General features: G+C 41.6%; 9 protein-coding genes and 4 pseudogenes across 17 annotated transcripts; 2 read left to right on the forward strand and 11 right to left on the reverse strand.

Moving 5' to 3' along the window:
• Positions 1-651: 651 nt before the first annotated feature.
• Positions 652-17,262, reverse strand: LOC311493198 (uncharacterized protein; the record flags this gene model as incomplete). Its single annotated transcript, XM_084551759.1, has 7 exons — positions 652-699; positions 810-2,968; positions 9,350-10,504; positions 13,086-13,379; positions 15,333-15,482; positions 16,533-16,916; positions 17,250-17,262. The coding sequence occupies 7 exons, from the start codon at positions 17,260-17,262 to the stop codon at positions 652-654; spliced, it is 4,203 nt and encodes a 1,400-aa protein (XP_084407885.1).
• Positions 17,263-26,582: 9,320 nt separating this feature from the next.
• Positions 26,583-50,177, reverse strand: LOC311493093 (DNA repair protein XRCC4-like). 2 transcript variants are annotated; one of them, XM_084551632.1, is made up of 8 exons: positions 50,064-50,177; positions 46,398-46,558; positions 45,379-45,587; positions 33,901-34,067; positions 33,348-33,518; positions 32,434-32,510; positions 29,585-29,717; positions 26,583-27,308 (listed from the first exon to the last, which is right to left on the reverse strand). In XM_084551632.1, the coding sequence occupies exons 2-7, from the start codon at positions 46,534-46,536 to the stop codon at positions 29,602-29,604; spliced, it is 879 nt and encodes a 292-aa protein (XP_084407758.1). In that variant the 5' UTR covers positions 46,537-46,558; positions 50,064-50,177; the 3' UTR covers positions 26,583-27,308; positions 29,585-29,601. The 2 variants fall into 2 exon arrangements, with proteins under 2 accessions (XP_084407758.1, XP_084407759.1); XM_084551633.1 differs by having other exon boundaries at positions 26,583-29,331.
• Positions 50,178-50,264: 87 nt separating this feature from the next.
• Positions 50,265-54,078, forward strand: tmem167a (transmembrane protein 167A). Its single transcript, XM_084551251.1, has 4 exons — positions 50,265-50,323; positions 51,737-51,846; positions 53,139-53,173; positions 53,267-54,078. The coding sequence occupies exons 1-4, from the start codon at positions 50,321-50,323 to the stop codon at positions 53,335-53,337; spliced, it is 219 nt and encodes a 72-aa protein (XP_084407377.1). The 5' UTR covers positions 50,265-50,320; the 3' UTR covers positions 53,338-54,078.
• A 24,588-nt stretch (positions 54,079-78,666) lies between these two features.
• Positions 78,667-80,648, reverse strand: LOC311493096 (arrestin domain-containing protein 3-like; annotated as a pseudogene). The gene is made up of 6 exons: positions 80,285-80,648; positions 80,113-80,167; positions 79,849-80,020; positions 79,649-79,736; positions 79,292-79,548; positions 78,667-78,795 (listed from the first exon to the last, which is right to left on the reverse strand). The product of its transcript is annotated as an arrestin domain-containing protein 3-like (transcript).
• Positions 80,649-81,618: 970 nt separating this feature from the next.
• Positions 81,619-91,038, reverse strand: LOC311493199 (uncharacterized protein). The gene is made up of 13 exons (XM_084551760.1): positions 90,732-91,038; positions 89,739-89,783; positions 89,215-89,275; positions 88,491-88,641; positions 88,076-88,172; positions 87,739-87,995; positions 87,024-87,321; positions 85,663-86,013; positions 85,436-85,496; positions 85,198-85,345; positions 85,023-85,119; positions 83,808-84,067; positions 81,619-83,329 (listed from the first exon to the last, which is right to left on the reverse strand). Exons 1-13 carry the CDS (start codon positions 90,991-90,993, stop codon positions 83,084-83,086), a joined length of 2,334 nt encoding a protein of 777 aa, XP_084407886.1. The 5' UTR covers positions 90,994-91,038; the 3' UTR covers positions 81,619-83,083.
• A 2,207-nt stretch (positions 91,039-93,245) lies between these two features.
• LOC311493200 (arrestin domain-containing protein 3-like) lies at positions 93,246-96,824 on the reverse strand (annotated as a pseudogene). Its single transcript has 5 exons — positions 96,787-96,824; positions 94,405-94,542; positions 94,212-94,314; positions 93,465-93,721; positions 93,246-93,368 (listed from the first exon to the last, which is right to left on the reverse strand). The product of its transcript is annotated as an arrestin domain-containing protein 3-like (transcript).
• Positions 96,825-107,031: 10,207 nt separating this feature from the next.
• On the reverse strand, positions 107,032-111,276 carry LOC311493097 (arrestin domain-containing protein 3-like). Its single transcript, XM_084551636.1, has 6 exons — positions 110,846-111,276; positions 109,306-109,366; positions 109,024-109,174; positions 108,839-108,935; positions 107,481-107,737; positions 107,032-107,387 (listed from the first exon to the last, which is right to left on the reverse strand). The coding sequence occupies exons 1-6, from the start codon at positions 111,099-111,101 to the stop codon at positions 107,130-107,132; spliced, it is 1,080 nt and encodes a 359-aa protein (XP_084407762.1). The 5' UTR covers positions 111,102-111,276; the 3' UTR covers positions 107,032-107,129.
• A 1,508-nt stretch (positions 111,277-112,784) lies between these two features.
• Positions 112,785-115,340, reverse strand: LOC311492835 (arrestin domain-containing protein 3-like; the record flags this gene model as incomplete). The annotated part of the gene is made up of 5 exons (XM_084551252.1): positions 114,565-115,340; positions 114,283-114,433; positions 114,098-114,194; positions 113,106-113,362; positions 112,785-113,012 (listed from the first exon to the last, which is right to left on the reverse strand). Exons 1-5 carry the CDS (start codon positions 114,645-114,647, stop codon positions 112,785-112,787), a joined length of 816 nt encoding a protein of 271 aa, XP_084407378.1. The 5' UTR covers positions 114,648-115,340.
• Positions 115,341-121,621: 6,281 nt separating this feature from the next.
• On the reverse strand, positions 121,622-124,251 carry LOC311492834 (arrestin domain-containing protein 3-like; annotated as a pseudogene). The gene is made up of 6 exons: positions 123,996-124,251; positions 123,431-123,491; positions 123,149-123,299; positions 122,964-123,060; positions 121,965-122,221; positions 121,622-121,871 (listed from the first exon to the last, which is right to left on the reverse strand). The product of its transcript is annotated as an arrestin domain-containing protein 3-like (transcript).
• Positions 124,252-127,505: 3,254 nt separating this feature from the next.
• Positions 127,506-134,447, reverse strand: LOC311493201 (arrestin domain-containing protein 3-like; the record flags this gene model as incomplete). The annotated part of the gene is made up of 6 exons (XM_084551761.1): positions 127,506-127,784; positions 128,043-128,321; positions 133,291-133,387; positions 133,481-133,631; positions 133,763-133,823; positions 134,333-134,447. 6 exons carry the CDS (start codon positions 134,445-134,447, stop codon positions 127,672-127,674), a joined length of 816 nt encoding a protein of 271 aa, XP_084407887.1. The 3' UTR covers positions 127,506-127,671.
• Positions 134,448-134,587: 140 nt separating this feature from the next.
• LOC311492686 (arrestin domain-containing protein 3-like) lies at positions 134,588-138,297 on the reverse strand (annotated as a pseudogene). Its single transcript, XR_014699954.1, has 5 exons — positions 138,156-138,297; positions 137,871-138,024; positions 137,681-137,777; positions 136,248-136,499; positions 134,588-136,154 (listed from the first exon to the last, which is right to left on the reverse strand). The product of XR_014699954.1 is annotated as an arrestin domain-containing protein 3-like (transcript).
• LOC311492685 (arrestin domain-containing protein 3-like) lies at positions 138,156-147,256 on the reverse strand. 2 transcript variants are annotated; one of them, XM_084551028.1, is made up of 7 exons: positions 146,798-147,256; positions 146,639-146,708; positions 146,270-146,417; positions 144,289-144,391; positions 143,926-144,191; positions 143,641-143,720; positions 138,156-138,216 (listed from the first exon to the last, which is right to left on the reverse strand). In XM_084551028.1, exons 1-7 carry the CDS (start codon positions 147,072-147,074, stop codon positions 138,210-138,212), a joined length of 951 nt encoding a protein of 316 aa, XP_084407154.1. In that variant the 5' UTR covers positions 147,075-147,256; the 3' UTR covers positions 138,156-138,209. The 2 variants fall into 2 exon arrangements, with proteins under 2 accessions (XP_084407154.1, XP_084407155.1); XM_084551029.1 differs by lacking the exon at positions 138,156-138,216 and having other exon boundaries at positions 141,383-143,720.
• Positions 147,257-159,712: 12,456 nt separating this feature from the next.
• On the forward strand, positions 159,713-209,845 carry ssbp2a (single stranded DNA binding protein 2a). 3 transcript variants are annotated; one of them, XM_084551497.1, is made up of 17 exons: positions 159,713-159,786; positions 181,300-181,372; positions 185,280-185,341; positions 185,640-185,724; positions 201,769-201,858; positions 203,159-203,218; positions 203,315-203,381; positions 204,508-204,605; positions 204,682-204,749; positions 205,154-205,202; positions 205,287-205,322; positions 205,407-205,461; positions 205,555-205,625; positions 205,710-205,788; positions 205,902-205,930; positions 206,035-206,133; positions 206,450-209,845. In XM_084551497.1, the coding sequence occupies exons 1-17, from the start codon at positions 159,731-159,733 to the stop codon at positions 206,477-206,479; spliced, it is 1,107 nt and encodes a 368-aa protein (XP_084407623.1). In that variant the 5' UTR covers positions 159,713-159,730; the 3' UTR covers positions 206,480-209,845. The 3 variants fall into 3 exon arrangements, with proteins under 3 accessions (XP_084407623.1, XP_084407622.1, XP_084407621.1); XM_084551496.1 differs by having other exon boundaries at positions 204,508-204,578; XM_084551495.1 differs by having other exon boundaries at positions 204,508-204,578; positions 205,555-205,788.
• The last annotated feature ends 3,423 nt before the right edge of the window (positions 209,846-213,268 follow it).

Here is a 213,268-nt window from a genome sequence, read left to right on the forward strand (position 1 = left end):
CCATCTGTGACTGATGGTAGTTTTGTCTCATCTGTTTCAAGGCTTCCAGTTGTTCCAGATGACACTGTTGTTGGTGCCTCAGTACTGTACAGAGATGAAGATGTGAGACTGACAGAAGACGTTGGGGTAAACATGTCTGGGGTTTGGCCACCTGAAGTCTCTTCATCTACTGGAGTCGTGACAGGAGATTTGTCTGTCTTTTCCGTAACAGCAGTAACAGAGGACATCTCTGTCTGATCTGTGTGAGGACTGTCTCGTTCCTGATCTGGACGTGGTGTCGGTGTCTCTGTGCTGAATAATGAGGAAGCTGTAGAAACTGTTGGATGTTTACTGGAGATATCAGTTGTAGGTTCACCTGAGCTCTCTTCCTCTGTTGTTTGGAAACTGGAACTTTCTTGAGGAGTTACCGACGCATCTTCTGACTTACTTGTGGTGACAGTCTCTTGTGGTTCAGCTGACACTGATGTTGGTTTCTCAGTACTGTAAAGTGACGAGGCTGTGGTCACAGCCGTCTTTGAGGTGTCCCCTGTTTCAGTTTCCTGTGACTTGGTCATGGCTGTAGTCTCTTTTCCGGTGTGTGAAGAGACAGTGGTTGATGCAATCAATGAATCGAGAGTAAAGTCCACAGTTTGGTCTCCAGAGCTCTCTGTCTCAGTAGAAATGAAAAGTGTTGTTGTTCTGGGTTCCATAGTCGATGTGCTGATGGAAGAAATCGATTCTGCTGTTGAAGACTGACTACTGACGTCTTTGTCTCCAACAGTCGAGGAAAGGACAGAGGAAAAGCCAGGTGACACTGTTTCTGAGCTTGCCACTGAAGAAACTAATGACTCATCTGTGACTGATGGTAGTTTTGTCTCATCTGTTTCAAGGCTTCCAGTTGTTCCAGATGACACTGTTGTTGGTGCCTCAGTACTGTACAGAGATGAAGATGTGAGACTGACAGAAGACGTTGGGGTAAACATGTCTGGGGTTTGGTCACCTGAAGTCTCTTCATCCTTTTTTGGGAAACTAGAAGTTTCTGTTGCTGTTACTGACACTTCCTCATTCTTACTGGAGCTAACAGTCTTTTGTGTTTGAGGTGATATTGATTTCTCAGTACTGTAGATTGAGGAAGACCCTGAAGTATTAGTTATTGGAGATTCATACACTGTGTTCATGTCTGGAGTTCCTGTCCTCAACAATGAAGAAACACTGGACGTTACAGTTAAATCAGTGCGGTCTCCAGATGTTTGTGAAGAAGTGACACCTGATGCAATTTCTGGTTTTGTGGTTGACGAAGTGTGCGTCTTAGCAGTCTCCTCAGATACACTTAAGAATTCCACTTGATTTGAAACAGACTCATATGGTTTAGAAGGAGCCTCAGAAGTTGTCACACGCCATGTAGTTTGATCTAATGAAGTCTTCCTGTCTGTGACAACAGTGACAATTTCCTCACTTGTAGACACTTTTTGGTCTGGCAGTTCAGTAACTCCTGATAGCGCTTGTTGTGGTGTTGACTGCTTGCTGAAAAATTCAGTAAATGAGGCCATTGTTGTCATAATAATTTCAATAGCGCTATATAAGGGGGAACCTGTAGTTGTCTCTACTTGTTCTCTCTCTTCATGTGTAGTGGTGGCTGTTGAAGTGTCTGTCTCACTAGTGGCTGTTTGTATTTTTTGTGATGTTACTTCGCTCTCCCATGGAGCTTGATCTGCTGTATGTGCAGGGCTTAAAGCTGAAGAGGATGTTGTAGTCTTTGCTGAGGTATGTGACTGTGGGCTAGTTGTAAAAATGTTCACTGTTTGCAGATCTGGCGTAGACATTGCATCAACTACCTCTGTAGGTGAGATGGAAGGTAATTGCCTGATTGTACTCCCTCCTTGACTTGTGACTCTACCATGTGAGGTTTCAGTCAGTGTACGTGCTGATGATGCAGTGCTGCCTATGTGTATAGCTGATATTATCTCAGTCTCGGCTATCTGTTCAGGAGAGGCTGAACTACTAAATACTGAAGGAGTCGTGGTGGTGAAGGCAAATTCCTGTGGGGTTTGGATCTTAGTAGTGCTTTGTGAGTCAGTAGTTAATGTTGGTGTTTTCCCATCAGCATCAGAGGAGGAAGTATATACAGTCTGTAATGGAGACTGAGTGCTGTCTTTTGCAGCTACAGTGGCAGATGTGCTTTCCCCTGTGGTTTCCGTTTTTTCTCTGGCTGTGGAAAGTTTGGTTGAAGAAGTAACAGGAGATATATCCTCAGCCTCCTCTCTCTGAGTCACACTTGAGGCACTTTTCACATAGGTGGGAGTCCTCCCTGTCTCGTCCACTTCTTCTTGTACAGACGTGGTACTGACAGAGGAGGTAATCGTATAAGCCGTTACTGTTTGGGTTTCCTCAGTTCTGGTGATCTCAGGCTCAGCTGGTGTTACTGTAGGAACAAAGTCAATGGTATCTATAGCAGCTGAGCTAATTTCAGTTTTCTGTCTAGGTGTTGAAGCCTTGTCCTCCACTGCTAAGGCTGGAATGGAGGTTAAGTCTTTATCTGTGGGGACTTTTGTGGTAAGTTCATCCTTCATGGGAGAAGACGTTGATTCAACTATTGGGATTATATCAGTGTCATATTCAGATACATCTGGGATCTCTGTAGAGGTCAGTGTTGTTGTGGGTTCCGCCGTAGATTCAGTGGAGCTAACGTCAGGGAGATAAGTCCAGCTATAATCGAACACTGTGCTTATTTCCTCGCTGGCTCCCAAAGTTGTCACGTTTGTCAAAATCTGAGTACCTTTGGCCTCTTTGTCTTCTGGACTCTGTGGCTCCAGTGTGATCTCCTGATTACCATTCCTAAAGCTGATAGTTGGAGTGATGGTTACAGCAGCTTGGAGCAAAGGGTCTGTGTCTCCACTCGGCTCACTGTCTGCTATGGAGGTGGTGGGATGGTCGGGCAGGTATGGTATGACGGGAGACTGAGAATCAAGTGGCTGTGGAGTCTGGTCATCTGCAAAGAAAATAAAAGGAAAATAAGCAGAGATGTGACAACTTGATCACAAAGCAACAGAAAGTTTAACTCTGTTAACAGACAATGTTCTTTCTAATTCTGGGAATGTATACATTCTATACAATATTCATTGTCAGCAAAGAAACACCCAAATATACTACTTCAGAAATGAAACAAGAATATTAACAGTTCAGCAGAGATTAGTGAAGAGATTTAGTCAAATTTAGTCAACTTGTCACAGGGATCACCTCTACAGGACTGGATTGGAACCACTAGATTATTGCTCTTGTGTTAGAAATGAGCAATTGATTGTTTTTTAGAGTTATCTGTTGGTCTTTTACATTATGGACAAAGCCAATGAAGAGATACAGGATATTATGGAGTGAGAGGGTTAGAGAGAAGGTATGATGTGCAGCAAACAGTGCACACTTTATTTCAACATAAAGCCTGTTTGATGAGCAAGAGAATAGGGTTTGAAAAACAGGGATGTTGATAAAGCAGAAAATGCCACAGCCTGTTCTGAAGATGTTACAGAGAAGGTCACAACATTACGCCATGTGTATACATTGTATGGCTTTTACAAAAAGATAAAAAGAAATAGATAAGGCAGATATTGTGGTGTCTTCAGTGTTCCCACTATAGGCACTGTAGATGTTCAACTTTATCCATGACACAATACAAAAATGAAGCATCCATTTGCTGCTAAATTTATTCTATAGCAGGACAATGAGTCCAAATATTCAGCTAGATTCATAAAGAACCATCTGGAGCCACAATAACATCAAGAATCACAAGGTGATCTGACATCCACAGATCTCTGATCTCAACTTCATGTTCTCAATTCTCCCAAATGCTGAAATTCACTAGATATTTCTTTGTTTTGTCTTGGTGTTGCATGTGCGGCCCTCAAAATAGAGGACAAGAACTGATGATTAGAGCCGTCACCTAAATCCCTTTTCTTTTCAATGACATTGACCATTTTGTTACTGAAAAAAAACAATAATAGCTTAATCTGTAAAGATGCAACTGAGACAGGCAAACTAGTAGTGAAACTTTGGAGTGATTCAGTTTTAATTATGAAAATTATTTCCTCTCATTTAGTACTAAAAAAATAATTCTTCTTTGAGTGAAAACAAAAATGAGTCTTTTCAATGCATGTTTTTTTCTTCCACATCTTACTCACCCACTAAACACAAACCAGTCAAACCTGATCAAAAGATGAACAAGGAGGAGGATCAAGACAATATAATATCCAGCTGTGAAGACATTTGTCTTCGTTACGACTGCCAGGTCTTTGATCTGAACTTACTATAATTCTATAGTATTTTTTATTTGCATCAATATGACATTTTCACAAATCTGAAAGTGTTTTTAATCTAGGTAAAAGTTTTAATGGGTCGATTTTAACAACCCTTTACAGATTCACTTTTTAAAAAATTAAAGTGTGGTTCTGTTTCTCACAGTCCCATGGAATAAATTTTAAATTATGTTTAATTTGATGCACGGATTCTGTGGTAAAGCAGATTATGAAGAATAAACTTTACATTAAATTAAGAAGACATGCTCATAATCAAATACACGTAATCACATACACAAAAGGTACCTAGATAGCTACATTTTAGCTAACCATATCAATATTTTTTTTTGTTTGTTTTACACAGCAAACACTAGTTTTAACATCCTGCAGGTGCTGGAGTGTTAGAAAATGTGCTTCAAAGTAAAACCCAGCTATAAGTAACTAATGTCAGCATTTGGGGATTCAGTTCACTTACATTTCCTGGACATAACTGCCTTCTTCTCATGCTAGCTAACCAGAATCGTTTAACATCCAGGAGCCTTTGCTTGCAACATGTCCCCCGCCTCGTTTTGCTGAATAACCGTAGACATTAATGTAAAACAGCCGTACAGAAACAATACAAGGCACCACAATTCGGTTGAATATATACAGTCTAAAAAGAATGCATGGAAAACTAGACAGTAAACACTCAAAGCATCTGCAACCTAAACGCTCACAGTGTGAACTACTTTTTGTATTGGATATCAAGTCAACTTGGAAGAAAGTCTGTTTATCACAGTAACAAAGCTTCCACAGTTCTTAAGTGTCCTCGTAAAATAATTATTTTAAGCATATAAAAAATACGGAAATACACAAACATTGCAAAACACTAAGCTCTAAAACACTAAATCTCTCTCCAACATATTTGTAAGCCTTGACCAAGCTGGTGTCTAAAGTTCATCCAAACCATAATTCAGAGATTTATATTCCTTACTAATGTGAAAAGAAAATCTTATCAAGAGGCCACTTGAACACAGACAGGCCATCTAACATTGTTGACAAAGCGTCCATATGTTGATTTATTAAAGGTTAACATTACTACTAATATTTCACAGAAAGTAAGATTTATAGTGTATAAGCATGTCATTTGTGTTATATATCATATGACATCCTGTGTGTCAATACTAGCACATGGGATACGGCCTATAAAAGGCATATGGACAAAACATTGTAGATATACTGTATATTGTAAAAGTGTCCTTACTTATATGCCTACACCTTGTAATGCAAATAGATGTTCCCTTAAATGACGTCAGAGCTTTCTGCTCTTAATTTTAAGTCTAACACAGAAGCAGCATTCAATTCCCTTTACAGCCATGTTATCATCATCCGCCTACGCTATGTTGCGTGGAAGTAATCCACCTTCTCTAAAAGACAGTAGTCCTAATCATCTGCACAAAAGCTGTTATCAAGTTACTGAAGAAATATTGGGATCTAATAGATTCCTTTCATCACATAAGAAAAATGTCTCGAGTCCAAGTGCTTCTGTGGGTCAAGTAAAACACTGTGTTGGCTCTTTGAGTCTGGGAAGCATCTTGATCTCTCTGACTCATGTGTCTAGCCTCCCTATAAAAGCATGCCTCCCGGTTATGTTTCATATGTCCTTTGAACGTGGGCCACAGCCGTAGTCCAACCATCGTAGTCATGGTTGGCAACAATTAAAAATGTGAGCTGTTTGTCAGTGTTGAGATAATGTAAAAGCAAAGGGGAGGAAAAGATTATTCACACACAAAAACTTAATCCTATTGTATACAAACGTCGCTACCTCTCTCTCTCTCTCTCTCTCTCTCTCTCTCTCTTTCTCTCTCTCTCTCTCGCTCAATGCGTGTGTGTCTGCCTGTTTCCCACAAATGATGATTTAGAAAGATTATTGGTTGCAGAACACAGAACACCTGCACCAGCTCATTTGCCGAAAGACACCTGTTAGAGATCCAGGTCAGGCTTGGGAACTCATGCAATGGACCCACCCAAATGACCCACAAACTCAAAACACACTTGCAAGCCTTTCTCTCTAGTTCCCCCTTCAACTAGCAGAATTGCCCAGCGGTGCAGAAGCTTCCAAAACAGCACAGTAGTCTTCATAGCAAAGTTAGGCACAAACACTAACTGGACAAACGATCCAGTCCAACACTTACCGAATCTATGCACCCTCCAATTTCCCCCCTTATGTGACTGCACATTTGTAAAATAACCAACAATCTGTAGCCTTTATTCAGATCTAACATTGAGGACTAGAATATTATTTAAAGCACTAATTTAACATTTTGGGGAATAGAATATGAAAACGGAGAGCACTGTCGAGTGTGTTCAGTGTACAAATCGAGCCAATATCTAGTGACTTTATTCCAAGTTCACGTGATGTTGAAGGAAAATGGGAAACAACCCCTATACTGCCCACTTGTGAATGTCCACAATGATAGATAACTAAAGACCAGCAACCAGTCTCTTGTTACCGCAGCTCACATTTTTTCTTTTTTATCTGGAGGAAACCACTGTCTTAATCAATAAAGAAAACCATATGGAAAGACACACAGGTCACCTATATTGTTTCAGTCACAATCAGTGGCTACTTTAGAGGGATGCAATGTAATGCAATGGGAAAAAAATCATCACCATCAGTAAAAAGTCACACGATTAAACCTTAAAATGATAGAAATCAGAAAACCACCTGATTCTCTAATGAATGGCTATTAGCCGTGTAATTATCTAACATTAGGAAAAGAAAATATTATTAATCTTTCACACATCCATGTTCACAATAGTTAATTTGATCCCCATTTTGGAGATAGTTCATTAAAACACTACGTACAGTATATTTCCATTACATTTCAGTATACCTACTAAGGCAGGGGTAACCTAACTTTTAATGGACAGATATGAGAGTAGCATCGGCCTCCTCGTTATTTCACCAGAAAGCAAAGAAGTGTATGGTATCTCTGAAAATTTCAAAGTATTCCTATATGGACGAGCTTAGCAAGACCCTGCTGGACTGCATGTTAAATTGATGTTTCATTACACTGAGAATGTACTGTTGGTGTTTTTGTGCATTGTGACATTTGCGGTTGACACGCCTCAGACTATGAATATTTCACCAAGTTCACCAACATGCCATATAAGCGCTGGGTAAACGGAGAATTTAATTGTCATCAATTAATCAGAGACACAATAAACATCCACTGCGTGAATTCTTAACACCCTGAAAGTATTGTGAACTTTGTTACCATGCAGCCAGACAACACACTTCTCCCCATGCCACAATATTTTCCACAAGCTTTTCCCACACAAACTGGGAGGGCAGAAAAGAGACCTCGAGTGCCTCAGCTGAGCTACGTCACATGATGTAGCAGTAAAAGTAGCTATAATCGCTCTCTTTGGTCAGGCAGCCTCCAGCTGTCTTGACAGAGAGGGGAGACTGTGAGCTCGTGGTGACATCACCTCTTGCGGTGGTGTCCAGCCTGTGCTGAAGACAGGCATCTGTGCTTACTCAGGTAGAGTGCCAGCGCACCTCTGTCACTGCCAGGCTGGCTCTCAGCAAGCTGCTATGTGCACTCACAAGGAGAGAAATACTGCGAATGCATAGCACAATTGCAGCTCAAAGACACAGAATATAGAGACAGACTTTGTATTGCTTTCTGATATAGCACATTACTGATTATGCACAGACAAACACGGAAGCTATGTAATGTGCACTTGTGGCAACTAAACTGAGCAGACAGCACACGTACAGGGCGCTGGTAAACACAGTAGCACTTTGATTGTGTATAATTTGGAGCACAGATCACCGTTCTCTCAGGCAACCTCAACACCTACCGCAAAGTTATTCTCAAACTCAAATTCTGCCAAACGTTCATTTATTCGTGTCCGTTTCAGTCCAGCAGGCGACTTTCCTCCAACGTGAGCCGCTATTCAGGCTCAAGGAATGAGTCACCGTGACAATATTTGTAGCTCAGATGCAGACAAAATAAAACAAAAACGATGCAGTGGCTGTTTACACGTGAGATAGCATGTGATATTTATCCAAATGAAGCCAGCGCTGAAGTACTTTAAAGTGCAGTAACACAGATGGCTGCAAGACGCCAGTTCCAGTTAGTCCCTGGATACAACTCCATTCAAAAAAGCATCAACTTCTCTTAAATGTTAAGTCTCCCTAATAAGTGTGCAGGTGGTCATTTTGTAAGTGAGAGCTCCATTAATAAGGGAAAATATTGTGTTGACCACAGGCTGCAAGTACTCCCCGTAAGAAATAATCAAGTCAAACACTAAAATGGATTAATGGTTGCATATGTATCACTAATTTGCAATAAAACCCAGAAAGCCTGGATGGTGATCTTTCTAACATTTTAAAGTAGATTTGATATTATCATACATCATTCATCATCTGTATCTGATCACTCTCTCTAAAGCTGTTGCCTTTTTCCCCCCACCTTCTCTCACTTGTCTGTGTCAAAATCATGATCACAACATCTGCTCAGCCAGACTTCCTACGGCTAAGCAGTCTTTCAGCAGCTGAAAACACATAAACATGAGCCAGAGGGAGCAGGGAAACAAAATACCCCATCTTGTTCAATTGCGGAAACAAAGAAAAAATGTCACACCGTGCAGACGTGAGTTCAAGCGCGCTGCAGCGGCTGGTCTTTCACTCTATAGTGAGATTACAGTTGCCACAACATCAAATCACTGAACCATGAAAAACACCAGTTTGCAGTTGAAATGCTTTGGGGGTGGTAGTCGAAAGCAGTGATATAAGATGGAAATGAAATGCCCACTGCATTACCTTTACCATGTTACTTTCTATCAATCAGTCATCAGTAATCAAAATCAAAGTCTGTCTTCAGCACCCTGGACAGCATAGCCACCCCACCAATCAATCTCCAGCTACAGTTGCCAGCCAAAGCTCACAAACAATGCACCATACATCCTTTGTAACATCAACGTCATAAGAACCAATAAAAATCCAACTTTAACTTTGCAAATAGGCCTTTGTATTGAAGACAAATATTTCACATAAAGCTTCACAAATTTAAGGTAATGCTGGTATACCTTACCTGACACATTGTGTATCTGCCTGACTGTCGTCGTCTGGATGGACTGCTCATCTGTGACCACTGCGACTTGAGAGGTGGCCACAGCTGAAGACGCAGGAGCAGATGTAAGGAACTCTGTGCCCATCTCTGTTGCCGTGTCTTTCTCCGTCAGGGTTTCACCACTGTGGTCTGGCACCTGAGTGGAGGACTCATCGAAGACGTGTGCAGATGTTGACAGCGCCGCATCTTCGGCTGAGGTTTCGCTGTGAATCGGGACGAAAGCGGCTGTTGCAGCCACGGGTGTGGCCTGTGTCTCTGCAGACGCCGTTGGTGGTGTGGTTTGTGTTGCAGCGCTCGAGGTCTCTGGTAGTTCAGTGGTGGTCTCACTGCCAGGCATGGTGTTGCACATAAATGTAGTTTCGGGAGTTTCTGTGGGAGTTGTTGCTGTTCCTTCAGTTGTGAAATCAGTACCTGTAATGTCGGATGGGCTGGGGGGTGTGACCTTTTGGCGAGTAGGTGGTGCTCTCTCTAAAAAATAATTATCAACAAATCCATCAGGCATGTAATTGTAGTCAACGGGCGATGTTGAATGAATAGTTGACGGTGTGGATTCTGAGGAGCTCAACGCTTCCTCGCTGGTCACTTCAGTCGATTCCGCTGGAGTGTCAGTGAGATCAGAGGTCACTGATGTGGTGATCCCAGTGTATGGAAAAGCTTCCTCCGTCTTTCCCTCTGCAAACTTTGGTTCTGTGCTGAGAGAAGCATCTGGCAAAAGGACATCGGGTTGGAGTGTGCTGACCTCAATCACAGAGGAATCGGTTAGCTTCTCGACGGACACAGTGGCATTTCTGCTTTCGGTCACGATCTGAGATTCTGTGAATGCACCACCACGGTGGGAGGAAGATTCAGGGGTTACATTTTCACTTACAAAGTCTTCGTGTTCTTCTTTGATAGTGGGTGTAACTGTTGTTATTAGTTCTTCTTCTTGACCTGGAGTGGGGCGAGGCGGAGCCATGCTGGTAGAGAACATAGATGGAGGACTTGTAGAGTCTGCAGACTGCTCTGTGGTGGTACTCTCCAGTAAAGGGATGGAGGTCGTGGAACCGATGGTGGGCGTGGTGGTTTCTACCATTGACAAATCCACAAAGGAGGTCTGGTTGATCATCTCTCTCCTCCCTACACAACAAACATATAATTAAAAGAATCAGAAACTGCACGTATCATCTCTGAAAATCTGTATTCATCAGTCCTAGAGTGTATCTGAAAAGCATTTGTTCAAACAGCAGGGACACCAAACTGACATGAGAAAAGATGTCAAGATTAAAACAAAGATGCAACAGGCCAAACTGTCAGTCACCTTATCTGCATCAAATGCACACAATACACAGTATAAAATGTAAAGTATGTGAAGCTAGCAAGTTGCAGTCGAGGCGCAGCATGCAACAGCTGCAACACCAGTGCGACACTCAGTGCCCCGAGTTAAAAGGTTCCTGGAAACCTTAATGTGAAGGACTTCTTCTCTTAACTCTTAGTATTGTTTATAACTATCTGTGACATTAATTCACTCAACCGACCATTTATATGGGACAATGTGTCAATGTGCATCGGAGGTGTTTGGCTAATAACTGAAGTTAGGTTTAACAATGGAGGATTGGCTTCCTCTTGTCGGACAAATCAGACAATTCGTTGCTAATGAGGTCATTCTGAGGTGTAATCAAAGAAGGGCACTTTGGATGTTTCTCTAAATATTTCCTGATCTGCCTGAAAGAGTTCCCATGACGGTGACAGGGGTATTATAAACAAGAGATGTCCTGAGACTATTTTTATCCTCTATTGCAACTGACAGAAGAGTTTATTTTTTCCTCTTTGTCATCTTTTCACAAGTTCAAACGTTCACCAGTAAACTTCTGTACAGTATTTATTCCTAAGTTTTTATTAATGAGTAGGTCCTTTTATCTCATATCTAACTTTCTTGAGCGTACCTCCTTCCTCTGTCCTCCCATGCTCATTTCCTCACACCCATAAAAACCAGTGTAACTGCTTTAGTAAGCTCTCCTCAGTGGTGCAGATGGAGAGCGTAAAGGCAGCTGCTGACCATTACGTACTAGACCCCTTTCTTCATGAAACTATCTGATGTAAGGTGGTGTGACACACGTTTTTCCCTAACAGGAAAAACAGGGCTCGCTCTCAGAGGGACTGCATTATCTCACCGATGCATTTGGGCTGTTGCTGTTACTGAGGCCTTTGTTTTCTTCAAGCCAATCCCAAGACAAATGAGGGACCAATTATCCCTCTTTTCTGTCTGCTCCTGCCTCCACTCTCCTTGTCCTTCTGTGTAGTCTAAGCGACGTAGGTTTACAACATCTTTCCCATCTGAGATATTATTGGGAACAGGAAAGCAGGAAATGATGGAGAGACTCCCACCAAACGAGGGTACTTGAAAAGCACTTACGCTGGGGTGTAAATACAACATGACTGAGAGGGCTGACATGGAATACACAGAGCAGGAGGTGAGGGTGGCCTGTTTATGTGCCCTCTGAACTCCGTGGGGACTTATCACCGCGAGAGTTAGCATGGCCCAGGGGCAGTAAATGGCCAGGCAGCGGACAGCTTATCTGTCCGACCTCTCATTTGTAAAGATGGAAAGACCAGGTCAAGGGGTCAGCAAGGATGACTGAATTTAGAAGTCCAGCAGCAGCTTAGTCCGTTATCCAAACGTCTGCTCTGATAAGTACAAGTGAGAATGACGGCGGGCAAACTGACAACGGAAACGAGAAGTGAAAGACCGAAAGGGAGTTAGATAGCGAGGCCAAAAGGGCTGACAGGTGGGGTATTGGATACTATTGCTGCTCTTCTAAATGGCAACTATCATCTGTCATTTAGTGTTGCCCTGGGAATACCGGTTAGCAAAGAACACATTTTGAGGGATTAGGCTAAATCTGCTCACTTCTAGTGAACCGTGAAGCGTCACTATATATAGAAATCCTTATCTATGTTCCCTTTCCTTCTCATTGTCACTAATCACCATAGTTTGCAACAACAGGTCATTACTATGCAAACCTGAGCCTTTAATGTGTGAAAAAATAAGTTTACAGATGTCGCAACTGATGAATTTACACAGTTTTTCAGTTGGGATTGGTTTTACAATTTATCTTTCTTTTTAGAAACAAAAAGTACTAAATTTGTTTTAAATAGAATAAACAGGTCTTAGAATAAACAGGGTTTACCACTATGATTTCAGTCATGAAATGTGTGTTGCCCCAGAAAAGGGCGGGGGACAGAACTGAGACAGTGAGGTCAACTGGACGCTGTAGTCTGGCACATAACAAGCAATATGTTCATTAGAAAACCCTCCCTTTGCTTTGCTCATGTTGTTGTGGTTGTCAGTAAAACTATACAGTCCTAACTGGCGTGACACAGAGACACAAACTGAACAGAACAAGTGACAAAAGATGAGGCACGTTGTGGAGATTTTATAAAGGTTGGTCTGGTTCAGATGTGGGAAAGTGTACGGTACAGTGGAGCAAAGCAGCAGAAAATCAAAGGGTGGGGAAGCAACAGTGAATAAATGTAGGAGATGAGCTCATGGCTGCTTACAGTCAGGCCTAGATGTGTCAGGGGATAGTCTGTGCCTTTGCTCACTGTCTGTCTTTTATAAATCAACATATGACTACGTGTGACCCGGCATATGCAGGTAACACTTTGCTCCGTGACATAATGTAAATATGCTAAACAGTAACAGCGGGAGAGTTTTTACCTTTAAAACAGTAAGCCCCAAGCTTCGTAGTTGGTTCTGGGAAGCCAGTTTGGTTTCTGAAGCGATACATGGTCCGGACACCTAGCAGGCCTCCCCCGCACTGAACCCTGGGTACAGCAACGGGATGTCGTACGCTGCCATCGGAGAGCCAGCCGTAGTCACATCTGTCCAGCCCCTGTCGCCAAGCGGCGTGGAGCTGGCCAGGGGATGCCAGGACAGCGTTCCTCTTTTTACACTCCTCACTGGCCTCTTCAAACGTCATCTTATGGGTCACAGGAGCATAGTAGACTTCACCTGAATCAAAAAGGATAAAATGCAATGAGGGCTTAGTGTAGAGTCACACAGTCAAAAGATAAATAAAAAAAAACAGCCAAAAAACATGATAACTCAAAGCAACTCACTGAGAACAGAGGGTTTTACACTGCTTTGACCTTTCAGAATAGATCCAGCTAACAGCTAACAAAAGTCACAGCTGCACAGGGCACAGACCCAAAAGATCTCCCACCGATCAGATGCAGGACAACAGTAGTTCATTCATTATATTATGTCTGAGGTGGGAAAGCAATGTAGACAATGTGCACCGCCTGTCAATGATCTTGTCTGTATTTCAAGTCATTAGGTTTCCCCTCTGTGGCTGAGTGAACTACATTCCCCCTACTGCTTCCTCTCTACCTTCTTATTCATGTTAGGGCCTCACTTAATGAAGTCTAATGACGAATATGTGCATTTGTTTTTGCTTTCAGGGTAATATAAATGACTACAGAAATGCAAAATCTTAATTGAAACCAAACAACATTACAAGAGGGGATGAGTGATTGACTACATGTTTTCAGTTAGTCTTGGGCGTAACGTTTCAAATATCCCTTGTTGGTTTCATCCCATTGATTTACAAGAGTGTTGAGATTAGGAGATGCTTTCCACCCAGGAATGTCTTCCCTTTCAAAGGCAGGCAACAGACAACAAAATATACTGTATATATATATATTATACATGGTAGTTTTTTTTTGGTAATTCCAAGGTCTTTAACTAATATATCGATGACCACCAGTGTGTTACTGGTGTGGTGAGACCACATTTCACATTTAAAACTACTTCATTTTTCATTAGACGACATAATTACAGGCACATTCTATTTCAGCCATTGCCTTACAGCCCCGGATACATTTTTATTGTTAATTTATTACTTTGGACGTTTCTGTTCAAATTCAAAACTCATGAAAACCACATCCACCCAGCATGTTTGTTTTCCTGCATCACAAAAAAAGGGACTTAAATTTGAGGCAATATTAGTGACATTATGACGCTAATGAATATCCAGGGAGCTGTGGGCAACCAAGACACATAATGTGACCATAGTGTACCCAGTTCATTTTTGTGGTAGTCTGTGGGCATCTAATTCCCTTCTCTGTTCCCTCATGTTACTTGTTTGTACCGTTTAATACACAGTAATAATGAGGTCAAGAAGACATATATAGTTTCTTGATGATAGCTGCATGTATATAATGTACATGTGTATGTACCCTGTTGCTGGGGGGATATTCCCTGTCTGACACCGTTGTGTGTGTTCATATCACTATTAATACAAATACAATACTGGTGGCTACATATTCAAAACTAATTGACATTGCAAATGTAATCAAATGTATATGTATTATGTGTCACATATTAACAGGACTACGCTGAACTAATCCCATATAAGAAGAGCAAGAAGTCACTTTTTTAAAACTACCAAGACAGGGAATGAAAATCAATTCCCACCTTAGAGTCAATTTACTAAAGGCTTTGATATAACCCTAATCCCCAAAACCATATTAATGGTTATCCGTGGTCACCGGTATTCAGATAAGCCAATTAAATGTATTTCAGTCGTGGTTTTTAACACTGTAAAGGTAATTTGCTTTAGCGCTGTGATTATTTAGATGTTTTGTTTACTTCAGCTGAAGAGCGAACACTGCTTACCATTAAGTTTGTCTACATAACAGAATACGTCATAGGTCTCCGTAGGTTTCCTGGTTCCGTACGATCGAACGCCAGGTTTAGTCTTAAGGTTGCCAAAGCAGCCCTGTCTCGGTCGGGTAATTGGGTATCTGTGCAAAAAAATGAGAAACATCCAATATAATGCTTAGGTCACATTACTTTGTGCAAATGTATTTCACATTACCTCAGAATACAGTCAGTGAATGGCCGTGTTCTTTAAATAAATGGATTAATATGCTGCTAACCTCACTGTCTGGTCAGCAATCCAACCAGCGTCGCACTGATCAAAGCCGTCCTCATACGCTGCTTTCAGCTGGTCATAGGTGGCAATGGTTGCGCCGATATTTTGGCAAGTTTGGACAGCCTTCTTGTAGTCCAAGGTGTACCTGCTGGCGCTCGCTCGGTAGTGAAAAACAACACCTGGCAACAAAAACAATCACATTCAAATATGACACCTAGGGAAGTGCTGTATAAAAACTTGAACATGGAGATCTGGAATTCATTAGCATAATTTCGGCGCTGTAAATTACAGCAAATGTCTTATAAAGCACACACTATGAGTGAAATAATTGAGTCTCCGAGCTTCTTTGGAAAGAAGGAACTTTGCAATAAACCAAGAGGATGAGCAAAATACTCTACAGTTCACCACAAATGAACAAGATAACTGCATATGATGCCATGGCCCTGAAATCCCCATATTTGTGGACAGTAAACAGACGCAAAAGATATGATTTATAGTCATAATTAACATTGCAGATAGTTGGAAAAGAGGCCGTGCAGACTGTAAACCAGTGAAAACCAAAACTATCTCAGTGTCCCCCCCGACACCCACCCATGTTTTCTACATGAGTTATATCTCCCAGAATACTTCTCAAGGGAGAGTGTGCAGAATGCACATAATGACACTAGGTGAGGAATCGTAATCCCTGTGCCCCGCCCCCACAAGCATACTGTAATTTTCGTAATATTGGGGGAATACTGTTATTGCTCAGCGAAGGCGAACTAAACAGATATGGTAACACCCACTGAGGGCCCCACCAAAAAGAACAATTTCAAAAGACAAGGTGGCACCCAATATGATAAATAACTCTCCTATACCAGCCTCTGGAACACCATCCCCATCTTGGGCTTTAATGGCGGATTGGGTTAGATGGAAGAACATTGGAGTTAAAAGACTGCAGTACACGGCGAGGATAAGGGCCTCAAGTCTCATCTGACTCTTTTTAAAAGTCCATTGCCTCTAAAATAAGAACAGCTGAAAACTGTGGTTACTCTGTGTAACTACTGGGTAGCTGTTGCTATCAAAGTAAGCAGAAGGGCGCCTATAGTTCTCTCGTGCCGTTTACATTTCTATCACCACGAGTATTACATTTCACTATTATTAAACCCTTGCAGAAACCACCCTCTCCAATCTGCATGTTGTCTGTCTCATCCCAGCATGACTTTGTAAGGATACTGTGCATCTCTTACCGCTGACATCGAGGTTAACTGTATCCTGGGTGTCTTCGATGCCATACATGACCTCGCAACGATAGGTGCCGGCGTCACTGGCGCGCAGCTTGACCATTGTCAGCGAGGCGTCACCGACATCCTCAGGGTGACTGGGCACCGATACACGGTTCCTGTAGCTTGAGCCTATCTTGATGACCCCATTTTGTGCCACCAGCACTGTCGACTCTACCTGTCCATCTATTTTGGTCCATTTGATCCGCAAGTAATCGTTGCTAGAAATGGCTATTCCATTGGGACTGATGACAGGTGCCGAGGTGGGGATCGTCGAGAAGAAGCAGGGAAGGTTCACCTTCCCCGAGAGGGACCCAGACACCGGTCTGATTATTGACAATGAGTTGGAAGCTGAAAGGCAAAAAGCAAAAAGAGTTAAATGCAGCTTCAGTTCATACTAATTATATACTGATGTCGCTCAGCTCTTCTGTTCACTTTTATTTAGAGATGCAATCAGACACTATAAACTGCCCGACTCGTTTAAATTGATAGGGTGGGACAACTACACCCAGTCTATTTAAAAAAAAAAAAAAAAAAAAAAAAAAAAAAACATGCATCATGATTTGAAAATGGCTCTTGGAAAGTCAAACCTCATCCCTAAAACGATGGGTGTGGGAAACCATTTAACACTGAGCGTAGTGTATGTACAGCATGTTTGTATTAAGCTGAAGAGAACTGGTTAACCAGTGGGAGTCATGGTTGCATCACTTCATGTTTTGCTGATGCGCAACTCTGTGTGTGTTTGCCTCTTGAAGTAATCCCTCCTTCACCTACAGACAGTATGTCTGCAACGGTTCTCGCCATCCAGGTCACGGTACATCCAAAAAAACAAGCTGAAATAAAGGGAACTGGGGCGGTTTCTTGATTCTTGGGGATGGATATGGGATGAAATGTCTTCAAGAAACCCTACAAGTCCAGTACTTTCAGCATGTTTTTTTTTTTTGGTTTTACCTACAGACTCTCAACTCTCATTACCTCCCACTATATTACCAATACTACACTATGCAGTAGTGTATGCATCATACTGTTATTTTATTATATTTTTAACAGTAAAGAATACCACTGCCTCCAAATCAGAGATGGCTACCTATTACCATACCTGATAATCAGTTTGCACTGTGGGGGATGTAGCAGAGCAAAGGAGATGTCGGACCAGACATCAGACAGAGATGAATGACAATAGGTTTAATCATCCAGTGATTCAACCTGGAGTTGTTGTTTTTCTTTTTTCTTTTCTTTTATTTATTTTCTTCTTATATGGAAAGGTTTGGGGGAGGGAGGGTATTCACAGGGAACAATGTGGGGAATGCTATGGAAACAGTGGTGGGACTGCCCCAGGGGCGTGAGTCTGTGTGCTCTAACAGAAGGTCTTATTAGGATGTGCGAAGAAAAAAAAAACAAAAAAAAAAAAACAGCTGTTCACCTTCCAGACTGGGAGACTAATTGAAAGGTGTTCATCCAGAGACAGAGTCAAGGGGACAAGTGGCCAGCAGATCCATGGGGGCCAGGGGGTCCGTCATGTGAACCGCAATTCCCATGTCACAGTTCACTTTTTACAAGAGCCTCACTGGTGGGGGCTTATCACAGACGGCCACTTTAAGAAAACTGAAACCCCAGTGATGCGAGTGTGGACCCCTGCTGAATGTGACCGTGTCAAAAACTACAGGCAGGTAGAGGAGGAGGTGAGATGTGTGAGGAGAAATGGGGGGAGATAGAGAAAAGGAGGTGATAGATGGAGGAGTGGCTAAGAAAGAGAGAAGAGCGGAGTAGCCCATTCAGAACTTACTTGTTGCAGATGCAGCTTCACAGAGGCAATACAACCACAGGATATGTTTTATATTTAGTATCATCTGTTGGAAAAATGAAAAAGACATATTAGGAAACAACAGGGCCTTTAGGATGCTTTTATTTTCCTTGAGAGAGACCTCATCTAGACATTCAAGTAGTCTTTTTCAACATTCAGGTGGCATCACTGCACAAAATCAACCATTTACCAGTAAAAAATGTTGACAATAAATCATAATAAAAGGATATGTCTCACTCTTTTTAAATATGCTCGGGTACAAGGGGCGTGGCATTTACCTGACAAATCACATTAAGAGGCAAAATATAGGTATTTTATTATCATTATTTGTTTCACATCTAATGCCCCAACCTCGGTGAATTTGTGGGTGGCGGAGCTGAGAGGTAAAACTTCCTGTGGGGTCGAACTTCAGGGTTTGTGGAGACAGGAGGACGTGAGCAGTGTGAGCCCCTCGCCCTCATTTGCACCCCACTGTATAAACACAAGCGGTGGGTCCCAGTGGGAGCTGAAAACGGCAATTCTTTATTTTGAAAACGAGACGCGCTCGCCCTCTCCCTCCCTCTCTCTCCCCCTCTCTCTCTTATGGAAACTGGCAATGACAAAAAGATCATCATAAAATATTTCACAGTGGCAGTCGATGATTGGTGAATTCATTTCAGGGACCCACCCTAAGGTAAAGTTAAGCAAACGATACTTTGGGGAGACAGTGGCCACAGGCTGATCATTATTAATGCCATTATTAATTACTAATGACTTTTAATTAGTTTTAATCTACGTAAAATTTTTGGACACATTTGCAGAATAATGTGCATTTCGGGTAAATCACAGCACTTCAGCTCTTCAGCATCACACAGGCGTATAATCAGCTGCAGACTTCTTGAGGAAGTGTCCTTTTGTGCGCAGCTCATTGATGCAGTGAAGCAGAAAGGTCTCATTGACCTCCTTGGCAGCGTAATTTATTCATTAATGCGCAAATGTATAAATTTGAGTGAGGCTGTAGTGCTATTTACGACTCTTTTTTTTTTTTTTTTTTTTAACCCAAACACCTGTTGCTTTTGGATGTTAAACAAAAAATGACGACGGTGCCGACTATTCTAATTGTGACTTTAAAGATGATGCAGTGACCTCCAATCTTGCAGATTCTTAGAAAGTAACTTGTCTCGCTCGGTGGGACACAGCGGTGGAGGTTATCTAAGGACAACAAGGCATCACTGAGTGCGTTTCAGTTCATTCATTTGAAGACTGATCTAACTTAAACTGAGTTAAATCAATCAGTTTGGGTTCTATTCCCAAATACTGGATAACATCACAAAAGATTGTCTATACATAGGTAATGCTACGTATTTTCAAATATAAATAACAAAAATATACTCACGTTTAAATCTGTTTTATCCCATAAAATGTAAAAAATATCGATGTATGTCCTTAAACTGAGTTAGTCCCCGTGCGTAACATGCGTGCGTAAAAAGTGCCTATGCAGGTCCACTCCAAACAGGCGCAGCAGCACTTATCTTCCCGGGTGCGCCTTCCTCTTCTCCTTGATGCTGCACAGTCGCAGGCTCCCTCTCCGGTATGATACTGGTTGTGAACACAGCGACAGAAGCCGTGAAGTGCTGGCAAGCAACAAGTTCAATTTTGTCCAACTCACTGTTATTTCGTCAGTGTTGGGGAGGAGGGGCGCATCTAAAAAGTGAATGAGACACCCTGTGGAGGAGGGAAAAACCTTAATTTGGCCATGTGCCAGTGAGGTACATCCTCGTCCAATCAGGCTGGTCCGACCGCACGTCGTTATCTTGCGCAGGTAACACGTGTCAGTTTATAGATTGAGTGCATCTGCACTGTTAACATCCAGATAGATTCAAAGTGATCCAATATGATCTAAGTATTGCCAGATATTTATACACATAACTATTGTATAGGTGTCCTGTCTGTGTCACTATCGGTGTAAGCGACGGATACAATTCAGCTGCCCCTGATAAAGGTTTGTGTCTGATGCCATGTGGAGGGCGCACCACTGTTATCCAAGGCTGCGCAATGGAAACAGGGTGGTGCTGACTTGTCTCTGGCTGAATTTGAGTCACAACGTACTGTTTGTTCCAAGAGCACATTTATGTCAGTCTTGAGAGTTTCCCCCTCCATCCCACTGAACCACTTTAGACAGTTGCATCCGATGGGAGGATGCAGAGATGCGAACAAAACAAAACAAACAACGCCAATCAAGTTTTTCTTGGAGCTATTTAATTATTATTTTTTTCAGTCTCCACAGACAGTTTTGAGAAGTAGTGTTTTGTGTGTTTGCGTGAATGAAGTTTCTGAATGATGCTTGCAAGAATGTGAGGTCACTGAGCAACCAGTGGTTAACTGAACCTCTGTGCTTGGCTTTTCCACACGGGGGAGAGGCTGGACCACAGTTTATCAACTCTTGGCCAATGAGCAGCGCGATTGGCCACTGTCAGGCAGGTAGGAGGGTTTAACAGAGTGAGGCGCGTGCGTGCCTGCATGCGCGTATTTGTGTCTTCAGAAGGACTTGGCAGTGGTCCAAAGTAAATGTACTCAAAAACTGCACTCATTCTAATATTCTATGGTTCTACTCAACCATGTATATTTGCCACTGTCGTGTAATGAATGAAATAACATACAGCAAACTGTTTTACAGTAAATGGAGCATGTATATACAATGAATAAAAACATCTCTACTTCAGTCAGCTATGATATTTAAATGCTGTTTGCATGTTAATACATCAGTAATAATCATCCAATACTTGCTATCACATATAATAATACTATCTATCAGCTGAACTATATCAGTTTGCCTTATAATTACAATACAGAGTGACTCAAGAGCATGACTGTGTTGCAAAAGTGTTCATATATGTATTTTATTGAAGGTGGATAAAAGACATATGAGCTTCTGTGTGGAATTCAAAATCTACAGAGAGGTCTGGTCACAGCGGGGTGGACTAATTGTTCAAAACCAAGGTATTGTTGTCTGAACACGGACCGGAGCCAGAGGTGAAAAGCTTCTGAAAGAAAACCTCCCCCCTGAAGCCTGAGGAGCCCTTGTAAAAAGTCATAGGTGCTTTTTCCATACCTGTGTGCATTGTAATCATCTCGGGGCGCTGCAACCGTTACCCACAATACATCTCTCCCCTGCAAGGCTGGACTGGTCTGGTCAGCCAGACTCTGAGAAAAAGAGGAGGGGAAGGAGGGAAAGGGTGATGTTGAAAGGGAAGGCTGGAGATAACGAGTTGGAGATTTTGAGTAATTTCAGTAATGTGAGTTTCAGGTGGGCAACACACACAAGAAGTCTTTTTTTTTAACATGGTCAAAATCAGTTTGAGACACATTTGAACTCTAAGTAGAGGGAACAAAGGTCTCAGTTAATAATACAGGTTGCATTTTGATGACACCGCATAAAGAAACAGCTTTCATAACTTGTTAAACGACTTCACACACTCGCAGCTCAAACAGACCTGATTCTGGGTGGAATTTGCCACCTGACCCCGGCATAATTAATGACCACCCCGTCTTAAGGTTACAGGAATCGCTTAACAGTTTTACTGCTTCAGACCGGGTCATCGTTAAGTTAAAAGCTGCAAGTCACCGAGCGCTGTGTAAAATCGTCTCTACTGTATGTGTAACTTTGGATGTCCTGTTGCCTTTCAGTACCTATAAATCAATGAGTGAAAGAGCCGGTCAAAGAGCGTTTGATCCCGGCGATCCGCTGTGCGGGCCCCAAGATGACCCACATATCACATGACCTATAAAGACGGTCTGCCTCCGGTCCCATGCCACCTCAGACAACATAAAAGAGGCATTAAATGTCTCAGATCTTAAAGGGATGTGTCCTGCAGAAATCTGAATTTTAAAGGCTGCACTGTTTGACTGTACTGATTGCACACTGCTTTCTACAGACAACCCAAATCAGGATTTATGAGTTTTTTTTTTTAAAAAAAAGGAAATCCTCCAGTATCTACAAACACAGGCCGAGTAGAGAAAATCTGCAGTAACTCACTTCATGTGTTTGACAGTATGTTTGCTCCTGTATAAATAAACAATAACATCCAACTGGCACATATCAACATCACGAAGTTCCTCTCCTGAGATGTTGCTAGAAGAAAAATAAATTAATAAATAATGGTGTGAAATAAGTTGTTAAATTTGTGAGTCAAACAAAAGCCAAACCTGTGACAGAGAGAGAGGGAGAGAAAACAGCTTGCTGCAATCTCCCAAGGTACAGTGACACAAACTTGAAGTATGCGTGTGTGTTTGTGGGTGAACCCGCTGTTTAGACTTCAGAATGTGGGAAAATCAAGTTGCCTCTGGACAGACGTGAAACCTTAATCCTTTGGAGTTAAGTGAAGAGGCCCGGACCACCGAAGCTGATCCCTTCAGCATGAGTGAGAGGCCAGCAGAAGTAAGGGACAGCACAGTTAATCCTGTTCATTCAGACCAAAATCAAAATGAGAGTAGCAATGGGCCATTTGGATTTTGTTTTGGGGGCATTTTTCATTAATAAAGAGAAAGAAAATAATACCTCTGCTCGCAATTGGACAGTCCAATGACCAATCAGAGCCAAATTCAACTCCATGGCAGTGGGATGACGTGCATGACTACTGTTTTGTTCATTACTGCATAAAGCCGGCTTGATTTGATTGGTCAGGCCAATGTTTATAGCTTAATCAGTTCCCAATGGAGAAGTTTCTGACCAATTCTCAAAAAAATGTTTGTCTGGTTTCCAGTCAATCAAATCAATGAACAGTTTTTTTTTTTTTAACTATAATTAGTAATATTGAATCAAGAGAAAGACTACCAGGCAACTTACAGAAGTGTGAACTTGACACCTGCATTGCACATACATTAGGAACTGAGTTTTCGTGACGTAGGGGTCATCCTGTGGAAAAACAAAATGTAAACAAAAGTATATTATTCTTATGTCTTCTTAGTCTTCACATGTGGTTGGAGACTGATATTGGAGCTTTGAGGCCAATGGTGATTTAGCTGTGCTGAGTACACACAGAGGTATTGTCAGCAAACATCTGCATTCATCTGTGAGCTAAGTTAGCCTAAAATGTTTTGAATGGATTTTTTATTTTTATTTTTTTGAAAGAGACACCGCCAGACAGAAGGAACACAGTACCCAGCCAATACACACCCACTCGCTTCTATGACTTCCGAACACCATAAAAATAATTGAAAGGGGGCGAAAAAAGAAAAGAAAGCTGCACACTGCCATTGTGAGGACGCCTGAACAAGTGGCACACCCGTGTGGAGTACCAGGTGTCAGTCGAGCGCCAGTCTTGTTGGGACACCTGAACAGCTGTCAGTCGCTCTGAGGGGATACACAAATACACAGATTTCACCCTCCTTCCACTGCAGCCTCTAGTGAGAAGCATTCATCTGTCTGTCCAAGTTAATTCAATGTCCACAGGTATGAATGGGCAAACTATACTGTAAAGCATGATAAAAAAGTAATGGGTAAAATTAGGCTGAATGACTTTATAGTAAAATACAGAATTTTAATTTTAAATTAAGACATTTTCTGCACAGATCCGTTGAAATGTTCCCACTGATTATAGGACTTCATCATCTGTTGATTCAACACAGCCGTCGGACTCGACATGTGAGAGGTCTGAGAGGAAATAGCGATTGTTTGACAAGCCCACTAGACTGGAACTGTATGAATCACTGCATCTGCCACCTTATAGCAAACCACTTTATTCTGCCTGCATGTCAGTGGAACACAGCCAGTGGGAGTGAGTGGGGAGAGGGGTGGAGGCTGATAACCGAACACAGACTATTCCCACATCACAGATCTTTGCCAATTGCAGTTCATATATTTCAGCACTGTGGAAACCATTTAAGCTTATCGCTTCTGCTGTAATCAGCCGACCGATGACCTTTGGAGACTCGGGATTACGATATTTCAAATTAGGTTTGGGTGTCACGGTTGACAGCTTACCACCAAGGTATTTAAAACAGCATGATCTATGACATTTACGCAGCCTATGCGAACACTCATTGACTCACTGAGCTAAAATTCCCAGGAGAGTCCTGCTTCTCAGTGTTCTTCAACCACAGAAGAAATGGGTGTGTGAGACAGTCAGTTATTAAGCCAGGCAGCAATTAGGCCTACACGAGAGAAGGCAATGCGGACGGCTCGGCGATCCTTTGGTCTCTGACCAAGAGGAAGTGGAGATAATAACATAATGTATTCCCAGCAATGAGAGAAAATCAAGTCAACTGTAGAAAGTCATTTTGGTTTCTTTGGTTCCAATTACCATTTTAAGGGATGTTTTGGTAGAACTGCAATAAAAACCTTTTTTTGGTTCGTCCATTAAAATGCTTGGGTGGCGAACACACGAGATTGAGAATTGCTGAGCACTTACTGTACATGTAGAAACGGGACATGAAAAAATGACAGCGACAAGAGCCAAGACATTTGCAAACATTCCAACTCATCTTGACAAGCACAAATGTGACACAGACCGCAGGCCTCTCATTCTTAAAGAGTCAGGAAAAGTGCTCAACATGTACCTTCGTGAATACTGTGAAGAAATATACAGTATATAGTGTATGCAGTGTACAGAGGAAAAGAGGAAAAGAGGAAAAGAGAAAGTTCCCCTGGAGCACACTCTGCAGCAGGTCGTCATTATCACACACTTAATGTGCAACAACCATCCTCTTCAGACCTGCAGAGCATTTGGTTTAATTCAAATAATGAGGCCAATCTGTTCACACCCGCATCTCACAGAGAAACCACTCATTATGTGCAATGATCAAAAGGCCGTTTTAATGACCGGGTTGAAACAAGGCAGGTACTCTTCGCCACTGGCTACACCGGGCCATCACAGAAAAGACTCAATGACTGGGAGACAACTCAGTGTTAAACGTGGAATGGAGCTTTCTACTAAATCCATTTAAACAGGCAAAGGTGTTTGATCATATACCTAAGTAAGGTGCAGTAATACCGGATGTAAGTCGTGATGTCTCTGAGGGCACCAACAAAGGACAGTTGTTCCACATCATCAGTGGTATCCAGCATCTGGATAGCTGCTGCTGTAGAAGCACAGTGCTAGCATACTGTATGTAAGGGTGTTTGCACAGACTAGCACTTCAGCCTCACACGTCTAGAATGCTTACTGTTGATTTTAAACATATTCCCTCAATTTCAGACAGCCTGACCGCAAGTTGAAGCAAAAGTACTTCCCACTGTTTCTGAGTTAGAAAACAAGTATAGAACATTTGTACATTGTGGGATGCTCCTATAACTCACCTGGTTGCACAGGCACCCCATGCACTGAGGCTACAGTTCTCACTGCAGAGGTGCAGGTTTGATTCCAGCTGTGTCCTTCCCTTCCCATTACTTATTCAATAAAGGCCCATAAGGCAAAAATATGTATATTGCTCTACTGATGTGAACCCATATAATGTTTAAAATCATAAAAGATATTTAATTCATGCAGCCAGAAAGTTACAGCGCAATAATCCAAAGTATAACTGTCCAGATATTGGCGGAGCATGTTTTCCAGTGTGAGTAAACTGTTAGCATTACTCATTTCGGAGTACTTGATGATAGAACTGTGCAAATAAGATGTCATCTTCAGTTTTCGTGCACTGCTTATGCAAGGCTGAGTTGGTTCAGACATTACAGTGCATGGCGGTCAGCAGCGAGAGTGCAGCACGGACTGACAGCGGACAAAGACCACTCTGTCTCACTGCAGCGCCCTGGCGGGAAAGCAGGAAGACTCCTGTCACCTCCCTGGATGATGGGAACTCTACAGGTGCACTCAGTAAGTGAATGACGATGATAAGCAAGTTGTTTAATTTAAGGCTGGAGCAGCCCTATTAGCCTTCACAAAAAAAAAAACTGAATTGACCCCTTTCAGGTGCATAAGCACATGTGCAGCATACTGATCTAGGAATGAATCTACATCATAACCTGAAATTTAATGCTCAGTAAAAACGAATCAGGACCTCGAAACAAGATGAAAGAGTAGAAGTTGGGTGAGGTACACAACAGGAGCTAGCACTGCTTCACAGTTTGGCACTTTTCCTCCCATTAATATACAAAGTAAGTGGTTTCAAGAAGACATGTTTTTAAGATGAAACTTCACAGGACAAAATTGTGTGTTACAGTTCATTTATTTAGTCTAATTGGTCTATTTATAATTCACAGTTAAGATAATGAGAAAATGCACAAAAGGCTAAAAGATCTTGCAACGTGAAATGTTTAATCAAGTCATGCCTGCATACATTAGCATAAGTTGTCATGACCAAGATACAACTTTATTTATCCCCAAGGTGTTACAGCGGCAGGGTAAGACAGTGAAGAAATACAAGATTGATACAAAAATAGAAATAAAGAAATATTTACAGTAGCTGTACCAAGCTTGAGCAAATACACAACTAACTACAGAAGTGAAAACCAACCAAAGTTAAGAAAGTAAAGGGAAAAACTCACAAATTTAAAAATGAATTTTAAAGTATAAAAACCTGATCAGCTTACTCAAAAACATTGCAATCAAAACAACCATTGTTATAATATTCTAAAGTAAATCAGAGTTTTGAATGAAGCAACAGTAATGTTCATTGTACTCATATCCAATCCACTTCATTTAATCTCCCACAGCAGGTTGCACTCATCTATAATTTTACGCTATAGATTACGGCACATCTTTACTTTATTGATGGGATGTATAGAGGAGAGAGTGTGACATTCCTGTGGGGATTACTAAACCAGCGAGAACGTGTTGAGGGATTACCCTGGCGGCCACCCGTGGTCTTCAGCAGACACGAAGATATCATCAAAATGATAAAAGACGGCAAGAAGGTCCAGAAGTCAAAGGTAGAATGGTCAAATAAAGACCCTGGACAGGTCTCCGTAGGTTCATTACTGTCAGTGTGAAGACACACTGCGATGACCTCAGGACCTAAAGCTGGCAGCAGAGGTAAGGCAAGACAGTGAGAGACAACATAACCTTATTAACCCTCTGGAAAACACCCCACAGAACATCTACAGACTCAAAGGGCAGATGAAAATGGGGGGGACAGGAGGGCAAATTAGCTTTTTGTAAAATGCTAGTTTAGAACGTGGAAATGAAAGAGAGCGTATGCATGGTTTATTTTCATAATGAAAAGAGGGAGGAAAACATCAGCAAGGCATGATGAGAAAGCAGCACCAAAGCAGCTTCGGTTCCTTGTTGGTGACACCCTGTTTTCTGGGTGTAGCGCGTTGTCCCTCAGTAGTTGTTACTCTTTCTTCAGTCTCACACAGAGCCCAGGCTGAGGCGCTTGGCAACCAATTTCAAGCTCAGGGCGAAGCCAAACTCTTGGGAAATTGCTTCCATACTCGTGATTCTCTACCATGTTCTCCAAGTCATTAGCGGCAACGCCATCAGTTCCTGAGGAAGCACTGCAGGGCGTACATGCCTGCTATCAAATGGCCACTAGCGCATCTGTGCAAAGTCTTTACAGCAGCCCAGGATGCAGAACACAGTCTGGAGGGTTTGGGAAAAGGCGTCATCAATTGCTTGAGTGTGATGATTTATGACTTATAAGACAAGAGGCTGCACGTCTCACGAGAGCTGTGGCAGGTAATTGTCACAGTTAAAGCGAACCAGATGGCAGGAACATGCTCCGGCTTTCTGAAAATTCGCTTTCACAATCGGGGACAAAGTCTGGCATCAAATCTGGGGAAACTGTTGCCAGGTTGTCGCTGTTTCCCTCGCGAGTATCGCTGTCAGGCGAGACCTGCCGAAAGTTAGCTTGCAACATAGCAAGATAGAGATCAAGAAGAGCTGTTCATCAACAACAAGGGCTTTAATCATGCTCTTTGTTAGTCCTGGTTTATCGAACACGAGGGTGGAGACAAGACACGGACAAAGGGAGGCGAGCGCAGAAGGCGACAGGAATTAGAGAGAAAGGGGAAAAAGTTACAAGTTTGCAGAAAACATTTAAGCAAACATTTAAAAATACGAACCAAGACCGTTTTGCATTACCACGTATTCTGCGCAAGAAGCGCATGATATTAATTTAGAGCGAGAGAATAAAAGCAACGAAAGGAATCAGACAGAACTCAAAGCTGAGGATGAACATGAGAGAAAAAGAGTATGTATGGGTATCAAAAGTTATTGCTTTCATATTGCTTACAGCTGAACCGAGTCACAGAGAACAGACTGCAGTCATTTTCAGTGTAATTTATCTGCCAGCCAACACCCAAATGTAAGCTGCGGGAGGATGTTATGAGGTTGTTAAATTAGCTTTAACAAAATGATAAATGAAGCATACGGTTTGAATGAAACTCACATCAGCGCTAATCCCGAAACGCAAAAGTTACTTTTGTTTTAAAAATATTTATTTTTGCTCTTTTGACTATGGATGAATTAAATGTGATAAAAGTTGCTTCTTCTTTTTTTTTTCTTTTTTTTGCACTAATGGTTTGAGCACGTTTGTAGCCCTAAACGGCAGCAGTCTGAGAACATCTGCTCATTCTGTTGCAGTGTTTCAGAAGGAGAAAAAGGAGAAAAAACACACACAGCTGGTGAATATTTAAAGGCCGAATGTTAAGGACAAATTTCTGATTTTTTTTCTACAAAAAAATATGATAATTGTCTGTGTTTATTAAGTATTTAATTATTTGTATTTAATCCATCCTGTTTATCTCTTGCATCTGTGGGCCAGTGCTGGTCAGAGTCAGAAGGGCAATCAACCAGCTCTATAAGCGAAATTATTATATAATAATTAACAGTTACAACGATTATCCAGAAATGTGCAGGGCTCAGCGGACCCTGTTGGATGCTGAGAAAGTGCACACGCTGTGGGTTTTTCATAAGCGCCAGTGATGACGACAAAATGATGATTCAGTCCTCATTTAATGGGGCAATCGGTTAGAGTGGGAGGAGGTGAACATTCGGTGGAGCGCCCCACATCTGTTGCTGCAGCGGTTTTTCAGAACTTTGTCTGATTGCAGAAAAGGGATAGAGCCGTGAATGAAATTTGAGGGAAAAGAGGGAAAAAAAAAAAAAATGTTTCAAAGGGTCAAAAAGCTTTGGATGTTTATTTTGCATTGCTAAACTGTGGTCCAGGGTCACATGGAATAGCTTATTCGTATAACTGGAAGAAGACTTCATCAAATCTGCTATCTGTATCTTGGAAGTGATGGCTCGAACTATTGTAACAGCACATATGGTGGTACATTAGTTGTCTGACTAACCTGCATTTTTATTGTTGTTAAGAAGACTCTGGACTTGAGGTGAGAAGTAACGGATGCTTCCGCCTCAGTTCTTCGTCTTCATCGTCAGAAAATGTCCGGTCCATAGGAATGCCCTGCCACTCCAGATTACGACCTACAAACAAACAGTTCAGTTCAGCACTCTCAGGTTGGAAGATTCAATCATGACTATTGTAAAGGTATTAGTTTCTAATTACTTTACAATTGCATTAACCTTTGACTGTCCCTCAGCAGCCTTGAAACAAATGCCTCTAACTGCCTGCGTGCCAGTGTCTTGTCTTGTCGCAAATTGTTTGCATTTCTTAGCTGGTTTCATCACAGAAGCACAAGTTCTCCTGATGGCTGATTTTCCATCAGTGTCATTTGTGGCACATTTGTGGCAGTTTCAGGACACATTGCCTCAGATAACCTCTGTTAACCCCAAGCAACTCCACACCTCGAGTCCTGCGACCATTATCGGCATTCGAGATCTGGCATTCCACACAAGCCCGGGCACACTCGGGTACAATCGTTTATATATGGGAAAAGACAAACACACCTGTTTGCCCTTTAACACTGCTGCTAGCCTATCTGAATTCAAAGATCGACAGATTGAGCGTTTGAGTTGGAACAAAGAAATGCTCGAGATGAACTGATTAAGAGACAAGACGTATTCAATTAATGCTACTGTGGATGCAGTATTCACAGTGAAATGAAGGAAGCGTGTCTCGAGTCCGGCGTCAGAGATCACCTTCGGCTCCCTTCCCTCTCAGCGACACTCTCTCTTCCCATAAGTGACACTGCCTTTCTCCTCTCCTTTCATTCCCCTTCTATCTCTATCTCTTTTATCCTTAAGTGACCCCATTGTGAGTGATGCTTCCTGTGTTGTCACTATCAGATGCTAAACCTGGAGGGAACAGGTCAAAGAGAGCCTCCAGTTCTGCTCAACATGAAAACACAGCCTGGGGCACAGAGGTCAACAGGGGCCAGGCATGTCAAAGGGGAACTGCGTAACCCGCAATGTTAGCTAGGTTTCTAAAATAAAGGAGTAAGTCTGCTATTGTGCGGCAGCACATGTCTGATCTGGGTCCAGCACGGCCATAGCCAAATGGGTGGGGACTCGCATTTAGCACAGCGATGTCAGTGTGCTGTTTAATTACATGTATGTTTACTGAATCTGTAAACTCAATGGACTGTGGTGGTGAACGCTGTTTGTTTCATGCCCTCAGATCATTACGAAGACGGCTATGAATGAGATGGTTGCTGGGGTTACAAAACTTGAGTTGCGCAATATAAACAAGAGCGAGCAACAATGCATTTGGCATCCATTAGCATGTTAGCGGCCCGTGACTGGACTATATGGCTTGTTTCCACCGAGAGAGAAACGCCCAGAGACTGATTTGTTGGACAGCTGAATTAGTGTAAATACTGCAGCAGTTTTGGAAGCACGCCCATGAGGTTTAAAAAGCTCTGAATATCTAGAGATTAGAGGGACGAATTCATCAAGGTGTGAAGATAAAAAGTGACAAGCTGAAAACACTGGAAGGCATTGCCTGCAGACAACTAAACGTGTGAGCCAAAGCCCATACGAGATAATCCAGAGGCTCTATCCATCTTCAGAGAAGATAGAGAGGGGTGGGAAAAAGAGTTGAAAGCCATCGCCAAAATCTGCTGAAGTCACTACAACAATCAATGTGTTTTGCAACTGTATTATTCTCTCGAGGCGGCTTGAGTTTGGCCCTGAACACAAACGTGGTCATTGACAGAGAGAGAGAGAGAGAGCGATCAGTGGGTTATCCCAGCAGATTGCAGAGCTGTAGTACAGGGGGGTATGACTCAGCAGATGTGACTTCACGCCGGCTCGGCATGACGCAGGAAGGAGAAGACCACCTCACAGCCGGCCGTGTTGAAGCAATCACAGCAGACCTCGCTGGCTGGGTTTAGCGTTTCCCAGAAGCCAGCGTCCTGAGGGTATATTCTCTGCTTGTATGTGGTGCTTTTAAGTTTACGTTCCGACCCCCCTGTTTACATATTCAATTACATTCAACTGTCAAGTTTATTGGACAGTAAAACCGGTCAGAGCAAAGCTATAACTTAAGAGTTTCACTTAAAAGTCTGCGTCATTCCTGAATCACGTCGTGACCTATGACTTCACACAGGCTACTGGGAATGGAAGAAAATCTGCCATGTTCAAGGCTTGTACATCCTGCTCCACCAAGACATGGTGCAACACGCCGTCCTGTTGTGAAATATGATTAATATTTGTTTGCGATGCCTGATTGTGTGCCTCAAGGCCTTATTGGAGTACACACTCACACAAACATACTCCATCGATATACACCGATCAGCCACAACATTATGACTACTGACAGGAGAAGTGAATAACATTGACCATCTTGTGACAATCAATGTTCTGCTGGGAAACTTTTGGACCTGGCATTCGTGTGGATGTTACTTAGACATGTACCACCCACCTAGACCAGACCAGGCACCCCCACCCCATAGCAATGACACTCCTTGATGGTAGCAGCCATCCCCAGCAGGATGCAGCCATGAAAATCAACACAAGGTGTTGACCTGGCCTCCAAATTCACTAGATCCCAAACTGATCAAGTATCTGTGGGATGTACTGGAACAAGCCTGATCCACAGAGGCCCCTCCCCTCAACCCATAGGACCCAAAGGCCCCCACTAACAACATCCTGCTGCCAGACACCACAGGACACCCTCAGAAGGCCCATGTCCATTCTCTGATGAGTCACAACTGTTTTTGAGGTCAAGGGAGACCTACACAATATTAATCAGTCCCCATAATGTTATGCCTGATTGGTGTACACACACACACACACTCACCTGTGATGAGGATTGTTGACTCCTGAGACGGACGGATGCTCTGAACTGTCTCCTCCATTCTGTCTGCGTCATTGTCACTGAAAGTAGTCACAGTTCAAATGTGTCATGTACAAATATCAGTGTGTGATGGAAAGAAAAAAGAAAATTCAGCATCTCATTTTACTGTGCTGGCGAAACCAGCGTCTTTCACTGTTTAATACTGTACACAAGGGACAGCAGCATAGCCAGACAAATGAGCAAAATCTTCCATCTGTAGTCTGAGGCCTGTAATGGTGTAAAACACTGTATAACCCAGACTTGAAAAGGCCTGTATAGCCTACATAGCCTTCCTCTGTGTTCTGCACAGCCCAGAGGCGTGGCAAACTCATACACAGCTAAAGCGAAGACCGGAATATATTGATTTATTCTACATTTGATAAAAATCTAAATGACGTGTCACCCCATTGCTGCAAACGCTTCACATAAAATGTTAATTGCTCAGTTACACCCAATGCTGCTGTGATGGATGAAGCCTAGAGAATGCAATTTCAAACTATCAAAACGTCACCACTCAGCTACTCTTAACTAGTCCTAACTACTTCACACTCCAAAAGAGCTTCTTCGGTTTAAAACTGACTGATGGTAGGACAAAGAATCCTTTTGGATGAGAGGTGAGCCATTTTCAAGAAGCGCAAGCAAGCCCAGCTGCTCTGGTAAATAATGTAAATGTAAATAACAGTTTGACACACTTTTGCAATTTGCATACATCCTGTTACACCTTGCAGCTAGCATTTCATCACACAGTCTTTGTACTGATCACACACTGTCAATTCATGAATAGGCAAACCGTGTGTTTAAAGCATGTAGAATAAACCTATTTAAATGATTTGTACTTTAATGGTGGCCAGACAATCACAGAAATCAGTCTGCAGAACCTTTGAGCCCCGTCCTCATCTGTCTGCTGGTCCTCGGCCTGGGTCTGCTGGAGCTGGCGGACAGCGTCCTGCAGGCCTCTGATCTTGGCTTTCTTCTCATTAAGCACCATGACGAATCGTGAGTACAGTTCCTTCTCAAACGCTTCCTTATCCCGAACCTTCTGCTTCAGCCTGGGAAGAAAAGACATGTGCACGTAAACGCACACATTCGCAGACGGGTAAACGCTTTGAAGGACTCTTGTTTGTCTGCCTCGTCTTCCAGTCAACAAGCAGATAAACAATAACACACACAATAAAGAAATAAAGTACCAGGCATCAGTGAAAACAAACACGAAACAAAACAAATCATACGACTACATCATTTGAAGTTAGTTCCTGAAAATCATGCGCACATCTTACCACACTACATGGAACCAACTAAATTCTCAACCACAGATGATGTCACACTAGCTGATTGTTGTGGACAAACAAAGGAAGCTTGCATGCCATCACGACAATCAACAAATATAAACCATGGCTGAACATCTTAGAAAAATTATCTAATCGTCCTCACTCTCCCATTATTCGCTGGTGATCCTGTTTCAGTCTACGGTTCACCTCCAACAACTGGGAGTTTTCCACCTCCAGGTCCGTGCTGCACTTTAGGGACTGGCCTATCATCTCCCGGATCAGCTCTAGAGGGTCTGGAGATGGCTGGAGCTCCACTGAGCCCAAGTGCAACTGAAGCAGAAAGGAGAAGAGGAGTAGTATTAAGGCAAGGAAAATGAGAAAGCGAGATCAAATTAGTATCAACTTCTAACTTTTGAAATGGGCAGGAAACAAAGTTTTCTTTGCAGGTTGGCTGGCAATCCATTGATATTTCATTGCTTACGGTAAGCATAAAGCCTGAGAAGGCCCAACAGAAAGAGGACCGATATAAGACCTGGAAATCTCAGTCTCCTCTCAGAAAAGCCAGAGGAATTTACCTACTTTTTATCTCCCATCATACGACAGAATACAAAAGGGGTTCTTACATTATTAGATTTAATCCAGTAGTCTAATCTGGTTCACAAAAATCAGTTTACTATGAAAAGTGACTCAGCATTCACACCTTACTATCATCCCAGCAGGTTTTGCAATACAGAGGTGCGACAAATATTACTTCAAATTTGCTTTGAAGTGAGAGATCTTTTAAAGACAGTGATGTGTCTTCTTCAGTCTGGGAGTAATGCACGAAAACGTCGGTCAGCAGTAAAGTATGCAAGCGAGAACAAAGTTTCCTCTCTGTTGATTCTTGTCGGTGGCTCTTCGGAATCACAGGCAGGCTTCAGCTGCAATAAAACATTCCTCATTTGGTTTGCAACTTGGCACCAAGTCGCAGAGCAGGGCTGAGGCACTGCAAATGTCTACTGAAAAAATGCAGAATTTCCTAACTTTTAGCTAATGAGCAACGTTTTCTGAATTCCACTGTAGACCTCTAATTTTAATTAAGACGAACTGAACTTCATTTACAGCAACAGGCTATAATTAAATACAGAAAATACAGAGGCAGAGAAACGTTGTTCAACCTGGTGTGTGTCCGATAGCTGCTCTAGCTTTGCTTGTTGCCTTGGAGACTCCTCCATTCCCACACACACACACAGAAATACAGCCCATGATGCAGTGAAAAACCAGAAGGTGATGCGGTGCTAAATCTTCACTGGGCTGCGTCGAGGTCGCAGCCATAAAGTCACCATCTTCAAAAGCTCTCATGAAATACTTGTCATTTTTGTCCTGGGCTGATGCTGTCCTGGCAGGCCACACAGCTGTTTTCCCCTCTGCTGGTGAACCTGAACATGCTTTACTGAGCAGACAGTGGCATTGCTCCCACAGGTTTGCATCCTCTGCACCTTTGTTATTTGGTACCTTTTATTTCAATTTCAAATTTAGTCTTTGCTCTACTTTACCTTTTTCCCCTCCATTCTCACTTTTTTACCTCAAAAAAACTAACTTAGCTAACTATAAAACTAAAAACAGTAATATTAAGTCTAATATTAAGCCAAATACACTGCCTGGCCAAAAAAAAAGTCGCCACCAAGAAAAGGACATACACGCCTTTAGCTTTGACTACAGCACGCATTCGCTGGTGCATTGTTTCTATACGCTTTTCTTGCAATGTCACAAGGTTTATTTCCATCCAGTGTTGCATTAATTTTTCACCAAGATCTTGTATTGATGATGGGAGAGTCTGACCACTGTGCAAAGCCTTCTCTCCCAAGGATTCTCAATGGGGTTAAGGTCTGGACTATGTGGTGGCCAATCCATGTGTGAAAATGATGTCTCATGCTCCCTGAACCACTCTTTCACAATTTGGGCCCAATCAATCCTGGCATTGTCATCTTGGAATATCAGAGAAGAAAAAAATCCATTGACGGAATAACCTGGTCATTCAGTATATTCAGGTAGTCAGCTGACCTCATTCTTTGGACACATAATGTTGCTGAACCTAGACCTGACCAACTGCAGCAACCCCAGATCATAACACTGCCCCCACAGGCTTGTACAGAAGACACTAGGCATGATGGGTGCATCACTTCATCTGCCTCTCTCCTTACCCTGATGCCCCCATCACTCTGGAACAGGGCAAATCTGGACTCATCAGACCACGTGACCTTCTTCCATTGCTCCAGAGTCCAATCTTTATGCTCCCTAGTAAACTGAAGCCTTTTTTTCTGGTTAGCCTCACTGATTAGTGGTTTTCTTAATCCTACACAGCTGTTCAGTAGTAATCCCATGAGTACCCTTCGCATTGTACGCGTGGAAATGCTTTTACTTTCTATTAAACATAGCCCTGAGTTCTACTGTTGTTTAACTTTTAAGTGATCGCCAGTCACGATCAATCAGGATTTTTCTCCGACCACATTTCCTCCTCAAAGACGATGGTTCCCCACTACCTTTCCAGTTCTTAATAATGCGTTGGACAGTTAACCCAATTTTTGTAGTTTCTGCAATCTCCTTAGATGTTTTCTCTGCTTGATGCATGCCAATGATTTGACCCTTCTCAAACAGACTAACATCTTTTCAACGACCACGGGATGTGTCTTAGACATGGCTGTTTAAGAAATGAGAAGCTACTCATTGCATCAGTTGGGGTCAAATAACTTGTTGCCAGCTGAAAGATAATCGCCAATGCAGTAATTATCCAATAGGAGGCTCGTACCTGTTTGCTTAGTGAAATCCAGGTGGCGACTTTTTTGTTTTGGCCAGGCAGTGTACCGTCGCATTAATTTAGCTAGCAGCTAAAATCCTTTTAACTAATAATTTAGATCATCATTTGACTTTTCATTTGGTACAATCATCAGCATTTACACCAAGGTATCTGCAAAAGTTGATGGACACTTCCCGTCGACCTCAGCTGGACTAAGCACTTAGCATGTTGACGTGCTAAACTACTGTAAGAACATGGTAAACATAACCACTGCTAAACATCTGCAAAACATACTGTGACCCTATTAGCATGCTAAAGCTAGGATCTCACTCAAAACACCACTGTCTTAGAGAAAAGCTAGCTTGATGTCTTGCATGTCTTGCATGTCTTACACGGCCTGTCAGTGTGTTACCACCCTCTGAAATATGCACACACAAGAAACAGAGCTAATGCTAAAAACAGGGAGCTGCTCATACGAAAATACTAGCGATCTAGTATTTTTGAATGGGCAGTATACATACTCTAAGCACATCTTTAGATGTAGAAAACCACCTTATTCGGTATTATGACACAAAAAAAACAATAAAAATTAAGAGATAATTGGATGCTTTGCATGTTTTGTAGAACATCTAATCTCTTTCACTATTGCTCAGCTTCTTAATGTCTGTACTACCAGCGCCCAGGCTGATCACAACAAGGAAATCATCAGTGATTTAACAAAAGCCAGCTTAACGGGATCAGGAAACAGCTGAGACCACCCGGGATCTGAGAAGGACAAGGTTCCCAAGAACTCATAAAAATCTAGTGATCCAACGCAGGCTCCTCTTGTACAGGGCATTTCAGTGACATTGGGCTTTATATGTAATCAGCAAGATGACATAGCTCAGTGGTTGTGCAAGCTGGTCCACCACTAACACGAAACCACGAGACTAATGTAGGTAGAGGCCTAGTAAGAATGGGTTCCATTTGTCTTTATCAATATTTGCAAGTTTTAATAGTGTGCGAGTCATCATGTCCACTTCCAAGATATATCAGCTTTTGAAAGGTTATGCTCACATGCAGACCTGCACAGTTTGAGAGGAGTGATTGATGTGAAAGCTTTGATCTTTCTGCAAACTTCGCCTCAAACCCATCTTTCACTTCTTCTGTACCTAAGTCTCCACAGTACTCTGCTCCATAGGAAAGTCCTTTTGCAATAAATCAGCCAGCGAAGGATGGATAATGTGAAGGCTTTCAACTCTCTGACATGCTGAGTAACCAATATTTGCACACTTTGAAGAATGTTGTAAAGTCTGACATCTAACGTACAAATCTTTATGTCAAATATCAGTTTTATACTCACTGACACTACTTAAGGCCATCAATCTTCCTGGAGAGCATTTTAACATGACGTCACCAGTTTGAGACACCAGATACAGACATCTAAACTCCTGTAAGCACAGCCTTTATTTACTGGATTAACTCTGCTCCTGTTTATTTATTCTGCTCCTTTTTTAAATACCTAAAGTTGTGTGTTTCGCTGTCTTTACTTTGAGATTTTCTGAGACGAGCCATTAAACAAGTGACTTTCACATCGCCAAAAGTTTATCTTTACTACCCAGCAGGAAGATAGATGAATAAATGTTTTTTGAAGTGATTAAACCTAATTGTTAAAAGGCGGAAAAGAGCGTTCTTTATTTTCTCAAGCTTGGGCTTCTCTCTTGAGACACAAAGATAAAGTTAAAGGTCAGCTTGGACACAGTTGCCAAACTCTGCCATGGTGTGGGAGGTCAGACTGTTGGTCTGCGATGCACAACCCACTGCCACATTTTTCTGCTTCGATACCCAAATAAAACAACAATAAAAGAAGAACACCTTTCGCTGTAAGTGTTTCAGCCTCTCACAGCACAAGATATGTGGCTTTAGACACATGTCAAAAACCCCTGTGCTAGCATTAAGTTCACATTAACAATGACCAGAAAGCTAAAATGAGACACAGTCCTTTTGATGTGGAGTCAGGCCCTGAAAATTCAACTGTATCTCCGCTCACGTGTACCAAAATATGTAAATACATTTGTGGAACATTACAGTGGGGTCTAGTGTGTGTGGTCTAACTGTTTGTTTGTGTGTCTCCAGACAGCTAGCCAGACCATAAGGTCAAAACGTTGATGTAGGTGTGAAGGACAAAGCCAGAGGAACACAGTCTCAGTGAAAGTGATACCATAACACATCGTGGGCATGGAGGACACAAAGCCTTCCCTATCACACCATCCAACACACAGCTGGAGACCTAAATCACCAGTTAGTCCCATGGAAAAGAGGATAATAAGCCATTTAAACTGAGAACCAGTCATCAATAATATGAAAGTGACTAAATGAAATCATTTATATTTATTAAGGAAATTTACCAAAACAAAGTCTGACTAAACCAAAATTTCTGTGCCAATGGCGGTGCCCTCGTGTCCTTATATTTAAAACATAATGAAAATTTTAATTTTCAGTCTCAAAATAACCATTGTGTTCAAACGAACAGGGAAATCAGTGGGTGAAAGCTGTGTGCACGATGACAAAGAGACAGTGTTCAAGGGTGGGCACGGGCGCTCAGCATAGGAAGTGTGGGCATCGAAGTAGACCATCCTGTGCCATCAGTTCCTTCATCCTCTGTGCAGAGGCGTGAGGCCTGATACAGAGCAGGAAGTGAGGAGCAACATCCCTGATAACATAAACTTTCACACAACCAGCGAGCAGGCTATGCGGCACACAACTACCTCCAGGGGCAGACTGAGGAGGAAAATACTCAACTTTATTATATGGATCGGTTCAGAATACTGGATGTCTGTAGCACGGCAGGAATGCATCGATCAGCCACAACAATATGACCGCTTTCTTAATATTTCGCAGGTCTCCCTTGTGCCTCCAAAACAGTTGTGACTCATCAAAGAATAAGTGTGTCTGGCAACAGAATGTTATTAGTGGGGGCCTTTGGGTCCTGTGGGTTGAGGGGAGGGGCCTCTGTGGATCAGGCTTGTTCCAGTGCATCCCACAGGTATTTGATCAGTTTGGGATCTAGGGAATTTGGAGGCCAGGTCAACAGCTTGTGCTGCGTTTCATGTTTTTCCTAAACTGTGTGTGTGTGTGTGTGTGTCAGGCTACATCCTGCTGGGGATGGCTACTGCCATCAAGGAGTGTCATTGCTAAGGGGTGGAGGTGCCTGGTGTGGTCTAGGTGGGTGGTACATGTCTAAGTAACATCCACATGAAAGCCGGGTCCAAATGTTTCCCAGCAGAACGTTGTGTTGTCACAAGATGGTCAGTGTTATTCACTTCTCCTGTCAGTGGTCATAATGGTGTGGCAGATCAGTGAATATTACTGAGATTCACACAATACTGAACCATTTCATTCAGGAATAGTATTACCTGAGGACCTGAAGCACCAAGTACAGGACCACAATCTGTAAAACTTGAAGAGGCTGTTTGTGATACAGAAGCAAATATCTGAATCAGCATCTGATTTACTGTGTTTGTTTTTTCCCCTCACTCAAGAATAACAGAGACTGCATGGGAAATTCTAAATTTAAAAAGAAAAAGAAGTTTGAATTGCATTTTGGAGGGAGTGTTCAGAAAGCTTATGTTGCTGCACATAATAAGGACGCATTCACTGAAAGAGTGAAGGAGCAAATGCTTTGATGGATGAAGAGATGGATGACACACGAGGCTGGAAGCAGCAAGGAGCCTTTAGCCGTATTCCAACGGGCTCAGCTGTTAAAAGTTTATTAATTTATAACATATCCATAAATCTGACAGACTTTCCTCGTCGCATGCAAATATACCGCTCAAAAACACAGGCGAGAGGGTGTGGGGGCTAATGTCTGAATCGCGGTAGTCTGGTAATGCTAATCCCATGCAAAAGGGCTGCAGACAAACTACAACACTGTTACTTTGAGGTGGAGATGTGTTGGTGGATCAGATTCTTAAATGTGGTTAGTAGACAAATCTGGCTTCCAGTTGTGCTCAAATTTCCCAGACACTAAAAAGCAGGAAAAAAAAAAAAACTTCAAAACAGCTGCAAAAGCTAAACAAGTAGACAATTTGTCCTCCTTTTTGCTTTTGGTGTTTGGATGATTACTTATTTCAGTTTAATTTAACCGTTCTATTCTGAAACCACAATAAAAGCATCTGGGCCACTTCAAAGAGTCAGAACACTGCATTACCAACAATGACTTAAATGATTACGTCTCTTCTGGTGCATCCAAACATGGCCGCTGTTAAATGGAGCAATGCAGTGACGTGAAACGCATAATGTTCACATTAAATGACTGATCAGTTATCTAGAGGCTTCCTGCCATTTACAAAAAACTGTCAATTTTGGTTTTCAGACCAGTTGCAATGTAAGGCATTGAATGAATTATGATCCTTGACAGTCGTGATGATTGAAGCCGCAGGGTCTGAGTCGGTTTTATGTGACACTGATTGTCTCGTGTGTTTTACGTTATGTCACACGGAACTTGTGTTATAGTTCACTCGGGGATTCCAGCCGCGCAGCTTGACGCCAGCCACAAATTTCACTGCGGTAGTCTGCTCTCTCTTATTCGGGTTAAATCATATCAAATTCTGAAGTGTGAAATTACACAATAAGTGCTTGTGAGTGTGTTTGTACATTCACAGTCAGAGTTTGTCCACATTATTTAGAAACGGCAGCGTCTTTAAATCATGTGATTAGCGCCGGGTGTTTGGAACTGAAAGGAATTAATGATGACAATAAGGCGTCCTGCTTCATCCCTATAGCCACCTAGCCGCTTTCTAGCCGCTTTTACACTGATCTGCCACAACATTAAAACCACTGACAGGAGAAGTAAATAACACTGACCATCTAGTGACAATACAATGTTCTGCTGGGAAACTTTGTCAACATCCTGTTGCTAGACACCACAGGACACCCTCAGAGGGCCCATGTCCATTCTCTGATGAGTCACAACTGTTTTGGAGGCACAAAGGAGACCTACACAATATTAGGAAGGTGGTCATAATGTTATGCCTGTTCGGTGTACATGGTTAGTCACCGAGTTAACGTTTTCCTTTTGATTTGTGTTTATTTTTGTGTGACACACCAACATGAGAATCCAAGGGCCGCCTTTAGAGGCATCTTCTACGTATCTGACACCATGTAAGGAAACGCAAACCATACTGACTTGACGTGAAGAGGACACTATTAGCCTCGGTCTTAGTACAGGCAATCATTCCAAAGGGATAGTCACTCTAAAAGTGTACAGTTTTGTTTGGTGGATATGAAATCTTCATTTACAGTGACCCAGTACCATACTGTGTTCATTAATTCTTACACCTCTGAAGTGCAGGAATTAGTCCTTTTTGTGTAAAAGATACAACAATTATACAAATAATAATAATTGCTGATATACTTCATCTGAGGCTAAACACTGGTCCGGCCATGTATGCAAGGACAAACCATTCTGGGGTTTAAATGTGGACGTCCAGTTTATTGTGCACATATTGCACCATACTAAAAGTTTGTTAAATCAACGGCTTTTTTTAATTCTCAAATAGTTATGACTTTTCTTATTACTGTACTTTTGCAGCTTGAAAATGTTTGACAGTTAATTGCTTTCATTATCTAACACACTAATCTGTGAATCTGTAAAAAACATGGATTTGTAACAAGATAGTATGATTAACAACTCAGTAAATTACTATTTATAATGACAAATCCTAGATAGATCAGGCATAACATTATGACCACCTTCCCAATATTATGTAGGTCTCCCTTGTGTCTCCAAAACAGTTGTGACTCATCAGAGAATGGACATGGGCCTTCTGAGGGTGTCCTGTGGTGTCTGGCAACAGGATGTTGTTAGTGGGGGTCTTTGGGTCCTATGGGTTGAGAGGAGGGGCCACTGTGGATCATCCCACAGATACTTGATCAGCCAGGTCAACACCTTGTGCTGGTTTTCATGTTTTTTTTTAGTTGTTGCTAAACCGTTTTTGTGTGTGCCTGTGTCAGGCTGCATCCTGCTGGGCATGGCTACTGCCATCAAGGAGTGTCTTTGCTATGGGTAGGGGGTGCCTGGTCTGGTCTAGGTGGGTGGTACATGTCTAAGTAACATCCACATGAATGACAGGTCCAAAAGTTTCCCAGCAGAACATTGAATTGTCACAAGATGGTCAATGTTATTTACTTCTCCTGTCAGTGGTTCTAATGTTGTGGCTGATCAGTGTATATAAGCTTAAGGAAACTGGGTAACAGTTATTAAAGAAAAAAAGAAGCAATAAGGAAAGGAATACAACCTGGTGAGCCATCCTATCGGATTTCAAGAGCACAACTATTTATTCCAACTCACAATTAGGACGACATAAAAAATACATATAGTTGGGGTTTGCATCTGTTCTGGTAAATGTGGCTACTTTTTTTCTACCAGTGACAGATAAGGTCCTTAAACAGACATTAAGGAGGAGATAACGTCTGTCTAACTGATGTAAAACACCTGCTTAGTCGTAGTTTAGCAACAAACACCCAATTACATTGATCATTACAACTTCTGGAGTCATATTCATAAAATATAAATGTCAGGTTAAGTTCACCACCTGTTTTGTCTCTTTTCCTCGATTCCCAAGGAAGCCTCACCTAATTTTTGGTCATTTCTGCACCCTCAAATTATCTGGCTTGGAAAATATGTTCCACACTGACATGTCCCAAAAAGAAAAAGAAAAAAGAAAAAAGCAAACGAAAAAAAAAAAGAAACGAGAAAAGAAAAAGAAACAGGTGTTAGGCAAAAGTGGTAGTTTGCACTTAACTCAAATAGTCCCTGTGCATTCTGAGATTTTTGTCTACCACACACATCCTGAGCACTGTGATGATTAGTTTCTCCAACAATGAAGTATGGATTATGGATTTTTTTTTTTTTAAAGCACACACAAGGCCACTGTCAGTCACTTTGTGTGGTCCAGTTGCTCCTTTTGGCGAGAACCTTTGCTCGTGGGGGTAAAAAAAATACCTTCCACCTACACAAATCTGTTATTTTTATTTATGTCATGTCAACACCAGTGAAAACAGGAAAGTCATACTTGGATTATTGTGTCTTATTTGCTGGCATGCATTTGGAAACAAATTTGCATCTGAAATTAATTGTGAATAATGGTCGACATCACTTGTGTAGTGATGTAGTAACCGCCCGCACGTGTCCGGACATGGACATAGGCACACTTGTATGCACAGCTCTAATTCACACAGACAAAGTAAAGCCAGGGGGAACTGGTGAAAGAAAAGAAAAGGGGTCTAATCAACTGTCGTTTAACATTGTTGGATGAGGATAGCCCCCGTCCATAAATCAGGATTTTACGGTCTCTACGGTGTTCCTAACCTTCTGGCCTTCTTCCTCTGGTCTCCTCTCCAAGCCCACCATCCCAGGACCCTAAGTGACCTGCTCCCTGGAGGCAACAGCACCCTCTCACAGTTTGGAAGAATTACGCCGAAATCTACTGAAAGCGCCACGACCTGCACTTCATCAAACACATCACTCACTGCGGACCATGCAGGAACCGCCTTGGTGCAGTTTACAACACACGTCTCTGAACTGTTTCAGTATTTGTCAGTTCGTGTTGCACATAATTTAACAAGAGATTCAACAAAGCTTTTCCTCGTTTACGAGCTGTGGCCATTAGACCACTACCTCATACAGTTGTTATTGGAACCTGATAACAGACTGAATGATTCCTATCTACTGCTTTTTGCACAGTGGCCTGAGGGCAAGCAGTCCTTTCTAATTCTGCTATAATGTGGGGAGACTATAAACCTTATCTTTCAAACAGCCCCCTCTAAAAATAATCAGACTTCCTTTCTATTTTGTTGTATGTCGTAAGATGCATTTATCCTCAGGGAGAACTCAAAGATGAAGCACTGACAAAGTTACATACTAATGCCAACTTTCTAAAAACTCAGCTTCAAATTGATTCTTAAGCCCATTTCCGTTTCCTATAATGCTGGATCAACCTGGTGCTATGTGCCGTTAATATTGCAAAATCTCAATAACCCACTTAAACCAACACCAACACGGACAGGATGCTACAGTAGTTCTGGGCTTCTGGGAACTAGTGCTTGTTGGAAGGTTCAAACGTCTTTTAAGGTCCCTCATTATGGACGTTTCCTCCAGGACCACGGGTGCTTTGATTTTACACCCATACAAACGTTGTGGTTTCTCTTTTTCTTGTATAGATTTGGCAGACTAGATGAAACACAAGCTTTGGTTTTCTTTAAAAATGGTAGTCAAAAGTTTTACTTGGTCCCGTTGGTCACAATGGTTCCTCCCCAAGGACCTGATGGAAGAAGTTCTTGATTCTAAACCAGCAAAATGTTGGGGCCGCTCTTTTCTTAGACGAGAGCAGGCTCTTTGGCTGAAAAAGTGCAAAGAACGAGTTCAAGAATATGCAACTGGCTCCATACCCTCTGATGAAATACCTTGGTGAAAGAGGGGTGATTGTGCTACATCTAAAGACAAGGTGAGTTGGAACTGCTTCAATTTTGAGCCTTCTGCCACCGCAGCCGATGCTTTTCCTCTCTTATGGACAACCAGACTAAAAACAACCCTACATTAAGACTTACAGAGAGATGCAAAAAGGGGCACACATTGGAAGACATTTTTTGATAAATAGATGCAGAGGAATGAAGACTTTATACGACGTTACGACGTACGGATGAGTAATAACTGTATTGGAATCATAATATTGGTTTTGCATTTTGATGCAAGTCGAGGTAGGTTCGGCTTTTGTGAGGCAATCCAGGATATAAATGAGAGTGTTTTTTATTCACTGCACTTCTCTGTCCGAACACTGCCACCCAGCTACTGCTTACTAAAAATCTCCCCTAGGTTTTGCTTACCGAAATGCCGTTGCAGCTCTTTTCATACGAGAGGTGACAGTGATCTGGAGTGAGGTTGAAGGAATACTCCTCCTTATCAGCTCCCCTCCTTCCTCCTCCTCCTCCTCTTCCTTCTTCACTTTTTGTTAGAGCTTGAAGAAGATCCTCGACATGTCTCTCCCTCGGGACTCCCATTTTGTTGGCGTCCCTTGTCACCTCGTCCTCTGAAACTGACAAAATAAGGCCCTGATCAAACGTCCGATTTTCCTTTAAAGGCATTTTTCTCATGTTTGGATGATTTCAAAGCTGTACAGCTGAGGGGAACCTGGACAGAGGGCAACGAGATGATAGCAGAATGATGCAGAACAAAACTACAAACACTAATTATGTAGTAACACATGAATGCATGTGAAAGCAGATCTGAAAGGAAGCATGCAGAGAAACCAAAGGGAATGTCATCAGCTGTTGCACAGCTGCTCAAGCAGGCTTGAAGGTCCCAATTAACACATCAAACACAGTAGCACCGACGACCCAGGAGCCCGCGCATAGCTGTCACAAGCCCATCTCCACCTGTCAGCTCTGCAGATGGACAGCAATAGAAAACTAGGGAGCAGTTGTGCTCCAGGTGTCCTTCCAGAGAATACATAGTCACGTACATATGTAACCGAGGACACACACACACACACAAACACACATACTGTGCACTGACTTGCATGCACAAAGACGAGCCTTGTAGAGCTTAATCTACTTTATACACCTGTAAGCTGCAGCATAGGAGTGCAGAGGGATGATGACACAAGGTCACTGCTGTCCCGCTGGTTGAAGGACCAAAAGTTATAACATTATGAGACGGGGGTCAGCCAGGTGCCTACATACTTTGGACAACCTGATGAATGGTACACCTGGTGACTATTCAGTTTAGTCAGCGGTCAAACATCTTTGTAATGAAGATAAAACAAAAAATTTAGCACAAATTAGAACTAACATGACCTGTGATTCTTGTGAATAATGTGACATAATTTCATATTTGAAATCTCTACCTTCTCCGATCCATGCTGAGCTGCCGTCAGTGAGAGCTAACGTGAACCCAGCGCCCAGGTCTACGGCCCAGTCCACTCGCAGGAAGTAGGGGGTTCCTAGATCAGCATTTAGAGAAATCTGGCGAACTGTACCACTCATGTCTCTCACGTGGCCTTCAGACCTGCAGAAAATCAAAGATAGTAATTCAGAAACTCTTTACAGGATGCCATTATGACGTTTCCTTTTTTTTTTTCCAATAGGAGGTCTCCAGCATTGTGTTGGGGATATTTTGTTGGTCGTAAGACCTCCTTCAAAGACAGTCTTCCAATCAATCCATTGTGTTAATCCTCCATATGCATCAATGTGTTTCATTGTTTCACTGCTTGGATTTGGTAATAAAAGTTCCCGTGTGTCCTTTCAACGGTGGTCCCTCTGAGTCAGTGGGACCACACGGAGATTAACAGGTTTTGGCAGGTTTTTGTGTGTGAGTGTGGGTTTCCAGCCTCCAGCAAGGTAATTACGTGCTGTTAAAGATAAACAGAGGAATATTACTGAAAAGGCCCAGCTGTTGTCAGATTTTATTCAGTGCGTTCATTCATTCAAATATATGCGGCACGTGAATTTCTTAAAGGGGAACCTCACACAGATTTAAGTCCGGAGACAGTTGAGAATGCATTCAACTTTATTGATCTCTTTAAACTAAACAACGCTTTGTAACAGCTATTAGGATACATTTTGCACTGTGCAAAAAAAATCACCGTGATTTTGACGCTGTGCAGACTATTTCTCAACTCACACGTTCAGATTTTGGATAGTTATTGGCTTATTCATTCATAGACATGCCAAACCACAACAGACAGAGCAAAATGTGCGGGATACATTCACTTAGACTTACTTTATGTTGTGATAACATATCATTATTTGCAAGAGCCTCTGTGTTGGATGAGCATTCTTAGAAAAATGTCTGGTAAGGCCACCTCACCCTCAGGCTAATGTATTTAATGACTGACTCACTGCTACGCTTCAAGTTTAATCCAGTGCCAGAAACAGCCTACGTTCAACAGACTTGTTATGAATGAAGCTGATTTTAGGATTACAAGATTGTCCATGTGGTTGTTCCTGAAAAGTCCACTTAGATGAGCGGCCATACACCGCTCTTCTTCTCAAAATGTTTGAGAAACTTTTACTTGATTACGGATATCCAGGCCAGAACGTGTGATTACTGCTACCACGTGAAGTGAGAGGTGAGTCGGACAGCTTCCCCAGTTAAATACAGGGCAAAGTGTGAGGAGATGGAGGGAAAAGGACAGCCAAATTGGCAGTTAGCCAAGCTGGACATGTTTGAAAAAAATGAAAATGAGTGCCTTTGAATAAGGTACTATAAGTTATGCTGTGACAGCACGTTTTTTTTTCTGCCCTGTGTCCCTTACCATATATACTGACAGAGCAGGTGGTCAAGGTTGTTCAAAATGAGACATAAACTACAGATCTGACAAAGAAATAAAAAAAAAAATACACATGCGCTCCCTCCACCACACGCACATGTGCGCATGCAACAAGAGAACCGTGCAGTAAATTAAAGTTGACCCTCTGTGCTTCAAGCGGGGGTGTGCCTGGACGAAGGGGGCGAGCAAGATGAGGGAACTGAAGGCATCAACTTTAACCTCATAAACGAGCCCAGCTACTCATTAGTTACTGTAACATCTGTTACGCAGGGACGATGACCCAGTGGTAATGACAGAAGGACACTTCAGTTAAATAAACAGAGCTGTCTGTCAGGAATGGAGAGCAAAACCATCAAAGCCAATCCTGAAGTCTTACTCTTCGCACGTGTTAAGTTACTTGACCAGAAGACACAATCACTGGAATGCATAAAACATCAACCAAAGCTCCACTAAAGCTCTGACACGTAGCTTTTATCTTATTTTCTCTTACTCCTGCTGTAATTTTTTTTTTCCCTCAACCTTTTCATTGTCATTTCGGCTTCGCTGTCTCACATGCAAACTACAAGATGCAATTCTCTGAAGAGGAAGTACTAGGGCAAATGACTCACAAAGAGCCTCTAATTATACATTTTCTGTCTTCTTCTCTATATTCTGAGTTTATACTGAGTATAAAAATCCAAGGTTGTTAATTTTCTCCGACAATTCGGCCTCTGACTGTCCTTTCACTGGACTTTCACCTTGTGCTTTCTCCAATAAAATAGTTCCAAGATGAAAAGGTAAGCTCTTTAGCAGGTCCACTGTTATTATGAGCAGTCAGGGATTGAAGCAGTGATGCACTAAACAACAGCAGGAGGGGCCTTTCAGTCATTATTCTGTTCATATATCGGTCAACTTAAACTACTTGGTAAATAGAAACGATGTTAGCAAATATGCAAATGCTCTGTACGATAAATTAAGGACAAAAAAGGTAAAACATGCGTCTTAAGTCTGATATGGCTAATAATTGACCCATTACTACTACTACATATTCTGCCTACAGATAGAGGTAGTATTAGTCAAGTGGGTCAAGTATAACATGCTGTACAACAAGATGCACTTTCCCTTAGAACCAGGAACGGATATGGATTAAAAATTTGTTGTACAACCACTGCTGTCGTTGTACTCCCAGTATCAGTTTCCCAACAACTGAAATTCCCAAACACACGACGGTTTGAAATAAGTTACTCTAGGAATTTAACTATGGATGTTTAAATAAAAGAGTTTGGCCTGATTTTTATGTCCCTCTCAAGTAGGAAAAGACTGCACATACCGAGGCTACATCAAGTCTCGGTTTGAGTGCTGTAATCAGGCATGCATGTACTGTACAGCAGCCAGAAATGGTCGACCTAACCATTGGCCAGGTCACTGTAAAGTAAAAAAAATAAAAAAATAAAAATCATATTAGGAGGAATGTTTAAAGGCGCCCGTTTAGAAGTTTACACTTGTACGTCTCTTGCTCCTCTCCATGTGAAGCAGACATTTACAAAAACGTTTTCATTCGCTCTCTTGCAGTAAAATATCCCAAACATTATTTATGTGTGGTTTGCAATCTGACAGATTTCTTCTTACAAGAAGAGCTCTCTAGGAGTGCCTGGGAAGGAAGGGTCGGGGGGATTTATGAAACATGGTTTAAATGCAATCAAGATGCTGTCGTGGCTGGTTGGAGGGAGGAGACTTCATTGTGAAAACTTTTAAGACAGAAGTGCACCACAAAAATTTGAGTATTACGTCACCAAGACACAATAGGATCTGCTAGGATGTCAGTCAATTTTTGGGGGGAATTAAACTACGGATATTTTTTTAGGATTTTTATATTTGCTTTACTGGGAAATCTACCAAATTATACATACAAATTAGAATTAAATTTTAGAAGTTGTAGATCACACAATCTATGAATTTTCTGACATACACTCATTAGTTTAAGGGCACTCCATGCTTTATAACTCAAGCATTCCCTTCTTTAAGTACCTTGTGCACAGTTAAATTCAGCGACTTCCGGGTTCTGTGTAGATTAACACAACTTAATCAGTGCACCGTGGCAGAACATGGTGCACTGTTATCAGTGTGAATAATGGTGGGGCGCTGTTTCTTCAAGGTGCTGCAGCAAATTTCCGCTCCTTCAATTTTTGAAAAGTTTCCTCATTCGGACTAAATTTATTATAATTTTGGTGCGAAGACAAAATTAACAGTGCGAAAACTTACGGTATTGTTTGGGTTAGTTACTTCGATGTTCAGACGAAGAGATTTTGTGCACACAACTGAAATCATTGCAGCTCTCCCTGCTCTGTTGACAGCTCCGACAGTAGACGTTTCAACTTTCAACTCCTGTGTTCTGTCAGCCAATCGGGAAGCGAGGTTTTGCGGCGTCGTACGTCGTTACGTTACGTATGACGTCCTTGGTTACGTTACGTAAGTTTCAGAGAACAGGAAGTGTGATGTGGCTTTGATTCCCTGCAAAAATGGTAAGTTTGTCTTCATTAAAGAGCTGATTCGGCTCGATTACAGCGGCTTTAAAGCATTATCTATGACATACACTCTGCATATAACACTGCGACAACATTTGGTGCGAAACAGGGCGTATACGAAACGTTAACTTGCTAAGCTACAATTGGTTAGCTGACACAGGCTAAAAGTTTAGCAAACATCGGCATCGTATCACGTCCCTATTCTTAAATACCACTATATATATCCGACGTATACCATCGCCTAGATCTCGGATCTGTGTCTTTCGACTTTAAAAGCTTCCGATTCTTGGAAGCGATTAGTACGAGCATCGTAATTAATTTGAGGCGTGTGCCACGTAGCTGCACCACAGTACAAGGAGCAAGCATGCATGCATACGTGTATGGGTTGTTTTCGAGCTTGCAATATTGATTATTAGTTATTACATTAAGAAGAGCATTCAGGAAAAGTTTAGTTTCCATCTTGAACAAAACATGTAACAGCAACATCAAATAGACCATGTAACTTATTTTCTTTAGCATGTTTTTTTATTGTTGTGAAAGGAAAACAATATAGTATATTTTAATATAGCCGAATACATATCAATGGCTTTGCTGGTTTGAAACTACTATCAAATTAAAATCCTGAACTTAATGTTTATCACTATAGTAGTGATTAAATATGTAAAAGATAATCCTTAAATTTATTAGTTAAAAACTACAAGTAATTTACCATTATGAATGTTGGATTAGAGGTATTATTATTATTATTATTATTATTGTCTTTTTCTCTTAGATGTCCAGTATAATTAATTTTTAATAATAAAAATGATAATATTTACTTAGTTACATTTAACTTTAACGGTATGTATTGCCTTCACATAACAAAAACTAAACTCTAATTCAGAGTAAATGCAAATTAAAAAATCAAACTATTCCATGAGAGTATCACAGTTTTTCAATTTAGTTTGAATATTGTTACACCCCCATTAATGACTACTGTTCACAATTGTTTCACTGGCTTCCACTTAGGTTCCATTCAGAAATTGAAATCGTGGCTCACTGTTTGTTGTAGCTTTTAAATAAGCTGCGTAGCTAGAAGACGGCCAGAGCAGTCTTCCTTTGGCACGCGGAACTCGGTTTTCCATAAACGGCAATACCGTCTACTCTGCATATGGTTGATCTTGCTAATTAGTATTAATGCACTCTTAAATAGGATTATGCTGAATGTGAGTTTATGGAAAAACATGCTATCTGTTCATCTGCATCTCTGCTACAGCACCAGAACTAACAGCTGGTAGAACTACATTCCTCACCATAAATAGCAGATCATCAGTCTTGCAGAGAATGAACTACAGTGGATTCTTTGTTTTTAACTGTTGTGATGTATTGTCAATAAGCTGAACTAAATAAACGATCTTCTTCATCTTCCAGTCGGCCATTTTCAACTTCCAGTCGCTGCTGACGGTGATTCTCCTCCTGATCTGTACCTGTGCCTACATCAGAGCGCTGGCTCCCAGCCTGCTGGACAAGAACAAGACCGGGTATGACCAGTTACTCTTTGTGATACTGAACAATGTAGCGGGTGTCACTGAAGTCTCCTTTGTCATTGTTTGTCTCTCTTTTTGAGCGAAATACATTGTCATTATCAAAGTACCATCATCATCAACACTTAAAGTGATTTTTAGAAAAGCTTGCTCACACAGATTATTTCTGTTCTTCACTTTAGTGTCATGTTAATGTACATTTGGTGCATTATTGGGTATATGTAGTCCCCCTCCAAAATGAGCAAGGCCAGAATTTAATTTCAGTTATTTGTTATATATTACCGTTTTTTTCCAATCAGTTGTAACAACGGATTGCAAGTAGTTTACTTCTGTGTTTCAGCACATTTTAGAGATTGCTTATCAAGCACAAATGATCTGTGGCAAAACTAATTGTGGTTTAAATTATCCATCCCACTCTAGCTTGCGTAGGAGCTGAGCAAAGTGACGGAACGCCTAATTTTCATCTTTACAGGACCATTATTGGTGGATGTACGACTCGACTGTGATTCACTTCTACTAAATCTGGCAAAGCCCAGAAACAGCCACACACAGTCACTCACGATCACACCCACCCCACTGGAGAAGGGAGGGAAGTCCCCTTTAGACAAACACATGAGGCTTGGAGTTTGATTTGTTGACCAAGATATGATCAATTGTTAGTGTTGATTTGGTGCCACACATTATGCAAATAATTCTTGGGTGGTAGGGAGTAGACCATAGTCAGAAGGGAATACCAAGAACAGTTGTGTTTTGCGCAGAAATATACTTGTAAATTGTGGAAAATGCAACTTTGACGTAAGAGTAATGCCCAGCCAGCTAAGGAAAACGTAACAACAGGATTCTGACACCGTCTGGTCAGTACAAATGTTAAGAAAGTTGTCATTGACTATGCACAGACACCCTCGCTCACACACGCAGACTTGTCAGTAAAGTGAAGGCCTGGAATGCCACATTAGCCTCAGCTGTCGCTAGAGATAATAAGACTTCCTGCTGCCCCCCTCTCTCTTCCACTGAGCGCTGTACATCCCTTTAATGGAAGTGGACGTCTGATCACTGCCTGGGTTTTGTGGAAAGTGAATCACAGTCCTCATGAAGGATTGTGACCAAGGTCCAACTGCACCATTGCATATCAACACAGAGCCTACTATCTTACTTCTCTCTCTCCCTTTAGCTTTTAATATCTAAAACAAATCAGTAAAATAACTGAAGCAAAAATAATAATAATAATAATAATAATAATAATAATGTAAAATTCTGCTTGTAATTTGTCAAACTATTTTACCTTTTAGGCTTCTAGGAATTTTCTGGAAGTGTGCCAGAATAGGTAAGCCCACGATTGTCCCATTTGTTTCACATGAATTCGTGTTGTTTTCTGATTTATAAACAATATATATTGAACTCTTTTTCATCTCTCTAGGTGAGCGGAAGAGTCCCTGGGTGGCTTGCTGCTGTGTCATCATGGCTTTTAGTATACTGTTTCTACAGTAGCAATCCAAAGAAAAAAACCACTAATGGAAACATCGGAGAAATGGCCAGACAACAAAGCATGGACAGTCTGATCCTAGAAGCACAATAGGACCTCCAGTGGTTGTCACTTAGATAAAACGGGATACCTGTCATCACATACCGTAGTCATGGAGAGACAGAATGTGTCTGTGTAGAAGGAGGAGGAGGAGGAGGAAGAAGAAGAGGTGAGCTGATAGCCCTAATGTCTCAGTCCCTCCACAGACTTCCAGGTCTGTACTGGTGTTTTCTTATGTGGGATGTTTATTCTCTGTGTGGGGCCAGTGCTTTTTCTTTTTTTTCTTTTTTTTTTTTTGTTACCTGCATTTTTGTGGGATCAAGTGATATACAGTTTGTCTTAACATTTCAAACTGATTTTCCCCCCTTTGAGTTTGTCACAATGACATCAGCCTGTTTGATGAGGACCCTTATAAATGTTTAACAGGATTTATACGATGGCTTAATATTTGTAACTTTGGTCCTGTTTGTTGTATTGAAAAATGGTGACTGCATCCTGAAGCAAACAATGGCAGAGCAGCTCTTCGGGTGTCAGGTTGTCAACGCGTTTGCCTCAAAGAGCCACTGATGTTTTTAAAGTCAGTCAGTTTGCCGCTATTTATTAAAGAACATTTTTTTGGAAATGTGTTTGAGGCTCATTTTTGTCATTTAAATTCCATCTTTTTGATTTTTTCTGTTAATGCCACATTGTAAGATGTATCATTAATGCTGACTTCAGACATGAAAGATGCTTGATTATGATCTTTTGTCAATATTTTCTCTTTAAGAACTTAATGTAAGATTGCAGCAGCTACACAGGTACAAAGTGTAGTGGTTTTAGATTTGAATTATAGTCTTCTTGAACCGGGATGGACATTGAAGAGTTGGCGATAACCTCTTCTATAACCCTGCAGTCATCACTCATCTTCACAATGTCGGCTTCAAGAGGCTGGCGGCCGACTGTATCGCCTAACAGGACATCACCAGATACAGCACCACTTAGTTTTTGCTCCCTTCACAATTTTCTACATTTCAGCATAAAAATGACGAAAAAAAGCTAGTCCTGAAAGTAGACCCAATCAAACAAATGAAACAAAAATATTAGACTGCTGTATTTGTTTATTTGGAAAAATGAGCTAATGTTTCATATCTACAGGGTGCAAAGTAAGTCCATTTCTAGGATTACACGTTAATTTCATGGCCAAATTATAGTCCATCTGTTCTGCTCTCCAAAAAGAACATTTCTGCCTGTCTGCAGTTTTCCAAACTTCATGAGCACAAGCCAGGAGCCTACTGGGAAAATGTTTTGTGGACAGATGAGACCAAAGTAGAATAGTTTGGTTAAAAATGAGAGCTGTCATGTTTGGAGACAAAAAAAAACTGCATTCCAGCACCAGAACCTCATCCTGTCATGAGGTGGGAGTGGTAATGTCCTGGTTAGGGCCTGTTCTGATGATTTTGGACCAGAGCATTTTGCCATCATTGATGAACCAATTAATTTGAAATTATACCTCATTGATGGAGCAATTAATTTGAAATTATACCTCATTGATGGACCAATTAATTCTGAATTATACCAGCAAATTGTAAAAGAAAATGTCAGAACATCTGTCAGTGAGCTAAGGAGAAACTGGGTCATGCAGCAAGACAATGAGCCCAAGTCGTTCTACAGAAGAATGGTTAAAGAAGAACAAAATGAATGTTCTGGAATTGCCAAAAGTTTTTACATTAATCCAATACAAATGTTGTGGAAGGAACCCGAAGCAAGCAGTTCCTGTGAAGAAACCTACCAACGTCTCAGAACTAGCGTGGTTCTGTACTGAGGTATGGACAAAAACTTCACCAAGCCGCTGCAGACGACTGATCAGCAGTTACCGGAAACGTTTAGTTGCGGTTATTGCTGCACAAGGGGGGGGTCACAGCAGATACTGAAAACAATGGTTCACTTACTTTCACACATACAGATAACATACAAATGAGTAATTATCTTGAATAAATAAATGCACAAGTAAAATCTTTCTGTTTCATTTCTGATAATGGAATAAAAACTGCGGATGTTTTGCGTTATTTTTATGCAGAAATGATAGATAAGCAACACTGTATCTGTTAGTCTGAGATATTTTCATTCATACCAAGAAACCCTAACCCTCAAATTGAATTCCTCGAAGTACTGGACAATATTCAGGAAACAGTGTGCAAAACTAAAGCTAACAGACTTCTGACATATACAGCTAGAAAGTTTTAGAAAAATTACCACCAAATGCAATTGTTGATTCAGACAAATTCCCCATAATTCTATATATCTGTATATATATATATATATATATATCAACCTTAAATTATATGTTTATGACATGTTTTATTTTCAGATTATAACATCTGACTTTAGAGATACACAGAGATCTTCTGGCAAACACTAAAGACAATCCCACACACATTTCTCTCTCCTGTGTGGTACAGAGGAGAGGAATAAAGGAGGACACTTGTTGACACACTCACCTTTGGTTCTCTGGTCACTGATGAGTGTCCAGATCCCAACACCCCCGCAACAAACTCTTGTCAGGGATCGCTGATCCCATATTGGTCTGCATCCGTTTTGGCACTCCCCGGTTGAGATAAAGCTACAAGAGAAGCCTGCCGGTAAACTTGTGGTTATCAGGCAGTGACGCAGATACAGGAGACACAGAGGAGCGGGAAGCTCTCAGTCATCTGTGTCTATTCTGGGGGAGTAGAGATACTGGTGGGCTGGATGGACATTGCTGGCTCAATAAAGATGCCCTGGGTGATGATGAAAGGAAAGCAATATAGAGTCATTCATGGAAAGACTTGAGTTAATCTCTACAAAACACTGACAGAGTAAACTGGTGGTTGGCAGTTACAAACTCTTGGGCCTTGCTCAACTCTCAACTCGGGCAATTTGCAGACAAAATCAAACCAAACAAGTTTTTTCTTTTTTCTAGCTTTTTCGGTCATAACGATTATACTTAATCTCCCATGAACTGTTGATACAGTTGCCAAACAATGACCATGAGGAACATTTGGCAGAAACACACTGACAGGATGCCTAAAACAACGTTTGGACTGATGCAACTTAATTCATGCCCTGATTTACGTGTTTGAATTGGCTGATCAAAATTTACCAGAGGGAATGCCAACTTGCAAGGGACGCAAGAAGAGAGAGCATACTGTTGTTAGCGTGTCAGAGCTCTGTTTTAAGTGCCATCTGTTAAGCATCAATGCGTCCCTCGCTCCGTGTTTGTTTCTTCCTGGACTTCACCAAACACTGGCGTGGCTGGCAACCGAAACATCTAAACTAACTAGGGTTAACTCGGTGTGAAGCAAGCTGGTTTGCCTTTACGGATATATTTGAAACTTAAGTCCAAATAAGTTTATAATGGTATTACAAAACTTACCTCTCCTGGGCAAAAATTAATAATTTCATTACAAAAGTAAAGCTAAGTGACCTAATAGATTTTGAAACAGCATCAGTGTGTTGTTGATAGGCTGATTCTAGTCTTTTTAAACAGCATTTAGACCTTAATTTACAGAAAATATGATTAAATCTGGCGGCACGGTGGTGTGGTGGTTAGCACTGATGCCTCACAGCACTCACATGCACAGGTTGTCTGTCTCTCTGTGTTAGCCATGCAATAGACTGGCGACCTGTCCAGGATGTACCCCACCTCTCACCCAAGGACAGCTGAGACCCCCCGTGACCCTCCAGAGGACACGTGGTTCTGGAAAATGAATGAATGAATGAATTAAACTGGGTAAAATCTATTTGAAAAATGTATAAACGGAGCCTACCTGACACTCATCTAATATATTGAGGTATTTAATGCACCATTACCTTTTATTTCAGAGAGATAATCAGAATCATCTCACTGAATGATAAAAAAAATATATATTCTGTTCTATATTTTCAGAGGTTTAAAAACACATTACTCAAATTTCCTTGTCTCTCCCCACCTTTGATCATATCTCAGAGCTTGCTTGCAGTCGTTTTGAGGACTTCAAAGGCCGCCAGGTTGTTAAAGTCTCTGCCATCTCCTGCTGAGAGAACCTGAAGTGTCCAAACCCTTAAAATGTTCAGTGGAGCCCGTTCGAATCACAGCACTGACTCTGCAGTCAAAGGGAATTAAAGATGAACGGAGGGAAAGGAAAATGCAAAAGAGAGAGATGCCTGGTGAGAGAGTTTGTGAGTAAAGATGCTAAAAGAGGGAAGCATACTACACGAGTAGAGTGGATTAGTCCTTATCACGCCACTGGCGTATCTCTGTGATCAACCTCCCAATGACCCCATAAATTCCTCTGAAGGCTTCCTGGTTTACTGATACCCATGAGGGGAAGTTCTCTACTGTGGCTGCTTATGGTTTCAAACCTTATTTTAGACACAGAGGATTACAAAGGCTATACTATGATAGATTAAAAATGCTTGACATGGTTTTCATACTGTAAAGCCTTTGTTCTGTCCTCACTTCCTCATTAAAAATGCGCAAACTTCGTTTTATGCCCTTAAGGAACAAATGACAAGAATAATGTTGCCGGCTGAAAGACACCAATATCCTCCATGTAGGCCAAGTCTGGGTCAGCGGGCAGCCTGAAGACAGTGTGTGTAAATGGAAACTGGATAGTTTAGACAGGTAAATGTACTGTACTTTATACATAATCGTATGTGTCATTGTGAGATCCAGGCCTTCTGGGTCACTCTAACTCTTTCCACATGTAATCTTTTACCAGAAATTTTATGGTAACAAGAGAAAATTTTAAACTTACTCTTGTCAGACAGCTCCCTGTGGCCACAGTAACTGGGGCACTGCACGTCTCCTTTGAAGGTGGCATTCACAGGTTGTTCATAGCATATCTCAGTCCCACTCATTAACCTGCGGCAGGAGTAGCCTCTGCCTAACAAGGCTGTTCCACAAAGCTGGGTGTCTGTGTCCATGGAGATAACTTGGATCTGAGCTGATAATGACATAAAGTGAAAAAAAATCACAGATATTTCAACCAAGTGAGACAGTGAGATCAAAGCTCTGTGGTCCTAATGTGGTAATCCACATCCATAATTCTAATAAAAGTCGTCCCACTGTTAAGCATGTGTTCTCATTTTTGGGAGTACTTGTCATACCGAAATATAAACGCCATTTAAAATTGTGTTTTTTTTTCCTTCTTCAACAAGTTAGTCATTAATTATGTATTTCAGCCTCTCATTTAATTTTCGCTCAGTTCCTTATCATCATCCTAGTTTTTTAAAAACCGATATACGTATTACAGTTAAAACAGACATCATTGTGATTTGACTTTCTCTTGTTGTTATGGCTGGAAAATGCACGTCTGACCACTTGTCGGCTGCTGAGTGCCTTTTAAATTTGCATTCATTTATTTAATAGTGTACTAAGTAGACTTTTTATGAATATATAACAAGATGTAGACTTAATTATCAGTCTCGGACACACTCTCTAGAAGTGCGTTGTGGTGTATTTATCTGCAACAACTTTTCTCTTTCTGATTCACAGCTTTGTTCACACTAATGCCGCTCCCTCTCTTCATTGAATCTTTAGCTTGAGCAACCGCTGCTGCGCTCTCTGACTCTCACTCTCTCACTCATTGGTTGGGCCAACTTTGATTTTGACAGAGAAATGCAATATTATATATATATATATATAAAGCATGTAAATTAAGTAATTTAAAGTTAGAATGCAGATAAGAAGCATACACACAAGAACTTACAATTCCTTGTCTGTCATAGCAAAACTAAACTGTTAAATTACAGAAGTTGCTCATGCACAGTCTGCACCTTATTGAGGCGGCCATTCAAATGGACTCATTGTTTAAATTCTCATTGAGAATTTAATCTCAAAGTTGCAAGTCTCACATTCTCATTCATTGTAATTGAATTCACACCAAGTCTGTGCAGGTTCTGTACTTGTCTGTGAGTCACAGTTACAGTTTCTTGACAACTGATTAACACGCCTGCAGTTGGCACATAATGTGTGGCAATGTTTAAAAATGTGGCTGTATTGACTGCGTTTCTATTTACTGATAATGTGTGTGATGTGTCGATCAGGGTGGCTCCATAACTTTAAATCCAGTTTTGGTTTTGTGCTAGCCATAGACACGGATATATAAACAACTCTGCAATAACATTTAGGTCATTATTTTAATAGTATTTTCTCTTAAGAGGAGTCAATTCTAGATAATTGTTGATTTTCTTTTATGGTCGTAAGTTGCCTCATACTATCTGACCTAATTCTGCATACTCAGAGTGGAGCACAACAGAAGTGGCATTAACAGAGATAACACTGTAAATAAATCATTTTAAAAGGAGCACAGATTGCACGCAACAGCAAGATACGCTTGATGTTTTTGCAAATTAAGACCACAAGACAGACTGTAATAATACTCATTACCATCTACCAGTAAGTAAATGTGCCACATTTTGATTTCACTGCACCACGAGTGAATAAGTTGTGTGAAGTGGCTCTGACTAGCAGAATCACTTCTTGGAAAACCAAGGACTTTTTCCATGTTGGCAGTTGAGATGATCACTTGAATCCAGAGGGCAGGTTTCCAGGTATGAGCTGGGCCACGAGCTCCTCTACATCATCTTACAAAGCGGCCACAAGAACTGTCTAGTTGACTAAACAACACACAGGCAGTAACAGCTTGCACTTGTACAGCTGAGTGATACCTGCTGATGAAGAACAATAGCACACGTTGGCAAAGCAGATCCAGTTGCTGAACAAATGTGCGAGCCATTACCCAATTTACATTTACAGGTATGGGGTCGGCGTATACGTCAAGACTCTTTTGTGTCTCCACGTGCAGCTGTTACTTACTCTCTCTTCAGGCACTTCCAGCTTAACTTCTGGGAGACCAACCATTCTCCTTTTCCAAATAGAGAAGTTAGTAAATCAAACAACAGTGAAGGAGGTGGCTGCTGAAGCCAGTGGGTAACATAGAACATCCAGCCTAAATCGACCTGATTGATCTTACAACTCTGATGCATTAGAGTTTTGGGTCAGGTCAGGGAAGTTTCTTTCCAGGATTGAAAGAAAAAATCTAGTTTAAGAGAAGTTAGTCTGTCAGAAGTCAGATCACATGTCACTGTAGGGAGAGCACAGGTGACTTAATGATTAGAATTGCATGCCACATAGGGGAGGAAGTACTTTTGTGCATTCCTCTTCACTTGCTTCCTTTAAGTGTGTTCACAGGAAAAGTCCTCAAGAACAGCCCCCTCTAGTGGTATTCACAACCTTCACAACCTCTACTTCAGGTAGTCCTGTCATTAGCTTAAACTGCCTCAGTGGCTTCTCGATGCCAGTGTTCTCACGACTTATAAAATACATTACCAACAGAACACCAAGAATTTGGTCTACTTGACTGATTTAGTAACCACAAGCTCACAGGTTCCATTTGAAGCAACTGTCACAGCTTACTGCCAATATATCGATTGCGATCAACCAGTAGATCGTAAAGGTAGAGCGAGTAGATTGTGAGCCATTTTTCCAGAAGTTGCTTTATCATCCGTCCTCACTGTGGCTATTGACACTTGTTTGATGTACAAAACAATAATGGATTGACGGACGGACGCATGTAAGAAACCAGTGCAGTGCAAATAATCAGAGTAAGATAAGTGACCATATATGTACGGAATATTGTGCCATAAAGGTTCATGCAGTTATGCAAGGTGTGCCAACATACTGCTCCAGTATACGCCGATCAGGCATAACATTATGATCACCATCCTAATATTGTGTAGGTCTCCCTTGTGCCTCCAAAACAGTTGTGACTTATCTGAGAATGGACATGGGCCTTCTGAGGGTGTCCTGTGGTGTCTGGTAACAGAATGTTGTTAATGGGGGCCTTTGGGTTTAGGGGAGGGGCCTCTGTGGATCAGGCTTGTTCCAGTGCATCCCACAGATACTTGATCAGTTTTGGGATCTAGTGAACTTGGAGGCCAGGTCAACACCTTGTATTGTTTTTTTTTCATGTGTTTTGAGTTGTTCTTAAACTTAAACTGAGTTTCTTGAAGGTCGATCAGTTTGACCTTGTCAAAAAAGTGTGGGTGCCCCTGTCTTACTGGGATAAATAACATACTATAATCTATTTATATAGAGGAGTGCCACATTTAACATAATTGGTTAATCACTATTAAAGTGCAATACGTTTTCAGTATTGCACTGTGTTGCAAACCAGGTGTCGGATAAGTGTAAATGACATTATGATCCTTCAATAATTGTAATTTTCATGTATTAAAGATTACACAAGAGACCCAACAGTACACTGCGGAAATCAGCTAAACAACATATGCACTTTTTTTCTTGTTCCAGAAGAAGACTCTCTGTAAACATCTTTGATTTATCATAACTCTCCCACATAACCATAAGTCACTTTATTGGTCTCTAATCCTCTTCGCAGGGACATTTCTGTGTCTTCTACTGCTCATTTCTCTGTTGGAGAAATGCATGGAGTACCCACAGTGGTAGAAATCTCCCGGCGCGCCCCGGTGCAATAACATGTATGACAGCAGTGCTACTCCCAGAGCTGTGGTGATGCACATCTGGCCAAAGAAAACATGCCAACTAACATGAAATCATTAGTTTTTAAATCAGATGCCCATCAAGCCCAGCCAGTCACACTTGCGGGTGTAACCTCAAATTGAGAAATAATAACATGAATAACCTCCAGCTGTATCACGACGCAGCAGGGACCGACAGGGACCTAGAGCTCAAACATCTTCATAAGACAGATGAAAACTTTGAGAGAAAAGAAGTGTTTCTAATTAGTCTACAAGTGTATCATTTGTTTTATTTATTGGCCTGCCACATTTTTTGGCGCACGAGTTGAGTTTCCAGTAAACTTTCTTTGGCTGAATGATGGAAACGGCAGTGATGCAACAAAATGGTGACGTTGTAAGGAGCCACAAATGCACCATTTTCACACTCAGCTGACCACAGGATTAGGTGTTGTGCAATGAAAGCAACACTTCTCTCTCTGCTGAGAAACAACACTCCATCGTCGCCCAGGCGGTTTGTTTTCTGTTGAAGAACTGTGAAAGAAGGAGTAAAATACAATGGCCGGTAGAGAGACAGTTGTTGTGCTCCATACTTGCTGGGTCTTCTCTTCTGAAATGCTATATAACCATTTATTTGTGCCGTATAGTTATTGGTTTCAGGACGAATCCAACAATCTGGAGTGTCTTCTTGACATTTTTAGTGTTTGTGTACAAGTCACTGAATGGATTGGGCCGAGGATGTCTCTCTGATTTGTTGCTAAGCATGCTCCAGTGGCGCAATCGGTCAGCGCGCGGTACTTATAAGACAGTAATCTGCGAAGTGATGCCGAGGTTGTGAGTTCAAGCCTCACCTGGAGCATGGATGGTTTTGAAGGAGCCTTAGCACTGAAGGGTGGTATACCTCCAACACATTTTGTCGTTCAGTTTGAGAGCTGCTTTTTTGTCTTCCTCCTCTTGTCTCTGTGTCGACTGGGTGTTTACTTCCATTTTAGGATTTTGCTACTCAAGTCAAGCTTCTGTGCTTTAGAAATGAAATTGTCTTGCCTTGTCTTCCTGCTCATACTGAGAGACAGTGGTGGAGAGACGGCAAAGTCATAGTATGACTCACCTTCATCCCTTCATCGCTCTTGCGTGCCGCATGAGTCACTGCGGCGCGTGGCTTCTCTCTGTCTTCACCTGGACCACACTGGAGCAGCTGGAGTGGCTCACTAATATTCACATAAGCACAAGCCATGGAGTGAAATACAGCTCAGCTGAAGGAGCGGAGTGAAGTGAAGACAGTGTTGCCAGAAGGGAAATGAAGAAACATCGTTCTGTTGCTTTAATAACTATCGTATTTTGACCCAAACTATCGTATGCACTGAAACAACTTGGAAAAAAGTCAGTGCATTTAAAATCAAAGCTATTCTATGCGCATGTAACTGCAATAACCTAAGGAATAAAGATAGAGGCTTTGCCGTTTGAATGAAACAATTGCTACATTCGTTGTCAGTCAAATGGCAAACTATTGTATACATGTCCTTTTATATCACATAGGCCCAGAAACTACTATATTTATTGTATATCTGGCAACGCTGAATGAAGACAAAGTGAGGAAGCTCAATCACTGGGAGGACTCTAATACCATACCATGAGTTTCTACATTCAACTAAATCTATGCAAAAACTGTGCCATTGTCGCCTGAACCCAACCAAACTATGACTGAAAACTGAAAATATATAGAGAAAAAGTAATTAAAGTCAATGGGACATAAATTACAATCACCAGTGTGCTTGACCCACTCTTCCACCTCAAATGGGTGCTTATGCGAGATTTGCCGCTCTTTATAACTATCTCACCTGACTTCCCAAAGCCTTTCTGCAAGCACAGGAGGAAGGAGGTGACGGGTGCCGCGCTGTGCCTCGTTGTGCAAATAGCTGAATAACTGGGCTGTGACTATATTTTCATAATGGTGCACACGCACAGAATCACCAACCCACATTATTTTATTTATTTCTACGACATCACAACACTGTAGCTATATTTAAACTGACATTTTACACTCACAATACGCAAAAAAAATCTAGTGCAGAGAAGTTTCCAAACATCACTCAGACAGCTTTATGTCCTCAAACTGTTTATCTGTGAGGGGGGGAAAAAATATATATATCCATAAAATAAATCTCTTCCAATGGGGCTTTTTAACACATGCTTGTCAGATCACACAAGCAAGAGGCTGAGTGATCATCCAAAGTGTAAACTGTGTTTCTTTTCTATTTATTTATTTCCCCGGCGTGATCGTCTCGCGCATACGTCGCAGGGTGACCCCGTCCTCACGCCGCAAACACACTCAGCTAGCAAGCAAGGATTCAACTCAAGCGCGTATGCAGGGGTCATAGCACTGATTTCTAAGTACTGCCTTGACTTGAAGCCAAATGTGTAAACAGAGGCCACTACACCCTCTGCTCATCCCAGCTGTGAACGCGGAAACACATCCGTACTGAGCTGAGGGCGATGAAGGAAATGGGCAAGGTTGGTTTACAGAGAAAATAATGGGGTCCCCTGTGCATTCAGATCGACAAGAGGGAGTTAGTGATGCTTAAGAAATACAAGATTTTCAGGCATAGGTGTAAGAAGCGTGAAAGGACTATGATTAATATAGCCTTTCCAGTTCAAAGAAGCTGTCCTTTACCGCTCTGAAGACAGACATTTCTTTCAGGCATTCTTGGGTAGATGAAGAAATCTGTGCAAAATAACATAAATAAATACAAATTTTAAACCAATACCAAGAAAAACCAACATAATCCATCAAAGAAAGTGGCTAGGATACAAAGAAACATGGCATAGCAAATGCACATACAGCATCAGTAACGATCCCAGATGTTACTAAATAGGTTTGAAGATATAAACGGGGATGAGACACTCCGCTTTTAGTAATTCGTTCTGTTTAACTGGGGCAAAGGTGGTGGAAGGCAAGTCTTCTCAAACTCCGAGTACAGCCAAAAGAGTTAGACTGGTCTGGTGAGCGGTGTGAGTGGTTGCGCATCCAAGAAGAGAAGTCTTCAAGACAGAAACTTGATTTAATTAACTTCAGTATGAGCCATCCACTTACTTACAAGGAAACCCCAGTGACGACTGAAACTCTTCTACGATTCAAGCTGTCAACCACATTACGTATTCACCTCAAGACAGGGTGTATTTCTGTGTCTTCGGCGTCAAAGTGGGATCATTAGATAAAGCAGTTGTATGGAAATGCTTATGCATGCAAAATCTCTTAATTTAAGAGGCCGCTTCAATCCCACGCTGTTTCCTACTTAATTTGTTTTTGTCTTTTATTCCAGATGCTCTCTCGAGTCTCCTAAACACCATTAATTTTTCCTCTGTCCATGGGTGTGACTGGTATGTCATGTAATGACGAAAAAGGGGTTCAAACTGCTGAGTGAGGAGGAAAGCCCACAGCTTAATGGTTGATCACAACAACCCACAGTGGCGTTTGAGTCGTACATGTCGCAAGACTCTCCACGCAGAATGTTCTCAGTAGTTTCCAGTGCACAGGTCGTCAGCTGACAGACGAACCCCTTCGTTTTTTGTATCTATGAAGCGTGCAGCTGATATTTAAGAGTGCAGTTCAGCTAGAACTGCGAGCTCTCAAGCGAGGAGGAAAATGTTTTTGCCTAGATAAGACAAGTTTTTCAGATGTGGGAACTGAGAGCGGCACAAAGCCTCCTCTGTCCCCTCCTGGTCTCTCAGACATGAGTCAGGCTGAGAGAGGGAGATGATGTCTCGTAGTAACAGGCCTCCCTGCTCTTGGCTGTGACCACACCAGCAACAGTAAAGGAACAAATATGTCTTTTACTTTTTAGAATAAATTTTTAAAGACTTCTCTGTATACTAAGTTTTCTATGCTTGTTGCTCCGTTTGGAAAGGAAAAGAGACAACCCCAATCACGGCTCTTGATTCATCAGTTCACAGAGTATATTAATTATAAAGCCATGTACATGAAATGCACCCCATGTTCTCATTTGTCTCTTGCGGAAGAGTTGCCTGACAGTTTGCAACCGAGCCACAGAGTGCACAGTGCAGACACGTCTCTTAACAGCTCCCATGTTTAAACCTTCACACTCAAAGATAACCGGTGTAATGAATCACCCGTAGAGAACTGAGAGCTCAGGAAAACAGTTTGTGTTCAACCCAAACACTTGCAGTGGGGAGTCAGGGGGGATAGTTCTCTCGCTTTGAAATATTTTCAAATGTTTTCTGAAGTCATGAGAATGTTTAGGTTCAGATTCTGCTCATTAGTCATTTCCTTCTCGAGAACGAGGTCTTCTCCTTCTTCTTCTTCTTCTTAAAACCCCCATTGACAAAAAGACTGGTTGCATACAAGCTTCCATCATTAAGATTTAATCACTCTGCATCACAAATGTCTGCTTCATGATGCAAACTCAACCATCACACTCAGGTTCAGGCAAAAAAAACACTCATTTGAATATCAGATGATGCCAACATGTCTTCAGAGGACGGTTTGTGGTCGTGCACCTGGATTACAGACATCTGCAGACTGTCCTTCTCTCACACACGCATGCATCACCCCATGCACCACCTTCTTCAGTGACCTGAAGTGTGCATCAAGGGCTGGTAACAAGGTCCATATGTGGTCACTTCCTTCCCCCACTGCCCTTATGTGAGAGGGTTGCATTAACAAGACTACAGCGCCCATTGATTAACTCTCCAGAAGAAGAAGAAAGACACAAAAAAGACTTACAAGCTTCCTTCTGCAGTAACTTTCCTTGACATTGAGATGCGAACAAAGCAGCTGACCTGGGAGCCCCCCCCCCCCCATCATAGATCATGTAACTGATCACTAGCATCTGGTGAGGCTGATCCCAAGTCTGTAACATAGCAAAGATATCCAACACTGAGAGACTGAAGGGATTTAATGTGTATTAACAATCAGAGTCAGGGATAACCTGAGGACAGACGATCACAGTAATGCTGTCTCGGTGTCAGTTGTCCTGGCTCGTGCACCCAATGAGAAATGGGTTCTCATTCTGCCAGGTTAGTGGAATTTATGAGGCTCAAATGACAAGTAAAGCCAGTCTGAATCTGAATTTACAGAAGTTTGCCTAGCTGCGGATCAACTTGTTCCTGGCAGAAGTCATTTTGGAGCACATGTGGCAGTGCTCACTTTTGAGATAGAGGCAGGAAAGCTTCTTCCAGAACATGTGAGACGAAGGATCATGCAGCAGGTTAAAATGCGTCATGTGGACTGACTAATTCAATGAATTTGTCATAGGGATGACTGGCTACGTTTGAATCCAAGTTGGGTTAGGTTGAGGGTTAGATTTTGTGGATTCGCCATCTGTCGGTACTGCACATGATTATGAAATACAGGACTAACAGGAGGGAAAAGCAAACCCATTGAGTTTAGTCAAAAATATGCTTTTTCTATAAAGTAACAAACAGTTGATGTGAATATAGAGAGGCTACCCCGAGACGCTTTGACTTTGTGCTGCTCAGAGTCACTGGTAAATAATAGTGACAGTCCAACAGTGAAATGAATCCATTGTTTGTTGCTTTCAGATAAATAATTGTGCACAACACCCACAATCCATTTGTTGATATTTTCCCATCCAGACCATTTGGATCTAATTAAAGGCAACATGAAAACAGTTCTTGTAATCGGCGCGACTCAGGCGCAAACAGATGATTTACTGCTAATAATAAAATCTGCAGCAACGAATTAAACTGGATGGGATCAGCCAATGACAGGCGCCCTGCATCAAATGTCCTTCCTACAGAGCATCTATTCCATTGCAGACCAATGTTCAGTTTCCCATGAATGCAAACAAAGCATGGCGTGAATCATGACATATGTTGGCGGATTAGCGGCACATTCTTCAAAACAATTGTTGTGTTTGTTTATTACTGTGCGAAAAAGTTTTCCGGTCATTCTCTGCATATTAGCAGACAAAACACTTTTGCACAATCCCCAAATGTGTCGTATTTTGCGGTCTCTGGTGCGTCACTGAGGGAAACTGTCTCCGGGTGTTATGTCACATGACAGCGATATAACAGCACACATATGCTGTGGTGGAGGTGGATGGTAAAATGGGATTCCCCGAGAAGCACCGTGACTCCTCTTGAAACTTATATATATATATATATATATTTTTTTTGTTAATCAATTCAGAAAAGACAATTGTAGACGTCTTTCAGACACTTCATTATCAGTCTAAATGTTCAATTGAAGTTGGATTTTCCATCCTATTTACAACATAAGCCTCTATTAAAGGACAGTGTGCACGGTCAGAGGTGATTCCAAAAGCACAAATCACATTACAGACAAAAAGTAAATTCCAAATAAGCTTATTTCCCCCTTCTATGTCCCATAAAACAACAGGTAACACTCTAGACATGTGTTTTCTGGGCCACATTACCTAAGCTGACTGGCTATTAAGTGTTAATATTTCAACTTGTAGCTTGTCCACAGTGTTTCATCCTCCTAAAAGTCGACTGCTGGTGGTGTCTCGACTCCTGCTGACAGGGCACTCTCTGGATTTGGTCATGGACGACAGAGCTCGACACACTGCTGTGCTAGCTGAGTAAAGTAATGTGAACTGTCAAAGAATGAATAAATGAAATTATGTGATCACAGTGGAAGTTATCTTTTTCAAATGTCTCTCCCCCATACTCAAGGCAAGACTAGCAGCATTCATTTATTCATTTATTATTATTATTATTATTATTATTATTATTATTATTAATAATAATAATCGTCATTATCTTTTTCATTTATGGCTGTCTTGCTTTCTTTCCTCTTCTTCCCTCCTTCCTCTTCCTTTCTTTTTTTCCTTCCCAGAGTGATAACTTCCTTTCATTTTGAATGGGCTTATATTTAACTACAGGACTGAGTCTACAGAGTTGTGTCAAGTGATACCCCCTCAGGGAGCTCCCCCACTGTCTTTGAAAACTCATCACCACTGCTGTAGTTTAAGGTTTGTCAGCCCTGAGGGGCCCCCTACTGGCCTGTGGCCTCAAGTTGCTGCCTGCTTGCCCTGCCTGTTGACAAGTTGCACCTCTGTGCACAATGCCTCATTTTTTTTTTTCTGCAGGCATATTTAAATCAGTGTGCAGCTGCCTCCAAGGTGGCATACAGTAAATTGAATCAAACCGATGTGTTTGACGGTGATAATGGCTGTTTAGTTGTAGTCTGCATCCATCCAATGATGCATTCATGAAGCAGTGTTTAGGCATGTGTCTCACGGTCTCACAATCGGATGAGAAAAAATTCGTCTTTCCGTACATTGGAAGTCTTCACAATAACACAGTCCCCAAACATAACTCGTCAGTCCTTCCGAACTGATACCGTAACAGATGGTAAACAAAATCCATTTGTTGTTGGGTTGTTTTTTTTTTTTTGATTTTGTGATTAGAAACGATAAATAATTACAATATATTGAATTTAGCTCAGACCCGACCTCGCAGAGGCAGTGAAAGTGTGCCAACACCAGAGCCAAGGCCTCACTGACCAGGTCCAGCACAAAAGGAATAACACGGAACACATGCTCTGACAACCAAGAGCCAAGTCAGATCTTAGGTCAGTGAGCAAGACACAGAGACTTTTTATTTATTCACGCTGCTGTACTAGGAGAACTCTGCACACGCAGAGACCATGGCGCTGAGTGTCGTTCAGATTCTCCCTCATTATTCTGTCTTCTTCCTCCATCTAGTGGACAAAGGTAACTTAAGTTTTTCAGCAGCTTCATTTGCTCTGTGGGATGACCTGTTGCCAACCTCTGACACAGAATAGACTTGATGACTAGCTATATTTTAAATATCACGCTCCTTTAGAACAAATACAGAGAGCTAATTATAAAACCAGAGTTAGTTCTCCATCACATTTAATACACGTCCAGGGTCATTGCCATATTTATACTGAGATACAGAATCAGTGCAATTAACATGAATTAACAAGGGCTCTCATGAGCAGATTGTAGGCCTCAGTGAGCACTAGATGTTTACACCACTAACCCGATTATGTCAAAATACAGTATCTGTAATTTATAGTGCAGATGACCAGAGCGATTATTAAATATACCAAAGTATCAGATTTATAATTTGACCATTAAAATAAAATATACATCAGGAAACATTTTGTCTGAGCTGTGACGAGTAGTTACTTCCCTCCACCCGCCACAAGAGGGCAGTGTGTCACTACTGCCTAAAGGGAGGGGGCAATCAGGTGAGTGTTTGTCAAGGTCAACATTACACATCACAGTGATTGTTTGGCCAAGTATAATGTTTTCTAAATCAACAGCAGGACCAGTTCATGATGAGGTAAGACTAAATAAAAAAATATAGCTGATGCAAATACCTTAAATGACACTGCAGTTCACATTGGTGACATAGTTTACTTTGTGTCACTTCAGCAAATCAGTTTACCCCCCCGAGTCTGTCGAGCATCACCTCGTTAAATTAGCGGAGGGTTGATTCACTAACAAACCCACCACACTGTTATGATTTGCCTTCTTAATTCCAATCACATCAGCTGAGCCTGCTGTTGGCAGTGGAAGGAGACATCATTATTAATAAGCCCCCTCGCTGTCACGCACACGTAAGCACAGCAGACACCATGTCAGGGAATGACGGAGAGAAGAGTTGGTCTGTCTTCAGCAGGGGCTGCAGTGGTTGCACCATTTACACACAGGCTGGCAGATGCGCGCACGCACACACACACACACACGCAGAGAAACCATCTCCTGAACTCATCCACGAGAAAAGGATCTGGGCTGTGGAGGAGCTGACTTAGCCGCACAGAGACACACACACACACAAAGACACACAAACGCACACAGATACACACACACGCTCTGTACGCCTGAGCCCCCATTGGTCGGCGTCTCTCCACCCCACCGCGGGAGTCTCTGAGGGGTCTGCTGCAGTACTCTGCTCCAGGGGCCTGGAAATGCTGGAGTGAGCCATTTTTTTCCCTCACTTCTATTTTTGGGCTGGATATCGAAGGTCCACTGCCTCCCTCGTTTTCCACTGTTTTTCAACATACTGGTTCCCAGTAGCACGCTGCACGTGCAGCTCGAGTGCCTTCTCTGCAGACAGAAACAGCAGCAAGGCCCGTCAGCTCGCACCGGCAATATGATACCACTGAGACAACAAGAATCTGTGCAATAAGCTAGTGAGGAAGGACGCATAAATCGTGCCTCCTCTGCTAGGGCCCAGGGGCAGCAACCCAGTGCTCAGCCAGCCATGTAGACTCAGGCCACAGCTAAAAGAATTTGGAAAGGACCCTTCCTGCAGCCCATCCCCCATACAAAAACACATGAGTTAACTGGTGTTCTCTGGAGCGACCAAGGAAGTCCAGAGTTTGGTTAATTCACTTTCAGCCCTCTACTTGAGAGAATGTGAGGTCAATAACACTGTATCGATCAACAGAGAAAATAAAATGGTATATGCGTTGTATATTATTTACGGTAACATTTGTTGCGGTAGGAACAAATAAGACTCATCCTGGATCATGTGAAAACTGGAGCGCCCTCATCAGAGAGGTGATTCACCAAAGGGAAAAACACGCCAAAATAAAAGCCGTGGAAGATAGTTGGATTTTTTTTTATTATTATTATTCTACCATTCATTAATACATAGAGTATAACTACATGTAATAAGCACAACTTCACTGCTGCACTCAGAAGTGGTGCTATATGATGAAAAGTGGGCAGACAAATGTCACAGTCGCTTTACGAAGGGCCTTGAAAATCTTATGATGGTATGTTTTTTTGTTTGTTTGTTTTTTGTTTTGTTTTTTTGAACTGCAAATATTAATCAAATCGGGCTCTGACACAGAGAACTCCTGCATGTTGTGGCCGTGCAGCCACAACCTGCTGGGAATCAATCAATCTCATCAAGGCAAACTCTTCAGCCTCAGTCCTGGAGTAAAACACAAGAGTATCTGCCCACATTCATAAAATAGAGGGAGGTCCCTAATTCCACAATAGCCTATAGGGCTTCAGATTCATGTAGGAACCTGTCAGAGGGAAGAAACATGTTTATGAATGAACAAACTGCTTCTCTGCCCGAGTTCAGTGTGTAGTCTGTTTGGCAAGCGGGTGAACAAGGAGTCCTGTGCAGCGTGGAAACATCCATCACTGTTATTTTTAAATCACGTTGCGTGCGCTTTTTTACGCATTTCCTTAACCACGGGCGCACACACAAAAAGCCCCAATAAACTTTAAAACAACAGAGAGTTGTGCTAATCGATGCCATTGGTGTCATTTCTGATCTGTGTACAGTTGCCCCAAGTTTTCCCACATGCCCACGTCTTGGGTTTCTGACAGCTGATTGACGGTGTATGATTTTGATGTTTGGATTTTAAGCAGTGGTTTCTGTGTCTCCGCGGCCTCAGATATTGGTATCCGGCTTATTGATGGTGGTGAATGCCAGCGGGCATTAGAACAGCGAGCGGCCATCTGCCAGCCTAGCGAACTAGCAACCCCACCAGCTGCAGTCGCAAAACGCCCTACAAAGCAGGACATGCATGCAGCTTCTGACGTCTGCGGCCACACTGCGCTACAAAGCCCAGAAAAACCAGGAGCGGAAACAATGAGAATCAAGCTTATAGACGCCGCATAGGTCCACCACCAGCAAGTTTTTTGAGAGGAGGCTGCTGTTAAGTGCACATCAGTTCATTTCGGATGGCCGGTTTGTGCGGTTATTTTTCCACGGTGAAAAAATATACATAAAAAGACTCATGCAGGGGCACTTTAATACCCCGACATGGCGACGGCAAGAAAAGGGAGAGAGCTTTTTACTATTTTGGAAACTAGCGCGGACACAGAAAGTACCACGGTGTGCGACAGCCAAGACTCTCCGCTTAATCTTTCAGCCGATGTGAAGTGGTTTGAAATTCCGTACAGAAAGCCAGACTCGGACGAGGAAGACGGAGTGCGGGAGGAGGAGGTGGCGGAGGACGACGGCGGCGGCGAGGGGGAGAATGGATTCACGACGAGCACAGCAGCCGCGGCGGAGACTGCAGACGCGGCCAGCTTCATCGCAGGAGGAGGCTGCAACATAATTTTAGTCACTGGCAGTAATGGGATCAAGCACGACGAGGAGGAGTACGCGGAGGACTGTTATTATTCTACCTCCACTAACTGCTCTGACACCACCTCAAACGATTCGGATATTGATTTCTCCGATGTGGAGGAGGAGGAGCGCAGGAGTTTTTTCGGCTTTGAAGATGACCTGGACGAGGACTGCACTTCTCCAGACTTCTGGGGCGAACCCGACCAGGTAATTTCGATCGAACCATTCTCCGCTGTCAGTGGCCCTCAGCACTCGCTGGGGGACGATGCTGACACCCGTGACTATTTCCGGATACTCTTCCCAGATTCTCTTTTTGAACACATGGTAGAACAAACAAACAATTACGCCCTCTATCGGCAAAGGAGGAGTGGAAAATCAGACCCCCACTGGCACCCCACTGATGTGAGAGAGATGAAAGCTTATGTGGGTCTGAATGTTCTTATGGGCATCAATCAGCTTCCAGACACTGGCATGTACTGGGCCAGTGACATTTTCATCGGCAATGCGGGCTTTAAAAAAACAATGACCGCCAGGCGCTTTGAAAAGCTCACCCAGTACCTCCAGCTGTGCGACCGCGAGTCTGAGCCTGTGCGTGGGGAGCGTGGATACGACGGCCTGTTCAAAATCAGGCCTCTCCTCGACGTGGTGGAGAACACTATGTGGGACGCATACACGCCTAACCGCTGCCTGACCATAGACAAGTGTGCCATTGTCATGAAGGGACGTTTCTCTCCCACCCAGTACATGTCCTCCAAGCCCCTGAGGAAGGGGCTGACAGTGTGGATGCTGTGTGATTCCCGCTCAGGCTACTGCCACCGGGCCAAGATCTTCGTGGGCAAGTCCAGCGAAGACGAGGCGGCGGCCTCCCTGGCCTACAGGGTGGTGACCTCCCTAGTGCGGGGCCTGGAGGGTCAATACCACCATCTCTTCATGGACAGCTTCTTCACCTCAGTGCCCCTCCTCCAGAGGCTGCTGAGGGATGGGCTCTACGCCTGTGGACCCACTCAGCCAGGACGCAGAGGTTACCCAGAGGTCCTCCGCCCTCGCAATGTTGGAAAGCTGTCCCAGGGTGAGTTCTACCAGTGCCAGCGTGGCAACCTAGTTGCTACAGTGACACGGGACGTCAAGGTGGTTAGCTGCCTCTCCACCAACTCTGCTCCAGGGATTGTGGGTATCAGCCCAGGCCGTCAGCTGCGGGATCCAGACGGGGAGGGTGAGAGTGACAGCATGGACAGCCCAGGTTTGTCTTTCGGTGTACCTCGACCACTCCCCTTGTTGTTGTACCAGGAGAACATGAGGGGAGTGGACCTGTGCGACCAGCTGAGGGAGTGCTACCAGGTTGGCAGGCCGTGTAAGAAGTGGTGGCGCTACTTCCTGTGGTTCTACGTCAACCTGTGTATCGTCAATGCCTACATAATCCTGAGGGAGAGCCGAGGGGGCGCGCCGCCGGCGGGGTTCAACGGGAAACAGTTCACCCAGCGCCACTTCCGCGTGCGCCTGGCGCAGCAGCTGATTGGAGACTACCAGGGTGCAAGGGGTATGGAGAGGGCAGCCCGCAAGAGACACGCGGATTCACCCATAGAGTATGGACATCGCCTGGAGCGCATGTCAGAGCGCTCTCGCCGCTGCAGAAACTGCACCAACAAGGGACTGCGACATGAAAGTGTGTTCGGCTGCAAGATATGCAATGTGCACCTATGCAGGGGAGGGTGCTTCTCTGAGTTTCATAAGTAAAACTGAACTGCTTTTTGTTTTTGTATCCTTTGTGTAATCAACTTGTGTCAAGGGATTTTTTTAAAACAGTAAAACAATTTGTAATTCCAAAGGTTACCACTACAAGTGCACAATATAGTCCCACACTTTATGTAGAGCTAGTTTTAGGATAGAAATATTACTGCACGTATAATAGAGAAAAATAATCTGAGAAACTGTAGATTATTTGAATTAGTATAGAATGTTTTGGCAACTTGCCTTCTGTAACACTGACAGAATTGCCTTGTGTCACTTTTTTATACATTTAAAATATGGTAAGGATTTTATATTAAAAAGAAGAAATCAAACTTTTCTGCACTTACAAATAGAACAGAAAATGTTTACTATGGGAAGTTTATCTCTCTCCTTTTCCAAAATAAAAACTTCATTATCATGAACTTAACTGAATTGCCTCTTTTTGGTTTTAAACCATGGAAAACATGGAAAAGTTAACATTGAAAGGGATAAACAATGAAATGGCCACATGAATGACTTTACACTACTTTAAAATAGGTTCAGCAGTCGCAATCTGTGTGTCTCTGGGCCTTCAAGGGGACACAGCTTGGAGCAATTAGAGGGTAGGAAAAGCCCCTCAGTAGTCTTCAGCCAATGGACCTAGTGATGCCATTTTTGTCTCCAACCACAGTAGAGACAGAGCCATCTGTGGCCCTGATGCACAGAGTCCAAACCCAAAAAAGCGGTATTTATCATTGACACAATTGGAAAATGGAAGATGGCAGGAACACACTTTTTTAAATGAAGAGTCTTTGATTGATAGGTTTGCAGAAAAGGTCAGGACACTCATTTGAATCACGTAAAACAGCTTGTCAGACGAGGGCGTGCTGGATCAAAGCTGTTCCTGTCAGCTTGTGTTGAACACAATGTGTATTTTCACTAAAGCGTTTCTGTGCTCTCTCTTATCTGCTGGCAGGCCAAAGGCTGTACGTAGGCAGAGATAGGCTGCTTCAGCAGGTCAGACTACCCGTCTCCTGTGTCTCCTTCTGAGGTCTCTCTCCTTCCTCTCACTCCCTCTTTAGCATTCTCTCTCCCTCTCTCTCTCTCTCTCTCCTTGGGCTGTGTTGTGCCATCCTACACACTCTCACACACACACACATGCACACACACACACACACAAATATTACACACACACCCTCCCTTCCACTTCACTCCGCTCTCTTGCACTCCCTCAGCCGTTCCCCAGCTGGGAGAGGGTTAGTCAACTGGACGCCCATCCCGCTGATCCGCGGGAGCCCCGTGGGGAGTTGCCATGGCAACCGTGGCCGATGAAGACAGGGAGTCGCCAGCGGGCCCACATGGTTGTCATGGTACTCGCTCTGGCTACGGAGGTGGGAGGTGCCAGAGGCCACACCTCCCTACCCCTTCTCCCAAACCAGGGTAGACTGTGGTGTGTGTGTGTGTGTGTGTGCGTGTGTGTGTAGAGGGAGCTAGCTGGCTGACAGCCTGCACACGGTACACGGAGCCAGACTGGTTACCAGGCAGGCTCTGCTACAACACAGCCAAGACCACTACGGCTGCCAAAACCGAACCAAACTGCTGCTTTAGAGACGTCTTCATGCAGGTGTTTCTCTGATTAGAGGAATCTGTCACGCTGTGTTCCACATCAGACCCAACCCAACCTGAAAGTTATTATACTACTTGAGTGAATAATATGGCCTCCACTGTACTGCTCTGCAGCTATCGTCATGCAGGCAGAGGAGGCAGAATTAGCTGAATCTCTTCTGTGTCTTACGCTCACACTGCAAATTTCTATTCTGTTCGACCACATGGCATTTAGACCCTCTTTTTTTATTTTTAACAACAAATACTAAGGTTTGTCTTCCTCTGCCTGCTTAGACATTGCGCTGTCAACGTTATTAGAGTAATTTACACTAACTGAAACATTATAAGCCGTTTTGACATGTTATTTAAATAACATTTCTTGTGTTTCCATTCAAATATTAATCATTTCTAATAGACTCCATTAAAACACGATGACAAATCAATTGCAGCAGATGCAAACTGAAACACTGAGTATAATTCTCCAATTACCATAATAGCAATGCAGAAGCCACCAGAGCAGTGGAATATGAAGCCCGTGCTGGTCACTCTTCCGCTTTTGTATTATTAATGTTGGGAGTAGGACATTTTTCTTCTCTGTCAATTTTCTTCTCTGTTTTGTGGGCTGACTGTGAAATCTATTTGTGCTGAGTCAGAACCAACCACTGCTGTCCCTCTCTGAGTAGGTGGGTGTGCTGCACACGGTGTCACAATAGCCAGATCTAATGTTTCCGGGATGGATCCCAACCGTTGAATACTCTCTCGACATGTTTCCCCTCCTGGGCAAGGAAAGATCTCCGTGTCTCTGTCAAGAACATGGGCCTGGTTTCACTTAAGGGCTGCTGGTTGGGCAACACATGTACTGTTAGAACCATGAATGTGCCTTTGTTAAACGCTTTCCTCTGTTGCAAAATGAATGCACGGAGAAGCAAGGGCGTGAGAAACCCCTAACATCTCATTTTTAGCTCTTTCTGATTCGATACTGTCAAAATAGTGAGACGATGATTAACCTCTTGAATTTAAGTTGTTTATATCTGTCCAAATCAGTGTATTATAAAGCGTACAATATATTTGTAACATTATCATAATTACCTTACAGCTTTTTTCCAATGGGAAACCATCATCTATTCTCTCTTCACATCCGCCACACACAAAAATAGTCAAACCGCTGGAGTTGCTGGTCTACCACTGCCTCGTCTTTGTGTGTCAACACATTAGTGTGGATCTAATGCATTAATCAGGGGTGCACCGTCAGGACATCCAAACCTAGTAACTGTTTAGGGCCCCATGACAAAAAAAAAAAAAAAAAGAGAGAGAGAAAAAGAGAAACGAGGCCTCCAGATGGCTGCCTTTTGGCGTATTTTGCAATGACAGCGATGAACCTGGACAATACTCCACAACACCCCGTAGGAGGAACCCCCCCGGAACCAAGGATCCTCACTGTTGTTAATGCATCAATGATACAAAGGGGCAACGGCAGCTCTCATGTTCTATTTGGTAAAATTACTGTTTTTATGAATGGCGTCTTGTGGTTCGGAAGATCTGAATGTTCTCACATTATCACAGAAGACTGTGTGATGGCAAGGTGCAGTAAATCAGTTGCAGTATTGGGAAAGTTACAATAATATTGAAATATTAAAAAGTAAAATAGTGGAATAGGATGCATGATTTTTGTTTTCAATAAATTCACGCCTCCCTTTCTTTTTTCGGATGTTGACAAGCTGCTGGGGGGTCAAAGGGACAGCTCCCAGTCAAGCGTGGATTCATTTATGCATCTGTCCGAGGCTCTAAAATTCTGCAACATTTTCAAAAAAAACCTTTGAAACCTTTTGCAGAACTTTGTTTTTTCTTCTTACCTATCCTCTCATGACCCCTTCGATTCATTTTGTCACGTTATGCAGCAGCTTGTAAACTACTTAAAACTAGTTCGAACTAAACAGTAACATGATGCATCAGAATTATGACTTTAATTGTCACAGCGGCCATTCTGCCGATAACATGCATGTTCTTTTACTTAACTTTAAATGCGGGGAATTTTCTGGTAACATTGTATTTTTCTAACAATTTGCTGTTTGTACTTTAACTTGAGTAAAGACTACCTTTATGCTTCGCACAAAACAGAAAACAGGGAGGTATCTTTCTCAGTGATACCTGCTTTAACTTTAATAGTTTGGAATGGGCTGAAACAACTCTCTGACATGGATTTTAGGAGAGAACATCTAAATTGTGACACACTAATAATGAATCTGCTGCTACTGATACGACGCACATATTGCGGACAGGCGAAGGCCCTTAATGTGGTCTGAACTTCCCCCGAAAACATCTGCTTATCTGCACCGAACAGACACATGTTGTTACTTTGAATCCTGTCACTCTTTGACAAACAACATGCATACGGTACAACTTTTGACTGGATCTTAACTTGGGAGCTTTCTAAACCAGATGGATCTCTTTGGTTTTTGTTGATGTGGTTTTGGCGAACCCAGCAGGATGACGAGAGGCAGCTTGATTACTGGCTCCGTTAACAGAGGGACATCGAGGGCGACCTGTAAGAGAACAAACAAACAAATTAATAGACAAATAAACCAATAAATAACACAGTTTTGTGATTTGTGATGTGTGTTGATACGCTTAAAACAAGTCATATAAATCAAAATACATACATGTGAGATCACTTTGTTTCTGTGCAACGGCACCGTAGTGTTTACAGAACGCACTGACGTAAATCTTTTTGAGTGGATGGAACAGGTTGGGCTGTAATATGAAACTTTTTCCTTCATGCACCCTCATTAGTGAGTGGACAAGCCATGAGGAATCTCCCCCTTTGACCCCTCCTCCCTCTCCCCAGCTCTTTACGTCTCTCCTCATCATACAGCCACTGTGTGGTGCTGTTGTCGTCATGTAAGTGCATTAAAAAAATATCTTCATTAAATTAAATAAATGAATACAATTAAACCCGGTCTCATGTTTAAGGAGGGTGTCAGTGTTGACATTGTTCTATATTTTCATTTTAAGGTGTGAATCAGTCACAGACCCAGGTACCTTGAGGCTGTACTCGAGCTTCATCATGCAGCAGTTGAAGAAGGTAGGCGGGAGCTGTGGAGGGATGCTGATAACCTTGGTCACACTCCGACTGGTCTGAGCTGGAACGGAGTCTCCCGCCCCGAAGAACGTGTCATTCGTGTGCACCGTCCTCTTTGACTCAGCGACGAAGGTCTGCTTCTCACACAGGTAGAATTTAGGTGTTACAGTGCGGTTTGAGTCATTGAGCACCTCTACGGAGACTCCCACTGCTTCACCTGTTTATATTTATGGATGGGGAGGGAGGACGGGAGGGGGTTCATTTAGGTTTCAGTTGAGACACTCCAGGAAAAGATGTTCTGTGTGAAATCTGTTTACCTTGCTTTATTCCCATTTTTTCCGAGGTAACATTCATAGTAACCTTTCCAGAGCCATAAAAAGAAATCCTTGTCGCATATTGTTGCTCCTACACAAAGACACAAGCTGTCAGGATATCCAGTCTCAAAACATTTTGACTGAGATGAGCCGTTCAAATGTCTCACAGCAAAACAAAACAACAACTCAAGCCATTTTCATACCTTAAGTCCAATGATTATCATTTCAGATTTGGAGGCGAAGGGGAACTCAGACTTGGTCAAGAAAGGGAACTCAGTCTTGGTTTTGTGTACGAGCCAGATAGACTGAGTCAGGTGGGCTCGTAAACTGTACGTGATCTTGCCCCATTTCCCCTCAAAAGATGACGGCATGTCTCTGTAAGGAATTAATTCAGAGGGAAATCATTTCTGAGCGATAGAAGGAAGTGTTAAGATTAACAGAAACTCCACATAAAGGTTTATGCTTACACATTCGGAATTATAAAGCTGAACGGATACACATTTCTCCCAGGGCTGATGATTTCTGAACCTTGTAAAAAGAAAACATTTTGCACCAAGCGCACTTTCATTAATTTATTTACACACTATAAAATATCGATCAGCTCAGAAGCTTTATGCTGATACAATCTTCTCTTGGCACAAGCCAGACAATACTGACCATCTCCTTTTTTCTTGTCCTGAAGAATAATGTGTTCAAAATAAAAGTATTTCTTCTTGTTGCTGTGGACCACGGTGGTTTGTCCTTCTTGTTCGTGCCAAATGACCTTAGCTTTCCCTTTGGCTCTGACCAAAAAGCTCTGCACTTTTGTCTCCTTGCTGGTCACGACCGTCACTTTTCCAGAAAGGATGTCCCCAGGAGAAAAGGTGCCTTGTTCATTCAGCTTGTCATACTCCACTGAAAGATGCTTCACAGTCATGATCACACTAAATCAAACAGCGTCCACCTAAGCGGATGGTCGCAGTAAAAGCGTGAGCATCCTCCTTTAGGGAAAAACAGAATCCTATAAATTTGCTGCAAACTGGTTCAAACTGATCCGCTGTGGTGTCGATATGAGGCCTTTCTGTGATGAACAAGGACGAGGCTTTAGCAGTGGACGTCTCCAGAACCTGTATCTGTGTCACGCATGATCACATGATCAGGCCCTGCAGGTGTCACTTTCACATAGGTAACTCTAGCCAACAGCCTCGCAGACTAAATTAGGCTAAATGAATGGACAGTGTGCCGTACCGTCATTGGTATTCCTCAGTGAATAATACTGACAACAATGTTCAATCTACAGCTGAGCATTGCATAATGTACATGTGTCATCAGTGCACTGTGTAATATGTCATATGTGAGTGTAACTGGCTGAAAATCAGAGGGATAATACAGAACGTTCTCCTGGCAGAAACATAATATAGATGAATCCTGCTGCTATACTGTTTTTTACAACCTGTTATGGTTCGTCCACAACCTCAGAGTCGGAAAAATATTCAGCCATGTTGCAAAAAAACTAGCAGTAGCAAAGTAAACAAGCCGACTGGCGCGGGTGCGTGCGGCGCTCAGAGACGACGTCATCCGGGGTCTGTAGGTCAATCTACAGAGCCCGGATGATGATAAAAGGTAACTCCAGACTCAACGGGAAATAGCACTAGCGTATCATAACAAAATATTGGTGAAGTGAATGAGTTTCACGGCAGATAATGCTTTATTTAGAGGATGCATTTTGGTGCCCCAGTCACTCCCACTATATGGATATACGTGGATCTCAATATCTCCCAAAGGAATACGAATTACACAAAAATTGTATGGGTGAGTAAACGACCATATTTTATGCCAGAAATAAGGTCCAGGTTGTAAAAAACAGTAGTTCCCCTTTAAGTAATGTGTGCACATGAATAACATTCAGAGAGTATTGCCTTCCAGTACTGATGGCACAAATGTTAACTTGTCTCCTGTATGTTTCTGCATGCATGGTTTGGATCAAAGAAACATCTGGAACAACTCGAAAAGTAAAATCAAACACTTTTAATCCTGCTCACTGCTGACAAATACAGAATCAGAACACCTTGCACAGCCTTTTCATTGATCACATCATAGCGCCGTTCACCTTCAACCTCTGCTCTAGTGCTTTGATGGGGCAGCTCAGGATGGAGGGAGGTGGACTGGGGAAACACTTGTCAGTTAAAGTAAGGAAGTCAAGTTGTCCAGAGATGATGATTTTAAACTATTTCTTTGTAACAGCAAGTTTTTGAGTGCAAATATTTGATTTAACACATCTGCTATAGGTCATAAAATGTTCTTTTTGGGCATCTTGTTCTGTGGTAAAACATTTTGAACTTGACAAAAAGATGAAAGAGTCAAAATCAACGTGATACAACTTTACAACGACAAAAAAAATAAATGTAAGAATAAGAACAGACTCTACGTGTTCTTTGTGGCATCTTGCGATATTTGATTTAAAGTGTATAATCATCAGATACTGGCTGGAGTTTGCAAAAAACGAAAGTTTGAAGGCAGCACAATAATAATAATAATAATAATTTAACCAGTAAAATCTGGTGCTATCTGGGCTAACATTATTCTTAATTCAATTTAAGACGGTTTAAGACATATTGCATTCTACAGAATACAGTAACGTAGTTTATATGAAATAGATACAATAGGCATATGTGGAATTCATTTCTATTTACATGTTAGCTTTTACAGTTTCATGAGACCAATATCCAACGATATACATTTTTTATGGAATTTGAATATATACATCAGTCTGTTTACTGACTGTATGGAAAAGTGAATGTACAGCAACCTCCTACATCTGAAAAGTGAAGCCACTGACAAGACGTTTAAGTGCTTTAAAAAGTGCTTTAAATCTGGATTTTTTTTTTAGGTAGGGAGTGCACAAAACAAGTCATATCCTTCTGCATTGTAGTTTATGAGAAAATAACACTATTTCTCAGTATCTCTGTAAACTAATAAGTTAATTATATCTATCTCTAGTTTCCAGTCTTCTTCCATACAGCGCCATGATCATGTTATAAACTATGGTTCCGTTTAGAGTAAGGCAGATGAGAGCAAGGCCGCTCTTCTCCAGCTCCGGCCTTTTGTCCAAATATGGTCACTTCTGGCTTGGTGGGGGAATTAAAAACAAAAACAAAACAAAGATGGCTACGGCCAAAACACTGGACCCTAGGCATCAAAACAGTAGTCCACAAACCCCAGTGGGTGATATCCTGGTGGCTTCATCCACTTCTTTCATCCAGGCTGTGGCGCTGTTACTGCACATGTAAACTTGATATCTGCCCAAGAATCTGGCCCCGATGGACGGACAAGGAAAGATAACGAGTGGACTGAAAAAGGATAATATCTCTAATTCTGCCTTTTTGGTATGTCTTTATCATGAGTTGCAGGCTAGTGATGAAAATGACAACGTGATAACATACTTTTCAAGGCAGGTATTCAAAGGTCACTGTTGTACTTGTCAGAAACGGAGGGATACAGTGCATATTCTCCATAGGGGGGTGGGGAATCAGTTTGGGATGCTGCTCCTGGTGTTGTGCTCCATGGTGGTTGGTTTGGCTCCCCAAATGCTTCAAATCCATAGTTAGCAGTGCCGGCCTGCTGTTTTGGGACTGAAACGTTCCGAAGGATGACTATAGGGAGTTTGATCTCTGGGTCAGATGCATATTTGATGTCCAAATAGACCTGTGAAAAAAAAATAAAAATAAAGAGTTGGTGTTTACATTTTATTTCTTCAACTAATGTTTTATTTATATCTGAAAAGGTGAAGCGGTTAGAGTCATTGGAGTTTTCTCATGTTTTTTCATTCCTCTGTTTTGTCACTAGAGGTCCTCTGTGGGTAAGTTTTCTTTGGCTAGAATCTGCTGAGTTCATTTAGTGTCACAGCTCTTCACCTTTCGCTGGAGGCTCTGATTCTTATCAAGGACACCGAAATGAGGAAGCAGAGGTGCTGAGTGTTTCGCCAGAAATTATTTACTATTGTCAGCATTCATCTTTTGTGTCACTCGTTACGGAGAAGTTAGACACTAACAGGACATTTTAAACTAGGAAATCATAAACACAGAGAAGCTTCCCCTGTCGGTTTTTTACTAAACTCAACAATGGAGCACATGAACAAAAGAGTGGCTCTGGCAGACTTGTCCTATAGCCGGGTGCAGTTTACCTTGAGCCTATACTCTAGCTTGATGATGGAGCAGTTCAAGATGGAGGGGGCCAGCTCTCTGGGGATGGTGATCTCCTTGGTCAGGGTTGTGTTGCCTGACGACGCGTTGACTGCCTCGAGCTTCTCCTTGAGGATGTCACTTGTGCTAACTTTCCTGTGACCCTGGGCAAAGAAGGACTGCTTCCCGTACAGTACAAATTTGGGCTTCACCGGACGACTGGAGCGGTTGCAGATTTCAACGGTGACGCGGACAGTCTCACCTGCGAAGTTGAATGATATTATATAACACACAATACATCCAAAACAGACTTTAAAATGACAGGGTGGGTCTTATTGAATGTGCATGAATCAGGGCGACCGAGCGGCGAAGTGGCTGGAGCGTACGTGAGCTGAAATGCCTTCAGCAACCGTGTCCCTGGTTCAAACTGGACGGTCTAATCTAAACATCATTCCTCTTTCATTTCCTGTCTATTTCTACTGCTCTGTCTAAAAAATGAAAAACAAAAACAACAAAGCACAGCACCCCTCAACTTCCAGTGTCCTCCGGAGTGGACAGATTTGAAGAAATATAAGTCAACACATTCCATTGACAGGAATAATTATTGTCATTGACTGCTGCTTTCATCCATATTTCAAGTATGGTTCAAATATGGGGAAAAATGACGTATTTAGTGGCAAGATTTTATTCTGTCTACTTGGTTGTGCATGATTAGTCTGTCAAGAGATGTACTGTAGGGAGCCAGATAAACACACGGGACTAAATTTGACTGCAGGCTGGCCCGACGAATTCACCATGGCTACAGTCACTCTCAGCAGGCAGCTGACTCCCTTCAGAATCCGTCCGGGGCCTCTGTGACAGAAAAGTCTCAACAGCTGGCATGAGAACGGCCGTGTCTTCTTCCTGTGATTTGCCTTAGATACCAATCAAGCTCGTTAAAATGGAGAGATAAGCAGGAAAAGCAATAGTAAGCTTCCCTTCAGCTTTCTCATGACCACGTCCAGAGAGGGTTCTTCGATAAAAAAACAAAAGTGAAGTGACTGACTCACTCTGGTCTCCTGTTTACAGAGCAGGGTTTGAATAGTAAGGAGTAAAGCGCTGCCACCCGTTCAAACTATATGCACCTGCTCGCCAAAATAAACAAGAGAGGCGTGTTCAGTGACTAAACAAGAAAAGGCAGCGAGTGGCCACTTTCCCGTACCACACCGCGCAATTACCTTGTTTGTAGCCCATCCTCTCGGTGTGGACGTCCAGTGAAACGCTACCGGAGCCAAACGTTTTGACAGACTTATCCTTGCAGCCGTACTGTGGTTCCTAAATAAAAGCAGACAGCCCTTTATGTTAAAGCTGTAAGATGATAAGATTTAACATGAGTGATTGAATGCCTCGTACCATCAGCCCAGGAATGTCCATGTCTGGTTTGGATTTGAATGTGAAGTGGATTTTCGCCTTTTTCGTTGGCTTCATTGATTGTTTGAGCTCTGCCTTCAGCTTGTGAACAATCTTTCCTACGCATGCTTTGAAAGACGATGGGAGTTTCCTGCGAAGTACAGAAACAGAGATTTTAACTCACCTGAAAAGAAGCAAGGCATGAACGGAAAAAATAAAGACTGAGCAAAGATATACGCACCTGTCAGGAATCCTGAAGGTAAAAGGAAATACATGTCTTCCTTTTCCAATGACTTCAGTACCTGAAGAAAGAAATGGGAAGTCTAAAGGATACACTTAAACAACATTTAATTCAGTTTTATTTAGAGTGTCAATAACAATACAAATAGTCCTAAGACACTTTACTGAACCCGGCCTGAAACACTGACTTATGATCAAATGCCAGTAAGTGTTAATTTAATACATTACCATCTTGTCTTGATTCTCTCAAGATATGACGTTTGACATCATAGTATTTCTCATCAGCCCAGTAAACGCGATGGTGATATTGCCCGTAATATTCAGACCAGCGAACCCGAGCCTGCCCTTGCGCTATGAAAATAAGCGACTGGACTTTAATTTCTTTAGAAACCTCCAAAATGATTCGTCCGTTAATGACATCTCCATGTGTGAAGGTGTTCTTGCTGTTGATGGCATCATATTCAATTGCAAAATTGGTGATGGTCATATCAGAGAGGTAAAAAGAAAAAAAAAAAAAACGCTGGTTAAAATATAAATCTCTTGAAAAAGAAAAACTCGAGTTAAGAATGACTTGCACAACTACTTGTCAGTGTTTTTATATGGTCCGGCGAATGCAAATCTTGTTCAACTTGTTTTTCTTGTAACCTGCGCATACACATGATAAAAACAAAGCAAACACTGCTGAGGTAAAAGCAGCAACACGCTCGCTAGGCAATAACTTCAGTGGGCTGGAAAACCACTTGTTGGTTTTATTTTAGATTTCTGACAAGTATCTCAAAGAGACACATGCAGCAATTTTCCATTCAAATTTGCAGTTGTGATGTTTAACATATTTTAGTCAAAAGTCGAATACAAATGGAATAAAACTTTTTAAAGAGAGCGAAGACCTGAAAAACAAATCATTGGAGGGGACTGGAAATAATGTGACAGTTCTCACCAGCTACTGAGACACTAAAAGCTTCAGCCGAAACAATGTCCTCGTTAACTCTGGATGATCCACAGTGACAAAAATATCACAACTTTTGCACCAGAATCTTCCTAGATCAGCTTCTGTCCATATGACTTTAATTTAACCCATTTGGATTTATGTGCAGCATATGTGAGCCACATCTAAGTGTGGTTTAAATCTGCGCTGAAGGGGTCACATCACCTCGACCGCAGCTTTCCTGTTGTTCTGTGCACAAAGGGAAATAAAAAGAAATCTAGTTCAGAGTTTAACATACAGAGGTTTATTACTTTCCCTTTGCTTTAGTATAGGCTTTCTGTTAATTGTACACACTGCTGGCATAACAGTGAATGTTTTTATAAATAAACCAATGATTTGTTGAATTTGCTTTGTGTATTCAGACATTTTAAATTCATTCATTCGTTCATCCTCTGTAACCGCTTGTCCTGTGAAGGGACGCAGGGGGTGCTGGAGCCTATCCCAGCTGTCATCGGGCGAGAGGAGAAATTCATTTAAAATACACAGATACAAACTGGGCAGACGCTTTTATATGAAACATTATAATAATATAAACACATTTTAAAGGCATTTAGGCAACGGCTACATATAACTCCAGTTCAATTCTCCATCTTTTTATCCCGTCACTGATGTTTTTGGCCAAAATCGTTCACAGAAGGGTACATTTCGTATGCGCCATAAGGAGGAGGAGGATCTGAAGCTTGAGGTGGGGCTGGTGGCTGTGGCTGTGGCTGTGGCTGTGGCGGTGCCATACCCCACACCGCTGGAGGGTGGGGGTTCCCAAATGGTTCAAATCCAAAGCCCCCGCCAAAAGCAGCAGCAGCCGGTGGTGGTGGTGCCATAGCAGGGACCTCAGGGGCCGGGAGGATGACAATGGGGAATTTGATCTCAGGGTCTGAAGCATATTTGACATCCAGGTAAACCTGTGGAAAACATCATTCCTATGTTATTGAGTATTTGCAAATTTTAAGCATGTTTTTTTTTTTTTTTTTTACAAATTTTTTTGACATTTTTATGGATGGTCATTTTCTATCTTCACAGTTTAAGACCACTTAACCCTTAAACATACAGCACAGCCACGCTATGTGCATATCGGAGTACCTCAGAAAACGTAAAGAACAATGGGAGCAGGATGCGTTCAAAAGCATTCTGCAGCTCAAAGAGTTTGGACAGAAGTGTGACAGATATGTAAAATCCACACCCTAAGGACAAGCAGCTGAGGGAAGTTACTTAACTCGATATGATTTCATCATTCATTTGTCATGTTACTGCAACATAATTAAGAGTTTAAGAGTGTGACTGCCCATTATTATGTTGTTCTTCTGGTCATAGCTACTTACCCTGAGTCTGTGCTCTACTTTGAGGATGCTGCAGTTGTGAATGGAGGGCTCTATGTCACCAGGAATGGTAATGACCTTCGTGACGTTTTCTTTAGAAGATGGAGGGATGGGATCTCCCACCTCTTTAATGAGGTCTTTAGTATCCACCCTTCTCTTCCCTTTCGCAAAGAAGCTGTGCTTTCTGTAAATGCAGTACTTGGGCTTGATCTCGCGAGAGGAATCGTTCTGAATGGAGGCCAAAACCTTTAATCCTTCCCCTGTAACACAGAACAGACATGTCAAACCAAGAATAGGCATGACGCCAGTAAGTGTCATTATCCTAATGAAGGGTTCTCACCTTGGAAGAAACCAGTTTTTTCAATATCCACATCCATGGCTACAGTTCCCGAGGTGAACACCTTCATTTTCTTATCCTTAGACTCATGCTGTGGCACCTGAAAGAAAACTAGATTAATGAACGCAACACAAATATGAAATAACCTTTAGATGTTAACTTTAACAGTGACACGGGAATATTATGTCTACCATATTAAATTCAATATAAAGAAGCCAATGAGATTTGGTATTAACACAATGCTGTGGATTAAAACCAGTGTTTCTTAAGGCCAAACTGACTGAATGCCAAAACTCAAGGACATTTTATTTGTACATGTCCATGCAGGTAGTAAGCAATGACTGGAATTTAACACCAGCCCACACATTTCATCCGGTTTGGACAAATGACGGGAGAGGAAATGTGAGTGGGTGCCTACCATCAGCCCAGGGACAGCGTTAAGGTCTGGTCTTCCCACAAAGTTGATTTTAACCGACTCTTTCTTGTCCATCCTCATCGATCTGCTCAGCGAGGCTTCCAGCAGGTATACAATTTTCCCAACAGAACCTTTGAAGGTGGAGGGCAAATTCCTAATGCACAAGCACAGGGAACACATTGACATTTCTTGAGCTGTAAAATAAACAACGTGGCCTTTCACCTTTTCTCCAGAGAGATTAGTAGAACCGGGAAACTAGCTCTGCAATGCCCTTGGAATGAGTGATTGCTAAGCTAATAAGTCACAAATATGTATTTACACAGTTTATTTGTTGTTGCTTTTTCAAAAACTGGGCAAAATAATTAAGGATCAGGATCTGGATCGTCTGTATTGGGTCCAGGTCTGCCTGGGCCATCTCAAAGTGCAATTTTTATCAGTTTAAAGAAATTCTGTAGCAGATTTACTTCATTATTTAGAGTTATTGACCTATAGGTAGAGGAGAGGGGCCTCTAAGCATAATTCTTGTTCCATTGCATCCCACAGATCGGTTTGGGATCTAGCAGCCCCAAATTAGCTGCTCCATTAGAAAGATGTGTTCAATTATCTCATCATAATTGTATCGTAGAAAGAGAACTGGCCAAATGTATTGCCATAATAAAGTTTTCACATTGTGCAGTCAGTATGCTCAGGCTAATTACATTACAACCATTAGAGAATTGTTTCTTACTGGAAAGGGAACTGAAAAGAGAAGGGGTACACATGGATCCCTGGTGCGACAACACTGCTGTCTGAAAAAGCAACAAGAACATATTAAGGTATTAATGAGTAGAAAAGGTAAAGGAAAGAAGATGTTCACGTGTTACATTTAAGTACCCTCGCAAATGCTGATTGGCCCTTTGGAGGTGAAGGTTTTATTTTTCCTGTTTGAATCGAATAGATTCCTACTGAAAGCTTCTAAGAACGTTTTGTTTTTCAAGCATCTTGGTAGATGTCAGAGAGAAAAGGAACGCTTGCAGCACTCAGCCCACGTCTCTGGGGATTGTTTATGATTTGTAACTGGACATGGGAGCGGTCAACAAGTACTTGAGCCCTCAGTTCACTTAAGCCTATAATGTAATGAAAATCCAACCGAGCTGCACTAATATATCTATAACCACGTCTGTGTGTCGTGACTGAAACACGACACACAGATGCGGTTACAGATACATTAGTGCAGCACAAACCCATACGAGCCACGCACAAAATACTTACATGTTTCTCCAGTCTGATTTGTCACCAGTGTTTGTTGGTCATCCCCTGAAGAGAAAGCAGCAAACTGAATTACCAGCGTCTGTTATTGAGGCTGGGCACAGTCACAATAATGAAGACTGCAAAAAGTGACATTTTAAAACTACCATTCCACTGATTATTTTCTTAAATTACCTATTAACAGAAAAAGTGCTCACACTCTAGACGCTAAGACAGAGCATTTTTTACCCGTCAGGTTAATAAAATATTTATGAATTAGACTGGCTGATCCAACCATTTATTTCCTTATTTATTCTAAATGCACCACAGGAAGTCATTCCTGCCTGTAACTCCTCCCGCTGAGCGTGGGTCACTCTTAACATTTCAGACTCTGCTATAATTTAATGTAACCATCTTCTGCAAATGGTAAATACTTTGTGCAACATTTTGCTTTTATTCATCTTACATTTTTTTTTTTTTTTTTTTATATTTTCATACTCTTATTTTACTCTTATCTTCTTGCAACCGTCAGCTTATGGGAGCAACAAAACAAAACTATTTCCTTGAAAGATTAATACAGTATTCTGATTCTTAATAATATTTGGATCATACCATATTTGCTTTCCACCCCACCGAAATAACAATTTAACAATTTCAAACTGTCTTTCCCTTTACACGTGTGCAGTAAACAAAAATTAATTTGACTTTAGTGATAATGCATTTTTGTGTGTCCAAGCCACTTCCAGTGCATCTTGTTGCTTTCGTTTCCAGTCTTTCTTTGCTGTAAACGAGGCTTTATTAAATCCATGCCAACTCTACCTGGGTGCAAGATCAGTCCACAAAAGTGAGGAGAGGAGATCTGATTACACCTGGTTTGCATTAGAAGGGAGGGAGTTGTTTTTGTCTTCCCTTTTGCAACGGTCTGGTGCATTTGTGTGCATCCTCATGCAACCTAAATTATTAAACACTGTATTTAAAACTAATCCCGTCCCATGGATTCCGTGCAAGTAGCCTTACCTGAGTCTTTTTTGTCCCGGATGATGTACTGTTTCATGCTGAAGTACTTGTCTTTGGAGTGATACACAACAGTAGTCTGGCCGTGCCTCTCGCTCCACATAACATCAGCTTTCCCCTTGAATTTAATGGACAGCGACTCTATTTTGCAGTCTTTGGCCACTTCCAGTGTGACCTGGCCGTAGACGATGTCGCCGTTGGTGAAAGTGTTGTTCTCATTTTTGGGATTATACGTAACTTCCAGCCGTTTGACGGTAGAGGACATGATTTAACGCAGCGCTCTCATGTAAATCTCCACGAATGTGTGGAGCGAGATCAACTCTTCCGTCTCAACCCCCGAGAAGGAGTTCCGCAGAAATGCCTCCTCCCACCACCATTACTACCATTACTGAGTTTTTACGGCTGGCAGACAAGTATCCCGTGCAACTTTTTCACATCCTTTACAAAACACATTTATGAATGGACGGTAATGGTTGATAAGTGTGTTGCAATAATCGCTTTTTGTTAAGTGTCGCAGTCGTAAACGACAAGCAAGATTATTTAATTAGTTTTTTAAATAAAATTTTCGGTGGATGAAAAGCAACAATACGAGTTATTGCATATATTATATTTGATTTGATATTCAAGTAGAAAATTCAGTTGAATGTTTTTCTGCAGCCCTTGTTCTTTGAATGTTCCAAAAGGTTATTTGAGCCTATATCCTTTGGAGAACATTCCCTGAAGTTTACAGTTCGTGCAATCCTCATGAAACCACAGGGGGCGCTTCCAAAAGGTGGCATTTAGAGGAAACTACAATGTTTTCTGGAGACAGTTTTTCTAGCTTTTAGGTAAGGGAGTGTTTTCTGTAGGTTGTCTAATCCTAAAAGTAAAAGATTCTATTTTGTAAAGGAGGCACGCCAGTGTCTAAGCATGTTCCCTGAAGGTTGTAAAAATGGTAACCATCAGGGAATATTTTAGGAATTTCCTCTAAATGTTACCTTTTGTGAACGTCCACTGAGGTTAACACATGGAGGTTAACAAAACTATAACCCTCAGGGTCTTCAGAGGGAGAGTTCTCTGCAGGTTCTTTAAGGTTCTTTCTTTCACTAGGCTAACCTATGAAAGTAAGTAGCCTATGCATCGATGAGGCATGACATTATGACCAAAGACAGGAGAATTACATGCCATGGATCATATTCTGACAACTCAATGTTCTGTTGGGAAACGTTTATACCGGATGTTAGATGTACCACCCACCTAGACCAGACCAGGCACCTTTATTTGATAGCAATGGCACTCCTTGATGGCCGCAGCCATCCAGGATGCAGCCTAACACAGGCACACACACAAAAACAGTTTAGGAACAACTCAAAAAACATGTAAAACAGCACAAAGTGTTGACCTGTCCTCCAAATTCGTTAGATCCCAAACTGAAGTATCTGTGGGATGTACTGGAACAAGCCTGATCCCCAGAGGCTCCTCCCCTCAACCCTTTAGAGCCTAAGGGACCCACTAACAACATTCTGTTACCCGACACCACAGGACACCCTCAGAAGGCCCATGTCCATTCTCTGGTGAGTCCCACCTTTTTTGGAGGGACAAGGGAGACCTACGCAATATTAGGAAGGTGGTCATAACGGTGTGGCTGGTCAGTCTAAGTAGCTAAGTATATGATGTATAAACAGTAAAAAATAGTCAGTCCACAAAAATGTCTGCTACACTATTATATTTTCTGGGCTTTAATGTGAAATACTTTACAGTTGTAACTTTTCATGATGGATCAATCCGATTATTCCATCTGTCCTTCGACTGATAATCTGTCAAATGCTACAGTGACAAATGCATTCAATTATTATCAAAATAGTGTCCCATTTTGGTTAAGCGAATACCTGATTACGCGACTAATTGTTTCACGCTCAAATTGTGTACATTCTTTGTATGTTTTGTGTTGAATGTGAGGTAATGGGTATCTGTCAGACAAATCCACTTAAGTGCTGTACATCAGCAAATGTTCTTTCTTACATTCCACCACTACTGATGCATGATGAGATAAATTAAGTACATTTATTTCCAGACTGCATAACTCAGATAGTCACTCGTCACTGACAATGAAAACTAGGCCTTCAATGCAGGCAGGTTTAAAATGAGCTAAACGCAAATAGGTGGAAAAGTTAGAACTTGTTTCATAGCCAGAGTACTACATGAACTGTACGCTGTACATTGTGCTTTACAACATTTTCAAAGGATTTGGTTCTCAAACAAAGTCTAAACATAATGAACTGGAATGTAATGGATGCGGCTGTAGTTGTACACACTGGCAGTGTAAGTTCATGTCCAATGAACCACTGCACGTCTGAACACAGAAATAATCCATTAATTTATCCCACAGTCAGGTATTTTCACCTTACATAATGGCAAATCTATGTTTGAGCTTCGAGGACTTCCTGTCAAAACCGTCCAAGGAGGGGTACGGGTCATATGTCCCATAAGGTGGTGATGCGGGAAGCTAGTTCCTCCAAGCATATCAGAGTTCAGAAATTAGCCAAATCTGTAAGAAGGAAAGGCAGGCAACTGTTCCTCATCAACCCTCTCTAAGGCAGGCAGGATGACTACGGGGAACTTGATCTGTGGATCTGAAGCGTACTTGACATCTAAATAGACCTGTGGTGGAGAAGCAGTCAGTGATTATCCTCATGACCATGTTGAGGTAGTCGAAACAAAAACTGGTGACATACTTTGGGGAATACTGATACTCACCCTGAGCCTGTACTCTACTTTGATGATGTCGCAGTTTAAGATGGACACGCAGGTGGTGGGAGGGATGGTTATGGTCCTGGTGACTGTCAGACCAGCAGAAGGCGGGATGACTTCACCCACCTCTTTCAGGATGTCTTTTGTTATGACTTTCCTTTTTCCACGTGCGAAGTAACTGCACTTCTCATACAAGCAGTACTTGGGCTTGATATCTCGAGAAGATTTGTTTTGAATGGAAGCCACGACCTGTATGCCTTCACCTGGAAACATAGCAAAACTTAAGACGCTTACTCTCTGGCTGACAATCCTTTACTGTAAACAAAATATAGGGTAGAAAACAGGAAATATTCTGTAAAGGTTGTATTTGTTGAACCTTCAAAGATCTGTGCCAGAAGGAAGCCCGCTTGAATTCCCATAGTGTAACGGTATACACAGTCATGTCCATATTTTGTTTTGGTAAGCATGATGAACTCTGCCTGACAATTATTTTCATATTATAAATTGGCATTACTTGCTATGTTTGAAAAGAGCAAGACTGTGAACAATCAGAAATATCTGTCATTACTTTTCCTACATGTCACATTTGTTATTATCTTATCTTCAGACCATAAAAAAGTTGCATGACCAAACAGACTTTGAGCTGTACGTGGTTCAAGTGCGATTTCTTTCTGTTTTTTTATTGCAACCTACTGTTGGGATAGTGTTATAAGACATTGTACAATCAACAATGTTAAATCGCACAAATTTCACTATTAACTTGGTGGAAGCCTGTTCGGGAGATATTTACATCCATGGCTACAGCTCCAGAGGAGAAGAGGGTCATCTTCTTATCAACCATACTGTGGTGTGGTGCCTGACAAGAAAATTACAAAGAAACTCACAAAAAGTCTGGCATTCCTTGTACATCTGTTGTTTTTGTTTGTAAGGTATGTTGTAAGAGTACCATCAACGCTGGATCGCTGGTCAAGTTTTGTTTGTGAATGAGGGTGAACTCTGTCTTGGCTTTGCTGTCCTGCTCAGATTTGCCTCCAGTGTATATGCGATTTTTCCCGATGAGCCCTTAAAAGAGGATGGCAGCTCTCTGTCAAATTTGACAACACAATAAAGGAAACTAACTGGATCAATTATAAAACAAAGTATAGTATAAAACAGTATTATTGCCTGAAAAGCACAAAAACAAAACTGTGGTTTTCAGCACCAATTACAGAAAGATGTCTAAATCCCAGCATACGACAATATCTAAATGTTAAAAAGGGAACAGGACTAATAGCGTTTGTTGAACAAAAAAGTCTTTACGAGGCACGAGTTGATTTGCTTTCATTTTAGCACTTAGATTTCCAACCCCAATGAATGTATTATACTCACCATCTGACTTACATTACAAATTAAAAAGAAATAAATTCACACATAAGTTCAATATAACTGAAATACTTACAAAAGGATTTATTTAACCAGTTTCAGTTTTGAAAGTTACCAAAATAGGCACTTAACATTGGACAAAAACCTATTTCATGGCAACCAAATGAGATTAGAAAAACAATTTAACAGAGACAGGAAGAGCAAAATAGGAATTTATATGTGAAATTGTATATACTGTATACAACAGGCTTCTAAACTGATTGATATGAGTTACTTACCCTGGTCCTTCTGAATGATAAACTGCTTGATACTGAAGTACCTTTTTTTACTGTGGTATTGTGTCCTTCTATAATATTCAATCCACTTGGCTTCTGCTTTCCCTTTCAGCTCCACACTGAGCGATTCTATATTGCATGCTGATGATAGTTCTAATGTTATTTGTCCTGTTAGATAATCGCCACTGGTGAAAATATTACTTTTGTTTATGGGATTACATCCCACTGAAAAGCTCTTAACATTATTTGTCATACTGTGCAACGCTTTAAATACAAGAAGCACCAGGTTGTTAAATAATGAGGACACATGGGGTGGGGTGTGTCTGTATATACACAGTTTTGGTAATTATTAAGCCAAGGGTTCCCTACAGAAATTATGCATAGTGGATAGAAACAGTCTGATCAATGCTAAACAATGTACTGCTGACTCTAGGTATATCAAACTTTGCCATGAAAAAAGAAAGCTGGTGTTATAAATATATTACATGTATGTTTACTGTGTAAATATGCTTTGGTGAAACAATGCAGTTTCCCAACTGAGAAGAGTGTAGGCTGGGACTTTGGTGGTGTGGGTGTGTCTAAAACCTGTCAAACACATCATAGGCAGCAGGTATCACATGAGTGAAACATGTTGATGGAAAATATGACTACGTTCTCCCAAACAATACAGTTTTCAGAACAGTGTGTATGTGTGTGTATAAAGGTGAAAGTAGACATGAATGAAAGCACTATAGTGTTAGCAAAAATTTTCCATTGCAGGAATACTTATGTTATTTGTGTATCATGGTATGCTGAAAGTAAATTAACAGGATGTTTTATATGTTTCCAAACCATAGTTATTAAGTTTTTGACTTAAATATCTGACATAATAATAAAAATGTCTGAAATAATAATTATTAAGACATTAAGACGAACATAAAGATAAAATAATTTTTTCGAATATTCTACATTTCTGCATAAAAATGACTCAAAACATCAGCAGATTTTCACAAGAGTTGCGAAAGTAGACTAAGAGATCCCAATCAAACAAATTAAACTTAAATATTATAGTTGTGTTTATTCAAGAAATGTGGTGACGTTCGCTGCCTCGCGAGCCGGCCGTACCACGTGAATGATTCAGGAAATGGTTCGCGGGTTTGGCGTGCGATTCTAAATACGTATAAGGGGCAAGCCCTCACATTTTGAGGGTTTGGAACCTTGTTGCACGTTGTTAGTAATCGATTCGAGCTTCTTTTTTGATATTGAAACCAGCAAATAGTGACGGTTGTTCGAGGCTTTGTTTAAGCGACTTCATTAAAAAAAAAAAAAAAAAAAAAAAGATTCATTGCTCGAGGCTCCGATGACACAGTGCTCGAGTTGGACATCTAGTGGTCAATACAATGCAGTGCAACCGAGACGTGTCATTTACTATTGGTGCATGGATTGTTTTGGATTTAATTCGTCATGCACCTTCTTGTTCGACTAAATTAGACAGTTGTATGCGTAAAGCTGACACAATAAAATATAAATATAAACGAGCATGAACCATGTTTCTTGGCACTTCTGATTGCAGTTGGCTAGCTATAATCTTAGTCTGACATTTTGAGCTGTGATTTTTCAGTTAACTCTCAGGTTCCTTCCTACAATACAAGACACACTGATAAACTTCATCGTCCCTTTTTCCGCACTACACATAGTCAGTTTTCTTTTACCTTACAGAGGTTCCTGGCTCTGTAATTCTCATCTTCATGTAGCAAAAATATCTTCATCCCTGTTAAATGTTAAGACTGAAGGCCCATCTGATACATCAAGACTCCTAATAGTTTATTTTCCTAATAGTTTCTTTTCCTAGCACAGTTTTGATTAAATCAGACTTTGTGTGATCATTTTGTTGTTGTGTTGATGATGAATTGTTTTTGATTCTTTGATTATCTTTGGGGAGGTGTTTGTATAAGCCCATACAGGGTTGTTGTTTTTTACCGCTCCCGCACTTATTATTCTTGTTTCTTTTTTTTGTTTGTTTTTTATTGCTGTCTTAGTTTTTTTTTTTTTATGGTGTAAATAAATAAATGAGCTATGAATCATATTCTATCCTAAAACAAGTCTAAATAGTCGAATAGTCGGTGTTCAGTAGGATAGTAGTCAAATGTGATCTCATTTCAAACGAACAGTCCTAAGTTAGGACTTTATTATGCATTTGCTTTCTTTTTTTTGCAACAGGACCAGCAAAATTGAAGAGAAGAACATTTTGAGCTGATCTCTGCGCTGGCCAAGGGAGCTCAACACACTGTAACTTGAGAATAAAACATGCAAATAGACAAAACACAAGCAAATTAAGAAAATGTTTTCATCCATTTGACAACAGGTGCACTGCAAATACTCAAAACACAACCAAAAACAGAACACGCTGCAAAAGCTCATAACACCAACAAACACAGCAAAAGTCTCATTACATTGATTTGAAACGTTTCTGAACAGGTGGACTCTAATGTGGCCTGGAAATTTACTTTCAAGAAGTGCATATACCTTTATACCTCTCAGATATGTAATACTGGCTGATGTTTTAAGTCTTTTTCATTTAAGTAATTTAAGTCAATCTCATCACTTCATCTTTGACATATACAACAATATGACTATGATACAATGCAGTTTTCAGCATGAGAAAACCTAATCCATTGTGGTGAACAACACTTGTTATATTTTGCTTTTGTTGTAGAAGCCCTACAGATCTATTTAAAGTCCACTTCCTGGTGCTTGGGTGATTCATGGAATGAATCCAAAGGAATGCTAACACTCCCAGTTACCTCAGACTGCACCAAGGGGTCAGGGGATGCAGGGGTGTAGAGAGAGAGGATTTAGTTATGTTTGTTTCTTTTCTTTTGGTTTTGCTTTAGCTTATTATGCATTTATTTTAATCTGTCCTTAAAAGTTGGTTTAACTATGATTCAAATATGAATGGGAAAGCAGTGTGGGGTATCAATGAGCCCTTCACTCTTAGATAGACATAAAGTTATCTATCTATCTATCTATCTATCTATCTATCTATCTATCTATCATCATTCCCCCAAAGTAGGCATGTACATGGGTTTGCTCCATCTCCTTCCACCTCTCTACAAAAATGTGCCTTCCTACAAAGTTAGTGGAATTTAGAATCCTTTTCTGGAATGAATCTGGGATGAAAAGCTCAAAAGAGGACTTGATGTCCTGCACATGAGTCACTGCCATCCATGTTGGCTCTGGTTGCATCCTTGTCACAATGCAGAGTGGCTCATTTCTCGGGCAAGAAGACCATTCAATTTCACCATTTTCTGACATTCATATTTCTTCACTTGCTAGTTGATGATGGTCTTGTCCTGGTCCTGGGGCTGGCTTCTGATGGGCTGGTCCTGGGGCTGGGTGCTGACCAGAGGTGGACAGAGTACACACCTTCACTACTTGAGTAAAAGTACAGATACTCCTTGTCAAATATTACTCCAATACGAGTAAAAGTAGCTTAGTCAAAATATTACTTAAGTAAAGTACTAAAGTATTTGCTTAAAAAAATACTTAAGTAAAAGTATTTAAAAAGTATCTCAGGAAATACACGGAAGGAAAGTAGCTTTATTGTCATTATACAATCCACTCTACAATCCACAGCCTCACTCTTTCTCTTGCAGACAGCTTCTCTCTCTCTCTGTCTCTCTCTCTCTCTCTCTCACTACAAGCTCATACAATTACGTTTAAAATGTTCATCAGCAATTTAACAAACATTAAGCTAGCTAACGTCAGTAGCTACTTTACATACCGCGACGTGCTTTGTCAGGTTGGAAGACGAGTTCTTGTAGGCCGTGATATAAATTGTTCGCGGTAAGCACAACAAACATTTAAACTGAAACGAATCAGTTTTTGTGGCAAAAATAATACTCAAGTGAAGTACAGATGCTCAAAAACTGTACTTAAGTACAGTACTCAAGTAAATTTACTTCATTACTGTCCACCACTGGTGCTGACAGGCTGGCCCGAGGGTTTGTCTTCACTTTGGAACTAGATGATGCACAATCTCATCGTCTTCTACAAAGTCACTGTCATACTTTGACTTTTCAGAATGTGATCCTCACATTCTGAAACCTCTTCCTCTACATCATCATAAAAAGGTTCTCTCTCTTCCAAAATCAATTGCAAGGCCCTGTGAGCAGAGAATGTTTTGGCCATCTTGATCAGTTGTGATAAGATACCAAACTGGCAAAGCTACAGTATATTTATCGTGTCATGCCTCCAATTTACAGCTGGGATAGAGTATGACCAAATAAAGATAGATAGTAAAATGTGCGTGAATGTGAGAGCAAACAGGTGTCGGTGCTTGAATTTTGCAACAATGCTGCAATAGCGCTGCAACCATATATGGGAAGGCAGAAACACAAAACTCACACACACACCCACGCACACCCACGCACACCCACACACACACAGGAACAACAGGCCCATACAGGAGACAGAATATAAAGTTACAAAGGACCTACAATTTCCACACTTTTATTAGCCCCGGGTCCAGTGGACCCGGACATCCTGTGAGGAATATAAATGTGTAGAGGGTGGTGTACAGTGTGGGGTTATTAAAAATTTTTTCTGATATCTGTTCTCCTCAGAAAATGAGCCAAGGCCAGTGATTCTAGTTTGAAAAAATAATTAATTGTATTATTTTTCTTTAGATAAAAAATGTCCCACAGACCCAAACACCATACAAGGGTTAAAAAGGGAAAAAGTCTTTAAGAGGCACGAGTAAATTTGCTTTCATTTTAGCACTTAGATAACCAACCCCAATGAATGTATTTTACTCACCATTTGACTACATGTTAAAATGCAGAAATGCATATATAAGTTCAATATAACTTACAATACTTACAACAGGATTTATTTAACCGGTAAAGTTTTGAAAATTACCAAATTAGGCACTTAACATTGGACAAAAACCTATTTCAAGGCAACCAAATGAGATTAGAATTTTTTTTTTTTAACAGACACAGGAATAAAAGAGCAAAATAAGAAAAAAGGCCAAAGTTTATATACGTTGTGAAAAACTTGTATATGTACTGTATGCTGTATTATATACAAAAATCTGATTACAACAGGTTTATAAACTGATTGATATGAGTTACTTACCCTGGTCCTTCTGAATGATAAATTGCTTGATACTGAAGTACTTGTTTTTATTCTTGTATATTACCGATGACTTTCCATAATGTTCAGTCCACTTGGCATCTGCTTTCCCTTTCAGCTTCACACTGAGCGATTCTATTTTGCATGCTGTTGACAGTTCTAACATAATTTTTCCTGTGAGATAATCGCCACTGTTAAAAATATTACTTTTGTTTATTGGATAATATCCCACTGAAAAGCTCTTAACATTATTTGTCATACTGTACAACGCCAACGTAAGTCCAAGAAACACCAGGTTGTTGGATAATGAGGACAGAGGCTCATGGGATGTGTCTGTTTATACACACTTTTGGTAATTATTAAGCCAAGGGACCCTTCATGAATTTTGCATAGTGGATAGAAACAGTCTGGTAAACAGAGTATTGTTGACCCTAGGTATATCAAACTTTGCCTTGAAAACAGAAAACTGGCATTATTACATGTATGTTTACTGTGTAAATATGCTTTGGTGAAACAATGCAGTTTCCCAAATGAGTTCATTCTTAGAGAGTGTAGGTGCTGCAGGCAGCTGTGACTTTCGTGGTGTGGGTGTGTCTAAAACCTATCAAACACATCATAGGCAGCAGGTATCACATGAGTGAAACATGATTATGATTATGGAAAATATGACTATGTTCTCCCAAAACAATTACAGTCAATAGAGTTTTCAGAACAGCGTGTGTGTAAGTGGTGAACGGCCTTGCTTTTATATATCGCTTTTCTACCTATTGGTACTCAAAGCGCTTTACAGTCATAGACACATCTACCCATTCGCTCATGCAAGCACACACACACACACACATTCACACACCAGTGCACCAGTGCCACGCACTGGGAGCAACTGGGGGTTCAGTGTCTTGCTCAAGGACACTTCGGCATGTGGCACATTCCGGGGATCGAACCGTTAACCCTCTGGTTCGTGGACAGCTCGCTCTACCTACTGCTTCCTGCTTAAAGCATCATGGCACAGCAGTAAAGTCGATGAGTCGGCTAGTCAGTACAGCCCCTAATAGGCACCAAATAATTCACATAATGTTGGCATATATCTTAAGATATAGCCATGTCTCTCTTGTGCGGGGTGTGTGTGGGGTGTGTGTGTGGGTGTGTGTGTGTATGTGTGTTGGGGGTGGGGGGTGGGGGTGGGGTGTGTGTGTGTGTGTGTGGGGGGGGGGGGGTTATGTGTGTGTCTCATGTCTCTGTGTTCTTATGGGGTGGGAGGGTTGGATTTTTTGTTCTGTTTTTGCTGTTTTTAGCCTCTGTGAGGCACTTTGTATTGCTTTTAATAGGTATGAAAAGTGCCATATAAATAAACTTGATTTGATTTGATTTGATTTAAGAGGGCAGCTGTGGAAAAGCCACCGATGACACCATTTCCAAACAAGGCTGCGACATCAACAAGGTTGAAGCTCACTCTCTATTTGAACACTTACAACTTGGAACTCAGTCAGATTTCCTTTCCATAGTCTCTTGGCGTAATCCTAGTTTTTCAAGCACACATTGATCGTGTAAGTCTTCCATTGTAAGACTGACAAAAAAAAGCTAATCGAAAGAATGGAATGATAATTAAAATGATAGACATATGTCAAGGAGGTTAGCAGGTAATGGTGGTGGGACCCAAATGCAGGACTGAGAGGGCTGCGGCAGGAGTAGGCAAAAAGGTATTTAATGAAAAACAGACAAAACTAAAGGCGGTGCAGACGACCTGTGAGAGAGCAAAGGGGAAGGCAGGGCTATATATACACACAGGACTGGGGGGTGATGAGACAAATCAAGACGGGGAAGACAATCACAAAGGCGGGAAGATATAGGAAGGGACACAAGACAGGAAACCAAGAACTTAACAAAATAAAACAGGAAACTGAAAACAGAAGATTTTAATACTGAACCATGACTGTAAAAAGGCAAGAACTTAACAAAATACAAGAAACAGAAACCCAGGAAAACTAATCACAAACCATCACAGACATAATTGAAAATATTTCAGTATTCTTTGTGATCAAGTGAAAAAAGACTTTTCATGGCAATCAAATAATCACTGTAATAAAGGAAATACACAAGATTCAGTTTTACAAACATGCAGGCAACGTTTTGCAACTGCCTGTTTTGATCAAGATGATGTCTCTACTTTTTAGCCTTAAAACAAAAAAATTGCCTTTTTTACTTCACTTACAATCGTTATGCCAAATAGGCACGTTGTTTCATTGTCCTCATGAAGGAAGCATTTAATTCATCATGGTAGCTCCTAACTTTAATAAAGTGAGATCGGTGTTCTCCAAATCAGTGTTTGAGCTTATAGAACTTTCTACCAAAACCGGTCAAGGAAGAGTACATGCCATATGTCCCATAAGGTGTTGGAGGAGCAGAAGGGCCAGACGCTGTTGGATTTTGCGGGAAGCTGGTTCGTCCTAGTATGTCAGAGTTTGGAAATGCTCCAAATCCATAAGAAGGAAAGGCAGGCGACTGCTACTAATCATCCACCTCCCCCTCTAAGGCAGGCAGGATGACTATAGGGAACTTGATCTCTGGGTCTAAAGCGTATTTGACATCTAAACTGACCTGTGGCAGAGAAGCAGTCAGTGATTATCCTCATGACCCTGTTGAGGTAGAAACAAAAAGTGGTGACATACTTTTGGGAAGACTGATACTCACCCTGAGCTTGTACTCCACTTTGATGATGTCGCAGTTTAAGATGGACACGCAGGTGGTGGGCGGGATGGTTAAGATCTTGCTGACTGTCACACTGCCAGAAGGTGGGATGACTTCACCCACCTCTTTCAGGATGTCTTTTTTGTCAATTTTCTTTTGTTTTTTTGCAAAGAAACTGCACTTCTCATACAGGTGGTACTTGGGCTTGATACCACGAGGCGTTTTGTTTTGAATGGAAGCCACGACCATTATGCCTTTGCCTGGAAACAGAGAAAAACTTAAGATGCTTGCTCTCTGGCTGACAGCAACAATCCTTTACTGTATACAACATACAGGGGAAAAAACAGGAAATATTCTGTTAAGGTTGAATTTGTTGAACCTTTAGAGATCTGTGCCATAAGGAAGCCTGCTTGAATTCCCACAGTGTTACAGTATATACAATCATGTCCTTGTTTTATTTTGGTAAGCATCTCTACAATTAAACCTCAGGTTTAAATTTAATTTTCCAAATTACATTTACATTGTATCCATAAGTGTTACTAAGACTGCATACAGACTCAGTGATGAATACTGTTAAATTATCCACTATAAGCTATTGGTCTTACCATAATTAGTAAGGCTGTAAAAGCATTACCGTTGAGTGAACTGAATGGAGCAAAGGTTTCTTTGAGTTCCGCTTTTCACATTTAGTTTTTATTCTGCTCATAAATTTAAAGCCTGCCAATTATTCTCACTGTGAAGTGTTTAGATAAGAAATCCCGGTCATTAATTTTCCCCACATATCACGTCTGCTGTTGTCTTATCATAAAAACGTTTCAAGAGCAAACAGACTTTGAGCTGCACGTGGTTCAAGTGCAACTTCTTTATTTTTTCATTCTATTTTTATTGAGATAGTGTTATAAGACATTTTACAATCAACAATGACAGATCACACACATTTCACAGTTACCTTGGTGGAAGCCTGTTCGAGAGACATTTACATCCATGGCTACAGTTCCAGGGGAGAAGACGTTCAACTTCTTATTAAACATATTGTGCTGTGGTGTCTGACAAGAAGAAGATTACAAAGAAAATCACAAAAAGTCTGGCATCACTTGTACATCTACTGTGTTTGTTTGTAAGGTATGTTGTAAGGGTACCATCAACGCTGGAATGCTGGTCAAGTTTTGTTTGTCAATGAGGGTAAACTCTGCCTTGGCTTTGCAGTCCATTCTCATCGATGTGCTCAGAGTTGCCACCAGTGTATATATGATTTTTCCACTGTTAAAGCGCCAAAAGGAGGATGGCAGCTCTCTGTCAAATGTGACAACACAATAAAGAAAACTAACTGGATTAGTTATAGAACAAAGTTCAAGCCTAATTAAATGTGTACATGTTTAAAGCCAATTGTTGTTGGTGCTGATGCAATTTTAGAGAAAACTCACTGTGCTGGGATCTGAAAGGTGAATGGGTAGACATGGCAACCTGCGCCAACAGTATTATTGCCTGAAAAGCACAAAAACAAAACTGGTTTTCATCACCAATTATAGAAAGATGTCTAAATCCCAGCATACACCGATATTTAAATGTTAAAAAGGGGAACTGGACTGACAGAGTTTGTTGAAGGAAAAGTCTTTAAGAGGCACGAGTCGTTTTGCTTTCATTTTAGCACTTAGATAACCAACCCCAATGAATGTATTTTACTCACCATTTGACTACATGTTAAAATGCATAAATGCATATATAAGTTCAATATAACTTAAATACTTACAGAAGGATTTATTTAACCAGTGAAGTGTTGAAAATTACCAAAAAAAGGCACTTAGCATTAGACAAAAAACTATTTTATGGCAACCAAATGAGATTAGAAAATAACAATTTAACAGAGATAAAAGAGCAAAATAAGAAAAAAGACAAAACTATATGTAGTGAAACTGTATATCTACTGGGTTCTGTATAGTATACAAAAATAGGATTACAACAGGTTTCTAAACTTAGTGATATGAGTCACTTACCCCAGTCCTTCTGAATGATATTTTGGTTGATACTGAAGTACTGCCTTTTAACCTTGTATGTTTTTAATTTCTTTGTATCATGGTCAGTCCACTTGGCTTCTGCTTTCCCTTTCATCTCCACACTGAGCGATTCTATTTTGCATTCTGATGATAGTTCTAACGTAATTTGTCCATTGAGATAATCGCCACGAGTAAAAATATTACTTTTGTTTATGTGATCATATCCCACTGAAAAGCTCTTAATATTATTTGTCATACTGTGCAACGCTGTAAATACAAGAAGCACCAGGTTGTTGGATAATGAGGGCAGATGCTCTTGGGGTGTGTCTGTTTATACACACTTTTGGTAATTATTAAGCCAAAGGGGCCCTTATAAATTATGCAAAGTGGATAGAAACCGATAAATGCTAAATAATGTACTGCTGACTCAAAACTTGAGTGCTTGGGACCTTATTGCGCGTTTGTTAGCAATCAAGCTTATACTTCTTCTTCTTCTTCTTCTTTTTTTTTTTTTATTTGCAATTGGAATCAGCAAATAGTGACGGCTGATCAAGGCTTTGTTGAAGCTTCGATACTGCATTCAAAGAAATGATTCATTACGCGAGGCTCCTCTGAGACAGTGCTCGAGTAGGACATCTAGTGGTCAATACAATGAACTGAGACGTGTCATTTGCTGTTGGTGCATGGATTGTTTTGGATTTGATTCGCAAGGCACGTTCTTATTTAACTAAATTAGATGGTTATATTGTTTCAAGCTGACATAATACAATATAAAATGAACTCATGTTGAAGACCATGTTTCTTTTTTGGCACTTCTGGTGGTAGTAGGCTATTTAGGACTTTATTGCGAATTTGTTTGCAATCTATTAGAGCTTCTTTCTTTGTCTTTTCTTTTTTCTTTTTTTTTTTTTTTCTTTTTTCGCAATGGAACCAGCAACATTGAAGAGATTTCCCCCTGACTGGGCATATTTTGAGGTGATCTCTGCACTGGCCAAGGGACCTCAACACACTGCAACTTGAGAAAAAAACAAAACAAAACAAAACATGCAAATAGACAAAACACAAGGAAATTAATTAAATGTCTGTATAATTGACAACAGGTGCACTGCAAATACTCAAGACACAACCAAAAACAGAAATGGGCAGCAAGAGCTCATAACACCAGCAAACACAGCAAAAATCTCATTACATTGATTGGAAACTTCTGAACAGGTGGACTCTAATGTGGCCTTGAAATTTACTTTTAAGTCATTTTTATACAGAGATGCAGAAATTCATCTGATAATAATCTCATCACTTCATCTTTGACATATACAACAATATGACTATGATACAATGCAGTTTTCAGCATGAGAAAACCTAATCCACTATGGTGAACAACACTTGTTATATTTTGCTTTTGTTTTAGAAGCTCTACAGATCTATTTAAAGTCCACTTCCTGGTGCTTGGGTGATTCATGGAATGAATCCAAAGGAATGCTGACACTCCCAGTTACCTCAGACTGCCCCAAGAGGTCAGGGGATGCAGGGGTGTAGATAGAGAAGATTTAGTTATGTTTATTTCTTTTCTTTTGGTTTTGCTTTAGCTTATTATGCATTTATTTTAATCTGTCCTTAAAAGTTGGTTTAACTATGATTCAAATATGAATGGGAAAGCAGTGTAGGGTTTCAATGAGCCCTTCACTCTTAGATAGACATAAAGTTATCTATCTATCTATCTATCTATCTATTTTGCCTCTTTGCTCTGCTGCCCCCTATAGGAAAACATGTTGACTGCAACAACAGGAAAAGCAACTCTTTTTCAAATCTCTGAAGACACAACACACACAAACAATAAAAAACATACTGACATCAAAATTCTACCTGTGACAGAAATACTAATCTGTATATACAGTCTATAAATGACACATAGGACGCAGACAAACTGAAAACTGTCTTTGGCATAGGGTCGAGACAAGTTCACAGGTTTAAATGTTTCATGGCAATCAAATAGTCACTGTAATACAGGAAATACACAAGATCCGTTTTACAAACATGCAGGTAACATTTTGCAACTGCTTGTTTCAATCAAAATCAAGATGATGTCTACTTTTTAGCCCTAAAACAATGAATTATTTTTTTTACTTCACTTAAAATCGTTATGCCAAATAGAAACATTGTGACATTCAATTAATCATGGTAGTGATTGATTAAATCACTGTGTTCTGAGACCTGTGTTCTCCTAATCTATGTTTGGGCTTCTAGGACTTTCTATCAAAACCAGTCAAGGAAGGGTACAGGTCATATGTCCCATAAGGTGGTGGTGGAGCAGAAGGGCCAGACGCTGTTGGGTGTTGTGGGAAGCTGGTCCCCCCTAGCATGTCAGAGTTTGGAAATGCTCCAAAACCGTAAGAAGGAAAGGCAGGCAACTGTTCCTCATCAACCCTCTCTAAGGCAGGCAGGATGACTACGGGGAACTTCATCTGTGGGTCTGAAGCGTATTTGACATCTAAATAGACCTGTGGTGGAGAAGCAGTCAGTGATTATCCTCATGACCATGTTGACGTAGAATCAAAAAGTGGTGACATACTTTGGGGAAGACTGTTACTCACCCTGAGCCTGTACTCTACTTTGATGATGTTGCAGTTTAAGATGGACACGCAGGTGGTGGGAGGGATGGTTATGGTCCTGGTGACTGTCAGACCGGCAGAAGGCGGGATGACTTCACCCACCTCTTTCAGGATGTCTTTTGTTTCGACTTTCCTTTTTCCACTTGCAAAGTAACTGTACTTCTTATACAAGCAGTACTTGGGCTTTATATCACGAGACGATTTGTTTTGAATGGAAGCCACGACCTGTATGCCTTCACCTGGAAACAGAGAAAAGCTTAAGATGCTTACTCTCTGGCTGACAGCAACAATCCTTTATTGTACATAAAATATAGGGGAAACAAACAGGAAATATTCTGTTAAGGTTGTATTTATTGAACCTTTAAAGATCTGTGCCATAAGGAGGCCTGCTTGAATTCACATAGTGTAACAGTATATACAATCATGTCCTTGTTTTGTTTCGGTAGGCATCTCTACAATTAAATCTCAGGTTTAAATTTAATTTTCCAAATTACATCTATATTGTATCCATAAGTGGGCAGCACAGTGGCAAGAAGGTCACCGGTTCGAATCCATGGGCCGGCTGGCCTTTCTGTGTGGAGTTTGCATGTTGTCCCTGTGTCTGCGTGGGTTCTCTCCGGGTACTCCGGCTTCCTCCCACCGTCCAAAGACATGCTCATTAGGTTAATTAATTGGTGATTCTAAATTGGCCGTAGGTGTGCGTGTGAGTGTGAATGGTTGTCTGTCTCTGTGTGTTAGCCCTGCGATGGACTAGCGACCTGTCCAGAGTGTACCCCTGCCTCTCGCTCGATGACAGCTGGGATAGGCTCTAGCAGACCCCCGTGACCCTTAACAGGAATAACCGGGTATAGAAAATGAATGCGTGAATGTATCCATAAATGTTACTAGGACTGCATACAGACTCAGTGATGAACTCTGATAAATTATCCTCTATAAGCTATTGGTCTTACCATAATTAGAAGGCCGTGAAAGCATTACCGTTGAGCGTACTTAATAAAGCAAAGGTTTCTTTGAGTTCAGCTTTTCACTTCTTGTTTTGTTTCTGCTCATCAATTTAAAGCCTGACAATTATTTTCATATTATACATTGGCATTACTTCCTGTGTTTGAAAAGAGCGAGACTGTGAACATATTTAGATGAGAAATATCTGTCATTACTTTTCCTACATGTCATATCCGTTATTGTCTTATCTTCAGGCCATAAAAAAGTTCCATGAGCAGACTTTGAGCTGTACATGGTTCAAGTGTGATTTCTTTCTGTTTATTTTGCAACCTACTGTTGGGATAGTATTAAGACATTCTACAATCAACAATGACAGCTCGCACACAGTTCACAATTACCTTGGTGGAAGCCTGTTCGGGAGATATTTACATCCATGGCTACAGCTCCAGAGGAGAAGAGGTTCATCTTCTTATCAACCATACTGTGCTGTGGTGCCTGACAAGAAAATTACAAAGAAACTCACAAAGCCTGGCATCACTTGTAAATCTGTTGTTTTTGTTTGTAAGGTATGTTGTAAGGGTACCATCAACGCTGGATCGCTGGTCAAGTTCTGTTTGTGAATGAGGGTGAACTCTGCCTTGGCTTTGCTGTCCATTCTCATTGACCTGCTCAGATTTGCCTCCAGTGTATATGCGATTTTTCCCGATGAGCCCTTAAAGGAGGATGGCAGCTCTCTGTCAAATGTGACAATGCAATAAAGAAAACTGACTGGATTAGTTATAGAACAAAGTACAAGCTTAATTAAATGTGTACATGTTTAAAGCCAATCGTTGTTGGTGCTGATATAGTTTTAGAGAAAACTCACTGTGCTGGGATCTGAAAGGTGAATGGGTAGACATTGCAGCCAGCGCCAACAGCATTATTGCCTGAAAAGCACAAAAACAACATCTGAAACTGTGGTTTTCAACCCCAATTATAGAAAGATGTCTAAATCCCAGCATTCACCGATATCTAAATGTTAAGCCTTGCATGGTGTTCATATTTTTGTTTCTCAGCCAGTGTTTGTGGGTCTTTGGGGTTTTTAATTCACCACAATCAAATAATTTTATGTTAAAATACTCAACAGATGTTTACTTCATCCTAATTACAAGCAATATAAACATATTATATGGCAAATATTTGCTATTTACCTTTGTTAGATCACATTTGTGAATTTAAGTGCTACTCGTTTTCTGTTTATGTAAAAAAAAAGGTAATGTAATAAAAAAAGAAAATCAATTATAATGAAGATATGAGTGGGTAAAGTCAACCAGCTTGCAACTGATGCAAGGTTTTTCACAACTATTACTTTTTATTTATTTGAACTTCATTAGAAATGTAGTCCATTTAGGTCAGTTTACACAACACAAGCACAGCACATACAGTAACCCTGTCACTTTGAATACAATGCCTTTTTATGTCAGCCTATGCAACACATGAGGCGAAGAGTTTTCCTGTGTGTGTGTGATGCAAATGTATTTCTTGCACTTGTTCTTGCACAAGTTTTTGCATCCCTCAGGGATTCTGTAGCTTCCCCTTTGAACTTAAAAATTCCCCCAAAGTAGGCATGTACATGGGTTTGCTCCATCTCCTTCCACCGCTCTACAAAAATGTGCCTTCTTGCAAAATTAGTAGAATTCAGAATCCTTTTCTGGAATGAATCTGGGATGAAAAGCTCAAAAGAGGACTTGATGTCCTGCACATGAGTCACTGCCATCCATGTTGGCTCTGGTTGCATCCTTGTCACAATGCAGAGTGGCTCATTTCTTGGGCAAGAAGACCATTCAATTTCACCATTTTCTGACATTCATATTTCTTCACTTGTTAGCTGATGATGGTCTTGTCCTGGTAACGGGGCTGGCTTCTGATGGGCTGGTCCTGGGGCTGGGTGCTGACAGGCTGGCCCGAGGGTTTGTCTTCACTTTGGAACTAGCTGATGCTCAGTCTCATCGTCTTCTTCAAAGTCACTGTCACCCTTTGACTTTTCAGAATGTGATCCTCACATTCTGAAAGCTCTTCCTCTACATCGTCATAAAAAGGTTCTCTCTCTTCCAAAATCAATTGCAAGGCCCTGTGAGCAGAGAATCTTTTGGCCACCTTGATCAGTTGTGATAAGGAACCAAACTGGCAAAGCCACAGTATATTTATCGTGTCATGCCTCCAATTTGCAGCTGGGATAGAGTATGACCAAATAAGGATAGATGGTAAAAATTAGATTAGAAAAAAAAATTAACAGAGACAGGAATAAAAGAGCAAAATAAGAAAAAAGAACAACATTTATATAGTGAAATATGTACTGTATCCTGTATTATATTCAAAAATCTGATTACAACAGTTTTCTAAACTGACTGATATGAGTTACTTACCCTGGTCCTTCTGAATGATAAACTGCTTGATACTGAAGTACTTGTTTTTACTGTGGTATGTTACCGATGACTTTCCATAATTTTCAGTCCACTTGACGTCTGCTTTCCCTTTCAGCTTCACACTGAGCGATTCTATATTGCATGCTGATGACAGTTCTAACGTAATTTGTCCTGTGAGATAATCGCCACTGGTAAAAATATTACTTTTGTTTATGGGATTATATCCCACTGAAAAGCTCTTAACATTATTTGTCATACTGTGCAACGCTGTAAGTCCAAGAAACACCAGGCTGTTGGATAATGAGGACAGAGGCTCATGGGGTGTGTCTGTATAAACACAGTTTTGGTAATTATTAAGCCAAGGGGCCCTTATAAATTATGCACAGTGGACAGAAACAGTCTGATAAATGCTAAACAATGTTCTGCTGATTCTAGGTATATCAAACTTTGCCTTGAAAAAAGAAAACTGGTGTTATTAGAACATTAAATGTATGTTTACTGTGTAAATATGCTTTGGTGAAACAATGCAGTTTCCCAAATGAGTTAATTATTAGAGAGTGTGGGCTGTGACTTTTGTGGTGTGGGTGTGTCTAAAACCTGTCAAACACGTTATAGGCAGCAGGTATCACATGAGTGAAACATGGAAAATATGACTACGTTCTCCCAAACAATACAGTTTTCAGAACAGTGTGTATGTGTGTGTATAAAGGTGAAAGTAGACATGAATGAAAGCACTATAGTATTAGCAAAAAAATTTCCATTGCAGGGATACTTATGTTATTTGTATATGCATATCATGGTACGCTAAAAGTAAATTAACAGGCTGTTTTATATATGTTTCCAAACCATAGTTATTAAGTTTTTGACTTAAATATCTGAAATAATAATAAAAATATCTGAAATAATAATTATTAAGACATTAAGACGGACATAAAAAGAAAGATAAAATAATTTTTTCGAATTTTCTACATTTCTGCATTTTTATACAGAGAGAAATGCATCTGCTAATAATCTCATCACTTCATCTTTGACATGTACATCAATATAATTATGATACAATGCAGTTTTCAGCATGAGAAAACAAAATCTAATCCACTATGGTGAACAACTCTTGTTATATTTTGCTTTTATTGTAGAAGCTCTACAGATCTATTTAAAGTCCACTTCCGGGTGCTTGGGTGATTCATGGAAGGAATGCTGACACTCCCAGTTACCTCAGACTGCACCAAGAGGTCAGGGGATGCAGGGGTGTAGAGAGAGAGAGGATTTAGTAATGTTTATTTCTTTTCTTTTGGCTTTGCTTTAGCTTATTATGCATTTATTTTATTCAGTTGATTCAAATATTAATACTGTACTGAATAGGAAAGCAGTGTAGGGTTTCAATGAGCCCTTCACTCTTTACCTCTTTGCTCTGCTGCCCCCTATAGGAAAACATGTGGACTGCAACAACAGGAAAAGCAACACTTTTTCAAATCTCTGAAGACACAACACACACACACAATAAAAAACATACTGACATCAAAATTCCACTAATCCACTATACTAATCTGTATATACAGTCTATAAATGACACACAGGACGCAGACAAACTGAAAACTGTCTTTGGTACAGGGTCGAGACAAGTTCACAGGTTTAAATGTTTCATGGTAATCAAATAGTCACTGTAATACAGTAAATACACAAGATTCCATTTTACAAACATGCAGGTAATGTTTTGCAACTGCTTGTTTCAATCAAAATTAAGATGATGTCTACTTTTTAGCCCTAAAACAATGAATTGCTTTTTTTTACTTCACTTACAATTGTTATGCCAAATAGACACGTTTGACATTGTCCTCATGGAGGAAGCATTCAATCAGTCATGGTAGTGATTGATTAAATCACTGTGTTCTGAGACCTGTGTTCTCCAAATCTTTGTTTGAGCTTCTTGGACTTTGTATCAATACCGGTCATATGTCCCATAAGGTGGTGGTGGATCAGAAGGGTAAGACGCTGTTGGGTGTTGCGGGAAGCTGGTCAATCCTAGCATGTCAGAGTTTGGAAATGCTCCAAATCTGTAAGAAGGAAAAGCAGGCAACTGTTCCTCATCAACCCTCTCTAAGGCAGGCAGGATGACTATAGGGAACTTGATCTGTGGGTCTGAAGCGTACTTGACATCTAAATAGACCTGTGGTGGAGAAGCAATCAGAGATTATCCTCATGACCATGCTGAGGTAGAATCAAAAAGTGGTGACATACTTTGAGGAAGACTGATACCCACCCTGAGCCTGTACTCTACTTTGATGATGTTGCAGTTTAAGATGGACACGCAGGTGGTGGGAGGGATGGTTATGGTCCTGGTGACTTTCAGACAGGCAGAAGGCGGGATGACTTCACCCACCTCTTTCAGGATGTCTTTTGTTTCGACTCTCCTTTTTCCACTTGCAAAGTAACTGTACTTCTTATACAAGCAGTACTTGGGCTTTATATCACGAGACGATTTGTTTTGAATGGAAGCCACGACCTGTATGCCTTCGCCTGGAAACAGAGAAAAATTTAAGATGCTTACTCTCTAGCTGACAGCAACAATCCTTTACTGTATACAAAATATAGGGGGAAAAAAACAGGAAATATTCTGTTAAGGTTATATTTATTGAACCTTCAGAGATCTGTGCCATAAGGAAGCATGCTTGAATTCCCACAGTGTAACAGTATGTACAATCATGTCCTTGTTTTGTTTTGGTAAGAATCTCTACAATTAAATCTCAGGTTTAAATTTAATTTTCCAAATTACATCTATATTGTATCCATAAGTGTTACTAAGACTGCATACAGACTCAGTGATGAACTCTGTTAAATTATCCACTATAAGCTATTGGTCTTACCATAATTCGTAAGGCTGTAAAAGCATTACCGTTGAGTGTACTGAATGGAGCAAAGGTTTCTTTGAGTTCCGCTTTTCACATTTAGTTTTGATTCTGCTCATAAATTTAGAGCCTGACAATTATTTTCATATTATACATTGACATTGCTTCCTATGTTTGAAAAGAGTGAGACTGTGAACATATTTAGAAATCTCTGTCATTACTTTTCCTACATGTCACATTTGTTATTGTCTTATCTTCAGGCAAAAAAAAGTTCCATGAGCAAACAGACTTTGAGCTGTACGTGCAGTTTTTTTTTTTTGTTTTTTTTTTATTGCAGCCTACTGTTGGGATAGTGTTAAGGCATTCTACAATCAACAATGAGAGCTTGCACACATTTCACAATTACCTTGGTGGAAGCCTGTTCGGGAGATATTTACATCCATGGCTACAGCTCCAGAGGAGAAGAGGTTCATCTTCTTATCAACCATACTGTGCTGTGGTGCCTGAAGAGAAAATTACAAAGAAACTCACAAAGCCTGGCATCCCTTGTAAATCTGTTGTTTTTGTTTGTAAGGTATGTTGTAAGGGTACCATCAATGCTGGATCGCTGGTCAGGTTTTGTTTGTAAATGAAGGGGAACTCTGTCTTGACTTTTCTGCCCCTTCTCATTGACCTGCTCAGATTTGCCTTCAGTGTATATACGATTTTTCCCGATGAGCCCTTAAAGGAGGATGGCAGCTCTCTGTCAAATGTGACAACGCAATAAAGAAAACTGAGTGGATTAGTTATAGAACAAAGTACAAGCTTAATTAAATGTGTACATGTTTAAAGCCAGTCACTGTTGGTGATGATATAGTTTTAGAGAAAACTCACTGTGCTGGGATCTGAAAGGTGAATGGGTAGACGTTGCAGCCAGCGCCAACAGCATTATTGCCTGAAAAGCACAAAAACAACATTTGAAACTGTGGTTTTCATCACCAATTATAGAAATATGTCTAAATCCCAGCATACACCGATATCTAAATGTTAATCCTTGCATGGTGTTCATATTTTTGTTTCTCAGCCAGTGTTCGTGGGTCTTTGGGGTTTTTAATTCACCACAATCAAATAATTTTATGTTAAAATACTCAACAGATGTTTACTTCATCCTAATTACAAGCAATATAAACATATTATATGGCAAATATTTGCCTTTGTTAGATCACATTTGTGAATTTAAGTGCTGCTCTTTTTTTTGTTTTGTTTTTTAAAAAAACGTAATTAAAAAAGAAAATCAATTATAATGAAGATATGAGTGGGTAAAGTCAACTAGTTTGCAACTGATGCAAGGTTTTTCATAACTATTACTTTTTATTTATTTGAACTTCATTAGAAATGTAGTCCATTTTGGTCAGTTTACACAACACAAGCACAGCACATACAGTAACCACGTCAGTCTATACAACACATCAGCCACATTGAACACAATGCCTTTTTATGTCAGCCTATGCAACACATGAGGGGCAGAGTTTTACTGTGTGTGTGATGCAAATGTACTTCTTGCACTTGTTCTTGCACAAGTTTTTGCATCCCTCAGAGATTCTGTAGATTCCCCTTTGAACTTAAAAATTCCCCCAAAGTAGGCATGTACATGGGTTTGCTCCATCTCCTTCCACAAAAATGTGCCTTCCTGCAAAGTTAGTGGAATTCAGAATCCTTTTCTGGAATGAATCTGGGATGAAAAGCTCAAAAGAGGACTTGATGTCCTGCACATGAGTCACTGCCATCCATATTGGCTCTGGTTGCATCCTTGTCACAATGCAGAGTGGCTAATTTCTTGGGCAAGAAGACCATTCAATTTCACCATTTTCTGACATTCATATTTCTTCCCTTGCTCGCTGATGATGATCTTGTCCTGGTCCCGGGGCTGGCTTCTGATGGGCTGGTCCTGGTCCCAGGGCTGGCTTCTGATGGGCTGGTCCTGGGGCTGGGTGCTGACAGGCTGGCCCGACGGTTGTCTTCACTTTGGAACTAGCTGATGTTCAATCTCATCGTCTTCTTCAAAGTCACTGTCAGACTTTGACTTTTTAGAATGTGATCCTCACATTCTGAAACCTCTTCCTCTACATCATCATAAAAAGGTTCTCTCTCTTCCAAAATCAATTGCAAGGCCCTGGGAGTAGAGAATGTTTTGGCCACCTTGATCAGTTGTGATAAGGAACCAAACTGGCAAAGCTACAGTATATTTATCGTGTCATGCCTCCAATTTACAGCTGGGATAGAGTATGACCAAATAAAGACAGATAGTAAAATGTGCGTGAATGTGAGAGCAAACAGGTGTCGGTGCTTGAATTTTGCAACAATGCTGCAATAGCGCTGCAACCATATACGAGAACGGCAGAAACACAAAACTCACACACACACCCACGCACACACACGCGCACCTACACGCACACCCACACACAGTAACAACAGGCCCATACAGGAGACAGAATATAAAGTTACAAAGGACCTACAAATTCCACACTTTTATTAGCCCCGGGTCCAGTGGACCCGGACATCCTGTGAGGAATATAAATGTGTAGAGGGGGGTGTACAGTGTGGGGTTATTAAAAAATTTTTCTGATATCTGTTCTCCTCAGAAAATGAGCCAAAGTCAGTGATTCTGAGTTTGAAAAAATAATTAATTGTATTATTTTTCTTTTGATAAAAAATGTCCCACAGACCCAAACACCATACAAGGGTTAAAAAGGGAAAAAGTCTTTAAGAGGCACGAGTAAATTTGCTTTCATTTTAGCACTTAGATAACCAACCCCAATGAATGTATTTTACTCACCATTTGACTGCATGTTAAAATGCAGAAATGCATATATAAGTTCAATATAACTTACAATACTTACAACAGGATTTATTTAACCGGTAAAGTTTTGAAAATTACCAAATTAGGCACTTAACATTGGACAAAAACCTATTTCATGGCAACCAAATGAGATTAGAAAAACAATTTAACAGAGACAGGAATAAAAGAGCAAAATAAGAAAAAAGGCCAAAACCTTATATACGTTGTGAAAAACTTGTATATGCACTGTATGCTGTATTATATACAAAAATCTGATTACAACAGGTTTATAAACTGAATGATATGAGTTACTTACCCTGGTCCTTCTGAATGATAAATTGCTTGATATTGAAGTACTTGTTTTTACTCTTGTATGTTACCGATGACTTTCCATAATGTTCAGTCCACTTGGCATCTGCTTTCCCTTTCAGCTCCACACTGAGCGATTCTATTTTGCATGCTGTTGACAGTTCTAACATAATTTGTCCTGTGAGATAATCGCCACTGTTAAAAATATTACTTTTGTTTATGGGATAATATCCCACTGAAAAGCTCTTAACATTATTTGTCATACTGTACAACGCCAATGTAAGTCCAAGAAACACCAGGCTGTTGGATAATGAGGACAGAGGCTCGTGGGATATGTCTGTTTATACACACTTTTGGTAATTATTAAGCCAAGGGGCCCTTCATAAATTTTGCATAGTGAATAGAAACAGTCTGGTAAACAGAGTATTGTTGACCCTAGGTATATCAAACTTTGTCTTGAAAACAGAAAACTGGCATTATTACACGTATGTTTACTGTGTAAATATAGCCTGACGAGCCAGACCCACATTAAATGTAGGGTCTGGGCACTCTCCATAGACAGGGCTCAACCGGAGGGGTGGGATAAACGGTTGTCTTTCAAACTCCCTCTCCACACAATAGGATAGCGCTACAACCAATCAGAGCAACGAAGAAGGTGACGTAGTCAGAGCGACGGAAAAGAGAGTTCCTTGCTCAGAGAAAAGCTTAACTTCAAGTCTTTCAGAGTGGCGGCCAAAGCCGATTCGAAAGAAAGTTGTTCGCTAGCAGCAGCCATCGCTCTGGTAGTTCTAGCAGGATGGGGAATTCACGCTAGTGATGGAGAAACCGAAGCTTTCTGAACCACTGAATCAATCTGAAGCAATTGTGTTGAAATGGTTCAGGTGTTTCGAAGCATTTGATACAATTAAATGTGGCGACATCTGCTGGATAATATTGTCCATAGCATTCACATGAATCAGAAAGTTGTGTTTGCTTAACAATAAAGGATCTACTGTATGTGCATCTTGAAATGCTTGATTTTTTTCTTTTATATAAAATAATAATATACTTGTATGAGTTTGCCATCATATAATACTGTATGTTTTAAATATATGCTTTTATAAGATTGATAGAAATACAAAAATATATTTACAAAATAGGTGAAATGCTTGTGCATCTAGGGACGGTGATGACAGTTGTTGTACAAAATGCTTGTGAAACTGGGAAGGGGATTTGGGTGGTTTAGAGATTTTTATGATAATTTCAGCCGAGTTAGGCTTTAGTCTGTTCCTCTTCTATGTATGTATACAGGTATGTAAATCAGTGTACAGTGTGTGAATGCCTATGTGCCAATGTGAGTATGCAAGTTAATCTAATGTTATACTAATCTTACCTTAAACTTCACTCTCCCTCGTTCTAAATCAATGAAACTACGTAACGTATACAAAACTCTCCTCCACTCAAAAACCCACAACCATCTGAGGGACTGTCCGCATTTATAATCATTGTGAGTTTAACAATCCCGTGACACGTCGCCGATGACGGCCGATACGTGTGTGACGTAATGAAGCTTCATTTGGGGAGTCACGTGATTTTTCAACTGATGAAGCGAGGCAGGGCAAGGCATCGAAACATCTTGTAGCGATACTTCTGCTTTGAAAGCTCGACACGAGGCGTGTTCGACCAGAGCCCCTCTACGGAGAGCCTTGCCACTCTCTATTAAGTCCCATTGTAACGAATTTTGGTTGCAGTTCCACCAGATTTCCACTGGGGGCGATCGCCATGAGTGCAACATGAATGGGTCTCTATGGAGCTAAACGGCTAAATGTGTCTCTTTCACCCGATTGTCGTGGAGAAGTCTCAGATTTCATTGTAGGTTTTGCAAGTTCAACATGGGTTATAGGTCAAAAGTTGAATGAACGAGAACTTATGTCCTTTCGTTTTCTTACAGGTTGAGTTGTTGTTGCCCGTAACACGCTAGCATTGTGCTAATGAACGCTGATTGGTCAGCGAAGGACTGATTACGACCAGATCCCGCTTGACGGCATCGTGGCATCCGAAGCGGGACCAGAATATTAAGGCGGACTTTTTTGCCCAAGTTTTTTTTTTCGGCCCGGTCTTTTAAAACAACAAAACAGAAACTCTTCTAGCACGATTATTTACCCGTGTCAGCTGTGTTGTCCATGCCTCGAGAGAAAAGAAAGTGCAGAGCGCGAAAGCACCAAAGCAGTGACTGAAGGATTGCCGTAAAGCAGTATCTGGTCGTACGATGTGTATGACGTCATTGACATTTTAAAATACTTTTTAAAGCAAATAAGTGACTCTAAAAAATCTAACACCCAGCAGTGTGTCATTTCTTTGCATCTTCTTTCAAATACAATATTCAAATTACTGCACAAAAAATTATATCCTGAGAAAAGTGGATTTTGAGGGGTATCGCTCCATAGACCGCCATTCATTCTGCACTCGTCCTGAGAGCGCCCTCATATGGAACCAGAGTGGAACTGCAACCAGTTCAGAAGCCGGAAGTTCAGTGAGAGTGGCACTTCCCCCCATATTAGACGTTCTCTGGTTCGACTTCATGCAGATCTGTGCAGATCTAACTTGACGTGATGCATGCTGGGTTGAACAAGTTCATTTTAACCAATCATATTCGAGGTATATGAGCATGAACAACCCAGCATGCATCACGTCAAGTCAGATCTGCACAGATCTGCATGAGGTCGAACACGCCTACTGTTTCGAGCGTCTGCTTCGAGCATAACATCTCTAATTCACGCGTAATTCACGGAACTTATAGAGAGCCGAAGTTCCGCCCCTTCTGATTGCCTCCATGGGACCTATCTTTCGAAAAAATATGAACGGCAGTCTATGGCGAAAGATAAATTATTTTCTGGCCCCGATCGACTTGTGCCTTGGATTATACATATATTGTTTTTCAGAATAAAAAATGATTTTACATGTCAAGAATGTCACAGTTTGTCCCAAGATAGTTAAGTAAAACGCTATGGAAAATACGTAATTAAACGAACTACAAGTCCAAGTCGCTTACCGCTTACCCGCATGCTGGCGCGTACAGAACCGACCAAAACTCCCTTCGTGTAACTACAGCTCTCGACATGACCCAATTTATAATGATTTTCACCTCGTTTGATGCTTCTGCCTTCGTCCTGGAAGAAGACGGTAAAGCTCAACAAGAAGACAGCCATAGTTCTCTCGCAGGTCAGTCGTCATGATGTTAAGCCCGCCCACCGACTCGTGATTGGTCCGGTACATCTTGGATTTTTCTAAATCTCAAGTCAACGGAGAGTAACTACGCTGACCCTGGAAGCAAATGTAATTTGATGCCGCTAGGGGCAGTCTAGATTCTAGGCTAGCGTAAATATGCTTTGGTGAAACAATGCGGTTTCCCAAATGAGTTCATTCTTAGAGAGGGTAGGTGCTGCAGGCAGCTGTGACTTTCGTGGTGTGGGTGTGTCTAAAACCTATCAAACACATCATAGGCAGCAGGTTGCACATGAGTGAAACATTATGGAAAATATGACTATGTTCTCCCAAAACAATTACAGTCAATACAGTTTTCAGAACAGCGTGTGTGTAAGTGGTGAACGGCCTTGCTTTTATATATCGCTTTTCTACCTTTTGGTACTCAAAGCGCTTTACAGTCATAGACACATCTACCCATTCGCTCATGCAAGCACACACACACACATTCACACACCAGTGCACCAGTGCCACGCACTGGGAGCAACTGGGGGTTCAGTGTCTTGCTCAAGGACACTTCGGCATGTGGCACATTCCGGGGATCGAACCGCTAACCCTCTGGTTCGTGGACAACCCGCTCTACCTACTGCTTCCTGCTTAAAGCGTCATGGCACAGCAGTAAAGTCGACTAGTCGGCTAGTCAGTACAGCCCCTAATAGGCACCGAATAATTCACATAATGTTGGCATATATCTTAAGAGAGCAGCTGTGGAAAAGCCACCGATGACACCATTTACAAACAAGGCTGCGACATCATCAAGGTTGAAGCTCACTCTCTATTTGAACACTTACAACTTGGAACTTTCCATTTCCATTTCCTTTCCATAGTCTCTTGGCGTAATCCTAGTTTTTCAAGCACACATTGATCGTGTAAGTCTTCCATTGTAAGACTGACAAAAGAAAAGCTAATCGAAAGAATGGAATGATAATTAAAATGATAGACATATATCAAGGAGGTTAGCAGGTAATGGTGGTAGGACCCAAATGCAGGACTGAGAGGGCTGCGGCAGGAGTACCCAGACAGGAAACCAAGAACTTAACAAATTAAAAGAGGAAACTGAAAACAGAAGATTTTAATACTAAACCATGACTGTAAAAATCCGAGAACTTAACAAAATCACAAATTGTCAGACAATCACAAAGGCGTGAAGATACAGGAAGGACACAAGACAGGAAACCAAGAACTTAACATAATAAAACAGGAAACTGAAAACCCAGGAAAACTAATCACAAACCATCACAGACATAACTGAAAATATTTCAGTATTCTTTGTGATCAAGTGAAAAAAGACTTTTTAAGGCAATCAAATAATCACTGTAATACAGGAAATACACAAGATTCAGTTTTACAAACATGCAGGCAACGTTTTGCAACTGCCTGTTTTGATCAAGATGATGTCTCTACGTTTTAGCCTTAAAACAAAAAATTGCCTTTTTTACTTCACTTACAATCGTTATGCCAAATAGACACGTTGTTTCATTGTCCTCATGAAGGAAGCATTTAATTCATCATGGTAGCTCCTAACTTTAATAAAGTGAGACCTGTGTTCTCCAAATCTATGTTTGAGCTTCTAGGTCAAGGAAGGGTACATGCCATATGTCCCATTAGGTGGTGGTGGATCAGAAGGGTAAGACGCTGTTGGGTGTTGTGGGAAGCTGGTCCCTCCTAGCATGTCAGAGTTTGGAAATGCTCCAAATCCGTAAGAAGGAAAGGCAGGCAACTGTTCTTCATCAACCCTCTCTAAGGCAGGCAGGATGACTACGGGGAACTTGATCTGTGGGTCTGAAGCATACTTGACATCTAAATAGACCTGTGGCGGAGAAGCAGTCAGTGATTATCCTCATGACACTGTTGAGGTAGAAACAAAAAGTGGTGACATACTTTAGGGAAGACTGATACTCACCCTGAGCCTGTACTCTGCTTTGATGATGTTGCAGTTTAAGATGGACACGCAGGTGGTGGGAGGGATGGTTATGGTCCTGGTGACCGTCAGACCGGCAGAAGGTGGGATGACTTCACCCACCTCTTTCACGATGTCTTTTGTTTTGACTTTCCTTTTTCCACTTGCAAAGTAACTGTACTTCTTATACAAGCAGTACTTGGGCTTGATATCACGAGATGATTTGTTTTGAATGGAAGCCACAACCTATATGCCTTCGCCTGGAAACAGAGAAAAACTTAAGATACTTACTCTCTGGCTGACAGCAACAATCCTTTACTGTATACAAAATATAGGGGAAAAAAACAGGAAATATTCTGTTAAGGTTGAATTCATTGAACCTTCAGAGATCAGTGCCAGAAGGAAGCATGCTTGAATTCCCATAGTGTAATAGTATACACGACCATGTCCTTGTTTTGTTTTGGTAAGAATCTCTACAATTAAATCTCAGGTTTAAATTTAATTTTCCAAATTACATCTATATTGTATCCATAAGTGTTACTAAGACTGCATACAGACTCAGTGATGAACTCTGTTAAATTATCCACGATAAGCTATTGGTCTTACCATAATTATTAAGGCTGTAAAACCATTACCGTTGAGCGTACTGAATGGAGCAAAGGTTTCTTTGAGTTCCGCTTTTCACATTTAGTTTTTCATTCTGCTCATATATTTAAAGCCTGACAATTATTTTCATATTATAAATTGGCATTACTTCCTGTGTTTGAAAAGAGTGAGACTGTGAACATATTTAGATCAGAAATATCTGTCATTACTTTTCCTACATATCACAGCTGTTATTGTCTTATCTTCAGGCCATAAAAAAGTTCCATGAGCAAACAGACTTTGAGCTGTACGTGGTTCAAGTGTGATTTCTTTATTTTTATATTGCAACCGACTGTTGGGATAGTGTTAAGACATTCTACAATCAACAATGATAGATCACACACATTTCACAGTTACCTTGGTGGAAGCCTGTTCGGGAGATATTTACATCCATGGCTACAGCTCCAGAGGAGAAGAGGTTCATCTTCTTATCAACCGTACTGTGCTGTGGTGCCTGATAAGAAAATTACAAAGAAAACCACAAAGTCTGACATCCCTTGTACATCTGTTGTTTTTGTTTGTAAGGTATGTAGTAAGGATACCATCAACGCTGGATTGCTGGTCAAGGTTTGTTTGTGAATGAGGGTGAACTCTGTCTTGACTTTGCTGTCCATTCTCATCGACCTGCTCAGATTTGCCTCCAGTGTATATGCGATTTTTCCCGATGAGCCCTTAAAGGAGGATGGCAGCTCTCTGTCAAATGTGACAACACAATAAAGAAAACTAACTGGATTAGTTATAGAACAAAGTACAAGCTTAATTAAATATGTACATGTTTAAAGCCAATTGTTGTTGGTGCTGATATAGTTTTAGAGAAAACTGACTGTACCGGGATCTGAACGGTGAATGGGTAGACATTGCAACCTTCCCCAACAGTATTATTGCCTGAAAATCACAAAAACAAAACTGGTTTTCATCACCAATTATAGAAAGATGTCTAAATCCCAGCATACACGATATCTAAATGTTAAAAAAAACCTGACCAAAAGAGTTTGTCGAAGGAAAAAGTCTTAAGCGGCACGAGCCGTTTTGCCTTCATTTTAGCACTTAGATATCCAAGCCCAATGAATGTGTTATACTAAAGATATTTAAAATTAAAAAGAAATAAATTCATTTATAAGTTCAATATAACTTAAATACTTACAGAAGGATTTATTTAACCAGTAAAGTTTTGAAAATTACCAAAAACAGGCAGTTAACATTGGACAAAAAGCTATTTTATGGCAACCAAATGAGATTAGAAAAACAATTTAACAGAGATAAAAGAGCAAAATAAGAAAAAAATGGACAACATTTATATATGTAGTGAAATTGTATATGTGTACTGTATTATTTAAAAAAAAATCTGATTACGACAGGTTTCTAAACTGAATGATTTGAGTCACTTACCCTGGTCCTTCTGAATGATAAATTGCTTGATACTGAAGTACTTGTTTTTATTCTTGTATGTTACCCTTGTCCTTCCATAATGTTCAGTCCACTTGACATCTGCTTTCCCTTTCAGCTTCACGCTGAGCAATTCTATTTTGCATGCTGTTGACAGTTCTAACGTTATTTGTCCTGTGAGATAATCGCCACTGGTGAAAATATTACTTTTGTTTATGGGATTATATCCCACTGAAAAACTCTTAACAATATTTGTCATACTGTGCAACGCTGTAAATACAAGAAGCACCAGGTTGGAAAATTATGATGGATGCTCTTGGGGTGTGTCTGTATATACACAGTTTTGGTAATTATTAAGCCAAGGGGGCCTTCATAAATTATGCATAGTGGATAGAAGCAGTCTGATAAATGCTAAACAACGTACTGCTGACTCTAGGTATATCAAACTTTGCCTTGAAAAAAAGAAAACTGGTGAATATTACATGTATGTTTATTGTGTAAATATGCTTTGGTGAAACAATGCAGTTTCCCAAATGAGTTCATTCTTAGAGAGTGTACGTGCTGCAGGCAGCAGTGGCTTTCCTGGTGTGGGCGTGTCTAAAACCTGTCAAACACATCATAGGCAGCAGGTATGACATGAGTGAAACATGTTGATGGAAAGTATGACTATGTTCTCCCTAAACAATTACAATCCCGTCATAATCTATGTTTACCCGTCACTTTAATTTTTTATGATATGAAATGATAAGAAAGACATATTCGATAGCATTTAATTTTCATTAAAGTTTCATTAACTTTAAGTACTTTTTTCAGAACAGTATTGACTTTAAATGGTAAAAAAAAAAAAAAATGGTGGTATGCAAATTCCATTTTGGTAGCTGCTAGCTGCATAGACATAGACATATACATATATATTGTATATACGTATGGTCAACGGTTAGCCGAGCTCTGTGTGCATCAGTGTAATCGGTGTAGCCTACCAGGAAATCGTGCACCGACAAAAATTCGCAGACTGCGATGAGAGACAAGAGCCAATTAATAATGTCAATCGTCACCAAGTGGTCAGGGGTGTGAATTGCAATCTGTTAAAAAAAAAAAGGGTCAATGATGGGAAATATTCAGTTAACGCGACCCCTGATATATAAACGTATGAAGTTCTCGATTTAAATATCTGACATAATAATAAAAAAAATTCTACATTTCTGAATAAAAATGACTCAAAGCATTGTTGCGAAAGTAGACAAAGAGATCCCAATCGAACAAATCAAACTAAAATATTATAGCTGTGTGTTTGTTTAATTAAGAAAACTGATCATTTGTATATATTTGTGAGTTGCAAAAGGAAGTTCACCCTTGCTTGTAGGCCTATTATCTGGTGTAGTGGGGAGCCGGCCGTACCACGTGACTGGTACAGGAAATGGTTCGCGGGTTTGGCGTGCGATTCGAAATCGTTCGAAATATAAGGTCCCAAGCAGTCAAAATGTGACGGGTTGGGACCTTATTGCTCGTTTGTTAGCAATAGATTTGAGCTTCTTCTTTCTTTTTTGTGATTGGAACCAGCAAATAGTGACGGCTGACCGAGGCTTTATTGAAGCTTCGATACACAGTGCTCGAGTAGGACATCTAGTGGTCAATACAATGAAGTGCAACCGAGATGTGTCATTTACTATTGATGCATGGATTGTTTTGGATTTGATTCGTCATGCACATTCTTGTTAGACTAAATTAGACAGTTGTGTGGGTAAAGCTGACACAATAAAATATAAACATGAACTCATGAACTCATGAACATGAACCATGTTTCTTATTTGGCACTTCTGGTTGCAGTCGTTATAGCTATAAACTTAAGTCTGACATTTTGAGCTATCTCTCTTTAAACAAGTCTAAATAACCCTCAGCTTAAAAGATGTCGAATAGTCGGTGTTCAGTAGGCTAGTTGTCAAATGTAATCTCATTTCAAACGAACAGTCCTACGTTAGGACTTTATTATGCATTTGTTTGCAGTCTATTTTTTTTTCTTTCATTTTTTTGCAATAGGACCAGCAAAATTGAAGAGAAGAATATTTTGAAGTGATCTCTGCGCTGGCCAAGGGAGCTCAACAGACTGCAAGTTGAGAAAAAAAAATGCAAATAGACAAAACACAAGCAAATTAAGAAAATGTTTGTATACAATTGATAACAGGTGCACTGCAAATACTCAACCAAAAACAGAACACGCTGCAAAAACTCATAACGCCAGCAAACACAGGAAAAGTCTCATTACATTGATTTGAAACGTTTCTGAACAGACGGACTTTAAGGTGGCCTTGAAGTCTACTTTCTAGAAGTGTACATAGCTTTATACCTCCCAGATATGTAATATTGGCTGATGTTTTGAGTAATGTTCATACAGAGATGTAGAAAATGCTAATCATCTCATCACTTCATCTTTGACATGTACAACAATTTGAATGTGATATGATGCAGTTTTCAGCATGAGAAATTAAATCTAATCTAATGGTGAATATTTTGCTTTTATTGTAGAAGCTCTACAGATCTATTTAAAGTCCACTTCCTGATGCTTGGGTGATTCATGGAATGAATCCAAAGGAATGCTGACGCTCCCAGTTACCTCAGACTGCACCAAGAGGTCAGGGGACGCAGGGGTGTAGAGAGAGAGGATTTAGCTATATTTATTTCTTTTCTCTTGGTTTTTCTTTAGCTTATTATGCATTTATTTTAATCTGTCCATAAAACCTGGTTTAACTGTGATTCAAGTTAACATGTTTAATGTTATTTCAAACTGACATAATTTGACTTACTAGGCAAATAGATTACAATATTGATAAAATTGTTCATCCAGAAAAAACATCTTCATCTTTGGTGTGTGAGAAGCCCTGAAACCTTGCAACAGCTAAAGCTGCTATGTGATTGTAAAGCATGTTAACTCACTCCAGATAAGGACAAAATTTTCTTTTTCTGAAATAAAACATGGAATAGGCAAAAATTTAATGAAAAACACACAAAACTAAAGGCGCTGCAGACATGGCAGGATAATCCAAACTTGAGGAAACAAAAATTTCTATGTCACATAAACCATGAACATGACATCACAACTATGAGACTCAAACGACGAGTAAAAAGACAAGTGACTAGTACGACCTGACAGAGAACTATGGGGAAGACAGGGCTATATATACACACAGGACAGAGGGGTGACGAGAAACAGGTGAAACAAATCAAGACAGGGAAGACAATCACAAAGGCGGGAAGATACAGGAAGGACACAAGACAGGAAACCAAGAACTTAACAAAATAAAACAGGAAACTGAAAACCCAGGAAAACTAATCACAAACCATCACAGACATAATTGAAAATATTTCAGTATTCTTTGTGATCAAGTGAAAAAGACTTTTCATGGCAATCAAATAATAATAATAATCAAATCAAATCAATACAGGAAATATACAAGATTAAGTTTTACAAACATGCAGGCAACGTTTTGCAGCTGCTTGTTTCGATGATGTCTCTACGTTTTAGCCCTAAAACAATGAATTGCCTTTTTTACTTCACTTACAATCGTTATGCCAAATAGACACGTTGTTTCATTGTCCTCATGAAGGAAGCATTTAATTCATCATGGTAGCTCCTAACTTTAGTAAAGTGAAATCGGTGTTCTCCAAATCAATGTTTGAGCTTTTAGAACTTTCTACCAAAACCGGTCAAAGAAGAGTACATGCCATACGTCCCATAAAGTGTTGGAGGAGCAGAAGGGCCAGACGCTGTTGGATTTTGCGGGAAGCTGGTTTGTCCTAGCATGTCAGAGTTTGGAAATGCTCCAAATCCATAAGAAGGAAAGGCAGGCGACTGCTACTCATCCTCCTCCTCCTCCTCCTCCTCCTCATCTTCCTCCTCCTCCTCCTCCTCCTCTAAGGCAGGCAGGATGACTATAGGGAACTTGACCTTTGGGCCGAAACTCTTCTCGAGTTCTAAACAGACCTGTGGTAGAGAAGCAGTCAGTGATTATCCTCATGACCATGTTGAGGTAGAAACAAAAAGTGGTGACATACTTTTGGGAAGACTGATACTCACCCTGAGCTTGTGCTCTAGTTTGATGATGGTGCAGTTTAAGATGGACACGCGGGTGGTGGGAGGGATGGTTAAGATCTTGCTGACTGTCACACTGCCAGAAGGCGGGATGACTTCGCCGACCGCTTTCAGGATCCTTTTTTCTACAACTTTCTTTTTTCCTCTTGCAAAGAAACTGCCCTTCTCATACAGGTAGTACTTGGGCTTCATATCATGATTCGATTTGTTTTGAAAGGAAGCCACAACCAGTATGCCTTTGCCTGGAAACATAGCAAAACTTAAGACAGTTACTCTTTAGCTGACAGCAACAATCCTTTACTGTATACAAAATACAGGGGAAAAAACAGGAAATATTCTGTTAAGGTTGAATTTGTTGAACCTTTAGAGATCTGTGCCATAAGGCAAGGCAAGGCAAGGCAATTTTAATTATATAGCACATTTCATACCAAAGGCAACCCAAAGTGCTTTTACACAAATAAAATGAAGAATGCACATTGATTCACAGACACAAGTACCAGTCACTAGGTGAAAATTAAAATTAAAATTAAAAAGAAATAAAAAGACTAAAAAGACTAAAAACAGATGAAACAGAAAGATGATTTAAGAAAAAGCAACAGAAAAAAGATGGGTCTTGATTCTGGTTTTAAAGCAATCAATTGAGGGTGCAGTTCTAATTAAAATGGGAAGCTGGTTCCACAGCTGAGTAGCATAAAAACTAAAGGCGGCTTCACCACTTTTGGTTCTGACAGTTGGTTTTGATAAAAGCAGTCTGTCTTGGGATCTAAGGGGTCTAGAGGGGGTGTAATATTGAAGGAGGTCTACAAGATAGGTGGGCCCCCTCCCATTTAATGATTTAAAAACAAGGAGCAGTACTTTAAAATCTATTCTTTGACTGACTGGTAGCCAGTGTAGAGTTTTAAGTAGAGGTGTGACGTGGTCTGACCTCTTTGCTCTTATAAGGACCCTTGCAGCTGCGTTCTGGATCAGCTGGAGCTGCCTGATGTTTTTCTTGGGTAGGCCTGTAAGAAGACCATTACAGTAGTCAAGCTTGTTGGATATAAAGGCATGAATGAGTTTCTCCAGATCCGATTTTGTCACGAGACTTCTTAATTTTGAGATATTTTTTAAATGATAGAAAGCCGATTTAGAAACTGACTTGATCAGTGGCGGCTGCTGGTCTTTCAAATAGGGGAAGCCCAGTTTTGTAAAATTGGCCAATTATTACATCATTAAATTTAACAGGGTTACTAATTAATTCTCCTTATATTGTATAGGCCTATGTTTATAATTAGTTAATTACAGTGCATGAAAATGCACTCTACTGTTATCAGAAGTGTTCTTCGTATTATTATTATCATTCTTCTAACCAAAATTCATTTAATTAATTCAGCTTGAATCGTTTAACGTAGAAACTTCATTAAACTTTTAAGCTATCAACTTTTAAACTACAGTGGGTGCAGCTAGCTAGCTGGCTGGCTACTTTACCCCCTACAATTGCAAATAAACGAACTTTTTAAAACTGAAATGAAAAGAAGTAGCAAACTCAATAACGCTATATATTCACGATTTTATTTTGACAGATGGAAATAGTGCGATATATCGCAACAGATAATGAGCAGTAGCTTAGTATTAACCCTATGGTATTACTGTAACTTCACTCGCCAAATATCCGCATGGGACTGACCTAAAATCCTTCGATGCAGAAGTATAGTCTGGTATAGGCTTAAAGCGCTGTCAATCACGACGAGTTCCAGCCACGTTAACAGTTCATCCAATCATCATACAGAAGCTCGGCGTCCTGGTACATCCCATTGCCCATTCACGTGTCTGAAGCCCGGCTTCCCTGGAAGTGACGATTTTGGAGCGTTTGTCCAATAAATGTCGAGCTTTTTTGCCCTGAGATCGGCCCATTCTGAAGCCCCATTGAAAGTCCATTGAAGCCGAGCCTCAATGGGTTTTTAAACAGACCGTGCCATTACAGCAATATGCGAAAAAAAATCACGATAGACGAACGGCTAAAACGTATTAACGATTGTGTTATTATAAGAAGTAGCCATGAAGTCGATCATGTTCTAGCACATTTTAGTTTGAGTAGTAACGTAAATTCGTAGTATTTGACGAAATTGCCAGTGATATTTTAGGGGAGGCTGAGCTTCCCCTGTAGTCTTAGAGCAATCGCCTCTGGACTTGATGTAGTTGTTAAATGTGAGGTCACTGTCAATTTAGACTCCAAGGTTTTTAACAGTGGTCTTAACCTGGAATCCCTTGTTAGAGAGTGATGTTGTTAGTTCAAGCCTATCCTTTTTGCTACCAAAGACAATCACTTCAGTTTTCTCCTTGTTTAGTTGGAGGAAATTCTGACATATCCATACGTTGATATCAGTAAGACACTGATATAGGGCTTGAAGTGGGCTTGAGTCATTGCGTGACAGAGACAGATAGATTTGTGTGTCATCTGCATAACTATGGTATGAAATCTGATACTTTTGAATAATCTGGCCAAGTGGAAGCATGTACAGATTAAAAAGTAGAGGACCTAAGATGGACCCTTGGGGGACACCACATGTTAGTGGAGTGGGTGAAGAGGACCAGCTACCAATGGTTACAGTGAAATTCCGATCATCAAGGTAGGATTTAAGCCAGTTTAAAACTGTGCCTGATAGACCAACCCAGTGTTCCAGTCTATGAAGAAGAATGGCATGGTCCACTGTGTCAAATGCTGCGCTGAGGTCGAGCAAGACTAGCACTGATGGTCTGTATTAAGGCGAATATCATTTAAAACTTTAATAAGAGCTGTCTCTGTGCTATGATATGACCTAAAGCCAGATTGAAAAGGATCAAGGCAGCAATTAGTGGACAGAAATTCACTCAGTTGAATAAAAACTATTTTTTCAATTATTTTTCCAATAAAAGGAAGGTTGGAAATGGGTCTGTAATTGTTAAAAACTGAGGTGTCTAGATTTCTCTTTTTAAGAAGAGGTTTCACAATGGCCATCTTCAAAGATTTAGGAAAGGATCCTGACTGCAGAGATGTATTTATGATTAGGAGTAGATCAGATGATAGAAGATGGGACACAGTTTTCAGAAATTTGGTAGGGAGAGTATCTAGTGAACAGGTGGAGGAACTTAGGTTATGTATGGTCTTAGAGAGAGTTTCAGAGTCAATAGAGGAGAAATCAGACATTGAGGTGGGTGGGCATTTTGTAATGGGTGGGAGTTCCAGGTTATGATTACTATGCGTTTGAGAAGAAATGTTGGTCCTAATTCTAGAAATTTTTTCAGTAAAGAAAGAGGCAAAGTCATTACATGCTTTTGCTGAATGCAGATCGGGAGGAAGTTGGCAAGGAGGGGATGTTAACTTTTCGATAGTAGAGAATAGCACCCGAGAGCTGTTGAGGTTTTGATTGATTATGTTAGAGAAGAAGGACTGTCTTGCCCTGCAGATTGCAGCATTATACATACGGAGCTTTCCTTTAAAGGTGTCACAGTCTATCTGGAGTTTTGATTTACGCCACTTCCTCTCAGACTTTCTACGATCCCTTTTAAGAAGTTTGATGGAGGGATTGGATAACCATGGCGCTCTGTTTTTATTTCTAATTGTTTTAGGTTTTATTGGAGCAATGCTATCCATAAGGTTTGTCATCCTTAAGTTGAAACAATCAAACAGAGCATCTACAGACCCAGTTGATTGTTCAGGAGAGCAGAAAGGTGACTGAGTGGATGAAGACAAGAGTGCCTGTTGAAAAAGAGTACTAGTATGATCGTTGAAGATGCGTTTGTTAATAGTAATATTATTATTTTGTGGTTGAGAAGCTATAGTGACTTCGAAGAATATGCAGAAGTGATCTGAGAGGGCCAGATCCTTTACCTCCACTGAGACAGAGAGACCCTTGGTAATAATTAGGTCAAGAGTATGACCAAGGGAATGTGTGGGTTCTGTTACATGCTGAGTTAGAGTGAAGGTGTCAAGTAAAGTTGTAAAGTCTTTAGTATGACAATTCTCTGAGATATCAGCATGTATATTTAGATCACCACATATTATGAGACAGTCAAACTCAATACAAATAATAGATAATAAATCGCTGAATTCCTCAAGAAAGAGTGTGGGTGACTGTTTAGGAGGTCTGTATATAGTCAGTAGTAAAATCTGAGGGGAGCCCTTAATGATGGTGCATAGGTACTCAAATGATGAGAAATTGCCAAAAGACGACTGCTTACACAGAAAAGATGTTCTAAATAGGGTGGCAATGCCACCCCCTTTCTTGCTGGTTCTAGAGGCATGCATGAAGTCAAAGTTAGGGGGGGTTGTTTCAATAAGAGTAGAGTTACTATTAGCAGGGTTCAGCCATGTTTCAGTTAGCAGCAGGAAGTCAAGACAGAATCTGGAAATAAGATCATTAATTAAAAATGACTTGTTAGAGAGGGACCTTACATTTAGGAGGGCCATCTTGGCAGTTGACTTAAGTGTCATAGAATGAGTGGCAGGGGGTTGAAGATGTTGTGATACAGGTTGAAGGTTTCTTTTATTTGCCTTATGGGCGTAAGGCAAACACTTTTTCCTAGGCCTGATCAGTGTGGGAATTTGTGATTCCACGAGAGAACCAGATATTCCAGCAGGACCCTCAGGAGTTTCATGGAGTTCATGGACAGACGGTGTAAGAGCTGGTGGAGGGTCAAGGAAGCATGCTTGAACTCCCACAGTGTTACAGTATATACAGTCATGTCCTTGTTTTGTTTTGGTAAGAATCTCTACAATTAAACCTCAGGTTTAAATTTAATTTTCCAAATTACATCTATATTGAATCCATAAGTGTTACTAAGACTGCATAGAGATTCAGTGATGAACTCTGTTAAATTATCCACTATAAGCTATTGGTCATACCATAATTAGTAAGGCTGTAAAAGTATTACCGTTGAGCGTACTGAATGGAGCAAAGGTTTCTTTGAGTTCATCTTTTCACACTTAGTTTTTATTCCGCTCATAAATTTAAAGCCTGCCAATTATTCTCACTGTGAAGTGTGTAGATCAGAAATCCCCACAATTTTCCCCACATATCACGTCTACTATTGTCTTATCTTCAGTCCATAAAAACATTTCATGAGCTAACAGACTTTGAGCTGTACGTGGTTCAAGTGCAATTTCTTTATTTTTTATACTATTTTTATTGAGATAGTGTTATAAGACATTTTACAGTCAACAATTGCAGATCACACACATTTCACAGTTACCTTGGTGGAAGCCTTTTCGGGAGATATTTACATCCATGGCTACAGTTCCAGAGGAGAAGAAGCTCAACTTGCTATCAATCTTACTGTGCTGTGGTGTCTGACGAGAAGAAGATTACAACGAAAATCACAAAAAGTCTGGCATCACTTGTACATCTATTGTGGTTGTTTGTAAGGTATGTTGTAAGGGTACCATCAACGTTGGATCTCTGGTCAAGTGTTGTGTGTCACTGAGGGTGAACACTGTCTTGGCTTTTCTGGCCATTCTCATTGACCTGCTCAGATTTGCCTCCAGTGTATATGTGATTTTTCCCGATGAGCCCATGAAGGAGGATGGCAGCTCTCTGTCAAATGTGACAACACAATAAACAAAACTACCTGGATTAGTTATAGAACAAAGTTCAAGCCTAATTAAATGTGTACATGTTTAAAGCCAATTGTTGTTGGTGCTGATGCAATTTTAGAGAAAACTCACTGTACTGGGATCTGAAAGGTGAATGGGTAGACATGGCAACCTGCGGCAACAGTATTATTGCCTGAAAAGCACAAAAACAAAACTGGTTTTCATCACCAATTATAGAAAGATGTCTAAATCCCAGCATACACCGATATTTAAATGTTAAAAAGGGGAACTGGACTGATAGTTTGTTGAAGGAAAAGTCTTTAAGAGGCACGAGTTGTTTTGCTTTCATTTTAGCACCAACCCCAATGAATGTATTATACTCACCATTTGACTACATGTTAAAATGCATAAATGCATATATAAGTTCAATATAACTTAAATACTTACAGAAGGATTTATTTAACCAGTGAAGTGTTGAAAATTACCAAAAAAAGGCACTTAGCATTAGACAAAAAACTATTTTATGGCAACCAAATGAGATTAGAAAATAACAATTTAACAGAGATAAAAGAGCAAAATAAGAAAAAAGACAAAACTTATGTAGTGAAACTGTATATGTACTGTGTTCTGTATTATATACAAAGATCTGATTACAACAGGTTTCTAAACAGGTTTCTAAACTGAATGAAATGAGTCACTTACCCTGGTCCTTCTGAATGATAAATTGCTTGATACTGAAGTACTTGTATTTACTGCTGAATGTTTTTAATTTCTCTCCCTTACTTTCAGTCCAGCGGACACTTGCTTTCCCTTTCATCTTCACACTGAGCGATTTTATTTTGCATTCTGATGATAGTTCTAACGTAATATGTCCTTTGAGGAAATCTCCACGAGTAAAAATATAACAGTTGTTTATGGGATCACAGTCCACTGAAAAGCTCTTAATATTATTTGTCATACTGTGCAACGCTGTAAATACAAGAAGCACCAGGTTGTTGGAGAATGAGGGCAGATGCTCTTGGGGTGTGTCTGTTTATACACAGATCTGTTAATTATTAAGCCAAGGGGGCCCTTATAATATAACAAGACACAACCAAAAACAGAAATGTGCTGCAAGAGCTCATAACACCAGCAAACACAGCAAAAGTCTCATTACATTGATTGGAAACGTTTCTGAACAGGTGGACTCTAATGTGGCCTGGAAATTTACTTTCTGGAAGTGTACATACCTTTTTACCTCACAGATAAATGTTCGCTGATGTTTTAAGTCATTTTTATACAGAGATGCAGAAATTCATCTGCTAATAATCATATAAACATATTCAGCGATATGACTATGATACAATGCAGTTTTCAGCATGAGAAAACCTAATCCACTATGGTGAACAACTCTTGTTATATTTTGCTTTTATTGTAGAAGCTCTACAGATCTATTTAAAGTCCACTTCCTGATGCTTGGGTGATTCATGGAATGAATCCAAAGGAATGCTGACACTCCCAGTTACCTTGGACTGCACCAAGAGGTCAGGGACGCAGGGGTGTAGAGAGAGAGGATTTAGTAATGTTTATTCCTTTTCTTTTGGTTTTGCTTTAGCTTATTATGCATTTATTTTAATCTGTCCTTAAAACTTGGTTTAACTATGATTCAAATATGAATGGGAAAGCAGTATAGGGTTTCAATGAGCCCTTCACTCTGAGATAGACATAAAGTTATCTATCTATCTATCTATCTATCTATCTATCTATCTATCTATCTTTACCTCTTTGCTCTGCTGCCCCCTATAGGAAAACATGTGGACAGCAACAACAGGAAAAGCAACACTTTTTCAAATCTCTGAAGACACAACACACACAAACAATAAAAAACATACTGACATCAAAATTCTACCTGCGACAGAAATACTAATCTGTATATACAGTCTATAAATGATACACAGGAAAGAGACAAACTGAAAGCTGTCTTTGGCATAGGGTCAAGACAAGTTCACAGGTTTAAATATTACATGGCAATCAAATAGTCACTGTAATACAGGAAATACACAAAATTCCGTTTTACAAACATGCAGGTAACGTTTTGCAACTGCTTGTTTCAATCAAAATCAACATGATGTCTACTTTTTAGCCCTAAAACAATGAATTATTTTTTTTACTTCACTTACAATCGTTATGCCAAATAGAAACATTGTGACATTCAATTAATCATGGTAGTGATTGATTAAATCACTGTGTTCTGAGACCTGTGTTCTCCAAATCTATGTTTGGGCTTCTAGGACTTTCTATCAAAACCGGTCAAGGAAGGGTACAGGTCATATGTCCCATAAGGTGGTGGTGGAGTAGAAGGGCCAGACGCTGTTGGGTGTTGTGGGAAGCTGGTCCCCCCTAGCATGTCAGAGTTTGGAAATGCTCCAAAACCGTAAGAAGGAAAGGCAGGCAACTGTTCCTCATCAACCCTCTCTAAGGCAGGCAGGATGACTACGGGGAACTTGATCTGTGGGTCTGAAGCGTACTTGACATCTAAATAGACCTGTGGTGGAGAAGCAGTCAGTGATTATCCTCATGACCATGTTGATGTAGAATCAAAAAGTGGTGACATACTTTGGGGAAGACTGATACTCACCCTGAGCCTGTACTCTGATGATGTTGCAGTGTAAGATGGACACGCAGGTGGTGGGAGGGATGGTTATGGTCCTGGTGACTTTCAGACAGGCAGAAGGCGGGATGACTTCACCCACCTCTGTCAGGATGTCTTTTGTTTCAACTCTCCTTTTTCCACTCGCAAAATAACTGTACTTCTTATACAAGCAGTACTTGGGCTTGATATCACGAGACGATTTGTTTTGAATGGAAGCCACGACCTGTATGCCTTCGCCTGGAAACAGAGCAAAACTTCAGATGCTTACTCTCTAGCTGACAGCAACAATCCTTTATTGTACATAAAATATAGAGGGAAAAAAACAGGAAATATTCTGTAAAGGTTGTATTTGTTGAACCTTTAAAGATCTGTGCCATAAGGAAGCCTGCTTGAATTCCCATAGTGTAACAGTATATACAGTCATGTCCTCGTTTTGTTTTGGTAAGAATCTCTACAATTAAACCTCAGGTTTAAATTTAATTTTCCAGATTACATCTATATTGTATCCATAAGTGTTACTAAGACTGCATATAGACTCAGTGATGAACTCTGATAAATTATCCTCTATAAGCTATTGGTCTTACCATAATTAGAAGGCCGTGAAAGTATTACCATTGAGCGTACTGAATGAAGCAAAGGTTTCTTTGAGTTCAGCTTTTCACTTCTTGTTTATTTTCTGCTCATCAATTTAAAGCCTGACAATTATTTTCATATTATACATTGGCATTACTTCCTATGTTTTATGGGATTATATCCCACTGAAAAACTCTTAACATTATTTGTCATACTGTACAACGCCAACGTAAGTCCAAAAAACACCAGGTTGTTGGATAATGTTAAGGTTGAATTTGTTGAACCTTTAGAGATCTGTGCCATAAGGAAGCCTGCTTGAATTCCCAGTGTTAAAGTACATTCAATCATGTCCTTGTTTTGTTTTGGTAAGCATCTCTACAATTAAATCTCAGGTCTAAATTTAATTTTCCAAATTACATCTATATTGTATCCATAAGTGTTACTAAGACTGCATAGAGACTCAGTGATGAATTATCCACTATAAGCTATTGGTCATACCATAATTAGTAAGGCTGTAAAAGTATTACCGTTGAGCGTACTGAATGGAGCAAAGGTTTCTTTGAGTTCATCTTTTCACACTTAGTTTTTATTCTGCTCATAAATTTAAAGCCTGCCAATTATTCTCACTGTGAAGTGTGTAGATCAGAAATCCCCACAATTTTCCCCACATATCACGTCTGCTGTTGTCTCATCTTCAGTCCATAAAAACGTTTCATGCGCAAACAGACTTGGAGCTGTATGTGGTTCAAGTGCAATTTCTTTATTTTTTATACTATTTTTATTGAGATAGTGTTATAAGACATTTTACAATCAACAATGACAGATCACACACATTTCACAGTTACCTTGGTGGAAGCCTGTTCGAGAGACATTTACATCCATGGCTACAGTTCCAGGGGAGAAGACGTTCAACTTCTTATTAACCATATTGTGCTGTGGTGTCTGACAAGAAGAAGATTACAACGAAAATCACAAAAAGTCTGGCATCACTTGTACATCTATTGTGTTTGTTTGTAAGGTATGTTGTAAGGGTACCATCAACGTTGGATCTCTGGTCAAGTTTTGTTTGTCAATGAGGGTAAACTCTGCCTTGGCTTTGCAGTCCATTCTCATCGATGTGCTCAGAGTTGCCTCCAGTGTATATATGATTTTTCCACTGTTAAAGCGCCAAAAGGAGGATGGCAGCTCTCTGTCAAATGTGACAACACAATAAAGAAAACTAACTGGATTAATTATAGAACAAAGTACAAGCCTAATTAAATGTGTACATGTTTAATGCCAATTGTTGTTGGTGCTGATGAAATTTTAGAGAAAACTCACTGTACTGGGATCTGAAAGGTGAATGGGTAGACATGGCAACCAGCGCCAACAGTATTATTGCCTGAAAAGCACAAAAACAAAACTGGTTTTCATCACCAATTATAGTAAGATATCTAAATCCCAGCATACACTGATATCTAAATGTTAAAAAAGAGGAACTGGACTGATAGAGTTTGTTGAAGGAAAAAGTCTTTAAGAGGCACGAGTCGTTTTGCTTTCATTTTAGCACTTAGATATCCAACCCCAATGAATGTATTATACTCACCATTTGACTACATGTTAAAATGCATAAATGCATATATAAGTTCAATATAACTTAAATACTTACAGAAGGATTTATTCAACCAGTGAAGTGTTGAAAATTACAAAAAAAAAGGCACTTAGCATTAGACAAAAAACTATTTTATGACAACCAAATGAGATTAGAAAATAACAATTTAACAGAGATAAAAGAGCAAAATAAGAAAACAGGACAAAACTTATATATGTAGTGAAACTGTATATATACTGGGTTCTGTATTATATACAAAAATCCGATTACAACAGGTTTCTAAACTGAATGATATGAGTCACTTACCCTGGTCCTTCTGAATGATAATTTGGTTGATACTGAAGTACTGCCTTTTATCCTTGTATGTTACCAATTTCTTTGTATTATGGTCAGTCCACTTGGCTTCTGCTTTCCCTTTCATCTCCACACTGAGCGATTCTATTTTGCATTCTGATGATAGTTCTAACGTAATTTGTCCATTGAGAAAATCGCCACTGGTAAAAATATTACTTTTGTTTATGGGATCATATCCCACTGAAAAGCTCTTAATATTATTTGTCATACTGTGCAACGCTGTAAATACAAGAAGCACCAGGTTGTTGGCTAAGGAGGGCAGATGCTCTTGGGGTGTGTCTGTTTATACACACTTTTGGTAATTATTAAGCCAAGGGGGCCCTTATAAATTATGCAAAGTGGATAGAAACAGATAAATGCTAAATAATGTACTGCTGACTCAAATTTTGAGTGCTTGCGCGTCTGTTAGCAATCAAGCTTCTACTTCTTCTTCTTCTTCTTTTTCTTTTCTTTTTTTTTTATTTGCAATTGGAACCAGCAAATAGTGACGGCTGATCAAGGCTTTGTTGAAGCTTCGATACTGCATTCAAAAAAATGATTCATTACGCGAGGCTCCTCTGAGACAGTGCTCGCGTAGGACATCTAGTGGTCAATACAATGAACTGAGACGTGTCATTTACTGTTGGTGCATGGATTGTTTTGGATTTGATTCGCAAGGCACGTTCTTATTTAACTAAATTAGATGGTTATATTGTTTCAAGCTGACACAATGCAATATAAAATGAACTCATGTTGAAGACCATGTTTCTTATTTGGCACTTCTGGTGGTAGTAGGCTATCTAGGACTTTATGACGAATTTGTTTGCAATCTATTAGAGCTTCTTTCTTTGTCTTTTCTTTTTTGGCAATGGAACCAGCAACATTGAAGAGATTTCCCCCTGACTGGGCATATTTTGAGGTGATATCTGCACTGGCCAAGGGAAGTCAACACACTGCAACTTGAGAAAAAAAACAAACAAAAAAAAAAAACATGCAAATAGACAAAACACAAGCAAATTAAGAAAATGTTTGTATCCAATTGACAACAGGTGCACTGCAAATACTCAAAACACAACCAAAAACAGAAACGCGCTGCAAGAGCTCATAACACCAGCAAACACAGCAAAAGAAAAAGAGGGATACGCCAAGCAGCAACTGCTACACCTGTTGAGAAACACAACAAAGAACATCACCCGGCCTCGGCCGGAGAGCAAGCTGACAATACTGAAAGGCACACAAAAGAGAAAGATTACATTGGAGTAGACAGATGACTAAATAACACTCGTGTTTAAGTCTACACATACATGTTTGTATAACACAGCAGATAACTAAACCACAGTAGACCTTAATGTTCACGGTTTGTATACACGGTTTAAATGTTCACCAGAGGATGCAGTGACTGTGTCACCATGCAGAATGAGGATGAAGAGTGTTTAAAGATGGCTGTGATGGTGCAACCGTTCCCCCAAGGAGAGCAGAGGATGGACAGGAAGCCCCAGGACCCCGACCACCAGCAGCAACCCCAGGGTGCGTGTCCCCGCCACCACACCACAGAGGGACATGCCTCCATCCAGATGGTGGCATAGGAGGCCCCCCGCCAGAACCCCCCCCCCCCCCCCAGCTGCGGCGATCAGGCCCCGGCGGCCCAAGAAAGGCAGCCACCGACCTCGCCAGGCAACCGGCCACCCGGGACAGGCACGGAGCAGGGTCCACGGCCCCACGAGCCCGAGGGCAGCACCCCCACCAGACACGAGGCCCAGCCGACGCCCACAAGGACCAAGCCGCCCCAGACGACCGCCCGGGATGGATCAGCACCCGCCCCCGCGCCCAAGCCACACGCCCAGGGACCCCGGGTCCGTGGTAGCCAACGGGCCAATGGCACCTATCCCCGGCCCGCACCCCCAGGTCGAGCCCCGCCACCGCCCCCTTCCACCCTACCAGAACGAGGTCCCCACCGGGTCCAGCAGATCCCCAGTGATACAGCCGGCAGGTACCGCAGGCCCATGGGAAAGCCGCCAGGGCCAGAGGAGCCCCCGTCGCCCACCCGACCGGCACCAGCGGGACAAGGCAGCGCCCCCCCAATCCCGAAGCACACACACCATACTTCCCTAAACACACGCTCCCCCCTCTGATCAGCCTATACATACATACCTACATCATGCACACCAACCCACCTGTGCCTCACACAGCCCCCACCCAAACACACCCACACACCCGCACACACACACCTAGCTTTCGCCCACCTATCCACATACACCTCATGCAGCCCCCCCCAAACACACACACACACCCGCACACACACATAGCTCTCGCCCACCAATCCGCATACACCTCATATAGCCCCCCCAAACACACACACATACACCCGCACACACACACACATAGCTCTCGTCCACCAATCCGCCTACACCTCATACAGCCCCCCCCAAACGCACACACACCCACACGCACACATCGCTCTCGCACACCAATCCACATACACCTCATACACCCCCCGCCCCCCCCCAAACACGCACACATACACACACCCGTACACACACACAGCTCTCGCACACCAATCCCCATGCACCCCACACAGCACTCCCCCTGGCACCCCCCCCCCCCCGCCCTCCTAGTCTTCCAGTTCAAGAGGATAGTTTTCTTCGCTATGGATAATGTGGTGATGACCATGTGTGCCTTGTTAATCTCTATATCGATGTCACTTAGATCACCTAGGATACATAGTTTGGAGCAGGTAGGTATGTTACACTTAAGCCATGTTGATAAATCCTCACAAACCTTGATCCAGAATTTTTTAACTGGTTCACAGAGCCACAGAGCGTGTATTTAGTCATCTGGTAAGTTACTTGTGCACTGCGTGCAGATATTTGATTGGTTAAGACCCATCTTGAACATCCTTTGATGTTTTCTGTAAAGTTTTCAAGCTGATTCGAGAGGGTTTGTTCTTCCAGAGAAATTGGGAAATATGGGATTCTAGTGATCTAAACCACATATAAGAAGGTTTCGTAGGGACCATAGAGAATAGGTAGTTGATTTTAGGCAAGATCATCATTTTTATGGTGGCAACTCTCCCCATGAGTGAAATGGGTTTTGAGTCATTTTCATACACAGATGTAGAAAATCATCTGCTAATCATCTCATCACTTCATCTTTGACATGTACAACAATATGATCATGATATGATGCAGTTTTCAGCATGAGAAACTAAATCTAATCTAATGGTGAATATTTTGCTTTTATTGTAGGAGCTCTACAGGTCTATTTAAAGTCCACTTCCTGGTGCTTGGGTGATTCATGGAATGAATCCAAAGGAATGCTGACACTTCCAGTTACCTCAGACTGCACCAAGAGGTCAAGGGTACGCAGGGGTGTAGAGAGAGAGGATTTAGCTATATTTATTTTTTTTCCTTTGGTTTTGCTTTACCTTATTATGCATTTATTTTAATCTGTCCTTAAAAGTTGGTTTGACTATGATTCAAATATGAATGGGAAAGCAGTGTAGGGTTTCAATGAGCCCTTCACGCTTTACCGCTTTGCTCTGCTGCCCCCTTTAGGAAAACATGTGGACTGCAACAACAGGAAAAGCAAAAATTTTTTTTTTCAAATCTCTGAAGACACAACACACACAATAAAAAACATACTGACATCAAAATGTATTTCTACCTGCAACAGAAATACCAATCTGTCTATACAGTCTATAAGTGACACACAGAAAGCAGACAAACTGAAAGCTGTCTTTGGTATAGGGTCAAGACAAGTTCACAGGTTTAAATGTTATTTCAAACTGACATCATTTGGCTTACAAGGCAAACAGATTACAATATTGATAAAATTGTTAATACATAAAAAACATCTTCATCTTTGGAGTGTGAGAAGCCCTGAAGCCCTGCAACAGCTAAAGCTGCTATGTGATTGTAAAACATGTTAACTCACTCCAGATAAGGACACAATTTCATCGCATTTCTGAGATAAAACATACGTTATCATATTTTTTATTTTCAATCAACACTTAAAAAATTAATCCCTGAGATGATGTAAACTCACGGTTGTTGTTAACCAAAAGTCAGTAACATTATTGGATGTCCAGATTTCTTCTCATGAAGTGTAAAAACAGCCGGTCATGTGTAGTTACTGAATATGAAGTCGGCGGCTCTCTTAAAGTGAGTGGTGCCTCAACAACAAAGAAGTGACGGTGTTCAGATTTACAGTTTGTGCAGCATCCGAAGGAAGGATAAAGACAAAAAAATAACAAATGAGATAGCTACATATGACACACATTGAACAATTCACATAATGTTGGCATATATCCAAAATACAATGCACAGATAGCATATTAAAACACACAATGAAAGCAAGAAACAAAAAAACAAAACAAAAAAATACATCACAGCACTTAAAATGTCCAGGTTACTTTCCTCATTATGCATGCATGCTCTTCATATTAGGATTTTAAAGCGTAAAGGAACTGTAGAGTCCTATCTTAAAGTTGATAGCGGACATAGAATGTCAATAGTAACCTCTGGTATGACCTTCCTATCAACTCACATGATAAAGTCAGTAACCTGTAAGCTATCCACAGATGACAGCACAAAGATTACAAAACAAAGAAACAGCTAGGCTTGTTGTTGTTTCAGCGCTCTCAAATACTGTTGCAACATTATACCACGGTAAAGAATAATGGGATTTATAAAAAATTTGTAACTAATTAATTTGATTGGATTTCTTTCACATATGAGTCTCCCTCATATTAAGTGGTAATTAGCTCATTACCCAGATGAGCAAAAGAGAAGACAGAGACTTTTAAAAAAAAGTTGTTCATGACACAACATGTTTTCATTTCACCATCATGTAATATTGAATAAAACTGGCATATTTACTCACATCAATGGAGGCTGCTCATGAGCGTGTTGCGGCCTGTACAGGATGATGGGGAAAAGCACTGTGACACTGGAGAGGGTCACCTGCAGGAAGCATAAGATTGACAGATTTGATGCTCACCACGGCGCTGTATTAAAGAAACAAGGAATGATCTACAATTTCTATCCAGCTGAACTGTTTGCCCCTCTAAACAGTTGAGTCAAACTGGATCACAAACAAGATAAATGACTGCTTCCCTCATCTTACAGCTGCATGCCGCGGGGCCGTCAGTGTGTCGGTGGTACCAACCTCAATAATGTACTCGACGAACAGGATGCTGCAGTTGGAAATGGTGAGTTCTGCAGACGAGGGAATGGTGAGCATGATCTCAGCGTACACATCAGAGGCGTGAGCACTGACGGGCTGTCCGGTCAATGACACCATGGTTTTCTGAACAATCCTTTGCGAGGACCTGTTGGCTGTAAAGTAACTCTGCTTCTGCACCAGCTTCAGCTTCGGGGTGCGAGTACTAGATGAAGCGTTACTGAACACGCAAATTATTTTTACAGTTTCACCTGGTGGAGGGGGGAGCAGAGACAGATGGGGTGAATTCAATCAGCTTTTCCGAGCTTAGCTATCATGCTTATTACGATGGATGGATGGAAATCATACCTTGGACGAAAGCTTGCTTCTCTGAAGTGGCTGTCAAGGAGATAGGACCCGAGGTACACCACAGACAGCACAGAGTAACGCTGTTTGCACCTGAGAGGGGAGCCTACAGATAAACAACACAGGGTTAGAGGAACAAAAGAAAAATAAAGAGCAAAAAAAATACATTAAATGCACATGATGAATCTCAAAATCCAATCTGGTTATTTAGCAAATAATTGTTCACCTGGGAAATACACAAATCCTTACTAAATACTCAGTATAATGTGCAGTATATGTGCTAATATTGCAGTAGTAAGGTATACACCACTACAGTATACTAACCATTATAGTATACTGATGCTATACTTTTTTGCTTTTAAAATTACGAACAAATGAACACACTTTACTCACTATTCTGACAGAAGAATGGTACAAAGAGAGCACCAATGGACCAAACCGACTGATCGCAACAACTTTCAAAGTTTGTTTTTCTTTTTGTAATGAATTTTTTGTCAGCTAAACATTCTCAAGTCCCCTTGTGGGTTGCATGACAGCACAATAGCGTACCAATCACTCAAAACTCCAGCATCTTATTTTTTTGTCCGTTGGTTCAGGGTGATTTTGACAGTCACACACAGTTTTACTTTCTTTAAATTAATGTGTTACAGCACATGGTCACGAAGCAAACATGTGGCTCATTTGGACACGACTGCAGGAAATCCACAGCTTACTTTCAATGAAAGTAAGACTGAGGTCATGATATCTGGACCAAGCGGTGCCTGCGAGGCTCCTCATATGGACCTTCTCTGCTCCCGTATGTGAAACCCACTGTTGAAAACGCGGGTGGGATAACAGACAGTGGTTTTAAATTGGGAGAAAACGATAAATCCAGTGGTCAAGCCTCGCTTTTTCCAGCTGAGGCTTTTATCTAAAGTCTTTTAAAATTTTGGTAAGGGTACAACCACAGCACATGTTTTTTTTACATCTGGTCTTGACTACTGTAATTCCTTTTATGCTTGTGTGCACACTGGTGCAGAGTGCTGCAGCTCCTCCTCTGGCCTCCCTTCACTGGCTCCCGATACATTTTAGGATTTGGTGATTTTAAGTTTAAGATCTACACCCACACGTCCCATTGATGCCACTCAGGTCTGCTCAACACTTGCTTCTGGTTTTCCCAACAACGAGGTCGAAGCACAAGGGAGATGGTGCTTTCTTATCTGCAGCCCCCAAAACTCTGGAACAATTTGCCGCTATATATCAGGCAGGCACAGATGCTGCCTGTTTTTAAATCGCTTCTTAAGATCCTTTTTAATTGCCATTTAATTCAGTTTGAGAGCTGCTATTTTTATTGTGACAAAGTGTGTTTTAATCTAGTACCTTTATTTTTTTTTTTTTTTAAGTTTTCCTCTACATTGCCTTTGTTTTTGTGTTTACTGTCACCTGGCATAACATTGTGACCACCTTCCTAATATTGTGTAGGTCTTCCTTGTTAGTGGGGGCCTTTGGGTTGTGGGATGGGGCCTCTGTGGATCAGGCTTGTTCCAGTGCATCAGAGAGATTCTTGATCAGTTTGGGATCTAGTGAATTTGGAGGCATTGTGCTGTTCTTCATGTTTTTTTTTTTTTTTTTAGTTTTTGTTTGTGTGTCTGTGTCAAGCTGCATCCTGCTGGGGATGGCTGCTGCCATCAAGGAGTGTCATTGCTATGGGGTGCCTGGTCTGATCTTAGGTTGGTGGTACATGTCCAAGTAACATCCACATGAATGCCAGGTCCAAAAGTTTCCCAGTACAAAGTTTTTAGTTTTTTTACATGCTTTGACTTCACTTTGGTCCGCATTCATTGTTTTTAAATGTACTTTATAAAAGTAAAAGTGGCGTTGGAATTACTTCTGCCGCGAGAAAAGCAGATCATTTGAGTGTGGATAAGAGCAGGAGGAGGAGCACTGAGGTTAAAACAGACCCACCGGCACCATGGCAGGTTCACATGTGTACGAAATCACTTACCCACAGCACTGGGTTGTTGAGATTAATGTAGTTTACAAACTTCAACTCTGTCACAAATTCCTTGCTCATATGCCATGGTCTCTGGATGCTCAATGTCAAGGTGTATGCTATTTTTCCATGGACCCCTTGAAAGGAGGATGGGAAGTCTCTGCATGAAAGCAAAAAATAATAAAAAATGTTAGGCAACCTGGGAACGAAACAACAACAAAATATTGTATTTGTGTGTGGAAGTGCCCATTACAATCTAAAAACTCAATTATTACATGGCAGAAATGATCATGTACACAATGTACCAGAGATCACTGCAGCAGGCATTAGTAAAAGCAAAGAGTCATAATCACACTGGAAGACAAAACTGCTCATACACACCCGTGCGGGATCTGACATGTGAATGGGTACATATGCGTGCCAGCCAGGAAAGCGTCTGCTCCACCAATCGCTGCAAGGCAAAGACAAACTCAGTAACTTTTTATTCAGCAATGCTTGATTGTTTGCAGCAACATCCAGGCGGCCTCTGTGAGTGCATACCACTGTTGCTTTGCGAGATAACGCTCTTTAATTCGAAGAAAACCAGCTTTGCCGAGTGGACTCTTTTTGATCTCCGTCTTTTTCTACCTCCCCCTCCTCCAGTGGTCCAGTGGACATGGGCGAGGCCCTTAAGAGTCATCGTTATGGAAGTGATCTTCGTCTTCTTCGTGAGATCGAAAGACACATGCCCGTTTACTAGCTCGCCACCGGAGAAAGCATTTCTCCCTTCCAACATGTTAAAATTGATGTTGAAATTCTTGAACGTCTGCTGGAACATCGCTGCGAACAAAGTGGAGTAAAGCAAAAGAGAGAGAAGAAAAAAGGCGTGAAGAAACTTTTAAATACAACGCAGTAAAAAGAAAAGAAGGTTTACAAAAAAGTTTAAAACGTGCAAAAAGCTTTGCAGCAGTTTGGTAAACGCAAAGTAATTTCCAGTTTGGACAACAAAACCGACCGCGCATGCGCAGAACGCTCCGGTGGTCCAGCCCTTACATTAGGCGTGGCCACAGTCCAAATCCATTCATTTTTTTTTTTTTTTTTTTTTATGTTTTTGGTCCAAATCCATTCAATCTGTAGGTAGACGGTCATGTTTACGAAACGTTGCCCTGTTCGTCATCGCTTCATGCCAGCAACATCCCGCATAGTTGCTGTTTGTCACTGTCGATGCTGCAACAGCAATTTGCCATAGTATGGGCAGGAAATGCAATGGGGTTCTCATTTAACTACAAAATAGATGACATCATAGTAGGCTGGTTAACATCTTTGCAATTGTCACGGGTTCATTATCTAATTCCTAAATTAAACAAATGTATTTATTTATGAAGACGGTAAACAACAATCAAAAAAATATTTTTGGCTACTCAGACATACACTTTTTTTATTTTACTTTATGAAACCTTGTCCGAGCTGAGCTGCACAATTCAGAGTTTTACTGCAAATAATAATAAAAAAAGAATGATATAGAAATGTAACTTATTCAAGTTTGTTGACGACTATGTGACGTGTTATCTTCTCTCTGCAGGGTGTTGTCTGAGGACCTGCAGGAACATGGCTCATGTCTCGCTTCCTTTCTTTGTCTTCTGCAATAAAAATGTAAATGAATCCTGACATTTTGGCCCATGGACACTGCCTTATGTCTATCTAATTATCTGAATCTTTTTTTTGCCAACATTAACTTTCGTTTTTATGGTTGTATAGAAGTTTTGAATGTCACTGTGTGTTGATAAACATATTATTATTCTTTTGTGCAACAGTGAACTTCCAGTCCAAACTATTTGTGACTATATGTTTATTTCCCATAAGATAAAACTCCATGGGGAGCATGGCCAAAACAACAAACAAAACAACTAACCAACACAACTTCTAACTTAAAGAACAAAAATAAATGAAGAGGAGGACACCATCTGTCGGCTCCCTTACAAAACAAAAAAAAGGAGAAAACGTCATGAAAATAAAACTCGCTTCTCATCCGTACTTGGCTGAATTTCATCAGGTCAGTTACAATTATTTTATGATCCACATGGCTTCGCAAAACACCAGGATGGTGAAAGGAAAGCAGAAACTCCTGCAGGCATGGACAGAGAACAGCACAACACAGACAGAAAACACACTAAATATGACACGCAGTCTTAACAAGCCATTATGACAAGATTTTGCTCTTTTTAAAAAAAAATAAAAAATAGGATTCTGCGTATGCAATGTAAAAACACTCACATTGATCCACACACACATCATTTGGCACACATCGTGTGTGTCCTCTTTTATTAGACTTTTGATTTTTACAAAAGTGAGTTTTCATTCTGTTCGTTTGTACTGAATGCTGCAAGCTCCAGTAATTAATGTAAAGCAGTGTGTTAAAGTAATGTATGAAACCGACATTCAAACATAAATGACTGAAGAATGGAGATAAAAACAAACAAAAAGTACGTGGGTGAAATTTTTTTTTCTTTCTTTTTCTTTTTCAGTGATTAGTTTGAACAGACCCTTAACAGATTTTAACCTCTGCACCACTAGATGGCACTACATCATACTTTATGATGATGCTAACACACACTGACTGCACAGAACTTACTGTGAACATAACTTGTCATTACAAATCAAAATATTTCCTCAGTATGAAGATCGCTTATTTGAGAATCACGCTTGAAACATAAAGTTGTGTTATGCTCTTATAACAAGTGTTTTAACTGCCCCTTGACAGGTTTATAGTACACAAAATAGCCATAAAATGCTGAAAATTACCCATTAAACGAACAGAATGAGGGAATTTTAAAGTTCTGGCAAAATTTAACTTGGCCTACATCATTTCACACCAGCTGACCTTTGAGAAAGGCACAGATTTGTTAGCTTTGTCTCTTCCAGTGCCTTTGGAGAGTAGTGAGACACATACTGCTTATCAGAGTATGTGTTTCTGCCACGCCGTGCTTACTGTAAGAGACTTGTGCTGTTGCACTGTGTAACTCACACACAACTGCCCCAGAGTTTCACTAAAACACACCGATAACTTCTCATGATATCCACAAATGCGTGTCACATATTTTTCCTTTAGCAGGATAAAAGGAATGGGATCGTTCTATTACATCGAACATCTAAAAATCTTTAGTGTAAATTTCCGTTTTCCGTTTGTCTTTATGTGGGATTTTATCTGATTAAATGTCTGACAAGACTGTTTGGCAATATGTTTGGTAATATTTGGCTCAGAGTCGCAAAGTTAACTGCATCTTAAAGCAGGAAGAGCTGAAAAGCAGAGGCCCGCTTTAATCAACAAACCTTAATTATGTCATGTCTGTCATTCAGCTTTACACTAGCCACTCAAAGACTTGTAAACAGTGGAAAGAATTTATTGTTGCAACGGTACTCGGAGAGACTGGAAGCCGTTCAAAGCTGCTTTCGGATCACATCTGCGGAAGGGGGGGGGGGGGGGGGGGCTCCAGCGTTGTTAAAAATTTCTTGTTAAATTAACACAAACGCAAACAGCAGAGGAAGCATTTCTCCACAACGTGAATTCAGCTTTGTTCATCGAAAACAGCAGGGTATAAAAACAATTATGAGACCGAAACAGTAGTGTATTGTGTGTTAAAAGAGAATCCCTTTTGCCTTTCCAACTCTTTAGCAACACGTATGTCAAATAACAGTGCTTTTACTTGATGTGATTGGATTGTGTGTGCTGAAAGAACGTTAGCTTCTGAGGGGCACTGTTTTGTGAAAGGCAGCCGGTTGTTGTAAATGTGGAAGTCTGAGGCGGATGAGTGTTTGGCACATTCTGCTATAAGAGACTTAGGAACATGATCTGTTGATCTACATCAGTGTGTGGTGTGTGTGTGTGTGTGTTGGTTGAGTGAATTTGCACACATGAACATTTATAATAGGCTTTGACTTTAGCTGTCTCTGATAAGGGCACCTATCAGGTTTAGTTGAGCTCATGGTGACTTGACTTTGCCTGGCAGCTCTGTAAATCAACCCCATAATATGACGGCCACACACACACACACACACACACACAAAGTACATCATTCTATGCATCTCTTTATCTATCACATCATGTTACCATGTCGTCCATTTTTCATGTCCTGAAAGATTTCCCCCCTTTAATCACCCCACAATCTTTATCTATAGCCATTTCTATTCTCACCATGCCACCCGGCTATAACCCCGTTGTTTGTTGTTCAAGAATAGACTTTTCGGTTAGTCCGATCTAAATCCAAAGTGAAGTAAAAGAACCCAGAGGATAAGCCACATTATTGATCTGCAGTTTCTACACACCGCCTCTCTCCTCTAGTTAATCCACAGGGTCAGCTCTAATGACATTGAGGAGCTCCTCTGGCAGTCAGCACCGCTGCCATTTGCAATTTAGATGGAGAGAAAGGAGAACAGGAGGAGGAGGTGTACGAGGGTGAAAACGAGGAGAGAAAGCGAAGGAAAAAAAGGATCGGGAAGGGAATGAGGGTAAAGGGAAAGCAAAAGACAGTGGGAAGTATACGACGGATGCACTGGAGGAGAACGAGATGGTGGATTTGACTGACAGAAAGTGAGGGCTTTAGGAAGAGCGATTTGGACGAGCTGGTGTGATCCCTCGCACAGTAAATTTACTTTATTTTGAACATTTTTTAACTTTTGCCACATGGATTAAAGAAAATCGCACAAAATATGCTTATTTCCTTGCTGAGGCTCAGATGAGAAGATTAATACCACTCTTATGTTTGTGTACTAAATATGAAGCAAGAAGCTCAGCTAATGAAAAAATAAATAAATAAATAAAAGTTCAAAAACTGAAGTGTAACACCATTTTTTGGTATCATTGGGGAATGTGTGCCAGACTAATGTAACTTTAATCTAATTGTAGAAGAGAAAAAGGGTATTTTTCCCAAACCAAAATATGCGCAAGAATTCAAGTGTGTGATGGAAACATAGAGTATGAAACATCTACTAACATCTGCCAATGAGGAGTACCCAGAGAAGAAAGGGTTAACTATGTCAGATTGGTGCAGTTATGTGCCTTTTTTTTTTTTCTTTTTTTTTTTACGCATACTAAAAGAATTCCTGCGGCAAAACAGGAAGTCACAGAGGGAGCAGTTGGCAACCCTAATCTCGTGCAGATCTTCTGATAGCTTTCTTCTCCGCAAACAATGCTGGACGGGACCGAGGAGGCTCCCGCAGGGTGCTGAAATGCTCAGAAACCGGGCAAAGCCAAGCACTTTGTCAGCCCCTGACTGATCAGCACTCATGACATGTTTATTTAGTACCAGGAAAAGATAGCGTGAACAGTCATGCCTACTAATGCTTCACATCCTCTGTTGATTCTTTTCTTCATCTGTGTCTTGCCTTTGCTCCAACAGCATGCACAGTTGTTTTCTCTGTTCCTTTTCCAAAGCTTGTTGTTTGTGTATTATAGAAAGTCAGATTTTCCTCTTTCTGCATACCATCTCTTTTGTGTGTGCGGGGGAGAGAGAGAGGCTTTGTCTGCAACCATATTAATTCAGTAACAGCCTGGTCATCCAATAACTGTTATATAGGAGTCAGACAATTGGAGAAAACCTGTTTGGGGTTTCCTGAAAAGTTGACCACATGATGAAGTCACGGTGAAAGAATCCTTTTTTTTTTAAAGAGCATCACAGTTTGTGGTCTCTGTCTCTCTGTGGTCAGACGTTTAAAAGCTACTGCCACCATGATGTCATTACCACAGGGCCGATATTATAGCTAATGAGTCTGAAACAGTAGCCTACGGTCTCAAAATGTAGGCAACATATCAGGCCCTTTCGCTCAGTCTGTCTCTGCGTCTGGTTAATATACAAGCTAACACGAAAGGCCACATGCAATAGTCACGTCTAAAGCTGTGCTCCATCTCAGAGTATAAGGGTTACCTCCGTAAAACAAAAGAGGTGCTTTGTTCCATCGTCAGGCTAAATCCTCCCTCAGCAATTACCGTTCACCTTCCAAAGACCTCGGCGAGGAACAGAGCAACACTCTTTCTTTTAACGCAGGCAGCGGAGCATGAAGACACAGGAGCTCTACAGGCAAAGATCACTCATCTTTTTCATCTGTCTACGCTACAGCTGAGGCGGCTTAAAAACCAAATGTTATGATTTCACTGATGTCTGCAGGAAGCATGTTGTCTATAGAGCAGTGTTTAGTATGTAAAACAGTTTTATGACAAATGTTTCCAGTCCTTCTCCCAAGATATTATAATGTTCCTTTGTAGCCCATGTTAGCCTGAGGAAAAGGCAGCGGATTTGTCGTATGTAGACAAATGTCTTTCAAAATTTCAGAGGGTTAGTGGTTTGATCCCTGGTGCTGGACCACATGCCAAAGTATCTGAATGTGTGAATGTGTGCTTGTGTGAATAAGTGAGTAAATGCAACATTATGAGTTTGAAGCACTTTGAGTAGCAATAGGTTATATAAATACGTCATTTATCATTTACCTTGGCCTAAACGGCACTGAATGGCCACAAGACTGTGCTAAAACATACACAGTGTGATCCAAAATTGCATGGTTGTCAATGGCGTCCACTTGCATAGCTCGCTGTCTATGCAGAGTCAGGGATTGCGGTAATTCAACCAAAGCAAAAGATGATCTTGCGCGCAGCAAGTCATCACCGTGCATTGCTTGAATTCTGATTGGCTACACCAGGGGCAAACCCAAAGGACCAACAACATCGCAGACGCAACTGTAGCCTACTGTTGTATTTCCGAGGTTCGACGTTGCGTCAGCTGTCAAAGGGGTCAACTATTTGCCTTGGACTGTCTGTCTTCAGCCCTCAGTGGAGATCCTTGAAATCAAATCCACTTGATCTCTTCCTTCTAAACTCTACTTTATGACTCAGTGAAGAAAGAGATGTCATCACGCAAAACACTGTATTCCTTACTCTTGCTGTTTAAGGGGAACGCACCTTGATTACAATATGAGACAATAAAATACCATAAAACATGCCGTGACAAAAATTAAAAAGCCTCTTTTTAACAGGAAACGCTGCATGGTGTATGCTTGAGATCAGTCTCTCCTCCTGTCTTTCACTGTTGCCGCACTTGTTTACATCAGGGCCGGTGGGAGGCTTCCAGACGCAAAGGGTCTGACAGTCTATCAGTGGAAGAGGGTAGTTAATATGGGCATACAACCTCTGTCCTGACCTTGACGTAGGGCCATCCATCATCTAGGCTTAGGCAAGACATGAGGTTGAGAGGTGTATCCAGATGGAGGACACTTTAACCCAGGTCAGAGACTCAATGTCCTGGCGAGTATTAAGCCTCTGTCCTGGTTTCATATTAAAGCCCCCCTGTGCAGGATTTGAAGATGACTGCACTGCCCCCAAGAGGTAGTTCAGAAAAATACACCGTGGCAGACTCCCCTATACTCCCTACTGATCTGGTACACTGGATAAAAGGTGGAAAGGTAGATCTACAGAATTTATATCTGGAAGGTCATCTGTTTATGCAATCACATTTGAGGACCTGACCCCTTTTGGTAACTAAAAGAAACTTGTAATCATTACATTTTATGGTTAAGCCTGATTGCTGATTGGTAGTTATAGTTTGAGTTAAGGTATAGATCCATCTAGGTAAAGTCCTCGCAAATGTGGTCAAAAACAGTGCCTATGTGCAGCACCCGAATAATGGCCACAGTAGGGTCTGTTCTTCCTCTTAAGCATGTTGTCCTCTCACTATTAGAGATCAGAGAATGTGCTTTTGGCTGGCAGCATAAGAAGTGTCTCTTTGTCGCACCCACACACACATTTATGCACACACACACACACACACACACACACGCACACTCATCCAATCCCTACTCTCCCATTTTGTTTTTTGGGTCGCACTCATCTGCAGCCTTATTACCCAGAGTCCTCTGCGGCAGCCCGACCGGCGCTCCGCCGCTGGAGTGTTCTGTTAGTCACATCAGCACCCAGCACACGCTCAGCCCAGCTCAGATCATCAGGAATTTCACCGATGGAAAACCTGCTCAGAATTCAGAAAAAGGCTGTGCATACATCTAATTGTGATGGAGTTTTCCACCTTGGCTCAACTCCTCTTTTTCTCTGCTCAATCCCAGGATGAAATCGTCTTTCATCTCACTGAAGTTTAATTAACTGAAGAAATTAAATGTACTGTAACTGGAAAATGCCCGTTTTGCGTGTCTAAATCTGCATGTTTCGATTTTCTCCCTGCTTAAATCCACTGTAATGTAAGCAAAACAACAATGGCTACAGGATGTGTCTGGCTCACAATTATTATCACGTCTCATTTTACGTAAAGTTGCCGTCACTGCACACGACCCAGTCATCAGAAAGAAGTGATCTGTATGATTTCCGAACATCTGTTGAGTAGAAATGCCAGAGGCCTTTTTAGTGATAAACCATTTAACAGCTGCCTAATTGCTGTGTGAATCAGCGTAGTCCGTAAAATGGGATGCAATGCATGCCCCTCTCTTGTTATTATTCTCAATTTATTATGTCTTTGTCCATTAGAAGAACGTCAAACTTGCATGTGAACTGGCTGACTGACTGGATGAGATGAGAGACACGTGTACAGATGATTGCCTGAACTTTCAAGCACAATATAGACATTGCTACTTGTCTTATTGGTTTATTTATTTATTTTTGTTGCCTTTGAATATTTGTTTGCTGTCAAAAAACAACCAAAAAACCCCAAAAGACAAAAACGAGCTAGCTCTGAAAGAAACACGCCATACGCACTACTGCATCTATAATTAATGCTTTCTCGAATCACAGTTCACGTTAAACACATATTGGTTGGTTGACTCCCTGCAAAGAACTGACAGGCTATTTTGCAAACAGGCATTAATCCGTTGAGTCAACCAGCATCAGAACAGAAGAGCAGGCACAGCAGGGTCCAATTTTTTTTTTTCCCAGGGCCGCTTAACTTCAGATGTCTGTGAAACCGGTGAGATGTAGAATGCTACTAGACATTCTTATTAGGATGTTTTCAACTCTTGCTTTCCTCTTGCATCAGCTGTTGAAAGCAAACATTCTTTTTTTTATTGAATGCCAACTTTATTTCGCAGCCTGGTCAGGATGATCTTGAGGCTGCAGTGTTTCCATGTTGATTCCTGTTAGATAAACTGTGCACCCCGCCTGTAATTTGCCTCTCCTTACGCTGCTAATCAAATTACACCCAAAGGCAAAATGTTTGTATAGGCTACACTGGAAGCATCACTGTGCTTATGAAAGCAGATTTTAGTTTATTTTAGCCAGTTTTGAAAGAGATTTGTAACTTTTTCCACCATTAACTAAATTCCCTGGTTGGAACACCCTTCTTCTCAAAGAGAGAAGGAGGTGGAGGAGGAGGAGAGAGCAGCAAATGTTTAAAGAAACCAGTTTCATGAAGTGCCAAGGAGATTATGATCACTGCATATGAGTCTGCATGTGTGAGCCCACATGCAGACATTTTGTAGGTGTGATTCATCCTTGGCTGTCTGCGTTGCATGTGCATGTGCATGTGATTAATTAGCGCCCGTGTTTCCCAGTGCGTCCCAGTTTTTTGCAAAGAAAAGCATTTTTTGCAGACACGGTCCTTTCACAGTAGGCCAAAGCGGTGCTGATGATGAGGTGGTGTAAGTATCTTACAGGTGCAGGGAACAGGATATAACATTTGCAGTCGTATTTCGGAGCGCATGCATGAATGAGCTTGTGCTGACTTCATTTAGACTGAGGATCTAAAAGAGAATAGATTTAATAAAAACATGAGCGTTGTCAACGGAGTTCATGTCCACTTAGGGAAGTCTCTGTCGAGCGGTGATATATTCTTACATGACGCCAGCAATTGCTCGTCTAAAAACAAAAAGTGTGACAAGGTGTACTATTGTTCATGCTAAATTATTTACCGAGCCGTGAGCTTTTGTAAACTTCAGCACCAATTAATCTCAAGAACCTCTTTTGTGTGAGAGCTTAATCGTTTGCTAATTAGCGGTCCTTGCTAACAGACACTCTCGGTGGAAATATACGATTACATAGCCCATCGACAGGCTCGGTAAACAAAGGCTGTTTGCCAAAGTGCCAAAGCAGTTGTTGCAAAGATGGGGAGGGCCAGATCTTTCCACTGTATCCCTCTGTATCCGAGCGCGTGTTGACATTTATGTGAGAAAAGAGAGACGCCAAAAGTGTGCCAGAGAGGAAAAAAAAAGAAGAAAGAAGAAAAAGCAGTCATTCGGCACTTCACAGTGACCTGTTGGTTTGTATAAAAGTGCCAGTACTGAGTCTGGTTGGCTAGACAGACTCAAATATGTGTCCTTAACCAGATGACTTGATGTTATACAACTGAAAAAGAAGGACCTTGTGGGGGAATTTAGAGACAGAGTCTTAGAAAGAGGACAGAGGAAGAAAAAGAGATGGACAAAATGAACAGGGAGGCCAACAGGAAACAGCTGCGGTGTTCCCTTTTTTTTTTTTTTTTAACCCTACCAAATGATTTATTTGGAAAGATACACGATATCTCATATAAAAAGCAAAGATCACTGAATAATCCCCACAAGTGGATACACAAACTGTGTCGTTGTTTTTCCCCCTTGCCAGTAATCAGTTCACATGTTTTTACCTTTTGGCTGTATTCATTGTGATTTTTTTATTTTTTTTTTAAAGGCTCCATCTTGACCAGCTGACATGCTGATGCAACACTATTAACAATACTTGTAACAGCTCTCGTTCGCCTGTTTCACAATGTCCCTCGGTCCGTCAGAGCTGGAGGTAGGTCTGAAAAATAAATAAGATGAAATCTCTCTTTTGTCTCCCCGGGGCCCGGATCATTTGCTCTGCTGTCGTTGTCCTTTTCAGTGATGAAGTGTAACATGCCGGGGCTCGGTTTTGATTGTCACCACAGGCCCAGAGATTACACCGGGCCACGGTCAATAGAAAGCGAGTTGAGTCCCCTACAGCCGTTAGCCAGCCTGCCGTCCAGGCACCCAGCCAGAAGCGAACGTGCTCCTCGGCGAATCCATCAGCCGGTCGGCCAGTTGGTCAGTGATCCGGCCAGTCCACATTCAGCCAGCCACGTTTTTACCAAGTTTAACAATCTGCATCAGACGGGCATCACAATTTCATCATACTTCTGCACTGCTTCCATTTTTTATTTTTTTTTTGGCAGGGGGGGGGAGCGAAATGGGGTTGAGATGACCTAGTTATGATCAAACTGCAGCCCCCTGTGGTACAGCAGAGGCCCTCACACTTTATCCCACCTGAGGCTTTCTGAAGGAAATGAAATAGAACTGAGTGAGGGAGATTTCATAGGAGTGATACTAAAGTTAATGATTAATAGTTATTAATCAATGTCTGGGACATCAAATAATAACTATTTACATTTGCCCTAGTCAAAATATATATATTTATCCCTGCGCCTGCCATCTTTGGAGCAAATCAGTCAAGACAAGTCTCCAAAGAGAAAAACAAAACAAAACAGAACAGACAGACAAATAGAGACGGATATTCCCTCAGTTATTTGCCAGATGATTATGTTGTATCACCTGACTTTCTTTCTTAACATGACCTGTTAACCTTTACGATCTCTGTCCTCCTTTCTCTTCTGCCTCCTCTGTCTCCTCCTTGTTCTTTTTTTCCTCCTTCCTCCTTCCTCCCCCTCCCCTCCTTCATCCTCTGGAACACATGGTTATCGCCTGTGAGTGGTTGTCATGGTGATCGACCCCGAGGGACTCATCCCAAAACCAAAAGTTCTGCTCGTCTGAAATAGAACCTCCGCCTCTCTGCCAGAGGAGAAGGGGGTTCATTTGGCACATGAGGGAGGTAGAGAGAGAGAAAGAGGGAGGAAGAAGATAGACAGGGAGAGAGAGAGATTTAGACAGAGAGAGAGAGAGAGAGAGAGAGAGAGTCAGAGAGAGAGGTTTCAGTCAAGGAGAGAGAGATGAGGGAGTGAGGACGAGGGGTAGGGAACAGGAGAGAATGAGGCAGCATGCATCCATTCCAACTGGGTCACATCGCGGGAGCATTGCGTAAGCGTAAACACTGCTGGCCCTGTGCTATGCCCTTAGCACGCACACATGCACACACGTGCACACACGCACACACACACACATTGTGTCTTCCCAGAGCTTACTACTGTCTGGGAATCAGCCGTTTTGTATGACAGTCTGTAGTGCTTCTCACATCCTGGATGGCACCAAGCTGCGCTCCATCTCTTTTCTCTTGTGCTCTTTCTCTCAGTGGATTTGCGATAAGTACATTGTGACAGCGGATTGAACCCTCTTCTCTGTTGGCTGCCAAACTGGACAGCAGCATGACATAGCACTTCTTCCCTGCTGCATATCCAAACACACACACACACACACAGCACACACACAGCGTGGTGTGTGAAGAAGACTACAGTCATGGTGACCTCTAGGTTCTGCAGACTAATCAAGTGCCCACTGTCACAATCATGTTAGCAATAGTCAGTGGATAATCTGTGATGTCTGTAAAGTTAGGGCTGGGGTAACTTGAAACTGCACTTCCTCGCCTCCCTGACCATATGCCCTGCGAGTGTGAGGCAGATCAGACCGGATGAAAATAGAGATTCCTAAATCAATTTATTTGCAAAACTGCATCATATCACTTCACGTCTTGCTCCTTCAGCTCATGTGTGTATCCGCTCCTCCAACAAGTCCTCATTTACACTTTAGCGCTAATCGCCCCCATCGTCCTTCCTTGCATTTGTCTGACATTGAAGTATTACTGGATTCCCCAAACATTCCCTCTCGCTGGCGCAGCGGCGGCACCGTAGCAGCGCCTTCAAGTGCTGTGTGTGGAGTAAGGCTCGTAACGTGGCCCCATCTTCTCTAACTAACAAGTCCCCGTGCTCGCTGGGTGTGCTGTTTACAGGCCCTGTGTGGTTCACGTCTGTTCCCAGCGTGATCGGCTCCACGCGTGCTTGGATGTCTTAAAACCTATGTAAATAAACACCAATAGAAAATGCGGCCCGTATCTGTGAGCGCTGTTTGCACAGTGCGCCGTGTCGGCAGAGGGTGTGATTGTCTATAAAAGGAACAGCCAAAGTCAGTTGTTTAAGATCCTAGTTGGATGTTTCAAATCCTCCCCTTTGCAATGGGAGAGGAGAAAGGAGAACGGAGGGAGGGTGTTTGAGTGTGGATATTTGTGTGTGTGAACATGTGTGTGTTAGTCTGTCTACATGTCACGAGAGTCTTTTCAATCAGGGAAAGGGACAGACTGAAAGACAGACAGACTGAAAGACAAACTGAGAGAGCAGATGGAAAGACAGAGCATGGAGAGGGAGAGAGAGAGAGAGAGGGGTGGAGTTACTCTGGAGGGGGCGTGTCCTCTCCGCTGTCACTCCAGGGCGGTTGCCATAGCGAGTGGGCGGTCCTGAACAGCGGGACATCCAATGGGAGACGACGCTGCTTGTGTCACCATGGTGACGGGGCTGTGCCCAGGGAGGTTGTGATGGGTTGACAGGTGCGTGACAATCGGAGCTCTCTGCAAGCATGTACGCCAAAGGCAAGAGTAGCAACGTGCCGTCCGACAGCCAAGCCAGAGAAAAGTAAGTTTTATTTATGGGGGAGGAAACCGCGGCTGTGAGGGAAGTTCACGAGCGGCCGGGGGCAGTCACACACACACGGAGCTGCGGCAGGGGAGGGCGCACGGCGATCCACTCAGCGGCGTGGGGCTCTCCGCTCTGCGCTCTGCGCTCTGCACGGCTCGGAAAGTTGACTGCTTTAATTATTTGGAGAAAGATAGACATTTTTATCGGCGGGGTTTTAATTCCGTGACACTGTTGTAGGATTGAACTCGCGGTTTCTGGCTCACTGGTCCGTTTCGGGTTCATTTCTGTGCGTCTTTATCCAGAATCCAGCAACATCCTCCTCTTGTGATGGCTTGGCATTTGTCTGCCTGTTTCATTTCACTCCAAACATTTCATTTCAAACAGCCATGCGTATTTTAGCTCTATCGTTTCTTGCTTTTTTCACACGCGCAGGTAATTTTTTTTTTGTAAGTAACACCGGAGCAGTTTTGTAAACACGCAGCGCGACACCAGACGTCCGCGGTCGTGTGTCGGCGGGGGAAAGAAAGTCCGCGCATTTGCTCGCACGCCGCCGCGTTTGAGGTGTCGCTTTTTGTGTTGCGTTCAATGCCGCGTTCGGCGAGTCCGGTCACCGTTACAGTAGACGAGATTTGTGACAGAGACCTCGCCGTGCGCGCTTGGAGAGTGGGACGATGGATCTAAAATAGTTGAAGCGTGGTTGTTTTTGTTTTCCATGGAAATGCTTGTCATGGCTCCGCTGTTTGTTACCTTCCCACTGAGGTCTGAGTTTGACCCGGGAATAGAAAGTAGAGTTTTTCCTTGTCAGACATGAGCTTGTAGAAATAAGGCAGTTTTGGAGGTGACATATTAGGATTATAACTTAGCTCTCCAATCAGATTGTTACAAATACCCAAACATATGTGGTTCTAGATGTATAAAAATACACTCCTTATAACCTGTGCAATTTGACACATTACCTGTTCTTTTTTTTTTTTTGCTGTGATGCATGGAATAAAGCAAGAAAACACAGAATTACAGATTCTATATGAAGCGGCATTCACTCAGGGTCAGGCTGGAGTTCATAGATCAGCACACAGTGGGAAGAAGGAGCAGGTATTTATTGAAGATAAAAACATATCTGGTCTTTCATGTATCTGCGAACGATAAGAGGCCGACACACAAACTTGGAGCCCTCGTGTTCTTCGCCACCTGTGAGAGTAGCCTACCATAAGCTTGCTTCTCTTCGGGGAGATGCCCGTGAGAGACCAGCTTCATCATCCACTCGCTGCTACTTATTTATTGTGTCTTTTGAATCCGGCTCAGTCATGTTTGACAGCGCCGTGTGTTCCTCTCCATCCCCCTGTGCCCCATTCTTTAATCCCGAATCGATATGAGAAGGACTGAGCGGTTTGGCTCTGTTGCTGCCCTATCGCATGCATACTGACAGGAGCGGGGATGGAAAGCTTCCTCCCGGCCTGGGAGATGCTCTGTGTGAACACTTGCGTGCCTCTGTGTGGATTTTTTTTCATGTACTTCTGTTGTTTACAGAGGTTAAATGCACATTTTGGGACTTTTTAGCTGTCTACTGTCGTTAAAGGAAACAACAACAAGGCTGCACTGGGACTTTATGTGATTTTTGTGTTGTTGCTTTAAGCAGTTTATTTATTATATATGATACAAGCTTCAGTATCTTGTAATGATAAGGCACATGTGTATATTTCTGTCTTTTCTATGTTATACATGTTTTTAAAATGTACACACAAATGAGATATGTGCCAGATCTTTCCTACGCACCAAAACGTCTCACTTTCCCATATTCCCGTTGAATTTAGGCTTCCATGTTGTTGCCCATCATTTTTCTTATCTGCGTTTACATTTCAACACAGTGATGTTCCGCCGGGCGTCACCGCCAAGGCCTCGACGAAAGAAAAGAACGGGCGTCAAGATGAAAAGGCAGCGAAAGGCAAAAATCAAGCGAGCCAAAGTTTCATTTGTCTCTTAACAAGCAGCCTTGTTTATCAGTGGTGTGTATCAGAGGAGCAGAGCAGACCCAGCGCTGCGGAGTCTTCAGTTGTTTCTCATTTCTGCAGCACAGCAGGGGATCAGAGAGTGGGAGAGACGGAGGGGAACAACAGATTGAGGAGAAAGGAGGAGGAGGAGGGGGAGGAGGGGGGAGAGAGAGAGAGCAGGACTGGGGGAATTTGCTGGATCATTAGTTTACAGTGTTGTAGTATTGACCTCAGAATGGACCCCCGCAGACACACGGGGCGCTGGCGTCTCGCCCATGTAGATGTGGAGGAGCTCTAAATGCTGCTGACCTCTATGTGCAGCTCAGTTCACTGGTTTGTGTGTGTGTGTGTGTGTGTGTGTGTGCGCGATAAGCATCGGATTTGTGTGGCGTGTCCTTGCTACAAATGGATTTTACATACTTTTTTTTTTCTTTTACCAGTGTGGAATATACCACAGAATTGTAAATGTTTATCTGGCGGTTTTACGGTTTATATACTTGGAGATTAAATGTAATGTAGTGTGATATAAACACTTCTTGCTTCGGGAGAATCACAAAATGTAGAGCCTTTTAAAAAGCCACAGTTTTCTAATAAATATTGTGCATGCTTTGTCTTACAGTAACATAGAATACATCAAATAATATATTTAGCTGTGCAAGTATAACTTAACATTCTCTCAATTCATCTGCAAGCTATATATATTATGGTGCATGTCTTGCAGCGAGAATTTGAATATCTTTTGATTTTTTTTTTTGCATGGATAACATGGTAATCAAACACAGACTGCATAAAGTACTAGAATCACATTTTTCAGAAGAATCGGTGGAACCTGCTATTGATTTCCTTTAAGTAATCGACATCTTTCCCAGAGGAGGATGTGCAGATAAGCAGAAGCAGGCGAGTTAGATTTATTTTTTTTGTTGTCGTTGTTGTTGTTTTTAATGGTTGGTTTGCACAAATGGTAAAAAAATACACGTCATTCTCCTGATGTTTGCACCCCGTCCACATGATAACAGTGCGGCGGCGCACCAGTTTGGTAAAGATGAACGGAATTCTGTTTGTGTGGTGCTGAAAATGGCTCAAGAGAAACATGTCGGTGCAGAAACAATTTCCCTGGCCTGCAGCCACCAATATCAGCACTATTTAGTTCTGGTTCTGTGGCTTATGCTGAGTATAAGCCCTTAATATTTAATAGCATCGTAGTGTTTGAATAAAAATCCGGATGCACACAATTTTGAGCACATCTCCATATTAGTAGCTCATGTCTTTACACCTATGTGCGTATAGTGGATGTTTTCTGGCTGTCTGGCAGCAGCACTGTTCAGGTCTCTCTCCTCTCTCTCTCTCTCTCTCTCTCTCTGGCTGTACCTGTGTTATGGTCTGCACTTGATTCTGATTCGGAGTGACAGTACACGACCACTGACTGTGTACTGCAGTTGTTCAACGAGTGTAGGTTTCAGTCGCTGGCAGTTAGAGGACACATTCCACATAGTTCTGGGATTGTGGTCCTGAGTCAGTTGCGTTGCAGCACATAGTACACATTCCTTCCCCGTCTTTTCTGTGTGTGTACTGAACCATGTAGCAAACTGAAATGCACACACACACACGCTTGCGAGCCATTTCTCTCGCCTCCAATTCTCGCAGGCTGCACATATCTTTTTGTGGACCTTGTCAGAGAACGTACAGCCTGTGTTTTATTTGATTTTACCCGTAATGTTAATAAGCACAAACTGCAAAGCAGAACTATAGTACAATAGTGTCATTTTGAACAGTCTGTAGAGGCTGTAGTTCAGGTGCCATCCATCAGTCTGATGCAGACTTAGGCATTTCTGGTCTTGTAGGGATCATCATTCTGCTCACACGCACGCACACCCACGCACGCACGCACACACACGTAGCTACTTCTGAACTGAGACACCTCAGAATCCTTCCAAGAGGCTGCCAATGCAGCATTGCGCAGACTGAGGCAAAGCAGTGCATGCTGGGAGTGTTTATCCGACAGAAGCAATTCAGGCTGCCACTCTGGCTCTGACAGTGAGTCGCATTACAGGGAACTACAACAAAAATAGAGCAGTATCTCTGTCACACACACACACACACACTGTATATTCACAATGCATTGCATCAACTTTGCATCGAATCTGATTTTGTCAGTGCCAGCTGCCACCTGATGAATGTAATTGATGATTTAAAAAAAAAAAGTGTATTCGTTCGCAACGTTTGGTTGTCCTTGAGAAATGACAGCGGAACACTCATTAAAAGAGGGAGGGAAACTGTTGTTATAGCGTGAACAAAAAGAAGGAAGCCAGAGGATAAACATATGTTGCGGTTAAAATGAGACCATGGAAAATGAGCATCAAACTTGGATGGTGGAACAAACTTAAAATGTGACAGGACTTCAGTCGGCGAGAGCTTAAAAATGAACAAGTAAGAGTGAATGAAAGAACAGGTCAGGCGGGGTCAGGTGATGCCCCGCGTTGTCTGATGTTCCATGTGTGTTCTCCACACACTCTCTGTGGATCACTTACACTAATAAGTGGCCACACCTGGTTTTGTTGGCTTAAATCCAGTGCACCCCACATGTAGTGGACCTCAGTTTAAGCTGCTTCTCCCTGTTTAAGTCGACAAAGAACAATATAAGAGTGCAAGATTATGTTTGTGTGTAAGCACTCTTTGCTGTTTTGGGTCAGTAGAGAGCCTGCTGCATGTGTGTAAGTCTGTAATCCCATCTGAGCTGTCTGCTCACAACACTTTCCCCGTATGTTTTATCCCTCCAAATCAACCGCCACCCGTCTGTCACGCTGCCTGTGTGAATGTGAACTACAACATCCAGTGATCATTACACAGCTAATAGCCTCGCTGGCTCTCATGGGGATGCTTGTGAACAACCGTGAGAACACGGAGGACTGTCACTGCTCTCCGTTGTTGTCTCGACGCCGGCGGTCAGCGAGAGACGTGAACTTCAAGCCGGTGCCACCGTGTGTAATCCTTACAGTGTGTTAGATTAGCATCAGTCTGGGATTAGAGAAGAAACCGAGCTCTGGTGCGTTTTCTTTCGCAGCTGTCTTCAAACGAAAGTGACGATGACAGTTTGACAAGGCTCTGATAGAAAACACTTTTTAACCTGCTGAACACACAGAGGCTGTTAAAAGTCCTCTTTTATCTGCTGGCATCCCTTCTAGTCTCCCTCTTATCCCCACTGCCAGAGATGTAACTTGCCATAGAACTGCTATCAAAGCGGCGGCCTGTTACTGAGCTGTAGGAGGTGGGGGGAGACAGCTTCTGATCGACGCACGCAGAAAAAGGAGTGACGTGTCAATCAACAGACAGGACCCAGTGGAAGACGCCGTCGCAGGACGCCTTGAGGTCCTTGGGAACGACTGACGTGACAAAAGGCCTCTCTGTGCATTAGGTAGCTTGTAGGAAAGAAGAGGAGGAGAGGGGATATCATCTTGAAAGTCTTTTATCACTCTCAAAAGAGGGAAGGTACAGATGAGTGAGTTTATCACCTGGTGCTAGTCCCTTAGGACCACATGGGTGTCCCTGAATGTTTCTGTTTTAATTAGAAACACACATTAATGTCATAGTTTTCTCTTTCTTTTCTCTTTCTCTTTCTCTTCTCAATCATCATGGTGTGTTTGTCTTTGTGATTGAGATACTGACAGTTGGGGAGGGTGGGATTCAGAACGGTGCTCCGTGGATGAGGGTGAGACATGAAGCAGAAGACGGGGACATTTCATGGTATGCTTTGTCGACCATGAGTGGAAACTACAGTCCGTGCTGTCAGGCTTTGTTCGGGTTGTTAGCGGTAGCGCATGTGGTTTTGTCAGGAAGTTTTTTCGTTGCCCCCGGTGACACCAGACATGCTCAGCTTTGCGCCAAACCACAGCACAGTTAGGGATGCTCTCCCTCAAAGCGCTTCCTGTAACCTGAGAGCTCCAGCCAAGAAAGAGTAAGTGTGTGGGTGGAAACAACGCTCACAGGCTGAGCTGAGGAGCGATTTCGTATGTCAGGATTGCGTTTTGAAGACTTCAGCCCCAAACAATGATAATAATTTAGCACCAGCATTTCTTTGCGTCACATGTCCTGCAATTATTATCCGTTGTTGTCTTGTTTTTTTTTAATCACAGCGTGGCTGCTATGTCACAATCACATTTACCACTGCTTTTGTGCTCGGCAGTGTCCCTTGCCTTGCTGTCGTAAGTGCGGTAGCGTATCTGCAGATGCTGCTGTGCCCCCCTCCCTGCCACCCCCTGCCTGCCGAGTATAGTGGAGGTTGGTTGGAGGCCTCTCTGCTGATATTCCTCCATCATTGATATGCAAGCTGCATCACACAGGCGCTAGCGCAAGGTTAAGCATGCGTGACGGCCAAGCTTAGGAACTGCTTCAGACTCTCTCTCTCTCTGTATTCCTCTTTCTCCTGCACCCACATGCAAACACACATCTATTTTACTTTGCCTTCTATGTACACGTCCCTCAGCTCTTCTATGTCTTGCACTCACTTGTCCCTTGTCTGTTTTGTGAGGTCAAGCTGGAGTTGTTCTCTATAAACGTGCCGTCCTTCGACGACAAGCCGTCTGTCCGCTGATCCCTGTAAAGTCCACAATGACACTCTTTGCCCTTTGAATCCAAGACACTATATCCTCCTGCCCAGGATTTAAATTGCTGACAGGAGTTCCCGACTTTTTAAGGTCTACTTAATAGCATTTCTGAACGATGGAGAGGCACGAAGGATAAATGAGTGACACAAGATAGAGCGGGGCAACAGTGCGACTCTTGATCAAGTTCTGGATGTGAACTAACTCCTTTTTTTTTTTTTTTTTTTTTTTACCCCCATCCTTTCTCAGTGTGTTTTCTCTTCTTAAATGATCATTTGATGGCATTTTGGAGCATAAATCTTAATGCTAACTTTTACAGCCTCGTGCTGCAGAAGGAAATATTTCTCAGAATGGTTAGTCATTTATTTATACTTCCTCTGTGCAGGCCTTAATAGCTTCACATTCTTCCTCAAATTGCCTCAGATTGCCTTCATCTGTATCAGTTGTTTTTTTATTTTATTTCAATCTCATCTCGAAGCTTTGTTGTTCAAAAGAATAGGGGCCCATTAGAGCCCTGTAGAAAGGTATTATAATCCAGTAAGATTACACCGGTGCAGTCCTCCCAGTCTCCTTCTCCCTCTTTTTTTGTAGTAGTTGCTGTTGATTGTGATCAGTGACGGTGTGTCACTGGATGGGTGTGAGGAGCAGGCAGGAGAGGAGAGCGTCCCAGACCGTCTTATTCAAGGGACTACTGTCTGACAAAGCATGTTCAGCACAAGGAATAATACACAATACCTTCATCAGCGTTTCCAGACACAGCTGATGGTTTCCAGCACAAAAGCTGTTGAAAAAATGCCTAAAAGATAAGATCGATATTTTGTTCAGTACTTTAACCACCCAGACTGGTTACTCTAGTATTCATGTCATGAAAACCACTGCGCTTGAAGCATAGAACTCGTACAGTCACAAACCACAGCAGCCACCCACCACAGCTACTACGAAGCCATTTGATGTTATCCACTGAAAGGCCTATGGAGTGCTTCTCTAGAAATAGGCAGCCCCAACAGCTGTACCAAACCCTGCTTGTCATGAGAAGACAGTCTAATGACTATACAATAGGTATCTTCCTCTTTGAACAAACACTCAAACTTAGCAGAACTTGAGAGATCCTATCTTTGCAGAGCAGGCCACGCTGTCTGCAGCTGTCTGAATGACTGAGTGGCTCAGGACAGGAAGATGCTTCTGCCTTGGAAGGAGTTAAGTGCACTTTGGATTTGTTTCAAATCAGCATCATAAAGTAATAAGAGAAAAACGCCAAACTGCTGGGTCTGTGTGTGTGTAAAAAAATATTTCAGGAAGTGTGAGTGAGAAAGAAATCTGATATCTCATTCTGCAGAAAAAAAATGTGCACAGAAAAGATTGCATGTCTAAAAGAGTTCCCTGAACAGTTGTTGTCCACACGGAGAACAAAATAGTCTGATCCAGCTGTTTTTCCTTATTGTACTTATAATGTGACTTGTCCAGGGTGTACTCTGCCTCTCGCCCGATGACAGCTGGGGTAGGCTCCAGCCCCACTGCGACCATTTACATGATAAGTTACAGAAGATGAATGAATGAAGATGTATTTATAATCTCTACACTTCATTATAATATATAACAATGTCATTTCTTTAATTCTGTCTTTTCTACATCATTGTCTCTACTTTATCTAGCTGGCTGCTAGCCTGGGACTTGTTAGCTTAGTCTTTTAGCTGAATATCAAGTGTGTCACAACCAAATCCAAGACCCCTGGTATCTTGAACGAGTCTCCCAGAGAGACAGATACAGTCTTGTACTTTGGTACAAGTCTTCAGCATCTTACTCAGGCATGACAACACACAGCAGCAGTAAAGAGGCTTACACAAACAATCCTCTCTGTTGTCTAATTAATCTAATTAAATTAGAGTTTGGTCGGTTATATTCAGACAATATACCTGACCGTAACCCAGTAGGTTCTGTTACATTTATATGAGCCTTCTGTAGTTTCATAAAAAGAGGATTCTGTCTTTGTGATGCCCTGTTAAACATTCAGATTTGTTGCACTTTCCTCAACATATATCTATATATATCTATCTATCTATCTATCTATCTATCTATATATATATATATATATATATATATATATATATATTTATATATATATATAAAGTAAAAAAAAAAAAACTACTAAACTAAAAAACTAGAAAAGCAAGATGGAAACATACCAATCAGGCATAACATTATGACCACTGACAGGAGAAATAAATAACATTAACCATCTTGTGACCGTTCAGTGTTCTGCTGGGAAACTTTGGGATCTGGCATTCATGTGGATGTTACTTAGACGTGTACCACCCACCTAGACCAGACCATAGCAATGACACTCCTTGATGGCAGCAGCCATCCCCAGCAGAATGCAGCCTGACACAGGCACACACACAAAAACGGTTTAGGAACAACTCAAAAAAAACATGAAAAACAGCACAAGGTGTGGACCTGGCCTCCAAATTCACTAGATCCCAAATTGATCAAGTATCTGTGAGGTGTACTGGTACAAGCCTCCCCTCAACCCATAGGACCAAAAGGCCCCCACTACCAACATTCAGGCAACCTGTTGATTCAAGCCTTTTTCTATCCTGGTAAATTCTGTAAATTTGCACATTTGTGGGAAATTGTAAGGTATATTATAATAATAATAATATATATATATATATATAATATATTTTATAATTATAATAATATCATAAGTTCAAGTTTTATTCATCAGTCATAAATAAACTGGGTGCAGCCCTCCAGTGATCTTTTCATCATGTTTGCACGTATACTCGCAGTCGGTTTACCTCCGCTCTTCCTGAGAAACCCTGAAAACAGTCTTTAAAATAATGCAGTAATTAACCTGGCATGATCGCTAAGTGTTGCCATAGAAGACCTCTCTGTAAACAGCAGTTTAATATTCCAGGCTTTATGGCTGTGTTGCGTTCGAGATTTACTGTAATAGCTAGTAGAGAAAGTCGAACAAGAAAAACACTCCTAAAAATCATTGGTGTTCCATCAGCTGTGAAATTAAACAAACTCCCCACGAGAGGTGACTCAATCTAAACAAATCAAAGCCAATGAAATGGAACTCAAATTAAGAAAGTGATGGATTTGCCTCCGCTTTTATTTGATTTATCCACTTTGCATGTCCTGCGAACAAATTACAGTTGTAGAAAAATCTTACTGCCTCAAACCTAAGTGTGTTTAAGACAGATTTTTATATAAAGGGCACAACTGGATTTTTGCTCACTTGGACTATTGGTAAACAGTGAGCTTACTCATCACGCTCTCTCACTGTTTCTCCCTCTCTCCGATAAGCTGGCATTTCCTGTTATCTCAGCTCTGGGCATTGGCGTCTGCTTTGTGAGACAGCGGAGTCTCTGCGCTGCTGACAGAACTGTTTCTCTTTTGTCTGATTGTGGCTGTTTGAGGCGGGACAATGCTTTCCTTTTTAATGTATTGTCACTATTGTGTTAATTGATCGTGCAAGCTACTGCTAGAAATACCACCAGTCAGTCAGTCAGTCAGTCAGTATAGTCAGTATAGTCTGGTACACACTACCCACTGAATTCATACTCCAATTGATGGATTTTGACTGTACATGACAACAACAAAAAAAAGCACATTTAGTGTAAGGATGCAAACTAATGCAAACTAAAAGAAGAATAAATATAACACGTGTTGGTTTCGAGCTAAAACGATAAATCGATTAATCTAAAGTTACCAAATGTCTTGTTTCAGTTTCTAAATTATGGGGATTGTACGGTTGTTGGTTTCACTTTTGGTGAACCTTTTGACGTTTTGCAGACCAAAAAAAAACAGTAGGCAGATTAATAATTAAAATAATCATAAGGAACTACCCTAAAATAGCTTCCACCCACAGCAGATTTGTAAAAACACATAGGGAAGTCATACCAGTGCACCAGTTTCCTCCTGTCACAGTTTACAGTACTCATTTCCATTGCTCAACTAAAGGTACTGGTCTGATACTAGTGATTAGGGATAGTGCTTTTTTATGGAAGTAATTGCGCTATCTGCGCATCATGTTTTCTGTAATATGATCGGTACCACCATTTGCATATCCTATAGCGTGCAAATACCGGATCTGTGCTTAGCTTCAGCCCTGTCAATCTAACATAAAGCATCTGCTGTATCATTGTTTGTATCTAAATTATCTAAGTGTGCAGAGTTTTCAAGTTTTATAAATTAAAGTCAGTTAGACCCGCGTACTATCTGTCTGCTATTTATCATACACAACTAATTTGATGATAAGTTGTTTTGGGTTTGGGTGTAGCCTGCTGAAGGCTCGGCGCGTTCTGTCCTCGGAGGTCTGGGTGGAGATTTTCAACTACAGTTAGACTTGCGGTCGGGCTATCTTGATGAGTTGCCGTTTATCAGCGTCCGTCCTGCAGCGTGTGTTATTGCAAGAGCTGACAGTGTTGTTCTCATCGTCAGCGCAATCGTCGTGTTTAAGTGATCCATTGGCAGAAATCAAATAAACTGTTCGTGTTGTGTTGACAGGTTCCCAAACTTTGGACATGCGGCAGCTTTTCTGTTTTGACATTATTGTAAGGGAAATACTGGGAATTTGCAGTTACATTCTGAAAAATACGCTGACCAAACTCTATATTTCATTATGAATAAACTGAAACGTTATTGGGCTTCCATTAAGTTAGAATCTTATTTTATTTTGTTACAAATCACGCGTCAGATTTACAGCATTTACTTTGACCTTGTACTGGACGGTCTCCTGGGAGGGAACCGGGAGGAGAAGAGTCTGAGATCTCTAGTTAATGAAAGGTAAACACAAGGTCTACGCAGAGGTGAGCCAAGGAATGCAGGACTCTTCCTCTCTGTCAGGATATGAGCTTCATTCTTTTGACTTAGGCTTTGACGCGTGACATTTCACCTTCGGCAAATTCTTCTCCTCGCTGAAACTTTCGCTGAAAGATACCTCGGTCGCGCATGATTTTTCCGCCTTTAATATGCGAACTGTGAGAAACATTTCTTCATGTCTTCATCGGCTAATTGAAAACATATTTGCGTTGCCGTCTCTCGTTCAAATGCTACTCGTGTGACTGCCCTTTATCCACCTGCGTAATGTCACAGAGATTTTGTGCGTGTTGCTGTGTCAACCTCTCACTTGCTTCTCAAGTCGGCCAGCTTCATTCACTCCAACCATTCTGCACTGCTCTTTGCCAAGCCGGTGTTGGAGCATTCAGGCCTGTCACCCAGCCAAAGCTCCACTAAGGGCTTTACTATGTGTTGTGGAAGTGAGAGGGATCAAGTCCACGACAAACATTTGCTCAACAAAGCAGCACATGAAACCATGACAGCGGAAAACACAACAGCGAGCGGATAAAACACAATTTATTTGACTGCGGGACTCGTGTTTTGTTAATCTTCAAAGCCGTAGTGAACTTTTCCCTTGCTCCTCCCAGCTCTCAACCACGCTGCAAACCTGCAGCAGATGTCTGCGCGGAGACCCGTCAGCGCCAGAGAGAACTTATGCGAATATCTCTATTCAAGTGCTCTGTCTTTAGCACGAGCCATTAGAGAGATCCCAGGGGATGCCATGGAAGGGTAATGGAGAATATAGATTTAACTTGTGACCATCAGCAAAAATGCCAATTAGAAATGCATCAGTGAGCAGCTGGCAGTAGAGCCACAGCGCACCGCCAGTTGGGGATTAATTTAGGTCTATGTATTACTGAGACAATGCACAAAGTTAAAGGGTCTAATGAAAGTCTTTGTAATTTTTTTTTTCTTTTTTTAATCAGGCGTGTTTTCACGCTAGCCGAGATACTTGCAGAGGTTATATGACATGATCAGGACAGTCTTTTGGGTAAAGAACAATTCAAAGCCTCTCAAAGACAAAGTGACCATGTAGTAGAAAGAAAAGAGAAGAAACTGTCTCAGCCACTGGCTTCAGTTGAGCCCTGCTATTCTCAAATTATTTGCAACTCAGTTCCACTTTTACCAATCCAGCGTTACAATAGATGTGTGACAGACGCACCGCTGTTTGAAATGTTGTCCTTGTCGGTTTTGCTCACGGGCTGCAGCCTCGCTCCATCCTGACCTCCTCTCACAGCTCCTTTCATCAATCATTTACTCTCTCCTTCTCTCCTCCTCTTCTTCTTCTCTCTCTCTCGCTCTCTCTCCCTCTCTCCTGATCTTGCTGCTTATCTTTCTCTCCATCCCTCCGTCTTCATCTCTCTGTTGACTGGTAAATTACCGATCCTTGTCCATCTCTGAGTACGATCAGTGTTTATCATTGCCTCTGCCCTCCATAATCTCTCCCTTGGCTGGGTTTTTCCTCTTGGCCCGTTTTCCAACTGTACGTGTTTTCCCTCTTCTGCGTAGCCCCCGTGATCAGGGAGTGTGTACTGCGTGCTTGCAGAAGATTTAAAAGAACAGCTTAAAACAAAGCATGTACTGTATATTCAGCTTACAGCACTTTCAGACTGCTAATTCACTCACACCTAACTGTCCAACTCCCCTGCACAGATTCATTAAAACCTAAACTTTTGTCTAATGAAAAAGCCCAAGGGATTAGTGTACTGGAGCTTCATTTTCCATATAGAGTGATTTGGCTATGATCCTGTTGTACCTTCCCCAGACAAGGTGTGTGCATAAGGAGCCCTGTTTTGAAAAGGCTCTTCACTTTATAAAGGCTTCATAATCCCCATGGTTGTTTGGGCTCTTGTTTTTTCCCTCCGTTGTTTTCCTGAAGCCCTGCGAATAAGATGAATTATTCAGCATTGTAATGGGTCTATATTTGTCGTTGTTTATCTTGCCTCAGTGCCCCCACCACCCTCATCGCTGCCCCATCCACCATCTCTCTCCCGGCTTTCGCTCGTCTGTCTGGCGAGCGGGGCCGCTCTACCCGCAGAGGATGCTCCACTTTAATGAATGAAGTGAAGTCATTTAGCAAGGCTCTTAATGGCACATAAAGCCCCGCTGCTAGGCTTGATTAATCAGGGAAAGTGTTTGGCTGTCACACACAGGGCTGTCCTCAGCGGGGGCAGCGGCTTGATCGCGGCGCTCGCCTTTATGGCGGGGTCCCTCTCTGTTCTCGCCAGAGTTGTCGACGTTTTCAGAAGCTTGACTGGAGAGCGGCTGATTGCCTGGCCTCACTGAGGACCGGGCATGATAATGACGATAATGTTCGCGAGTCTACCTCTATGCCAAAGACAGGTGCCCGTGCTTTGTGTTGGCCTTTTGGCCCGCAGCTCTGTGGTAAGGTGTAGTCAATGAGGACACGAGTCGGTGAGCACAGACAAACAAAAACATAGTGAACTACAGTAAACAAGAGGTCTCGTGCAAGCGAGATATCCATCCATCATCCGTAACTCCTTGTCCTGTAGAGGGTTGCAGGGAAGTTGGAGCTAATCCCAGCTGGCATCGGCCGAGAGACAGGGTGTACCCTGATCAGGTCGCTGGTCCATCACAGGGCTGAGACAAACAACTCTCTCATGTACACTTACGGCCAATTTAGAGTCACCAGGTAACCTAATAGGCATGTCTTTGGACTGTGTGCAAGCACAGGGGGAACATAGAAGAAGAACATGAAACAGGAACACAGAAAGGCCCTCTGCAAATCTGAGTAAAAACAGGCGACCGTTCTACTTACTGTGTAGTGGCCAAAATATTAGAAACACCTCAGAATAGTGTAAATGCCCAGCAAATCCGTCAGGCTGATGGATTTGCTGACACATCACTGTCGGTGTGTACGTGGGCCGATAAGTGACAGAAACTGCAGTACAGAAATGTCAGTTAATTTAGAGACAGTGTCACCCTTAGGCTATATAGTTTGTCTACCAGACAGCACTGACAGGATTATTTTTACACTGAGTAACGTCCAGTTTAGCATAGTTCTCGTCAATCTAAATTTAAATGACGACCGATCTCTAACAAAGCTGTTAATTGGAGTATCTCTTAATACAGCTCAGTTTGTTCTTCTGTTGCTGCTGTCACCGTCTGTGTTGCATCACTCACGTACTGTATGCTGCAAAATTATGTAACGTGGAAAAGTCTGAAAAATCACGACAACACTTGCCGAACGGGCTGAGGAATGCAAAGGTGCATCCTCACCGAGGCGCCTCGTTTGATTAACAACACCGCGCAAATAAAGCGCAGCACTGAAAATCCTTCTGTTGCGATATATTATGACTTTTATCAAGCTGTTCGCTGCAGGTCTAATTTATTGTTAAGTGTTATTGCTGTCTTATGTGGAATTTGGAGGAGTCGTATTGCTTTATTATTTTGTGTTGCTTCGGAGAGACTGCGGCTCTCAGTAGATGCTTTTAGTGAAATGATTCTTTGCTGTGGACACACACAGCAGACATTTAAAACAGTAATTCAGCCTTTTGTGGTAGGTAAGCATATCCAGGCGATAATTACAGTATATAACTTCCTGGCTGTGACTTAGTTCAAGCTAGGATTAGTTTCCCATTGTTATTATCTCTCACACAGAACTCATTGAAATTCCTATATAAAAATATAATGTAATACAGTGCATACTCTGAGGCACCCTATGAGACTGTATATTTCTCTCCATCCTTGCTGTATGTTATGTTTTAAGCTCAGCATGTAGTCATTTGCCTTTCCTCTTTCAAAAATGGTAGGACTCTGGGTCTAGTTTAGCCTGACTGTTTTCGTGTCGGGTTTTCTGTTAATTTGCAGAAGGAGGTCACAGCGGGGTGCTCAGCTAACTGAGACGCCGCTCCGTGAGAATCCTGGCATTAGAATATGAAAGTTTACAGATCTCATGAGTATTCGTCTTGGGGCTCATTCGCAAACGCCCATCACCTCCATCCTCTCCTTTTTTTTTTTCTGTCTCTCTAATCCCCCTTCCTCTGCCTCTTCTCGTCACGAGAACCTTTCATCTCGCTCTGATGTGTTCCAGCCACACCGTCACTCTGTTTCTCTCTCACTCTGTAGTCTGTCTGTACGTTGGACATGAAGGGAGGTTCAGTCACTGAAGGGTAGTTTGGTCTATAAGTATGTTTACCTGTGGAATCACATTCATTGCATTACAATAACATTTTACCAAAATGTGTTTTTTTTGCTATTTTTCAATAAGCTACAGGAGTGAAACACTCTGCCTGACAACCTGTGTTTGACCCATTCATAACAGCCACTGCAGGTTAATCCTTGTTTGACATCATCCAGAGACTCTAATCTGCAACAGTTCCTCTGCAACTCCTAAGGCACTGCACTGTATTATCAATTCCTTTCTCTCGTCCACACACTTCCTCTATTATCACTCTCTATTTTGTATACGTGTCAGGCAGTCAGGAACATTTCATTTTGTTCTCATTTAATAATATTCCCTGCAACAAATGTTAGGTTTCTGGAGCAAGTATTTGACCCACATTTAACCGGCGTCAAGAAGCCAGGCCTGAGGACACACTGTCTGTGTTTATATAGACACTCGTATTCCACTATTAATCAGAATAGTTGCTCAATCAGGACAATAATGTCTCATGCAACCACCTCATTTAGAACACACTTCCTCCCGATCCGGCTCCATCGGAAAACTTTCAGTAGGGTTGAAAGTTGCAGTGTAAAATGTTGACAATCAGTTGAATAGGAGAACACAAGTACCTATGAACACTTGATTCGGCCGTGTTATGTGTAAATGCTTGGCTCAATCATTTCTGGATCTGCTGGAATAAATTTTGGGCAGTGCTGCTGAAAGCATGGGTTCCTCTCAGCTCGTCTTGGTCATATTTTTCAGTCTTTTCAATAAAGTTCCTTCTTTTGTTTGTTCATTTCTGGCAGATTTGACAGTCCACAGCGTGACTAACCACTTTGGTATGTCACAAAAGTAGCATTCTGATTTATGTTTGGGGCATTTAAATGCATCTTATCTGATTTTGTTTTTCAAAGATCAAAGTTCTATAATCAGAATAAAGAAATGTAAAGGTTGCCTCTGAGACAGTGAACTATACTATATTAGATTAGTGCATTATGTGTCTGCCATTGTTGCAGAATGTAAAATTGCTTCAGGTTTAAAATGTAGAAGAACGTGGGATGTAGATTTTTTTTTTCTGTATTGTGATCAGATAATAATCACACATCAGGCGAAGTCACATCTTTGCCCCCAGAAGTTGGTGAAAGCTTCTGTTTCAATGCTGGTTAGAAAAGAGGTAACTGTTCAACTGTTAAATGGGGAGGCAAAAGTACAAAAAAATGCAGGGAATTTAAAAAGAGCAGCCAAGCAGACAGGGAATTTAAAAAAAAAAAAAAAAAAGGCAGAACAGGCATGGTACGATAGACAGTCCAGCAGGGAATGAGTGAAACCTGGCAGATACTGTATAAATACTGAGCGAGCTAATGAGAGAATGGGGGACTTGTGTGTACCGTGGCGGTCGGAGTGGCACGATCTGAAAAGTTAATTATTGGAAATATACAAGTAGCGTATGAAGCGTTGAACTGTTGACGATTTCAGGAATTTGTAGAGAAAAAACGGAGCTAAAAGGACTTGCTTTGGATCGATTGTGCGGCTGCAAACATTACAGCTTCTTGTGTAAATAAGCCACCATTTGCCAACAAGTTCAGAACCTTGTGAAGTGAGACTGTAATGTCGTGTTTAAGTAAACTTTGTGAACACAGGGTAGCGACAAAAAGGGGACAAGACGTCATTCTCTAACTGCTATTTAGGAGACAGCTGTGTGCGTCACTTCCTGTATGGAGAGACTATTTCCTGCCACTGCTCACACCCAGCGCCCCTAATATGATTTGTGCAAAGGACTACCATTTATACTGTCTTATTTGGATGGAAAGAGAATATATCTGCTGTGCTTCTTATTGTGACGGATGTTTGTATTGTTTCAGAACAAGTGCAGTGTTAAAAAAACAGTGTGACTTTCACCAGGCAGTTTTAGCAATAATATGGTAACACAGACTACTGTGGAGGACGTGGTGATTTGTGCATCACTAATAGGGATAGCAAGTTTACTGGCAACAATTTGCAGAGTCTTTGTGTGACACTTGTGTAACATCTAATTCGATTTCCCTGGTCAAATGTGTTATTAGGCGATGTCAGCACAGCAGCAAGTCATGTAAATATGTCACTTAACTTGTCGATCCCCATCCCAAGTATAATCGCTTTTCCATTTCATCTTTAACAAGGGTGACATAATCTGTAGCTAATCTATAATAGGCAAATCCAATCACTGAAGCCATTGCCTGTTGTGATTTGAAGCCCTGCCAGGCTTTGATTGCCATGGCAGTAAATTGATTAGCAGTGATCTACTGTTCTCCTAAATGCTGATCCCGGGAAAACAGGTTCATGCCTTTGCTTTAAAGTGAGATTGCGGCTGAGCTCCGAGATTCTTCCCTCTGTACGACGGCTCAATAATAAGGCAACGGAGAAGCTGGTCACTGATTCTGCCTGCTGCCTTCATTAAGCTAAGCTCAGTCTCTGGCTGTTCGGGCTTGCTGTAGCTGTCTGGTCTTGTCTAGATTCAGAGGAGCAGCCAAGATGGGGGCCGACTCAAAATATGAATTTAATTAAATGTGAGTCACAGAAGACAAAATTGCTTGAATCTGAAGGAGAAATAGGCCCCCCTCCCCACCCCCGCCCGCTGCCCTATCTTCTCCACTTGCACCCACTCACCTCCGCTACCTCACACAACACAGCCGCATTTATGCAAAAACACACAAGTGGGAGGCAGCTGATCTCTTTAATCACCCCTGTTGTGATTCATTTAAAGTGGTTCATATTTACAACACAAATCGTCAGGTAAGAAATAAAAAAAAAAATGTCTTCAATTTTCTGGTCTGTGCCCGACAGCAAGGGCAAACACCTACAGCTCTAATGTGACTGAAAAATGGAGTCAGAAACCATTACAAAAGCATCGGCTGAGTCAATTTGTGTGCTTTCGCTCGCAGAGATTACTTAAATTGACAGTTTATTTAACATGACACGAGAGCCATTGTAATGTTTTCATTTTAATGTGTCGAATTTAGAGGATTCCTAACCTTGAACACCCCCTTCCCCATCCTCTAATCCTCAGAACCTTATCAGTATTTTGACTGGAGTCTGCCGGGTTCCTCATAGTTGGGTGTTTTTATTATCAGCGGGAGGCTCAGCCGAACAAGTGGTGACTGAACAATGCGGGAGCGGCGTGAAGGGGTTTAGTTTTTTCAAAGCCTATCACTCGTCTTTGAGAAATTAGTAGTTCTGAGTTAAAGTTCAGCAGATATTGAGTGCTAGTGAAGTGCCGCCCTTTGCTGCTTTGCTGTCTGCTTATGTGGCCCCAGCTTACAGTTGGTATGTGTTAAATCAAAAGGAGGAGACAGGAGTTTGATATATGCCTGTATTTTTGCAAGCCTTGGTGCATTTAAAAGCCTGTGTTTACGGTGAGCAGATGAATCAGGTCCTCCCTCGTTTTTCTTTTTCTTTCATCTCTTTTCCAAAACTTGCATTAGGCCACTTACCTGTGGTACTGTGATGTTTTTGTTGTTTCATTTAAGTCCCTTTGTCCATGCCGCTGCCCTCACCTGTCCGCCTTTCCCGGGTTCCCTCACTTTCTTCAACCCTGTCTCTCTATCAGGGCCAAAGGTCACATCTTAGAGCTCCTGTGAAATCAATCATAGGTCAAACCTTTTAGTCTGCCTCAAAGGCAGCTACCATGTGAGGCTGTGTTTTTGTTCGGTAATAGATAGCTGACTGGATACAGGCCAGTGCATGCTGAGGACAAGCTTTCATTTCTTTATTTATTCCCACTGACACAATGAATTCATTCATGCGGCCCATCGTGCCCGTCATCATTGCTGGGAAAGCATTCACCGCAGATACGTGAGGTCTTTCAGTGATAATAAATACTTTTATACTGACGCTGCCGTCGCCGACTTTGGCGTCCACGGGAGAGAGTGACAGATTGAGACAGGTTGACGGGAAAATGATGCAGAACAGAGCAACCGAGCGAGTTTGTTCCTCGAAATGTTCAGAGATGTACGGGGGCCTTGGAAAAAAAAAATAAAAATGGCCACATCTTTTATTCATGTTCAGTTGTCGAGGTGTCAAGAGTTTTGTCAAGCCTCTCATTGTTCCGTTAACCTTGTCCCTGTGAAATGTTCTGTCTCTATCTCTTTGGTTAAACATTACTGCCCGGCCGCAGGGGGAATGGAGGGAAGAAGGGATGGAAAGATAGAGAGAAAGAGGTTATATTCATCCTTCCATCATTAAACAAACATGGCCTCTGTACAAAAGAGTACAAAAGGACAGCAGCGCAAGCAAGAGAGAGCATGAGCAAGGGAGAACGGGGATGAGAGTGATGAAGAAGAGCGATGGAAATGGGGGAGAGGGATAGGGGGGAGGGTGGTCGAGGAGACAGAGTACCTGTGTGCAGAGCAGAAAGGTGTGCAGTCCATCATCTACAGACAGGCAGACAGGGGATGTCTGGGGAGTTTATTTTTACCTCGATATAAGAGCCTGGATCGGCTGCAGCAGGCTGGTAGCACCTTTCAGTGGGGGTTCTAGGACAGCTGCTGTCCCGGTGTGACCATCTTTCATGGCTTTCAGTACACAAACAAACATGGACACACCACGCTCTAGGTCAAAGCTTACGTTAGGTCATGTTCCTGGCTTCATCCATTTAGAAAACTGTATATACTTTTAGTTTGATGTGATTTGGACGAGCAGTTTCATTACATCACCATGGACTTTGATCAGCTGTAATGTTTTTTTGTGTATTTTTACAGTTTCCTTTCATTATATAGACAATGATAAATTGATTAATAAAAATTATTCAATAATAAAATACTTTGTTGCAGTCCTATATGACATATACAGTTTTGGGAATTTAACAGCACGTCAAAAACTGTGTGAAGCGTGTTGCGAATCCCACAAATAAACTAAGGTTGGAATTCAGCTCCACGAGTCTTTCCTCTCCCTGATTTTCTCTCTGTACAACAGCTAAGTAACAAAGCAACACAGAAGCTGGTCACAGTTTCCGCCTGCTGCCTTCACAGCCAAGCTCAGTCTCTCGCTGTTCAGGTTACATGACGTATGCAGTGCATTTGGGTAAAATAACAGCACTCAAAATATCTGTGAAGCATGTTTCAAACTGACCCCCAACCTAGTGATTTTTTTGTGGAATCGGGGTCAACCACAAATGTGATGCTTTCCCTCTTTACAAATATTTTATAATTCGCGTCCCTGCACAGTCACCATATGTTGCTACAGAGTCTAAGTCTTATAATCTGCACTGTTTCGTTAAGAGTCAGCGTGATCTGCCGGTGATCCCCTGTGGATCGATTAGTATCTTGTATTTATAGATCTGTTGATCACTCCGTCGTCCCTATCCTGTGTTGCTGTTAGAACCAGCGCAGGCACACTGGGAGGGGGAATTGATTAACAAATCAAGCCTGTAATTAATTCTTGCTGTGATCAAAGCCATGGGAGGAAGTCGGTGGAGACCCCGGGACACAAAGGTGAGGTGTCTCGCAGTGTGGTCCCACCGAGCGCGCTCTCATCCTCGTGTTGTTTGTTCATCAAACAGGCGAGTTTTTGATATCGTGATTTTGGGTGAATTTCACGTATCTTTAAATGTTGCCCCCTGCCTGTTCTCTGGCATTGGGGTGATGATTAGCGCTCCTAAAGTGGCATCTGGCTTCCTGTTTCTCATGAGATTTGTAACGGACTGTGACGCACCGCTACGTGTCGTGTTCTGGGGCTGTTTGGCAGTTTTTAATCCACATGCAGGCCCTTTGATCATTATTTTATTGGCAATCGTGGCAGCAATTCCCTTTTTATGTATGGGTTTGTGTTAAAAAATTAAGAATACGTAAGGTTGGTGGTTGGTGAATTTAACATTGCGTGACATTTTTTCCACTTGTCGCCTCAGTCTCCCTTTTTTTTTTGCATCTTCATTAATAAACTCTAATCTCACTTCTGTGTTCTTTGTTTCCTGCAGGTTGGCTCTTTATGTGTATGAGTACCTGCTGCATGTAGGAGCACAGAAGTCAGCACAGACCTTTCTCTCAGAGGTAAGTCTCATTGTGTCAAGCATTCATGTGTCCACTCTGAAGGTTGGTCCGACTCTGACCCTCATACAATATGTCCAGCAAGTGTGGCCGCTAAATGAATTAGCCTGAAGTTACAGTGCTGAGCCATCGGGTTAGTGCAACAGACAAGCTTTTTAACATTAGCGTTGCATTTAGCCGGGCTGGAGCCGGAGCACAGGAAGAGTTATGGTGTTTAGACTGGAGCTGACGTCTTTGGACTGACATTATGGTCCGATCCGCTCAGCAGCTCCATCTCTGTCAGTCTCTTCCCATCTCAATCTGGTCTTTTATTATTTCTCTCTTTGTGATCCTTCCTCTCTGTTCTTTGCCACTCTCTCCACTTCTCTCTCTGAGATTGTCCTCCCTATAATTCTGCTGAGGTAAAAAGGTGATGGGGTGAAAATGAGGTCAGTTGATTATTGTGCTTCGCTGTAAATGACGGTAAATTACAGAGTAGAAGACAGTGACTGGAGGCTTGTTGTACATCGGCCAAAGGAAGAGGAGAACAAAGAGAGAGGGGGATGGAAAAGGTTACATCATCTGCTGGCAATGATTCTCATCACTCTGACTTAGTGTGTGTCCGTGCACATGCGCATACACACACACACACACACACATACCTACCTCAGTGTCTCTGTCGGACACCCTTTCCTCTCCGCCGTATCGCTCGCCCTCTCTCGTTCGCAGATGCAGGAGATGAAAAGGATAGGCGGTGTCATATTCAAGTGTGGGAACGCATTAGCTACGAGTGCAACAAGTGTAAACACAGCCGCTTGTATACAGTTCGCATGCACACACAGAGGGTAAACATTACGCTAAATGTACGTAGCTCTTGCTGGAATGGCGGGGTGGAGTAGCTTTAAAGGCCTCGTCCACAGTGTATCCTCAGGCTCAGGAAATGAGCCGTGACTGGCGATTCACAAATCACACCCAGATACCTAAACGCAAATATCAAATCACAAACAGACAGCGCAGAAGGAAAAAAAAAAAGCAACGAGAAACTCTGCAGAGCTAAATTGATGGCAGAATGAATCCAGAGAAAAAAAGGGCAAACAAAAATAAAAAGGTTGGAATATAATTAGTTTATTTGCAATAGAAGGAACGCTGCACTCCGACAACACACAGCCTACATCTGCCAGTAATCATGATAAAGAGATCTTGCTATAGCATGGTGGAGGTAAATGAAAGAACCTCCCGGGAGAACAGACCACAAGAAGACAGGATATGCGGGCACAGTCTGCTTTTTTTTTTCCCCTACGCTTTCCAGATGAAGGGGGAATAAAAGAACTCGCTAGAAAGTGTCCTGACCTGAACTGTCTGTAATCTTGTTTGGACTAAGCTACAGCCAATTAAATGTGAGAAATGAGGGGCGTCATGCCCATTCTGCATTTTTTTTTTCCCCTTCTTCCATTTAAGCAACAGCGAGGAAGTGAATCCGTCTCTGTCATGGTGTATATGGAAATTGCTGGCTTCCTATAATGTTTCAAATGAACTCGTGCATTTACAAGAACTGCTAACTTGGACAGAAAGTATGCGGGAAAAAAAAAAACAACAAATCGAGGCAGTTCCTGACCCGGCCCCCCCCCCCCACCCACCCCTCCTCAAAAAAATACTTCAAAGCAAAGCATTCTTTCTAAGAGTCGCTGTGTCTGATGTGCAGCTGGGGTCAGGACGGTCTGATTGAAAGTGGAGTGATTCAGTTTTTCCTGTTATTTTAGAGCTCGTTCACACTGCTACTAGACCAGGAGACACAATAGTCTCTTACTGACACAAAATATTCCAGTGAAGGAAATTAAAAAGATGGACATGAGGTCAATTGGAGAGCGAGAGAGCGATATGTGAGTGTGTTCACTGATGCTAAGTAGAAACGAGACACAAGGTCAAATTGCCTTAGGCTGTCTGATTCACACAGCTGTTATACATACACCGATCAGGCATAACATTATGACCATCTTCCTGTGTAGGTCTCCCTTGTTCCTCTGAAACAGTTCTGACTCATCAGAGAACGGACATGGGCCTCCTGAGAGTGTCTGCTAGTGGTTTTAATGTTGTGGCTGATCGGTGTCCTGTTCATTGCGTGCGTGTCTTTTTCTGTCCCCTGGTCATTGTGTGCAAACATAAATTGTCCTTACACTGGGAGTGATGTCAGCAGTCACTGACCTTGACAATAGACCCGGTGAAGGTTTCAGCTGTTTGTCCCACTTTATCTGTATCTCTGCATCAGTGGCGGTACTGGTAGGTGATATACGCCGTGGCTGCCATGCACACCAGAAATGTCACTACATGTCTCAGCAACACAGACCTCAGCAGCTGCGGCTCGTCCAACATGCATTTGCCAGTAGCGTCTTGAAGACGTAATTACAGAGCGACACAGTCACACAGTGGACAAATATAAATGCTCACAATCTCACGAGGCTTACGTAGGCTACCATGTACGCTCTGTGTGGAATCGTCCTAGGAGTAAAAAACAAGCTTTACTCTGTGCCTTTTGTCGGAGCTCAGTGTTGGAATAGACCAACATTAGTGCAGCACATGTGAAGTTTACAGCATTAGATTTTAAAATGTTCAAGTCAGTTTCATTTATACAGCTCCAAAATCAATCGCACAGGACCTGAAAGCCGCAGAGCAAGTAGCTTTCCCTAGCGACGGTGGAAAGGAAAAGGAAATACAGTTTTTACAGGAAGAAACTGTGAGCAGAATACGGCTCATATGGGGACGCCTTTTTGCTTGAGGCCGGCGGGGTGAGAGACGGAAAAAAATATGGAGATGGGACAGAATAGAAGAGATCGTCAGAAACAAGGAGATAAATTCACTCAAATTAACCGATTAAAAATCACAGACAAAGGCTGCCTTCTGCTTGACTTATTCTGCTAGTTAGGTCATTAAGCTAACATGTGCCTCCTGTTTTGATCAGATACACAGAATTATGTTTTATTGTTCATATTTAGCTGTGTGGAATGGACATGGGCCTGGTTGATGCTACAAGAGTCTTTTAATATGCAGACAATCTCAGGTGAAAAATCCAAAGAACCAACTTCCACATGTAATAACTACAACCCTTAAATGATGTATGAGCTGCCCCTGGCCTTGGTAGCAGATATAATACTAGTTTGCCAGATATTTTTGGAACTTGTGTTAAAGAAGACAGGCCTGCTGTGTCCAGTTACAGTTGCTAAGCTACTGTACGATTGGACAAAACTTAGTAAAATCTTACAGCTGAGAAACCGTTCTATATGTTGCTCTATGGCCAAAACAATTTGTAGTTTTATATTTATTGTATAAAACCCAGTACCACAAGGTGAATACCCTGCTGACCTCTCTCTTGATGACAGCCAGTGTATTACCCCACTTTCAAATGTAGCAGTCTATAAAAACTTTTGCCGTGGGACATTGTTTGGATTTCGAGTCATGCAATCATCTTGTTTTGGACATGCCCAAATTCTTGCACAGTTTCTAAGGAAGGAAGGGAGATAAAGACAGAAAAAAGAAGAAGAAATACTGTCGCTGAAAATTCAAAAGGGAAACAGTGAATGACACTTTCTGGAAGCAGAGGGGAAGATAATGCTGTGGAGAGCAGAATGAAGGCTGCGTGGGCTGCACAAAGGTTTGATTGGGCTCCTCAGGCTGGTACATGTCTCCGACCTCATACACCTCCTGACTCAAGAAACGCACGCATTTCTAGACTTTTACAAACAAGTGAATAGAAGGGCTTTTCACGCACACAGAGACCTACTTATCCACTTCTGAGTACATGGGAGTCGTAGCACAATTACATAATGGCATGTGTCGCAAGAATTCCCCTGCGTCCTCTTCAGCCTTACACGGCAAGTATTTCATACGTCAGGCATGTTTCTGAAGCATCTCGTTCTCTCTCTGTCTGTCTGCCAAGATCCGATGGGAGAAGAACATCACATTAGGAGAACCTCCGGGGTTCCTGCACTCATGGTGGTGGTGAGTATGTTAGTGTCTAATGATTTCAGATACATTCTTCTCTGCTGTTTTTCTGCGTCCCTTCACTTTACTGAAAAAAATAGTCATTGTCTCTCTTCCATCTGTTTTTATATGTTTTATCCCATCAGCCGCCACCAAAAGCTCTTCCTCAGTTTGTTATTTGAAAGTTGTAACACTGCATTTGTCATATGCTAAAATAAATAATTCTGATAATAGATAAAAGATGGATGTCTGTTTTTTTTCTCTGTCAGGCTTGAATGTCCTTAATATCTTTGTTTGCCTTTTCTGCATCCTGTAGTGTTTTTTGGGACCTGTACTGTGCAGCTCCAGAGAGAAGAGACACATGTGAACACTCCAGCGAGGCCAAGGCCTTCCATGACTACGTGAGTGTGCTCTTCCTTTTTTCTGGCTCAGTGGTACACTCAGACGAATGCAGAAATCTGTGCTGGGAAATGTTATAAGGAGACAGAGAGAAGAGTTGATCAAAATGTATGTTTATTGCTTATTTTATGGAGTATGATATGTTGCACACCAAACTCACCTTGTAATATTCTTCACTGCTTCAAACACTTGCTTCACTTCAGTGTCTCCATGTCTACTTCCTACTTGCCTATGGTTAGGGTATTTTTTCTAGCTTTAATATTGCAAAAAACAATATTAGTGAGTGTCTTGCTGCATTTTTATCATAAAGCTGAGACAAACTTTATCAGTCTGATCCAATACACTTAACATTAGCTACATTTACACGGGCAAGGATTATTCAGCCTAGTTGAAATCATCATCAGCTGATTAGAGAATCCAACTTTTTTCATTGATACGAAATAAAATGATCTGATACGATATACACCGACCAGCCATAAGATTATGACCTAATATTGTGTAGGTCTCCCTTGTGCCTCCAAAACAGTTGTGACTCATCAGAGAATGGACATGGGCCTTTATGTCTCGCCTAGAAACTCGCCACACGCACAGAAAGAATGGATTTATTCCAACCAGAGGGAAACGATCAGATCAAGTCTTTATACAGTTACTAGGCACTAATATTTGCCCATTGAACGGATTAACAAAGGTTTACACCATCCCTCTCAATCCGATTGAAAACCCCTTCCAATTGAGCCAGTCTGTTTCAGACTGAGGTGCTTACATGAGTCATTATTGTTCTGATTATTCATTGTTCATTATTCACTTTGGGTGATTCCGCTAATGTGAATGTAGCATTAGTGGAATAGTAGTGTCCGTGCAAACGTTGCTGCATGGCTCCAACTTGCCCTTGCAAGGATGGTTTGCTTTCATGTAAGTCTTTGATCCTTTAATCGAACACTTGCTGTGATGTTCAAAGTGTGTGACAAAGTGTACTGAATATATATTGTACCGCTTAGCGTCTGTAGCTGCTGCTTGCCTTCCACCAGAGAACAGCAGCCATAAACTGCAGCACACATGCATAAAGTGTTGTGGGCACGTTGCGCCGAAGAGCAGACTGGGCAGGAAGACAACGGCCCATGTGGTGGAAACATTGTTTATTGCTGTGTTTTCTCAGCGTGGCTCCACTTCACTGCTGTAATTCCAGCACATCTAGACACGGGTTGATTCAGTCATGCACCATCCAGCAACTGGAATACATCGGGCAGTGCCAGAGCTCTTGAAGTTTTCGATTAACTGGTGACTAAGAGAAAGGAAGTGTGGCTGGAGTTTTGAGGTGTGTGTGTGTGTGTGAGCAGGGGTCTTCTCTCTACTGATTTTTATGTTGTTGTTTTCCCTCCGTAGCCTGAAGTCTGACTCATCAGATTTGTGTGTACAGTGGTTTATTGAGATGTATTGTTGGAAGTGCACAGGTCAGGGGTTTCTGCCTACCCCAGCAGGATCTTCTCTCTCTCTCTCTCTCCCTCTCTCTCTGCTCCCTCTTTCCTTTACGCTTGCAATCCTGTTGGACTGGTGGGGCTTTTATCTTCTTGCAGTAGGTGTGTGCGCTTGTGTACGTGTGCGCATACGCAGGTGAGGCTGCTGATGCTGGCGATGATGATCGGGGTGATGAATAGGCGCTCCTAGGACGGGGCAGCAGTGTGATGATGTCATCCCGGCTCTGGGGGAAGGGAGCTGGAGGGCAGAGCGACCTCAGCCCTGAGAGACAAACAGAAAAGAGAGGAGAGAGGTGGAGAAAAACTGGGGGAGCATGGTAAGGGGATAGGAAGAGGGAAGGGGACCAAAAGGGGGGCAAAACATCAAAACACGAACAAACAAACAGGCGTAATTAAATATAAATGTACTCAGGATTATAATGACAGCGTCGTGTTGTTTCAACTTATCTGATCGGAGTCAGTTCCATTCAGAAATCCTTCTGAATATATCTTAACGTCATTAGCAAAGGCCACCAGCAGCAGCAGCGTATTCTTACATTTCCAGCAGGGTTGTAATCAGAGGATTATAATTAGACCAATTGTAATTAGACCAAGGTCACTCGCAATCAACTGCACCGTTGCCGCGCTGCTTCTCGGATCCAATCAGAGGTGCTACGCACATATCTGCCGCTCAATTAAAACAGAATGAGGGGACAACTGCGGTGGACGACGTTGGAAAAAGTAGCGCGCCTTAATTCGGTGCTGGCGTCTCTCTTTCAGTCTCCTGACTTTGAGACTGATGGAGATTTTAATCAGACATTTTCATGGTAATTATTTTCAGATAGCTAATTACTGAGTGAAGTCCTAATTAATGCCGGGGAGATGTAGGAGCTCATTCGCGTCATCTTTGTGTTCCCTTTCCTTTGATAACTGATGGGATTGTGACAAGGCTTTTGACTTCATCCGCACGCTTATCCCAGTTTGAACCTACTGTAGATACGACCAGCTTTGTGTGAAACAAGTGGTTTCGTTTGTTTTTTTTTCCCTCGGTTCCGTCTGTTTACACGTGAATGATGTTTTGCATGTAGTTGTGTAATGTAGATGCCAATCACACAACTAGATTGGAGCAAGTGAGGATGGTCTTCTAGGACATTAATACAGTAATCTAATGTTAAAAAGGAAACAAAGACCAAAGTGAGGAGAGATGCAATGGTATTGATTTCCATCCTCAGACGAGGCATTTCGGGCATCAGAAAGGCGGTTTGCAGTTCTGTTAAGTGCTTTGTAAATTGTGTTCTCAATACTAAATGAGCGGTTTCCATTTGCAAGGGCCCATGGAGTCATAAAAACAAGTTATTTTTAAATTCTCGTGCTTGGCCCGGAAATGAACTGATAAGAGGCGAAGATCAAAATCGTTTCTGTCTTTAAAGAATAACACACAGATCCAGGCAGGTCATTTCAGGCATTTGACTGACAGTGTTGCGTGTTTGAAAGCTGACGGCCGTCTGGAACACCTTGAGTTTTATGTCTTGAGCCAATTTCAACTTCTGCCGACAGGTTTTCGTAATGGTAAAACACTTATCTACCTGTTGATCCTCAAAACGCTTTACAGTCACAATTACGCATTCACCCACTTATTCACACAAGCCCACACACATTCACACACAAGCACTGGGAGCAACTCGGTGTTCAGAGTCTAGCTCAAGGACCTTGGATCAAACCGCTAACGCTCTGAGCTGCAGCTAAAAGTTAAAAGACGTGCAAGTTGCAACAACAACAGAGTGAGAACTAATCGAGGCAGAGTGAAATAAGACCATATTTGACATATTAGCACACAGATGCATTGGTGCATGATTGTGTATTTGCTTGTAGCAGACTGAGGACAATGCATTGAGCACATTTAGTTTGCAGAACAATTATACTCTGTGCAGGCTCCATCCAGTATATTATTCTTGCAAGCTCTAGAGGAGACACTCAGAGAGGCAGGCTGGTGCAGATGGCTTTGGAAGGACGGCACTCTGAACCGTACTCCACTGCGAGAGACGGCCTGGCTTCTGATTTCGGGAGATTATCAGCGTCTGACAGTTGTACTGGTTGCACTGTGCGGCCTCCAGATAAGAACGAGCTTTAACTGAAGCAAGCCGTCAATGAAAAAATGCTTCTGGATTAATAGAGGTTTTTGTTTAAGTGGCGATAATTGTGAATTAACTAAAATGTCGTAGGTGGTTGTGATAGTCTGTAAAGATGTGTAGTGATCATGTGACCGGGCTTTTAGATGCACGCGTTTGTTGCACCATTAAGTACGTGATAGATTGTCATTGAGGACACAGTCTAGATTGTTTCAAATCATCATGTGGGTCCAAGTAAACTTAACCTGCTGCATCTGGGGGAAAAAAGAAAAGCAACTCTCTTAAAAAAAAAAAAAAAGAAGATAGAGAGAAAGAAAGAGAGAATAGAAAAGCTCTCTTGGCCACAGTAGAAAAATGTCAAACTGACATCTTTAAATGTCTTGTTTTGTCTGATAGATATCCAAAATATGCAATTTTCAATGACATGTCAAAGGAAATACTCTCAAACTAGCAGCTGAACGGTTTTGCTGGTATTTTTGTTGGGGAAATGACTCAAGCAAATAGCCTGTTATCAGAATAGCTGTCAATGAATTCTCTGTCAACTGACTAATCAATTCAACCTATTATTTACTCGTCCTTTGCCCCAGTTAATTACGTGATGTGTTTTTTATGCCATTTTTTTTATTTTTAGAGGTATTAAAAGATTACACTGCAGCACTTGGGGGTCTTATGGGTGACTTACTGTGTCTTGGGATGCTCTAAACTGGTAAAACTGCAGTAAAAATAATTGTGATCTCATCCCTCTGGCTGCCCCCAACAATTAAAATGAAGAAAGACGGATAACAGATGGATGAACTGCAGATCGAGCAGACATAAAATGTGCAGCAGACAGACAGCGGCGTTACAGCAAGTATTACAGCGAGGGGAGCCGGGTATCATTGTGTGGCATCACTGTGGGAGATAGCAGGCACACAGCAGTTAGAGGGGAAGGAGAGATCAAGAGGCAGCGCCAAGAGCAAACCCCCTTTGATAAAAACGCTCCGTCTCACCCTGCCACATCTTACGCTAACGCTCTCCCACTCACACATGGAAATGTATTCTCACAGTTTATTAACAGCGCACAAATTCCGCTCGCATATTGTAAAGCTAAAGGATACACAGATTTGTAGCAACACTCAGGACTGCTCTGTTCGTTTACATACGGATGCACGCTCGGTGTTTGATAAGCACAAGTGCACATGCACCCTATTGCGCTGTCTGAGAGAGACAGAAGGACACGGTTTAACTGAAAACAGCTCCTGTCTGCAATGACAAACAAACATGTTGTGAAATGTATAAATACATGCTGTTGCATCAAAAAGGTCACGAATATCCACACTTGACTTCGCATGTCTTTTCATCGGGGATTGTTTTTTTTTGATACAGTACAGAAAAAAAGGCCTTTACCGTGATTGACTGGTTGTTTTCTTTAAGTAACGATGTTCTGCAAGATGTTCTGCAACCTCATTGACACAGTTATACGCAGTGCTTCTAAGACTGTTGCAATAGAAAATGCGGCTACCTCAAAACGACTAATAATTAATGTTTAATTTCCTTTTAGCACCCCACGCATGGCAACACGGGATGACCTTTCCTGGCAAGAATTTTTACTTGTACCCAAGAAATATCAAAACATTAAGAGCCGATTGCCATGAAATTCAGTGAGCACATTTATACGCCCCGCAGCCCACCTTCCCCACACTCTTTCCTGCCATTTGTCCGTCTTGTCCAGAACATTTTTTCCGATAGAATAATTGATGTTAATGCTTAAAGTGGAGCACAAAATTATAGAATCCATGCAAAGTTTTAAATCCGCTGATTACCTTCTAACAAAAATAATCCACTTCAGAGATGCTCTGAGGAGTCCAGAAAAGAAATTATCATCCCATCATGGAAATCAAACTTTTTTTTTTTTTTTTGCAGCTACGTTCTTCACTGCGGGGCTTTCTTTCCCCCTGACTTCTCAGGCAGAGTTGCCTCCGAGCAATCTCCATCAATTAAAAAGCTGCAAAACTTTTGTAACCTTCTGTCTTAGCTGAGATTTGCATGTAGTCGGAGTTGCCACATGCTGCATTTAAATATGTTGAAGGTGATTTCACATTTTACTATCTCTAAGTTTTAAACTGTAACTTGTCAGGAAATAATACAAAAAAAAAAAAAAGAAAAACGCAGCAAATTGCGCTACTTTAGTTCAGAAATGGAGCTGCACATTCAGCCATTCCCGGCTACTTTCATTAACTAATGGAAAATAAGCTCCTGTTTCTGATCAGGACTGATTTATGATTACAGAATAGCATTAAACAAACCTGAGCTTTCAGCGGAACGAAATGCAAACCCTGAATTCTGAGTTTGTGCGTGCATGCATTTGAATAGACAGAGCAAAAACAGAGCGGACATTAACAACCTAGAAACAGAGACTCTGTTGGCTCCAAGTATTGTGGGTAACAAGCTGATTCCAACCAGTGGAGAACCAATGGGGGTTGCAGAGACCCCCAGTCTGTTTCCAGGGAAACAGAGCTCTTTCTCTTCCTCCTCCCCAACAACCCCTCTCTCTGTCTCCGTCCATGTCTCTCTGTCTCTCTCCCTTACACTCTCCCATGTTCCATCTTGGCGGTGTGGAGGAGGAGGGAGATGTGGAGGTGACTCACTGTAACATCATTGCCATGGCAATGAAGAGCGAGCCAAGTGAAGAGGGAGAGAGGGGAGAAAAAGAATGGGAATTTCCATAGGTAAAACAGAGAGGGAAATGTTTGTCACGATCTCCGGGGCGGATTTAAAAAATGGGGGAAATCTCAGCGTTGAACACCCACCATATGTAGGCCTAATTAGACCCTAGGTTTTCTTTACAGAAACATTACAATGACTCACTGTTTCCCCCACTCCTCCCTCCCCTGCTTGCCCCCCTCACTGCCTCATCCTGTCTCTTTCACATCAGCAGTTTTTTTTCCCCCTCTCTCTCTCCTGCATCCCTCCTGTCTATCTCTGCCCATGTTCTACATTCCTCTTCATGGCGACTGCTTCCTCTTTCGCTGGCCTGCTGCGCGCACGAACCCCTCTGTTCTCCAAGGAGTGTGTTTTCCACTGGCGTAATATGCTGAGTCATGTCACATGCGTGTTTGGACATGCCGAGGTGAAGCGTTTATGTGATGTTGACAGGGCAGGGGCAACGATGAGGCCGTGGCACAGAGTGGAGGGGAGAGGTTAACTGAGGGCAGGGAACGACAAGAAGATACTATAGGACAGGGCTGTTCTGTTTGACTCAAGTTATTATTGATCATGAGAACAAGAGGCCGAGTCAGGGGCATATGTTATGTGTCTGCACCAGTAAAGGGCTTATTACTATCTGAGCTTTCACCCACCAACTTTCAAGAGTATGTCTGTTAAATCTTTAATCATAAGAGACTGCTATGAAACGTTTGAAGCACACTGTGTACCTTAACATCCGATCCATGTGGAAGCTTCAGCTATAGAACTGCCACAAAGGTTAACACAGCAACCTTACAGGTTTTGCGATTGACGGGGATTATAGTGAATGATCCGCAGACTGAGCTGCAGAAGCGGCGGCAGAACCCCAGAAAGTGGGAGACTGCTGACAAGACCGGAGTGGCACGTTATCTTTTTGACCCCAACTAACCCCGGTGGTTTATTTGCTGTTGTAGACACCCATGTCCTTATCTCGTGCTGTCTCTTCTGTCTGGCCTTCTAGCCTTAGAAGGACAGAAAGGCGAGACAACTTCTCGCTAGTTGTTCCTGTGGCTGCAAGTCTTTGAATCAGCAGTTCTGCCAGTTTTCTCACTCAGCTTCTTCTCTGCAATTTCAGCATAATTACAAATTATTAAAATGATTCAACTAAAAGATCATTAAAGGTCTGCAGAATCAATATTCTGTGTTTGATGATCATCCATTAAATATTCTCCTCTTCCTCTCAAGCGTTTAAATCTTCCTCTGTGTCTTTTTGCCCTCTCCTCTGTGTGCAGTCCATCTCTCTTATCTCCTCCTGTGTCGTTGAACCAAGCACGATAGCGGTTAGAGAAGTGTGACACCCCAGCACCAAAGTGACTATCATTTTCAACTCTGTGCGTGTATCTGACAGTGCATCAGCCCGTGGCTCCACCTCACATATTATACTGCTCCTCACAGCCTCAGAGATGTTTACAAGGGTCGATAATGATATCAGTGATAAAGAAAACGCGGCCAATCTTCACCGTCTCTCCCACTGTGCAGTTGATATCACCCACCTGTAATCGCCCAGAGAGACCGAGTAGATTAGCTGTGTGCTGCCATTTTACCAGGTAATCACCTGTAATGTTACACTAGAGAGCGTCCCGGCTGCTGCTGGGAATTCTGTTGTGCACGATAATGTGCTGCCGAAGGTGATAAAGATTGCGAAGATTTAGAAGGACAGAGACGGGGAACGCGGCGAGCCAGCGGGTGTTGTGCCAGAATAAAACGGAGAAAATTCAGACGAGAGAAATTAGCTTTTGATTATAAAATTATTTACACACAAAGCTCATTTCCTCTCTTCATATCCTGTTTTCCTCCCCATAGACGTGAGAATGCACAAACCATTTGTTTATGTGATGGTTCCTATTTTCGGTTATTAAAATAACTTCTTTGCATATTTGTGAACTATTTATGATATTATCAACGTGTTTTCAACTGTCTGTTGTTAGCCACCCCAAAATAATTTCTGTAACAGACGCATTTCTAATTGTCCTTTAAAGGGGAACTACTGTTTTTTACAACCTGGACCTTATTTTTGGCATAAAATACGGTCGTTTACTCACCCATATAACTTTTGTGTAATTTGTATTCCTTCGGGAGATAATTAGATCAGCATATATCCATGTAGTGGGAGTGACTGGGGCACCGAAACGCAGCATCTAAATAACGCATTATCTTCATTTCACCAATATTTTGTTATCGTACGCTAGTGCTATTCCCCGTTGAGTCCGGAGTTAGCTGTTATCATCATCCGGGGTCTGTGATGTCTTCTGACCTGGATGATGTTGTCTCTGAGCACTGCGAGTGCCTGCAGCGGTCGGTTTGTTTACCTGTAATTTGCTACTGCTATGGTTCATCCACAACCTCAGAATAGGAAAAATATTTAGCCATGTTGCAAAAAAAAAATTATTTTATTGGTGAAATGAATGAGTTTCGTGGCAGATAATGCGTTATTTAGAGGCTGCATTTCGGTGCCCCAGTCACTCCCACTACATGGATATACGCTGATCTAAATATCTCCCGAAGGACTGCAAATTACACAAGAGTTATATGGGTGAGTAAACGACCGTATTTTATGCCAGAAATAAGGTCCAGGTTGTAAAAAACAGTAGTTCCCCTTTAACATTTGACATCAAGGCTTTGAGGTGCATATTTCTTGCTGAACATAAAGTAATGACTGACTGCTGACTGTAAAGTTAACTGAATTTTTTGGTTATATTGTTAGATCCAGTCAACAGAAGCTTGTCTTCCAGAAATGCTTATGTTTTAACTAATGGCAGCTTCAAGTCGATTTCCTCATGCACTCATTGGTCATCATCCTTGGACGTGGGAAGCTTAAAATCTTGCATTACTGTTTGCAACATGTATTAACATAGGGAATCTAATAAAGTCATTCACCGCTTCTTGATTTATCAGCAACTTAAGAGTTCGATGGACCCTGAAAGTCCAGAGGTCCATATTCAAAGGTAAAACCCACCCTGAGTGTGACATTAGAGGAAAATGCCCGCCGTAAACATGTGGCCTAATCATCGTAGTTTCTCCTAAAAAGCTAACGGGATAATATTTAGAAAGCTTTGTCTTGACTGATGCGGATTTTAACACAGCTGCACATTTATTGATTGTTCTAACTCAGCTTTTTTGACACATTCGTTTCATTTGTAATTGTTCATGCTAGCATTGATAGACTAGAAAAAAATATGCTTTTTGACTCTTGCCTTGGACTCGATGTCCTAAGAAATTCCGTATGATCTTGGTCCAGCAGACTTGATACCTGCGGGTTCACGACTTTGCGAGTACAGTAGCTCTGGTACTATTCGGCTGAGAAGCAGAGCTCTGGGATGAAATGCACAAAGATTTTTGGCACCGCTGTATTATATGGTATGTCTTTGTTTTAAGAAAGGAAGATAGGAATACCAGAGGGCGATTCTGAGCCCATCAGCCTTAAAATTGAAAAGTGAGTTTGGCTCAAGATTCCACAGTGTGTTGATCTGGCCTGCTACGGGAGAGTGTGAATAATACATGGTTAAAGGCAGGGCCCACCCATTCTCATCTCTACACTGCTAACCTTCTCTGTCTCTTTTTTCTTGTGGCTGGTTTACCTCATATAAAACCTTTAGTTATACATTCTGGAGTTGTGTTTTTGACACACAAAAGTTTTATTCTGTGCATATACAGTGCAGTAATGCAAAAATCAATCATCTTATTGCATTTCCACTCTCACACTCTAATACATGAATGTGTGTTTGTCTTGATACTGTGTGCATGTATGCATATGAGAGAGAGAGAGAGAGAATGTGTGTCATGCAGAATGGTAGCTTCTCTTCTTTCCATTCCCTCCCTCCCTCCCTTCAGGAAGTGGACTAATGGCATTTGAGAGGATGGAGGGAGCGGGAAAGAGGGTGAGGGAGGAGGGACGGAGTTCCTTCCTGTGTAGTGTGTCATTTGTAGATCCTGATGTACTTGCGCGTGGCCTTGAGACTCAGTGGTAACCCTCCCACACCCCGCCACCGCCCCTTACCCAAAAGGCTGTCCGAGTTGGTCAGTTTACAAGTTGTTTTTTTTTTTGTCTGTTTTTTTTTACTCACAAAGGAAAAATTGTATCATTTCCATGATGATAACGTTTAACTGTTTCATTGGGTATATAACAACATTTTTCTTCTATTTCTTTTTGAGTAGATCATCTGTTCTGTAAAATATATGAGATTGACCAATTGACCAGCAGTGAGACCGTATTTTGTGATGGCCTTTTTACTCATGTGATGTGCAACCACACCATATCATTTTAAGTATATAAATGTGAAAAGAAGATAAGTAATTAAAAAAACAGCTATGAACCCAGGAATAAATAGTGTATTTGTTGAAGGCCATTGTTGGTGATTCTAAATCGGCCATAGGTGTGCCTGTGAGTGTGAATGGTTGCTTGTCTCTTTGTGTTAGTCCTGCGAAAGACTGGCGACCTTTCCGGGGTGTGCCCGCCTCTTGCCCAATCAAAGCTGGGAAGGTCAAGCTCTTTAAGAAAAAAACAGTTGTAGATAATGAATATACATCGATCAGACATAACATTATGACCACCTTCCTTACATTGTGTAGGTCTCTCTTGTGTCTCCAAAACAGTTGTGACTCATCAGAGAATGGACATTGGCCTTCTGAGGGCGTCCTGTGGTGTCTGGCAACAGGATGTTGTTAGTGGGGACCTTTGGGTCCTATGGATTGAGGGGAGGGGCCTCTGTAAATCAGGCTTGTTCCAGTGCATCCCACAGATACTTGGTCACTTTGGGATCTAGTGAATTTGGAGGCCAGGTCAACACCTTGTCCCGTTTCTCAAATTTTTTGAGTTGTTTTTAAACCATTTTTTGTGTCTGTGCCTGTGTCAGGCTGCATCCTGCTGGGGATGGCTGCTGCCATCAAGGAGTGTCATTGCTATGGGGTGGGGGTACCTGGTCTGGTCTAGGTGGGTGCTACATGTCTAAGTAACATCCACATGAATGCCAGGTCCAAATGTTTCCCAGCAGAACATTGAATTGTCACAAGATGATCGATGTTATTTACTTCTCTTGTTAGTTGGTGGTGTTAGTGGCTGATTGGTGTGTATGTAGATGGGTTGTTTACACACGTTTAGTTAGCCAATTAAGTTTTTACTGCAGCAAAACAGTGTATTTTGGAGTGAATCAAAATAAACTGCAATGTTCATAATGAAGAAACACGTCTGCTCATTTGTGTGTATCTAATACTTTGGAGGAAGAAGGAGACTTTGCTACACTGGGATTTGTTGACACTACAAAGCTGGATCAGTCTTATCATTTAAATCTACTTCCATGTGTGTGATGGGAACTTATCGTTGTGCGTTGGTGTACGAATACAAAAGAAAATGAGACAGAGCTGGTTCGTGTGACCGTGAGGGACTGAGAGGTGGAAAAAGCAGACAGCGGCGGACGCAGGCTGAGACACAGAGAGAGAGACAGATAAACACTCAGCGAGAGAGAGAGAGAGAAGATAGACACAGACAGTCTTTTGAGATTCCACTCACGCATCTCTGAGTGTCTCTCCCCGTCTCTGCAGCACTGAATGAAAATGACTCCCCCACCTTCGCGCACACATGCACACACGAACGCACGTGCACACACACATTAGCGGGGGACACAATCTGTAAACATATAGGGATGAAAGAGTTTGCAAGTTATCTCATTAAGTATTACTGAGCCCTTTAGTCTGATGGAATTAGTGTACTGTGAATGTAGTGCGGAGAAAGTCTGATTAAGTTGTAAAGTGGCGAGCTGTAGCGCAATTACACTCCATTTAAACCTCAATGGATTTTTGTATTTTCTCTGGTAAAGCTCATCACGATTTGATCATTTCGCCGACATAAAGCAAAAGATGCCACAGAAGAGAAAACGCTGTGGTTGTATAGCAATAAAACGTGTCATTTCAGAAGGAGGGATTATACACATTATCACAGTTTGTGTTGATCTACGATGACAGAAGGGTGCAAGTGGACTTGTTGTTTTAGTCAACACATGGGAAAAGGGATTCCTGCCTTCACTTAACACTTAACTCCTGGACATCTTGTATCTATTTTTGCACGTGCTTTTTTAAAATCTCATGTTGCCTCATTTCATAAAGACATCGTATGAGACTGGTTCAGTGTTGTTGCCGCGCGCCTTACTGTATGCCTTGTTGTGTATGTCTGCTGTACTGTAGTGTTCTCCTGGCGGGCGGTGTTTTGAATAATTTATGCAACAAATGAGTTTGCCAGGAGGTGCAGGTGTTCATCTGAGGACACGCGGGGGCCGTTCCACCGCCTCAGGTTTCACGCCTTTTCGGTTAGGGTGCCAGTTACCAGAATGACGGGATCATAGCAGTACACGGAGAGCAAATCACTGAGCGGTTCGATGACTCCTGAAATCAAAAGCTTTGATGTAACGGGGCTGCCGAATGGGCAGGCGGAAGAACTGACTGAGGTGCTTTCGAATTATTGAGCTGAAATCAATCAAGGAAGAGAGAGCAAAACTGTAAATATGGACGAGGAAAGAAAGTTAAGACCGTGTTAAACAGAACAGGCGGTCAGGTAATTTGTAAGGGGTACACATGTGATACAAAGGAGGGCTCATTTGCCTTATGCCTCTCTAAAATGATTTATTTAATTGTGTGCATTTACTAACCAGTGTCTGCATTTACACACTAAAGTAGAAGAAGAAGAAGAAGTTATTATTTAACAGCTTAGAATTTCATTTGTGAGACAATCTGGGTCTTATAACGGGGCCTTAGAATTTGCCTGCAAATTGAATCTGCAATGAACTCCATCGAATGAAATGGGAAATTTGACCAGGTTTAAGCTCAGAAGCGCACCTAGACTCACCACACGCTGCAACCCAGCTCACGGTTGCACTCTCGCGATAAGGCGCCTTACAATACCGCGCTAACGTGTCCCATTGTTCCTTCCACTTGGACTTGTCAGAAAAGTATAAACACCGATGTGTGAGGTGTAAATGGTAGACTCATTAACAATCAGTGGACGTTCGGTTCGCTTAGCAAGGTTAAGCGATGGAATACGCCGAGCTTGGCTGCGGTGAATCAATATTAAAATGTATTTAAAAAGAACTGGAAAACAAGCATTTACCAAGTCAGGGTCGTTCAGAGCAGTGTGTGAATGACAACCAGCGGCAAACAGTCGTTTCCTGATCACTGCACTGTGAGATAAGTGAGATAACTTGACTGGGCTGATGTGGTCAGAGTGGATCAGGTGAAGCCCTGCAATCTCACTGTCAACATAATTATCAGCAGCCATGAGTGACTGCATTGGTTTTGAATGCTAAAGGTCTCAGCACATCACCATGGTTAATTAAACTGCTATCAGCTTACCGGCGGAATAAACATTACATTTATTTCTCCATCACTGCCCACAAATCAGCTGATAAAGGTAATGAGTGTAACTGAGACAGAGACGAGCGTTGTTTAGTTAGATTTATACATGTCATACCGAAGCAGACAGCAACTCTGTAGCGATACCAGGTCTCATGACTCTATCAATGCTTGAGCTTTATCGACTGGTATTGTGTCCATCGGTTCAACTCAGCTGACTTTATAGATGCTGTTTAGTGAGCTTGTGTGGGAAAACTGGCATCAGGCCGTGTGTGTGTTAACGCGTAAGTTCAGCTTGTGTGATCATTTATTTGTTATTGCTGTGAGATTTTTTAGGCCCGTATGACAAAACATGGAGAGAAAAAAAAGGGACCTCCATATAAGCGGGACATTTAACTGTTGAAGACTCATCAGTGCTTTTGGCTACACTGGCGTTTCCAAAATATGAAAAGTTTGCTCCGGGTTTAGAAGCTGCCGCAACCGGCCATAAAATGGTGTGGTGAATTATCACCATCAGTTTTATTTTCCTTTTTGCATACATTAAACCAACAAGACTATGGAGGCACTTTATATTTGATTTCTTTTTTACCTTCCGCAGAGCCACGCTCGCCTTTTGTCCTTACTCCTACTGCTCTGGCTTGAAAACCTTCTCCTTTAACTCGGCCAGAAAACAAATGAACCTATTTCCCAATCAGGCATCAGATTTGGACCGAACTAATTTCACATCCCTGTGCAAACAGCGTGACTGCTCCGATTCTGACGGATCCAGAACAAACAAAAGACTCACAGCTTTTCTTCTGCGGACGCTTTCTGAATCCCGCGTGATTCATTCTGATTTTAATGTCATTAGACTGAGTCTGATTTGTCACAATCAAGGGAGGTCGTCAGTAGCAAAACACTCGGTGTTGTTTTCGTGGATTGAAGGTGGTGCTGGTTTCGGGGCCTGGAGATATCCTGGCATGTTGTTTGGATTTCTTTCTCTCTCTCTCTTTTTTTTTTCTTGTTGTTGTATTTGGAAAATGCTGCTTTGTCAGCAGGTCAGGTAGGTTTTTTTTTTTTTTTCCTCCCCCAGTTCTTCGTTTCCTGCACAAACATTGCGCACTCACACACTCACCGCCGCATGCACACACACACACTCATAATCTCTGCTTTGTCCTCTTTTCTCCTCTTTCCCTCCCTCTCTCTTTCCCTCACTCTTTCCCTCTCTCTCTCTCTGCGTCAAGGCAAACTCAGCAGACCTCTAAGCTGCCAGGGAGCAAAGGCATTCTGGGTAATCCAGGGTGCGAGAAGGGAGAGGGAAAGAAAGTGGGGAGGGGGGTAGAACTCTCACAAAACCACAACGCGCACTTGATGCTGTGCATGATGTTGCACGCTCAGACAACACAACCAAACCAAATCCTGTCCCTCACCACGGAACCATGGCGACACGACATCCGTCTGTGTCCATCTGTACGTTCATCTGCTGAGACAAACGCAGGCAGAAGAATATGGAATCTGAAAACCTGCACCGCATCCCGTTCCCCGCTGCCGAACACGGACGACTGGGGGGATGTGAAGGAGAATTAGGGAGGCTGAGGGAATAGCGAGGGTGGTGGGGTGGAGCAGAGGAGGATACAGGAGTGTCGTCAGTCTGCTTTTATCTCAGCTCTGATTAAACCTTGTTCCTGTCTGACCTAAAAAGTCAGCTGGCGGAAACTTCAGAGAGAGACCGTGGGTGAATTTCAGTGGAGCTCTTTACACGCAGCCGGTGCCTTCAGAAAGTGAGAGAGAAGATCAGAAAAATAGAACAGAGAGTGGGCAGATACTGGAAAAAAACAGACATTCAGACATCCTGGCTTTATGTGCTCACCGTTCACACATCATATATATATATATATGGATGTACACTCTCCCGCACTGTGTGTTGTCCGTTCCTAATGAGGATGAGGAAGAGGCCGGTGCTGGGTGGTAACTCCGGGTAAGCAGTACAATGCCACAGGAAGCAGACAGAGGCAGTGCTGAAATGATCCAGCGCCACCCGTCTGGGACAAGCACAACAAAAAAACACAATGTATAAAAATAAACCTGGGCCGGCATGGCAGGGCATCTGCAGAAACAGGAAATATCCCACTGAGGGAGACACAGGAGAGAGATGGGGGAAGACCCTTGGATTGCTAATTTTTATGGATCAAAGATGGCAGCGTCAATGAGGTTTTGAAATGTTGGTAATGCAGGATTGCTGGATGAAGATGATAAGGAGTTTTAAGACTTAAAAGAAAAAGTTGGCGGACGTGGTAAAATTATATTAGTTTAAAATTAAGGTACTCATGTAAAACCACTTATATTTTTTCTTAGGAGCAGAGACGTGTTGAGTTTTTTTTGATTTGCAGCCGAGTTTGAGACGTGCACCTCTTTCTTTCAGAGCGCTGCAGCAGCTCCAAGCCCCGTCCTTGGGAATCTCCCCCCAGGAGAAGGCATGCCAGTCGGGCCAGTCCCTCCGGGATTCTTTCAGGTACACAGTGCATACGAGTGCATACTGTTCCTCAAAGAAGCACTCAACTGTATATGTAAATGCACCTTAGAGTGCGTGTACAATCTGCATTCATCCACGTGAGGATGCACCACTGTGTTTACCAGAACAGAGGGAGAACAGCGTCTGACAGGAAAAATAAATCAAAGGCGCACACGCACACGCACGCGCACATGCAGCATTCCCCCAGATCATCCCTGAAGGACTCTGCCAGTCGCCCATTGATTAGCTGTCATTATCAGTCAAATTCAGACACTCGCGTCTGACACACAGATCAATAGCCTTCCGAGGCATTTCTTAGCCCCGCTTTCAAAAACTCAAATGTGAGCCTGAACAGCCTTTTCCATCTCTGTCTGGAGATCAGTTGCTCTTTGAAGTAGGTCTTGTCAAGACCTATCAGCTAAACTAATTTACAACAATTACCTGATTCCCAGTTTATCATTCAGGTTTTTTTTTTTTTTTTTGTGTCTGGACCAGATCAGAGAGTATCTACACAGCTGATTAACTGCATAACATTAGCAGAGTAAATGCAGATTTGTGCCTGCAGATATCTTTTACTTATTCAATCTCTGTTAATTTTCTAATAATGAAGTCGTTCACTGACTCACACATTCTCAACTCGCTTTGTGCTTTGTTGAATTTATTTGTTGACATAAAAACAACATTTTACGTTCTTATCGTACTTGAATAGAGCTAAAATACTCTTTCTGTATTCATTTGATCAGTCTTGGGCTGAGAGAGTGAATTAGGAGAACACCCTGATCAAATTAAGAGGAGCATTGCTCTCTAGTGGCAGATCATAGTATTGCATCTCCAGCACTCCATGCAAGCTTTTATCACCGCCGTGGTATTTGTACAGCAGACATAGCAGCAGCATTGCTACTGTCTGTGGTGAGGACAAGTGAAAACCCACTCACAGGTGCAAAAGAGCTTCTCCCACACGCTGCCAAATTCCACTCAGTCGACACATGCTCTGACATCATTATTAACTTCATCCTTTATTCTCTTATTTTTTTTCCCCACATAAATTCAAACCAATAAAAATGCGGTTCACCGCCCCGCTCTGCTGTCATACAGCTGCTGTTAAAAGAAAATGAGCCCAAAGAAAATTGTCAGAAGAGTCACAGAGGTTGTGAAAACAACAAAACCCTTTTGTTTCACTGAAAATGGCTGTAAAATTATATTATTTCTCACACGGCTTGACAGCCCAACACTTTTGTCATAATATTTCCATTTATTGAGGTTTTAAGTGATTTGAACATTATGTTTATCTGATCTTCAGCCATTTATGTCACCTCGATACCCCGGAGGACCCAGACCGCCCCTCAGATTACCCAATCAGGTAAGAGCCACAGAGACATAAACAGATATTAGAAATGGACAGTATCTGTGTGACAGAGGTGATAATGCAGGAGATGGATCTCTATTTACTCTGCAGGGACTTGGAGGAGTTCCAGGTAGCCAGCCCATGTTACCAAGTGGAATGGATCCCACGAGACAGCAAGGTACACACAGACACACTGACCTACACAGACAACGCTGACATGATTTTATCTTTTCTTTTTCAGCCAAATACTATTTTCTTTTTCGAAGCAAAGCTTGGTAGAGTTTTTGCCGCTCAGCTGACATCCCAAAAATTTTAACGAGAATGAGAATCATCCACCAATATCGTAGCAATCCATCCAAAAGCTGTCTTGACATTTCACTAAGGAACAGTTAGGGTTAGGGCTGTTCCTCAAAAGACCAAAAAATAAGAAAGAATGACAGTCCATCAAATCATTTTTGAAATATTTCAGTCAGAACCAAACCTGGGGACCAGCTTAGCTGTTAGCTTGGATTAAAAATACACAAAGAAAACACATTAAAGAGCCACACTGTTGCACTGACTGACATTTCTTTCATTACAGTGACATGTATTCATAGTTTTGATCTCCAGAGGGTCACATTAGATATCACAGAGCATGCAAAATAGTTTTATAGACTCTGTCAATGTTTGATGAGAGGAGAAGACACACTCGCCTCATGCATCATAACTGCACGATACAGTATGTCTCAGTGTGGCAGGTTTATGTGTTTTTAATTGTTTTACCGCTGCAGTGACGTTCTGCAGCACAGATGCACGTCAGTCTGTGGGTACTTGTTAGTGAGATGAATTCATGCTTACTGTCTCCTCATGCCATGTGTTGATTGTTTATATATAAAAAAAAAGATCTCATCTTATCATTTAAGCACAGCCCCATTTACACAAACTACTAACTCCTCCACACAACACATAAATTATGCATAAGTACAAAGACTCGGGATGTTCAGTTGCTGTTCAGCCAGCGTGTAACCGAAGCACATGTAATGTTCTACAATCACTGGTGTATTTGGTCTCATCGTCTCTAAATTTGTTGTTATTCCTTTGACTCGAAAACACACCGCCGGGTCTAGACAAATGTGTGAAAATACAAAAAGCGCTTGTTTAGAGGAGGAGTTGAGCTTTCAGGGGCTGTTCACAGTAACGCTTGAAATGACTTCCAGCTCAACAGAAGGCGACGAGGGTACATATTTGCAGAAATGGTCAACTGAAGAACAACTTCCCCGGTTAGAAAAATACTAAACCTTGATTATTTTTTTGTTGTGCTTCAGGTCATCCAAATATGGGAGGGCCGATGCAGAGGATGACTCCACCCAGAGGCATGGTGCCATTAGGGCCTCAGGTTTGCAGCCAAATAATTTGTAGGAACGTTTACAAAGCATTGTTTCCAGTAGTTACTCTCTTGTCCATGTAACTCAGTATAGTTTTGGTGTTTTCTTTTTTAGAACTATGGAGGGGGCATGAGACCACCGCTGAACGCCCTGGTTGGTCCTGGGATGCCTGGAATGAGCATGTGAGTGGTATATGAGTAATGTAATCTACTGACACACACACACAGACAGCCACGAGGAGGGATGCCTAAAGAAACAAAACCACCCATCTCACTCCTATTTCTCTCTTTCCTAAGCTGTAAACAAACTCAGTCTCTCTCACTTTGAAAACAATGCTAAATATCCTTAATCTCTAACTACAGTCGGTGGTGTGGCTTTGCTGCAACTTAACTGTATTTGAAACTGGAGGTGTCTTTCCTCTGTTTTGTCGTCTTTTGTTTTGTTTTGTTTTTTTTAACTTGTTGTTCCCATCACCTTTCTTTGGCACCAGAAGAGCTTGTTGTTGCCAACTTAGCCCAAATAAATTAGAAACAAAGAAGCCAGCCGAAAGCAGAAAGTGATGTGTGTGTATGTGTGTGTGTTCCAGGGGACCTGGTGGCGGTAGACCTTGGCCGAATCCTCCAAACTCCAACTCTGTAAGTGTTCAAACAAAGAGTCTTAAATGTGACAAAAACTTGTTTATTTCATTCCTTAAAAGGTTTTCTTCTGTATTTTCTTAGACCCCTTACTCATCTGCATCTCCAGGAAGTTATGTGGTATGTATGTTCAAGTTGACGCTGTTCTGATTTAGCAGAATAGGCTGTAATTCATTAGTTATGGAAACCAAACTCTGGTTTCAGGGACCTCCAGGAGGAGGAGGGCCACCCGGAACCCCAATAATGCCGAGCCCAGCAGGTAAGCCCTGTGTTTGTCTATGCGTGTGTTTACACATGTTAAAGACTTTATATCCTCTTATTGTGTTGTTTTTTTGTGTGTTTTTCTCATCAGATTCAACCAACTCTGGCGACAACATGTACACGATGATAAACACAGTCCCTCCGGGCGGAAGCCGACCAAATGTGAGTCTGTGTGGGTGCAGAAGTACTTCCATGTTAGAGTTTCAGTTGATGGTAATCCCTCTTACGTGTGAACCGCTCTCTCAGTTCCCTATGGGTGCAGGTAGCGACGGACCATTAGGGGGAATGGCCGGAATGGAGCCCCATCACATGAATGGATCCTTAGGTAAAAGAATATGTCTTACACTGGGACTGAATCTTTGACTGGTTCATAAGGAGGAAGCTTTCATTTGATCACGGTGATTTGATTTATGTTCATTCTTGTGTTTCCCTCCTCAGGATCGGGTGATATGGACAGTCTCCCCAAGGTAAGAGAAGCTGCTGTAAACTTGTAGCTTGCAGATGCATTTAAGATTTTTGCAGCTCTAATAGTAGCAATCACTGCTCTTTTTTTTTTCTTACCTTTGAACAGAACTCTCCTGGTAACCTAAGTATGAGCAACCAACCGGGGACGCCCAGGGAGGATGGAGAGATGGGAGGAAACTTCCTCAACCCTTTTCAGAATGAAAGTGTAAGTCGAGTGTCATCTGCTGAACACCGGTGGTTGCAGAGAACTCCCATAAAATCTAGTGTAGCAATACGTTTAACTAAAAATCATATATATGGATTGTAATTGACTCTATATCAATAAAACTGAATTGAATTGGTATTATTTTATATCTTTAATGATTAAGAATATTTCTAATCTCCAGATTACTTCATACAGCTACATCGGTATTTCTTCATTCAGGATATAAGTGTCAAGTAAAATAATTATAATTCCCTCTCTGAAACAAACACACACAGACACACACACTTACTTGTTTCTCCCCAACTCATCTCTGCAGTATTCTCCAAACATGACGATGAGCGTGTGAAGGCTCTGGAAGCAGTTTGGTCCGTCGCTCAGTGACCTGGTGTGGGTGGGTGAAAAGGAGAGGGACAGGATGTGACGTCATCTAGCCCGGTGACTCTTCTTCTGCGACCACCTGCCCAGTCGGGACAGTTGCCCCCAGGCACCATCCTTCCACCGCCCCCGACCCCTCCATGGTTTCTGTCCTGTTTCTTCTCCTGTTCTAAGTGGTGACTCTGCTACATTCATCCGTTCTTCCTCTGCAACCATGAGACTGTACAAAGGAACCAAATTGAAACGACCCAGAGGAGAACTCTTTGTATATTTGCATACAGCGTGTAGGAGACAGTGCGCACACTCCTGTTACAGACAGATGTTTTCTGCCTTTTGCATCATATCACAGAGTTTAATACCCAAACAAACAACATGCAGTAAACTGAAGTTTAAATTCCCAAGGACTTGAATAGTTAAGAATACATTTTGATTGAGTCATTGATCAGTCAACCTGGTTGGCATTATCTTTTGTCTTTTCTCGACAACTTACTTTATCAATTATCAGAAGACAAGCGGTCAAACGTCACAGCCATATTGCCACATGGATTTATTTGAGGCTTGTGCAGTTATTCGTAGCTCTTTTGGCACTTATGGTTGTCTAAATCTGTAACACCACCAACGTTGTGTTTTGTGTTTCCATCTGTCTCAGCCGATAAGGCAGACGACAAGCATTAAGACAATAATCCTAATTTACACAAGGACTTCAGCACAATCTGAAATATATGTTTGCGTTTTCATTTTGAAATTACGTTAAAGGGTTATTTTAACAAGTGTGCTCAAGGCTTAAAATGAGACTATGAACTTTTGTTGAACGGTAACCATTCAGTGAAAATGGTCAGTGTTAAAACAGAATGCGTAAGTGGCTTTATAATATCCATTAAAAAGAAATATATATATACTGTATATATATATATTTCTATATATAAGCTTTAGCAATCAAAAGCTACTTTTAATAACAGGCCAAGTAAACCTGCATAAACAAAACCCCTGAGTGAATTCTGAATTGAACATTTGTACTTTTTTATAAGTAACCATACGTGTAATACGGAGAATGTGTTATTTCTTCTTTCAAAAGTTCCATAGTCTTCTTTTAAGTCATATGAGATTAGGCACTATGGTAGGTGTAACTTTGTTAGCACAAAGGTTAATACTCAACAGCACTGTACAGACAAAATGTTTTGGCCAATTTTTTTTACAATGAAGCGATGCATTTTCTGCAAGAAAACCTGTAAGACTCCCCAGTATCAGTGGTATAACAATACCTGTTTTGTGGGACTTTCTGGGACACTTTGTTGACCACATGAGGACTGCAAAATGTAAGTGAACCAGTTGTTAAATAATTTTTTGAGGCCTCTCTCGTCTCTAATTCTGGACCCAGTTGATTCATCGGTTGTGTGTCCTGAAGCTACAATGGTCCATAATCTTCTGACATAAAATGTTAAAATGAGAAACCATAAGCGGTCACTTTGGACACTCAATCACTTAATCGTCATCCGGCTAAACTGTGATTTTAGTATGATATGAAAAGTTGGTTGGTACAGAAAGCTAAAAAGTAAGCTTGTTTTTAATCAATGTTCAAAACTTTTTTCACTGCCCAAGATGAATTATCATCATGTACAAAGGGTCAATACTCCTGTGAACATTCTCCTTTCCCTCCCCTAACTGCGAAGTGTACAGCTCACAAATGTAGCTCCTCTGTCTCGTATGTGTATTTGATATTATTATTATTATTATTATTATTTAAAGATAACTCTGGAGAGAATTACTGCAAAAGGGAGCGATGGACTGAGGATGCACCATCACAGCTGAACAGAGATGTTTTATTTTGTTTTTGTGTTAGATCGAAGCCATAGGTGGGAGTTTAAGAAGATGCATTTGTAAATCGGATCATGTTTTTTTTTTTCTGTTTTGTGGCGGTATGTGGGACTCCATTTGTGATGTGTTCATTTTCTCTTTTTTATTCTTGTATTATGTTTTTGTAAATACACAGAGAAGTTTCATGGGTTTTGAATATGCTGGTATAAAGCTTCTCTTCCCTTAGTCAAAGTGTCAGCTTTTGTCATTTGTGAGGACTTGAGGATGTATTTGAGTGTGTTTGTAGACGGCTTATATAGTCGCATTTTGTGTTTCGCTTGTTTTTGTGGTTCAATATTCTTCCCACATTGACAGCACTTGGAGCAAAGATTGACTCAGTAATAATACCGCCCAGAGTTTGCAGCTGAGCTTTGGTAAGCCACACTGGCAATGCCATATTATGAGATAAGTTTAGCTTGTGATCTAAAGGTTGAAGAAGCAGGCTGTGCCAAATAATTCTGAGTATGTAAAGTCAAAATGAGTGTAACCCGATTCATCCTGCCACCAAGATTGCAGGAGGAGGTTGCAGTCTCTCGCCATTAATGTGTTTTTAGACAATAATAGATTCATTGAGGGGTAAAACGGGTACAAAACAAACAAAACCTAAACTCCCCACAAGTCATTTAGAACTGAAGAAGTCACTTGGATAAGTGGTGAGGTATCTTCAAGAAAATACAAGGAGTCTAGTTGCCTTTGTTTCAACTTTGATTCTCCAATCTACCAAGACCTGGATGATTGAAAAGTAACCTCATCAATACCATTTTGGAGCCCCAGTCCTTGATTGCGCTAGAAAACATCCAGACGAGGCCTTCATGAGTGAGAACACAACATCCATGCAAAGGACAGGCTAATTTAGCCTGCAAATAATACAACAACATAAAATGATGGCCTGTTTGTACACTTAGTTTTTTTTAATCGCTCAAAACAACTATACTTTTATAATTTGTGAGCTTTAGAGGTGCTGACAAGTTGATGTTTGTTCCCTTGGGCACAGTCTGCATGCTGAGCAAAGCTAAGCTAATTGAATGCTAATTAAACACACAGACCTAAAAGTGCTGTCAGTCTTCTCATCGCTAATCCCTCTCCAACCAGCACTGTGATTCTTAAGATTCTTACTAGATTGTACACATCGCAGACCATGTGTTGTTTGTGCATTGTCATGGTATATCCAAAAACAACCTGAAATGAGGACAACTAGACTCGCAGGGTTTCTTGAAGACATTTCGCCACTCATCCAAGTAGTCGTCCAGCTATAGGGTTTTAAATAGGAGTTTTCTCTTGGATGAGCGAGAAGAAAGGTCTCCAAGAAACCCTACAGGTCTGGTTGCCCTTGATTCAGCTTCTTTGTTTTATATATAGGCTACATATACATATTTCTCTTAGCTTCTGCCCTCAAACACACAGCACACAAAGAAAAAGAAAGATCCAGCCATCGTCCACAGAAGGAATAATTCAGGAAAGCAGGAGGGAATGTGTGCAACTCTCAAATTGCCCAGAAGTCCTCAGCATTTTGTGCTTTAAAAAGTACTTGTGTGTTTAAAAATGCATTTACCACATAGTAGATATGTATCCCTATATTCTACACATACATGCTAATGAAGGAGTCAACAGGAGTTTTAGGGTCTCTCTCTGCTCTCGTATCCGTGAAGATGTATTTCAACCAAGCCTTCTCTGTCCTATCGCATCTTCTGCGAGTCTTCATTCTCCTTGCAGTTTTCCTGTTCGTGCTGTAGATCATGCCAACTCAGTTCGGTTTAGCTGTGCTGGCTCTCTCCTCACCGACTCAAAGCTCAGATTCACGCTGTGCAGAAGCTGCTTAAACCTCAGGAGGATTGTAGACGTGTACAGTACATTGTCCTCAGCGTAAACAGCCGCTGTAAAGAGTGCTGTTTCTGCAAGTATTAACCCTGACTCACTTCCAATTGTACAGTAACATAATGTGTACATGTTTTTAAAAGGCACTCTCTCACTGGGTCTAGATTTGTGGAAAAACAGATATTCAAGGCTGGAACATAAGACCATGAAGAGCTCCTGCAATATTCATAGCTCCTGGATCACCCTCTCACTCACAGGGGTGATCTGACTTTGCATTTTGGAAACAAAATGTAACTGGTGACTGTTAAACTTTAAGACAGCATAAGCATAAAGTAACTGGCATTCATTTTTATGTGCTTATTATGTTTGCCTTTCCCGCATTAAGTCTTTCGGAAGTCTCGAGTAAGGGAACACAAGGGAAGACTTCAATCAGAGAGGGAGAGTGCACAGACTTTTGGACCTCTCTGAAAACAACAGGGTAAACACAACGCCATTTGAAGGCAGCAATTACCACAAGCTCACAAGTTCCATTTGAATGCAACAAACGTAACTCACAAACATGCAGGGAAGGCAAAAAATTAAGAATACACACAGACAATCACAGGCAAAGAAAAAAATGAAAGGGAAGAAAGTAACCATGGCATATGGTGAACGATCGTTTTAAAGTAAACTAAAGTAAAGAAACTGGACAAGTGGGTGAAAGTCCATAATCAAAATCTTGACCAAAAAAAGAAAAAGAGAAACTTCTACTTATTTCCATGAGTTACTAGTGTCTGTAACTGCTTATCTCTACACTCAAGCTAAAAACTTCCAAACTCAAAAGTTTAGGACTGTGTTGATTTATTTCATACTGCAGATGTTTTGAGAAGTTGGTTGAAGTAACTTTTCTCTCCCCGCCCTCGAGCGCAGTCTGAGAAATTGGATGCTTCTTCACTAGAAGTTTTCAAGTTTGGCTGAGTGCTTCAACTTCCCACAAGTTTCACACTTTGGAAAAAACTGCAGGAAAGACGTTCGCTCTGTAAATCTTTACTGCTATACATTCAGCTGTAGCAAGTATTCCATGGGTAATTCAATAAGGTATTTATCAGCTTGGGTTGATTGTTTCTGAATTGATGAAGAAGACTGCCGTAGATGTAAAGAAGGAAGATCAATGCAGAAAATGGTTGTTAGCAGCAGTGTTAGAATCTATTGCATACCATAAGTAAGACCAGAAGTTACTCCAGTAGTCAGATGTGTATTTAGTTATGGTTTCTTAGATATGAGTCCTCACTTGTTATAACTTAGACTGTTGAAGGCATGCACAGGATATTAAGGGTGGCATAGGTTTTTATGTGTTCATGCAAGGGATGTACCGAATAGTCGACGCTTCAGCAGGAAGTCGAGTAGTCGCCGATCACGGTCATTAACAACACGGATGGCTCCAAGAAGACAGGTGAGGAGCCCAGTGGGTCATTGCAGCAAACTAGCTTAAGATGAGGCCCATTCTGCCAGTCCTGAAATACAATGTACAAATGTACTAAACTACAGCAATGCACACATTTTCTTTATCCCAGCTACATTATATTCTCTTACAACACGCCGTGAAGTACTATTAAACGCTATTGACGGTGCTGATTTGGGCTGAACATATCTGCAGCACACAGTATTGATAAACGCACGTAGTTCTGTTCTATTAGATGACTTTGTTGCTGTGGTTGTAGAGTGTATTTTTAGTCCTTGATGTCAGTTTATGCACGACGCAAGAGACGGGAGTTATGGTAGAGCTGAGAGTTGGCCGAGTGAGAGACGCATATTAGAAGTGGTAGACTGACTGTGTTTATGGTGTTGATGTGGTCAAGCTTCACTGACTTGCAGAAAAACCTCCATAGCTTCCTTTGTGTGAGAACACTGTGTGTATTCAGGTCAAGAACATAGATTTCACTGTTGCAAAGCATTACTTTCTGTTGTGTTTTTATATGTGACGTTATTGACTAGTTGACGTCAACTCGACTTCAAAAAAATCCGAAGTCGTTCAACCCCTAGTTCATGCCTATGTTTTGCATGATCTCTAATACTTTGTGGCTCTTGGCAGTGGACAGCGATCATCCAGTGATTTCTGCAACACACTGGCCATGCTACAACAAAGTAAAGGAGCAACAGCTGAGGACAGTGACTAAAGTCAATGATAGAAATACTAAACAGGGTTGTAGCTTCTAGCTTCTTTTATTCATTCTTGTTCCTGTTCTACCTGTTGCTTGGGCCCCTTGACGGATGGAGAGCAGCAGTTTCCCATGGCTGCCAGAAACACTTTCTCAAGTTGTTTTGCACTGTAAAAAGAAAAAAAGAAAAGAAAGAAAGAATAAATGAGACATGTTATGTAAGAAAGTGCCTGCCCTGACGAAACAAAGAGCTATCTTAGATCGAAGACACAAATTGTGTCGAGCGTGTTTACTGTGTAGAAGCAAATTGCTGCTGCATGTATATTTGCGTGGGTATGTTAACTTCTCCAATAGATTTGTTTCGTAAATTGAGAAACAACATATGAGATGGACAGGTGCAGTAGTGTGAAGAAGTGTATGGTTTTATGATGTCGCCCCATGTGTGAACAGTGAACAACGTCGAAGACGAGAAAGCGATGAGCTAAATACGTGCACAACGAACACGAACTGAGATCATTCACTGGCAGTTTGATTGAAAGCTTGTGTCACTCACTACAGCTCATCAAGCAGCCCCTCTGCCACTTTCAAGTGTACAAGAAACAGTTACTACGTAGTGTATTGCAAAATAAAATGGAGAGGAGAGGAGAGGAGAACAAATGCTGTAGTGTTTGTGTCTTCATGTGTGACTTTCTTTTTTATTTGCCTGCCTTTGTGTGTGTTCGTGTTTGTGTGAGAGAGAAGAACAGAACGTCTGTGCAAGGGGGTGTTCACATATTGAAAGATGCGGGGGTCTCGCTATTCAGACTCTGCCAGCTGGCTATTACGCAACAAGATAAATAGGACACAAGCTCCTGCTGACTGGATGAAAAGTGAAACATTTCTTCCCCAGAGAAGAAAGACATTGAGAGAGAGAATTGGTGTGTGTGTGTGTGTGTGTGTGTGTGTGTGCGTGT

Source organism: Chelon labrosus (genome assembly GCF_963514085.1).
Source record: "Chelon labrosus genome assembly, chromosome: 9".
NCBI classification, from domain to species: Eukaryota; Metazoa; Chordata; class Actinopteri; order Mugiliformes; family Mugilidae; genus Chelon; species Chelon labrosus.

Excerpts from the sequence above, each read along its gene's own strand:
- LOC311493093 (XM_084551632.1), bottom strand. The coding sequence starts at position 46,536 with ATGAGTGGTACAGTTCGCCAGATTTCTCTAAATGCTGATCTAGGAACC. Across the intron at positions 34,068-45,378 it reads AGAGCTGCAACGGCATTTCG|TTGCACTTGGGCTCAGTGGA; the intron begins GTAAGCAAAACC and ends TTTCTGCTTCAG. Across the intron at positions 29,718-32,433 it reads GTCAACAATCCTCATCACAG|GTCGTAATCTGGAGTGGCAG; the intron begins GTGAGTGTGTGT and ends GTTTGTTTGTAG.
- tmem167a (XM_084551251.1), top strand. Across the intron at positions 51,847-53,138 it reads CTGGACAAGAACAAGACCGG|GCTTCTAGGAATTTTCTGGA; the intron begins GTATGACCAGTT and ends TTTACCTTTTAG. Across the intron at positions 53,174-53,266 it reads CTGGAAGTGTGCCAGAATAG|GTGAGCGGAAGAGTCCCTGG; the intron begins GTAAGCCCACGA and ends TCATCTCTCTAG.
- LOC311493199 (XM_084551760.1), bottom strand. The coding sequence starts at position 90,993 with ATGTCCTCTACCGTCAAACGGCTGGAAGTTACGTATAATCCCAAAAAT. Across the intron at positions 85,497-85,662 it reads GAGAGAATCAAGACAAGATG|GTACTGAAGTCATTGGAAAA; the intron begins GTAATGTATTAA and ends TTCTTTCTTCAG. Across the intron at positions 83,330-83,807 it reads AGCTAGAGTATAGGCTCAAG|GTCTATTTGGACATCAAATA; the intron begins GTAAACTGCACC and ends TTTTTTTCACAG.
- LOC311493097 (XM_084551636.1), bottom strand. The coding sequence starts at position 111,101 with ATGACAAATAATGTTAAGAGCTTTTCAGTGGGATATAATCCCATAAAC. Across the intron at positions 109,175-109,305 it reads ACCTTTCAGATCCCAGCACA|AGAGCTGCCATCCTCCTTTA; the intron begins GTGAGTTTTCTC and ends CACATTTGACAG. Across the intron at positions 107,388-107,480 it reads AAGTAGAGTACAGGCTCAGG|GTCTATTTAGATGTCAAATA; the intron begins GTGAGTAACAGT and ends TCTCCACCACAG.
- LOC311492685 (XM_084551028.1), bottom strand. The coding sequence starts at position 147,074 with ATGTTCCAGCAGACGTTCAAGAATTTCAACATCAATTTTAACATGTTG. Across the intron at positions 146,418-146,638 it reads ACATGTCAGATCCCGCACGG|AGACTTCCCATCCTCCTTTC; the intron begins GTGTGTATGAGC and ends GCTTTCATGCAG. Across the intron at positions 144,192-144,288 it reads GAAGCAAGCTTTCGTCCAAG|GTGAAACTGTAAAAATAATT; the intron begins GTATGATTTCCA and ends CCCCTCCACCAG.
- ssbp2a (XM_084551495.1), top strand. The coding sequence starts at position 159,731 with ATGTACGCCAAAGGCAAGAGTAGCAACGTGCCGTCCGACAGCCAAGCC. Across the intron at positions 159,787-181,299 it reads GACAGCCAAGCCAGAGAAAA|GTTGGCTCTTTATGTGTATG; the intron begins GTAAGTTTTATT and ends TGTTTCCTGCAG. Across the intron at positions 205,789-205,901 it reads TCACATGAATGGATCCTTAG|GATCGGGTGATATGGACAGT; the intron begins GTAAAAGAATAT and ends TTCCCTCCTCAG.